This window comes from Metarhizium robertsii (assembly GCF_000187425.2).
Source record: "Metarhizium robertsii ARSEF 23 chromosome Unknown MAA_Scf_3, whole genome shotgun sequence".
NCBI classification, from domain to species: Eukaryota; Fungi; Ascomycota; class Sordariomycetes; order Hypocreales; family Clavicipitaceae; genus Metarhizium; species Metarhizium robertsii.
Genome location: NW_011942171.1, coordinates 1 through 270,328, shown reverse-complemented (window position 1 = coordinate 270,328; position 270,328 = coordinate 1). Strand labels below are relative to the sequence as shown.

At 50.1% G+C, this 270,328-nt stretch overlaps 88 protein-coding genes across 88 annotated transcripts in view; 44 read left to right on the top strand and 44 right to left on the bottom strand.

Annotated features, from left to right (window-relative positions):
• The window catches only part of MAA_10888 (DUF636 domain-containing protein), a gene marked incomplete at both ends in the record, with an annotated part of 1,886 nt that extends 1,715 nt beyond the window's left edge, over positions 1-171 (top strand). The window contains one exon of the mRNA XM_011412834.1: positions 1-171. This exon is cut by the window's left edge and continues 321 nt beyond it. Coding sequence (XP_011411136.1) covers positions 1-171 — 171 coding nt within the window.
• A 129-nt stretch (positions 172-300) lies between these two features.
• MAA_00317 (RING finger domain protein) lies at positions 301-738 on the top strand (the record flags this gene model as incomplete). The annotated part of the gene is made up of 1 exon (XM_007818315.1): positions 301-738. The coding sequence occupies one exon, from the start codon at positions 301-303 to the stop codon at positions 736-738; it is 438 nt and encodes a 145-aa protein (XP_007816506.1).
• A 767-nt stretch (positions 739-1,505) lies between these two features.
• On the bottom strand, positions 1,506-2,445 carry MAA_00316 (RAS-like GTPase, Rho2 subfamily; the record flags this gene model as incomplete). The annotated part of the gene is made up of 3 exons (XM_007818314.1): positions 1,506-2,051; positions 2,183-2,261; positions 2,411-2,445. 3 exons carry the CDS (start codon positions 2,443-2,445, stop codon positions 1,506-1,508), a joined length of 660 nt encoding a protein of 219 aa, XP_007816505.1.
• A 3,378-nt stretch (positions 2,446-5,823) lies between these two features.
• Positions 5,824-9,453, top strand: MAA_00315 (stress response protein NST1; the record flags this gene model as incomplete). The annotated part of the gene is made up of 1 exon (XM_007818313.1): positions 5,824-9,453. The coding sequence occupies one exon, from the start codon at positions 5,824-5,826 to the stop codon at positions 9,451-9,453; it is 3,630 nt and encodes a 1,209-aa protein (XP_007816504.1).
• Positions 9,454-10,680: 1,227 nt separating this feature from the next.
• On the bottom strand, positions 10,681-11,496 carry MAA_00314 (uncharacterized protein; the record flags this gene model as incomplete). The annotated part of the gene is made up of 1 exon (XM_007818312.2): positions 10,681-11,496. One exon carries the CDS (start codon positions 11,494-11,496, stop codon positions 10,681-10,683), a length of 816 nt encoding a protein of 271 aa, XP_007816503.2.
• Positions 11,497-13,082: 1,586 nt separating this feature from the next.
• Positions 13,083-13,393, top strand: MAA_10887 (HET-domain-containing protein; the record flags this gene model as incomplete). Its single annotated transcript, XM_011412833.1, has 2 exons — positions 13,083-13,190; positions 13,256-13,393. The coding sequence occupies 2 exons, from the start codon at positions 13,083-13,085 to the stop codon at positions 13,391-13,393; spliced, it is 246 nt and encodes an 81-aa protein (XP_011411135.1).
• A 368-nt stretch (positions 13,394-13,761) lies between these two features.
• On the top strand, positions 13,762-14,435 carry MAA_00313 (uncharacterized protein; the record flags this gene model as incomplete). The annotated part of the gene is made up of 2 exons (XM_007818311.2): positions 13,762-13,775; positions 13,835-14,435. 2 exons carry the CDS (start codon positions 13,762-13,764, stop codon positions 14,433-14,435), a joined length of 615 nt encoding a protein of 204 aa, XP_007816502.2.
• Positions 14,436-15,165: 730 nt separating this feature from the next.
• MAA_00312 (serine peptidase) lies at positions 15,166-16,972 on the bottom strand (the record flags this gene model as incomplete). The annotated part of the gene is made up of 4 exons (XM_007818310.1): positions 15,166-15,598; positions 15,664-15,805; positions 15,862-15,991; positions 16,061-16,972. The coding sequence occupies 4 exons, from the start codon at positions 16,970-16,972 to the stop codon at positions 15,166-15,168; spliced, it is 1,617 nt and encodes a 538-aa protein (XP_007816501.1).
• Positions 16,973-19,040: 2,068 nt separating this feature from the next.
• On the bottom strand, positions 19,041-20,162 carry MAA_00311 (ACC deaminase; the record flags this gene model as incomplete). The annotated part of the gene is made up of 2 exons (XM_007818309.2): positions 19,041-19,896; positions 19,975-20,162. The coding sequence occupies 2 exons, from the start codon at positions 20,160-20,162 to the stop codon at positions 19,041-19,043; spliced, it is 1,044 nt and encodes a 347-aa protein (XP_007816500.2).
• Positions 20,163-20,520: 358 nt separating this feature from the next.
• On the bottom strand, positions 20,521-22,133 carry MAA_00310 (C-14 sterol reductase; the record flags this gene model as incomplete). The annotated part of the gene is made up of 3 exons (XM_007818308.2): positions 20,521-21,560; positions 21,704-22,011; positions 22,087-22,133. The coding sequence occupies 3 exons, from the start codon at positions 22,131-22,133 to the stop codon at positions 20,521-20,523; spliced, it is 1,395 nt and encodes a 464-aa protein (XP_007816499.2).
• Positions 22,134-22,928: 795 nt separating this feature from the next.
• Positions 22,929-24,414, top strand: MAA_00309 (protein kinase domain-containing protein; the record flags this gene model as incomplete). The annotated part of the gene is made up of 6 exons (XM_007818307.2): positions 22,929-23,179; positions 23,241-23,569; positions 23,627-23,756; positions 23,863-23,929; positions 23,988-24,159; positions 24,221-24,414. The coding sequence occupies 6 exons, from the start codon at positions 22,929-22,931 to the stop codon at positions 24,412-24,414; spliced, it is 1,143 nt and encodes a 380-aa protein (XP_007816498.2).
• Positions 24,415-25,214: 800 nt separating this feature from the next.
• Positions 25,215-27,064, top strand: MAA_00308 (F-box domain-containing protein; the record flags this gene model as incomplete). The annotated part of the gene is made up of 3 exons (XM_007818306.2): positions 25,215-25,603; positions 25,674-26,215; positions 26,280-27,064. The coding sequence occupies 3 exons, from the start codon at positions 25,215-25,217 to the stop codon at positions 27,062-27,064; spliced, it is 1,716 nt and encodes a 571-aa protein (XP_007816497.2).
• Positions 27,065-29,073: 2,009 nt separating this feature from the next.
• On the top strand, positions 29,074-31,082 carry MAA_00307 (siderophore iron transporter; the record flags this gene model as incomplete). The annotated part of the gene is made up of 3 exons (XM_007818305.2): positions 29,074-29,378; positions 29,446-29,733; positions 29,795-31,082. 3 exons carry the CDS (start codon positions 29,074-29,076, stop codon positions 31,080-31,082), a joined length of 1,881 nt encoding a protein of 626 aa, XP_007816496.2.
• Positions 31,083-31,469: 387 nt separating this feature from the next.
• MAA_00306 (Ethyl tert-butyl ether degradation EthD) lies at positions 31,470-31,896 on the bottom strand (the record flags this gene model as incomplete). The annotated part of the gene is made up of 2 exons (XM_007818304.1): positions 31,470-31,692; positions 31,811-31,896. 2 exons carry the CDS (start codon positions 31,894-31,896, stop codon positions 31,470-31,472), a joined length of 309 nt encoding a protein of 102 aa, XP_007816495.1.
• Positions 31,897-33,424: 1,528 nt separating this feature from the next.
• On the bottom strand, positions 33,425-34,501 carry MAA_00305 (carbohydrate esterase family 5 protein; the record flags this gene model as incomplete). Its single annotated transcript, XM_007818303.1, has 3 exons — positions 33,425-33,841; positions 33,930-34,009; positions 34,066-34,501. The coding sequence occupies 3 exons, from the start codon at positions 34,499-34,501 to the stop codon at positions 33,425-33,427; spliced, it is 933 nt and encodes a 310-aa protein (XP_007816494.1).
• A 5,585-nt stretch (positions 34,502-40,086) lies between these two features.
• Positions 40,087-41,875, top strand: MAA_00304 (drug resistance protein; the record flags this gene model as incomplete). Its single annotated transcript, XM_007818302.1, has 2 exons — positions 40,087-41,144; positions 41,212-41,875. The coding sequence occupies 2 exons, from the start codon at positions 40,087-40,089 to the stop codon at positions 41,873-41,875; spliced, it is 1,722 nt and encodes a 573-aa protein (XP_007816493.1).
• Positions 41,876-42,525: 650 nt separating this feature from the next.
• On the top strand, positions 42,526-44,013 carry MAA_00303 (CoA-transferase family III; the record flags this gene model as incomplete). Its single annotated transcript, XM_007818301.2, has 1 exon — positions 42,526-44,013. The coding sequence occupies one exon, from the start codon at positions 42,526-42,528 to the stop codon at positions 44,011-44,013; it is 1,488 nt and encodes a 495-aa protein (XP_007816492.2).
• Positions 44,014-44,506: 493 nt separating this feature from the next.
• On the bottom strand, positions 44,507-46,735 carry MAA_00302 (acetolactate synthase; the record flags this gene model as incomplete). Its single annotated transcript, XM_007818300.1, has 4 exons — positions 44,507-44,565; positions 44,636-46,327; positions 46,412-46,479; positions 46,566-46,735. The coding sequence occupies 4 exons, from the start codon at positions 46,733-46,735 to the stop codon at positions 44,507-44,509; spliced, it is 1,989 nt and encodes a 662-aa protein (XP_007816491.1).
• A 2,763-nt stretch (positions 46,736-49,498) lies between these two features.
• MAA_00301 (zinc finger domain-containing protein) lies at positions 49,499-51,370 on the bottom strand (the record flags this gene model as incomplete). The annotated part of the gene is made up of 2 exons (XM_007818299.1): positions 49,499-51,138; positions 51,220-51,370. 2 exons carry the CDS (start codon positions 51,368-51,370, stop codon positions 49,499-49,501), a joined length of 1,791 nt encoding a protein of 596 aa, XP_007816490.1.
• Positions 51,371-57,431: 6,061 nt separating this feature from the next.
• Positions 57,432-57,911, top strand: MAA_10886 (uncharacterized protein; the record flags this gene model as incomplete). Its single annotated transcript, XM_011412832.1, has 1 exon — positions 57,432-57,911. The coding sequence occupies one exon, from the start codon at positions 57,432-57,434 to the stop codon at positions 57,909-57,911; it is 480 nt and encodes a 159-aa protein (XP_011411134.1).
• Positions 57,912-62,401: 4,490 nt separating this feature from the next.
• MAA_00300 (zinc finger domain-containing protein) lies at positions 62,402-64,163 on the bottom strand (the record flags this gene model as incomplete). The annotated part of the gene is made up of 2 exons (XM_007818298.2): positions 62,402-63,876; positions 63,980-64,163. 2 exons carry the CDS (start codon positions 64,161-64,163, stop codon positions 62,402-62,404), a joined length of 1,659 nt encoding a protein of 552 aa, XP_007816489.2.
• An 8,077-nt stretch (positions 64,164-72,240) lies between these two features.
• Positions 72,241-74,008, bottom strand: MAA_00299 (galactokinase; the record flags this gene model as incomplete). The annotated part of the gene is made up of 3 exons (XM_007818297.1): positions 72,241-72,309; positions 72,416-73,301; positions 73,374-74,008. The coding sequence occupies 3 exons, from the start codon at positions 74,006-74,008 to the stop codon at positions 72,241-72,243; spliced, it is 1,590 nt and encodes a 529-aa protein (XP_007816488.1).
• A 1,494-nt stretch (positions 74,009-75,502) lies between these two features.
• On the top strand, positions 75,503-76,252 carry MAA_00298 (uncharacterized protein; the record flags this gene model as incomplete). Its single annotated transcript, XM_007818296.1, has 1 exon — positions 75,503-76,252. The coding sequence occupies one exon, from the start codon at positions 75,503-75,505 to the stop codon at positions 76,250-76,252; it is 750 nt and encodes a 249-aa protein (XP_007816487.1).
• A 2,293-nt stretch (positions 76,253-78,545) lies between these two features.
• On the bottom strand, positions 78,546-79,268 carry MAA_10885 (transcription factor atf21; the record flags this gene model as incomplete). Its single annotated transcript, XM_011412831.1, has 2 exons — positions 78,546-79,002; positions 79,057-79,268. The coding sequence occupies 2 exons, from the start codon at positions 79,266-79,268 to the stop codon at positions 78,546-78,548; spliced, it is 669 nt and encodes a 222-aa protein (XP_011411133.1).
• Positions 79,269-80,449: 1,181 nt separating this feature from the next.
• On the top strand, positions 80,450-82,108 carry MAA_00297 (Zinc finger, RING-CH-type; the record flags this gene model as incomplete). The annotated part of the gene is made up of 2 exons (XM_007818295.1): positions 80,450-81,049; positions 81,119-82,108. 2 exons carry the CDS (start codon positions 80,450-80,452, stop codon positions 82,106-82,108), a joined length of 1,590 nt encoding a protein of 529 aa, XP_007816486.1.
• An 821-nt stretch (positions 82,109-82,929) lies between these two features.
• On the top strand, positions 82,930-84,145 carry MAA_00296 (Tetratricopeptide repeat protein; the record flags this gene model as incomplete). Its single annotated transcript, XM_007818294.1, has 2 exons — positions 82,930-83,972; positions 84,064-84,145. 2 exons carry the CDS (start codon positions 82,930-82,932, stop codon positions 84,143-84,145), a joined length of 1,125 nt encoding a protein of 374 aa, XP_007816485.1.
• A 1,019-nt stretch (positions 84,146-85,164) lies between these two features.
• Positions 85,165-88,633, bottom strand: MAA_00295 (ABC transporter; the record flags this gene model as incomplete). The annotated part of the gene is made up of 8 exons (XM_007818293.2): positions 85,165-85,178; positions 85,233-85,566; positions 85,626-85,956; positions 86,006-86,176; positions 86,230-86,260; positions 86,314-86,474; positions 86,535-87,763; positions 87,878-88,633. The coding sequence occupies 8 exons, from the start codon at positions 88,631-88,633 to the stop codon at positions 85,165-85,167; spliced, it is 3,027 nt and encodes a 1,008-aa protein (XP_007816484.2).
• A 5,247-nt stretch (positions 88,634-93,880) lies between these two features.
• Positions 93,881-94,807, top strand: MAA_00294 (Inositol oxygenase; the record flags this gene model as incomplete). The annotated part of the gene is made up of 1 exon (XM_007818292.1): positions 93,881-94,807. One exon carries the CDS (start codon positions 93,881-93,883, stop codon positions 94,805-94,807), a length of 927 nt encoding a protein of 308 aa, XP_007816483.1.
• A 1,371-nt stretch (positions 94,808-96,178) lies between these two features.
• Positions 96,179-99,034, top strand: MAA_00293 (vacuolar sorting protein; the record flags this gene model as incomplete). The annotated part of the gene is made up of 4 exons (XM_007818291.2): positions 96,179-96,312; positions 96,376-98,596; positions 98,666-98,812; positions 98,870-99,034. The coding sequence occupies 4 exons, from the start codon at positions 96,179-96,181 to the stop codon at positions 99,032-99,034; spliced, it is 2,667 nt and encodes an 888-aa protein (XP_007816482.2).
• A 1,593-nt stretch (positions 99,035-100,627) lies between these two features.
• Positions 100,628-103,385, top strand: MAA_00292 (peptidase-like protein; the record flags this gene model as incomplete). The annotated part of the gene is made up of 2 exons (XM_007818290.1): positions 100,628-103,153; positions 103,203-103,385. 2 exons carry the CDS (start codon positions 100,628-100,630, stop codon positions 103,383-103,385), a joined length of 2,709 nt encoding a protein of 902 aa, XP_007816481.1.
• Positions 103,386-103,980: 595 nt separating this feature from the next.
• MAA_00291 (membrane-associated progesterone receptor component 1) lies at positions 103,981-104,666 on the bottom strand (the record flags this gene model as incomplete). The annotated part of the gene is made up of 2 exons (XM_007818289.1): positions 103,981-104,467; positions 104,614-104,666. The coding sequence occupies 2 exons, from the start codon at positions 104,664-104,666 to the stop codon at positions 103,981-103,983; spliced, it is 540 nt and encodes a 179-aa protein (XP_007816480.1).
• A 495-nt stretch (positions 104,667-105,161) lies between these two features.
• On the bottom strand, positions 105,162-106,742 carry MAA_00290 (GTP-binding protein YchF; the record flags this gene model as incomplete). Its single annotated transcript, XM_007818288.1, has 4 exons — positions 105,162-105,713; positions 105,980-106,465; positions 106,522-106,593; positions 106,668-106,742. 4 exons carry the CDS (start codon positions 106,740-106,742, stop codon positions 105,162-105,164), a joined length of 1,185 nt encoding a protein of 394 aa, XP_007816479.1.
• Positions 106,743-107,600: 858 nt separating this feature from the next.
• MAA_00289 (hag1) lies at positions 107,601-108,433 on the top strand (the record flags this gene model as incomplete). The annotated part of the gene is made up of 2 exons (XM_007818287.1): positions 107,601-107,705; positions 107,798-108,433. 2 exons carry the CDS (start codon positions 107,601-107,603, stop codon positions 108,431-108,433), a joined length of 741 nt encoding a protein of 246 aa, XP_007816478.1.
• A 400-nt stretch (positions 108,434-108,833) lies between these two features.
• MAA_00288 (37S ribosomal protein S11) lies at positions 108,834-109,319 on the bottom strand (the record flags this gene model as incomplete). Its single annotated transcript, XM_007818286.1, has 1 exon — positions 108,834-109,319. One exon carries the CDS (start codon positions 109,317-109,319, stop codon positions 108,834-108,836), a length of 486 nt encoding a protein of 161 aa, XP_007816477.1.
• Positions 109,320-109,886: 567 nt separating this feature from the next.
• On the top strand, positions 109,887-111,570 carry MAA_00287 (Mitochondrial inner membrane translocase complex, subunit Tim44; the record flags this gene model as incomplete). The annotated part of the gene is made up of 2 exons (XM_007818285.1): positions 109,887-110,827; positions 110,895-111,570. The coding sequence occupies 2 exons, from the start codon at positions 109,887-109,889 to the stop codon at positions 111,568-111,570; spliced, it is 1,617 nt and encodes a 538-aa protein (XP_007816476.1).
• A 547-nt stretch (positions 111,571-112,117) lies between these two features.
• On the bottom strand, positions 112,118-112,757 carry MAA_00286 (protein T24A6.7; the record flags this gene model as incomplete). The annotated part of the gene is made up of 2 exons (XM_007818284.2): positions 112,118-112,553; positions 112,615-112,757. The coding sequence occupies 2 exons, from the start codon at positions 112,755-112,757 to the stop codon at positions 112,118-112,120; spliced, it is 579 nt and encodes a 192-aa protein (XP_007816475.2).
• Positions 112,758-113,755: 998 nt separating this feature from the next.
• On the top strand, positions 113,756-114,259 carry MAA_00285 (NUDIX hydrolase domain protein; the record flags this gene model as incomplete). The annotated part of the gene is made up of 1 exon (XM_007818283.1): positions 113,756-114,259. One exon carries the CDS (start codon positions 113,756-113,758, stop codon positions 114,257-114,259), a length of 504 nt encoding a protein of 167 aa, XP_007816474.1.
• Positions 114,260-117,334: 3,075 nt separating this feature from the next.
• On the top strand, positions 117,335-119,273 carry MAA_00284 (proteinrelated to sialidase; the record flags this gene model as incomplete). The annotated part of the gene is made up of 2 exons (XM_007818282.1): positions 117,335-117,342; positions 117,416-119,273. 2 exons carry the CDS (start codon positions 117,335-117,337, stop codon positions 119,271-119,273), a joined length of 1,866 nt encoding a protein of 621 aa, XP_007816473.1.
• A 423-nt stretch (positions 119,274-119,696) lies between these two features.
• MAA_00283 (VPS9 domain protein) lies at positions 119,697-123,710 on the bottom strand (the record flags this gene model as incomplete). Its single annotated transcript, XM_007818281.2, has 3 exons — positions 119,697-120,259; positions 120,336-123,296; positions 123,380-123,710. 3 exons carry the CDS (start codon positions 123,708-123,710, stop codon positions 119,697-119,699), a joined length of 3,855 nt encoding a protein of 1,284 aa, XP_007816472.2.
• Positions 123,711-126,196: 2,486 nt separating this feature from the next.
• Positions 126,197-128,085, bottom strand: MAA_00282 (general amino acid permease AGP3; the record flags this gene model as incomplete). Its single annotated transcript, XM_007818280.2, has 3 exons — positions 126,197-126,870; positions 126,939-127,649; positions 127,785-128,085. 3 exons carry the CDS (start codon positions 128,083-128,085, stop codon positions 126,197-126,199), a joined length of 1,686 nt encoding a protein of 561 aa, XP_007816471.2.
• A 1,460-nt stretch (positions 128,086-129,545) lies between these two features.
• Positions 129,546-130,550, bottom strand: MAA_00281 (mitochondrial chaperone BCS1; the record flags this gene model as incomplete). Its single annotated transcript, XM_007818279.1, has 1 exon — positions 129,546-130,550. One exon carries the CDS (start codon positions 130,548-130,550, stop codon positions 129,546-129,548), a length of 1,005 nt encoding a protein of 334 aa, XP_007816470.1.
• A 589-nt stretch (positions 130,551-131,139) lies between these two features.
• Positions 131,140-132,534, bottom strand: MAA_00280 (bcs1; the record flags this gene model as incomplete). The annotated part of the gene is made up of 1 exon (XM_007818278.1): positions 131,140-132,534. One exon carries the CDS (start codon positions 132,532-132,534, stop codon positions 131,140-131,142), a length of 1,395 nt encoding a protein of 464 aa, XP_007816469.1.
• A 2,112-nt stretch (positions 132,535-134,646) lies between these two features.
• MAA_00279 (fructose bisphosphate aldolase) lies at positions 134,647-135,947 on the top strand (the record flags this gene model as incomplete). The annotated part of the gene is made up of 4 exons (XM_007818277.1): positions 134,647-134,754; positions 134,834-134,944; positions 134,997-135,770; positions 135,858-135,947. The coding sequence occupies 4 exons, from the start codon at positions 134,647-134,649 to the stop codon at positions 135,945-135,947; spliced, it is 1,083 nt and encodes a 360-aa protein (XP_007816468.1).
• Positions 135,948-136,445: 498 nt separating this feature from the next.
• MAA_00278 (uncharacterized protein) lies at positions 136,446-137,770 on the bottom strand (the record flags this gene model as incomplete). Its single annotated transcript, XM_007818276.1, has 2 exons — positions 136,446-137,651; positions 137,705-137,770. The coding sequence occupies 2 exons, from the start codon at positions 137,768-137,770 to the stop codon at positions 136,446-136,448; spliced, it is 1,272 nt and encodes a 423-aa protein (XP_007816467.1).
• A 1,375-nt stretch (positions 137,771-139,145) lies between these two features.
• On the top strand, positions 139,146-139,795 carry MAA_00277 (uncharacterized protein; the record flags this gene model as incomplete). Its single annotated transcript, XM_007818275.1, has 2 exons — positions 139,146-139,212; positions 139,275-139,795. 2 exons carry the CDS (start codon positions 139,146-139,148, stop codon positions 139,793-139,795), a joined length of 588 nt encoding a protein of 195 aa, XP_007816466.1.
• A 913-nt stretch (positions 139,796-140,708) lies between these two features.
• Positions 140,709-143,017, top strand: MAA_00276 (Protein prenyltransferase; the record flags this gene model as incomplete). Its single annotated transcript, XM_007818274.2, has 3 exons — positions 140,709-141,612; positions 141,672-142,781; positions 142,851-143,017. 3 exons carry the CDS (start codon positions 140,709-140,711, stop codon positions 143,015-143,017), a joined length of 2,181 nt encoding a protein of 726 aa, XP_007816465.2.
• Positions 143,018-144,795: 1,778 nt separating this feature from the next.
• On the top strand, positions 144,796-146,506 carry MAA_00275 (sphingosine kinase; the record flags this gene model as incomplete). Its single annotated transcript, XM_007818273.2, has 3 exons — positions 144,796-144,901; positions 145,068-146,077; positions 146,138-146,506. 3 exons carry the CDS (start codon positions 144,796-144,798, stop codon positions 146,504-146,506), a joined length of 1,485 nt encoding a protein of 494 aa, XP_007816464.2.
• Positions 146,507-147,196: 690 nt separating this feature from the next.
• On the top strand, positions 147,197-148,181 carry MAA_00274 (uncharacterized protein; the record flags this gene model as incomplete). Its single annotated transcript, XM_007818272.2, has 2 exons — positions 147,197-147,306; positions 147,371-148,181. 2 exons carry the CDS (start codon positions 147,197-147,199, stop codon positions 148,179-148,181), a joined length of 921 nt encoding a protein of 306 aa, XP_007816463.2.
• Positions 148,182-149,926: 1,745 nt separating this feature from the next.
• MAA_00273 (uncharacterized protein) lies at positions 149,927-151,016 on the bottom strand (the record flags this gene model as incomplete). The annotated part of the gene is made up of 3 exons (XM_007818271.1): positions 149,927-150,137; positions 150,362-150,531; positions 150,894-151,016. The coding sequence occupies 3 exons, from the start codon at positions 151,014-151,016 to the stop codon at positions 149,927-149,929; spliced, it is 504 nt and encodes a 167-aa protein (XP_007816462.1).
• A 762-nt stretch (positions 151,017-151,778) lies between these two features.
• Positions 151,779-152,965, bottom strand: MAA_00272 (SET domain protein; the record flags this gene model as incomplete). The annotated part of the gene is made up of 4 exons (XM_007818270.2): positions 151,779-151,784; positions 151,817-152,223; positions 152,277-152,796; positions 152,921-152,965. The coding sequence occupies 4 exons, from the start codon at positions 152,963-152,965 to the stop codon at positions 151,779-151,781; spliced, it is 978 nt and encodes a 325-aa protein (XP_007816461.2).
• An 817-nt stretch (positions 152,966-153,782) lies between these two features.
• Positions 153,783-154,841, top strand: MAA_00271 (Ubiquitin supergroup; the record flags this gene model as incomplete). The annotated part of the gene is made up of 3 exons (XM_007818269.1): positions 153,783-153,785; positions 153,845-154,597; positions 154,716-154,841. 3 exons carry the CDS (start codon positions 153,783-153,785, stop codon positions 154,839-154,841), a joined length of 882 nt encoding a protein of 293 aa, XP_007816460.1.
• Positions 154,842-155,416: 575 nt separating this feature from the next.
• MAA_00270 (adaptor protein) lies at positions 155,417-158,492 on the bottom strand (the record flags this gene model as incomplete). The annotated part of the gene is made up of 4 exons (XM_007818268.2): positions 155,417-155,565; positions 155,643-157,641; positions 157,694-158,114; positions 158,188-158,492. 4 exons carry the CDS (start codon positions 158,490-158,492, stop codon positions 155,417-155,419), a joined length of 2,874 nt encoding a protein of 957 aa, XP_007816459.2.
• Positions 158,493-159,056: 564 nt separating this feature from the next.
• MAA_00269 (Mago nashi protein) lies at positions 159,057-159,823 on the top strand (the record flags this gene model as incomplete). Its single annotated transcript, XM_007818267.1, has 6 exons — positions 159,057-159,094; positions 159,155-159,192; positions 159,246-159,341; positions 159,419-159,482; positions 159,537-159,624; positions 159,683-159,823. 6 exons carry the CDS (start codon positions 159,057-159,059, stop codon positions 159,821-159,823), a joined length of 465 nt encoding a protein of 154 aa, XP_007816458.1.
• Positions 159,824-162,071: 2,248 nt separating this feature from the next.
• MAA_00268 (vesicle-mediated transport protein Vid24) lies at positions 162,072-163,343 on the top strand (the record flags this gene model as incomplete). Its single annotated transcript, XM_007818266.2, has 4 exons — positions 162,072-162,569; positions 162,621-162,771; positions 162,862-163,219; positions 163,277-163,343. The coding sequence occupies 4 exons, from the start codon at positions 162,072-162,074 to the stop codon at positions 163,341-163,343; spliced, it is 1,074 nt and encodes a 357-aa protein (XP_007816457.2).
• A 340-nt stretch (positions 163,344-163,683) lies between these two features.
• Positions 163,684-165,268, bottom strand: MAA_00267 (RNA methylase family protein; the record flags this gene model as incomplete). Its single annotated transcript, XM_007818265.2, has 5 exons — positions 163,684-163,844; positions 163,962-164,167; positions 164,255-164,729; positions 164,826-165,102; positions 165,155-165,268. The coding sequence occupies 5 exons, from the start codon at positions 165,266-165,268 to the stop codon at positions 163,684-163,686; spliced, it is 1,233 nt and encodes a 410-aa protein (XP_007816456.2).
• Positions 165,269-165,947: 679 nt separating this feature from the next.
• On the top strand, positions 165,948-166,797 carry MAA_00266 (ribonuclease P 40kDa subunit; the record flags this gene model as incomplete). The annotated part of the gene is made up of 4 exons (XM_007818264.2): positions 165,948-166,088; positions 166,158-166,302; positions 166,354-166,416; positions 166,472-166,797. 4 exons carry the CDS (start codon positions 165,948-165,950, stop codon positions 166,795-166,797), a joined length of 675 nt encoding a protein of 224 aa, XP_007816455.2.
• A 588-nt stretch (positions 166,798-167,385) lies between these two features.
• MAA_00265 (Ankyrin repeat-containing domain protein) lies at positions 167,386-168,042 on the bottom strand (the record flags this gene model as incomplete). The annotated part of the gene is made up of 1 exon (XM_007818263.1): positions 167,386-168,042. One exon carries the CDS (start codon positions 168,040-168,042, stop codon positions 167,386-167,388), a length of 657 nt encoding a protein of 218 aa, XP_007816454.1.
• Positions 168,043-169,054: 1,012 nt separating this feature from the next.
• MAA_00264 (tRNA ligase TRL1) lies at positions 169,055-171,488 on the top strand (the record flags this gene model as incomplete). The annotated part of the gene is made up of 2 exons (XM_007818262.1): positions 169,055-171,169; positions 171,240-171,488. 2 exons carry the CDS (start codon positions 169,055-169,057, stop codon positions 171,486-171,488), a joined length of 2,364 nt encoding a protein of 787 aa, XP_007816453.1.
• A 761-nt stretch (positions 171,489-172,249) lies between these two features.
• Positions 172,250-172,636, bottom strand: MAA_00263 (UPF0132 domain protein; the record flags this gene model as incomplete). The annotated part of the gene is made up of 1 exon (XM_007818261.2): positions 172,250-172,636. One exon carries the CDS (start codon positions 172,634-172,636, stop codon positions 172,250-172,252), a length of 387 nt encoding a protein of 128 aa, XP_007816452.2.
• An 834-nt stretch (positions 172,637-173,470) lies between these two features.
• Positions 173,471-174,607, bottom strand: MAA_00262 (proteinrelated to ribosomal protein YmL11 precursor, mitochondrial; the record flags this gene model as incomplete). Its single annotated transcript, XM_007818260.2, has 2 exons — positions 173,471-174,482; positions 174,543-174,607. The coding sequence occupies 2 exons, from the start codon at positions 174,605-174,607 to the stop codon at positions 173,471-173,473; spliced, it is 1,077 nt and encodes a 358-aa protein (XP_007816451.2).
• Positions 174,608-174,981: 374 nt separating this feature from the next.
• MAA_00261 (26S protease regulatory subunit 6A) lies at positions 174,982-176,597 on the top strand (the record flags this gene model as incomplete). Its single annotated transcript, XM_007818259.1, has 4 exons — positions 174,982-175,286; positions 175,342-175,757; positions 175,880-176,514; positions 176,577-176,597. The coding sequence occupies 4 exons, from the start codon at positions 174,982-174,984 to the stop codon at positions 176,595-176,597; spliced, it is 1,377 nt and encodes a 458-aa protein (XP_007816450.1).
• Positions 176,598-177,732: 1,135 nt separating this feature from the next.
• Positions 177,733-179,592, top strand: MAA_00260 (MSC1 protein; the record flags this gene model as incomplete). The annotated part of the gene is made up of 3 exons (XM_007818258.1): positions 177,733-177,817; positions 177,932-178,294; positions 178,415-179,592. The coding sequence occupies 3 exons, from the start codon at positions 177,733-177,735 to the stop codon at positions 179,590-179,592; spliced, it is 1,626 nt and encodes a 541-aa protein (XP_007816449.1).
• Positions 179,593-179,967: 375 nt separating this feature from the next.
• MAA_00259 (eukaryotic ribosome biogenesis protein 1) lies at positions 179,968-182,281 on the bottom strand (the record flags this gene model as incomplete). Its single annotated transcript, XM_007818257.1, has 2 exons — positions 179,968-181,608; positions 181,655-182,281. 2 exons carry the CDS (start codon positions 182,279-182,281, stop codon positions 179,968-179,970), a joined length of 2,268 nt encoding a protein of 755 aa, XP_007816448.1.
• A 3,878-nt stretch (positions 182,282-186,159) lies between these two features.
• MAA_00258 (proteinrelated to prefoldin subunit 1) lies at positions 186,160-186,760 on the top strand (the record flags this gene model as incomplete). The annotated part of the gene is made up of 3 exons (XM_007818256.1): positions 186,160-186,189; positions 186,264-186,430; positions 186,586-186,760. The coding sequence occupies 3 exons, from the start codon at positions 186,160-186,162 to the stop codon at positions 186,758-186,760; spliced, it is 372 nt and encodes a 123-aa protein (XP_007816447.1).
• A 743-nt stretch (positions 186,761-187,503) lies between these two features.
• On the top strand, positions 187,504-188,708 carry MAA_00257 (uncharacterized protein; the record flags this gene model as incomplete). Its single annotated transcript, XM_007818255.1, has 2 exons — positions 187,504-188,412; positions 188,478-188,708. 2 exons carry the CDS (start codon positions 187,504-187,506, stop codon positions 188,706-188,708), a joined length of 1,140 nt encoding a protein of 379 aa, XP_007816446.1.
• A 450-nt stretch (positions 188,709-189,158) lies between these two features.
• Positions 189,159-189,683, bottom strand: MAA_10884 (Oligopeptide transporter OPT superfamily; the record flags this gene model as incomplete). The annotated part of the gene is made up of 1 exon (XM_011412830.1): positions 189,159-189,683. The coding sequence occupies one exon, from the start codon at positions 189,681-189,683 to the stop codon at positions 189,159-189,161; it is 525 nt and encodes a 174-aa protein (XP_011411132.1).
• An 895-nt stretch (positions 189,684-190,578) lies between these two features.
• Positions 190,579-191,850, bottom strand: MAA_00256 (oligomeric Golgi complex component; the record flags this gene model as incomplete). Its single annotated transcript, XM_007818254.1, has 1 exon — positions 190,579-191,850. One exon carries the CDS (start codon positions 191,848-191,850, stop codon positions 190,579-190,581), a length of 1,272 nt encoding a protein of 423 aa, XP_007816445.1.
• A 1,986-nt stretch (positions 191,851-193,836) lies between these two features.
• MAA_00255 (TRAM/LAG1/CLN8 like protein) lies at positions 193,837-194,697 on the top strand (the record flags this gene model as incomplete). Its single annotated transcript, XM_007818253.1, has 2 exons — positions 193,837-194,124; positions 194,209-194,697. The coding sequence occupies 2 exons, from the start codon at positions 193,837-193,839 to the stop codon at positions 194,695-194,697; spliced, it is 777 nt and encodes a 258-aa protein (XP_007816444.1).
• An 810-nt stretch (positions 194,698-195,507) lies between these two features.
• MAA_00254 (SH3 domain-containing protein) lies at positions 195,508-199,032 on the bottom strand (the record flags this gene model as incomplete). The annotated part of the gene is made up of 4 exons (XM_007818252.2): positions 195,508-195,533; positions 195,592-197,349; positions 197,413-198,766; positions 198,835-199,032. 4 exons carry the CDS (start codon positions 199,030-199,032, stop codon positions 195,508-195,510), a joined length of 3,336 nt encoding a protein of 1,111 aa, XP_007816443.2.
• A 769-nt stretch (positions 199,033-199,801) lies between these two features.
• Positions 199,802-202,999, bottom strand: MAA_00253 (AMP deaminase; the record flags this gene model as incomplete). Its single annotated transcript, XM_007818251.1, has 5 exons — positions 199,802-200,183; positions 200,256-201,376; positions 201,444-202,405; positions 202,464-202,856; positions 202,993-202,999. 5 exons carry the CDS (start codon positions 202,997-202,999, stop codon positions 199,802-199,804), a joined length of 2,865 nt encoding a protein of 954 aa, XP_007816442.1.
• A 3,809-nt stretch (positions 203,000-206,808) lies between these two features.
• On the bottom strand, positions 206,809-208,507 carry MAA_00251 (protein phosphatase PP2A regulatory subunit B; the record flags this gene model as incomplete). Its single annotated transcript, XM_007818249.1, has 5 exons — positions 206,809-207,395; positions 207,458-208,109; positions 208,193-208,290; positions 208,369-208,409; positions 208,464-208,507. 5 exons carry the CDS (start codon positions 208,505-208,507, stop codon positions 206,809-206,811), a joined length of 1,422 nt encoding a protein of 473 aa, XP_007816440.1.
• A 2,277-nt stretch (positions 208,508-210,784) lies between these two features.
• On the top strand, positions 210,785-211,717 carry MAA_00250 (uncharacterized protein; the record flags this gene model as incomplete). Its single annotated transcript, XM_007818248.1, has 1 exon — positions 210,785-211,717. One exon carries the CDS (start codon positions 210,785-210,787, stop codon positions 211,715-211,717), a length of 933 nt encoding a protein of 310 aa, XP_007816439.1.
• Positions 211,718-213,749: 2,032 nt separating this feature from the next.
• MAA_10883 (mannitol 1-phosphate dehydrogenase) lies at positions 213,750-216,571 on the bottom strand (the record flags this gene model as incomplete). Its single annotated transcript, XM_011412829.1, has 6 exons — positions 213,750-214,816; positions 214,863-215,292; positions 215,334-215,340; positions 215,502-215,968; positions 216,017-216,273; positions 216,376-216,571. 6 exons carry the CDS (start codon positions 216,569-216,571, stop codon positions 213,750-213,752), a joined length of 2,424 nt encoding a protein of 807 aa, XP_011411131.1.
• A 791-nt stretch (positions 216,572-217,362) lies between these two features.
• MAA_00249 (MutS domain V) lies at positions 217,363-217,943 on the bottom strand (the record flags this gene model as incomplete). The annotated part of the gene is made up of 2 exons (XM_007818247.2): positions 217,363-217,763; positions 217,814-217,943. The coding sequence occupies 2 exons, from the start codon at positions 217,941-217,943 to the stop codon at positions 217,363-217,365; spliced, it is 531 nt and encodes a 176-aa protein (XP_007816438.2).
• Positions 217,944-218,385: 442 nt separating this feature from the next.
• Positions 218,386-219,495, bottom strand: MAA_00248 (High mobility group, HMG1/HMG2; the record flags this gene model as incomplete). Its single annotated transcript, XM_007818246.1, has 1 exon — positions 218,386-219,495. One exon carries the CDS (start codon positions 219,493-219,495, stop codon positions 218,386-218,388), a length of 1,110 nt encoding a protein of 369 aa, XP_007816437.1.
• A 1,615-nt stretch (positions 219,496-221,110) lies between these two features.
• MAA_00247 (PHD-finger domain-containing protein) lies at positions 221,111-223,549 on the bottom strand (the record flags this gene model as incomplete). The annotated part of the gene is made up of 5 exons (XM_007818245.2): positions 221,111-222,823; positions 222,878-222,976; positions 223,045-223,162; positions 223,226-223,320; positions 223,394-223,549. The coding sequence occupies 5 exons, from the start codon at positions 223,547-223,549 to the stop codon at positions 221,111-221,113; spliced, it is 2,181 nt and encodes a 726-aa protein (XP_007816436.2).
• A 1,354-nt stretch (positions 223,550-224,903) lies between these two features.
• MAA_00246 (calcium permeable channel) lies at positions 224,904-231,518 on the top strand (the record flags this gene model as incomplete). The annotated part of the gene is made up of 5 exons (XM_007818244.1): positions 224,904-226,499; positions 226,561-228,936; positions 229,012-230,774; positions 230,831-230,920; positions 231,014-231,518. The coding sequence occupies 5 exons, from the start codon at positions 224,904-224,906 to the stop codon at positions 231,516-231,518; spliced, it is 6,330 nt and encodes a 2,109-aa protein (XP_007816435.1).
• A 3,752-nt stretch (positions 231,519-235,270) lies between these two features.
• On the bottom strand, positions 235,271-236,495 carry MAA_00245 (ATP phosphoribosyltransferase; the record flags this gene model as incomplete). The annotated part of the gene is made up of 3 exons (XM_007818243.2): positions 235,271-235,686; positions 235,764-236,303; positions 236,387-236,495. 3 exons carry the CDS (start codon positions 236,493-236,495, stop codon positions 235,271-235,273), a joined length of 1,065 nt encoding a protein of 354 aa, XP_007816434.2.
• Positions 236,496-239,116: 2,621 nt separating this feature from the next.
• On the top strand, positions 239,117-240,945 carry MAA_00244 (Velvet 2; the record flags this gene model as incomplete). The annotated part of the gene is made up of 6 exons (XM_007818242.2): positions 239,117-239,619; positions 239,688-239,742; positions 239,849-239,895; positions 239,944-240,209; positions 240,288-240,624; positions 240,687-240,945. The coding sequence occupies 6 exons, from the start codon at positions 239,117-239,119 to the stop codon at positions 240,943-240,945; spliced, it is 1,467 nt and encodes a 488-aa protein (XP_007816433.2).
• Positions 240,946-242,389: 1,444 nt separating this feature from the next.
• MAA_00243 (uncharacterized protein) lies at positions 242,390-242,917 on the top strand (the record flags this gene model as incomplete). Its single annotated transcript, XM_007818241.1, has 2 exons — positions 242,390-242,622; positions 242,701-242,917. The coding sequence occupies 2 exons, from the start codon at positions 242,390-242,392 to the stop codon at positions 242,915-242,917; spliced, it is 450 nt and encodes a 149-aa protein (XP_007816432.1).
• Positions 242,918-243,552: 635 nt separating this feature from the next.
• On the bottom strand, positions 243,553-244,963 carry MAA_00242 (uroporphyrinogen decarboxylase; the record flags this gene model as incomplete). Its single annotated transcript, XM_007818240.2, has 5 exons — positions 243,553-243,626; positions 243,702-244,092; positions 244,194-244,729; positions 244,810-244,851; positions 244,909-244,963. 5 exons carry the CDS (start codon positions 244,961-244,963, stop codon positions 243,553-243,555), a joined length of 1,098 nt encoding a protein of 365 aa, XP_007816431.2.
• Positions 244,964-245,920: 957 nt separating this feature from the next.
• MAA_00241 (GTP-binding protein) lies at positions 245,921-248,533 on the bottom strand (the record flags this gene model as incomplete). Its single annotated transcript, XM_007818239.1, has 1 exon — positions 245,921-248,533. The coding sequence occupies one exon, from the start codon at positions 248,531-248,533 to the stop codon at positions 245,921-245,923; it is 2,613 nt and encodes an 870-aa protein (XP_007816430.1).
• Positions 248,534-250,153: 1,620 nt separating this feature from the next.
• MAA_10882 (Serine/threonine dehydratase, pyridoxal-phosphate-binding site) lies at positions 250,154-251,489 on the top strand (the record flags this gene model as incomplete). The annotated part of the gene is made up of 2 exons (XM_011412828.1): positions 250,154-251,368; positions 251,430-251,489. The coding sequence occupies 2 exons, from the start codon at positions 250,154-250,156 to the stop codon at positions 251,487-251,489; spliced, it is 1,275 nt and encodes a 424-aa protein (XP_011411130.1).
• A 531-nt stretch (positions 251,490-252,020) lies between these two features.
• MAA_00240 (Helicase-associated domain protein) lies at positions 252,021-254,312 on the top strand (the record flags this gene model as incomplete). The annotated part of the gene is made up of 1 exon (XM_007818238.2): positions 252,021-254,312. One exon carries the CDS (start codon positions 252,021-252,023, stop codon positions 254,310-254,312), a length of 2,292 nt encoding a protein of 763 aa, XP_007816429.2.
• Positions 254,313-255,582: 1,270 nt separating this feature from the next.
• Positions 255,583-256,843, top strand: MAA_00238 (Mni1p; the record flags this gene model as incomplete). Its single annotated transcript, XM_007818236.2, has 2 exons — positions 255,583-256,044; positions 256,187-256,843. 2 exons carry the CDS (start codon positions 255,583-255,585, stop codon positions 256,841-256,843), a joined length of 1,119 nt encoding a protein of 372 aa, XP_007816427.2.
• Positions 256,844-257,158: 315 nt separating this feature from the next.
• On the bottom strand, positions 257,159-258,484 carry MAA_00237 (uncharacterized protein; the record flags this gene model as incomplete). Its single annotated transcript, XM_007818235.1, has 1 exon — positions 257,159-258,484. One exon carries the CDS (start codon positions 258,482-258,484, stop codon positions 257,159-257,161), a length of 1,326 nt encoding a protein of 441 aa, XP_007816426.1.
• Positions 258,485-260,406: 1,922 nt separating this feature from the next.
• Positions 260,407-261,906, top strand: MAA_00236 (histone deacetylase phd1; the record flags this gene model as incomplete). Its single annotated transcript, XM_007818234.1, has 1 exon — positions 260,407-261,906. The coding sequence occupies one exon, from the start codon at positions 260,407-260,409 to the stop codon at positions 261,904-261,906; it is 1,500 nt and encodes a 499-aa protein (XP_007816425.1).
• A 1,256-nt stretch (positions 261,907-263,162) lies between these two features.
• MAA_00235 (sun) lies at positions 263,163-264,543 on the bottom strand (the record flags this gene model as incomplete). Its single annotated transcript, XM_007818233.1, has 2 exons — positions 263,163-263,210; positions 263,275-264,543. 2 exons carry the CDS (start codon positions 264,541-264,543, stop codon positions 263,163-263,165), a joined length of 1,317 nt encoding a protein of 438 aa, XP_007816424.1.
• Between the last annotated feature and the right edge of the window lie 5,785 nt (positions 264,544-270,328).

Below are 270,328 nucleotides of genomic sequence, written 5' to 3'. Positions count from 1 at the left end.
ACAGAACCAGAAACGGCATACACTCCTCCAGAGACAAGGGGAAGGAAGCGAAACGCAACGGAGTCGCAACAACAGTCTCCAGCGTCGGCATCTCAGGAGAAGCACGAATCCGACGACAATCGTCGACCCAAACGACGTCGCGGCCGCCCACGCAACACACCGAGAACCTAAAAGATAGCATCCACCCACCGCACAACACCACTCATGGCATCATTATTCTCCCTCGGCAGCCTCCTTGGCAAGCCGCCCAAATCAGCAATCCCCTCGGCCGCGCGCCTCCTCTCAACCACCACACCCACCATGGCTCGCCAAGCGCCGTCCAAACCCGGCCCGGGGACAAAGCCCGTCCGCAAGAGCCGCCAGGCCCCCAAGTCGGAAAACTTCCAGCGCATCAAGACCCTCAGGCAGAACATGTTCTCGCCGGCCCCGCCGCCGCTGAGGATGGCCCGGCAGCGATACCTGCGCCACTGGACGATCCACCGCGCGTGGCAGCTGTTTCGGCGCCAGCAGCATGAGAGCATGGGCAAGGAGAGACAGCGCATGCACGCCGGCATGTACAATGCCTGCGAGGAGCTGAGGAAGACGGTCGGGCCCGATGGCAGGGGCGAAGGGTATCTGTACAGAGTGGCCATGGAGAAGAAGGGCGTCTGGGGCACGGATGCTGTCCCCATTGAGTATGCGCGGTTCCAGACGGATAGTCCCGCAAAGGAGCCTTGGAATCACGACTGGAAAAGGTAGCCCTTTATTTCGGGGCATGGGCTTGTATAAAAGTACTGTTCACACACCGTTATGTGGATACGTAACAGTTGTAGACTAGCTTCTGAAGCAATAATAGAATAGCATAAGCCAACATTCAATGGCCAAACATTACTTTTCAAAATGGAGCACTTTCATCGTCATGGCACAATGGGAAAAGTTGGCCACTGCCACGTCGAGTATAGAATCATTGTTGTTATTAAATGCCAATTGTCTGACACCTAATCTGCTGGTCCAACCCGCACCTACTTTTAGGAAATATTCACCCGAATCATCCCTGGTGGAATATTTCTTTATCCCAAAACAAAACGCAAAAAAACAAGTCAACACGCTGCGAGACGGACCGACTATGCGCTACGCACAGGCCAGCTGATGTGATCTATACCCTTTCCGCGCCATATTAATACAGAGACGCTGCTTTTTGTACTGCGAAAAGCAGATCCGTGTGTGCCTCGCTGTAAAAGTTCAGATAGACTCAACTGAGAGAGAGAACAAGTTCGCTTGCCAAATATCACGGCCCAATTAAAATAAAGAACAAGCAGGAGACGAGAATTAGCAGTCGAAAGGAAGGGAGACGCACGCGTCGCCATTTAAGGAGAGGATGCTATGCTTTACCGAGATGCTGGTCAAAACGAAACGAGATGTGGCAGACGGTCCCAATTTGACGGTGATGAGGAGGGAAGCCTCAGGGACACTTCGTTGGCCCTCATATAATTACCAACGTATTTAGATGGCTGGTGAGCCCGTGCTCACAGAATGACGCAGCAACCGCCTCCTTCGCCTTTTTCAAATGTCAGGAGGGCGGCTCGCGTTGCGGCTTCAAAGACGTCGTCGACTCCCTCGCCGCTCAAACTCGAACACTCCAGGTAACGCTTCGCCCCAACTTCCCGAGCAGCCATCTCTCCATCGTGGGTTGTGAGGAATCGCTGAGATTTTTTGCGCATTTCCTCAACTGCGACTGGATCTTCTCGAAGATCCTTTTTTAACCCTACTAGAATGATGGGGACGCCAGCGCATAGTCGTGTCGCTTCCTCAATCCACTGTCCGATGCAAAGTCGAGTCAGCGTCAAGATACGTCTGATAGCAAGCTGGGCAGCACGTACCTTGTTCTTTACGTTCTCCAAAGAATCAGGTGTGTCAACTGAGAACCCGATTAAGATGACATGGGCTTTTGAGTAAGCCAACGGCCGTAGCCTCTCGTAGTCTTCCTGACCTGCAGTGTCCCATAACGCCAATTGCACGGATTTTCCATCGACTCTGCAATCGGTTACGTAGTTTTCAAACACTGTCGGGATCTAGATGTGTTGGTATTAGGATCATTTCTAGCTTCTATTGGGTCTGACATATATCTTACATATCGCTAAAAAAAAAGAGAAAGGTTAGCTAAATAGCTTATATAAGACTTATAAACTGGGATAGCACAAACCGTAGGAAAATATCCCAGAGTGAATACACTGAGCAAACTGGTTTTACCACAGGCACCGTCACCAATAATGACTAGTTTTCTGCAATAGTAGAAAATTCAAATTAGCAACAATTCATGGCTGTATTCTGCGGGCCGAAAAAAAAGGTAAAGGAAGACGCATTGGTAGTCAAGCGTTGTGAAACGGTAATCTGCCAATGGAATTAAGCTCAATTGGCTGCATGCTCGTACCTGCGGATAACGTTTTGAGAATTTGAACTAGCCATCTTGAAAGCTAGGGATCGAGAAACTTGAATAGGGGATGAATTCGGCGCCGAGGTGTTGGACTCTGTTGTCGTTGTTCAGAAGTCCACGGCCGTTCAGTCCACGAATTCCAACTAGACCCGGGTGGCACAGCCGTTGGATTGGAAGGAAATTCGTGAGGAGTTGGGTGCAAGCAACGACAACAAGGGACGCTTTATGCTCCTGCGCAGTGTTTATTAAGAGCAAACAACCAAAGCAGGACGGCGGGCCGCGAGACGAGTTTGGAGGCCGCAGTGGGACGAGGGCTAAGCTGGGTGTGAGACGTTCGACCGAATACGAGGGATAAGAAGGCTGCCACCAACAATTGGCAGATTTCGGGTTCGAACGTCGGGCGGTAACAGGGTCAGATCGGACAAGAGATCGTAGAGCGTAGACGCGGTGGAAGTTTCGTGCAAGAACGAAGCGGGGGACTCGAACGGACACACGGTGATGATGAAGTCGCAAGGCAAGGATGGGGTTTGGTGAAGAAGGGAAGCAGCAGAAACAGCAACAAGAGAACCTTGGCCGAGCAGACCAGACTCGAGTTGGCTTCCAAAGTCGAACTAGTTTCTGGAGTCGGGGGGTGTGGACGAAGGAGACACCAGCGCCGGTTGAACCAGCATTCGAGAGTTGGGGGCAGATGGGGCGTTCAAATGTTGACTGCTCAGGTCGGCGCCGGCTTACATAACGGCAACTCCGGGCGGGAAACTCGTCATCAGCCATTTGATGACGGGCGCGAGACCCCTTACTGCTTCCATGTACTCCGTAATATGTATTCCTTGGACTTGGCCGTGTCTACGTGCCGTCACAGGTCCCGGGACTTGTGCATGGTAGGACTTGAGCGCCTGCAAGATGGCAAGGGTCTGGTTGTTTGCGGGCGGAAGTGCCTACGGACACATCAATTGATCAACCCATGTTGTAGACACCAAGCCGACAGACTTACCCATCAGTCTGGATAGACTAACGTTATGCAGCCCCAGCTCAGGCCAGCCAAGAAGATCCCAAGCCTTCGCCCAACTGGTCTGTTGGAGTTTTCGTCATGGCCCCTGGACCTGGTTTGGTGCTGCTGCCGAACTGATTGGTTGCTGAGGCATTGGGGGGGCAATTGACATGTGGGCAGCTAGCAGTTTCGCCTCTCCACGGAGTAGACCAAACAGCTTCCCCAACAAGGAGCACTGGGCCAAGCAGGCAACATTGCAATACCTGCGATTACTATTGTCGCGAGGCGCACACTTTTCAATGCATCTAGCGTCCCGCCTTGCCTTGCCTTGCCTTCTCATGCTCTTTCTGCGTCTCTTGGCAAACAACAACCCGCAGAGACTGCGAAGAGGCCTACGGCACGCCACGTTTCCCAGTTAAACGATGCCGCCGGGCAGGTCCAATGAGGAAAAATGCCCCGGCCCTGTCCTGTCCTGCACCGCGTCCACACATATGCAGCGCAGTCCGGACTTGATGGTCCCATCGTTGGCCGTTCAAGCCGTCAGGGCCACAATAGGTGTCCTGTTTTACATGTGTACAAGTGTTGCAACTTAGTTCTCGGCAGCGCCTGAGTCCGCAAGCATGGGGGGATGGGGTTATTCATCCCGAGACCAAGTTGAATGGACTCAATGGAGTCTCGTCCAGAGATCAAATGGAGAATTGGCCTGCCAGGATGGAAGCTTCGGAACTCGGCTACCAGTGAATTGTACTCAAAATAACGATGAGGTGGCTTCGCATCCGAGACCAGAGAGGAGGCTGTGCTCCGTGGAGCCAGCCCTTGCATTGAATGGAGGTCAACCTGCTGCAAAGCCTGCAATCTGGTATCTTAGTTAACCCAGCCGCTTGAGATCGAGTTTGGCTAGGTAGAGGCAGCAGACGCTGGATGGGCGACCGCCCTGACTGGTCGGAAGGGCGAAACGTCTCATGTTGAGGCTTGATTGTTTAATCAGTGGTATGAACTGCATTTATGCCGACTAGCAGTTATTTCCTGCATGTCCGGACTAGGTGACTGGGGAACAGGGCTGACAGGGTCCTGCTGCAGTCTCCTCGTATTCATTGACCTCTCACGATCCAACCTCCAGACTACCCAAGTGACTGCGGTGGTCCCTGTTGATGGAGGCTGGCAATGAAGATCCTTTTCTTTGAATAATCATGTGGACTTTATCTTACCTTTGACGTTTTACTTTTTTCATACGTACTAGGATGAAGCTCCCGCTTGACCCGAATCGACTCTGACTGGGCACCACAATGTTGCAAATCAAGACGACAGCCTTGGTGTGCACAACCCGACGACAGTGCAACAAGTCTTGGAGAGTCACGGGGATAGAATCACTAGGAGAGTGGTATGGGTCTGTTAGATGTGTTAAAATTCCATTGTATAGCTTCGAGGAGGCTATACAAAGAATCAGAGTGTCGTCAAGAAGTTTCCCTGTTCGGGCTCGGAATCACTCAAGTGGCTCAATTGGAGCAGGGCTGCCTCAAAGCAGTCAGGCATGCTGGCCATGAGCAAAGTGGCTTATTAGAATACCGCATGTACTACATGTGAGAATTGTGGAAAAAAAATACTCCGTAAGGAAAAAAGGAAAAAAAATGTAGATTATGCAACCTCTGGATTCTGCTCGACACCTGGTCCCTCTCCTCATCAAGGTGCGCAAGATGAGAAGAATCCGTCATCGATGTGGTCACGTGCATGTGCACGGGCTATGTTCACTGCCAATGCCGACTAGCATGACCAACCGCCACACCACAGAATGACAGAAGGGGCTCTGATTGAAGGATGAGACCCAGTTTTTATGGGCTTCAAGAATGGTCCTCTTCTGGAGATGCAGGACTAAATGTACCGCCGCCATGTAACTACACCACATCGTGACTTCCACCTTGCAGCCAGCCCGATCATCAACCTCTAAATTGAAGACGACCTCCCACCAGTCCGCCTGTTACTGCTTCTGAGACTACTCTTCCAGCAGGAGCAGCTCGTCATTTTTTCCCAGGGAGAACTTCATTCCAACGGGGGAAACGCGGCTCCCCCACTGGCGTCATTGCTGACCTAACCCTCAGTTGGCCGACTCGAATCTGAGTGGTTGAAGTGGGTGAGTACTCCATGGCGTCCCTCAATTTGAGCCGCTTTCCAAGAGCATCCACCAAATCCCATCTCAACCTCAGCCGTCGCCGTCTACCTGCCGCCGCTGGCGATCCCCTCCCGGCTCCTGTCGCGTGCTGCAGACTTATTCCTAGCGTGGCTCATTATCCGTTCGAGGCTGACTTGTTGCTTTGTGCGCATCATCAGAATCGGCCATTGACGTCGCGGCGAGCACGCCCCAAACAGCCATCAGCAATCACCACCTCTTCATGGTGTCGCCCCCCGACGTTCTGTCGAACGTACGATGCCGGCCACCAACCAGAAACCGGCTCCTCCTACGCCGGCATCACCTCGAAACACAGCCAAGTACACAAACAAGGATGGATCAAAGTTCATCACTGTTCCCAAAAGCACACCTTCCGACTCCTCCCAACCCTCAACGCCGACAATTGCCGCTAAATCGGCGAATCCGCTGCCAAACCCTCCCACGCCTGACGCGCCTTTACAAAATGTAAATCGCAAGAAGCAAAAGCGTCGACAAAAGGCATTAGCAAAGGCCGCCGCCGTCGAGCAAGCAGCCAACGCTCTTCCAGACCCCTCATCAACATCAAATGGGCTCAGCGAGACCTTACCCGACGACCAAGACGTCGTCGTAAGTGATGAGGAAGATATGGAGGATGCGCAAAATGGCGAATTTGCTGCTGCGGGGACGAATGGTCATTCTCGTTCGGCTCCCAAGTCCAAAAAGACCAAGAAAAAGAAGAGAAAGAATGCCGAAGAGTTTGGCGATGTTGACAACTCTCCAGTTATTTCTACTTCTGTACCCCGAATGACCAGCCCAGATGTCTCTCGACCATCGGGCATGTCACGAGATAAGATTTGGAGCACAAGCAATCACGAAGAAAGAGAACGCATTAAAGAGTTCTGGCTTGGACTTGGCGAAGACGAGCGAAAGTCACTGGTCAAGGTGGAGAAAGACGCCGTCTTGAAGAAGATGAAGGAGCAGCAGAAGCACACATGCAGTTGTACTGTGTGTGGACGGAAACGAACAGCTATTGAGGAGGAGTTGGAGGGCTTGTATGATGCGTACTATCTGGAGCTAGAGCAGTTTGCCAACCACGGTGATGGACCACCAATGCTGCAACCACCATCACGAGACTTTCCCCCGCGACCTCGCCATCGACTACCCTCGAATTATACCCCGCAACAGCCGTCTCATGGTAGGATTGTAGAGCACGTGGGCGACGAAGATGAAGAAGACGAGCTGGAGGAAGTTTATAGTGAGGATGAAGCGGAGGACGACGAATATAGCGACGACGAACCCCCAGAGCAGTTTCACAACCCCTACGATCGAGACATGACGGATTTCTTGGCATTTGGCAGTAGTTTGCAAGTCAAGGGTACGCAGCTTCTTGAATCTCTTCTCAGCGTATATGGTAACATGGACTTAGGCGGCATTCTCACCGTGGCGGATGACCTACTCAAAAACGACGGCAAGCGATTCATTGAAATGATGGAACAGCTAGCAGAACGTCGCATGGCTCGCGAGGAGGACGCAAGAGAACACTTCTCCCGCGGCTACGGTCATCCCAACGGCTCATACTCCGCTCCTCATAATCATCCTCCTGACGATGATGACTACGAAGATGAAGAGGAGGAGGAGGAAGATTATGAGGACAGCCAAGACGAGGAGTATGAGGATGAAGAGGTATATTCTAATCCTTCTATAATGCCGTCCCGGTTCCATACTGAGTGCTGCTGCCAGGATCAAATGACGGAAGAACAGCGAATGGAGGAAGGCCGCAGAATGTTCCAAATATTTGCTGCCCGAATGTTCGAGCAAAGAGTCCTATCCGCATACAAGGAGAAAGTGGCCAAAGAGCGGCAAGATAAGCTGCTAGAAGAGTTAGAAGAAGAAAGCAGGCAAGTTGATCAGCAAAAAGCCAAGAAAGCGAAAAACGCGCAAAAGAAAAAGGACAAGGCTGCTCAAAAGAAGCAGGCCTTGGCCGAGGAAAAGGCGCGCAAGGAGGCTGAAAAGGCTGCGGAAGAAGCTGCTCGGCTTCTAGCCGAGCAGCAGAGGCTTGCTGAACAGAAACACAAAGCCGAGGAGAAGCGAAAACAGAAAGAATCCCAGAAGAAGGCTGAGGAAGAAGCCCGATTAAAGAGGGAGGCCGACCGTCAACGACGCATTCACGAGCAGCGCGAAAGACAGGCGGAGCAAGAACGCAAAGCCCGCGAGGCAAAGGAGCGCGAAAAGAAACTCAAAGAAGAGCAACGTCAAAGGGACAAAGAGGCTCGGGATATGAGAGAGCGGGAAGCACAGGAGCGTAAAGAGAAACAGGAACGCGACAAGCGAGAAAAGGAGGCGAGGGCAGCTAAAGCTCACAGAGAGCTTTCTGAAGCTGCTCAACGAGCCAAAGAAGACAAAGCAAACATCAAGTCCTCCACCCAAACTGTTCAGGCACAGCCTATTCAAATCGCAAAGCGCGGACAGGGGTATACTTCTACCCCCCTTCCGGCTGTTCTATCGCAACATCCGCCTAACCCGGCAAGCTACGCTTCGCCAAAGATTCCAATAGCCACGCCAGCGATCCCGAAAGCGCCCACACCTATTCGATCTCGTGCGTTGTCTCAGCAGCAGGACTCTGGTCCAGGGAGCTCGGCAGCTTCCCAATCCGCATCGGGGCCTAGCCAGAATCCGTCTCCTCATCCCGGGACCCCTATTCAGGTCAGCCCCGGACCCATTGGGCAAGAAAGAAAAGCCAGCACAAGCAGCTCGATACTTGCGGCTCAGCTCAATCAACCCGTGTCACCTCACAGTATGCAAACCAGACTACCAAGCCACACGCCGCCTTTCCAATTGCCGCCGACAATGGGTTTGCAACCGCCCCCAGGATTGACACAACACCGGCCGCCACGCTTTCCCAGCCCTATTTCACACGAGGCTATATTCCCCCCCCTGCAATTTCGTCCTGGTCCTAACGTGATGATGCCGCCTCCTGGACTGAACGGTCCAGTTGCACGAGGATTTCACCAAGGCCCAATGGCGCCTCCAGGATTCAATCACGCTTCCACCGATCCGTTCCCCATGCACCAAGGGTTCCCAATGGCGAAAGAGCCTCTGATTCCTACACATACACGCCAAGGCTCTCTTGGATACGATGGGGCAGCAGGAGTGCCGACCCAACCTATTGGAAGACCTGCACCGATTGGCCGCCCTGGCAGCCTGTCTCAACGCCAATCTCGCGAAGAAGATGACGAAACTAAGCATCTGGGTAGCAGCGCTCTGGTGGCTGACGATGCACCTCCGCTGGAGGGCATGAACCCCAGTAGTCTGCGTAATCAACCCCCCGGGCCCCGTGGAGGATTTCCGACAAGCCCTTTCATGGACGCAGGATTTCCCATGGGACAGAATCCCTGGGGTCCTCCGGCGGGAGCCGCACACGGGCAGCCTTTCGCACCGCCTGGTTTTTCGAGTTCGACGTGGGGCTCTCCGGGAATTCCGCCAGGCTTTGGCATGGCTAACATGGCCTCGCCAACTCCAACCATGAGTTCCATTCGATCTTCATCCCAGCCACGCCATGTTATGGTCAGATCTTTTCTGTGTGCTGCATACAGAGAACTGTCTGCGTCTGGAGCCGCCGATGCAGAGGGATACATGGACCTAGGCGCGATCAAGTCACAGGTGGAGATTTATGCCAACGACTTCTCCCTAACTGAACAAGACCTACTGAACCTCTGTGACACCGAGGGCAACAATTCCAACGGGGGTGGAACGTTTGATGCCAAGCGTGATATGAGCGGCGCTGGTCAGCACAGGATTCGCTGGACTCTGGATCAAAGTGATGCTTCAGGGCATTCATATCGAGCGGTAGGAGCACCAGGAGAGGTTTGCAGTCCTCGTACCAACCACGCGTCTTTGCGGGGCCACTAGAAGAGCTCCTCTGAAGCAGGGGGTGTCGTCATGGCGATCCCTCTGGTTCGAAGGAGCGGTTTCCGAAGAAGTGGCAGTGGCGACAGGAATAGGGCATCGACTTCTGCATCAAACATGGCGGTGGATCGAGATTTGAAGATTGACTGGTCTATCTGGAACAACCCAATCCCACGCTTCTCTGACGGTCTGTCGTGTAGTGTGTCACATTCCAGAACCGGTGCGGCGCCTTTTGACAGAAGAATTTCTTGGGACGTACTCCGAGGTCGTAATTCGACAAGGAGACATCACAGTGACGTCTAAATTATCTTGAAAGGATGGCAACTTTCTGTAGCCGAGCAAGACATGACGTATAGCACCATGGTAGCGTCTATATTGGAATTCTCAGCGACACGGCATTGGAAGGGAATTTTGGTGGGAGAAATGGGAGCGGCAGGCAAGGAGGTAGGGCAGCGAAACATGCACGGCATTGATCAATCAGGTGTCGACTTTATACTAGCCACTGGTCGATTCGGTCGGCCGTCATTATTATTGATATGTGGCTACCAGCGGAAGGGAGGGAGCAGGACAAGATTCGGTTTTCATTACTCTATGTTCGATTAACAAATATCAAACATGCCCATTGCCGACGGTACGGAAGGGTTATTTAACAGCGCTTGTAGAGGATATTTTCATCTGCGCGTGTCTCCCAGTTGTGAATGTGTTGTGAATGTGGATGCCGCCTATCAGTGCAATGTTGAGGATGAAATCGCATGCCTTGCAATGTGGTGCTCCGCTCGTGACATAACGTCGACATTGCGATGGACGGTTTGAACTTGTCAGCCAACTACTAGCCCTAGTATAGGGGACTTATAGCCATTGGAGCGGGTGTGAACTGGAAACGCATACTTATACAATTACAATCCTTGGGCTTGGAAATAACCCCACAACATGTTGGAGCCAAATATCTATGCAATATATGTATTGTGTTTCTTATGCCATAATTACAAGATGCCGAGCCAAGAAAAAAAATCCCTTTCGTTTCAATCCAAAACTTGTTCTTTATAAATTGAGGGGAAGAAAGCCCACATCATCTCCTTGGTTCCTTTTCCTCCGCAAAGATATCTGCCATTCCACAATATAACCTGGGTGGTCGTTCGTACTTGGCCCCAAAAAAAAAATCGACCATCCATCCATCCATCCATGCCCCCAATCCTCATTCCGCTAGAAAAAAACAAGAAGAAAAAAAGTCTAAGCATGGCCAGGCTGGTCCTGGAAAGGGTTGGGACTACCAGCCTCCTGCGTCTGCTGCATGAGGGGCGCGCGGGCCTCCTGCGAGCGCTGCTTCTTGGTGGCGGCGCGGGCGAGGGCGACGGCCTCGGCCTTGGCGGCGACACGCTTGTGGTGCTTGCGCTCGCGGCAGCAGGCAAAGGTCAGGTAGGCGAGGCCGATGGCGAAGAAGGCGGCGAAGACGATGGCGATGATGATGCCGCCCGTGTCGATGGGCTGCTTCTTCATGCATATGTCCTGGTGGGAGCTGTCGACGGTGCAGATCCAGCCCGAGAGGCAGTCGCTCGAGGTGCCCTTGGACGGCGTGCACGTGCGCGTCACGGCCTTGCCGTTCTCCGTGGCCACGTCGCAGCTCGACGTGTCGAACTCGCTGGCGCTGAAGCAGTCGGCGCCCTTGCGGACGGGGGCCGGCGTCGTCGTCGCCCGCGCGGCGAGGTGCGCGGCCGCGACGACGGCCTGCGTGGCCCGGACGGGCTCCAGGGCGGCGCGGAAGCGTTTTCGCAGCTCGTTGCCGCTGCTGTATTCCTGGCACCGCGTCGTGATGTACTGGGCTTCGAGGGCCGCCTGGCTGGCTGAGCAGCCGGCGTTGGTGTAGCACGGCTCGAGGTCGCTTGGCTCGAAGCTGGACAGCGAGGCGAGGCACCGGCTCACGGCGGCCTGGTTGCCGCAGTCGGTGTACTCGGCGAGGGCTTTGCTGTGGACGCGGAAGCACTCGTTTCGGGGGAGGGCTGCGGAGGTGCTGGCGAGCAGCAGCGCGGCCAGGGAGAAGGACCGCATCGTATATGGAGTGGTGAGACGCTGGATATTTTTTTTAGCTGTTCTTCCGCGAGCGGGCAAGTCGCCTTTCGTCCGACCAGCGCCGATTCTTGCAACACTTTTTTTTTTGGTGGTTTGGATCAGGGGTCTGGGATCTTCACTCGGACGGCAAAAACTGGACCCCGTAGGAGAAATAGTTGGAGTCTGGGTGCAGCGCCGGCAGGGACAGGTGCGAGGCAATCGAAAGGAAAAGGAAGGACGGGGAGGGAGACGCTTCTGTCAAGGAGACAAGGGGGAGATGGATCGTCGACTCTCTGTGCTTGGAGGTGTTCGGAAAATGGGGGGAAAGGCAGCCAACAGAGGAATGAGGCTCTCGTTGGGAAGCGAAAAGGGAGCGCGGCTCGGACCCAATAGCTGGCATGCCATATGCCGCAGGATGGGTCCCTCAATTGGACGTAAAGTGGTGCCCTCATTTATGAGAACGGTCCGGTATGGAGATCTCCATGGAGGCGCTGTCAGCCCTAGCTCAGTCGGACATTGTGGCTGACGGGTTTGCCGGGCCAGAGCACTTGAGCGCCATGGGACCAGGCATCAATTGCTGTCAGCAGGCACTGGCCTTTGCGTCGATAATTGGGCTGTGCGGCAGCGGATGGCCGATGGGCAACCAGCCTTGTAGCACGACGGGGAGTCAATGACTGGCAGCAACTGGCAGCAAGAAGCATCGATGTCTACTAGTACTATTGACAGTTAGCCTCCATTACCCTGGCCCCGTTTTGCTGTCGACCGGTCAGTTTCCCAGCTATTTTTAGCACCTCGACCTGCTCCATAGGGGACTTGCTTGCGAATTGATTCTGTACAGAGTACGGAGTAATTTGTCTGGTAATTCCCTGGGTTCTGGGGCTCCAAATATCCCGACGTGTCCAGTCGCACTCATCAGCCAAACGTCTCATCTTTCAAGGACAGGACGAGTCTTCGCCACTAGGGGAGGGCTGCAGAATCTGGGGTCCGGAGCCATCCGCCCCCCTTTGTCACACCAAGAGTAAGGGGGCGGCAGCGCATGGCCACTCGTCGACGCCGTTGAGGCATCACTCGGGCGGCATCCACGGCCAAGGTAAAATCATTGATGCGTTACAACTTTGCCGGCTCTGCAAACTCTTGCCAGTTGTGTGTTGAATCCTGTCCTTTTTCCCACCAGTTTGCCGTTGCATTCCATTGGGAAACCCGGCTCTGTGCCATGGACTCGGTACCCAAAGGCTGTGCACGAAAAAGCGCAGTTGCGTGAACAAAGAAGAAGGAGAAAAGTGGTCTGGTCTGCGGCACCATGCGGGTCTTTCGAAGGCTCGATGGGCGCACCGTCGTTGGCCAACGACGTCATCGCCCACGACACCACTTCGTCATCGCGTCCGCTCGACTTACCCTACAAAGCAGGTCGAGGTGCCAATTTCATGTCCAGCATTAACCTTGAACGACTATATAAGTAATTCTCCCTGGTGCTCCGTTCTTCAAGTTGGCAAACCTTTATCGTCTTGACTACCCGTTCTGGCTATTTTCCCAGCCCATTCCCCCCAATCAACCCCCGAGTATCCATCCCGAGACCCATCATCGCCATGCCGCTTATTGTGCCTGGAATCACCAGCCAGCCCGGCAATAAGACTGAAGAATGGCAAAACAAGCTCGTCGGCAAGAAACTATCCGACACGGAGCACGCAGAGACGGTAAGCCAGCCGAAAGGAACAACACCCGCTCCCTACTTCGTATGTCCACGTGCTTACCGTCGCAGCTCTTCTGCAGGAAAGACCTCCCGCAGGAGCACCGCGTCATTGGGCCCGGCCAGGCCGTCACCATGGACTTTAAAGAGAACCGGCTCAACGTCCACCTGGACGATAAGGGTACCGTTTCCCACGTCACCCACGGGTAGTCCCTCGAAGATGCCTGTCCCTGGCCAAGTTCGATGACCCCGGGTCCCGGGACGTCCAACAAGCGCTTGGATACGTGTGTATTTTACGCCTGCACTCCAACAAAGTAGAGTCTTTTAATAAACACATCTTTCTTCAACACCAGATCCATCCATTCAGCTGCCCTCGTTCAATCCATATGACTCCAAGTAGATGCTCGTCAGAAGCAACCTCCAGTTGGCCCCCCGTATTGCATGTCGCGTCTTTACCCCGCCATCACAAGCCCAGCGGGGGCACCAACTTTTTGCCTCGCATCGACCTCAAGAGTATCCCACCCCGCCATCCATACACCAAGCTCAACACCAAATTCTAGAAACAACCCGCCCCCAAGATGTTCAAAAAGGAGTACGTCGAGCCCGCCACCGGCCAGACGCAAGGCCCTTCCACCAAACTGACAAGCGCAGCATCGCCCCCTCGCCCAAGCAGAAGCTCAAGTCGTCGGTGCAGCGCTCCCTCCGCCAGTCGCTGCTCACGACGTACCCCCTGCTGACGCCGCACATTGACGAGATCCTGCCCAAGAAGGCGTCCCTGGCGAGCATGAAGCTGCCCGACCGCAACACGCTGTACGTGCTGGACGCGGAGCCGCTCTTCTACCAGCAGGACAACGCGGCCGCCATCATGCCGCACCTCAGGCTCGTGCACCGCTTCCCGCAGGGCTTCCCGACGATCCGCATCGACCGCGGCGCCATCCGCTTCGTGCTCATGGGCGCGACGCTCATGGCCCCCGGCCTGACGTCCAAGGGGGGCAGGCTGCCGGTCGAGGGGGCCGCCGCGCGCCTCGAGGACGGCAGGGAGATGGACCAGGGCGTCGACGCCGACGGCCGCTGGAGCAGGGAGCTGCACAAGGGCGAGCCCGTCGTCATCATGGCCGAGGGCAAGGAGGAGGCGTGTGCCGTGGGCACGCTGGTCTGCGGAACCGACGAGGTCAAGGCCAAGGGTAAGGGGCCGGTGGTTGAGGACGCGCATTTCTTGGGCGATGGGTTGTGGAAGCTGGCTTTCGAATGAAATACGCTGAGAGTTTGCTGCCACGGGCGGTGCATAGCCTACCAGGAGGACGAGAAAAATGACTTTTTTTGAGGGGGTGACTGAGATACATGTATATTTATGACCATTGACGACAATGACTGGGAGTCGAGGAATGGATATGAAATAGCATAAAGCTGACGATGGAATACGCTCTACTGACGCCGCGAACGAGGCATATCTATTTGAACCCTCGACGATCCTGGACGGAGAGCGGTCTCGGTCGATGTTTTCTTGGTCAAGCAAAGGAATGTTGTTGCGAATGATGATCAAAATACCGTCTAAATGCACTTCCGCTCATGTAGATCATCTCACGACGGTCGCCTGTTTCCCTTTGCCGTTTTTCCCTTTAGCTCATTCTCCTGGGTATTGTCCATGTTGGTTTACCAAATTAGCTTATGGAGAGGCTGCCAAGGTATCTAATGTCTGTGCAGTTACAGTACATTTAGTAAGGACATATGTAGCAAGATATTGACACGCAGCACTTGCGCCTTTGATTAGCATTGTAGTGAGAACGCCCATGGCCACTCTCAGATCCCGATACTCCATCCATGATCAATCGGCCAAAGTTGAAATACAACCAGACACCAATGCACACGGGAAGAAGACGCACGCCGACATGAATATCAGAATCATGCGTCAAACCATTGACGCTCTTTAGCCTAGGCCCACCAACATTCTCTAATTTCACATCGACCCCCCCGCCCCTTCTTCACTTGTAATACTCATCCACCCACCTCTTCATGGTCCCCAAGACGTCTTCCACGACCCTGCGCAGCGCCGGGTTCGCCTCCGCATTCCTGGTCAGCATGTCGCTGCAGTGCACGCCCCCGGGGAGCACCCAGACGGGCGCCTCGGGCGTGAACGTGAGCGGCCCGCCGGGCCTCTGGTCCGCCGACACCGTGGCCGCCCGCCACGGGTCCAGCTCGCCGTTCACCCACATCAGGCGCGTCGTCTTGACGCGGCCCCAGCCCCCGGTCCTGCGGTTGGTCTCGCGCGCGGTCCGGCCGAGCTTCAGCCCGTACGTGCGGTTGCCCTCCCGCGGGAACATGTTGCGGCACTGCATGTGGGCGTAGTCGAGGCCCGCGTGCTTGGATGCGAGGCCGGTGATGTCGTCTGGCCCGGAGACCTGCCACCACTCGAACCTGGGAGTATCGTGAGCTGGATGTTAACCTTCTTTTTTTGGATATCTGCGCGGGTCCGGACTTACGGCTCGTTGCATAGTAGCCAGTACCACTGTCTGTTGGCCGTGTTGTTGACGGAGAGATCCGTGTACATGGGGTTGTCCTTGTTGTTCATGTCCATGCACGCTGCGGTGTTGTTGTCTGCCCAGTAGCCGAATTCCGCGCATTCTGGGTGCTCTTGTCAGTGTCTGGGAGCTCCGTTGTTGTCATGGCGGGTGACTCACCTCCCGGCAGATAGACTTCTTTGGACCACTTGGCAAAGCCGTCGAGGGCTTTGGAAGTGCCGACACCCTCTGGCCCTGGAACAGCAGGCCGGTCGCTAATTATGCGACTGCTTTTCGGTGGGAAGACGTTCTGTTTTGTACCATGTTAGATGGTGTTCAGGTATGCTCGAATATGGACCAGGGTAGTGTGGGATAGTACCTCGAGGTAGTCGCACATCTGGTACAGGGCGTTTGGTTTCTTCGTCTTGAAGAACACGGTTCTTTGCCACTTTTGCAGACCGCCGGCGAGGGCCGCGCCGAAATCGTCGTCATGAGTGAGTGATTCGAGGCCGAATTTCTTCTTCAGGGCATGTTTTTCGTCCTTTGTGCCGTCAGATAGGATGCCGTCAATGTGCTTCATGACCCCTTGCATATCCGTGCTGCAATTTTTGGGCATGGCCTCCTTGATGGGCTCGTTGTATTTCCAAAAGTTGGGAATCGCTTCGACGACGGCGCTTGAGCAGTGATATGCCCAGAAGGTGCCCGGGGCCAGGTGGTGCGTCCATGCCGCGAGGGCGCCAGCGTACGAGCAGCCGGTTAGAACCCACGGTGCCTTGGTTGGCTTTGAGGTCCCGGCGAGGTCGAATGGCAGCTCGACGTTGTGGGCAAAGTAGATTAGGTCATGGATGGCGTTGTCGAGGTTGAGGTACTCAAGGTTGGTGGTGGTTAGGTTGTCGAAGGGAGAACTCTTGCCCCAGTATCGGTGCTCGAGCACAATGACGGCACCGCCATTGGTTTGAGCAAATCTCCCGGCGAGGGAATTTTTGGTCGCATGGAAGGCATTGGCCTCGTGCTCAGCAGGCGCGTTGAGTATAATCGGGGAGCCGGGCCCGGCCCAGTCATCCGCGTTGTACCAATAGCGTTGGGAGAATCTGCCGAGCTCGGGCTTGTTGTGGTCTATGAGCTGCTGGAAAACGCCTTCGTGGGTTGGGCCATGGGATCTCTTGGTCAAGCTGCCATCGTTGGGCGGAGGAGGTGGTAGGCCGTTCAGGTGAATCCGGTTGATGCGAGCCCCTGATGGCACAGCGAGCAAGAGGTTTACTGCTATGCCAACGAAACTACTTACACGCATTGCTTAATATGTCTGGTAGACGAGTATTTTGCAGTAAATTCCGGGGGGCCACTCGGCTGGAAGATGGCCAAGGCAAGATGAGTTGGGAAAATAGCTTTTGGCTCGAGGCGGCAAAAACTGAAATCTATATACTTTGCAGTCACCTCGACCACATCTTCTTGATGGCGCCATGTCGTCCTAGCCTCCTAGTCGTAGTACTAGTATCAGTTAGTGGCCTGCTATATTTGCCATGCCATATAGCAAAGATGGCCCGTCGACTTTCTAATTACACGCTTGTTTTTGGGGCAACTCGACGAATAGCAACGTAATCCAGGCACGACACTGGCCAAATCACACGATTACAGGGGGGCAAATGAACAAAATACGCCTGAAGCTGCTCAGGTTCTGCAGCTGCGTGCCTGATCTGCCGCCATCCAGGTTCCATGGCTTCGGGTCTCGTGCCGAAGTGGGTGTTGCGACGCCACGGGAAGATTGTCAGCTGCCCGCATAGGAAACTAGGCTCATGTTAGCATCTGTACTTGGGAGGCGGTACGGCTTCCAGTGAGGTCATGGCTGTGGAGAATAGAGTTGGCGTTAAAAGAAGGTTGATTGCAATTTGAAGCCAAAAAAGGGGGCGGCTTCTTTGCTGTGGCTCTAGGTGCTTTTTAAACTAACCATGTATTGCCATGCGTCAAGTTGTTATGCAGGGAGACAACTCATCAACACAAGTATATTTATCATGTAGCCACTGAAAATCTATGCAGTTGAAACTAACATGTCTCGTCCGAAGGAGGTATTGCCACCTTCATATTATCAGGACTTGATGCACGGCAGCTTACTCCGTACATGCGCAGACACTCAGCCTCCGCAGTCATGATGACCTAACACGGCACCTGACATCATTGGAAATGGGGCAGCCGGGACCTTTTGCCCTAGAATTTAAACAAATCGCACTAGTTGCATATCTTGCCATGCTGAAATCGGGCGCCTTGCCCCTTGTCGCGGGTCGTCGGTGCAAGAAGAAGCAGTAGTCATGGCGAAAAACGGGGCAGAAAAGAGATTCATCATCATACGGCGTTAGACGATTACGGAAATGATGTGGAAATACCCGAATTTCCATGGGAACTATATTGCATTGACTTTGCTATCACCGGTCCTGGAGGACTGACGCACCAGACTCGAGAGGCTCACCATCCATGCACCCAACATTTGAAGCCTTTTCGCCACAGAAATAGCACTTGGGCCTATTCGACGTCTGGGCAGCATCTAAAGCACGGAGGCTGTAGATTATAGAGTTAGCGACAAACGACTCGAACAGTAGGATGAAAGGCAGTGGCCACCTACTTGGCCAACAACATGCTACACCATCAAGATCATCAGCACCTCTTTAAACAACAAGATTATCAAGGAAAAATAACGTAGCGTACCCAGCCACTGGCGCAAGGCGGTGGAACAGGAATACAATCATTATTACAATCGGCCGGTTGGGGCACAGCAGAAACAGACACTGCGGCCACAAGAACAAGTCTCACAAGGCGGTTCATATTGACCTGCGTCCGTTTGTTGCTGCTAGATGGTCAAATAAAACGCAAGTTTATGATGTTTTTTGTGTCGTTCGGCAAGGACTAGCGCATGATACGATTTGGCGGCTGGACCGTGGTCGCCCGCGGTATTTATTCTGTCTGGTAGCATTCATGGACCTATTGATTGCCTGGCATTCTTCATGCGGCACCGCATCATTGGACACGAGACTACGTGCAACCATGCCACGCATGATCCGAGAACGGTGTACGGCAAACACAACACCACCGCATGAGCTGAATGCCAGTAGAAGCCCTGATTGGGTGGCCGTCACTCAGCTTTCTCGTACACACGGAACGTCGGTTGCCGATGGGCGCTGCGGTTCTATCAAACGAAGCGAGCCATTCCCTACACAGCCAAACGCGATGCATGCACATGTTTGTTTCCAGAGTACGAATTGCCAAGAAGAAAACCAGGTTACGTCTATCGTCCTTGTCCTAGTGAAAAAGAAACATGTCCCCATCGTTTCCCCGCCAAACCCAGAAGCCATGAACCATGGCAGTGTTTCTCACAGCCCAATTTCCGAGTACGCATTCAGGGCCAACTGCCCGCCCAGATGGGCATACAGCACATTCCCGGCAGAAATCTCGCCCGACCGAATCAGCCCCATCATGCCGGCGAGGCTCTTGCCCTCGTAGACGGGGTCGGTGATGAAGGCCTCGGTCCGGGCGCCAAACTTGATAGCGTCGACGGTAGCCTCGTCCGGGACGCCGTAGACGCCGGCGTTGTAGTCGGCGTTGAGGACGACATCGCGCTCCGTGACGTCCTGATCGTCCAGGCCGATCCGGGAGGCGGTGAGCCTCGCGATGCGGAGGACCTGGGAAAAGGTCTCGCGGGGCCGGCCCGAGGCGTCGATGCCGATGACGCGGCGCGCGCGCGAGCCCTGCTTCTGGGCGAGCTTGAAGCCCGCAATCATGCCGGCGAGCGTCGAGCCCGTGACGGCGCACACGATGACCGTGTCGAAGAAGACGCCCATCTCGCGCTCCTGCGCCTCGACCTCGAACGCCCACCGCGCGAAGCCGAGCCCGCCGAGCGGGTGGTCCGACGCGCCGGCCGGGATGGCGTACGGCCGGCCGCCCCGGGCCTCGACGTCGACCGCGAGCCGGGCCAGCGTGAACTTGTGCTCGATGCCAAAGGTCGACGGGTCCAGGCGCACGTCGGCGCCCATGAGCCGCGAGAGCTGGATGTTGCCTACCTTTTCGTAGCCGGCGTCGTCCCAGTCGACCCAGTGCTCTTGGACGGTGGCGGCCTTGAGGCCCAGCCTGGCTGCTACGGCTGATACCGCGCGGGTGTGGTTTGACTGCACGCCGCCGATGGACACGAGGGTGTCGCAGCCTAGGGCCAGCGCCTCGGAGGCGAGGTATCTGGGGTTTTGGTGTGAGCTTCACGGCTTGCGGGGGATGAGGGGGATGGGCAGCCGGGGACAAGGGGGGGGGGCCTACTCGAGTTTTCGCGTCTTGTTTCCGCCGTATGCGAGACCAGAGTTGCAGTCCTCTCTTTTGGCGTAGATGTTGACTTTTCCTCCGAGCGCCTTGGACATGCGTGGCAGGTGCTGGATGGGCGAGGGGCCGAAGAGAAATGACTCTCGGGGTATGCTGGCAAAGGGCTCGGGCAGGGTGATATTGGCCATGATTTATTTCGGCTTTTGGACACGGAATACGGAAGGAATTGGAAGAGGCGCCATGTTGTTCCTGTTCCTCGGGGTAGCACCTCGATTTATATGTCTGGTTCAAATGTTGCTGGTGGACAAGCCGGGGCCTCGCGGCCCAAGTCCGCCGCGGCGGGGCGCTGGTGTCCGCCGAAGGCGCAACATGGCGTCGCTTGGGCTGGCATGGTTACAACATTAAACGTACTTAAGTCTGGCACATATGTACAATTGATGGCTGCCAATGTGTCCCCCTTTCCTCTACATATATTCACATACAATATACTCCGTACCAATGTCTGTTTCCCCCCTCGCCTCTACTCCGTAACCGCCGTGTGTCGGTTCAGTACACGCCCGGCACGATCCGCCACTTGACCTGCTTCTTGTACTTGTCCCAGTCAGCGCCGTACTTCTCGCCGCATGCCGCATCGTCTCGGCGCTCGCGGTGGACAAGCAAGACGGCAAAGTACAGCGCGTACAAGTACGTGTACACCATCCCCCATCCCCGCGCCGCCCCCTGCGTCACCTCTCGGCCGTCCGCCATGGCAGAGCCTCCCGCGCCGGCGTTGGCCACGGCACTGCCGGCAGGCAACACCAAATAGCCAGCGATGCCCGTGGGCAGCGTGAATGGAGAGGCTTGCAACCAGTCGCCAAAGTAGTTGATGTGGCGCGCCACACCCCACCAGCCAGACGTGAGAAGGCGAGTGCCGCGCTTGGTCTGTATGTACGACATGCGCGCCACTCGCGGGTCGTCTGGGGACCGTCGAAAGAGGGCCTTTTGGTTGTTGGCCGAGCGGAAGATGAACAGGCCAATGGCAAAGGCGGCGCCGACTGCTGCGATTTCCGCCGCGCCCAGGTCGACGGGGTGCATGGACAGGTACCGGCATTGCGTCGAGTACAAGAAGGGCACCCAGGCGATGTCTCCAAAGGTTAGCATGAACCCCAGCCCATCCGTGGTAATGTCCATCATCCCGAGCAGGCCCGTCTCGGCATATTGCCCCTCAAGGACATAGTACATCTGCACCGCCGTGATGAACAGAATGCTGTTGGAAAGGGATCCGTAGTTGCGGTACTGCTTCGCGACAAAGGCTAGGTCGAGAAGAGCCCATCCCGTCAGGCCGGGTCGCATTTCAAGCCACGCCTTTAAGTCAATCTCGCCAAAGAAGGGGAGGGTGACGCGGGGGTTCAGTTCGCGGCCAATATAGAAGTCGTAGATGACGCTTCCAGTGCGCCCCCCTTGAGCTAGTTCTCGTAGATGCTTGTTGCCTGGCTTGACGGTAAAGCTTTTAATGTACACAAAAGCCGAGATAGCGTACGCAAGCATGATGCTGGCTGTCAGTAGCTGCAGGTAGTTGCTGTCGATAAAAGTCCAGACGGCAAAGTCTGCGCCGTAAATGTAGGTCCCCGCGGCACATGCGGTCAACTGCACCACCGTAGATGAGAATGCTAACGAGGCCCGTCGAGTCAGCACGGCTCTTGTGGCCATTTCCCGAGTTTTGCCGTCTCCTCAAAATCTGCAAACGTACCGTTGAACCGATATTTCAGGGGTCGGCCCGACTCTCTCAACTTGGTGCCGTATACCTCGGTGGCCGGGAGCACGCGGTAGAGGAGCAGACTGAGAAGATAGTAGGCCAGCATCCAGCCGGTTGCTTTCCAGCTTGCGAAGCCGGCGAGGCCATTTTCCGGCCACGGAACCTGGGATTTGAGCACCTCCCATGAGAGCGTTTGCGGGCTTAATAGTGCGGGTGCAGGACAGCCAGTCATGTCATTGCAAGTGAAGAAGAAGGCATACAGCAGAGCCGGCAGACCCAAAACGATGGCAGTGGCACCTAATCTGGATTCAAAAGTTGGCCGTGGTCAGCTTCGTCTCAAACAGGGGGCAGAGAATAGGAGAAGGAGTGAGTCTTACGGCCCGCCAAACTCGTACTTTGGCTTTACTAGCGCGGATTTAGCCATGCTCTGGGGGTATTTAAGATTTCAATGGACCAAGAAAAGTGCAAAAAAAAAAAAGGCAGAGACCGGATAATTGAAGAGCATGTCAGCTTTATTCAGCCTGGCAGGATTTGATAACTCCGGATTCGGACCCACACCGACGTTCCTCACCCCATCCGGAGTCCGGGGACCCGACGGCGCCCGAGTGGATACATGCAAGTCCAAGGTCCAAGTGTAAAAACGAGTACCCATGGGCACCCTTGGTGAAAATTACGGATATCCACGGGTACTCGTAAAAGCAAATATGTAAAAAAGGAATAAACCGTAGGCATCTATAAATTCAAATAGGTACATGTAAGAATATGAGCTTATTTAAGACGGGGGATTTATCAAGAAGTCAACCTTTAAACTTCAATGCTGACTTATTATTATCTTAAATGGCCCCATTTTTTCCCCATGCAGCCGCCTTGCCATCTTGAGCTCTCAATTCCAGCCTGGCTTAACCCAAGACCCAATTCCCCCAAATGTCAACCAGACTAACTGCGGCGCACAAAGCACCGAGAGTCTGGCTGGAGACCTGCACTGCCAGAGGTTCCTCCACTTGTGCAGTGCAGCTGCAGATGTCGCCGCAAGTGCAAAACAAAGAAGCAGGAAATTAAAACAAGTAGTCACGGTGACAGTTCGCTCCAAGTTGACGCTCTGATTGGTGTACATATTCATTAGTCATCCAAACCGAGAAGACGTCTGCATGAGCATCCATTTTCGTCAACACTGCCACATCACTGCGCGGGAATCTAGTTTGGCATCCGCAACCTTTCCATGGCACCCTTGTTGAAATGGGCAAGATGTCTTCTCCGCCGCTCCCCGTTGCGCCCTTTACAGTTTCCCGCAACGGGCTTTGAGGTAGTTCCCGAAACTGAGCTGCTCGAGGAAGAAAACTACAAGGAGTTCAAGGCCGGCAACTACTGTCCAGTGAATATCGGCGATGTATATGCCTCCAATACGTACCAGGTCCTTGGCAAGCTTGGGTTTGGATCAACGTCAACGGTTTGGCTCGCCCGTAACCTGCAGTATGTCGACGGCACGCGTACGCGTTGACGGTTGGTAAATACTGACCAACGCCAAAATTAGTAATCGCGGATATTTTGCCTTGAAAGTGTTCAAGCGAAACCATTACGATACGTGTAAAAATGAGTTTCAAATGTACGACTCTATAGAGAAGGCGAATCCTTCTCATCCCGGACATGGACATGTCAGAACTGCCGTGGGTATGTTTACCATGGAGCGGCAAGGCCAATGCTATCCGTGTCTCGTCCAGCCGCCGATGTGGGATAGCTGGAAAGACCTTCTTTATCGAAATCCAAGTGACCGGTTCTCTGTAGCACTTCTAAAGGGAGGACTTCGACATCTTCTCCTGGCCCTCGACTACCTACACACAGAGTGTAAACTCGTCCATACAGGTATACTCTACGGATCTTGTGCATACGGGATACAAGTTTCTAACTTGAGAGTGGTAGATATAAAAGCGGATAATATACTTCACGCGATCGCTGATAAGAGAATCCTCGAGTCCTTCGTCAAGGACGAGATGGAATCACCCTCTCCGCGCAAATTCGTCAACAACACCCCTATTTACATGTCTAGACGGTTCGGCCTGCCTAGGGAGTTTGGTAGGATCGTGCTCAGTGACTTTTGGAGAGGTGGTGAAGGGAGATGTGAAACGAAACCACAACGCGCAACCGGACGTTTATAGGTCACCCGAAGTGATGCTCAAGGCTGCATGGAGCTACCCGATCGATGTATGGAACGTAGGGGCCATGGTCTGTCTCTCCATACACGAATGTTTGGAGTTCATGCGTTTACTGACTGGCTCCATAGATCTGGGATGTATTTGAGGGTGGCCACTTATTCCACGGTCTGGATCCCAGCCCAGAAAAGGGCTACTACACAACCAGGGCGCATCTTGCCGAAATTATCGGGCTTCTTGGTCCACCGCCCCTGGATCTTCTCCAGCGGGGGACCCGAAGCGGAGAGTTCTTCTCGGAAGACGGTGGGTTTTTGGCTATTTGCGGGTTATGGAGCGTCAGACTAATGCTGTCTTTTGAACACAGGCCAATGGATTGCGGATTGCCCTATTCCTCAGGGTAATAGCCTGGAAAAGGCGGAGCTTGTTCTCGCCGGGAGGAACAAGGAAATGTTCCTAAATTTTATAAAGGGGATGCTAACGTGGCGGCCGGAGGACCGAAAAACTCCAAAACAGCTGCTCGACGACCCTTGGCTACAATCTTGGGAGATATCCGATTAGACACTCGCAAAGGGCCCAGAGAAAAAAGCCTGCACAAGTAAGAAATCAGAAGCTTGAAAGATGCCAGGAAAGCTGATTTGGATGCCATGACTGCCAAAGGCTTGAATGACGTCGTGTGTGGGCTCCCAGAGACTCTTGACGTGATTAATCCGTCACCTGCGAGCTATGGAAGCTCCTCTTTTACTGGATGAGGATGAAACGGCCCCTAGGATCCTAAACCTTCTCTACAATAGCATTGCTACTGCTTACGACGAAGTTATCGCCTTGGTATAGTGGATTAGCCGTTCCTCTCCTCTGCGGATACACTCTCCATTGGCCGACGGTTGCCTAAATGTTATAAATGGCCCTTGTATGCCGGTGCACCCATCCATCTTGATAGAATCTGCAGCCTGTGTCTTTTTCACAATGACTAACACCAGGCCGGTTGTGTGAGCTCGGATTTTGGACAACCTTTGGACCATGGCCATGGGCGTTGTCCAAGTTGTTAGTCGTTTTGATAGCACCAACTCTACCATAGCCACGTAATGCACTACAAGTATATTGCTGTAATACGTTAAATGCTAGTGAATTTAGTGATTTACCGCCAGAAACTAGGGAAAGCTATCTCACGATAGCGTCAGCTAATAATTACGTGAAAGTAAGATATAGTTTGCCCCGGTCACTCACACGGTAAACTTAAACATGGACGCACAATATATAGTAACGAGGTCTGAAATCTCTTTTATTTTGCTATTTTGAAATACATCTTGTCCAGTCCGTGGCGTCACAAATATTCGCTCTGTACCATGTTTCGCGTTGCCATGGATGGGGCGACCGAGCCCGTGCAGGTCGACTCCAGACAGCCATCATCAATCACCAAGACCTCTTCGTGGACCTCACTGCCAGCGGAAATACGCCGAAAGATACTAAGCCAGGTGAGCTTGCCCGCCTCTAGGACGGGACACGAGGGCCTAGGCTCCCCCAAGGTGGCTCGTTTCACTGCAGTCTGCCGGGAATGGCAGGTCTTCTTCGAGGCGTGTACATTTCGGCGCCTTGTGCTTAACCCCGACTCTCTCGGCGAGTTTGATGCCATTGTCAGACGACGCGACGCTCGTTTAGGGTATATACGAAAACTCTGGCTTCGGGTTCAGCTCCCGAGGTACGAGTGTCCCGATTGTGATGAGACGGAGGACGAGGCAACACAGCGCTGGTATGTTGGGCAGCCACATCTCCTGCTCTGATACTGGTGTCAATACTTGGATGCTAATCAACGCTTGCAGCAACAACGAGATATTCACAACGTGTATTCGGTCCCTGCTGGGGACTCTCAAGCTCTGGGATCCCGTGAGACATGGGGGAGGGGGACTGGCGCTGATGTTGTCTGCTTCCTCGCCCAGCGATTCAGAGCATCGGTTTAAGCGATGCGAAATCAGGGACGATTATCCATTTCACTACACCGAAGACCTATATTCTGCACCTGGCATGGTTCATTTTCACTGGGTCAGCATCGCGGGTTTGTTCAGCCGTTATTTTCATCGCGACCGCCTTCCGCCATGGGGCGATGAACATCTCAAAAGGGTGCAGGGAACTCCGCTCCGCTTGGAACTACAAAGGGGTGAGCGAGGCCGCTTCATCAGTCCATGCAAGAGTTTTCCTGCCGTGCCCATAGTCAGGGGACTGGTCATGCGCAGACAGTTTCGCAGGGATATTCACGTAAGGGCCTTGTCTTGGCTACTTGCTCGAAGCTTTGTGGCATTGGAGTGGTTGCACTTGGAGAGGACTGTTTCCCTGGAGCCTCAGGAGGAAATTTCCTTCAATCAAGGTATGACGACGCGGGCCAGTCGTTACGGCGAGTATCTGGCGAGGCTAACACGCTTTTTTCTCAGGCTTCCAACTGCACTTGCTGCCCTCCCTGCCGAAAACACTGCGCCGACTCTCTTTCACGCGGTGGAAAATCCCCAAGACTGAGCGCTACTATGATGTCGAGCAAGTGGGATCTAGAATTCCTCCCCATGACCAAGACTACCTGCCTCGGGAGATGGCAAGGCTCTCTCAACGACTAGAGCAGCTCTGCCCGCCATGGCAGATGGACACAGCTGCCTTTCTTCGGTCCCTCGTTCAACTGAGGGAATCACCAGGGATGCTTGAAAGCTCCCTAAAACACGTAATCCTGCGTTGTTTGCTCCCAAGCTCCCAAGAAAGCAGAGAACATTTCGAATCGCTGGCACTCCTCGCAGCCAATGCGGCTCTGTCGCTTCCCCAACTGCAAGTCATGGAGCTATGGGGTACCTGTCTTGAAGGAGCTGAAAGCAGAGCCTACATCTTCCGGTACGCTCGCCAAGACCGTCGAGCCAGTATCGTCTGGAGGAGCTGTCAAGAGGCCATGGTGGCTCAGGCGCGGATTCTTCGCCGCTGGACCGACGTGGCGCAGAAACACTCGTATTCGACTCTCGCGTACGAGTTTGTCCCCTTTGCCGAGACCAATGCAGAGATTTTCTGGTCTGATGGAGCCTGTGTATATCGGCATCTACTGCTCAAAGATTTATTGTTTGATCCAATTACGCGGGTCATCATGGAGAACGAGCCTTATCAATGGCGTGGTTTATCGAGGCAAGGTGATGATGCTCTGGAGAATCTCGGAACTCCAAATTTGTTGGGTGGCCATTTATGAATGAATATCCCTGGACCGGATACCAACCTCGCGTCACTGCAAGCGGATCTCATTGCTTGGGATGCTGAAATCAATGCCTATCTCGAGCAGGATCATGGGTAGCACAGCGTGACGATATATCCCGGAGAAACCCATGGAGGAGCAGTGACTCTAGAGGACCTCCCAACAGGTCAGGATAGAGGTTATCCTTGGACATAAATTAACAAGGTACACCGGTCTTTGTTCCTGGTGGCGCATGTCTGTTGCCTTGCTTCAAGCGTTGATACTTTGTTGGAGGATACGGATCCAGACAGTTCTTTGGTCTGGGAGACGGAGTCAGGCACCGGCTCACCTGAGCCATCCAGATCAGGGATTCAAACTTGTTGCAGCAGATGGTGCAGTCGGCTTCAATACTAGTAGTATTGTCAAGGATAGAACTATTTTCCGTACTGATGAGGCCTTTCCGTTGTTGACGTCTGGGAAGAGTCAAGGCAGAGCCGCCTACCATTCTTAATTTGGTTTCCAAGACTCTTTCGTGGGTCTCTTGCAAGGGCGAGCAGCTAAAAGGCACCCAAGTCTGGGAATTGCCAATGGCTGCTATACATGCTTTTACTTGTAGCGCAGTGCCGCAAACATTTCGCGCCACAATCTGCGAGCATATTAGCACAGGAATATTACAAACGGCGGGGATAAGGTTGTTCTTGCCGTCATACTCTCCCCACAGAACCTTTCAACTTCTCTCGCGAGCTTGCTTGTCGTCTGTAGCGTGAAATCCCGTCCCATCAGCGTTCACCAGACACAATGTCCAGTCGTGGACTTCCTAGAGTGTCTCCCTCGTGTGCGCGCTCTTGGGCAGGATAGTCGAACTGGTTCTCACCTCTAGTATACCACGTGTATGTTCGCAATACGTTCACCCACCCCGTGAACGAATCTAGACGTCTTGTACCCAGTCCATCGTTGGCAGCCTGTCGGCTGGATTTTCTTAAATCAGAAAGCCATCGCCTTCACCGATCCTTTATCCCCAGCACCGCAGAACGATCCACATGCTGTGCATGGCCAAGAAACCGGCCGATCACCGCTCTTGGCTGGGCCACGCAGTGCTAGTCAATTGCCCGTACGAGAGAGGAACAAAAAAGTTGGACTTTTCAATGCGCAGTCTAGTGGTCTAGAATCTGCTTTCACCAAAGTCATTTCTTTGGTGTGTGTGTGTGTGTGTCTGCGGGTTCTGCGGCTCGACATCGACATGATTGAAAACATGCCACGAGAAACGCCAATGGTATGACTATGACTCCTCGAATCGGGCCATGTAGTAAGCACCACCCATCACTCGCAACTTGGGGCAATCACGAGTGAGAAGGCAAGCTGCATAATCGCAACACCTACCCTACCCGCAAAGTGTAGAAATGGGTAGTACAGAGAGATCTTGTCCATTCACCACCATCAACTCGTGACGTCGGGGTGGGAACGGGCAAGGGTGGCAATGCTGGTCCTGCAACTACAAGGGTCGTAGTGGTGGCGCGGAAAATATTAAAGCTTCTCGGTCTGTTTCCGGGATATTCCATGTTTTCAGCCGGTCCAGATCAGATAAGGCGAAGGCAAGAAGTGACGCCCCTATTCCGTTGTCTGGCGAACTACATGTACAGATGATGGCTTATATTTTGACGTTTAGCGTATCGCGCTATTAATATTAGCTTACTATTCGTAATTTTTTAATATAAAAATACTTGGATATATATAAAATAATATGCAGAGCGACGCTAGGAAGGTCTAATACCGGGCGTTCAAGGTCTAGAACGAGCAATATCGCCGCCTGCGCTGACTGGTGCCAAGAGTCAAGACGGTCTTGGCCATGGTTCCAACTGTGGGCAATCCCGACCAGTTGTCTTGGCTTCAGAAGCAAAGTGTCAACTGGTCGAGAAAAACAGAGGAATCCTTGAAAGTGGGAGAGAGATTTTCTGCTGTGGGCTTTTGCCACGCGACAGAGGGGCAGGCAAGGGTGGTCATGAAGAAGCCTTAATATATGCATGTCCATGCCGCCTCGCGCGTCGATGATGGACGACGACAAGCGCAGCGCCTCTTCTTGCATCGTCGAAACCGGCGCCATGTTCTTTCTGCCCAAGATCTTTGCTCGTGCCGACGACGAGCCCCCCGCGTCCGGGGCGGCGTTTACGTCCCCCAACGACAAGAATGTTGCCGACGGAAACAATGCGACGACCGTAACGAGGACGGATTCAAGCCGCGATGATGCCTCCGTCGAAGCCCAGGCTGGTGTTTTGGAGATGGAGGCCATCTCCAAAGTATGGAGCAGAAACCACATCATCATAGCATACGTCTTGTTAGTACTCCGTATACCCATTGACGACATGAAAAGTGTAAAACAGGGGCTGACGCCGCCGTCACAGCATCTGGATCATCTACTTCATGGACTCGATGCACTCGAGCATGTCCTTCACGCTCACGGCCTACGTCACCAGCTCCTTTCGGCAGCACGGGCTCACGGCAACCACCAACGTCTTTGCAAACTTGATCGGAGGTCTCTTCCGGCTGCCGCTGGCCAAGATCCTCGACATCTGGGGCCGGCCGCAGGGCTTCGCACTGGTCGTCTCGTTCTTGGTCATCGGCCTAGTCATGATGGCCGCCTGCCAAAACGTCGAGACGTATGCCGCCGCACAGGTCTTTTACTGGATCGGGTGCGTTCTGTTCTGCCGTTTACTTGCCAGTCTCGCTGTACCATTTGCAACAAGAGTCAAGGCTAATCCAGGCGTTATATGTCAGATTCAACGGCATCGCGTACACGCTGCAGGTCTTCATTGCCGATACCTCGGAACTAAAGAACCGAGCCTTCTTCTTCGCCTTGACGACGTCGCCGTTTCTCATCACAACGTGGGCAAGTGGCCCGGCGGCCACCAGCTTCCTCACCGGCGCCGGCTGGAGATGGGCCTATGGAACCTTTTGCATCGTCGTCCCGGTGGTGTGCTCCCCGATTCTCGTGCTCTTTCTGTACAACCATTTCAAGGCCAAGAAGATGGGTGCGCTGCCGCCGAGACAGCCTTCCGGACGCACGCCCCTCCAGAGTATAAAACACTACTTGATTCAGTTTGATGTTGTTGGGCTGCTGCTGGCCGCGGCCGGCATGGCGCTGTTCCTGCTGCCCTTCAACATCTACCAGTTCCAGGCTGAGCAGTGGGGGTCCCCCATGATCATTGCCATGATTGTTGTCGGCGTTGTCCTTCTCGTCGTCTTTGCCCTCTACGAGAAGTACGTGGCGCCCGTGCAGTTCATCCCGTACCAGCTGCTGGTGGACAGGACCGTCATGGGCGCGTGCGTTTTGGGCGCGATTGGCTTCATCAGCTTTTACATCTGGAACGGCTTCTTCTCGTCCTTTCTCCAGGTGGTTGTCGGCCTGACGCTGACGGAAGCGACATATGTCGGGCGAACCTACAACATGGGAAGCTGCTTCTGGGCCCTGGTTGTCGGTGTCATTATTCGGTGGAGCGGCCGGTTTAAATGGCTGGCATTTTACTTTGGCGTGCCGCTGATGATACTGGGAATTGCCCTCATGATTCAGTTCCGCCAGCCTGGCGTCGACGTTGGCTACGTCGTCATGTGCCAGGTATTCATCGCCGTGGCTGGCGGCACTCTTGTCATTTGCGAGCAGATGGCCGTCATGGCTGCTGTCTCTCACCAGAACGTTGCGGTTGCGCTGGCAATGCTATCCATGTTTACTAGTATTGGGGGAGCGATCGGGTCCAGCGTTTCTGGAGCCATTTGGAATGGCATTTTCCCCCGGAAGGTGGCCGAGTATCTGCCCCCGGATACTAAAGACCAGGCGGCCCTCATTGTTGGAAATTTGTCCAAGCAGCTTGAGTATCCGTGGGGGAGCCCGGCACGCGAGGCCATCATGGCTGCGTATGGAGATGCTCAGAGGGTTATGCTGAGTTCGGCAACTGCCTTTGTGTGCTTGAGTATAGTTGCTGTGGCGGTATGGCGCGATATTAAGGTCAAGGACTTCAACAAGGTGAAGCAAACCGATGCATAATTGGAGATGGCGACTTCTAACATGTTAAGCCAAGTCTAATTATGCCGTTCATGTTTCACACTTGGGTATGGCGGCTCCAAGTGGGAGCAAAAAGTGTATAACCAAATTGGGTACTAGGCTATTACGCTTTATATTATAAAATATTAATATATACTTTCTAATAAGTTCATATATTTGTATATATTAGTATATATTTTTAGAGGAATAACGCAACGTTTATGAAATTAGCGATTTATTAATAGCAGCTCGTATCGCAATAAAAGTCCATATCGCGCCCTCCCTCGAATTTACAAGAATTCCCAATAAGCGGTTTCCCTGCATGGCGCCAGTACCAGAGGCTCAAGTGACCTACCAAAGGCAAATTGTCAAACTTCAACATCCCAGCCCCTACACTACATTCTCGGAGCCATGATGAGTACCCTTGACTACCACCGGCTTGGCCGTGGTGAACTTGGCAATGTCGCCAAAGACAGCCTCAGAGTTCTTTCCCGTCGATGCAGCCTCCCACGCAGCCAGCGATTCAAACTTCAAGATGGCTTGTATCTGATAAATCTGGTCTGGAGCGAACTGGGTAATCTCCCAGCTCTTCAGGCCCTCTCCTTTCCAAGAACTATGCATGTAAAACCAAATGGTGAGTTCTGGACGCTGCGATCGGTGGTGCAAACAGATGCGGGTAACCGAGGTTGCCAAGCGCTTGCTCGGTGTCATAAAGAAGACCTGTCACTTACGCAGATACGAGGGGCATGTGGGTTTGCATGTAATACTTGATGTCGAAGTCGTGCCCCGACGGGTACAAGATGGTGATGGAAGCCATTGGTTGTGTGTTGCGTGGATAACGACGGGAGGGTCAAGATGTTGAGAAGCTATCGTGTTGTGTGAGTCGTTGGGACCTGGGCAGTTTGCTTGAGAGCCCAATCTATTGATATTCCCTTGACCCCGTTTCTGACATAATCATGCTGCAGAAACAGTCCAGTGGCATCGATGCATGTCGTCGGACATGGAGCTTTTTCGCCCGGCATGCGGCATAATAGAGCGGCATCTTACCCCGCTCCTCGGCATTGATAAGAATCAATATTGATACCCTCATCTCATCAGTTGATCAAGCCGTTCGTATTGTTAGATGAAGCGCCTTTCTGTGAGCTGACCATCTTTATGTAGTATCATGCTCTTCATCGAGCAATTAGAGTGCCCAATTTCGCTCCTGGGTATACAAACCGTGACCGTATGGCACTGTGTGACCCCTCTCGTCCTCGTCAGTCTACGACTCGAGTATGGCCTTGTCTCACACGAGCTCTATGCAGGGCTTTCTTTTGAATACCTAGGTGGCTAATGTCTAACATCGGTGTCGCCTCTAGTACATTGTACATTCATTCATCTTCCCCGCTCCAAAGTTGGACATGATGCGGCAACATCAGCAAACGGACACAGATAATCGGTGCGTCCCTAGACACCCTTGCCAGTCACTGTTTACAATCACTCCGCGCCGTTCTCGCATAACTCCTATGTCCCGGGCGGAGCATTTCATTTTCACACCTGTCACGGCCAGGCCCCAGGAATGAGATCCCTGGCACATCCACCAGGGACTCACGGAGTGCACTGCATTCTAACTAGTAACGATGCCCGTCGGCCAAACACAAGTCAGATCTACCCCCGTACGTGCACAAATATTCGCAAAAGGGTGTACAATGATTAGTGATTCACTGTGAAAAGCTGTTAATATCTCAGGACCTACGAGAAGCGAGCTGGGGATCAACCGTCTCCGCGCCTGCTCAGCCCCTCTGCAAGTTGAAAGCTGAGAGACGTCGTGTATCGCCCGCTGAGAGCTGAACTGGCAAAATTTGGCTATGCAGAGTAACCAATACTATTGAAAGACACGTACCGAGTACAAATTCGGACGCGGGGCCCATCGTCATCCGACGTGAGTTGGACGACTACTAATAATAAAGGGGAGTGAGACACTGGGTTTGTCCGCGCCACACAAACAAGCGAGAGGTATTGGAGCCCAGGGCTGATCATGGACGGCAAGATGAATTGCGCGCCTTCTAGCCCTGACCTGGGTGGCCGATTTATTGCGGGCAGAAAGAATTGCAATTTGGACGCCAGGCTGTGACATAGTAGGGACAGAGTTTTGATTCATTAGTTTTGCTCACTACCGGGCACATCATAATTACGAACATTACCCAACCATATGGCTTGTTGTGCATGCCAGGTACAAAAAGTAGGTGGTATCGAAACCGTTGCAGCATATCCTGCCTATCCCCCCTCGTCTTCTTTGAATCTATTGTCTTTTTTATATATAAGGCCTTTGTCACAGAAAATTAAATATTTCTTCACACGGCGCCCTATAGCATTTGAAACATGGCCAAGAGGGCCAATGGCAAGGCAACATAGAGACCCTTGCTAGCCACCTCCAAGCCAGCAGCGGCTCCAGGAGAGGGAGTCGTTGAGGGAGCAGCACCACCGGATGAGGTGGAAGAGCCCGTGGGCCTAGCAGTCGTCGCAGTCGAATTGCCGCCAGTAGGGGCAGAAATGCCAGTGGGAGTAGCAGTACCGGTAGGGACGCTGGTCGAGTTGCCGCCGCTCTTGCCATTGTACTTGTCGACGATGAACTGGACGATTTCGGGGCCGTAATTGCTAAAGTACTGGCCATGGACAGCCGTGTCTTCTCCTAAGTCGCAGTACACATCGCCCGTGTCGCACCAAGATGCGATTTTGCTGGCATATTTCTCGCAACTGGCGCTGTTATTGCGGGGAAAGAGCTAAACATGGCTGGTTAGAGCACTGTCTGGCGCATAGTTCTCCTCCTAAATCATAATTGAAGTGGCGGATTGCAGATATGTAACTTACCCCGTTCTTTTTGCTAGTGCCTCTATCATAAGAGACATTGGCAATATGGGTAGGGTCACCAAACAGAGCAACAGCGACAACTGTCCAAGTCCAACAATAAGCAATTGGCCACATGAGGAGTGCTGGATGGACATACCATTATCAACGGCACTGGAAGAAATAGCATCGGTGGTCGTGAATCCCGTCTCGTCGGTTCCGCAGAGAGTATCCAAGGAGACCTGGGCACCCTGGGAGTAACCAAGAATGGCAACCTTGCCATCGGGGCAGCTCTTGTGGTAGTCCTCGAGGAGCTCAGTCAGGTTCTTGGTGCCATTGCCGACGGAGTAAGGGTATGACGGACTTGCGAGAGTCGCTGGGTATTGGAGGCCGACTATCTTGCTGCCCTTGACCTGCTCGGCAACCTTCTTCCCAAGCAAGGTGCCGGCAACACCAATACCTTGCTCCTCACCAGTACCACGGACACTGATCATGTAGAGACCTGAGGCGCAACCCTTGGCATCATCGCCAGCATCAGTGGCTGGGATTGTTGCGCGGGCAGCGAGCAGGGCGACGGGGGCTAGAATGTGCTTCATCGTGAACGAATTCAAAAGGAATTGTTGATGATTTGTTGTGAGACCTTGGATAGGATTGGGGAGCCTTGGTGTTGTATGTATGTATCCCAGCAGCTTTGCCCTCAATTCACTTCAGAGTTTAGTGAATCGACGGAATAAAGGAGCAAGTCGAAGGAGGAGGGGAAGTGAAGGAGGAGAGAGGGCAGGCCATAAATGGAGTGGACCTAGATCCTAAAAAAGGAATTGACATGAGAGCTTCATGGCCGGCCAGGATGAGCGACGTAAGCTGGGCATACCGGGAAGCGTAACGACTCGTTTCAAGCCCGAGTTCGACTAGCTCTAAATCCTAGAGCCCACGCCGGCCAGTTCGGGATGGGCTGAAGCGTCAACTGTACGAGTCGAGTTGTCTAGCCCGTTCTGTGCAGGCTCCCCGGGGATGCCCTGAGTAGCGTGTGCAGTGGCGGGCTGCGGGCTGCGGGTTTAGCGCCATCTGCTCCACCTGCTCCATCTGCATGCCAAAAACCGCCGCCCCGGTGTTGCATTTTGTGTTGTCGTGATCTAGAAGGCAATTGGAGGTGCGGCCGCAGGGACTGCATGCCGTGCGACACATTAGCAATCTCTCAAGATTCGAAATGATGAGCTGGATAACTCCCACTTCACTTCATATCGATGGACCATGTGTCGGAACGGAGTGAGACGCGGGACATGCGGCCGGTAGGTTGGCCGTCGGTTGGTTTGACAGTTCCATGTTCCCCAGTGTCACGCAAGATCCCCCATCCCAGATCCCAGCCAGGAACGGAGAGAGCAGGGATCAACATGGAACGGATGCCACTCTGGCGGTGGCTTCCCAAAATGGCGCCACAAATCGAAGGTCTTTGGGGCCTGACACCAAGGTCTAATTGTACAATAACGACGACATCTGAATTCCCTGCTGATGACGGCCAGGTTCTGTCTGCAAGATGAAAGACGAACTATTGCAAGGCAGCCAGGTGAGAGGAAATGAGTTCACAGATGACGGCCATGGGCCCCATCTGCTCTCTGCTGGCACAGGGCGTCGAGCTCGGGGGGAAGGCGCATTGCCGTTCTTGCCGAGTTGACTGCCCTACGGATGCTTACTTCTAGGTACAAGGTACCTAGGTAGGCAGGTAGTTGTCCAAGTTGGGGAGACCGAACCTCCAATCTATGCCCAAATACTCAAATACGTAATACGCACCAGGCGCCACTACTCCAAGCTCTTGAAAGAATCGAACAATTACGGAGTACGGAGTACTGGAAACGAAAATGCAGGCGTTGCTCGTCCCGACATGCGAAGCACCCCGCCGCTAGTGATGCGAGGCATCTCATGGTGGCGGCCATGTCTTGGAGCTCGAGCCATTGCCGTCGCCTTCGTCCAAAGTGCCACCCATGGCGCGACCAATCTTTCAAATCCCTTGTCGAGACTGGTCGTAAAATCAAATCGCGGAACCCGTGTCCAAGGTCGTGTTTAATTGCCTTGTTCCGCTCCCAAGGTGAGAGTATCCAGACCACCAAATCCTCACACACCAGACACATCGGCGCAGGGTTAGGGCTTGACGGCAAACCAAACCCACAGAAGTCCCCGAACTTTGGGAAATGTGGCACGCTGCCCCTGGCCATCTTGCACATTGCACATGGAAAAGCCACCCAGGCGGCAGCTCGGCAACTTGATCCCGACCGACGCCAACAGCCCATTGTTCTACATTGAGATCCAGCTCCAAACCAGCCATGTGGCGCCAGATTCCCCATGGGGTTGGTGTGGGAAGTGTCTGGGAGAGTTGCTACACGGCGAGCTACGCAGTCATGTTGCTGCGAAGCTCACGACTGGAAAAGACTTCCACCTTTTCCCTATCTATCAAGTCCCAGGCTTACCGAGTACAGAGGCACCCTTTGGATCAATGTTGCTTGCATTAAATACGAGCACGCACTACCGACCCCCAGCGCTCTGCTGGCAAAGAAATGCTACGAACATTAGCCTCCTCCATTATTTCGCATTCGTATATGCTGGCGAGATGAGAACACTGTTCAGGACCAGGTTGATGGACTGGGAATTATCCATTCGATTAGGATTCTGACGCAGCATCTGTATCACGAACTTGTCCACTCCAGCTCTGAGAACTTCTGATGCTAACCGCGCTGATGGATCGCTGGTGGAAGCGACATGAGGGTCTTCGTTTTCTCACGTCATTCACCGATTGGCGCAGCTGCCGAGTCCGCTCAGATGGTCGAATGCAGAATCCAGGTCTTCGTCCAAGACATCGTCCGCGTTTTGAGTGGCCTGCTGTATTATTTCTGACGTGAAACTTCGAGCACACAGCCCGAGGCCTGATCTTTGGCAACGCCGCATATGCCCTCCATGTTGAAAGGCTGGTCATGAAATCAAGACTAGTTTTCTTCTTCAAATGCTCGCTCGTTTTTCTACGACACAGGAAATCACGGACTGTTTAATGAAGAAATTCGACCAAATCACTTGACTTGATCGCCAAGACACCCCCACATGCGGAATCTGTTGCATTCCTCGCTCAGACGTCGGTATCGCCCTTTTGAATATTGACCATATAATTGATTGAGATCATAATCCGGGTCATTGTCCACAAACTCGAGCATGGTGTACGTCAAGAAATGAAGTGGCTTCTTCGCCCCAGCTGCTATTCGAAGGGCTTGGCCCATTTTTTCCGAGTAGACATTTTCTCCCGCATCTAATATGCAATGGGGAAAACTTTTTATATCAGATGGGTAAATCCAGTAAGGTATCACCGCTTGTCAATCATCGCTCAACAACGTCGTTACCGGGAAACCCGCAGAGAGACAAGTTGGGCTACTTTTGCTATTTCATCAATGAACGCGCGCGTCTCGTTGGATTTGAAACGATTGTAGCTCGTAGGCGGTTGCTCCATCAGACAGCTTATCATAAATCTTTTGCTCTCTGTGGGCAACCTTGTGTCAACAAAGTTTTGAAACGGGACGTGTCTTGGTCAATTAACGTCTTGGAGACATGCTAGGGACGGCTGGCCAAGCAAGGCTTGATATATGTAACATGACCGAGACAAGTCTGAGAGAATTCCATGGACAAAGAAACAATACCTCACGTCCCATGTCGATCCTCTGGCAATGCGCCGTAAAGCAGTATGCATGTCATGCATTGTCCAATACATGCTAACCCTGGAGTCTAGTTCCTCAGTCTGTGCCCAGCGCCGAGGGCAAACTTCTGCCATTCATGCAGGGCAGACGGGGAATATTCCGTACAATAGAACACGAAGTAGCCATTCTGAGGGCAAACGCGCCGGTATTCCTGGGCTCCAGATGTAATCGATCGCTAGGACCAGTCTCTTCGGCCGAGTCCGCTCTTCCAGAAATGTTCTTGTATAGTCATGAACCGCCACACATTTCATCCAGGTTGCCTTGCTAGATTCAGAAGAACTCGTCGCCATGCCGTAGCCAGGTGGAATACTAGGGCTCGGCTTCGTCATCCGATGCACTGTCATTGTGAAATCCCGATGGCACGTTTAGTGCCCTCCGGAGGGCCCTTCCATATGTCTGTGGATTACTGTTGTGACGAACTGGTCGGCTTGCGAATCCAATTTTCCTGAGTACGAAATCCTCCTTGGCGACATAGTCAGAACAATGGCTGACGCACCTTTCAGTTCGGGATTGACTTGTTCTTGCGCAAACACGGCTGATGATTTTGATGTCATGATTCCGGAATCATGGCCAGATTTCTGAAGTTCTGAGATGTTCATATGCTTACGATTGCTCGGATTCTCGGCAATCTAGTTCAAGCTCGAAGAATGACCAACGCTCAAGTTGTACCTGCCCCGTCTGACCTTTGCAACTATTGGCTGATCATGTTGCTGGGTACTGTGTCAATATCCTTATTTTTATGGGTAGTTGTCGTGACTGACGTTCATACTTTAGGATTGGAAAGAAAGAAATGGGACAGGGTTGCGGTCGGGAATCGGTCAATACATGACTTGATATCTGTAATCTTCCTGCTATCCACTATTGTCTTTAACGCGGCTATGAAGCTCTGGAAGCCTCGCCATCGGCCTTCATTAACCTTGATATTTGTAAGAGTCTCAAGAAATTCGTTACGAATAACCTTGCAATTGGCCGCTCAGATTGTCAGGGCAGCCATGTGTAGTGCCAGAGTTCCCTCCTATTCGGGTGGCCACAACATGTTGCAACTTTAACCTAAAGCAACTGGAATCCTTATACATCCTTTCTAGTCACAGTCCTCCTGGTTGCTGCCTCTCGAAAAACAAATAGATAAATTAGCTCAATCAACCACGACCTGGAAATTGTGGTGCTCGTATGCCTTCAGCAACTCTTGCTTTGTTTCCTTGCCTGCCCGGTAGGTGAAGCAGTGGCATCTCCCGCACAGCTCTGATACAATGTAGCAATGCACGGATTGTCTCTATCCCTTGTTTCTATTGCAATTTTCCTACTGCCAATTGCATTACTATTTTCTTGCGTCAGGGTTGTCAGATACCATGCCACCTTGGAATACACTTCCTTTGTCCAAGATGCAGTGACCCAACAACTAAAAGGCGTCAACTGGTTTGCTCACGGTCCATGTCGCCCAATAGAAATGGCCTATAGATATCCATTTACTCCGTAAGCGAAATGGCAAATTTCTTCTCTAGATATCTGGCGCAATACATTCTAACGCATCATCTAGTTAGCACCCACATGCACAGCTGGACAAGTACGAGTCTTGACGGCAACGACATGGCCGTACGAACAATGCGGAACTTGAAATGCGCAAATTCGTTCCAACTATCAGTCCACGTTCCGAGGCGGCAAAAGTTCTTTCTTCCAGAAGCACACAATCCATAGAGTCGGGGCCCGACGACGCCGGGTCCGAAAAGCAAAAAAAAAAAAAAGCAAAAGAACCGAGCCCCGAAATTTCTACTTTGCCATCATGTGGAACTCGGACTCTAAAGATCCATTACACTACACATTTGAGGTGCGCTAAACTCCAACAGGAAGCCAAGACTCAAGCTGTACTCCATCGTTGTTAGTTGCCAGTGATGCAATTAAAGCCAATTAGTTCGCCCGAGAGTTGGGGTAAACCAACTCCCATGCCGGTTTAGTTGGTGGGTTCCTTTTAACGGCAAAAACATGATAATCAGTGACGCTCGTTGACCGCAAGTTTTTTTCTGGTTTCACCTGCTCCATAACTAGGTTGTGCTGTATTGCCCAAATTCGGTGCGAGTTGACTGATTTATAACATCCAAGTGCTTGATAAGCTTGGGTTCCAGATCGGGCAGCCAAGACGTAGTTCTTGCCATTCTCCTTCGTTGGACACCTTGATTGCTAATGCTCCTGTGTTGGGGGGGTTTCCGTTTTTGTCGTTTGTCCGGGTTTCCGCATCGGCAACTCTGACTCAATATTCAGTGGTCCGTTTGTGGATTCACGAGCCACGGATGTGTATACATATAAGAAACTTAACCAAGGAGGCGCCGTTTGAGGAAATCGTCTCTTTGTTTTTTTGGTTCACTCACCGGCATGATTAGGGTTCTAGTATTGGCCATCGCACCATCTTTACGGACAAACGAGACACTGGTCTATCAAGGCGCCGAGGACACAGCATGACGACGCCAACAGCAACGTTGGCACCCGCGTCGCAGGCTCGGCAGGATTCAATGCCTCCGGTGTCTATCACCAACGACACGGCGGAGAAGGGACCTTCGTCGGGCCATGATGGCAAAGGCTCCGAGTACTTGGACCAGGCGACCATCGAGCGTCTGGGCCGCCAGCGTCCAGAGGCGCTGTCCAACTGGCTCGCCGAGTCCTTCTTCGTCTTCACCATTGTCATGTCCATGATGATGAGTGAATACTTCATCGGCGGCTTCAACATTGTGCTGCCGCCCATCGCTGACGCCCTCGAGATTCCCGCCTCGTCGCGGACTTGGCCCGCCGGAGTGACGAATCTCACAACCGCCGCCCTCCTCCTGCCGTTTGCCCGCCTCTGCGACCTGTACGGCGGCAGGGTCGTCTTCCTCTGCGGACACATGTGGCTCCTCACATGGTCTCTTGTCAGCGGCTTCAGCCAAAACACCACGATGCTCATTGTATGCCGGGCCATGCAGGGCATCGGCTCCGCGGCCTTCCTCCCCGCCGGCCTGGCCATCCTCAGCCAGACATACCGGCCCGGCCCGCGCAAGAACTTCGTCTTTGCCATCTACGGCGCCTTTGCTTGTATTGGTTTCTACTTTGGCATTTTTGTCGGTGCCCTGACGGCCGAGTACCTCGACTGGCGCTGGTACTTTTGGATCGGCGCCATTGTCGGCCTGGCCGTTGGGATTTCTGGGTCGATTAGCATCCCCAGGCACTTGGATGATGTGAATCCTAATGCTAGGATGGACTGGCTTGGCGTCGTTACTATTGTTCCCGCCCTGGTTCTTATTGTCTTTGCCTTTACTGATGGCGGACACGCCCCGGATGGGTGGAAGACGCCGTATATTTACGTCACGCTGATTCTCGGCATCCTCTTCCTTGCTGTCGCCGTGTATGTCCAGGGCTGGGTCTCGGCTCAGCCTTTGTTGCCTGCCGATTTGTTCAAGGCCAGGTACATGAAGCGGTTGATGACGGCGCTGTTCTTGTCGTATGGCGTATTTGGCCTGTATCTGTTCTACGCCAGTTTCTAGTAAGCACTAATTTTGTTCCAGATTATCCTTCTTTTACAGCCATAATCTAACCTGATTGATTACTAGCATTGAGACTGTCATGCACACAAAGCCAATCCTTACTGCCGCTTGGTTCACGCCCCTCGCGGTCGGTGGCATGGTGTTGGCCATTGCAGGCGGCCTCGTTCTGCACATCATCTCCAACCAGATCCTCATGATCATCTCTTCTCTGGGTTTCATTCTGTCTGTTCTCCTGTTCGCGCTTATTCCGGACCCAGCTACGTCCGGCAAGTCCACCAGCTTCACTTACTGGGCGTACATCTTCCCGGCCATGATTGCCGGCACCATTGGCGTGGACATTACCTTCAACGTCACCAACGTCTTCATCACCACTGCTATGCCGCGCCGACATCAAGCCGCTGCAGGGGGCTTGATCAACAGTCTGCTGTATCTAGGTATTGCATTCTGGCTTGGCATCGGGGAGCTGGCCGTGTCGGCAACGGTGCAGAGCAGGGGCGGCCACGACAAGGTCGACGCGCGTGAACAGTACCGGATTGGGTTCTGGACGGCGCTCGGCTTGGCCATTGTGTCCTTGGGCCTTGTACTCACCATCAAGATGGGATCCGCCGAAGCCAGTATGACGGCAGACGAGAAGGCTGAGATGGAGTCGAGACTGCAGTCGCGTCAGCAGTCACAGTTGCAGCTGGAGGAGCAGCCGCCACAGGTACAAGCACAGCAGCAGCAGTCATGAGTCTTTCCAAGTCTGGACACAATTTTCTGTATTTATGTAGCCTATTCTGTTTGGGCAAAGTGTCACTTGCAGCGGTTCAGCCTTTTTCGTTTTCGCATACACTGTTGCATTTTACAACGCGAGAATTTTAGGGATAGATATGGGACAATTGGCATATTTCATATAGACGATTTAATGACATAGAATTCTTCTACACTTGTAGACCTTGGTTCACATGATTGGTTCACATGTGGTTGTGCGACGCAGCTCAGTAAGACAAGCCGAGGACCGAAGCCGACGCCGACGCCGTATGACCGGACATCCCCTGCCGTCTTGGCCCCGCCTTGGCCCGTCTTGGCCGGGTCCACTCGTACAGTTTCCAACTTCTTCCTGCCTCAGACCTGTCTGGTGCCTCACAAGACAAGAGGTGGAAACCACACGACTCCCAGACCTGCAGATTAGGATGCAGAAGCAGCACTGTTCATTCATGGCCTTTCTACAGAGCTAGCTACTTTATTAGGGAACACTTCCAGATGATTGTCCTGGGTAGGGTACGAGGCACTTATAACCTCATCCCCCTCCGACCATCATCGTAGGAGTATACCGGACCATAGTGACGATAAGCCGTGAAGCCCATCTCCCAGGCAAAGTCCACAGTCCCGGCTTCCACCATGTCCACGGAGCCACATCATGCCATGCCGAACCGCGAATCCTTCACCACCAAAGACATCATCCACGACATATGGACGACCACTGGTCTGCCACCAGAGGCACTCACAGCCCTCGACCTCCCAGGCGCGGACGCCAGCCCAGCCCTCCCATCATCTTTTAAAATCGTCCCTCTGGCACAAGCATCAATTGCCCTGTCCGCCCTCGCCGCGCGCCTCCTCCGCTCCACCAGGGTCGACGACAGCGCCCTGCCCACAGTCCGCGTGCCCGCCGCCCACGCGGCCATCGAGTTCAAATCCAACAGCCTATACACGCTCCGGAGAAACGAGACCCCCCTCCCGCCGTATACGCACAACCCCATCGGCGGGCTGCACAAGACGTCGGACGGGCACGTACGCATCCACGACGTCTTCCCACATCACGTCCAAGGAACGCTGAAACTGCTCGGGCTGCCAGCGGACGCGGCCAGACAGCACGTCGCGGGTAAAGTCGCGCGGTGGAGCAAGACGGACCTGGAAGAAGAGGCCACGGAAAGAGGTAAAGTGGCCATCTATGCGCTGCGGTCGTACGAGGAGTGGGATGCGCTCCCGCAGTCCGGGGCCGTGGATGCTCGTCCGGTTCTGCTCGAGCCCATTGGGGGCGGCAACTCGACACCAAAGCCCATGGCTCCCCTTGCCGAGGGAGGCAAGAGGTGTCTTTCCGGGCTGAGGGTCGTCGAGCTCACGCGCGTCATTGCCGGTCCCGTGTCTGGCAAAACTCTTGCCGCTCATGGAGCGGACGTGCTGTGGGTGACGTCGCCGGGTCTGCCGGCCTTGCCGATGCTGGATATCGATCTGAGCAGGGGGAAGCGCAACATTCAGCTCGACATTCACAGAGCGCAGGATAAGGAGCGGTTGATGGACCTGCTCAGGAATTGCGACGTCTTTATTCAGGGGTACAGACCCCGGAGTCTGGCCTCGTACGGGCTGTCGCCAGAGGAACTTGTCAAGATCAACCCGAATATTGTTTGTGCCAACATGTCGGCATTTGGCCCTACTGGTCCGTGGTCTCACCGTAGAGGTTTTGACAGTCTTGTCCAGGCTGCCTCGGGGATGAATATCTCTGAAGCCGACAAGGCTGGCCAGGGAGAAGCATCCAGGGTTCTTCCGTGCCAGGCTCTGGATCACGCAAGTGGGTATCTGCTCGCTACGGGCATCATGGCTGCCGTTTACCGTCGGGCTGCACACGGTGGTGCGTGGCAGGTTGATGTATCACTGGCCGGGACGATGAAGTATCTACGCAGCCTGGGTCAATATCCCGGTGCAACTGGATTTGCCGTTGGCGACTATTTAAAAGGCGAGAGTATTCCCGCGGAGACTCTGGTGACGACGGAGACAACATGGGGTACCTTGACAGCCGTGCGGCATAGTGCCGAAATTGAGGGCTGCGAAGTGAGCTGGGACTTGATGCCCTGTCCACCCGGAAACAATAAGGCAGTCTGGACCTCATAAAAGACGGGTATATCGTGTGTAAACCTCGGTGCGTGCCATCCTTTGAGAAATTTCGTTGGCACGCGGAGGGGAATGTCAGTATAGTCTTCGAATCTTGAAGCATATCACTTGTTACCTGTCGACAACTTTAAAGTGCACGTAGGTCAGGCGCGAGCAAGTGGCCGTAATAAGTGGACCTCAAATAACTCCTGTCATTACTCCATCTTGCTCCGTTCGTTTTTGAGAACGTGCACATGCTACATACATCTGGCGGCTGCCTAACTTCGCCAGTAGCACACCAACTTTGTTGCTTTTCAAGGGATAACATGTCCCCAACACACGCGCCAAAGACCGTGTCAAATTCACAAGAAGAAAACTCCGCCAGTGGTCGATATGATGATAATCCAACAACAAAAGACATGAGAACAAGAAATATGTGGATATGTACTTGGGATGCCTGCGCAACGTTCAGGCCATTCAGGTTGGAATCGTCTTATGGCCCTAGTAGCGCGGCTTAACCGTGCAAACCACCAGTTCTCTGTCGCATCAGATCTCGTCGCTCCTTATCTTTCTCTATAGCACAAAGTTCATTAGTATAAGCGAACATGCTTAAAACCAAAAGTAGGGTTGAAGAGCTACTCACCCCCATCGAATACAAGGAACTCATGTAGAGCAGAGCCAGCAGGCACCATTGGCAGAACGGGCACCTTCTTGTCAGTGACAACTTCCAAAAGAGCAGGGCCTTCGGAGTCGATCAGCCACTTGAGGGCATCCACAGTCTCGGCAGGGTCAACCAGACGGCGAGACTGAACGTGCATTGACTCGGCCAGCTTCACGAAATCAGGGTTAACCTGGTGAGTGTGGGCGTAGCGATCCTCATAAAAGAGGTTCTGCCACTGGGTGACCATGCCCTGTTCTTCGTTATTCAGGACGATAACCTTAACACCAATATTAAACTGCGCGGCGGTGGCCAGCTCAGTCAGAGTCATGCCGAAGGAGGCGTCACCATCAATATCAATAACAAGAGCCTCAGGCTGGGCGACCTTGGCGCCAATGGCAGCAGGCAAACCAAAGCCCATTGTTCCCAGACCTCCTGAGGTAATCATAGTCCGAGGATGCCTCCACCGGAAGTGCTGTGCAGTCCACATCTGATGTTGACCGACACCGGTAGCAATGTAAGTCTTGTGCTTGCGATCAGCTGTCAGATTGCTCAACTCTTCAATAAGGGTCTGAGGCTTGATAAGCCCATTACGCTCTGATCTGTCGTAGTGAGACAGCGGCCACTTCTTCTTCCACTCGTTGATCTTGTCAAACCAGGCCTTGCGATCCTCCATAGATCGAGGCTCGACCTCGGGCAAAAGAAGCTTTATGCTAGCGGCTACATCGCCTTCGATAGCCTCTGTGGCTTGGACAACCTTATTGATATTCTTGGGCATAATCTCAAAGTGAACAATACCGCCACGCTTCTGGGCGGCAGCAGCCTTGGCTCCAGGAGCAAACTTAGCAATATTTCCCGTAACCCGATCATCAAAGCGACCGCCCAAGGCAATGATCAAATCGGCCTCTTGCATAGCCATATTAGCGTAAGCAGAACCGTGCATGCCCAGCATATGCAGAGCCTTTTCGTTAAGCTCATCATAGCCACCCAGACCGTGAAGGGTAGTAGTAACAGGAATAGAGCACTTCTCGGACAGTTCCCTTAAAAACTCGGGACCATTCTCGGACTGGACGATACCCTGGCCTGCATAAATGACCGGCTGCTTAGAAATGTTAACGAGCTCGGCGACACGCTTGATAGAAGCTTGTAACTGTTTATGACTGTGCTCCATGGCGGCTCGTGACGCGGCGCTGGGCAGAGAGGGGAGGGCCGTCTCAGTAGGAATGGCCTTTCTCAGGATACCGGCAGTGACGTCTTTGGGCAAATCGACAAGGACGGGACCGGGTCGGCCAGATGTGGCTATTTCGAAAGCTTCGTTGATTCGGCGAGGCAACTCGGCAACGTTCTTAACCATAACATTCCACTTCGTACAGGCCCGAGAAATTCCCACAACATCGGCCTCCTGGAATGCATCGCTTCCAATGGCGGTGGTGGGAACCTGCCCGCAAAAGACAACCAAAGGCGTTCCATCAGAAAGGGCATCCTGCAAAGGGGTGATGACATTAGTGGCACCGGGTCCCGAGGTTACAAGGACGACACCAGGCTTGCCAGAAGCACGAGCATAGCCCTCAGCCATATGACCAGCACCTTGTTCGTGTCTAGGCAAGATGAAATCAAAGTGTTTTGAATTATAGATGGCATCGAAAACGGGCAGAATGGCACCGCCAGGGTATCCAACTATACAAGCGGAGTGACTCATGTTAGTACAGCATAGGCATATTAAGTGCAAATGCAAGTTGACCAGGAGGGATATCAACGTACAAATGTGCTTGACACCTTGTCTTAACATCATCTCGTGGAAAATTTCGCCTCCAGTTTTGCCAATAAATCTGCAGATGTAAGAATTTCACTATGAGCCCATGTGCACTGGTCTTGGAATTGTGCGCCAGTAGCAGCAATTGCGGGTTGTACGTACGACTCATCCATGTCATTTTTGGGCTGGTTCGCCAATGGCTGAACATGACTCTGATCGGCTGCGTTGAAGGCAGGACTTGGCACGGCGCGTACACGGCTGTTGAGAGTTGTCGTGGTCAGCTCAAAATGGTCCAATGCAAAGATGTGGCCGATGCCGGCGGGGAGGCACATGATGACCAGGGAATACACTCACGGAGCAGAAGACGTGGCCGTCGCAGTGGTGGCTTGATTTCTTTGCCCAGAAGGAATCTTTTTTGAGGCTTTGAGGGCGGCAGGAGAAGTGGTAGAGGTGAAGGATCGTGTTTGGCTGACGGCTCTCAAGGCCTTTGAGGCCTGGCGACTTCGGAGCATAGCGAATTGGTGGAGACCAGCTTGAAGCTCTGGTCACGCGAAAATATGCAAGATTGGTCCAATGCTAACGACTGCTTACCCGGCTCAATAAGTTGAGAGGGAAGAGTGACCTCGCTGGCGAAGATATTTCACCACAGGCAAGAAGTTGGACCGCAGCGTGGAACGGAATGGCAGTTCGTAGACGGCGATGTGGAAGGATGGTGGGAAAGGAAAAAAATGTGGGAAGGAGGCAAAAGAGAAGACTTGGCTACGACCAGTCAGTCGATTTGGTGGCACCGGGCGGAAGGGCGGGGGGGCGAATGAGCTTGGGCCGGGCTTGAGTCACCGACAGCGCGTCAAAGTTGAGGACAATAGCGGATGGTCGGTAGTCTGTTGCATGTGGGCATTGGCGTGAACCGGTTCCCGGCGTCCTTCTCGAGGCCCTTAACGACGGCATTGAACCCAACAGATCAATTAATCTGCTTCAATGTTCAATGCCCGAGTCCAACTCCCGGTCGCATTGCCTTTACTTCAAGTACCACGCACGCTGTCAATACCTCCCGGATGATTCACAGTCGCGCGCGACCGGAGCAGCGACACCTTGTCCCATGTGCCGAGTCTGCAAGTCCCTGTAAGTCCACGCTACCCCGGCCGCCACTTTTGGCTTGCCCCCGGTGCCGTCACCATCACAAGCCAGTACAACGACCATCATGTCCTGCCGAACAGTCGAGCTTCGACAGGCCAGCAGATGCGAGCCCTGAGACAGCCAGCCATGCGGGGTTCGTTGCCTGACGGGTATTTTGGGCTGGCGATGTCTGGAAGGTTAACGTTGGCTTTTTCGGAAGTGTCTATGACCAAAGTCCAGGTGGCTTTGCTTAGTTGCACTATGTACCCAATACTTGTCCACAGAGAGATCTAGCAACAGCCGAGGCAAACATTGAAGTATTAGGCGCCCAGATGCAACATTGGAACCGGCGTTAACTTGTAGTAGTCCAAATTCCACATCAATGCAGCCTGTTGTACAAAAACGACCCAGGGCATCATGTATGTACGTCTACCTAGTAGACAGTCACCAAGGGACGTGTCTTACACTTCTCGTCTCCTCCGCTTTCGCTTGTCTGGCTCCGATACACAAGGGCTATCCACTGCCGTGCACCTACTACTGCCGTGCTCCATACCTTGTACTCCGTAGAATGCACGTCGATTTGCAATAGTTCTGCGGCAGAAGATGATTGATCATACATTCGCGCTCCATCCAATCATACTGGGTCCGCTCGTCATCTGCTTGTCAGCCAGGTAACTTGCAGAGCGTCTCAATTTTGTGTGCTTCAATCAGTACTTGGTAGAATGGCCAGGCCAACTTCTTATTACAGTGTCGCATCACAATGAAATAGACCGAGCCATACTAAATTAACCAAGTAACCCATCATCAGTGGCATATATTCTTTTATGCTTTACTTTGCGACGTGATAGCTGAGGAAATCTCCTACTTTTTGTTCCTCATCAAACAACCAACGTCGCTGCTGTTGTTGCGGTCTCGGCCGCTTGGTGACCCACTTTCGCTGCGATCTCGGGCTCCTCTGCGCTGTAAGTGGATCTTAGCAACTCACCCGAAAGTTGCTGGTGAAGGTTGGGTATTGCTGACCCAAGAGATTCAAAGTACGTCCAGCAAAATCGTAATGAATTCTACACAATATTCTGTACTCCGTATGCAACGTGAAGTTTAGCATGTCCACTTGCCCGTCTCGTGCACAAGTACACAGGGCTTGACATCAAAAGTGAAATGCACGCGTTCATGTCAATACCAAGTAAACAACAAAAAATATGGCGTGATATTCACATGCGTTGCGACCAAAGTGGTTCTTTTAATGCTATGCCTCATTGACATTTAGGTCAGTCAGTGTATACCCTGCGAGCCATTATCGATCGCTGTCCATTCGCCGTAATACAAGGGCACCTTATGGCCTCAGCCACCATTGAAATGTGAGTGTTTCCTGCTGCCCCGTCCTACAGCCCCTATCGCTGTTTCAATTGGTATCTTCGCTATATCCCTAACGTTGACGTCTCGCGTCCAGGCCCATGACCGAAGGATCATCATGGTATCTAAATAAATAAATAAAAAAACGAATAAAATGAGTACAAACAAGACAGGCCGAAAGAATGCATAGTGACAATGCTTGGGGTAGTGATACAAACGAAATATGTCAAATCATGCAGGTGCCCACGCTTCAACAATGGATTGCGTATTAGATGTACATGCTTCCTCCTAGCTTTTGAAAATAGATATGTATATAAAACGCTTGGGCTGTGTGGGTATGAGGTACAGAGAGTGTGGTTGTATGGTGAGAAAACGGTCGATAAGCAAGCGATTGCCAAGAAAAACATCAATATTTACCGACGTTACGGCAGGTTGATTGTAAAGAATTGTTGATTAGCGTGTAGAGAGAGTCTCAAATATTATTATATGTTTGTAAATCAAGATGGTTTCGGCAACCGTGCCAGCGTTGCGAAATAGCTAGAGTTTAGATTCCTTATCATTAACAATGTTTCATGAGAATCAGTAATGGATGAGACAGGAGCTGAGAACCATATCCCCCAGGTTTCCTACATGCCCAGCATTGTAGGTACCATTTCTGGAGGAATGCTCTCATGAGGGATTGCCTTTTTGGCTGGTCGAAGGCTTTCCATGCTCACCACTCTATTCCACGAAGCCGGTCGCTTGTGGGGAACTGGAGTTGCTGGCCGAACCGTTGAAGTTTGACTCGCATTCATTGTGTAATCATATAGGCCATGTGGAATACCAACGTGTGGTGGGTAGGGGTCAAAGGATTCCATAGTGCACCAAGACTGGTGAGGATTCTGCTCCATCTGCATTGCGTACATCATCGGACCATCAACAGGCGTGTTGATTTGCTTTGGTAGGTCTTGCTGTACTTCGGGAGCAAACTGTGGAGCATCGACCGGCCAGGCAGATTCGTTTGGGATCGGATAGGGCGTTCCAGGGTGAGGGCCGTTTGGCAAGTCATCGCCCATGACGGTATCAACGTTCCCGTTAGGGCCACTCACAGGTACACTAGTAAAGCTGGCGGCAGAGCCGGCGGGTGTGCTACTTGGGCCAACAACACTAGCGGGAGTTGGTGGACGCGATGATCGTTTGCCCTTTCGACTGGGTAATCTGAAGACAGATTGGGATATGCTTGATCGGCTTGATCGGCGTTTCGTCGTCGTTAGGATCGAAGAAGTGTCGTCGTCGGGTTTGGGGCTCGCTGCATTACTAACGTTGTGTCCGGGAGAGTTAATGAGACACTGATTTCGGTAAGGAAGTTGAAAGTATATGTCGATTTCTGCTGGTGGTGGCGTAACTGGAGACGTAAAGGGAGCTGTGCCCAGAATAAAGGCCAGCCGAACCAGATTGGAAATATCATTCCCAAGGTGACGGCATTCAAGCATCCGTTTAAGATCCCCCGATGACCGTGGCCGCCAATGTAGCCCCTGTCGCTTCTCTTTAGGCCAAATACAGGTCTTCCAGGTGGATTTAACTTGTGGCTGTCTCATCAAATTTTGAATCAGTACTTTGTATTCCCAATCCTTGACGTCAAAACCGTCCTCGAAGTGTTTGGCGATGTGTTCAAAGTGCTTGTCCCGCGTTGCAGAGGCGTCTTCAGCGGATTGCGATTCAAACAAACGATCTTTACATGCGGCAAACCCACACGAAAAGACAAGCTGGGTACATAACTCTGTTCGTGCTGTGCTATTCGGCAAAGCTTTCACTCTGTGTGCCTCTTTGGCGTGAGTGCTATAAGCTCTCTCAGTAGAGAAGGAAAGATGGCAACCTTTGGTGCGACAGATCCAGATAACATCAGCACCGTGGAAGTTGTGCAGGTGTTTCTTGAAGTCGCTTTTGCGTCCAAAGCCCACAGGGCTGTTGTCAAGAAAGCACATCGGGCATTGATACTTCTTCGAAGTAGGGGCAACCAGAGGCGGAGACGGATGGGAAGTCACATCATTCGGCGGGAGAGGTACGGGGTCAGCGGCCGGTGAATCCAACCAAGATCGCTCGCTAAGTTTGGTGGGTTCGGGATCATGCATCGGCTGCATATCGTGGGACACGTCAGGCCAAGTGTATTGGGTGTTGATAGAAGCATCGTCCGACCTGCAGTGGGATACATCTGAACCAGTCCAGGCCAAAGATGGCGCACTGATGCTACTGAGAAGTGTGCTTGCTGAGAATGTAGAAGCCCCAGCTACAGCAGCCAAGTCAGCTTGTCTGATTTGCGTCAAATTGAACAGGGAATTTTCTTCTTTTATGCGTCAAGGAAACTTACATGACGATGGTGACCCTGTCAAAGCGCAGAGAAGGCTGGGTATTCCATATCGCTGGACCAGTCTCAAGAGCTGCTGTTGGTCGTCGTCTGTCAATGGTCGCACGTTGGCGTCATCATGTGTTTGATGTGGTTGGCCCTGGTACGGAAACATGGCGGAGTGTCGTGACAATGGGAGAATGTCGAGCCCGAAATCACTCAAATGAAACGCCGTGTTAAGCGCCAATGCCAAAAGTTATTGCGATTTGTCGACAGCGGAAAGATCATTCGGTGTGTGTCGTCGTTGGTGATGTTACCCGGAGCGTTCAAGTCCAAATTTCCCTCCAAAACGAAGCCTTGGCTTGACCGCCGCCTCTGACCCCCGCGCGCAGAGGCGCTGCGACTGGAAGAGAGGGTGAGAGAGAGACGTTGAGGGCGGATGATTTTGAAGTCTAGTCTGGAGCACGCGATGACGCAGAGACGGACGTAAACCACACGCAGGCAGCCAAAAAGAGACAAGTAATAGAGGCAGTTCCGCACGGGCGCACGATTGAGTTTGTGATCTTGTTCGACTCTCGGGCGTTGTGCTGGATGTGCCACAAACACTTCCAAGTTATATCCAACAGTTGATATTTTAGACTGTCGCGATGTTAGTTTAGGTGTAAGAACCAGGTCTCAATATGGATTCAAATAGCAAAGGGGGAAAGGCCGGCAAGAGTGGCATGAGAAAGCAGAGAAGCTGGGGCAGCGAGCTTCTAGAAGATCTCGGAGAACAACCAAGTTTCCGTAGGCAAGATGAAATATAGTACTCCAGGCCTGTCATCGATTGATACCAGACAGGTTCCAACAAGCCAACCGGAACCCGATTCCTGTTCCTGACCCTCCACCCAGCAAAAGGATACCCCCCTCTTGGCAGCAGGCATAGGCCCTGGATCCTCGACCCTGGGTCTTTTTTTGTTTCTTACGTCGAGTTACGTGTGTTGACGAAGAGGTTAACCCAGGGCCATCATCAACCATTGGTGCCATGGGACCCTTGTCGCAGACCACTTGCAGACCAGTGGCAGACCAACAGGGGCGGCCGTTTCAGGAACGACCTCATTTCTCACCGCAGTCTCAACGCATTCTGAAACGCCTTGGTTGCAGACAACCCCATGTCGCGACACCCGCTACGCTCAATCAGTACGTAACGGTTGATTGCAAATGCCGCCCCCATTTGGGAATTTCGAGCGAGCCCGACGACAAGCATGGACCAGCGACCGGTATTGCACACCAAATTGGTCCTGGCTCTTCTCCGTCTGGAGTCGCCGACAGCCAACCACGAGGTGTCTCGGGTCGTCGTATGGTCACGTTGGACTGGCAAAGTAAGATTAGCTGTGAGCCACCCTTGTCGATCCCTCCCTGCAGCGAACCCAGCGTGGTGCATGGCGTTCTTTAGCAAAGTCCTTTGGGCAAAAAATTGGAGAAAAGAATGCCCACCCCTGTCAGGGCTGGCCGCTTCGTGCTTCTGCCGTTTTTCTAGAAGAGGAGGAATGGAGGGATGGCGGGATGGCGGGAGCCACGGGCTGTCAGACCCCGTCGCGTTAATGACGAGAGCAGAAGTGACGGTTGGTCATCAAACATGACACGGCTGGAATGGTTGATTGCGTGGTGTCTTGAAGTGATAATTACGATTATGCGGGCCTTTGTCTTGCGGGAACCTGAATCTTTTTGGTGGTGGTAGTATTATGGTGGTCGTTTCGTTGTCTCCAGCCCCCAACTCGCAGAAGAGGGGAGGTTAAGACAAAAACATGAGAGGGAGCGGGCGATCATTGGGCAGACGAATTTGGGCAGGTGCAAGCATTGGAGGCAGGAGACAACGTCGGGACCTACGGAGTACCTACCAAAGGTACCCAGGTCTTGCCTTGCCCAGGCAGATGCGCACGCAGATACCAGGCAGTCAGGCGTGAACTTCGCCGAGACAGTCTGCAGGAATCGATTCGGGTTCAAACGATGCCAGTACAATAATAATGGTTAATTACCAGACTATCTATCTATCTCATTTATGGGCAGGCACTTCGTATTACTACCGGTATCCAATCCTCCGTAGTAGGATCCGAGTCGTCCAAATCGTCCAAATCGTCAACCAGGGTCTGGCATCCCATGTTCTGTGCCGAATGAAAACTTCAGACACTTCACTCCTAGAGATGCACACAGATCAATATCCCGGGTCGCACGCTTTACCAGAGCGACTAACAACGGGAATGGGGACGCACACCGTTGCATCGTCTCTTTCGTCAACGTCGCAGTCGATGGTAGTGTCGGGGCAGGGTTAAATTACCTGAGGCAGGTAGTTCAGACAACTTGATTCCTTGCAAACTTTACTGCACAAACACTCTCATGCTAAAATTGCATTCTACCTCAACAGGCCGAAGACGTGTCGAATTCGCCCTGAAAGAGTGCACACATATTAAGGATATGTCACTTTGCATTCTGGCTGTGCTCTGCCTTCGCACCGCATCAAAGAGTCCGGGGTGTACATCAAACCAGGTCAGAAAGCAACCAACCGTCTTGAATACGGAGTAGATACACCTGCATCAAAAATGGGACGACATGCATACATAGATTCTGTCCCACAATTCGGACACCCTCATCTTGTCGTTGAAAGACGACGAGGAACAAAGTATGCGCTGCGACACTACAAGTTATTATCTCACAATTATCTAATGCTCTCCAGGTGCTCTCCAGAGAGTGAGTCATCGTATTGGGTCGGCAATGCGAGTCACTGTGTGTGATGGTGAAATGATGGCGAGACAAATGCGGGCTCGCATGGTTTAGAAACACAACTACCGTTCAATCCGGATGTACTCCGTACAATACGATGGAGTCATGAACTGCCAGGGAAACCCATTCAGCACCTGCTCCGTCCTCCGTACTCAGCAAAACAGTCGATACGGAACATGGCCAAGCGAGGGGTTCTATCGATGTCTGGTCCCCATTTACAATGGGACTTGAGTTCTTATCTGCCACACCACCGGCATGGGGGTGGTGGGTTTGATTGAGCATGCTAGAACAGGAATCAATAACTGGCAACAGAAAGAAGAACCCGGTCTCCTCCCATACGCCGTTCGTGTACGCTGCTGACGCTTGGCTGTCGATGAACCCATTTTCGCTCCCACAGCCTCACTCCATATTACCGTGGCATTATAATATGCGAAACGAAAGATGAGGGGGAAATGCAACGCGGCATGATTGTACTACTATGAACAGCATTTTCCGCCAATGGCCAAGCCAGGGTGCCCGTCAATCCGCGTGACGGCACTTTCCAGCAGAAGCAGCTCCATTGACGAATTTGGACGTCGCTACTCTGTACGGAAGTACATAATAGCTACCTAAGTACCTAGGTACGTGAGGTACTGAGTGCCCGCTGCTGTCATGATTTGAGTTGCCGGACACTATGCTCCATGGGCCCCGTTCCGTTCTTCTAGAAAACGGCAGCCCTAGTCTGGCATCGGCAACGCCGTTCTATCAGTCGCGTCACGACATGCAGGGGTGCGGCGTGATGACGAGTGGCAGGTTGCCGGGGCAGAGAGCACTTTTCCTGCAAAATCCCAGTCCGACAAGAGCCACTTGTCAGCCAAGTCTATGCAGTCTATGCAGTCTCTGCAGGTTCTCTGTATTCCTTCTCGGCCTCCAACACATAGTAATTCGATGCAGCAGGAGGCATCGCCAATTGGAAGCCAAGCCAGCTGAGGCACCGTCCACAATGCCGAACGGGATGAAAAATGGCTGCTGACAGATGACGGGAAGCATCTTGTTGTTGAAGGAAAGGACACCGTCAGTTGATATGCAACATTCACTCTCCGACTCAGTCATCACCGCGGCTGTAATCAATATTCATGAGTGATCTATGTGCTCCGTATGCCAGGCGGGAGCTCGGCAGCCCCCGCCATCTGCGTATGTGTTGTCATCTCTACTCCGTAACGACGATAAACTTGTATTCTAATTATAGATGTATTCCGTTGGTTGCGTGATATTGGTATTTTGTCCGCGTCAGTGGAACCGAGCCGAGCGCCTTGGGTGATGAGGTGATGAGGTGATGAGATGGTTCCAAGATTATGGCAACTCGGTTCGGTTCCTCGAGACTTGTCCGAATTAGACTGGACAGATCGTGCCAGAGTGTGCATTAAGGTCAAGAAGGTGAGTGTCCTCGTCGTACCTGCATTGTTTCGCCCCTTGCAGTCCCCGACATGCGGCAGCGCGTCAAACCGGAGCACGGTACCCCATTGAGAACGGAGTTTAATGCACGTTATCAGGCAGACCGATCAAATAAACCCAAGCGTCGCCACGTGGCTCCGTCATACATTTTCTGGAAGCCCAGCCATGTGTGAACGCAAGTTCGGATGCTTGGAGTGCTCCGCGCTGCTCATTTCCCAAGCCACGCAGCATGTCAATGAAACATTGCATGTGACGCGCTCGTTTTCTCCATGTCTACAAATGTCTCGCGGCAACCAACGTGGACAACCCGACTCGTAAACGCCAACCTGCTTCGCTCTAGAGCCATTCGATGGTGTGGCAGCTTATTTGTATTGACATCTCCCAACCTGCCGGTGGTAAGGGAGGAGAGGGAGGGGGAGGTCACCAATGAGATTGGCTCATTGCCTTTGTTTTTCTGCTGTTTGTATCATTCAAGACTGGGCGTGATGACGCTAATGAGCTTAATGCGCTGCTGCCATGCACATTGATTGCTTACCCCCTTTGCAATGCATCGCCGTACAAAGATTGACCCAGCGCCGGCCTTGGGTCTAGGGTGGCTACTCCAGCAGTGGTTTATAGGAGCACTTGAGGCCCGTCCAAGGGGACAACACCCCTCAAACAAATATTTGAACTTGTATTCCGTCATGATTCGGGCGAGTCGGACCCTTGAAAATTCGCACCATGATGCAAGTCGACTTTCCTTGTCGCACTCGGGTAATTGCTTGCAACGTGACCAACAAGAGGTTGGCGTAACTGTCCACACGCACATCGAACATTGAAAGCAATTTTACATGCGGCATCTCGATAAATGACTAGCATTGGTTCTGATTTTTACACAACCAAGCATGTAGTAGCGCTACATCAAGAGCAACAGTTGCTGGTCTCTCATTAATCAGCAACACGTAGGTCGTGCTGCCCTCGAAGGAAGCATGCTGATTAGAAATGCCGTTTCCTATTCTATCAAAAAAAAAAAGAGATTCAACTGTAATACAGGTGGTAGAATATGAACAACTATATATATATATATAACTTGCGAAACAGTCCCATCCCTTGACGTAAACATCGTGGGTGCTATACATCCACCACTAACCACTCACCAATCAGCCAATATAAACTTCTCAAATAAGAGAGTAGTATTGAAAACCCGCGCCAAGCGACATGTTTGCATCCCAAGACCCTGTTCTGCATCCCGGCAGTATTGACGATTCTTGTCACTGGAGCCAGTGGGTTTGTTGGCAGCCATGTAGCAGATCAGCTCCTCAGCACGGGATACAAGGTTCGAGGCTGAACGACACGGGCCGTCGACAAGACCGCGTAGATCGTGGCCTTGTTTGAGCGCAAAATACGGCCATGGGATACTCGAGCTGGTTTCCGTTCCCGATATAGCACAGCAAGGGCCCCTTTCTGCCCTCCAATGTATGCTGCTTACTCTTTCTTTCTTTCTTTTGTCCCCAGCAAGACACCCTTGGAGCAAGCTGTGCCATCTGGGAACCGTAACAAGGCGCCGGGGCTCATGACGCGAATCCAGGCATCCCGGGCATTGTCCATGCGGCCTCTGACGTGACGTTTGACTGTGACCCGAACGAGGCGATTCCGCCCATGATAATGGCCGCCATGGTCCTGGCTAGGTCTGCCGCCGAGCGTGCTGATATCAAGAGATTTGTACTCACTTCCTCCTGTGCGGCGGCGGCAAGCCCGACGCCCGGAATATGGCGGTGCGTCGGAAAGGAGTTGACGCTTGGAACGACGAGGCGGTTGCTCAGGCTTGGGGGCCTCCGCCATGCACCACGAGTGAGGATTCTCCGTCTACATATACATAATAACACACGTACGCGGCTAGCAAGACGCAGTGAGAGAGGCAGCTGTGGCGGTGGTACAGCGAGCAGCAGCCCGGGTTCGCCTTAAACACGGGCGAGTTGAGAATGCCTACTGCCCTTGTTTTACTTACAATCTTTGGACGGCAGCGTCATGGCTGACAAGAAGACGGCTTAGTTCTCCCGGGCATGAGCATAGGACCAAGTCTTGACCCGGTGAATCAAGTCCACCCGTCTACTTCGGGGCCTATCGAGGCCATCTACTTGGGAAACATGGAGGCTACTCGTGGCGCTGCGCGGTGTAGGTTGTCTAGTTTAAGGAGAAGGCTATCCGGGGTCAAGGAAGTGACAAGCGCGATTTCTCATGACAGATTTCTACGTCGACGTGCAAGACACTGCTCGTCTGCACGCGGCGGCTCTCCTTCACCCTCGGATGGAAAACGAGCGGATTTTTGCCTACGCTGCGCCGTATACTTGGAGGGACATCCAGACGACCTTGCGAAGCCGTATCCCGACAGGATATTCGCTCCGCAGATGGAGGCGTCCAGGTTGGACCGGAGTGATATCGAGCTGCCCGCGAAAGCAGAATACTGGCTCAAGGAAATGGGTCGCATGGGATGGACCAGCCTGGAGGACAGTGTACTGGCGAATACTCGTGATTTGGAGTAGCTCACATGGGATAACCAAGGTTGGCTGTTGAGGCAGAAAAGAAGGGACTGGTACACTGTTTCGAGGGCTCCTCAAAGCACTCTTCTTGTCTTCCACCTCACCCCCTTTCCAGTCATCTCGTACCGGCAGTGCAGGGCGTGCGGCATATGTATGTATCGCGTCACAGAGCCTAGATGACAACTTGGCCAAAGCACTCAGCACATGCAGTCATATAGATCAAAAAAGAAACCCACCAGGACCACCAGGTGCAAATGGAGGGCAAAACACACCTCGTTGTAGTTCTGCTCGGCCATCTGATAGGAACTCAAGGCGCGGAAGCAAGGCATCGGACCTGACGCAAGTCCTCGTACGTGTTGATGTTTTCAGTCGTCGGTTGAGCCGGGGCAGTTCTTTTTTTTTTTTCATCTATTATTCAAGGTCTAGACTTTTCATCTTCCGTTGTATGACGTGAGATTTGCCACCTGGTAATGGTGACAGCTAGAGCCAGAACGAGTTGTTCTGGGAAGGCTGGCCGTTGCAAACTCGCTGTATTCCGTCGTATTAAACGAATACATGAAGACGGAACATGCCCCTTCCTCACCCGCGTTTGGTGGGAGAAGAAAGGAGAAACACACACACACACACACATGCAGAGAGAGGCGGTAATCCGAAACCTGGCTGCAGAAGGATTCCTGCTGAGCGCCTGGATTCGACCCCGGCCTGCTCCGTGTGAAGGTGTAACTTTGGAGTCTGTTATGATGGCCGTTCCAGAATACAACCATAGTTCATCTCATTTATCCTACATTGTCCCTCGGTATGAAGGGAACACAGCAGGCTTAGTACAATTTGTCTTTGATGTAATGGTGGCTTGCCATGCAGAGGGTTTCTCAGCAGCTTGCAAGATGGCGCCGGCCCATCAAGAGCGATTGACCGTATCTAAAAGCGACCTCGAAGCGTGTTTGTTGATGAGGCTTCCCACCGAGATCCCAGCTGCGGCAGAAGCAGAGGGAGCGTATTGCTGCGCAAGGATCAACGGCTTCATAAGCAGCGGCCAGCAGCTGAAAACACGTCTGGTGGGATGCGTTCATAGCCGCAGCGGGCGAATCATGATTCATGACACAGACAAGTGCACAGCCGTGTCAAGTGCGACTCCCCCCGTGAGGAACCCGTATCAGTCAGAGAGTATTCAGCTTGTACTCGGCATGAGTTTTTCCTGGTGTCTTTGTGGTTGGCTGAGCAGGATGGTGTTGAGAGCGGCTGTTGATGCGAGGTACCCGGGGAGGTTGCCAGGGATTAGCACGAGAAATTTCCCCATTGAAGAAAAGAACCTTCTTCTGTGGGCAGACACGTCTCAAGTGACGCTTGGAAGAAACTTGATATGATGGATGTCAACACAGCAGCCGCAGGCAGTGTCGAGAGCGATCAGAAACGGCAATTCTCACGAGTCACGGCATCCGCCTCACACCGAGGCGGTTGACCAAGTGTGGAAATGTCAATATCCTCTGACAACAAGGCGACAACTGCCGAGAATGCCGTCCGAACAAGTGACTCGACGGCATGGCTTGCAGAGAGTGTCTACCATTGAATACAAAAGCAGCAAAAATGGCCGGCTGGGTCGGTGGGAACAAGCAGGTCTGGTGGCTTGACAAGAGGCTCCATGTCCGAGTTCCGGCAACATTCTGCTCGGGAAGGATTGTCCAAGTGCGTTCAATGTCGACTGTGATTGCTGGAAGAATCTAGAACAGGTCAATTGGGTGCAATAGGCTGGGCTGGTTGACCAATTGATTCCTCATGCACGTGCGAATGGCGCTGGGTGGAGATGAAGGCTGTTCTGGTGGCAAGTTCCAGCAGGCGCAAACATTGAGCGCCCTTTGCGCCCCTGTGGATTCCGGTGCCACCACATGCAGTTGACGCCTGGCGTCTTTATCATCAGCCAGCCCTGAGGGCAAGCTTGTAGGGCAAACGAGGCAAATATCGGGCACGACATGCAAACTCTCTGGTCGGTTGGCCGGTGACGGTGGCGATGGTGGGTGTTTGAGCCTGTGCTGCCTTTTAATTTATGAGTATTATTCTCTATTATTTTTTGCATCTCACTCAATAGAGACATGAAACATGCGCCATGACCGTTTGTCCCTCGTCGTTTCGCGTCCCTGCCATGATGCATTACACGAGGCGGCTGAGCTGCGCAGGCACATGTCGGTCCTGGAGGAGGAGCCAGCCACATGGCACAAGGCAAGGTCCCAAACCATCTATTGCTGCATCGACTCGTCCGAGTCCGGGACCCAGACTTCAATGTTCATCTACGCTAGTGTCCCATCCCCAGAATACAACAGTCTATCAGTTCGCACAGACGTGCTCCTGTCCAGATCAGGTATAATCTGCCGACAGAGGTCCCAAGTACGTACGGAGTAGCGGTACGCGGGCCGACATTCCCACGACTAAAGGCAGGCGGCTGTCACGCCAGGCCAAAAATAAGTCGCAGCTACGGGGAGCACTGATGGATGGATCAATTGATTGATGGCTGCACGGGGGTCTGGTGGCTGGGACACGACTTCTGGATGCATGTAAATGTTCCGACGGGTTCGCAGCGCCACGACGAGCTTCAATGTTCAATGTGCGTTTCAAAACAGCCAGGCCGCTCTGGTGGCACGACACATGCGAGGGTGTACTCGGTAAGAAGGTTGTCAAAAAAAACAATGCCGCCTCGAAAACCTCCCGGGAAGCAAGGAGCACAGAAGACGATTGAAACCACCATCCCTCCGTGGGCCGCCAGTCATTGGCGCAGGTTGCCACGGCCGAAACGCCCTGCACTTCACCATCTGCGGCTGGCACCAGCCGGCGAGGAGGGCTGAGCCAGCGCGAGGTCAGATGCTGACCATGTCCTTCCCGCAAAGACGCACACGACATCTGGATAATACTCGAGCCGCGTTTCGACAGAGCGTGCGTGGCAAAGGGGCACTGGGGTCAATTGGTTGGGGCTGGCCGCTGGCCGGCGGGCAGCCGTCGGATTGATGGGCCTATCTATACTCTGTAATGGAATTGAATGCTGGTCGGAAATGTCACAGACAGACATGGACAGCCTTCTTCTCAGCGCGCCCTTTCCGCCATGAGGGCGCCAGGCAGAGTGATGTGCATAAACATTTACCCTTTTTTTTCTGCCCCGAGGTCCCCGGACTCCACCGCGGAAGCCGGCAGCCGCACCAACCTCACACATGCATCAATTGATCCTTTTTTCGTAGGGCCCAGCTGTGCCCGGACCGACAGAAGGGGACTTTTTCTTTTTGCCTTTAAATTCTTTTCAACGCTGGGCGTGCTGCTCTAGTCTGCTGTTGTCTGTGCCAGACAGCCGCAGCTGCAGTCGCAGTGGTCACTCGAAAAGGGATCAATTGATATGTGTACTCCGTACTCCGTACGTGTGGCCTTGCAACATTGAGCTCTCTCCCCTGGTCGGTCCGCCAACCACCCCCGGGCTGTGATGTGGCTCAAAGGGGCCAGTTACTAGTTTCCTCCCCCCTTTTCGGGAGAAGAAGCGTCAAAGTGTTCTTGGTCTGCATGTGCAGTCTTGGCCGTCGTTAATCTCGGCAAGGTTGCCTGCCAAGGAAATCTACGCGGTTTCCATTAAATCTGTCAGCGCGGCGAGAGGGCGGGGGGAGAGCCGCAGAAGGGAGTAGGGCCAACATTGAACGCCACCAGAGTGAATGATTCCTGCTTGTTCCACTTTCTCGACATTGATGACTCGTATTGCTGATCTTGACGACGCAATCGTGCTGTAATGATTGGCAACGGGGGCCAGGAGATGGGCGGCTGCGGCGGAAATAGCCGCCATCGCTGCATCCATCTAGACAGTCTGTCTGTCTGTCGCCTCCCGGCTAAAGGAGTGGCAGTTCTGGCAGAATGGCCCATGTGGAGGAAGCTTCATCGCATTGATGGCTGGCGGTGGGAACACAAGGTCAAGCCAAAAAGGCGCTGGTAGACTGCATTTTACTAATCTGGTATTCCCTTGGTCGCCTTCCTTCTCCATGCAAGTTCGCCTCCCATCCATCCACTTGTTCTCGTCATCATATCCTCCTCCCTTGATAGGGTATCAAATCCGACGCCACTCTAAGTTTAAAATTCTCCGCAAGTAGTAGTAGTATAGGCACTGAACGCCATGACGCCTCCGATAGTCAGGCGCTGCATCACATCCGCTGCTCATCTTTCCCATAAGCCGTTACGTGGGTGTCATGAATCAAACGTCCCCCCGCCCCCTCCCCCTGGAATTGCTCGACTGCATCCAATACCATTGACCGCAGACAGCGTGCATGCGCTCCCGAGATGCCATATCTGGGATTGCAACCCCGTCCTGTCCAAGGCACTCATCAAGTGCTCCCGGATGCATGGTGGAGACGCGTCGGTCCCAGATGCCCCGACTTATACGGCCATTGGGCCGAAGTAAAGGCCGGCCAGCAAACCGACAGCAGCCGAGTTTTCCCCCTTTGCCTCCCAGGCTGTTGGCCTTTGCGGCTTCCTCTTCACAGTGATCTTGCCGGTGAACCATACCGGCCGGCCATATGGCTGTGCTCCGGGGTTACCGGGTTGCTCATGCCATAGCCATCTGCCGGTAGTGAATTGTGAATGCCCATGTTCTCATAGCCACCCATCCAGTTGCCACGCCTGGCGTTGCTGCTGTCGCTGTTCATATCGATGTCCATGGCGCCGGGAATGCTCGACACCTGCTGCATGCCGTGGAAGCCCGCTGCTGCCGGGTTCACAACCGACTCGGCTTCTTGTGCCACGGCAATGTACTGCCCCGTAGAAGGTTGATGTGGCGTCATGGCTGTGGATATCATCTGTGAAGAGGGAGGGTACAATGCCGAGTCCGCGCCGCCGTGATAGAACAACTGAGGTGGAGTCAACGGGTGTAAGGAGGCTGCGGCGTCAGTGAACTGGACCTGGCCTTGGCTGCGGCTCTGGGCCAAGGCGTGATCTGTGTTGAATACCAGCTCAATCGAGCGAGGCACATGGTGGCCCGGCTGGATGTTGGCGTACAGGCCAGGTTCGACCCCGACGCCACTGGTTGACACTTTGAACTGGCCCATATCCCGTTCCACCGCAAGCTGGGGGCTTTGTGCGTGGGCGTCAAACGACAGCCGGTGCTGGTACTGAGCTTTCGGGCATCTCCTCCGGACCGGGGGCTCGAGCTTGCCTTCCAGTCCGCTCAGATCCCCCGGGTTGGATCCCAGCATGATGATGAAGCGGACCAGGAAGGGCAGGTTTTCGAGGTGGCCGGCCTCGAGGGTTTTTCGAGCAGCCATGCTTGACTGGGGCTCCCACTGAAGCCCAGGCGTCTCCATGTCCGGCCATGCCTTGTCCCAAAAGGCAGAAACTTGACGCTGTCGCAAGAGATTGCGGACCCTGGTAGAGTAGGTCCAGCGGCCGCCGTTGGACCCTTCCTCAAAGTGCTTGACAATGTGGCCCGAATACTCCTTCAGGGTCGCCGCCGTGTCGTCTTCGTGGGGGGCTTCGAATACTTGGGTGCAGTTCTCGAACCCGCAGGCAAATACTGTTTGGGGGCACAGCTTTACCTTGGCCTCGTCCACGTTCATGTGTGATCGTCCATGTGCAGTTCGGAGGTGGTTCTGGTAAGCTGTTTGCCAGTCGTAGGCCACTCGACACCCAGGGTGCTGGCAAAACCACACAGCATTGCTGTTGTGGAAGTTCTCGATGTGCCGCCTGAGGTCATTTCGACGGGTGCACGTCTTTCGTATGTTCTCCTCCGCGCAGAACCCGCAAGCGTAGTCTAGCCTGTGCGTCATGGAGACGGCTGCGGTCCCACGGTCGGTGGTAGATTGTCGTCGTGACCTCTGTGACGATGCATTGCCCGAGAGCGAGCGGCTGGGCTTTGGGCCTTGGCCATGGCTTTGATGTGTGGTCCGACTCTGCATGCTGTCTCTGTCCGGGCCAAGAAGAGGCATGGAAAACACTCCCTCCGGCAGCTGGCCTTGTGCTATATAGTAAACAATAGTGTCAGGCTCCCGCGTTCCAGGTTCCAGGTTCCCCGTGTTTGTGGAAAGGGAAGTTGAACAAAGTGAGAAGGCGTGCAGACGTACCAGATGGGCTTATACATGACTCCTCCTCCACTAGTCGGTTTATGTCTTCCTTGGTGTACTTTTCCAGCAACTGACGGATTATGGCTCGGGGGTCGTAACCTTGGATAGACGGTGACATGGATAAAGGACTTCCTGTATCCGACTCCGGGGTCATCATGGAAGGCGGGCTCGAGCCAGGGGACATAATCATGGCCGTCCAGATTCAGATCCAGGTGCGAGCTTCGTTGGAGTGTATAGAGAGATAATAAGAATGGTCTTAGCTAATGGGACCGGGGGGCAGCCCGGTTTCTACAGGACCTGTAGGGGGGAACCTGGTCAAGACTGGAGCGGCCGTGTAAGATGATGGAGCTGTTTCAGACGTACAACACCATAAACAGAAACGATGTAGTGTGGTATAGTGTCGTGATATGAACGACAGATGGACAAGGAAGAAAAGAGGTGAGATTTATGTACTGTTGGGATGGAGATTTGTTTTTCTGCTTTTGTAGAGACAGTGCATGTGGTTTATAGTCGTCAAGAGATTGGGTCTGGAGCGGGTCTCGTGTATAGACTTATGTATGAGTCTTGGGTCATGCTCGGAGTTGACAAGCAGACGGCGGGGGGGGAGAATTGACCAAATCCGCAGAATAGATGGAAGGAGGCGGGAAGACCAGAGTCTTTATGGTTTGTCGTGTGGCTTAGGATCGGGACGAGCTACCTCTCCTGATGTGGAAGAGAGGCGTCAGCTCTTGGAGGGACGGCCATGTGGCCGAGAAGGTGAGCAAGGCGAGGGTCTCAGCAAGTATCGAAATAGAATGATAACTAGTCAAGTACTGCTGCCAAAAAGACGCCGGAGCGTCGCGGAACCATGTACTCGGGAACCCATCTATGGCACTCGGTGGGAAGAGGGCAAGAGAGGTCAACTGGAAGAAACATTGAACAAACTAACTGCCACCACGGATGCTCATGGACCTGTCCCGTGCGGCGGCGCGGGCTGCTGAAGCATCGAGGTTTTACTGCAAGTGGAGCAGGGGGGAGTGCGTCTTGCATCTTGCATCTTGCGTCTCCTTTTCCTGAGCATCTGGAGCTAATAAGCAGTGGTGGTCATATTCTCCAAGACGACGGAGCACGGGGGCACAGCGTCCATGTTGAGTTCGGTGCGAGGTGATGAAACCAAGTGAGCAACTGTCAAAATCAGGTGGCCTGGCACGGGAACGAACCGGACCTGAATAGTACATACTACGGAGTACTTGGACCAGACTCGAACCACGTTGGGTTCCAGCCCAGTTCCTCATGGGGGTGTGGCAACATGGGAGCAAGGAGCCAACCCGCTGGCCTGGGATCTCGAGGATGGACCGTGGACATCTGTCCGAATTGGCGAGTTAATACAATACAGGCAATGTATGGGGCAACCAGACAACCAGTACTATGGAGTATGGACGGCTAGCTCTCGGCTAGTTCGTAGTTTGTTTTGTACGGGTACAGGGAATTGATGGTGTGCTTGTCAACTTATAAGCACCGCGGACGGCGTACATATGTAGCCAAGCATTGTACAATTACTCGGTGCTCCGTTACAATACATAAAGTACCTGACACTTGCCGTACCGAGTACTCCGTACCACAGCCAACAAGCGGCTTTTGTGGCGTCAGGCGTCGCTGTCTCTTTCTCCATTGCCTCTTATCAACTGCTAGTAGAGGGGAAGGGTTTGAGACAAAAAACACGGCGGGTTTCTCCCAACGGTGGACAATAAGATTGGGGCGGGTTCCACCTTGACAGGCTCCTTGATGTTTTTACACCACTTGGTAAGTGAGGTTTGGTGATGATGCCTGCGACCAACTCCCAAGCTGCTGGGATTCGGTGGTATTGGGCAGATGGCCAACCAAGCGGGAGAAGCAACCAGTCCACGCCCCAAGTTGCCGGAAAAACAAATATGTGATGATAGCTGCGGGCTGAAGAGCCAGGGACTCGGAGAAAGATGTGGGACTGATCAAGGCTGAAGGTCAAGGACCCTGCAGAGTCGCCATGTCTGTAGAGGGGGGGCGTGTGAGTTGACTATCAATGGCACGACGAAGCATCACGCAACTCACAGTTCAGCAATACCAGCGCTTATCTGACCAGAGAATAGCTTGGCGGCCAAGAAATCGCCCTGTGAGGAAGAGCTGAAGTCTGTTGATTGAATATGCTTTTTTTTTATATATATAAAAAAAAATTTTTTTTTTAATTTTCATCTTGTTCTCCTCTGCCTCTCTCTCGTCGCCACTGGACCAGGCAGGGAGGGCAAGAGCAAGGCCATTCTGCAACATGGCAGCATGGACAGACGCGCGCGCGCTTGTGAGCTCACCCAGGCTTTGATAGTAATTTCTGCTCCGTACATACTCTTTACCCCGTAGTTGTGTAGCCGCCCAAAAGCGTCCTGTTGCTGCGTGGGGAGACTCATGCTTCCTGCAGACTTGGGCAATGCAAGTACCGAGAAATGTTGCAGTTGACCTCACGGCTTTGTCCCTCACACACGGGACTAAATACAACAGGCTCCAAAGAGACTGCCACGAGACGTGATGGGCGCTTGGGGGCCGCACGAGGCGAAAGAGGGCCGCGTGGTTGTCCGCCCCGGCGCAGACAAGAGCCAGAGCCGTTGAAGGTATTCAGTGTCTGGTTGCACAACCACGGCTAGGAGCAGAGAGACTACTCCGTACATGTATCAACATTGAAGGGACTGACAAACGGCTGGCCCCTGTTCAAGCCCCAAGGGCCACGGGCAGCCGTCTGCTCGGGACGGGAGGGAGCAACAAGGGTGGTTGATTTGAAGGGTTTAAAAAAAAAGGAAGGAAGAGGCCATGAGGCATGCTTGTCGGACAAGGCCATTTGCTCACTTTTTTTGTTCAATCTGGAGTCTGGTCCGGTCTGGTACTCGGTTCCCCGTGCTCGTAATTACTCCATTGTTACTCCGTACTTGGGCACTCGCCCTTTTTTTTGGGACCAAATTTATTTTTAATCCTGTTGAGTTTGAGACAAAGCTCTCCGGCACCTCCTGGCCGAAAGCCGGTTGCCAGCCGACAGACATTTGGGCTCGCAGCATCGCCTCATGTCTCATTCTTGCGTCTCTGCGCCCCCCTGGGTTCTTGATACTGCTGTCAACGGTGCCGGACACCGGCATTTCCGGAATAACAAAGCATGAGAGGCAAGCAAGGGAAAAAGGCATCCAAGGCGTATTCCATCCATTCACGTCAAGTCTGGTTGCATGTACCGGACGCATCCCGTACAGAGTGTACGTACAGCGTGCACAAATGTTATACCGCTCCGACAGCTCCTGCCTGTTCCTGCGGCATTGGCTATGTACAGCCAAACTCTGTGGGCACATGCAATTTGAAGACAGGGACTGGCACCAGAGACTTTCCCCTCTTTTTTTCCCTCTTCTTCTTTTTTTTATTTTAAAAGTGCTGCGGATGCGGTTCCGGTCTGGTACTTGATCCAAGCCGAGATCCCCCCCGAGACCCGGTCATGAGGCCAGTTGAGACCACATTGAACAAAACAACAAAACGTCAGTGTGGGCCAGGGTAGGCCCGGATCCAACATTCAGCCCCAGACTGAAGATACAAGTGTGATGAGCAGACATGGAGGCAGTCAATCAACGTCCCAAGAGCAAGACATGACGAAACGGAGGCCACGAGGCCAACATACATACGGTAGGAGAATATTTAGCCTAGCCTGCTGCGCCCAGCTAAACCGCCTTTTGACAGATTGACGGTTTGAAGTCTGAATCGTCGCCCCAAGCGTTAGATCGCGCTGCTGCCGCGTCACCACTTACTTCCGAGGGAAGATCTGCCGCTTCAGCCGTCCCGCTGCTGCCACCCCAGCTCGAGCTTTCTAACTGCCAAGGCCAAGGGCTGGGCACGCGGGGGACGCTATCTTCAATCATGACGGACCACAGCCTTGCCAAAAACGAAATAAATCGGGCTGTGGCCGTTGTCAGCCAGCCAATCTTGTGCCCGTGGAGGACAGCTGGGTCGCCCCGGCATGCTTGTTGAGCCGTTTGATCGGGTGCCATTCAGCATGCCAAGCCTGCCACGACGCCGGGAGCAGAGTCTCGTGAATACATACTCGCTTGGTCTCTGGTCGCTGTGCGCCGGCTGCTTGGGGGCTCGCTTGTGTGTGGGGTGTGTGTGTGTGAGAAGGATGCAAAGAGAGCCATGTAGAGCACAAGCGAGCGCAGCTGCTAGACTTACTCCGTTGGAAAGAGTCGGGCTTTGTTTCTATTCTCGGTTGGTATGCCGTTGACGATGAATTATGCCGGTAAACGTACATGCGACACATAGATGAGGCTGTTGATGACCGAGCTGGCCCCGAGGAATTCCAATCTCTCTGCAGATCATACACCATGAGACGTACACTAGCAAAGAGCGAGTGGACGGGAAGGTCTTGGCGGAGTTGAAAGTGACATCTGGCGAGGAAATCCTCCACGGCAGTGACCACTGCTACACAATCTCGATATTCATCTCGCGTATTGGACCTCCTCCTCTTCTTCTTTTCCCCCTCTTTTCATCAGTCCGCACAACACACACTAGGGAGTCGGATGCGAATGTTGGTTTCAAAAAGAGCTACGGAGTAATCCCACCAGACATAGACGTCGTAGGGCTACATAGTCTCATGCCACCAAAACCAACGATGGAGCCAGAAGGCCCAGACTAACAGCGCTTGACTGGACCAGAAGCGACAAGCGCCACTCATCAGACGAATGGAGGTGATCAAGCCACACGAATAATCTACCCAAGGTACTCAGGCGCCACGCAAGGCCGGGCTGGGGAAGGCGGCGACGTCTTATTTGGGGGCGGGCCAAGTTTGGCTGCCCGGGAATGACTGGAGGCAAACGGATCAACACATTACGGAGCACGAGTACGGAGTAGCCATCCTTTGTGGTGTGCCCTTCCGCTGGAACAGGTTGTCTCGGAATGTGCCGCTGCTATGAGATGAGGGTCGTGTGCCAACGGAGCCAAGACTTGCTTTTGTGCAGGTCGAAGAATCATGGCTGTCTATCAAACACATGGTCACCCTGGGATATATGGCAGGGAACAACTCGGCAAACCGCTGGTTGATGAGGTCATAGTCATCTCAGCGCTCAGGCAGTGCTAAGGTATGTACCAAACACTCGAATTATCCGCTCTGTTAGAATACAGATTCGCTATTATATGTATTTCTCGAGAGATCGATCTTGGCTCGAGCACCATCATGAGCCCGGAGCCAGCTTCTTCCTTGTTCTGCATGCCGGATTCTGCAATGGGCCCCCGTGTTTGTCGTGGCTCAGCCCTGATCCGTCAGCTTGGCAATAAGACAAGCTTTTTTTGGGCGAGACATGGACAATCCAAGACGTCAACTGGTGCACATGCCACGCAAGACAGAGCGGCATGGTCTGCGTTAGCACCAGAGGCAAACAAACTGCGCAGTTCCCTCCCGGTGGCAAGGCCCCGGCGCCCCCTGCGCAGAAGGAGACATAGAGCTTGCTTCTCCATTGTGCATTGTACATACACGCAGGCACCGAAACCACAGTTGGCCCTTTGCGGCTGACGGTCCGTTGTCGGGAAGTGGGCATACATCAGGGGATCGCCATCCGTCTGATTGGGAAGTTGAAGCCGCCACCTCAGCCGCGCCGATGACCTGCGGGACCCTGCCAATCCGCACCAGGCATACGGGGGGATTAAACAAGATTGGGTCACCGAAAGGCAAGATAGGGGGGCTACAGGTCGCGGGACATTCCATAGTCTAATTCGTTTTGGCAGAGAATGCAAATCCGGGGCAATTGAGCATCCTCTAGGCAGGCAACGGACAATCACCAGACTGCACCACTAATACATACAAGTACGTACATACAATTACTCTCCAAAGTCTCTCCATCTTCCTGAACACGCCTCCGGTAGCAGCGGTAGATGGCGCGTGTCTCCAGCATGGATGGCCGTCACAGTCATGGGTGAGAAATCACGATACAATCTAGAATCATACAGGACCAAAATAAAAAGGCCAAAATTTACCCCCATAACTTGAGACAACGGGAGGGGACAGCGAGCCAAGCCATCGGCTGGCCCCCAATACATTCCCCAGGCTCAGTACTATTCTTTTCATCTTCTCCCGAGTCTGCCTCTGTCACTGACTGGCTGCTTTTGTATTTGTCTTGCCGCCCCCACGAACCTCCGAGCAATCATTGGCGTCATTTAACCCGCAATTATCCTCATGGTCTGACCTGTTACAATATCCAAAGAGGCTAGATCGAGAAGGGGGACAAAATAGAGGACTTGCGCTCCGTACGGAGCAGATACATACGGCGCAGATCAGCGTCCGTAAACTGCCGAGGGCGTCATCGACGCTCACGTATGTATACATACGTGGACGACGCGGGAAGGGCTCGACTGAAGAAGGAGGCTTGTAATATTCCTCGGGCGTCCTCCGTTTGGTAACGCGGGAGTGGGCAAAGAAGAAACCCCCTCCCTCCTTTTCACCGTTCAAACTGCTGGTCTGGGGGAGCTGGACTGGGCCTGTGGTCATGCTTTTCCATGTCGTTACTTTTTCAGCCCAGTGTCTGTGTATATCTGCTCCATTAGCCAAAAGTCTAATCCAGCCTTATCGACGTAGTATGCAGCTTGTGTAGCATCCCCCCTCTCCCTTCCCCCCCAATGCTGCGTGCGTAGCTTCGCCTGCTTGCCATTGCCGACATGTTGACCCAACTGCATAACTATATTCTCCGACTGGCAATCTTCAAAACAGGACAAAAAAAAAGAGGAAGAGCCGTCATTATTCTGTGTTGGTTGTTGGTGCTGTACCGTGAGAGAGCAAACTCGCTTCTAGAACGTCACTCGATGGCGTCCTTAGCAAAGCAAGCATGTACTTTCTTTTCGTACAATGCCTGATTTACGTATAGTATTACAGTAAAAGGGGGGGAAGAGGGGCAGAACGTTGATTGACCAGATTGAGGTACCTCGCCATCACGCGCCGTACTATAACGTACAGCGATGTATTAGCGTATACTTGTGTTGCAAGGAAAAACAGAACATCTACCAAAATAAGAGCTTCTCTTGTAATAGGCCTCCACTTTTGGCAGAGTCGTCAAAACTACCATGTATGTACTTGCCACCAGCCGCATTTATCTCGCCATATATACATACAAAGTGCACTGACTGTAAGTGCGACGGCGTGGTACGACACGCCCCCTAGCGGCACGACATGGCGCACAAGACATGTTGCTGTAGGACGCAGAAACATTGGAACGCACAGTCGGGTTCTTCCACTGGTCTGTGCCTCGTGTCTGGATAACAACGCGAGGCCGAAGGCAAAAAGGGGTGGCCGGCGCGGAGAGCGCCTTCCGGGACCCACTTGCTTCGGCCGGTGTCTCCGGTCAATCTGTGGGAAGCACGGACAATGCCGTGCCGGAATGGTGAGACATTGGCCAACAAGTCTGCTACATTTTCATGGGAAATATCAGAGAATCAAGGCAATGTGTGTAGTATCCTGTACACGCGTTTCCGCGACCTTGCACCTTGCGCCTTGCACGTCGGCCGGTTGTGATAGACCGCAGGCGTCACCTCATCTCTCCGCTCACACTCTCCGTCGAGAGAGATATCTTGTAAGAATGGGAGCGCTTCATCGGCAAACGCCGCCGTCATAACTGGGACGCTCACAAACCTAGATTTGACTTTGATACTACCTGCTCGAGCCATGTTACCTGCTCTCTTGCTACTTGCATAGCCTTCTCTTCCCCCTCTTTCAAGCTTCATCCAAAGGACTCGTTGCATCGTTTCAGGGGCCAGCCGAATTTACTATGGGAAGAAAGGTAAACGCCTCTACTGTAGTCTACGTCCGACCACATGGATTGCCGTAGGATAACTGTATGGGGAGTCATGGGGCATCTCCGCAGTCCATTCCGGCCTGGTGCCTCCCGTAACCGCACCATCCTCGCCTCCAAGAAGGAGGCGTAACATGGAACGTGGCGCCCAACTGTTAGACAGTCTAATGCTGTGCAAAGACAGTAGGGCTCATCGTAAAACTAGAATACGGTTTTGCAGTTGGCGTCGGTGCCCTGGCTTCGAGGTTGAATTGCGAGGCTGTGCCTGAAACAAAGACAAATTATTGTGCAAAGAGGCTACAATCATTAAAATTGTATGCCGTTGCTTCTGTCACAGATTACACCTCATCCGATATCGCAAATATCAGGGAGTTTTCCTTATTTATACTCACTCCCAGGTTTGTGATGGAACCAGTTAGCGTCATGCTGAGAGTCACGTTGGCCTTGACGACTCATTCAAGGGGCTTGAAGCAGGTTTTCAGCTTTCGAATTGGGATTAATGGTGAAATTGGCTGTCTCCAGAGGCTGCCAAAGTATAGTGCCTGATAGGCTTTCTCACGGACTTGAGAGTTCAGCTTATCGCATCATCACTGACTATGTACAACGCACTGCCTCCTGCTGGCTTACTTACGACCATTGCCTGGGCCTTTTGGTCCTCTGTGAGCTTCATTTTGGAATAGTATTCACGCTCCAGCGCTTCTTTCACCTGTTCCACCTTGTCCACTGAAATCAAATGCACGCTGCACCCACCCCAACCAGCCCCAGTTTGACGACTTCCATAGGACCCAGCTTCCAAGGCAATCTGGCAGATTTTGTCGTTTTCCGGGCAACTGTTTTCATAGAGGATACGGCAAGAGTCCTGGGTTTCATTCATAATGCTTCCCAACTCCTTGTTGAAGCGCGTTGTATCCGATGCGCCGTTGTGCACGGGGCGCTCTAGAAGGGTGAGGAATTTCAGAACACGCAGTGCCTCGGTAAAGACGTGAAGAGCCCGCTGTCGCAGCATGAATCTCTCTGCTCTGATGGGAATTTTGGCCGTGAACCGGTTTTCGAGTTCTTGCACCGTCACACTGAGAACTTTGGCGATCTCCTCTCGGGTGTATCCCTCCTCTTGAGTAAGGGTCTCCTTCGTGACGGCAATGAGCTTCTCTAATTCTTCTTCTTTTGTCAGGCTCTTCGCGGCTGAGTAGTCCGATGCGTTGGCGTGGTAAAAGTACGTGTCATGAAACCCCTGAAGACTGATGCCTAACGGCCCAGCATCAACGGGTAGGCGCGTCCCCGACGGGTTGAGAACGGCGTTCAAGTATGCCGCCGCAAAACTCACTTCAACGACACGGAGATTGTAGTGAATAGGGCCAGTGACATGTTTGTTTGCAGTGACAAAGCTCTGTGCAATAAGGAAGCATAGCTCTGGCCGAGTTGGGGGGATTTTGACCGGACGAGCCTCGAGCCGGGGGCTGAATGATACGAACAGGGCAGAACCTGGCTCTGAAAACACGGATGCCGCTTGGTCCATGCTACGGAATATGAAGGTCAGCCTCTCCCTTTTCCCACTGCGTGAAGTCGTTTCAGAAAATGCAACTGCTTACCCGCCAGAGTTGACGCCGACAGCTCGCTCGCTTACAATAGCCAGCTCCGTCAGTTCTGTCTTGTCCACCGCATCCACGCCGTTGGCTTTCATGACGGCGAGAGCACTGGTAGTAACAATCGCGGCACTAGAACTCAGCCCTCCACCGACAGGGACTGTGCCATCGACCATGATTTCCATGTTGACGCCCTTGAAATCTTGACCGCGCTTTTTCCGAAGCAGCTTCATGGCACCACGAAGTCCACTCTTGAAGTAATTGGTCCACTCAAACTTTGAGGCATCAATGTCGACGTCGGCATCGACGGGCACGTCAAACTCGCTTGCGGCAAACTTGGAGTCTTCCACGTTCCCAATCCTCACTTTGAGTGTAGAGGCCCCCTCTGCAAGGGGAGCTGACGATACGGCCATGATGGCATCCGCTGTGATGGCCATGGGCAAGACTGAGTATAGCGAATAATCGATGTGCTCGCCGAGGATGTTTACTCTTCCGGGAGAACGCGCAACAAAACTGGGTTTGTGGCCGTAGGCTTTCTCAAACGAGGAGAGCAAGTCGTTCCATCTCGGTGCTTCTGTAGCCAAAGCAGCAGTCGGATAGATGTCAGCAAGGGAGCCGGCAACGGGCACGGATCCGGCCATGATGAGAGCTATCAGGATTCAGGACTATGGAGCGACGACGAGGGTTTCCACATCTAAGCGCGTTTGTCTGTGCAATGTTGAGCTTTGGATGGGCCAAATGGTGAATTTTGAACGTTGTCACCTGCAATGTTCGTGCTGTTTCAACCCCGCAGGTGGCACGAGAGCTGCCCCTCCTCAAAACCTGGATCTAGCTCTGTTGGTTGTCTGGTTGGCGATGTCAACTGGTTCCAGGTCAGGTGAAGAGAAATGCAATGCAGGCAACGCAAGGGCCAGGGAAGCGCATGCGATATGCGAGATGGTCCTGAACGAGATCAACCGTTTCCAATTAGGCCTCGGAGGGTGTTGCTAGCAATGGGAATGGCACAGCGTTTGAGGGTCGCAAGCCGCCACCTCTTATTTATGCGACCAGTGTCCAATGACCTCATTTTTGTCCACATGGGTCCGGTCGCCGCGAAAGGGAACATTGAACATTGACTGGGGTCGACTACTCCGTACAGAGCAGTCGATAGCTGTTCAGCTTGCAGAATTTGACAGATGGCACCGGGGGATTGTGGAGCTCCCCTGTTCATCTTTAAAGCTCTCCAGTCCTCCGGGCCTCCTGATAGGCGCGCAAACAGCCAACGCTGGCACCTGGGGTGAGGACATGGGACCTTGACATCTGGAGCTCAAGGTGCCAGGCCCTGGTCGTTATCCTGGAGCCCCAGGGGCCAGGTGCGCCAACATTTGATGCCTCCACATGTGCACATCTGCATCAACGATCACGGACACTACTCTGCACTCGCGCGGTCAGACATCTAGACGCAAGGGATTATTATCTACTCTGAACAGCCAACCCACCTTCATTCTTGGCGCTATTTTTGAAACGAGCCCATCGTCGAGGAAGAAGGCGTCGGTCGGCCCGGGTGTCAAGATGCGCACCTAGAAGAAGAGCCGTGAAGGCTTACATGTAGATACCAGGTTTCATCTTGTGGCCTCGGGCTCTGTCTCCCCTCGGCGCATATGTCCTCATTTCAATTGATGTTATTGTTGCGGAGTTGTGCTACAATCGGTCACGTACCTATGTACCAGGCAAGCAAAAATACCCTGCCAGCTGTGCAGGTTCAGTGCCACTCGTATGCCAGCAGTTGCCGGCTGTCCGTGTTTTCGTTGATAGATTCTGGTTACATATGTAATATTTAGGTACTTTAGTACTCTGCTCAATCCCATTGTTTTGAAGAAATGGCCCAGGCAGCCCAAGTGACTGTGAATCAAGACGTCCCTGTGAATGAATGTGTACAGGTTAACTAGTGCGTCTGTTGTACATGTGTTTGTTGTAACGGCCATCTTGGTTCAATACAACAAAACCTGCGCATATTCAAAGGAAGCAATCAGCTTGTGTTACCCGACATCATTGACTGGTCCTCGCCGATCCATCTTACATTCTTTCTCAATTCTAGTCATTCAGCAAAACTCATACTCCGCGGCCATCCTCCCAGCAGAATACGCGCCGCCAGCATGGCTTCTCCGATCAGGGACCTGGAGCCGGGTTCTCTCTACGTAACCATTTCTCTCCCGTACCACATCGAAGACGCCGATGCAGCATCGAGGCACAACTTCCACCCCAAATCGTCTCGCGGACTTGACATAGCCACGTACGAAATCCACTGCGCTCAGGACCTAGCCCAGGAAGAGTTCAACTGGGGCCTCTACTTCCACCGTGGAAATCAGGACGGCATCTGGTATGCTTTGGCAAGACAAGACGTGATAAGCTACCCTGCCCCCACGCTCTTCCAGCTATCACGGCAGCAAATCAAGAGCTCGCCGCGCCTTCATTGTCAGGTTGTCGGTCTGGTGAGAGTTTTACGCATTCCAGAAATCCTGTGCAGAGAGCTCACAACCTACCTTGACTGGCTGGCACTGGGGTCATATGGCACCGTGACGCGCACATTTATATGGGTAACGTCCATGTATATTCGAACCTGGCACCACGTCATCCCCAAACCGGAGAATCCAGCCTTGAGGTATGGAATTCAGTTTGATGTCAACTTGTTCCTTCGAGAGGCTCTGAGCTTCGCCTATGCCGAGGTGCCGTACACAATAGGCGGCCAGCTTCCCCGACCAATCATCAGATCAGCTTTCGGCGTTGAGCTGGGTATTACCGAAGAAAACAGATGCAGCAAGAACGAGACACGAACAATCGTCGAGGCTCGGAACAGGAGACAAGGGTTTCCGGGGTCATCTGCTTGCCAGGGTGACGGGTTTTAACCTCCGTCTTATTGGATGACTGATGTTGGGCAGATCCGACAGTGGCTGGCAGCCACCGCATGTGGTGGGCGTCGGTCTAGATCAGGAGAAGTTAAGCAGGCGATGATCCGTGATAAGTTACGCTGAAATGATGGGAACAAGCCTGATAGTTGGTGGCATGAGAGGAATCATCGTCAAAGACTGCCAGGGCTTTAGATTGGCGATGTCTTTGAACGCAGAAATTCGGCAGTATCGAAATGGTGGTACCCAGAATTGAAATACCATACGGACTACTCCGTAGTATTATGTAGTTTCGTGTTTCCCTACTGGCTGTGCAAAAGAAAAATTAAGATGATGTAGAGATCCTTCAAGCTATCTGTCGTACGCGGTTCATGCGGATTTTAATCTCAAAGTATTGACTGAGTCGTGCCGTTCCTCGACTAGGCTGCGTGCCCAGCAGAATCGGCCCATCGGGTATGTGTTGTCCTGCGTCACTAGACGACCTGAGAAGACATATGACCACAACACCTGATCGAATGGTGCTGAGGGATATTCGTGCCGACGGCGACAACGTTAGTACAATGCCGCTTGTAGGGAGGGATCAATTGATAGGTGCCAAGCGTCGCTCTTACTCTGGAGAGTCAGGTCTGATCCGATGAGTACCGGACATAACTTCTGAAAGTCCCAGATCCCAGATGTGGGGTGGGGTCTGGTTGATAGCGGCAACACAAACCGACTTGCTGTAGGCTCGTCATGTTGTGCCTGGCATTGACCTTTGATGCGCATTGGCCTCGTCAGACTTTGCCAAGATTCTGCATACAGCCGCAACCACAGCATTCCATGCAATTGTAAAACTGTGTCTCGGAAAACCTTGTTGACGAGTGGCTTCTCCTGTGCGAACAATGGAAACAATGAATGACCGCTTTCTTTTGAACGAAGCGGCGACAAGGACCATACAGATCGGTGAAACACCCCACTGATCAAGTGATCCGGTATCAACGCCGACCCTGGCTATCGCGGCAAGGAGTTCAACTGACAAGCCATGTCATTGCTCCCTCGCAGTCTTGTGGGTGACATGCAGCAAGCGTCGATGATGTGTCCAGTCCGGAAGTAGCAGTTCCATTACATGGTCATTGGTCCTCCTTCCAGGGCTGACATGCTAGACCCATGACTAGTCCATGCATCGAAAGTTGCGACGCAGCAAAGTTTCCCGATCTCTGGATGCTGCCACCTACCAAAAACGTCGGGTGAGGTTCCATTTCACCCTTCCACCAGACTCTTCGACAGTCCTGCAGTGCTGCACCGTGGCAGCATCGTGGCAGCCCACCAAATCCCCGGCTTGAAATGCAATAGAGGGGCACGGTGGTCGCTGTTCGGTGTGATAGAGCGGTGCGCGGAGCACGAATCAGTGCTGTTTTCAACTACCGAGATCCTTGTCATGGGGGGTGATCGATGATAGCACAGCAGATCAGACTCTCCCACAACGTCATTCGCCACCTGCTCTACTCAATTAGCACCGGCGCACGTCTGGTGAACTTTATCGCCGTACAAACTAGATGGTGGTAAAGAGGGGTTGTTCTTGTTGTGGCGGTTGAAAGTGGGGGAAGGAGCTGACGCCGGGGATCTTGGCCACCCTTTAGCGGTTGTCCAAACAGATTTAAAAGGGACCTTGATCCTCCCATCGAAACTGTTCGCCTGGCTGTCCCCCTCAACTTCTGTCAACACACAGCCTTCAGAGAAAACAAGCACTTTTACACCCCCTGCCCAAAAAGACTTCAAACCATTCACGTCATCATGGCTGGCGATTGCGGATGCTCTACCTCTGGCTCATGCAACTGCGGTTCCAACTGCACTTGCGCCAACTGCCCTGTAAGTCGAGCCCAAGCCTGTCCAAGTCCAGCAACTCCGCATGACTAACATAAGTCTGTGTTTTGTAGCACAAATAATGGATTCATCCTCCTCAATCACGCCTGCTTTACCAGGTTATGAGTCGACGATGAAGGAAGTGTGAAGTAGAATAGCAGGGTCTAGCTGGAGCGCCTCGAGTTGTTTTGTGCGTCTGAGAGGGGGGTGGGACGCAAGCCGCTCTTTATTTTGGGGTTTCCTATGATGAGGCGGTTGATGGCACGGGGTTGGTTCGATAGGCTTTGGCATCAAATTGATCACTTGGTTTGATATTTTGAGCTTCTGTGCCGCAAATGTATTCGTGAAGTTTTACCAGAAGACAAATAACTCCCTCGCTAGGGTAAATAGTGCCCCCATGTACCATTACGAAGTCCCTCTGCTATGTACGTCTTCATGCGCTGGACGTCAGTCAAGTTTCGCGATGTGTGTCCGGGAAAAAAGCCAGGACGGGACTGAAAGATCCTGCCTGTGCCTTCTGTAGCTCATTTTCATAACCATCGCCACTTTCGACCTGCGCCCACCTCTTTTCATGCAACAAAATGCTATGGTCGCTTTCCATTATGGACTTGACGTCTACCAACACTCGCCCGCTGTACAGCACTATGGCGACCGTGGCCATTCTTACGCAGGTAACGTTTATTCTGCATATGCCCAGCTCAGCTATTTGTCCGACGTGCTCATATCGGCAGCCTGCCAGCTCTGTCGAGGTGAACTGCCGGACCAAGTTGAAACACCACAGCCCCGACAACAGCAAGTCGTAGACCAAGTTGGCATATCGAGGGCTGTAATTCAGCCGCCAAGACACGAATCGAACAAGTACAACTACCAAGGAGAGGATTGCTAATCCAAAGTTGGACTCCTGAGCCCTGTTCGGAGTTGTTAGTCCTGCTCAATTCTTTTGCTTTCTTCTCCTGACATACCTTGAGTTCATCTTGGTGACCGTGTCGATGGCTTCTGGGTTCGATGCAAAACATAGACCTGTACGCAAGTCCACATTGCAACCGAAATGTCCAAGCATCTTCTCATCATTTGCATGCTCAGGGAGTTTCCGGACAAAACAGACCACTGCAGTGACCGAGAGACAGAACTCAAGTCCCAAGAGTAGCTTCTGCACCACGCCGTGTACCGACATTTTGGATAGAGTGTGCGAGTCTCGCCAACAAAAACACCATGCCAACTCAGGACATTCCAGAGAGCAATGGCAAGATATATATATTGTGTCTACATACATGTATGCCATTAGTGGGCACTTCCTTGTGCTTGGCTCTATGCACCAGAGCCCAAAAGGTTGCAGCCATAAACTTGCTCATTTTGACGCACGAACCAAGGGACAGTGTGGTGCGGTGGTTCTGGAAATTCGAAATGCGTTACTACTTTTATACCAGGGTGTCATAGTTGACGTTAGCTGCAGCACACTGGCATCCAGCCGATTGGTTGCGGCATATGACGAGCTTACGATTCATCTTGCTCATGAAGGTGGCGAGGTTGGGAATGACGGCTACCACGCGTTCTACTTGGACGATGACAGCTACCAAGCCACCCCAGGTAGATTTTCTCAAGATCTATTGTTTTACCTCGTTTCCCAAAACAGACGGTGTGTGTGTGTGTGTGTGTGTCACATTGTATTCCAATACCGGGATATATATAGCTGCATTGTATTGAGACTTGGAGACATTCAACGGGGGATCCTTTACCTACCCTGTTCCTAGTAGGCCAACGGGTTTCTCAGTCCTTTGAGCGTCTTTGATTGAGATCATGTGTTGTGACGAGTCCTCATATACGTTCATTTGCTTACACTTGATAGGTGTTGAATCTGGCAACAAAGAGGACGATTCAAAATCATCCAAAAGGACAAAACGGCTTGGACTCGTCTTTGTCCGAAGACGGCTTGCGGGTTAATAGTCGGCGGTGGGGCTCGGTATCACAAGTTGAGTGGGTTTGAGGCTGCAGGTCCATGATTGGCTCACTGCTGTCCCTACCGTTTGTTGAGAGGCGTGACATCAGCACAAGCAAACAGCCTCGGAGTCCAAACCATCACTCGGTCCAACTTGCAAACCCGACATACATCCGCACTGGTGTTACAGGCAGAAGGGCAGTAACGGGCTCGTACGCGATATTTTTCGGCATTTCATTTGTCCGCGATTACTTTCACATTCCGGCGATAACTCTCACTGATGCCAGTTGGCTACGGTTCGACCAAGAAACGGCTACACACTTCTCGCCAACTATGAACACTTGACGAACGGCTCCAACCTGGCTCTGAAAGCAAATCTTGCGGCTTCGCTTCCCAGAGCGTAGCACCGCTGGTCCAAAATGGCATCAACCGACAAGGCGACGATATCACCGCCCGAGACGCTAGAAGTTGTTAAAGCCGAAAGACATCCCGATGCACCACGACGATGCTTCATTTGTTTGACAGACGAGGATCCATCTGACCCCCCAGGCTCATGGGTCGATCCTTGTCCCTGTACTCTCGAGGCACATCAAGACTGCATGCTGTCATGGGTCACAGACTGTGAGCGTAACAACAAGCCGCTGCAGTGTCCTGTATGCAAATCCACGATAGAGATGGAAGGGCCGTGGGACTTGGTTGTCGCACTGAACGATGCGATTAGCAGTCGATTTACAAGGGCCAGCCCGTTTATACTCTTCACGGGAGTTTCTATGGGCGTACAGTTCAGCTTACAGATGTATGGCGCCTTGGCCCTCTGGTCGTTTGCTGGGAAAGACACCATGATGCGGTTTCTGCTCGGTCCTAAGATGGTCATCGACGCAAAGAACGCGGGGGGCATGCGATTTGTGCGAGAACGTATATGGAGCGCGCTGGTCATGATGAATATTGCGCCGACACTGCTGTTCAGCCAGCTGCTACCCAACCTGAGCAACAAGATATTCCTACCTTCAGCTTCCTTGGTACGAGGACCCTTTGCCCTGCTCCGTCTGTACCAGAGGATGCGAGATTGCTAACATGATGGATTTTAGTACGGCATGTATCAAATCATACACGACGATGCGTTCCTCACTTGGCCCCCGTCCCCGCGACTTGCAATGACTCTATTCCCCTACGTACGCTCCATTTACTACAATTTATGGCGAGAGTTTGTGCTGCCCTACGAGATCAAGTTGAATAGACAGATTATGGGGCTGCCACCTATTGAACAAAACGAGGGGCAACAAGGCGCCAATCAACGCCGACAAGCACAGCGCAATGGAGATGGCGGCGTTGTCGGCCTGTTACAAGGCATTCTTGATGCTCTCGATCCAGACGATGAAGAGGATGACCCACAGGTAAACGGCATCGACCGCATTGAGATCATGCATGGGGAGGTAGATGCCGATGACAATCCAGGTGCGAATGCTGAGATTATGATTGAACTTCGTATAGAGGAGGTCGAGGAGTTCAGAGAGGGCCAGGAGGCGGCGATTCCTAACAGAAACGGGGACCACGGAGAGCCAAACGAGAACAATGCCGCCGAGCAGCAAGGAGGTCAAGCCCATGAACCTGCAAACCGGGCAGACGGCGCGGAACCCGCTCAAGCACCAGAAGGGGGTGAAGACGCCCAAGGAAACGAGGCTGCAAATGCTGCCGAGGGCCAGGTCCAGGCTCAACACGAAGCTCCGCAGGCTCCCCCAGCCCGCAGGATGGGTTTGGGGGCCCTGTTGTCGAGCATATCAAATGCTGTGGTTGGAGCTCTCATTCTTCCCGGTGTTTCCTTTGCCATGGGGGAAGCACTGCGGCTTGCATTGCCCAAGACATGGACGTCCTCAGGGTCGCGAAATCCTTGGGCACTATATGCCGGCGTCAGCGGTCGGTCGGGCTTGCTCCAGCAACAATGGGGACGAAGCTTAGTTGGCGGATGTCTGTTCGTGGTGCTGAAGGACGTGGTCCGGGTTTATGCCAAATCGAGGCGAGTGGCGGCAATGAGTAACCGACGAGTCAAGAATGTTGACAGAAAGCGTGGGGAGAAGTAGACCGGGTCGGTCGTTCGATATTCTTCAAGATTGCGTTCTACAGATATCTAGGGTTTCTTCCCATAGACTGGGGATGGTACATATAGTTCATCAGGCAGGAGTTTGTTGGTATTGATTAGACGGCAATGAATAGTAGCACACATGGTTGGCAGTGCATCTCCCTCCTTCTTCACGGCTGTTATTTCTTGGGGCGGTCAGAGGCATAGTCGCTTGTCGGTGGCGGCATGATGAGTGATAACTGAAGAAAGTTTATTCCACATGCACATTGCAGGGTGCTTAACTTTAATGTTGGAACAAGACGGACAGACACTTTACACAATACTATCAACACTCAATGTCCAACACTAAAACGTTCATAGCCCCGCACTCGGTCCATAAGCCGGCTGCCACGCAAGGCCGCAGTGCCTGACGCAGACCTTTGGAAGGTTCCACAAGCGCATGATGTCAATAGAATTGATGGACCCGGCGAACAGGCCAGGTGCAAGTACTCCGCCTGGACTCTGGAAGCCACAGAATGTGACAATGTCAGTGCCGCGGGGCAAAATCGCCCACGCAGCCCAACCATCAACCTCCAAGAGAGCTTTTGCCCGCCCATTCTTTTTTCCCATCCTCCGATATAGAAGTAATTAGCATCTTTGAATCGTCGATTTCCTGTCCCCGGCTTGCTTGTCACGCAAGCCCCTTCTCAGTGCCAATGGTACGTACGATTGCATCGCGGGGGATCCCATCGACCGCAGACGCAGACACATTCCCCCAAGCAGCATCAACTGCGAGGCCACTCTGAGCACAGCATTCTTTTTTTTTTTTTTTTTTCTTTTGACATGGCTAACAGGGCGGGGTGTGTGGTGCAGGCTTCTCAGCATACCTCCAAGCAGCGCCTTGCGCTCGCCATCTGCGACTTCCTGAGCACTTCGACCACCGACGGCACCCTCACCGCCGACGACAAGGACTCGGTCGAGGTCGCCGTAAACTGCATCGCCGAGTCGTTCAAGGTTGACCCCGCCGACAAGGACGCCGTCCGCGCCGCCGTCGGCTCCCAGAGCTTGCTGTCCATCTACTCCGTCTACGAGAAGCTGAAGGCTTCCACTGGTGCACCCGGGTCTGCCCCTGCGGCCGGCGGCCCTGCGGGCGCTTCTGCCGCCGCCGCCGAGCCCACCGAGGAGCAGAAGAAGGAGGCCGAGGGCCTCAAGAGCAAGGGTAATGCCGCCATGGCCCAGAAGGACTACCCCACGGCCATCGATTTATATACCCAGGCCTTGAAGCTGTACCCTGCCAATGCCGTTTTCTTGTCCAACCGTGCCGCTGCGCACTCTGCCGCCAAGGACCATGCCTCTGCTCGCATCGACGCCGAGGCCGCGGTTGCTGTTGACCCTACCTACACCAAGGCTTGGTCTCGTCTCGGTCTCGCTCGCTTTGCCCTTGGCGATGCCAAGGGCGCCATGGAGGCCTACAACAAGGGTATTGAGTATGAGGGCAATGGCGGCTCCGAGGCCATGAAGAAGGGCTACGAGACTGCCAAGCGTCGCGTGGAAGAGATGCAAGCTGAGGAAGTCAGCCTTCCACGGTCGTCACCCGGGGCTGGGGCCGGGGCCGGGGCTGGAGGCATGCCCGACTTGAGCAATCTCGCATCAATGTTCGGTGGCGGCGCCGGTGGTGCCGGTGGTGCCGGCGGCATGCCTGATCTGGGTTCCATTATGAGCAATCCCATGTTTGCTAGCATGGCTCAAAACCTCATGAGCAATCCAGACCTCATGAACAACCTCATGAGCAACCCTCGCCTGCGTGAGATGGCTAATCAGTTCAGCAGCGGCGGTGGCATGCCCGACCTGAACAGCCTCATGTCTGACCCAAACATTGCTGACATGTAAGCAAAAAAAAATTTCTCAATAGCAAGCTCAATCTACACCACTCCCGTGCGAAGATCGAATAGTTGACTAATGCATACTTGTCTGTAGGGCTCGAAACATGATGGGCGGTGGCGGTGCGCCAGGAGGTGCGTCAGGCGGTAACCCAGGTCAGGGTGGTGCTGGACAGTAAATTAACGAGCATTGGGGAGATGGGATGAGCTATGGGGAGGGATTTCCAAGAGCACAAGGTACATCCTTGTATAAAGACACATAGATACCTAGGGAGACAAATCGATATGTGGTAGTAAAATATGAATTAGTTATTACCACGATTCTCTATCTTCTTGAAACTCTTCTTCCTCCGATTGGACCACGAATGCGTCTAAAACTGTAGGGCTTCTTTCTTTTTACCCACATTCATATGCCTCGGCCGATAGGCAATCACTCTACGCCGGTGAAAATAATAATAATTCATCAGTGTTTGTATGCTTCAGCTCTAGCCTATAGCATAACAAATTACTGCTACATGCCAAACAGCGGTATATTGCTGATTTAATGAAAACAGGGGAAAACTATGCTCTCCAAGTAGCTGTCCATGACGGAATAACATTCATTCGTATATTTGGATACATGCGGGTTGACTCAGTGGTTCTGATCACTGGTGATTGTCGATTCGATATCAGCAACAGGCTGTTGCTGGACTTGCGTGATAATAGCTGTCCATTTTCTGCGATGAGATGCCAAGATGGATCTCTATATATAAGGAGAAGGAGTTGAGAGATCGGAGGAGCTGCCGGGCCTAATGCTGGGATGGACTGCCGTAGGTAGCTTTGGCCCTGCCTGCCCTCGTTTCTGTTGTTGTTCTTGATAGATGCGAGCTGGAAGAGCTTGCTGTATTGACGATTGACTACCATGGAGGGGCTTTGGGATATAAGAAAACGCCGGATTAAGCTTGATTTTTGAAATTGAGACGCGCCGTGCAACCTGGAACGAGAGAATTAGATGAGAAAGACAAGATCTACGCGAAGCACTTACATCACCCATTGGAAATACTTTAGGAATAAACTCCGAGCGGGAGCGAGGTTCAGGCTCTTCAACGTTTTCCGATGATCCACTAGCTACCTGAAATCTTTGATAATGGGAAGGTTGTAGAAACTGGTGCAAGGGTGGCTCTAAAAAGGTCACAGTTTCCGAGGGCCATGAGACTTTCTATTGTTCAAAGCCTGACGTAGTCCGATTAGCATGAAGGCTCTTTGCGGTCGAAAAGTAAGTCTCACCGTCGGGGTAGCCGTCTGACTCTGAGAGATTTTGGTCACCACTGCGCTTCTTCTTGCCCACCGCCAACTGAGATGTGTCCTGTAGAGTGTTCTGGGTAGCGCCTACTGAATCCTCTGTACTTCTGAATCGATCTTCAACAACCGTACTTAGAACTTGCGATGAATCTTTCCGCAGTTCTGATTGCCGCTCCCTCAACTCGGCAAATTTGCGGATGTCTCCACCAAATTTCGAACATCCCAACATATTTTGCTCATCATTCATTTCATGGTCATCGGTAGAACGTGGCGTACGTCTCGGAGTAAATTCAGGAGCAACGGGATTCAACATGGATCCCTATTATAGAACTGAAGATTTACTATCAGTTATGAAGTGAGGAACTCGAATGACTATACCTCTTTCCGATGCTGTCCAAGAGCAGAGCTATTCTGCTCAGATTGGTTCTCATCGGCGGTCAGTATCTCACTATCTGAGTCTGTTCCTTCAGATTGTCCCAATTCGGTTGCGGTTTGTTCTGATGCCAGGTCGTCAACCACTGCCGTTCTATCATCAATCAAGTCTACAGGGTCGGGGTTGTCTCGTGGTCGTATAAAGACTTGCTTTGACCACAAATCCGCGTATCGTCCATTGGCCACTATCAGCTTGCTATGATTTCCTTGCTCAACAACCTCACCGTTTTCTACAACAACAATACGATCGGCATTCATGATGGTTGACAGACGGTGCCTAGTATAGTTAGTAGGGGCATCTGAAACATCTGGTATCCAGTACCTACGCCACAACAAACGTGGTACGACCTTGGCAGAGCCGTCTGAATGATAGTTGAATTTGCTGCTCAGTGTCGGTGTCAACAGCGCTAGTTGCCTCGTCTAATAAGACAATATCTGGCCGTCTCAAGATTGCTCTCGCTATAGCTACTCGCTGAAGCTCTCCGCCTGATAGTTTTCTGGGGTTGTTAGCTTCACGGTGCTGAGGACTGGTGGTAGATGTAATACTCACACACCACGTTCACCAACCCGTGTTTCATAGCCTATACTACTGTTAAATCCCATTAGCACTAGGGTAAAATAGGACTCTTCTTACCCTGTGTAAAGCCTACGATCTTATCGTGTATACAGGCTGCACGGCAGGCGTCAAATACTTCTTCATCGCTAGCCGTAATTCTTCCGTATCGAACGTTGTTCATTATGGTATCGTCAAATAATATAGGGTTTTGCGGAACGATGCCAATTCGATCACGAAGGCTAGCAGACGGTGGAATTAGTATCCCGTTGTCTGACATGAGCAGATTGTTGATTTCTTACCTGAAAAGGTCCACGTCACGGATGTCCTGACCATCAATTTTTATGCTTCCGTCGGTAACATCGTAAAATCGGTCAAGGAGCTTCAGCAGGGTAGATTTACCAGCGCCGGTTGCCCCAACAAACGCTACAGTCTCACCTGCAGAAACTTCGAAGGAAATTCCTTTAATAACACCTTTCTGTCCATCATAGCTGAATGTAACATTATCGAATGTAACGTTGCCTGCTACAAACTTCAATGGCCTTGCTCCTTTCTTATTTTCAACTGTAGATTTTGTCTTCATGATTTCAAGGAGTCTCTCTGCATCAATGAAGTCGTCACTCATCCTCTTGCCAAGTTTGGCAAAAAATTGTAGCGGTGATGTCAGTTGTGACCAGTACATCAAGAGCATTGCAAATTGACCTGCGGATGCCTTTCCATTCTGAATTCGATAGACTGCCAGAAAAGCACTAGCCAGAAGACCACATGTAAGAACCACCGTCTGGAAAGCTATGGAAATATACCAACTCAGAATATACTGTTGCTCTCTAAGCCACCTGTTGGTAACAGCGTTGGCGTGTCGATTATCTTCAAAGCCGATTTGATTAAAGGCGCTAACTGTCTGCCAACCTTGCAAACCTGATTGCCGAACGTAATGCTCCTGATATAGGGCATTCACACGGTGCCGACTTGCAGCCTTGGACTCGGCCACTAATCTGCCGGCCATGATGAAAAAGATGGTTCCGGTGGCTAGGGTTATGAAACCTTCGTATGGACCGAACGTAACGGACAGGTAGATCAAAGCGACACACATATCGATGAACATTGGAAGCGCCTGGAGCAATACGCTCTCTATTGCGTTAGAGACGGCATGGCCTCCATGTATGGCTAACATCATATCGGAAGAACTTTTCGAATCGTGAAAATCTGCCGATAAATGGATCATATGAGAGTACGCAGCTCGGGTCATGGCATCACGAGAATAGTACTGAACGGGGATCCAAAGCCATTGGCGCAAAAGCTCGATACCCGAGTCAGAGGCTGCGAGTCTCAGTCCAGCGAATACTGCCACTGCAACCCAGGGGTTATTGGAACTGTCCTCTTTGTTGGCAGCTAAGCTGTCCATGATGATACCCGTCTGTCTCGGAATCAACAAATGCAGGACATTGGACCCCAGAAGGCATAACCCCACTGTTGCGGCTCGAAGTTGTAGGACACGATTTCCAACAGGCCACACATAAGGGAAGAGAACCTGCGAGTAGTTAGCAACTCTAAGCGTTCATTTAAAAAGGTATGGAGACTTCGTGTTCCAGGCCCAGGCGTAAGAATGGGTAGGTAGGTGGCAAAGGCAGAGACTTTCACTTACCATGAATCCCTTGGCATATGTAAACCAGTTGCCGCCTTCTTTCAATCTTTTCTCCATGATTTCTTTCGCCTCTCGCTCACGCCGCTCCCAGTTGTACTCTGCCTCCTCATCAGACGCTGCTTCAGTATCAGATGTTGATCCGTAGCCGGACGGGGTCCCATTGGCAGCGTCGGCCAGTAATGGCTGATGTTCTTCATCTGACCTGTGATGAATAGCCTGAACACAGCGCCAAAAAAAGGCCCAAAAGACAAGAACAAGAAGAAGTACGCATCGCAAGATTGTCAATACCAGCTCGACGGTATGATGGCGGCTCAAAGTTTTCGTATGCGACTGAACAGCACCAAAAGCGCCAAGCGTCGTTTCAAAAGCCAATGCAATGATCCAAGCCCCTTGGTAAGGATACCACACGAGGTCTGTGGCAGTGGATAGCCAGGAAAGCTGGATACCAAATACCAGTAAGCAAGACAGGTTCCCGACAACACTGTGCTCGGCTGGTGGCCATTGCTCGTCTGCGCCGTTGAAGACGACCAGGCAGATAAGCTGCACAAGATAGGTCAAATTGAATATTGAAAGGGCTCCAACAACATATTGCTGGCCTGAAGATTCCGCCTTCAGTTGCCATTCATGCCTGAGATTGTGCAGCGTGCACACCGAAAAAAGGGATGCCGCCAGAAAGAACGAAAATACAGCTCCGGGATAGGCGTAGTAAAGCAGTGGCGGCACGGCCGAGTCCAGTTCTGATGCTGCTAACTCCATCTTCGAGTCGAGAGGTCTTCCTAGTGAAGAAGGAGAAGAAGAGATGGAAGTTAGCAGCCCTGGCTCACCTCCTAGAAATAAACAATATCCGCCAATCTCGATAACGACGACAATGGGCGCGCCGCCTTCAGCAGGAGCTAGGGGTCAAAAGTCGGAGAAGGTAACAGCGGGCCAACGGTCCGTGGCGACCAGACGATACTTGGGGCGATGGCGGTGGATCGTCAGTAGCGCCGGCTTGTACCAGCACCACGCAACGTCTGTCGACTGAGCCCGGGAGCGATCAATGAGCGAGCTAGGCCTAGGCTGCTAGGCTGCTAGGGTCAATGGCGTCTTCAATTTGAGTTAGCATGGAGTCTGGTCTGGTACTTAGACTGAGTCGTAGGGATGGATGCAAGGACCAGCTGGTGAGCAAGCCTAGGCTGCCAGGTAAGTACCTACAGGGACCTTACCAAACTTCCAAGGTTCCCGTTTCCAAGCACGGAGTCCCCAGGTACTCAAGTTCCAAATAGCAGTCGAGATACTGGCTGAGGCCAGGCACGAGACCTATGAAGTACCCAGTCGTCAAGTGCCCAGGTATCTTTTCTTTTAAGCAGGCCAAGGCGGCTATAACTAATCGGTGCTGGACCGCAAAAAAGAAACACCAGATGGGCGCAATTGCGGCAGGGGTGGTGCCGAAGAGGCCGAGAAATAAAAAAAAATCCGGTGATTTGAGATCAGGTGCGCAGTTCATGAATGGGAACAGAAACAAATTGGATTGAACTCGGCGGAAGGGGCGAGGCTCACGGTGTCTATTGATGCTTGAGCTTGGAACCTGGACGGGTAAGTACCTACTTCACATATATGCACAGATCAGGCACGTCCGCTAGGTCGGGAGGAGCCACCTGGCAGTTGATGTCTTGACAAACGGGGAGCCCAGGGGACAGGGCAGCACTTTTGAGGTAGGCACTTAAGTACATGTAGGTACCGCGCGCACATGCATGCACCAGACCTCTTCGTACTTCCCCTATTTACCATCTGCAGCGCTTGACCACAACACAGGCACTTGGCCAAGCAGCCTCAACTTACGACTTATGCTCGCCTAAAGTACATAAGTACTTTACTTAGTAGAATGCTGACCGACTCGTGCAATGCGGCCAGGTTCCCCATATCACCCACCATACCATCATATACTGCAATATGTTAGCGTATACTCTTTCTTGGCGAACCCCCAATATATCCTCCCTCCTTCTGCTTGCCTCTTTGTCACCAGACCCTCATCAGTCTTCACTCTACCATGTCCGTGAGCCTCAATAGTCACTTTCACCGCCAGAATGCCCTTGTCCCAACGCTGTTCGATACCATTTTGTTTTATTCAAAGCTCTTTACCTTAAGCCAAATGTGGCGATATTTTAACACACTGGACATGCTGTATCCGCACCGCTTTTCACGTCGTGCATTAAGTCGCAGCTAACATTGTTGTGCGCAAAGCACGAACCAGGTGTACTCCGTAATGTACAACATGCAGTTGGCTCGCTGATGGTTCGGAGGGAGACGCAAACTGGCAGACTGTTCTCTTGGCGAATGGCAGAGGAGGGAGGCCACGAGATATCTAGAACTAGTACTCCGTACGGAGTACCTCGTGGCAATATGGCCATGCCTGTCGCAAATTTTTGCCAAGCTCGACTACGTTAGTCCGTGTTCCGTATCTCAACCCCAATTGCGCGCTGGTTTTGCCCGCCTAGGCATACCAACTTGGAAATTATTCATGACGGACTGGGGTTTGCCTCACCGTCTCTCACCGGTCTGCATCGGCCCCAATCCCAATCCCCCGGTAGCTGGGACCAGGAATCTCCCACACAACGCTGAAATTTCAACATCCATCGGCGCTTCTCTGCCTCGGTTCTTGCACACCAAGGTTGGGTCAGTTGTACTGGACCCCTTGCGAGGTACCTTCAGCCAGTTGTAAGGAAGAACGGGGTACTGCGTACAAATGTACCTTTCTGAGCCGTCAGACGTCCGGTACATACATATTACTCCCTTTCCTGCTGTTCCCTCGCTGGCGATACGCCTCTTGCTGGATCACGCCAGGCTTGCAGCCTGCTCCAGTGGTTGTCGACCAACATGTAGTTCAACTCAGAAATGTCACTGGCAATGGACATGCCGTGCGTCATCGGTGTGCAACATTGGGATGCAGTGTGGGCGTCGATGTCAGCACTGAGAATAGGGTATGCAGTTCGCCCCTGCTCAGGGTAGCACATGACCTATTTGGGCTTCTACCCAAAACCGGCGGATAGCCGGATCACCGTACTTTGTTTGGGCATCGACGAATCAGCGCCATCCTGTCAAAGATAGCAAATGTCAGCAATTTCAACAGACTGGAACATTATGCGCAGCTACCAACATCATGGCCCGGCCCCGAGCTGCGCATCCAACACCGATTAGTGCCTTGTTGTGGCGTGTATGCGAGGACGTTGGTGGTCGTTATCAAAGCGTTTCATATCCAACAGCCCTCATGACCTTCGGTTTGCTTGTAGCGTGATGAGAAATATGCACATGTGGATATGGTCTCATTGTGAAAGTCAAATCGTACACGACTCTTTGACTTTGCGACTTCTCTGGGTCTGTCCTCTCCAGTTGCTGACTGCATGTTGGTTGTAGCTTCGACATGCGTGTCTCTTGTTCAAGGCTGAGCGGTATTGCGTGAATGCAGATGTTATGTTCCTGCCGTGGTTTGGATGGTGGAAATCTGAGCTCGAGAACCAATCCAATACACTGCCAAGTGTAATAGATGAAATTTGAGGAGGAAAGACCAGACCGTGTCGTGAATCAGCTGATCTTATTGAAGTCAGAGTGTCGGATATTGGGTATCAAGAACTCGTTGGGCCGCTTCACCACGAGCAAACTCATCCCTGACGACGGGCTAGACTCAGACACAATCGTAATTTACTCTATCCGGGTCAGCTATATTCCACGAATTATGTTGCAAACAGTAGGTAACGGGCGAACTTTGAAGGCCTTCACCTACAGACCAAATCGGCACTGTTTCCAGTTAACCCCCCCTACCCAACTGTCGTTATAGTTTTGTGGGAGTCTGAACCTCTGTACCGCCTATGAAGTTGGAGGCATTAGTACTCGACAGTTTGTTCTACTCGTCGGGCTGTTCTAGAATTCCAGCTCCAGAGAAATAACTATAACGCCGCCAGTCAAGCCGGACATCGGACAGTGATTCCACTGCGTCTTGCATACTTGAAAGGGTACAGAGAAGATGCAGGAGAGCTAGCCAGAGACATATTTCGGTGCTCCCATGCAAATGAATCGGTAGTTACAATCTTTCTAGTGCCCAGTTGCTCTCAATATTGTGCCATACATTCTCATATTCCCCGTGACAAGGAACTATCATGCTTCGGGCATCTTGACTAAGCCGCAAGGGACTTCTGAGAACTAAAGATCAGTCCACGTACTAATTTGGCTAATAAATTATATTTGCAAAGTATTTGCCAAGGTTTTAGCGCATTTGAGCACAGGAGAGGAAATAACAAGGACGCTATTCCTAAGACAGAGAGGTGATACCAATAAGGGAACCGCCTCCGAGTGGGAAAGCGTGCCTTCACGGGTCGTGATTGCTTGCGGCTTACCAAAGTTCCTTCCCACATGTATACGAGATTTGTAATGAAATGTGTATGTCCCTCATCTTCCTAGTCCAGAGGAGAATCTCCTGCTATTGTCTGATGAGATGACGTTTGCATTGAGAGTATAATTTGGCAAGAAGTTCCGAAGGGCCGGTCACATGACGACATATCCGTTTTCAATCATACGATGTTTTTGAAGAAAGAAGGAGACTTTCGCCACTATATTCCCAAACTAGAACCGTGCCTACCTACCTACCTAGGTAAGTAAGCGGAAAGTAATACGCAAGAGCGCAGCAACGGTAGTTGAGGGGAAGAGTGATACCAGACATCAAACACAACTCGCCTTGCGCCTGTGGTAGAAGAGATGGTGGCTGGTGAAAGTACGGTATAGTTTTGACACCTGATCGTCAACTATTTCGATAATATTGGACGTGTTCCTCCGTGGTCGGGAGCGCCCGTCTAGTCCGACGTTTCTCCAGTGCGGCACAAAAGAAGCCGAGATATCGAGATACCTGCATAGTGGCTGTACTATGGTACTGAGTTATATCACTTAATACGCCCCTACGATCAGTTATTCGGTATATATTGTGTATACAAATAGGGACAGTGATGGCTGATTCACTCTGAATAGCTCGGAAGAGACATTCATAACTCAACACTGGCATGTAGTTGACCCCACGTACCGGAGTAGCTGAATCGGAAATTGGATGGGGTGGATTACCTATTCTGATAACCGGCATATGTCCGTGAATTCCGGGACCGCGGGGTTCGTCAATAAAGGCTGCGCATTAGAATTTGGAGGAATCTCAACGGCCCACGACGGCAGTGGACTGGTTTTCCGCTCGGAACTCCCAACAACGCGGAGAACCATGCCCCTTCAATCACCTGCAGAAGGCCAAGGCTTCGTGTAGGGGTCGCTGCCATGTGCCGGAACCATGGGCATAATTGGCGCCTGTAAGCACATATGTATGTGAGATCCGATCACATCATGAGGAACTGTAATACCTTTTAGGGTAACACCCGGCGATGATTAGAGTGTGGTTGACGTGGAGCTCTCATGCCAGTGATGGTTCCATTCTCGTTTTCGACGCTAACGGTATCCGAGATGGCCAAAAACGGAAAGCGCTGGCGAGGGGTAGATAGAGCCAGACTTGACTCGGCAGTGCTCGCCGGACAACTCTCCACCCTTATCCATCTTTCGTGGGTTCCTGGAGCACTAAACACCAGGTCGTTTAGCTACGCAAGACACGGGGAAGAAATTTGCGGAGGGCGCATGGGAGGGTTTCGTGACGTAAAATGAAAATCTACAAATTGGGGTGCGGGGACCTATACTCTATGAGTCTATGCATACATACTTAAGGCCTGGCAGCACTCGAGCCTCTTTCGGTTCGGTTCAGATCTTGCTTGGAATCTCTTCACATAGTCCTCACTTTTCTGGTGATACTCTTTCACCTCGGAAAGTAAGACTTGTATTCCGCCGATTTTGACCTCCCAAATCCGGACATCAACAACTGAGAGGAGAACAGTATCTTTCGATCTGATATTCCTACAACACTGTTGACCAGCTTGCTGTCGTGTTCAAGGGCACCTGATAACACATCTTACGATACCAAATCCAAGTTTCGTAAACACAGCTACAATGGCCCCCTCAGCCGTCGTCGAATTTCCACCGGCCACCCATGACGGCCAAGTCCTTGAGAGCCTGTCCGATGCCATCGATGATGTGAACTGCATCAAATACGACTCCGAGGCCAAGTTTGACAGCGAGAAGGACAAGTCTCAGTTCCGTCAGTACGAAGACGCCTGCGATCGCGTCAAGAACTTCTATAGAGAGCAGCACAAGAAGCAGACTGTAGCTTATAACCTGGCTGCTCGCAACCGTTTCAACAGCGCTTCCCGAGTTCGACCTGAAATGACCGTCTGGCAGGCTATCGAGAAGCTCAACACTCTGATCGATGAGTCCGACCCCGATACCACCCTCTCTCAAATTGAGCATCTCCTCCAGTCTGCGGAGGCTATTCGCCGCGACGGCAAGCCTCGTTGGATGCAGCTGACCGGTCTCATCCATGACTTGGGTAAGCTGATGCTTTTCTTTCCCGAGCTTGAGACCCAAGGTCAGTGGGATGTAGTTGGAGACACTTTCCCGGTTGGCTGTGCTTTCGATAAGCGCATCATTTTGCCCGAGACTTTTGAGGCCAACCCCGATACCAAGGATCCCATCTACAACACCAAGTTCGGCATATACTCTCCCGGGTGCGGCCTTGACAACATCATGCTCAGCTGGGGCCACGACGAATATCTCTATCACGTGGTTAAGGATCAGTCTACTCTGCCTGATGAGGCTCTCGCCATGATCCGCTATCACTCGTTTTATCCTTGGCACAGAGAGGGCGCCTATCGTGAGCTTATGTGCAAGAAAGACCACGCTATGCTCAAGGCCGTACAAGCTTTCAACCCTTATGACCTTTACAGCAAGAGCGACAATGTCCCTTCTGTCGAAGAGCTTAAGCCCTACTACATGGACTTGATTAATGAGTTCTTCCCTCAGAAGGTCATCAAATGGTAGAGGGACTGTTACAGAACATAGAGCAAAAAGAAATGCACTTACCATACAAGAGTTATTTTGCTATTTCATAGAGTCACGTTGGACGCCTGGACCGACAATGACGATTCTTTATGCAGCGTGCGACGATATTTGGGCCGGTACGGCCATGTATTTTGATTAGTGGTACCTTTGGATGTGGGAGCATAGAGTAAAGTGATAGACGCAGTCATCTCGCATACTGTCTTTATTTTGCTTAGTATCCCAATATTGAACAATACGCTTTGGTTCGCTTGACTGTTCGGGGCTAAATGTAATTGTTCAAACATAGTACCGGCCCAGCACCGAGTGTATCATGATAAATATTAGGATCTGCTGAGTCAACAACAGGGGAATGAAATATATTTGGTCGGAGGAGGTACCTGGCTATCGGGCGTGATGCTTAGATATACTGTATTTCATTACTGTTCACCTCGTTACCGGCAAATCTTTCCAGAAACTGTATATCCTGGGTTATCCAAATCTCCTGCCGCGGACTGAAAATGCGGTATGGAGCTGGGTGGGACAGTGGTGACGGCTACATCAAAGAACAGCCACAAACTATCTTATCGTTCAAATGAACTACTAGAAATATGCTTTCCGGGCGGAACAAGTAAAGCGGCTCCAAGGACGGTATCAATGGCTATGGCCTGCGCAACGACAATTGGCGCTGCGAAGCTGTCAATTCTCTTATCAGCAGGCACTATCCTTTCAAATACGTACCACAGCTAAAGATGCAAAAAAATCTTCAATTTTGCTTTGGCGTATTCGAAGATCCCTTGGGATCGATTACTATCGATAGATACTTTCCCGAAACGCGGTCAGGTTGTACAAAGGTCAGCACCCTCTCATCCTCACTGGAGAGCCGTTTGCTTCAAGTACCATACCCCGTACCTCACGTGATACACCGTTGCGCGCCTGGCGGCTGGTCCCTTATTTTCAGGCCCCTGCCCCGCTGTCCGACGTGTTTTAGGGAGCTCTCTGGCCTGTGTGCCGTCGGTGGAGCACCAGACCAGACTTCAATGTTAATATTGAAGTGCAGTCTCGAAAGTACCTAAGTAGGTACTTAGCCGCAGGCCGTCTGTCGTCACCAGGGACCACCCACCCGAGCCCTCCAGTGCTGTTTCGCGAACCAAGTGCTCTGTGGACCTGGTTACATGTCATGACATCCACAGTTCCTACCACACTGCTTGCTCCTAGCTTCAACCTCACCACCACGACGCTTTGCTGCCGCGCCAGGCTTATCCACGACGAAACTCGCCTTGGTTTGCACTTAGCAGTTAATGTCGACTAGGCCAACCCTTTGCCTATCCACGATATCCAAAGCCAGCCCACCGCACCGGACAGAGCTTGACCATGACGACGTCGGCGCTTCCAGAGGACCAGGCTCGCCTGCTTGAGGATGCCTTGGTAGCTGTGCGGCAACAGACATCCCTTATGCGCAAATGCCTCGACACTCCTGGAAAGCTCATGGATGCCCTCAAATGCTGGTGCGTTATTCCGACTTGTTACTAACTGGCTCAACCGGAACTAATCTTCTGTCTATCCACCAGCTCTACCTTGGTCTCGGAGCTTCGCACGAGCAGTCTCGGCCCTAAGCAATATTATGAATTATACATGGCTGTCTTTGACGCTTTGCGCTATCTATCAGTCCACCTCCGGGAAAGCCACCCTGTCAATCACCTTGCCGATCTATACGAATTAGTCCAATATGCCGGCAACATCATTCCCAGATTATATCTTATGATTACGGTCGGCACGGCGTACATGTCAATTGAAGATGCGCCGGTCAAGGAGCTTATGAAGGATATGATGGACATGAGCCGCGGTGTTCAGCACCCAATTCGTGGACTGTTTTTGCGATATTATCTCTCTGGCCAAGTACGCGACTTTTTACCGACTTCTGACAGTGAAGGTCCGGAGGGTAACCTGGGCGACTCTATCAACTTTATTCTGACCAACTTTGTGGAAATGAACAAATTATGGGTACGCCTTCAGCATCAGGGCCACTCAAGAGAGCGGGAACAGCGCATTCGGGAACGAAAGGAACTACAACTCCTTGTGGGAAGCAATATTGTGCGATTGAGTCAGCTAGTCGATCTTGAGACGTATAAAACCAGTATCCTCGGGCCATTATTGGAGCAGGTGGTTCAGTGCCGCGATGTCCTAGCTCAAGAGTACCTTCTCGAGGTCATTACGCAAGTCTTTCCAGACGAGTTCCACCTCCATACCCTCGACCAATTTCTTGGTGCTGTATCGCGCTTGAACCCTCACGTTAACGTTAAAGCCATTGTTATCGGACTGATGGACCGCCTCTCTGAATATGCCGACCGAGAAGGATCAAAGGATAAAGGGCCCGAGCAAGAAAAGATCGAAGCAGACGCTCTGGCCTCACTCTTGGAGAAGGTTCAGCTCCTGAAGGATGCACCCCCTTCCTCTGAAGCCGTCCCGAAGCCGAGTACCATCTCACAAGAAGATGAGCATAAGCAAAAACACGGTGAGGATGATACGCCCAAGCCTGAAGGTGAGGGTGGAACCACAACTGGAGATGAAGCGAGCACTGTCGCTGAGTCAACAGCGCCGTCCAACGCTGAAACTGAAACCACAGCCGTTAATGGCCAAGACTCGGCCGGCGCCAACGTTCAGCTCTACGAAGTATTCTTCACGCAGGTAAAAAATCTGGTGGAGGCCCAGCACTTGCCCATCCAAGATATCATTGCTCTCTTGGTTTCTCTCTGTAATCTCGCCCTAAACAACTACCCCGATCGATTGGATTATGTGGACCAGATTCTTGCGTATGCCACACAAAAGACGAGGGAGAATATTAACAATGCCGACTTACATTCTCCTGGGGCTCAGCAGAGTCTCTTGGCTCTGCTACAAGCGCCGTTAACGCGATACGTATCCATATTCACGGCCCTTTCCCTCCCCACTTACGTCCCTCTCTTCCAGTGCCAGTCGTATCCCACACGTCGTGTTGTGGCTGGTGAAATCATCAGAACGCTCTTGAAAGATCAGACAAAGATCACCAAGACTGAACAACTAGAAAACGTTTTGGAGATCATGTCGGTCCTCGTCAAAGAGGGGTCCCAGGCACCGCAAGGCTATCCTGTTGCGTCACAACGTCGCCCGGTGGAAACGGACGAAACCATGGAAGAGCAAGGCTGGCTGGCTCGGATGGTTCATTTGCTACAGGCGGAACACAACGACACCCAGTTCAAACTACTGCAAATGACGCGCAAGGCATACGGCGAGGGCAACGATCGCATTCGAACTACTACTCCGCCTCTAATAACCGCTTGTATTAAACTTGCTAGAAGACTCAAGGCCAGAGAACACTACGACGATAATTGGGAGACGCAGAGCAATGCTCTATACAAATTTATTCATTCAGCACTAAGTAATTTGTATACTCGTGTGAATGGGCCTGGCATTGCTGAGCTGTCTCTTCGTTTGTTCTGTAGCGCTGGACAGACAGCTGACATGACGGGCTTCGAAGAGGTGGCATATGAGTTCTACGCCCAGGCGTTCACGGTCTATGAGGAAGCGGTGACGGATTCTAAGGCTCAATTTCAGGCGGTCTGTGTTATCGCCTCATCTCTTCACCAGACGCGGAATTTTGGCAAGGAGAATTACGACACTCTCATAACCAAGTGCGCGCAGCATGGTAGCAAATTGTTGCGAAAGCCTGACCAATGCCGGGCTGTTTACCTGGCGAGTCATCTTTGGTGGGCTACTCCGATCACATCCAATGGCGAGTCAGAAGAAACAGAGGTAAAAATGACCTTTGCACTTGATGTTCCATGTACACTGTAATTTATCGAATGCTAACTACTAGAACAGCTGTACCGCGATGGTAAGCGAGTACTGGAATGTTTGCAACGGGCTCTTCGTGTAGCGGATTCGTGCATGGAAACTGCAACCTCGATTGAGCTTTTTGTCGAGATTCTGGACAGATATGTCTACTATTTTGATCAACAGAATGAATCGGTAAGGGGGCCCAGCGAACGACTCGTGGTGAATAAGGCTGACATATGGTTACATTAGGTGACGACTAAATATCTCAATGGCTTAATCGAGCTCATCCACTCGAATTTGGCAGGCAACCAGCAAGATTCTGGTTCCATCGAGACAAGTAAGAAACATTTCCATCAAACTCTGGAGAATATAAGAAGCAGGCAGTACGAAGGAGTAGTACTTTACCCAAGCTAAAGGGATCAAAATGGCACCAAAGCCTGTGAAGGTGACTGGGAGAGAGTCAATCAAGGTGGAGAGTGTAGATACTTTTTGAACAGGCGTCCGACTGAAGAGAAAAGTGCACGAGACACAATGTACTTCTTATGTGTATATATGTACATTTTTTTTTTCTTTCCCTCGTCCTCTTGATGCGCTTTGTCCACGTGTCTAATCCCCTTCTCCCTTCCCCCTAAACCCGGCATTTTATTGAATTTTTCTATGGCTCCTCGAGGTTATTGGGCATTATCGACTGGTAGGTGCTGTGAGACGAACTAAGCCGGTCCGCTGTCTACTGTCGCTAGCTAAAGATGCGCGTAGTAGATGAGATGATGGATAAGAATGCGAGACAAAGGTATCAGTTCCTGCAGATGCTACTGCGTGACTTTAGGCCCTTGCGTCGTCGAAACAGCAAGTTTAGTCTCAGACTGAACGCCCCCACACCCTGAGCAGGCTCGGAGCACTTGAGCCTTGCAACTTCCGCGAGTCACACCAATGGCGATTTGCAAAGTGCCAGGCCGTGCATAAAGTGGTATGAGCCATGGACAAGTAGAGAAACCCGAGTGAAGACGTTCGGCGAGACGGTTGTGACGGTTGTCAAAGCCTGCGGCAGTGTCTTTTTAGCACTTCGTTGGCATTGGATGAAGAGACACTGGGACATCGAGTGCTGAGGTATTTGTACAAGCATTGATGCAGCATGCTGTCGTGTGCTCGGGGATGGTCAAATATCTTGATTAAAGCTAATATGAGTCTTATTGGCACTGCCACAAAGGTACTTACGTGTTCGCGGACTAGTGCTCCTTGGCGTGGTGCCCAGGTCTGCGGCACTTCAGGTGGCATTCAATGTTGCGCTGAGGCGAGATCCAGATGCCAGTTAATCGTTATATTCAATGCTGATGTTGAGGGCGTCCTCGGTGCATTTGGACAGTCTTCGTATTAGTTACCTACTTAAGTACTTTACTCAGTGCCGACTTTGAGTATGTTTCTCAGCAGACACCAGACCAGACATGTTCATACTAAGTGCCTTGTCCAGACGGCTGTCAGCTGCACCCGGAACTGAGACGCGACACCTGCGCCTCAAGTGTTCACACAGACTATTGATGTACTGTCAACTGGTCTGGTCCAACTAGCAGCAGCGCTGCAACGCCCAGCACGGGCATTCAAAGCGCGCCCACCCATTCAAACCGCCCGACTACATCACCACCAAACCTCCTTAACATCGCGGCCATCATCCTTCAGCCGCCTGTCAAGCTGGCGACACTGGCTTTTGGCTCCATCGTTTACAATGAAGCATTTTTAGACGCCTTTAAATCCTAAGCAGCGCCGCATTCTTTGAATTTTCTTCTTTCTTTACGCTCATTGTAATTCCCCTGGTAATCGATACCGTTGTTACCGACGCCGCGAATCCGTGCCGACGGACACAACTCAGACAAATACCCGTCGCAACCTGGAACGCATCCCACCCGCCAGCGACCAAAGTAGAACTTGTGTAGTTCCAACTGTATTGCATGGCAGGCTGCTTTCGATTCGCTGCTTACCGTAGACTGCGCCCCCTCTTGCGTTTAGTCCATGATGCCTTCCGACGAGAAGACCCCATTCTATGATCCGGTCCCTCCAACCTACGATGAGGCTTTGGCCAGTGGAAGCCGTCGCGGCTATGACTGGGGCCCTACCAGATCATCGATAGACAATCGCGATGCCGACGAAGCTGAACAACAATCACTCCTGCGACAACCGGAGACTGCCGCCGGACCATCGAGGCAACCACCCCGCGGATACCGGCCGCCCACGGTAGAAACCGACGATGAATTCAGTCTTTTGGGGAGTGATAGCGAGCTTGATAGCGATGAGGAGGCCGCTCAAATACGCCGGGAAATGCAAGAGATGGAAGTTGAAGAACCATCCACATCAATAGGCTCGGTATGGAGCAAGAGAATAGGTTTCTCCTTGTCACTACCGAAATGGAAATGGTCCTGGAGACCGAGATTACCGAGATTCCGCATCCAACTTCCGTCACGCGCCACTGAACCGACCCGTAATGAGAACGAGGCCGAAACTGAAACTAGCACCGACACTCGACGACAGTGGCCCAGGATGAACTCGATGGCAATGATTATAGTCTTTGCCCGGCTTGTCGCACTTCTAATTGTCCTTGGCTTCATCTACTTCCTATTTGCCACTGGGTTCTTTAGCGGCTTCTCAACTCGTCTCCCAGGAGGTCTGCGCTTCGATCCGGAAGATCTCAAGGCCTTTCTACAGTCTAATGTCGACCCCATGCGTATGCGGGCTTCGGTTCTGCACTACTCGCATTATGCACATATTGCTGGCACCGAAGGAGACTATGCAATGGCCATGGATGTTGAAAGCATGTTCCATCGGGCCGGGCTCGAGTCGGTACAGCTTGACAAATATTACGTTTATGTCAATTATCCCCGAAAAGACGGCCGCGCCGTGCAAATCATGGATACGGATGGCAAGACGGCTAAATGGACTGCAAAGCTGGATGAGGAAGAACGCGGCGGAGAAACAGCTGGGCGACAGACATACGCCTTTCACGCCCATTCCAAGTCTGGCGATGTCAAGGGTCCTCTTATATATGCTAATTATGGCTCTCGAGACGACTTTCAAAAACTCCAAGACAAAGGAATTGATACCAAAGGAGCCATTGCCCTCGTACGACAAATGGGCACCCAAAAGGACGTGGCCCTTAAAGTCAAGGCAGCAGAGCTTGCTGGATTCGCTGGCTGCTTAATCTATAGCGATCCCGCCGAAAACGGGTTTGTCAAGGGTGACGTTGCGCCCAAGGGACGATGGATGCCTGAGGATGGTGTACAACGGGGTTCTGTGAGCCTCAAGAACATGGGAGTTGGTGATGTTCTAACGCCTGGCTGGGAAAGCAAAAAAGAAAAACAGAGAATGGCTGTCGAGGATGCGCCCGGTCTAGTGAAGATACCCAGCTTGCCACTTGCTTGGAGAGACGCCAAGATTCTGTTGCAACAAATAAAGGGCTACGGACAACAGGTTCCCGATGGGTGGAAAGGTAGTGTCCCAGAAGTGGATGAGTGGTGGACAGGCGACCATTCTTCACCCGTCGTTCGTCTACAAAATGAGCAGGATGAGATTGAAAAACAGCCCGTATGGAACGTCTATGGCAAAATTTTAGGCATGGAACAAACGTCAAACTCCATCATTCTCGGCAATCATCGCGACTCCATGGCATTTGGCGCTTCCCAACCTCACTCTGGAACTGCGGTTATGATTGAGCTGGCTCGCATCTTTGGTAACCTGTTAAGCCGGGGCTGGCGTCCCCTACGCACTATTGAATTCATGTCTTGGGATGCGGCAGAATACAATATGGCCGGGTCCACCGAATACGTTGAAATGAACCTGGATACATTGCGACAGAATGCCTACGCCTATATCAATCTAGACGCTGCGATCACAGGCACCCAATTCACAGCGGCAGGATCTCCGCCACTGGATAGAGCCCTCATTAGAGCTCTGGAACGTGTCGTAGACCCCTTCAAGAATGAGACTCTCAAATACCAGTGGGATAGCCGCAAAGCAACTCTGCAGGGCCTCGGTGGGGGAGGCGACTATGTTCCATTCCAGGATATAGCCGGTACAAGCTCGATTGACCTTAAGTTCGAGGGAGAGCCAGTGCCCTTCGGCTCAAGCTATGAAAGCTTCAATTTGGTTGAGCAGGTAATAGATCCGAATTTTATCTACCATGGACTCATGGGCCAGGTTGTTGGCCTACTGCTCCTTGACCTGGCTGACAGGGCCATCATGCCGTTCAACATGGTTGGCTATGCCCGAAGCCTCAATCACTGGGTTCATGACCTGGAATATTGGATGAACAAGCAAAAGACTGCCAAGGACGGTGCTTCAAAAATACCTTTCCAGGAACTCAAGGATGCCGTCGAGTTGGTCAAGAGTAACGCTGAGGAGTTTGAGAAGTGGGAATTAGAATGGGATCGCTCGATTCTCAGCAGCGGCGGGTACGAAGCAAATGGTCTTGGGACCCAGCGGATCAATTATAATGACCGGATGGCTGCTTTTGAAGCTTCGCTCCTGGATTTAGAGCTCGGTGGTGGTGTAAGTACCTCATTCTTCTGTATTGTTGGACTGTGCTGACTTTGAATAGATTCCAAACCGTACTCAATTCAAGCACGTCGTGTTCGGCCCTCAGTTATGGTCAACTTATGACGCATCATTTTTCCCCGCTATTCGCGATACAGTAGAAGCAGGCGACTGGGAACTGGCGAGACTACTGACAACAAAAACAGCGGCTTTATTACGAAAGGCTGCAACCATTTTACAGATGTGAAGTTTGTTGTCTCGGGCCAGCGGTTCGAACTGTGTATGATTCTAACAAAATGTTTGGGTTCGTTGAATTTTTTGTTTCCCCCATTAGTATTCGTCGTCCCATGTTTGAACGCAGCTTCTTGGTTCATGGGTCAAGCGAGAAGTTTCAGCTTACATGCATGTATGCAGAAAGACTTTGTTTTTGGACGACAGAGAGGGCTTATTTTCCTGTTTTGCTTGTAAATATGGGGAAAAGGCATTGCATGGAGTTGGGATCTGCTGATACGAAATCGGAGTCGTTTTCTCTTTTCTGCTTTTAGTCATCTTTTACTGGACAAGCCAAATGGTCATCATTGCGCTTCTTCTTTTTTATACATAATTGCATTACCAAGACAAACCGCACGGAAAGGGGCATTGCATGCCCGAATGAAAACTGACTGGTATAGTGAGGGTCGAAAACATGTTCATATCCCCGCTAAAGGTGCATGTCACGCAATATAGTATTCATACTATAACGGCGGAGAGTATTTTGCGATAACTAAAGATGCCCTGCCGCAAACTGTAGGTGATTCCTTTAAAAATCACGAGTCCCCGTCTCTCCCATCCATCACATGCCGCTACTGCGCACCCTCGGCCTTTCCGGCATTGTAGTCGGCAACCGACACAAGCTTGCCAACAATGTCGTACTTCCCGGAGAAGGTCTCCTCCCAGCCCTGCAAGGCGTCCATCTCGCTGGGTCCAAGACCGTCGAGCGTGTCCAGCGGGCCGTCCAGGTCCTCCGTCAGCATGTCCGTGTCGAAGCTGTGGCAGGCCAGGCCGCGGCTGGCATCGCGACCTGCAAAGTTGGAGTACGGACCGCCGGGGCCGTAGAAGTTGCGCCCGTTGCTGACGTCGAAGACGCGGCCGCGGACGGCGAAGAAGATGGGGTTGCCGTTTTCGCCGTTGAAGGGCAGCAGCGTTCGCGGGGTGTAGGTGCGGAATACCTTGGGCGGAGGGCCGCGGGGGATCGGAGCCGTCGTGTTGGAGCGCGAGAAGGTCGAGACTGCCGTGTAGACGAGGACGCTTAGGAGGATGAGGTTGAGGGGTGTGAATGGCGTCGTCGTGCTGTGTCCCGGGTTTCAGCGGTCTGGTCGGTGCGGATCTGTACCCCGCACAAAATCAAGTGCAGTCGAGGTAGCTTGAAGGGCAGGAGAAGAATGCGTCATGGCGGGCTGTGCGTAAGAGAGAGACAGTGTAGGTGAGCGTCATACCTGGCGGCTTCTTTGGCAGCCTCTTGCACTACACGATGTCCGACATAATCCATCCTGTGGGTGGATATATTTCCGACGGCGGAGCGAGCGGATATTCAAGGTACTTGGCTAGGACAAGCTCACGTCTCTGTACGATACAGGTAGCTAGGTACCGAAATAAAGATTACCGGACTTATGTTGCCTCAGGTGATGCAGATGGAGAGAACTCGGATAGTCTTTCTGAAAAGTAGCAATACCGTCTCTCGGTTGGTTCAACGGACGGGATGATGTGACCATTTTGGTTTTCCCGATTGGCCCCCGCCGTCAGCGCTTACAACATGAGTAGGATGGCCCGTGCCGACACGGCCTAAGCCGCCGCTCTCTGCACCACACGTCCAAGCTCCCTCCAATCTACTGCGGATTAACCAGTCCACACTCTTTTCGCAGTGGTGATAGGTTACATTGGTTGATAAATAGCACATTCATTATTTTACGATTTTTTTTATTCCCTTTGTCCAAAACTTTTATCGACAAAGGGTTCAATCACAAGTGACTATATTGTAAACACTTCAACCCTTGGCAGCACCAGCCTTGATAAGTAGGATATCGCCATCTTCCACAACATACTCCTTGCCTTTGGTCATCATCTTTCCCTTCGCCTTTACCTCAGCTTCGTCACCCAGTTCCTTCAGCGTATCGAAGTTGTAAACGATGGCCTGAATAAAGGTCTTCTCAAAATCTGTGTGTATGACACCGGCGGCCTGTGGCGCTTTGGTGCCAGTGCGGATGGTCCATTGGCGGACCTCATCTGCCCCGGATGTGAAGAAACTACCCAGCTGAAGAGTCTTGCGCATCTGCGTGATAATCTTAGGGAGCGCCGACTCAGCCCCAACGTTCTTTTGTTCCTCCCTGGACTCGTCCTCGGTCTCAAAGCGTGTCAAACGCTCTTCATAAGAAACGGAGATAGGAATAATTGGGTCGCCAGTGGCATGTTCCTTGACCCACTCAACAATCTTTGGGAGATGCTTGTTCTTCTTTCGGACATAGTCCTTTTCAGATAGATTCACGAGATAAACCACGGGTTTAGCCGTCAATAGGAACAGAGGGTTGATAACCTCTACCTAATACCAAAAGAGTCAGTACAGTGGTTTTTACCATAGCAAGATGTTTCGCAATTCAAGATGCAAAGAAAAGTAGTCAGGCTCCTATCAGAGTAATTTTCATCTCACAATGCACTCTAGCGTTATTTGGTGAGGCATTCGACGAGCTGGGATTAGATCAGGCCAAGTGGCCTTTTGTCATCATAAGAAGCAGGGATTGAATGTATGAATGAATAAAAACATCAAGACAGCAGAAGAAACAAAAAAAGTTTTGCAATAATTCTTACCTCTTTAGGACCCCAGACGCCTTTGCGGACATCCTTACCATCCTGCAGCCAAGCCAAGATCTTTTCAATGATATCTTGTTCCAGCTTAGCTTTCTTGAGCTCAAGGCTTTGACCGCCCATGCGGGTCTTCTTCTTTTGATTCTCCAGAGCCTTCTCAACGAACTCAATATCTTTGAGTCTCAGCTCTTCGCTGATAATATCCAAGTCTCGGGTAGGGTTAACATCACCCTCGATGTGGATAATTTCAGCGTCGTCGAAGCATCGAACAACCTGGAAAATGGCATCTACGGCGCGAATATGCGACAAGAAGGCATTTCCGAGGCCAGCTCCGGTGGATGAACCGCGCGTAAGTCCAGCGATATCATAAACCGTCAAGTTCGCAGGAACCTGCGATTTGGGCTTATATTTCTCGCACAGCCAGTCAAATCTAGCGTCGGGCACAATGACACGAGCTTCTTCAGGATCAATGGTGGCATAGGGGAAGTTCTTGCAAGCTGTCAGCACCCCGGATCAAGGGCGAAGCACGAGGGGGGGCCTCATACAGCTGGGTTGCCTAAATTGCATTTTGTGATGGCCTGGAATAATGTGGATTTGCCAACATTTGCAAGGCCAACCTATGAAGAGATGGTTAGTAGCGAGCGACTGACGAATAGCAGTCTTCAGCTGTGCCAAGGACAGGTAATCTCACAATTCCGCTCTTCAAGTTATTTCCGGGTCGGCCAAGGGGGATTTTCTCCTCCTGGACAACCTTCTTAGGAGGCATCTTGTTTCTGGATTTGGCGAAAGACCGACAGGGTATAATAATAGATACGCGCCGGGCGATTGGAGCTTGTCCAAGAGCTGCAGGCCTGGCTGCGCGCGGGAGAAAAGTTGGTATAAGAGGAGAGAAGGGAAAGGGAAAGGGAAAGTTGATGAGGAGCGTCGTGGTGAACGACCTGGCTGCAGGGAGCCTCTGTTGTCAATTCTAAGCTGAGGGGGAAAGAAAGGAGAAGGATAGACGCCTGCTCAAGAAAAAGGAGACAGACGACGCCCGTATTGGGGAGTGGAAAGGCGAGGATTGGAAGAGGAAGAAGACGGGTTGGAAAATTGCGACGAAGGAAATTTGAAGAGCTCCCCCACCACACACACCCTCTTCAAGTGGGTGGGAGCAGTTAGCTGGGCTGGGGGCAGGAATCGGAGCGAGTGTTTTTCCCTTGGTAGGTGGGTACTCCACACATTTCTCCAAAATGCTGTTGGACCCGCCGCGCAAGCTTGCTCTACATATGTAGATGCAAAGAAAGCTGACACCAAGAATGTCTCCGGACCCGGCTGCGAATCGCACATGGCGCCGCACTGTGCTCTTTGTTCCATGTTGGCCACCACCAAGTCGCTCAAGTGGTGAGCACTCCCGCCATTTCCACTCACAAGAACGACTTGCCTCCTGCCATTCTGACTCATGCTTTTTTTCTATCAAGAGCTGGTTTCTTCTATCACCTATGCTTCAGTGGATTTAATGCTGCCGAAGAGTGCGACTTAACACGGAGCATCGACTGTGACCCGGAGTAGAATAACTTCTCGCGGGGCTATTGTCTTTGGCAAGGCACATTGACCTTTCAAAGCCCGACGACTGCATTTCTATAACATGTCGACACCTCGACAAAGCACAGGCCAATCTGGGAGCAGACACAGATCGACGTTGTCATTACAAAAGACCGAGGTCACAATCCACGTTTACGACCTGCTGCCAGTTCGTAATTACCCCGACGATGAATCACCTCACCTACTTCGTTATGTTGTTTATGTATTGCAGCTACTAATATTGTTATCTTTGGTCAATAGCCAGGAAGACTTTCATCGGTCCTTTGGACTATTGGTGCGTCGCTGCTTCACTCCGGCGTGGTCATCTGTGGTAAAGAATATGCGTATGGTGGCCATGATAAGCGCGGTGTAACTGGTGTTTACTGGACCAAACCCAAGACCGAACCCCCTGGCGGCACGTTTCGATGCGAAATACTGCAGGGATTTACCCTTGCCACTCAGGATGAGATTGATACTGCATTGCGCGCTGCGTCCGAGGAGTTTCTGGGCACATCGTACAACCTTCTGACCAAGAACTGCAACCACTTCACGTCATACCTATGTCAAAAATTGACTGGCAACGCTGGCCCTGCCTGGCTCAACAGGGCCGCGAGTATCGGCGTTGCTCTACCTTGCGTAGTACCTCGAGAATGGATCGAACCACCCGAATACGAAACTGCGGATGGCGAGCTATTAGATGACGATGAGGACGTTGCAGATGAGTCTTCGCGTATGCTTTCTCGGGCCGAGCCACATTTCTTATCCGAAAGGGATGATGCCAGCGTAGAGTGGGATAGCGAGGAAGAGAGGCGGAGAGGTGGAAGCGGGAAAGGGAAACGAGTTGTACGGGATTCCTCTGGGCGAAGCCTTCCAGCAGCAGAGCGAGCCCCGCGGTAGCTACAGCCTGTCGCATGATTTCTGGTGTAAGTTCATTTGGCACGGCGTTTTCGGGTAAAGATACCACATGTGCTGGTTTTGTTTTCTACAGTGAGGCAAAAATGTTTGGCCTCACAACGTGCCTGTGTGTCACGCCCCTCACTTAACATACTGTGATATATCGCATCTACGTTTAAGGCGCCGGGGTACGTTAGTTTATAATTTATAAGATATCTTTCCACTGAAAGAGATTGTTAAGTTCTTTTGCGGGGAAGCTAGGTAGGATGCATCTCAAGGTCTAACACAGTTTTTATATAAACAGCGCTTGTACAATTATATAGTACAGTGGTGACATTCCTAACATTCTCCCTCCTCCCTCCCCGTTTCTCCTCTCGAGTCAGCTAATCCACCCGCGATATTCTTACAGTCGTCTTGGTTTCTCGCTCCTAGTACCGCCAAATTTGATGCGAGTAGAATCCGCGACTCGGACAATCTTTTCCCGCAAAACTTTGCCTTCCGGACTCATCAAGACCTTCACAGCTGCCTCTCGGCCCTGGCCAAACCCTCGCAGCACCAACTCCAATCTTTGAATTTTTATTGGCCACCCAGTATGAATAAGGCGTTCCAAGACGTATTTTGTGAGAGAGTATGCCGAATCGAAGGTTCCACGTCGAGATTTTCGATAGCCAATATTTCCACATGACATAGAGATGATAGGCTCGCGATTCGGTTTTGTACAGGTGATGTGCGTATTGTGCTTGTGGGAGTAGACGTGGAAATGATAGGGTTCTTGAGCATCCTCTCTGCGTTGGGCGGGCTCGAACTTCTGGCCAGAAAGAGCACTCGTGTCAATATTGGACTTGTTGTTTAGCATATCAAACACCATGCTTTGTGAAAGGTCACTCATGGTGTTTGGTGTCGCCCGGTTCCGTGACGTTGATGAGTTATTCAAAACACTGTCTAGAAGATTTTCGGTTTTGGGCCGTGCCTGCACCCGTTTAGGTCTATCCGCATTCGAATCGTTCCATCGTGCCGCCGATTGGCACAAAGTTCGTGACGGTTGGGAAGGACATTTCGTGGTCGTAGCGTATATCCGTCGAAATAATGGCAGCACAGACAGGCGATTTGTCAATGACCGGCTCATTTTTCCAGCATTGCATTCGGATGCAGTACAATGACTTCAGAGATGCGGCCTGCTTCAAAATTCGCAAGATTTTTTCTTTCCCATGGAGTCTGAAGGAACCATCAAGAGCTGCTGGATTGGGCCTCCCCAATGGAAAAAAGTGGCTAGCCGTGGTTTTGCCGATGCTCCGACCAACTGCTGCTGCACCCTCCGCCTGCAGCCGAGATCGCGGAAACCAAAATTTCATTCTCGCCTTGCTTGGAAGCTGTCGGCCCCCCAATTGCTCTCCTGCAACCCTTCTTGTCCACCAAGACGCACTCTGTGGGCTTCTTCCCATTCACCTTCCACAGCATGAATTCCGTCGCTCGAAGCGCTATTAATTCTGAAAATGCCCTATCCCGGGCATCTATTCATGTTGCCAATTCATATAGCAGGTCTCCTGCTTATACGAGGCTAGCCTCTCATCTTTCTCAGACTTCCCGACTCGCCACATCGAGTGCGAATCAGAAGATAAATACTACGAATGTTGTCCTTTCTCCTCTTCGATCTCAGTTTCATCCATCCAATATTCGGGTTGTCCCAATCGCCATTTCGCAGCGCCGACAGTTCCATGTGACCAGAAGGAGTTTGCAAGATGAGAAGCCTGGTAAAGACTCGGCCAAATCTGCTTCAGCCGGCGCCAAGGAATCCGAATCGGAAACCAAGCCTGATGAAGAACAATCAAAGAAGCCTGACGAAGGCGACAATGGCGAACAGTCACAGGACAAGGAAGATGGAAAAGAAAAGAAGGAAGATATGCCTCCGCCGCCGCCTCACGGCGACAAAACTCCCTGGCAGGTATTCATGGAAACTATGAACACCGAGTTTCAAGCATCGAAAGAATGGAATGAATCAACAAAGCAGATCGGCGCCGCTGCCCATCAATTTACTGAGAGCGAATCGGTTCGCCGGGCTCGTGAGGCTTATGAAAAGTCGACTGGTGCCATTACATCCACCACCGCTAAGGCTGTTAAGTCCACCGCTGGAGCGATTGGAAAGGGTGCTTCTTGGACCTGGGATACCTCGGTAATGAAGGGTGTCCGAAAGGCAGCCAATGTCACGGGCGATGCTGTGGACAAAGCCACCAAGCCCATCCGCGACACCGAAGCCTACCAAAATGTAAAGAATGTTATCGACGACGGAAGCTCCTCCAGATATGGCGGATGGGTGGAGAAGGAGGAGCGCAGGAAGAGGAGAGCAATGATGGAACAGCAAAATGGTGCCTCTTCTCAAGTAATGGAGGAAGATCCAAAGTAAGAAGCTTACACATTCACTCTTGACACTTGGCTGTCTAATTACTGACGTATCAATGTAAACTAGTGCGGGAACTAATATCACGCTTCACAAAGATGCCGCTTGGAAGGAGGCTTGGAGAGATTTCCGCGACACCAACAAGTTTGTCCAGGGAATTTTTACCATGAAAGGCCGATATGAGGAATCTGAGAATCCTCTGATATCAACTGCTCGAAGCATAACTGACCGAATTGGAGGTTTCTTTGCCGAGAACGAAACTGCCTTGGTGATCAAGAAGTTCCGATCCATGGATCCCGCCTTCCAGGTCGAGCCCTTCCTGCAAGAACTCCGGGAATATATCCTCCCAGAAGTTCTTGATGCATATGTCAAGGGTGATACGGAAACATTGAAGCTATGGCTGTCAGCGGCACAATTTTCAGTCTATGAGGCGTTGACTAAGCAGTATCTTCAGGCGGGCATGAAGTCTGACGGCCGCATCCTTGATATTCGAAATGTGGATATTCTCCGAGCCAGAATGCTCGATCCTGGTGAGGTGCCTGTGTTTATCATCACTTGCCGCACCCAAGAGGTCCATGTGTATCGCAATGCAAAGTCCAATGAGCTTGCTGCGGGGATGGAAGACAAGGTGCAGCTGGTTACATACGCTATCGGCATTACTCGAGTTCCGGAAGACGTAAACAATCCCGAAACCCGAGGTTGGCGTTTGATTGAAATGCAAAAGAGCGGAAGGGAGTGGCATTAAAATGAAGTCGGTACGAGTTGCAGCGGATCCGGCCACAGTTTTGTTTCCGATTCTCGGCATTTGGGATGGAGTTTGCAAATTCATGTCACATCTTGTATATTATTTTTGTTGCCTACGCGCAACGTACCAGGTTTTTCTAATACCCTGGGGAAAGCATGGGGGGACCGATGGCCTGAAAAGAGAGTATTCGGTGAAAATGGCTTCAGACAGAGCAGTGACTATGGCGAGAGCCAATGTCATGGAAAGATGATACAACACCGCTCTGTTAGTCTTGCCTGGGAGCAAGACGTGTATACATGTATGACTAGGTATAGAAGGTATTCGGCATAGAAAGGGATGTTTCCGCATATCCAAGAACAAAAGTATAACACAAAGTACGTCATCTAATTAGCAGGTCGTGTGTAAGACAAGTAGTCGACACAGCAATAAAAGGAAATCCGTACATAGTTTCTTTCACATAGCGCACATCAAAAAACAAGCTCTTTCTGGTTCCATCTCTGAACAGCAATGCATGCTCGCCAACACAGACAAATTGTTGCAGAAGGGCTCAAGTCTGCAGCGTCTGCTCTCTCAGTAACGACCTCACCTCCATCAAGGCTTTGCCCAGTAAGTTGAGACCCCAATAGGCCCTACGGCGTTCTGCATCTGCTGCCTTGCAGCCGATCCCCCAGATCTTATCGGACGGGCTGGCCTCTACAATCTCGCGGGTGCCGGTTGCGAGGAGCATCTCGCGCAAGCTGCCATCGATCAGGGGTGCGTTGTTGCCCGTGCCCTTTCGAAAACCTTTTTCTGTAACTGCTGCTGTGAACTTCAGGAGGTTTCCCTGCCGAACGATCGCCGTCCTGTGCTTTTTCCATGTCTCGTCTGAGAAGTTCTGAACTTGGCGGCCTAGGGCTTTTGCGTTTCGTGGATGGCCGGCGGCCAGAACTTGGGCTGCCACGGCCTGGTCGTTAAACAAAAGAGCCTTGTGATACATCATGTAACTTGGGAAGTAATTAGCACATCTTTCGCGTAGGGTGGAGAGTCCGCGCCGGGAAGACGGACTGTTCGGCAGTTTCGTATACTATTTTTGGGTTCTTGTCGTCCGTGAAAGGACAGTAGTACCATTGTGAAAGCCATCCGGTCTCTGTATCAGCATCTCGCCAGAAGTAGACTGGATTATCCGCGGTGTTGCTTGACTGGGTCATGTCCAACTTTGGGAGGGAGAGAGTGTGTCTGCTGAGCACAATGGTTTTATGACACAGGTGCGTTGTTGGTGTTGGCTGAGATATATCGGTTGCTTTGGTGGGCTATCATAGATGAAATGAGGGTCTTCTGGTTTACAGATATATTGTTTTGTCCAGGTGTGTTGAACATACGTATGCATGACCTTGACCGTGTGAGTGCTCCATGTCGGCAGTTGCCACTGAAGCGTGACTCTTATGGCTCTTTTCTCTCTTTGGCTCCTTCCCTGTCAGGGAGTAGTGCGGTTGAAATCTGGTTTCAGGCACTCTGCCAACTACGCCGGCTGAGTCAGTGATGTTGGACACTTCATCCATGTGCTCTCATGGGCGTTTTTACCCTTGGTGATATCTTTGTCCATTTGGCGTGTGGTTTTGATGTGAAGTGACGAGGGTGGTCAAATCCAAACGTGAAGGTGGGCGATATTTGTCTAATGTTAGGTGGGTAGCTAAGGTGCTTGGTAGGTAGAGAAGCGATTTGGCTTGTACATTCCGGTCGCTGTATGGAACAATGGATAAAAGCATGGGAGTCTTTGTAGTCAGTTTAAGGCTATCCTTAGTAGCAAAAGGGCACCTAAACTTATTTCACTTAAATACCAAGAATACTTCCAGACTAGTTGACTGCTGGACGCCTACTTACCCTGGGTCTCGTCAATGCGTCCAGGTAGCAAATGGCATGTACATGTACGGAGTAACGGCCTCCTGGTTGGCCAGCTTTCTGCCGTCATTACGTACTTACCTAGTACCTGCGGTAGTATGTATGGGCCTTCGACTAAATGGCGGGGTTCGTTGACATTCGCCAGCTCGCCTTATTCACCATGGATGGACCAAACACTCGCTTTTATATAAAGTCAGGCATCCATCCTAGATATATTCACTCACCCAAATCGCCATCACCACACCGGGATCTACCAACCTCCCCCCCTTCTAGCTAGTGACATTTGTCCCCCCAACTGTTTGCTCTGATGGCCACATCCGCCCCCAAAGTACGCGTCGGGGTGGCAGTTTTTGTGCTGGCCTCAAAGAATGAAGACCAGGAGAACCCGCGCTTTCTCGTCGGCCGACGCAAGGGCTCCCACGGTGCTGGCACAATGGCCCTTCCAGGCGGCCATCTAGAGTTTGGCGAGGAGACCGAGGAATGTGCCACCCGCGAGCTGCTCGAGGAGACTGGACTCAGAGTTGCTGACATCCGGTTTTTGACAGCCACCAATGACTACATGCTCGATGACAATAAGCACTATATCACTCTATTTCACGTCTGCGTCCGGGAGAATGACAGCGATGAGCCTCAGTTGCTGGAGCCGGATAAATGCGAGTCGTGGGAGTGGATTGCCTGGAAAGATTTGTTGGGGTGGATTCAGACTTCGCAAAACACGAGCGCCGAAGACGACGGTTTGAAGCACAAGGTCTTTCTTCCACTTATAAACCTTGTGAAGCAGAGACCGGGTGTTCGTCCAGCTGATGTCTAACCAATAAAGAGCGTTGGGGGACCATCGCGAGCCTCTGCGCAACTATTGATGTAATGGCAGCGAAAACGGTGCTTGAACTGTCAAGATGTATTCGCCGTGCTATAAATACTGGCATAGAAAGCCATGCTCGGTGATGCTGGGACAAATGAGATATGCATGTCTGACTGGGGGGAAATACACCATAGCGTACTACATGAGGGATAGATATGTCACTTGGCCAAGTACATTTTGTTTTACGTAGCACTCTGTGTTGGCAGCTTATTACAAACCAGCCAAAATAAAAGAAGGGCGTGTAGCATTGCGTTCGGGAACCGATGAAGAGTTTGATGGTAGCTCTCATACGCCCATGACCTTTACCACGCAGCATCGCGTCATGTCATTCAACACAGCAGCATCGTGCCTCATCTCCGCGATGACGGCCTCCCTCCGCCCCCACAACGCAAAGGTCCTGGTGCTTGCACATAAGGCTCATGGCCGACTTCAAGCACGTCGGCATATGGACACGCAGAGTGGCAGTTTCAGGCAGTTTGCGGGCTGTGGTGAGCAACGTCATATGGGCCCAGAGGCCTTCAAATCCTTGCATACGGCCTACAGCGGGTTTGTTTCGAAACAAATGTCGGCGGCAAGGGCAAGCTGACTTGGGACGACGATAGGCGAGAAGAAGGCTCGAGGCCCGCGACGATTGTGAAGATGGGAGGAAATCAGCCAGTGGATGGGAGATGGCGCAGGGGACCTGGAGCATGGTTCCCGTGGAAAGCCCCTGGCCAAACGGGCGGGGGGCTGGTGCTGTAGTTCAGCAGAACTACTCCGTACGGGGATCAATATTGCAAGCTTGCAAGGGGTTCAATTTTGGCGTCGTGGCGCGGACGGGAGGGCGACAGAGACGTGCGTGTGCCTTTCGGTGGCATTTCTTCCCCAGCGCGTTGCCAAACGACGGGCGCGTGGCAAGGGACCAATAACAGAGCAAGGCTGGTGTCGCGCTTCCTGGCGTCTCACGAAGCAAGTGCTTCCATGTGTCACGCCACGGCGTCCCCCATAGCATCCAATGTTGCAGCCGTTGACAGGCGGCATGGTCCATAATCCGCCACAACGCAAGACCGACATGAGCAGACCGGAGGCACAATCAACATTGAAAGGTCTCGACTCTCTGGCCTCTCTGGGCCGGGAGGCAAACGGGCCGGTGCAGGCAGGGCGAGCTGGAGAGGCTTTTGGTGGCTCTGCAATTTCCCCAGCCGCCCGTCGTGGGAGACTTTTGGTCTCAAGCGACGGAGTACCAGACCCTTTTCTCCGTTCAGGTCCTACTTTGGGCCAGTCCGGTCAAGTTGCTCGTGTAGTTAAGCGCCGGCGGGCAGCCGCCATGATGCACCAAGATACTCCGTACAGGCCAGCATCTTGCCGTCTTGTGGCTGGGAAGAAGGCAGCCGACAGCGCACAAGATGCTGCCGGGGATTGCCGTCTTACCTTCTTTCCCCCCCCCCCCCCGTCTTCCTTTTTTCAATCTACCTCTTCCTTTTTTTTTTTTTTTTTTAGTAGCGTTCGGCCCTGATAGCTCACCTTTGCATTATAATTAGCCGCCAGTATGGATCTCGCTCAGCCTCCTGCAATCTAGTGCAACGCCGCTGTCACTGTCAATGCCACTCTCCGTATCACCTTGGGTGCAGCTGCCTTTGCGGTTGCCGTGGCGTCGACAAGAGACAGTAGACAAGAGGCCAAGACGCGATGGACGCGTCAGGAAATCGTCGAGACGTCGTTGCGTGTCGAGTCGTGGGCAACGCGATGGCGTTGTCCACGGCCCAACGTCCAATGCCCAAGGTGCATCGAGCCAACACGCGCACAAAGGCGAGTTTAGACTCTGCATCTAAAAATGAGTCATTGACGGCAGAAAGCTGGCCAACCAGGAGGCCGGCGCCTGCAGCAATCCGCACAATCCCAGAACCGTGCATGTGGAGCCCTGATCACCTTGACTATGCTTCGGTTCCTCGGAATCCTGGCCCTTGTCCTCCCACCTCGATGTGCGAGGCGTATGGATGGAGCATGGAGCATGGAGCATGCACTCCGTATGTGCATCTACTCCGTACGCCATGGTCGATATCCATGGACACGACCAACCTGCAGTTGATCTGTATAAACACGTCGACACTTTGTTCACGTACCAGTCGCGGAAACACCAATGCGTGCATGACAATGACCCGTATCACATCTCTTGCCCGTGCTGGAGGCTCACGAGTTGATGCCCACTTACACGTTTCTTCTGGGCAAAAGCCAAGAGTTTCTTTCTTTTCGTGTCGGTCTTCTGACAACCGAGACTATCCCATCGGGTCTCTTTCGCGTTTCACACCTGTCAACCTCTGTCGCCAAGGCGGCTGTTTTCGTGGCGAGTCCACCGACGGTCCCTTGTGAGCCATGTCTAAATCCTTGCTGCGGCTTCCTATTCGCGTCCCATCTCAACTACACCAGCGACCATGCCAATGAGGTAGTACTCTGCACTTGTCTTTCCTATCCCGCCTTTTACTATTCCGAGTGCGGCGCGCCTAATCGTTACCCTCTCACACGGCATGTATACCTGGATACGCACGCCCCCCGGTCGACTATGCTGTAGCCGCACATGTCTACTCCTCCATCAGGCTCATGGCGAGAATAAGAAGTCGGCATCATCCCTCCAACTTCCCACCTCGTTTTCTGTTTCCCAATCGTTTCGTGACTGCCGTTCTCTTCTTTTCTTCCCTTGCCACGAGGCCTCCTAACCCACAGGTGGCCGCATATACTGGCCTTGCATCACTCAACTGGTTTCTGCCTTGTTCTCATTGCCCAGTCATTTCGTTATATTACACTGCATTTTGCTTCTCATGCTTAGACAAGCGCTGGCCGCAACAAAGAATTCGATAATCTCTTGCTTCTCTGGGCGAATTTTGACCCCTCAGTTCACGACGCGCACTCATTCAACTCGGCCTCGCTGTATCTCTCTACCTCACGTACCGCCTGCCACTTGCATTGATATACCTCCTGGAGCTGGACTCGAGTTCATCTAATCAGCATTTCTTTCATAATATTCATTCCTCCGACTCCCAAGTTACCATGTCTGCGTAAGCTTCCTGCTTGCTTCACTGTGAACACATCTCTTTCGTTGGGCATTCGACTAATTCTTCATTCTCATAGTCTGGAAGCGGGCGTCGCCTTCAACTTTACCTTTCCTTCTCCCTCTACGCCGCCTTCACAAGACGCATTTACAATAGATCCAGCATATTCATTTGATCCTTCACTCTTGGAGCTACCATGTGTCCGTCCTCATGCTCGATCTTCGTCCAAGGCGTCTTCCATATACTCTACTGTGTCCACAGTAGAGTCTACTCCAGACTCAGCTTGCACCAGGCTGACGACACCTCCCCGAGCCAGTCCTCCCGTTCATCAACATGGCCCGGTCTTGCTGCCCAAGATTCGCCATCAGGACCAGCATATCGATGCGTGTCACCCTGCTCATCATACTCCCCAGCATACTCCTGTATCAATGAGCAAGCTTCATCGTGCTCGCAACACTACTCCTGTTTCCACCAGAGCTTCATCTGTCAGATCCGTGCGATCTAGCCACGCGCGAAGCTACACGAACCCGGAGGCGCTCACCAACATGGCTTACGCTCACCTGTCGTCTTTTCCCTCCGGGGGCTCTCTTCATGAACAGCAGTGTTTGTCAAACCCGGCTCCCCTCCTATCTTCTCCGGCCAACTTTCATAACCTCAACGGCTGCCATAATAGCAACAGGGGCAGCAACGCAAGCGTGGCAACTGCCGAGCCAGATGGCATGTCTGCCGTTCCTCGCCAAGCGTCAACAACGTGTTACAGCCTTGATGCTAGCACACTTGGCAAGTACGGTTATACAACCTATCGTCAAATGCCATTCATGGCCACGACTACACCTGCATTGCACACCCCGCCTCCAGAGTTTTCATTTTCATCGTATGATCCACGTTCTCAGTCACCCTTGAGTCTTGATGGGACGCCGGAGCCGGTTGCTGCTCCTCTTACATCCTCCACGACACTTATAAATTACCTAATGGAGTACAATCCTGCTGCTTCTCTTGTTCGCACCATCTCGTTCCCGATGCGCGACCCAAGCATCAGGCACTTTTGGTGGGACGTTCGCAACATTCGCCCCTGGAGCTCCTTCAATGCGCAGGCTATATTTGCTCTACCGGGCGCTTCGGGCCTCCTGACAACTCCTGTGCCCGCCTCTCTCCTTCCGCAGGCCAGCATGTCTTCCAGGAACCCTGAGACTGAGGTCTCCCTCCACAATATTTACACGTCATACTACCTGCCCAAGCTCAACTCTGCCCTCACCATCTCTTCCAGCCGTCCTCTGCAATTCTCGGTACCAACCAAGTCGTCCAGCAGCGTCAAGGAACTGCTCTTCCTCGCAAATGCGGCTGGAGAATCATCTAGTGCTGCCGCTATTTTCGGTGGAAAGCCTCTGGCCAGAGTGGTTGGTCTCGTTCGGAGCTTCGATCGCTTCAACACCGGCATGCGGGTTGAGGGAAATGTAAAGCGGGTAGAGTACCTCCGTGGCCTGTCGGCTTTACATCACGCAATGCGCGAGCACAGCTGCAGATACGGCTTCATTCTTACCGAGATTGAGCTTGTTCTTGTTCGCTGCGGAACAGAGTCTACTCCCTTCTTCGGCGATCTGGAGGTCACCTCTGTGCAGCTCTCCGTGACGGCACCTGATGCCAACGATGCGGACGACGCGGAGGTTTCGACCCCGTTGACTGCTTGCCTTGCTCTCTGGGGCATGTGCCAACTTGCTAGCGATGATACGCCGGCAGGACATGCTCATTGGAGGGCAGACATTGGCGCTCCTGCCGAGGGAACACGACGCAAGGCCAAGCCTCGCGACAGCTGGATGCCACAGCCTCAGCTGGCAGAGAAGCGAGAGGCAAAGCGCAGTCGGGGATGGATATGGCCCGAGGACGCCATTGGAAGGAAGGAGTTGGGAAAGCGAGGAGTTAAATATGCGGGAATATAAAGCCACTGGCAATCGGACTCAACGGTAACAATACGGCTGGGCCGTTGCCGCCAGCAAGGTTTAATCAAGAGGCATAGTAATATGAGGTTAGGGCAGCCATGATTCGACGAATTTTCTAACGTCCAGATTCGGATTATAATGCACTGACGAGCCGTGTGTGTTTAACGTGTACATAGAATCCAATAAAGCAATATATATACCGCAACGCTGCCCGCTATGCAATGAAAGATGACTCTAACCCCCTTCAATTTACCTGTGGTGTTATAGTACCACTAGGTTAGTTTGAAAAAAAGAAACATTAGGTCTCCGGCCGTCTATGTGTTGGTTGCTATTGTACTACATTGGCCACGTTCCCTGTAACCAAAAGGTAAAGGCCATTCATCTATGTAGTCAGATACAGTCGATGCAAGTCCAGAGGGATGCTCATGACTTGACATTTGACCGTTGCGTCCTGACCTTTCGAAGAGCGCGAACCATTCCATCTAGCCGCGTTCTCTCTTGAACGACCATGGCTCGTGCGAACTCCCGGATTGCTCGGCGTCCCATTTTCTCGTGCATGTCCTGCCATCCGGCTAATTCTCCTGCTACCGTCTGTTGTGTATATCGCAGCTCTCTGGAGAGATATTCGGCCTCTTCGCGGTATTTCTTAGCCCGCTTCTCTCTTCCGTCTTGAATTCTTTGCCTGGTCTCATCCAGCAGCCCCAATACCCATCGTGAGGAACGGCCCGCAGAGCTGTCGTTTCTATCAGCGTCTCGTTTGGCAGCTGTTATCTGACTAATTAATGTCGTAGGTCGCGCAAGTGATGACAAAAGTGCTTGGACTGTCGATTGGATAGCCATCAAGGTGTTATGTAGCATGGCTTGTGGACTTGCTTGGGTCGGAGCCATGGCTCTTACGTATGCCTCCAGAGCGCTGATGTGGGATTGTGGCAAGAATTTTATTGAAGATACTGCCCTGTGTAGGAGCACCATGGAATCGTAGAGGTCTTGCCAATTATCATCAAGTTAGTATAGGTGCTTTTTTGCAGTTGGCTTCTGCTGTCCTATGTCCGCTAAACTCACCGCTTATAGCCAGTCCGACACCATTGGCGCGTCTTGTAACGCTTTTTGTCGAATAGCTGACACTTCGGACCATCTCCCTGGCATGATTCACAAATTGCTCCACTTCTCTCATATCGCGAATAGGTTCGTACTCTTCCTTGATTCTCTCGATCCTGGCCTCTACCTTGAGCTTCGTGCGCTGTTCCATTGCTTCAAGCTGGAGTTCAGGGACAAGGAAGAACTCCCACAGCATCTCGTGGGTTGCTAAAGTGGGATGGCTCAGCATAATCCTCAGGAACCAATCTGTCTTCGCTTGAACGTCTCGCAGAATCGCTCGGGATGGTTTCACGGGTATTTGAAATGGTGACCTCGTATCAGACATGGATGGAATCCATGAAGCAGGCTGCTCTTCTGCCAAAAGATGGGCCAACTGCTCGAACTCCGCTAAAGAGCGCCTAGTCGTCGTTACAGTGTAACTATCATGATCCGTTGGCGCCGCCGACTTCAGGACTAGCCTCACACTCCCATCTTCCACGAAGAAAGCACGGACGACACCAGTAATCCTCCCATCACGTCCCGCAGGCATGCTAAACAGAGCAAGGTCATCAATTTTGTTCCGCACATCGTCGTCCTTTGCAAGCTCTACAGCAGTGAGACCACGCATCTCTCTTGCTGCAATATCTACTCTGGGATCAGCGAATAGACACCTGACCATATCGTATCTTCCATATTTACTGGCGACCATGAGTGCTGTGAATCTTTTCTCGTTGGTCGCGTTCACGTCGATGTCGCAGTAATGCAATATCCTCATTGCAAGCCTTGTATCATTTATAATGTGGAGTAAAGTATTGCCCTTGGCATCCACATGGTCGTCAAGGTGTAATGCCTGTCCATCATTTTGGGTTTCTCTTGCCACCCTCAGTCCAGCCTCCACCATATCGTAGTAGTTCTCATTATCATAGGAACGGCACAGGGCGAACAACGGTGTCTGGCCATTCTTGTCACGTTGTCTCCAAGGGATTAGCTTCCCAATCCTTGCAATCAAAGAAGGAGCATGGAAAAGGTAATGCCCAACGCTGCGTCCCCAGATGTCTTGCTCGGATAAGTACTGCACACGTTGGTCCTCAGTACATATACCAATCCGCTCCAGGAGCATATTAATGAGATCCTTATGACCAAGTTGTATGGCGGCACTTAGTAAAGTCGTTCCCTCATTATTCATGTCTTGAAGTATCACTTCAAGAGAATAGTACCCAGAAAGAGAGAGTAAGTACCTTAGAGACGCTGGATTTCCACTCTGGACGGCAATCATTAGAACAGACTCGCCAAAGGAATTGCTCGTCTGGGCCAGGCGCTCGACAGATACATCTCCTTCGATGGCACTGCCCAGAGTCCCAATACTACCTGTGCGTGAGTGGAAGGAGATTTCAGACCCGCTTGATAAGCTGCGAGTGTCCATGGCAACTCGCTTAACTCGTTTGACCAGCGAAAAGTCACCCTCTTCACAGTTGCCATTAGACTGGAATGGAAATACATGACCTAGGCCGGAGCCACGAGAGAATCTGTCCGACGAGGTCAACGCCAGAGATGAGCGTCTTGAGGAGCTATCTTGCAGACTCCAGGTAAATGACGGACGCCGACTTGGTCTTGCCTGTTCATCAGGGTCTCCATCGAGCTCGAAATCGTCATCCCCGTCTACGACGGCTGACATATTTGGTTCCATGATTGCTTTCAACTCGGTCAAGTCTGTCCTCTTCGCGGCATCCCACAAGGCTTTATTCCGCCTGCTTGCTCTTCGGAGACCCGCCGAATCCAACGCGAGATATGCGAGTACGGCCTCAAACGTACTTAGCGCATATCCCATTTCTCCACTGTCGACATCGTCAATAAATATGAAATTTCGAATATACACTAGCCGCGCCTGCAAATTTCGGACCTGGGAGCGAATTACGACGTAGAGAAGGAGCGAGACTAATGTGTCGGCATTGACCGTCATGATTGCCTTTTCATATACGGGGTCTTCCTTGCCGTTGGCCATCTGGGTCCTAGATGTATCAGTCAACTGCGAAGCAGCCTTCGTAGTAGACAATAGAGCATCCATCATTTCTCCAGGGCTCATAGCGTTCGCTATCTTCTTGAATTCTTCGATGGCGGGTCCAAGTTGGATAAGCAAATCATGTTTGGCCCTGGATCCTCCATCAATAGCGATTCCCAGCTGTGATATATCAATATACTCCATTTGCCTGATTTTTGCTTCGAGCTCGAGATCCTCGGGTCGTTTGATTGCACTAAGTTTGGGGAATATCAGGTGATTGATATTTTCAGTGACATAACGTTCGATGAGCTTTTCTACTAGGGGTCCAGTTAAGTCCGTTGTGGCTCCAAGAAGAGACAGCTGTTGTTTGTCAACGCTCTGAAACAAGTCAATAGCCGCAGTGACAGCGGTCTCTAATGAAGCCCTCATCACATCCTCGTCGTCTTCGGCGTAAAAGTCCTCCGTTACTGGAAGTGAATCACGGTTGATGGCCTTGCCATTCCGGATAGAAAAACTGTTCGAGCGTGCTCTTCGCATTGCTGCAGTAATTGGGCCATCAGGCAGAGGGTCTGGTATTCTAGAAGCAGATGGAGGTGGCGGCAGAGGTTTCTCGAAGACAGTTGTAAATTCCAAAAATAACTTCTCAAGGCCGGGTTGCATTTGTCGCGCAATCATCGGAAAGTTGTTTAGCAACTCATGAAAACTCCTAATATCTTTTTTCTTCGGAACAGTACCCTCTGCGGTGTCCGAGGTGTTTACTTTCTTGGTATCCAAAGTCATTTTCTTGTTCACACCGTTGCCTAGAACGGCTGGTAGAATCTTGACTTCCTCCCATGCACCGACCAGGGGTTTCGAAATGAAGTATAGCAGCCATTGCCGAGGCTCGAAAACGTCGGGGTACCAAATCGCGTCGTTTAGTATCTGTGCCTGAGCAAAAGTTTTGAAGCCTGTGAAAGCAGAGTCAGGTTAGCGTTTTCTGAAGTCAATTGAACAAGTGCAGCAAGGGCTTGGGATGACGATGGCGTCACACCTTTGTTACTATATACCACAGAGTCTTTAATAACGACGCTTCTTCCATTCAGGGTTGAAAACTGCTTTGCTTTGCCCCTCACATCGCGCAAGTTGTGGACGCCATCTTTACCCCCCGAGGAGACGCTAGGTGATGGAATCCGTAGAACATGGCTGCCTAGAAACTCCTCCGATGCGATGACCTCGCTAGCGGCGGCGCCGCTGTCAATTTCGCGCGAAGTCAGAAGCTCATCTGTCAGTGGGACGAGAAGGATATGATGATGGACAGGCGTGCACTGAGCAGCAACGGGACTTTTGAAGAAGGCGGCAAGGAAAGGGTTTAGCGGTTGCATTCATTCGATTTCCCGTGCGAGTGCGGTAGACGTCGTCTGCCCCGGGTCGTGGGCGTGAAGGTAAGCGAGTTGGCACGGATTCTGCAATACGAAGATGGCGAAGTGAAAAGAGGATGCGGCTGTCCAGGTAAGAAATGCTTGCACGTGCGAAACCAGCAGCTCAAGTGCTGAGGTACTCCAAGCCTACTCAAGTGCCTATGGAAGGTACATCCAATGAACTTAAAACAGGCAGCAGATAGGCGAAGAATTAGGCTCAGAGTTAACCAGATTGATGAAGGGGGAGGAAGGAAGTTAAGGTCACGACATGGATGTATGTAGTTGATGGATACTAGCCCCTTGTAGAACTACTCCGTTGTTGACTGCTCGGTCGTCGAACAAGCTCCAGGAGCTATGTGGACTCAGTGCTCTCTTACCATCGTCATCACGGGGTCCACTGCCATCTAATCTACTACTGATGCAGACCAGACTGGATCCATATTTGCCTGTCGCTGAGTACTCCGTATACTCTGATACTACCTACTTAAGTAAGTACTTAAGTACCTACTTAGAGGTAGATACCTAGGTAGCTATTGTACTTACTTTTTGAAATGGAGCGCGATAGGCAGGTACCTCTAGGTACCTAGGCAGGTATTTTTTGTAGTCCTCGTCTGGGTGCAGTGGGGCTTTAAATGTTGAGCTCGGGCTCGCTCGGTCAACGGGATGCAGTCTGACACATTTGGCTAAGACGACTGCCGTCAACGGACTGAAATGCGAAATTATAGAGACTTGATAATGTTTCAACTGCATCGGCTTGGGGCTGCTAACACATTCAATGATCTTCCGCAGTATTCATGTGCCATGTTTGTTGAGCGCCATACGTCGTATCCTGGGATGCATTCTGAACCAAGACAGTTTGCTTATTATTGTTGCAGAATCCGAGGAGCTTCTGGCTCAAAATAATTACGAAAAGGGGTCCGTTGTGAGCTAGATGGTATGTTTTGGCTCTCTGAAATCACATAAAACTGTTTGTGATTGCGCTTCTCTCATTTCTCTTGGATATAACCGCAGCCATACTGAAAGCTGCTTTCCTGAGATTGCCGGTGTCGAAAACAACCCTCGAAGGCAAAAGTTGCTATAAAGCCCCAGCCTGTACAAATAGACCTGATCTAGCCTGCTATCTGTGAGGAACAACGGAAATAACCTAATTAGGTAATACCTAGTCATAGCAATCGGTTAGAATTGCTAGGAAACCATACTCTTAGGATAGGAAATTATGAAGTTTTCGGTAACCGAACTCATAGAAGTAGTAGTTGTAGGCTTCTCGGTGTACAAAGTTCCTTCCAAAACAGGCTTCGAGCCCTGTATTTGTGGTCTTCGTACTTCTTTAGTGTTGTGCTGTTGGCTCATTGGGCCACCCACCAGACTTGTATATGTCAACTATTTCTCGCGGCTCAGGTGTGTTCTACGGGTCATACTCCAGCCCTCGATAGTCATGTACCAAGTTTGGGGGATACAAGAAAATAATGCTGACACGGGCAATAAGAATGGGTCATTGAAGAAGACTACGGTAAGGATCCAAAAACTTTCGGCCGAGAGGGTATCTGGTTGGACCATATGCGGGCTGTGGTTAGAAGAGATATCTGCCACGTCAGTCTAGAGCTTCGCCATGATGCCCCAACAAGGGTGGCAAACAGGTCGAGATCATATCTCTACAGGAAGACGGTAAAATACACATGAAATCCTTGACGCCGCTATACCGTTTATCATCGAATACTTAGCAGTTGAACTATAAGGATTTCATGAGAGGTTGGAGCGGTATCAAACAAGAGCTTACCTACCTAGATACTACCTATTGCGTACACGGGGACAAAGGTCAGTAAGAAGGCACCAGACATTGCCCCTAATAGCCTAGGGATTAAATTTGCTTTCATTGGGGTCTCAATGACAAAGCTCTAGCGACTATCAACGGTCCTTTGATCTGTCATTTATGCGAGATATCTTTGAGAGATAAAAGCTGAGCTCGTCAAGATCCTTGCGCAGAAATTATCAGAGTCATACGCGTCACCGAAAACCATTCCTTCGTAAAGGTAGTAAAAATGAAATATTACCTTAACTATATATAAACGGGGAAATAGGTCAAATGGTTCCCACATAAGCATTGCATGCAGAGGTTCATCGGATCGGCCTGGAATATAATGGGAGCTGCCAGGAGTCCGCAGCCACTGGCAGTGGGCTGGACGAAATCGTCTGCCTCGGCGTCCAAAATTAATGGCCCGCTGGAACTATCGTCAAATGAGGTCCAAGAAGACACCGCCCAAGCCATTGGATACTGGAAAGTCTTGCGCGCGGCTGTCCATCTTATAGGTCAAAACCTGTTAGGCTACTGCGTCTTTTGTCTCTCTTTCTTGTCTCCGATTATTGAACTTGAGCTTCGTTGCCGTAGGTGTGGAAGCTACGACATGTACTCTACGTCCATGCGCCCCTAAAGTAAATATAAAATTGTATGATCAAAGCGAACTCCAGATTCTTCTCCAAATAGAAGCTCTTCCAGTTTCAATATAAGCTTCATCTTCAGGCATAATCCCTTTACCATCCAAATCTATTCTTCTGCCACTGTCGAGATCAATTTCCCAACTACGCTTAAATTTGTCGTCATTTCCCCAGTACAGCTTCCCCACAAGATATATCAACCCAAAGAGCGGTAAAAGAATGTATGCGTCGACAAAATTGCCAGCATTGAAGGGTGACAGTGTCGTCCATCCCTGAACAAGGGCGAGGAATACGTTGGCAACTAAGCCAAAGTATGCGACGAATGGGTAAAACATGCTTTTGAATGGAATTTCGTCCAAACTTCGATTCTGAGCAGTCCAAGCTCGCCGAAAGCGAATATGAATAAAGCTGATACTACCCCACACCAGAAAGGTGCTGACACCTGAAAGGTTAACAATGTATCCATATGCCTTGGACGCACCAGTAGAAACGTTCATCATGGATATAGAGCCAACAGCATTAGTGAGCACAATTGCCCAGACAGGCACCCCCTTTTTATTGGTCCGACCAATAAACCTCGGTGCTTTACCAGACTGAGCCATGTATAAAATGGTGCGCGATCCGATATAAATTGACGAGTTGATGGCTGACAAACAGGTGATTAGGATGAAAGCGTTGACAAGGTGGACGCCTGATGCGACACGGTAAGCATGGTATCATCATTGGGTCATCGTGAGGGTAGTTTATGGGCTGGTTTACCTCCATTCCATCCCGCAGTTTGAATTGCGATTGTCATGGGACTCTGCAGTGCCTTGGCGCCGCCGTTGACAAGGCCATCCGCATTGGCGGGACAAGTAATGCCAAAAAATAGCGCTGATCCCATGTAAACGAAAATGATTCTCCAAAACACCTGGCGGATCGCTTGTGGGACAGCAACACCGGGGTTTCTTGTTTCTGTTGCGGCAACAGCGACGGATTCTATACCAGCATAGAACGTAGAGCAGAAGACAAAGACGACCGCTACGCCTCGGAATCCGTTTCCATTGAAGGCTCCAGGGTCGTGCCAATACCTAAATCCCAGCGAATCCGTTTGACCAACCAGACCGCCCGCGGCATACACGATGGAGAAGATGAAGTAGGCAGTCAGGCCCAAGATCTTAAACAGAGCCAACCAGAATTCAGCTTCGCCAAAAGCTTCCACGCCCAACAGCTGAAAGGCAGTGAAAAGGAACCAAAGGATGAGGAAGAAACCCCACAGTGGTACTTGCGGAGCCCAGTATGTGAGGATGCTGCAAATGACGTTGTATTCGTTGGCCAGCACGGCAGCCCAGATAATGAAGTAATTCCATCCCACAGCAACGGAAAAAGACTTGTCAACCATGCGCTCCGCCAGCGAAACAAATGAGCCTCCTCCTGGAAACAGCGTCGTCACCTCCCCGAGGGATTGCATGATTGCAAAGGCAATGACACCTGTGAGGCGCGGAGCCGGTTAGCCGGGTTTGCGCGACTCCCAACTCGCTCGTAATTGTCATAGCCAGCACGAAGTAATCCCAACACATTACACGGATAGGCTCGGCTCGGACGCAGGTGCAAGAAACAACGTACCGATAACCCCAAAGCCAATGATTAAAGACGCTGGGCCGCCGTTATTCAGAGCGCCACCCGCGCCCACCAACAAGCCAGGGCCAATGATGCCAGCCAAGGCCATCATTGACAGGTGCCTGTTTTTAAGACCTCTTTTGACTCCCGAGTCGGGGTCAATGAGGCTGGCGTCACTAATATCATGAGGCGAACCATATGTGTTGAAGCGCGTGTTTTCTACCTCGTCGTCAAAATTATCGGCCGAGCTCTCTCTCGGATGAGGCTCGGCATGGCTCTTTTCGGCAGACTTGTCCTTCCAAAACATGGCTGGTTTGTCCTTGGCTGGCGCCCGTCGCCCAGGCGGGTCGACAGGGCTTGACTCTAGTATAGGAGCAACACACCAGACTTGAGAGGAGGCGGCAGGAACAGAAGCAGAGATAATATTCCTGGCAGGTGAAGATGATGGGACGGGAGAGAAACGAATGAGGGGAGGGACAAAAGAGTAAAGGGGAAGAAAAGGAAAAAAAAGGTCCACCAGCCCAGCTTAAGAAGATAAAAGGATGGGAAATCGCAAGATGGGAAAACGGCCTGGGTAGGGAGTCCCTTTTTCCCTTTTTTGCCTAGGTGCTGAAGCCAACTGGTCCTGTCTGACGTGCTTGTTCTGGTCCCTCGTCTCTCGAATGGACGGATTCGGTTAACATACATGCTTGATACTTTTATGATTTCTGACTGCACCAATTGACTCTGCGGCCCGGACCTGCGCCACCGTGATTGCGATTGAGGAAATGGATCAGCCAACAGGGAGTCGAGGAAATGGCGACATAGAGCGCAGAGATTGAAGGGACGCCATGCTCGGATCCGCCTAGACGAAGGCCCCAATGGGTTTGGAGTGGGCAGCCGCTCCAGGGATGAGGGTTAATAACTTGATACTGACATTTTAAAATTACTACAGTACGTTCTTCCGAAGAACAACGGAAGGACCGTAAGTTTCTAACTCGATGCGGTGTATCAAACAACAGCCGTGAAATGCGTGACTTTTTGGGCCTGGCTCATCTCATCACGTCATCGTGGAGAGGCGCCACGAGTCGGCGTGCGCAGACTAATAAAGAACGGACTAGGCGGTGGCCCCGAGGCGGTGGCCCGCCCATTGGCTCTGCAATTGCATAAGTCAACGGTTGTCTTGTGTTCGGCTTTGGAATAACGCAGTGTTTCAACTAACACGGCGGGACGCAAAATGGGATCAAAATGGTGTGGGGCAACGGAGCTGGTTTGCTCGATGTTGTAGAAGCAATACTGGATTATTAAGGGCTCGAATGTTGTCAATCTGGTTATAAATGGTCAAAGGCCGACACCAATCGAGTCTGGTGGGTGTGCCTGCCAGCGATTGCTCCGAACAGCGGTTAACCACTTTCGTCGCTGCCAGGGCTCAGATCTCGTCAACTGATCTCAGATTAATGCAACCATCAGACCCACCTGCAACCTAGAAACGAAAAGCGAAATATCGATTCGACGTCGGGGTCCTCCGTACGTAAAAACGGGAACCGAACCTTGGAATTTTACCATAGCTGAAGGGTCAATAGAAATATGAACGGAGTGAGTAGTTGACACTCGATACAGCTTGGCACAATGGCTTCATCCTCCCAACACATATTACATCGGGCGCCTCACCGATGTGCCTGCCTACCTGGGTAGGTAATTCGTTGGCCAGACTTACATGAATAACTGCCATATCCTCGGGGTCGTAAAGCTAATGATTGTTTGCATTCTGGCTTGCACAAAGTGCACCTACACTTCCACTCCTCCCAAAACATCTTCAAACACCTCGAAATTCCCTTCCTGCCGACTATCAAAAATGGCAAACCATAACTCCTCCCACCAGCCTCCCTGAAACTCAGTCTCGCGTAAAACCTCAAGCCAGCATTGCGCAACCTCCTCCTTTGGGTTCTTGAACGCGCCGCAGCCGAGGGCGCCTAGAACAAGCAAGCCGTGACCTCTGCGTGCCGCCATTCTGAGACAAAGCCTCATCTTAGCCTTGGTCAGTTCCCGGTCTGCGGGGTTTGCGTATGCTAGTCTTTCAAAGACGTTGCCTGATGGTGTGTTGCCCCGGAAGCGTTTTGTTTCGGGGCATCGCAGAGCCGCAATACTCAGCACGCTCACTACTGGAAGGTCTTGCACCGGAATGTCGGGGGTCAAGAGTTTATGGCCAGAGGGCATGTCGGAACGAATAACAACAACATCGGGTGTATATATGCCCATGAGCTGCTTAAACGGATAGTAGCGGCGATGAAGCGATAACGATAGGGAGCTGCGGTAGCAAAGCGCTTCTTCTTGGGCTCTGGCTCCTTTCAGCCATCCCCCGCCGGGATTCGCATGGCTTGCCATGTTGAGCACGACAACCCGTCCAGCTGATGCAACACCTTTCGAGGCGGTAAGTTTGATGGCTGCATTGAATGAGTCGTCGTTTACTATTTTAATGGCGACTTTCCGACTCGGAGTGCGACGCGGGCACTCTGCAGCCTTGAGTGGTGACAGGGTGCTAAGATACAGGGCCTCGGACTTTGCTGCTTGTATGTTGGGAAGCCTCTGTAAAATTTTGGGTAATACAATCCTCGTTTCCTGGGCCACCGTTGCTAGATCCTGGTTCTGCCTGGAACTCTGGTCGTACCTCGGTGCTTGTCCAGACATGGAAACAGAAGGTCGTGAGGTTGAGTTGAGCGAAGCCCTTCGCACGGTGGTCGATTTGGTGGATGATACCCAGTGGTCCACGATACCTTGGTCCGCAGGCGACATGGCAGCCGTGTCCTTCGTTTATAGCGCGGCAGTTCTGATTTGCGCCAGGTGAAACCCGAAATGCTTGGGGATAGAAAAAAGTGATACTAATTTTATGCCAAAGTTGAGATTTTGGATACGTTTCTATGGTCGGTGTGACTTCGACGTTAGCACTGCAGGCATCAGCTTGTCGCTCATCATTCAGCCACAGTGGGATTACTACCTTACCAAGCGCCATCACGCGCCTCATCATTCAGGCAGCGCTCTAGTCTACAGTGTGGTCGCAGCAGACAATTGTCCCGTCAACTATAAATGGCTGAGTGCAGCAACGCCAACAAGAGATTATTGTCATTCGTTTTTGGCGAATTTGATCTCTAGTTTACATGCTACAGTCGACACTTCCATCTCTTAATCCTATGGAGACAAGTTCAATTTTGTCTCTACATCAATGCCTTCCCAGGCTACACCACATCATTCTCAATGCTAAATAATAGTACATCTAGGCTTGGTTTTCTAGGGGGTATCACTATGCTATACAAATATCCCCAGCTGCGCTCTTCACGCGTTCCCGTCCCTATAATAATGAAATCACAATGAATTATTGGTCAAATCATTTGTGTGCTGCATCAGAAGCTGCATCTTCTTCTTCAAAGTTTCGGGGAATCAACCCTTGAGCCATGTCGATGGCTCCTTGCATATTGCTCTTGTTGAACAAGAACAGACCCTGAATTGCCGCTGTACTCGTCCGCCGGTTGGAAGGAGTGCCATCGGGGTTCGTGCCAAACAATCCTAACTCATCCAGGCGACGTAGAAAGTGCTCTTTCCTAGAACCACTGTTGTCCTCATCGCCATAAAAACGATCCCACATCTGCCCGGCTTGGTATTTAGTCGCTTCACCAATCCTCAGCATCATGTCCACACGGCCAGGTCGGATCAGTGCTGGGTCTAGTCGCTCGATGTGATTCGTGGTGAGAAAGGCTATCCGCTCTTCGCCGGCCGCAACACCATCTAGTGCATTTAGTAGGCCAGAAAAGGTGACGCTTGCACCACTATACCCATCAGCATCACGCTGCCGACGGTTCACAAATGCAGCATCCGCATCTTCCAGGAGCAACAAGCACCTCTTAGGCAGCTTTGTCAGCAAGTACGCCAGTTTGTCGTCGGTCATACCCATTTCACTGAGGTTGATTGTGGCCACACCAAAGTCAAGTTCGCCTGCCAAAGCTTGTATGAATGAACTCTTCCCACTTCCTGGCGGCCCATATAAGAGATAACCTCGCCTGTACGGGATCCCACGGTCTACATACCATCCCTGGCGGGAGAGAAAGTCTTTGACATCCGCAACAATGCTTTCCTTGACCCCATCGTCCAAGATCACGGAACCAAGCGGCCTTTTCTTTCTCGGATCACCCAAAGGAGCCCATTCCATCCCTCGAGCCGAGTATACTATGGTTTTCCCTTCGTTTGCCTTAGCAGCCAAGCGATGAGCCTCGGCAAATATTCCCTCGAAAGTATGGCGATAGGCCCAAAGCGTTGTCAGCTGAACGATTTCGTGGGGCTCACCCGTATTCATATTGGCTGTGCTATGCTTTTCCCGGCTAACGGCAATGTATGCATTGCCAAATTTAACCACATGTCGCCCATATCCGGGCTGGAGGAAAAAGCTGGCATTGACAGGTCCTCCAGCATAAGGGCCTTTTGTGTGTGTTGTCGTCGTGGTCACAGACAAATTGTGAATTCGGGTGATGCGGGAGGCGATGAAACCAGCGGCCTCACGCGGCTGAGATAACCAAGCAAGGATCCAGGGATAGGCGGGATCTTGTTTGCTGATCTCAACGTTGACGAGGAGTCGTCGCCGAGCAGCTCCAAAGGCCACAATAGCGCCCCTACGAGCAAAGGCAGCGGCAGCGCCGATAGAGGCAAGACCGATGCCGCCTGCGAAAACCGGGTTATCGAAGAGAACGTCGGGGCTGAACAGCGAGGCGGAAGTCTGTGGTGTCGCCATACTGTATCCTGGACTGGACACAAGGCCCAGATGGCGAGATTGGAGGCAAGGTAGATCAATTCTTATGAGATGTCAACGGGTACAATCTCGGAATGACTAAGCGGCCTCGTGATTCAGACTATTGGACAGCCGAAAAATAAGGCCTGGTGCCAGACCCGCATATCATGCACATACAATGCATCATGTTAGTGTGTGTAGTTAATTATAGGAAATGCTCGCAAAATCTCCGGGTGGCTTTAAAAACATATCCTAGGTATATCTGGTACAGATTGCATTACCATACCCTACGAGCACCATCTCCCCATTCGGGTTCAACTGGTTCAACCATTCCAATGTTGTCGTGGCAAAAGGAAAGTAGATCCGCTGGACTTGGCGGAAAATCAAGCGTTCTGACCGTCTGTAACCATACTCTGGGTGAATATACCTTTATCTGGGTACCTACATGGGTGCCTAGATTTGTAATTCACTTGTTGGAACATGGGTTGTACGTAGTTGATGCCCTACTAGTGGTTTCGCCTTCGCATAGGAATGATGGAAGACTCTAGTACTGTCAATGTTGGAGCCTTCCTTTGGTGGGGGAGCCGAGCATCGAATGTTGAAGCAATTGCCCGTCGACGCCCGGCAGAATGTCTACCCGACTTAATATATGGGTAGTATGGCACACGTAGACAAATCACGGCGCTGGCTATTGCACATGGAAATTGTTCCGTTCGGGGGCGGGGGCAAGGGCCAGAAGAATGTTCTTGTAAATGTAGACCAGGCCATTCATGATGGGACTCGGATACCACCAACCAAAGGGTCTTTGCCCTCCATGCTATCCGTCAACGGTACAAAATTCAAGCCTGGCTCGAGCGGAAGAAAGACGAAGCAGGCTTAAATTTCAACTTCAATATCAATACCTTTCCCTCAGCGCCTCAGCGCAGTAGTTAGAAAGACTCTTCGTTGAACTATAAATACCTAGGTAGGTATGTACTTACTGACGTAGGTAAGAACATTGAAGCTCGTGCGCCCTAATTCCAGAATCCGCACCCTCGCCGGCGCTTGCAAGAGAGCGGGAGGCAAACAAATCATATCCTAGCAGGAATACACGGCCATCGCACTCTGTACCGTGGTAAACCGTGGTACACCCGGCAACGCTACACAAATACTACATCTTCCTAGAAACTGTGCTGAGATTGGGTTGTTCAGATGTCCCGCATGTTTCCGTCCAACAAGCCGAAGCGTCGGTTACAACAGGAGGCTTTCCCGGGAATGACGAGCCCCGTGCCGACTTCCTAAACCCAAAATTTGCTGCCCCGCAACCTCCTCTCTTTTCCATGTGGCTTCCTGACTTTGTTCCTTTCCCCTCTATCATCCATCCAGACTGACATCGAAACATCGAACGCTCTACCAACATCTCACTCTTCACCAATTCCATTGTTGGGTACTTGTGTAAGTGTTGAGCCAACCCCTCTTCCCCTCAGACCCACCATACAGTACGGAGTTAGAACCAGCACTTGTGTTTTCGGGCAACGGCTTCATCACTCGCAACGGACCGATCAAATAATAGCTCAAGCATGTTACCATGCGGTCATTAGCCTGAAAATCGTGGGTCAGTCCAATGCCAAACCTCAGATGGTCAACAGTCCTTGACTCGGCGCACCAATTGGCAACGAGGGATATTTGGACCGCCCGGTCGCCGGCCTCCAGACCTATTGTTCTGACCTCATTCTTGATGTCATGAGCTCTCTGAAGGTCCAGTGGTGCTGCTTGGTGTGCTTGACCAGACATCAATGATGGAAGGGCAATCTCAAGGCACCATCGGCCCTCTTATTACGCCCAGTGTGCCCCCCCTGGCTGCCCCTCCAAGTTGCGATAGCGATAGCGATGCCCCAGTGCTACCTGAAAACACCGGAAAACCCCACGCGCCCCTTCATCCTACTTTATCTACCCCTCCAATCCCACAGCATCCAAAAACTGAGCAATTTGCTGACCAAACTGGTACTTTCTCCCGATCTCTAGAAGTGCTCACACCCTCTCCGTTTCGATCCTTACCCATCTCTGTCGACTTTCTCATTTTCTCACAACGCCAATTGACAGTCAACTCATATATCTTATTCTACAACCGCGACCATGGGCGTTACCGACGTGCTGAGCCGAAAGTCTGGCGTCATTGTGGGAGACGATGTCCTGAGACTGTTTCAGTACGCCCGGGAGAAGCAATTTGCAGTCCCCGCCATTGTACGTCTGCGTTGAACCCCGGCATTTATTAGTGCTTCCTCGCTATATTCTCACAACGCTGATCCCAATGTGATAATAGAACGTCACTTCATCCTCAACTGTGGTTGCGTCCCTTGAGGCTGCCCGCGATGCCAAAGCTCCCATCATCCTCCAGATGTCGCAGGGAGGTGCTGCTTACTTCGGCGGCAAGGTGGGTGTACCATCTCCTGGCTTTTGTTGCGAGGCTGCTGACATTATTTTAGGGTCTGAGCAATACCGACCAAGCCGCTTCCATCGCTGGTGCTGTTGCGGGTGCCCAATACATTCGTAGCATTGCTCCCTCTTACGGCATCCCAGTAATTCTCCACACTGACCACTGCGCCAAGAAGCTTCTGCCATGGCTCGACGGCATGCTCGACGCTGATGAAGCTCACTTCAAGGCCCATGGCGAGCCTCTGTTTAGCTCACACATGATCGATCTCTCAGAGGAACCTGTCGATTGGAATATCGAGACTACCGCCAAGTATCTTAAGCGAGCGGCTCCGATGAAGCAGTGGCTCGAGATGGAGATTGGCATCACTGGTGGCGAAGAAGATGGCGTCAACAATGAAGACGTTGACAACGCGTCTCTTTACACCCAACCTGAGGATATTCTCAACATCTACAACGCCTTGTCTCCCATCTCTCCATATTTCTCTATTGCTGCTGGCTTCGGTAATGTCCACGGCGTCTACAAACCCGGGAATGTCAAGCTCCACCCCGAGCTGCTCGGCAAGCACCAGGCTCACGTCAAGGAAGCCATCAAGTCCAAGGAGGACAAACCTGTTTACTTTGTCTTCCACGGTGGCTCTGGGTCCAGCAAGAAAGAGTACCTCGATGCCATCAGCCACGGCGTCGTCAAGGTCAACATGGACACTGATATGCAGTTTGCCTACATGAGTGGCATCCGCGACTATATGCTGAACAAGAAGGACTACCTCCTCACTGCTGTTGGCAACCCCGATGGCGAAGATAAACCCAACAAGAAATTTTTTGATGTAAGTGCTAACCTTCAAACGATCTGTTTTCGATGTACTTGATGCTTCCATTCCGTGGTCGAGAAGCTGCTAATGTATAGGATTTAGCCCCGTGTTTGGGTCCGCGAGGGAGAGAAAACTATGTCTGCCCGTGTTACTGAGGCTCTTAAGGACTTCAGCTGTGCTGGGCAGGTGTAGGTACTTGCCTAAAATACGAAAACTTCTCTATGTTGTGGTAGGGGCGGTTCGGGGGCGTGATGACTACAAACAGTTAAGAATACTATCAGCTGAATTCAAAATGGAGTAAAAATAAATTGAAAAACTCAGCGACATCGGCTAATGTTAGAAAGTGACTTGGTTTGATTTATGTGCTCGAGAAACACATTCATTACAACAACATCCAGATGATCCACCATGCCCACCCAATGATTTGAACAACTTATTAATAAACGCATAGAGAAACCCATGATCATCTCAGCCGTGTGCAAATATCAGGGCCAGTTACAGAATTTTGCGAGATGTATTCGCCTGTCGCCAATTATGCCGCATTCTACCGGGATGTTCCAGAATAAGCCACAGAAAATCACAACATGTGGTGCAAGATAGCCAGGTACCTTGTCTCCGATCACAGATCTGGCAGGCGACATAGCTGCAAAACGAAACGCTTGATGATTCGTATTATCCACACCCAAGCGTCTACTGTCCAAGCACTTCTTTTTCAATCTCCTGTACTTGCTCGTTGCTGAGCTTCTCGGCAGACGCCTTAGCGGCTTTCTCTGCATCGAATCTCCATAGGCCACCTGTCTTATCCTCTTCACCATTCAAAGGAATCCCAGCAGCATCGCCTAGCTCTTTCAGAACCTGGTCTTCAGCTACGGACGAAAAATAACGCCGCTCCCAAGTCCGCTCCTCAGATCGTTCCTTATTTCGCAGATCTCGCTGGGCTTGCTCAATTTTTCCTTTTTCAACGGACACCGCATCCATATCGCCGACTTGAATAGCTTTCGCAACTCTAGCCCAAGCCCGACGAGATTCGAGAGGGTACTGATCATCTATATGGGCAACGTTAAGCTCAGTCTGAGCGGTGCCAACGGCGTCATATGTAGCAAACAATGTGGCTGGTGAGTTCTTCTTGGCAGGACCTTCATATATCTCAAATTCTTTGGTCCATTGGCCTGTAACGTTATATAATACTTCTTTCTCCTTGCCTGTGGGATAAAGAGTAGCGATAACACTATTCTTCTTACCAGACAGCCAGCCCTTGCCACTGTAATCGATCTTGGCAGTATAACCGTTGGAGCTACTAATGTAGCTTGACCCGTCTAACTCGACAAAAGGTGCGCCAAAAATAAGACCCTCGATATGAAGAGATGGAAGTGTGATTAGATAATGTTCATGCTCTTGTTTATCACGAGGTCCAACCGGGATTGTCAGCACGGCGTGACCAATTTGCTTTACAATGATGGTGCTTTTAAACGTGGCCTTTTGGGCATTGTATCCTTCCAGCTGAACCCCAGTCTTGTCGTTGCGGATGCAATACGCAGTCGCGGGAGGATGGTGGCTGACTTGTTCCGAAATGAGCGTGGTCTCGCCAGCTTCGTCAGTCCAAGTGCCTAGGAACAGCTCGCCAAGAAACGGGTTCAAAGGCTTCTTTTCGTTCCCAAACTGTTCGCTTCTACTGGCATATTGATGTTTAAGTGTTGAAAGAAACCATTTCAACACGAGAACAGCGCGCCTGGCGGGGTCGGCTTCAGCAGCAGGAGCGGTGAAGATGGGCGGATGGGTTGCCCAATATGATGAGAATTCGGTCAGAGATTGGGACGACAAGATGAACGGCGGCGCAGTGAGAGACGAAAGATCCCCGTTAAAGGAGGCGATTGACTTAATGGAAAACCGTGTCAGCTAGGGGTCCTGGGTGCCGCGTTCATAGGACAAATGATGTAGTGTTCCCGTACCTTCAGGAAGGCTGACCAGCTTCCACTACTGGCTTGCGCCGCAGCCGTGGATCCAGAAGACGACATGGCGGTTCACAAAGAGAGGCAAAAGTCGGTCCGCCAAACTTGAATTCAACAGAAGTGGGTTGAATGAGATGAGTGGTAGCTGGCGTAGGCGATGATGGAGTGACGGATCTGCCAGCAAGTCATGTAGAACGGCAAAATCGTGGCGTTGGTGGAATCTTGTTGTCAAGGGTTATGCGGAATCAGGCACTTTATTGTACTAGTCGGCACAAGTCAAGACGATTCGTCGGTCATGTCAGTCTATGCGTCCAGAGAGTGGGGGAGGGAAACTGTCTTTAGCCAAAACAGTGCGTTTGGGCAACGTATCACGTACGATAATATAGTGTATGATGCCAATGTATGCTTAGCGATAGGCTCATATATATCTTGCCATAGGTTTTAGGTTAGACGAACAAGAAAATGTTGCTTTGCGCCCTATCGATAAAGAAATAACACGACAAACGGCTTTTGGAAACCTCAGCATGACCAGTTTGCCTTGGATCACGCACGTATGTATGTAGTGCCCTGTAAGTTTGTGTAGTGGCTGGCCACACGCGACACTGCTCTGTCCATTGGCCGCAGAGCAGTTTTGCCCCGCTCCCGCTCCCCCCACTGTCGTCATCCAGTTCTAATGTTCTTAGCTTCACAAAAGCCACCCCGTTCCTGCCGCAGATCTCAGCTACTCCTAGTTTGTACCAATTGCCAGTGCACCTACGATAATGCCGAAAGTCTAACCAATGTTTTCAATATTTGACCAGGAACTTCTAATTTGTCTTTGGTTTCAATAGAGATTTACTGCTGCCTACCTGCCTAGTAGGTAAGTAGGTTTATGTATAAATTTGTAGTTAAGCTGGGCAGCGCGTCAGCCAGTTTTGAGGAGTCAGGACAACTCGCCGCTGGTACAAGAATCCACTGGTCATTAGAAGCCAGCTCTTCTTCAGCTCACGAAATTCAGAGGATGCAAGACAGTCTCTGGCCAGTCACAAAGCTGCCAACAACGTTAAGTATCATACTGCACAACTCCACTTTATTTAGGCACCAAATAACAGGCACTACTACTCAAGTACCAGACGGTACATGGAGGCAAGTCCCTGCAGGTGGTGGGAACTTAATAATCAATATGCGCCTCCTCCGGACATGGCGGCTGATTAAGGTACCTACACGCTTTACCATCACTTTCCAACCTCTACTCGCCTTTAGAGAACTTCGGCGACATAACCAACGTACCTTGGAGGTATGCTTCGTATATAACTACGCCCAAAAATTGGAGTCTTTCATTTAACGACCTCGTGACTTGCCGTACAAACTGGATATCTTTTGGAAATCTACATCGGCCGCCTCGAACGGCAACGCTCTCGTAGCTGCCGCGCAGGCAGTACAACCGCGTCAACCACACATTATGACTGAGCTCCCACATCGACCAAGCCTATCGCCACAACTGTGCTTCTCGTCGGGGGCTCTTCGTGGTATATTCCATCTCTTCGTATGCGTATACCGTCAATAGTAGTCTCTGCTGACCGGCTTGCAGACTTTCTTCGTCTCTCGAGATCGGCTGTCGACGATACCATCACAGAGAACCTGAATGCGTTGGTTACGCCTTCACATGCTGGATTCGACCCGAGCTCAACGTCTCAGAGAACTCCTGCTTCCGGCTCACGACCTATAGGCTCTGAGGCTTGCAAATCATTCAAGACGGCGGTGCTTTTTCCAGCCTGGCAGGCCAGAACTGAGGTATTGAATTACTGCGCACTTATTGCGGCTAGCCCTGATCCTGATGACCCAGAGGCAACCCTACGAGTCATTGAAGAGCAGAAGAATCGTGAAAGAGTCGTAGACGAGCGACTAGATCCATATTCGAGCCGATTCGTTCTCCGAGAACCTCGAACCCGGATTCTGGCCAGCCTCGTCCGCCAAGAGCGTGGCGTCGAAGAAATAATACGCAACCGTACTTGGAGTGTTGTTCAGGAGCGATGCAATTATTCTCCTCACGATACCTGGCAAGACGCTATGAGGACATGTGGGTTTGATGATGGTTCTAGGAGTAATTGACCCAGCGGCTTGATCTGAAAGAGATGACTTTGGCTACTGCATCAAGCCTGCATTCAAAAAAACATAATTTTTGTTAAAGATCTCATGTATAACAGGGCGCAATGTGTGTGCCATTTTGGGTTTCGGCGTGAGTCACCGGCACAAAGTCAGTAGGTTTAAGCTATAACACGCAAAGTACCGTAGATAAGTATTGACTCGATTAATAATTGACGAGGTGCAAAATGCTCGTGCTAGCGTACCAGACACCACTACACCGTAGGAACCTATCTCTAAGTACTTAAGTAGGTAGGTACCTACTTACTTAAGTAAGTACTAAAGTAAGTTAAGTATCTTGCCAGGGACTAATAATATTCAATATTGGAGTAGCCACCAGTGACCCGAGTGCTCGTCGATGTGTGTGTGCTGCATTTTGGTTAAGAACCCCCACCTGTCTCGCCCACTTCCACCTGCCCACACAACTTTAAGCATGTACTCCGTCCTGGAGCTGTTAAAACAAACACCAGACTCATCCGAAGATCCGCCGATTTCAGAGCCAAAAAGCTTGGTCTTCTTACCACCGCAGCAATAAGATCTGCCTGTCCGCTATCGCACCATTTGACGGCAGTTGCATATCGCCAGGGCACATTCCCGTTCTTCGGTCGGCACAGAAACAATTGTGATACTATTTTAATCACATGCCATCAGTTGATGTTGGCCAACTCACTCTGTCGGCCACCATACCCCCAGCGCCCGTCCACCGGTTTCGTTGCTCATACGTCAGTAGCTACTAAACCAGAAAGCATTCCTGGAACCAATTTTCAGTCGGGTCAATCTCTAATTTCAAGATCGCGTATAGTATTGAACAACCGCAAACTCTCTCCCGTCTGTGCCGAAACTCCCATCCTCCGAAAAAGTAACACAGATCACCGTCACCATGCCGCAGCAACTTGCGCCGAAGGAAGCGGCGCAGTTCCGACAAGTCATCCGCAGCTATGAAGACAAACAATACAAGCGTGGACTTAAAACTGCAGATCTCATTTTGAAAAAGAACCCGAAGCATGGAGACACAATGGCCATGAAAGCCCTGATCCTTAACAGCCAGAGCAAAACCGAGGAAGCATTTGCTCTCGCCAAGGAAGCATTGACCGCGGATATGAAGTCACATATTTGTTGGCACGTCTACGGGCTACTCTATCGTTCGAATAAGAATTTCGAAGAAGCCATCAAGGCCTATAAGTTTGCTCTCAAGTTGGAACCAGAGTCGGCACAAATCCAGAGGGATCTGGCAATTCTCCAGATTCAAATGCGGGATTTCCAAGGGTATATTCACAGCCGTAACTCCATGCTCCAAGCTCGGCCGCAGCTCCGCCAGAACTGGACTGCTCTTGCCATAGCCAATCATCTCGCCGGCAATCTGGCCGAGGCGGAAAATGTCTTGACAACCTACGAGGGCACTCTCAAGGCTACGCCGTCACGTAACGATGTCGAACACTCAGAGGCAGTCATGTATAAAAACTCGTTGATTTCTGCGCAAGGAGGCTATGGGCGTGCCCTGGAACATTTGGATACTGCCTGCAAGCACAATCTGGATCGGCTGGCCGTGATGGAAAGCAGGGCCGAATACTTGGCCAAACTGGGGCGGAGTGAAGAAGCTGCTACGGCTTACCGAGCGCTGCTCGATCGAAATCCGGATCATGCAGTGTACTACGAGAAGTTGGCATCTGCTTTGAAAATTTCCCAAAATGGTTCAAGGGCACGAAAAGCGCTGTATGATGAGTATGCAGAGAAGTTCCCCCGATGTGATGCGGCCAAACGAATTCCCCTAGACTTTCTCTCCGGTCAGTATAAATAATTGGAGAGCCTTCACTTTTTCGATATGACGGCTTACAAGAAATAGGTGACGAGTTCAACCAAGCAGCCGAGGCCTACCTCACGCTAATGTTGAACAAGGGCGTGCCCTCCACGTTCGCAAATTTGAAGCATCTGTACTCTGATTCGGTTAAAAAGAATGCTCTAGCTTCGCTTGCGGAAAAGTACCTCCAATCTGAGTCTACGCTGTCAACTAGTAAGGACAAGGGAGAAGCCGCGGCACTCTACTTCCTAGCTCAGCACTATAACTACCATCTCAGCAGAGACTTGACCAAGGCTATGAGCTACATTGAAAAGGCCATTGAAAAGGATCCCAAGAGCGTTGATTTTCACATGACGAAAGCGAGAATCCTAAAGCACAGCGGTGAGATTCAAAGGGCTACAGAAATGATGGACATAGCGCGAAAGCTCGATCTCAAAGACCGTTATATCAACAGCAAGGCTGCAAAATATCAACTTCGAAACAATGAAAACGATCGAGCGCTCAAGACAGTCGGCTTGTTCACACGGGCAGACACTGCAGGGGGTCCATTAGCAGATCTTTTGGATATGCAGTGCGTCTGGTATCTGACAGAAGACGGGGAGGCTTATGCTAGACGGGGAAATATCGGCCTCGCTCTGAAACGCTTTCATGCCGTGGCTAACATCTTTGATGTTTGGCAAGAGGATCAATTTGATTTCCACAGCTTCTCCCTAAGAAAAGGCCAGATTCGAGCCTATGTTGAAATGATTCAATGGGAAGACCATATCCGTGACCACCCCTTCTATTCACGGGCTGCACTCGATGCCATCAACTTATATGTGGAAATAGCAGACAAGGCGTCTACAAATGGGGTCAATGGAACTGGCGGTGAAAATGGAGATGATGCACTGGCGAAGAAGAAGGCGGCGAAGAAGGCGAAGAAGGAACTTCAGCGCTTGGAGAGAGAGTCGGCCGAGAAGCAGGCCAAGCAGGACCCAAACAAGGGCACTCAAAGTGGTGAAGCTAAGAAGAAGGATGATGATCCGTTAGGTTTGAAGCTTGCTGCTACTACAGACCCTCTCGGCGAGGCGATGAAATTTCTCAGTCCACTACTCCAGGCTTGCCCAAGGAGTATCGACGCTCAGCATGCAGGTTTCGAGGTTTATATCCGCCGACGTGAGTGATGACGGCCCAAGCCGACTAGCCTTTTTTTCTCTGGATCAAAGTATAACTAACAGGTGGCAGGAAAACTCCTCCCAGCGCTTCGATGTCTTCATTCTGCATTGTCAATTGACCCCTCGAATCCCAGGACAAAGGAACAGTGTTCTGTATTTGAATCTACGTTGAAATCCGTCGCCAATCTACCGCAAAAGGTGTCAGAAGCCTTGAATGCGGAAGTCAAGGCTCTTTGAGAAGGGATATCCAGTCCGGAAGACAAGAATGGGATTGCCATTTAACCCTTATTTATAGCGACATAGTGTGGAATGAGACGGTCTCATTCTTCAAACAACGGTCCAGCGCTGCACAATCAATTGTGAAGGAGGAGAGTAGAACAGAAGGAGGTTTCGCAATTTATGATGGCGACCGGCGTGAACAGGCATACTTACCTACGGGTCACTACAGCTGGATATGGTGATACGGCGTCTTGTGTTGGGAGCACTCGGGGACTCTAATATAGCCTTGTCGCTGTAATTTAGAGCTGCACATGGTTTCTGATGCGACGAAGGATCTATAAGCCACGTGAGGGGATACAATGTATGCTATTATTATATCAGTTAAACGTCGGATTCGAGAGGTAGAAGAGTCATAGGTATAAAAAAAAGGTCGTCATTCAGCGCGCACAAAGCCACTGATCGTGTTGAGCTCGCCAGACCTAAGCGAAGGGAACATTAGTAAGAACACTAATGCGTAATCACAAGAGGCTTGTCCAGCACTTGAGATCTTGGTCATCTTCTTCAAGAATAGGTAGGGGCAGGACGAAAGATCTGACTTGACAAGTTGACCCCCTCCACAACTTCCTTCGTACTGCGTACCTCTCCGAGTGAGACATGTGCAGGTGGCCACAAAGCTGCGGCGCATCAACTTCATTTGGTCGGCGGGTCCGGTGCCACAGGTTGTTGGGATCTCGTACGGACTTGCCTATAAGGGTTCAAATTTCTTTAGCGGCCGATGTGGACAAGCGACTCCAGGTCAGTACGCGTCGAAAGGGCCGTGAGAGTTATGGGCTAGGGTTCATTTCTCTCACATGTACATACTTAATACCAGGTAAGTTACCTAGCCCCTACCTAGGTATCTATGATTTAAGCCGTAGGGACCGTGGAGACTGAGGGGAGCCCGCGCAGTCCGAGCGAGCACTTGAAATGGAACGAACTCCGAGACTACAAAGGCCCCGCTGGCGCTCTGAAGCTCTCAGGTGCTCGACATCCAGATACCCCAGCCAGCAGAGTAGCGCTGGTGCTGATAGTTTAAAGTTCCAGTTAAATGTCTAATGTTGTCATATTGAACAGATCCCCCATCGCTGCTAGGTAGGTACCTAGGTACCTAGTGGAAGAGGCTGAGGCATCTGCGCACCTGGCTCGGTGTAACAGGATGGTGCGGTCACTGGCAACTACGAAGACATATTTCCTTATCACCAGGTCTACCACAAAAAGATACTAACACACGGGATAGTCGACTTTCTTGTGTGCTCAAATCATTTTTTACCAGACCCTAAAGAACGCAGGTAGGTATCAAACACCGTCACCGGTTGGCCAGATCAATGCTGGTTGGTTACTTGAAAACGTACACACAAGTAGGTACAGGTACTTCTGCTTTAGGTAGGCCGTCAGTCTTGTCGGCAGGGTACAGCCGACCGCGGACGACCAGACAACATACCAGACTCCTCCAGTCCCCTGGTCATCCTTCCTAGCTTCATTTTTTCTGAGGAGCCTGGCATCTGTCTCCTTTCCGCGCAGCCCGTACACTGTATTCTGTCAAGTTATTGCGCGTCCTTTTTCGCTCGTTTTCTTTCTTTTTTCTCTTTTTCGATCCCTCATTTCATTTACTTGCTTAGCCTATCAAGTTAGCCCTATCAAGTTGGCAGAAGTGTGTGCAGGCACTGGCGCCGCAACAGACTCACTTTGCATGCTTCCTTGCCTGTGTTTTTACGTCTCTTATGCAAATACCACCCCTTCCCCCCGGGCCAGCAGCAATGGAAAACGGAAATGCTCCCTTCGTAAGGGACGCTTTGTATATAAGTATGGACGAGAAGAAGACTTTGTCTCTACCTGCAAGCGGGAACTTCCTTACAGTTTTTGGTAATACCTTCAAATCAATCAACTCTTCAAGGCCAAATGTATTGACAATTGATAGAGCCAATTTCCAAGAGCAGACTTCGATCGGTCTGCAGATCTATCCTGACAGGTTACAACCTCCAAGGCATAGACGCCCGGTGAGAGTGAGGTGGCTAGCTGACATGAATAGTAGATTCCTCTGGCAAGCGACAGGTGCCACTTTATAACGTCGTATGGATAGAAACTGCCAATGGTAATATCTTCATTGACTATGCGGCACAGTCGTCAAAGACGCATGTCAAACTTGAGAGGTGGGCATTTGCGCTCGCGAAAGACAAGGAATCTCCAGGTAACTCGCAGCCAGAAGAATTTGCGGCCCGTGTTCTTGAACGGGCATATGGGGATTCTCAGCTTCGAAAAAGAGCATATGTACTCATTAATCCCCATGCCGGCCCAGGAGGCGCTCTGCGCAAATGGAGCAACGAGGTCAAGCCACTTTTCGTTGCTGCCCGCATGGAGCTGGACGTCGTCACATTGACACGGGGCGGAGAGGCCACAGATCTCGCTGAACAAGTCGATATTGACAAATACGATACCATTATGGCATGTTCTGGCGACGGCACTCCTCATGAAATCTTCAACGGTCTGGCAAAGCGTCCTGACGCTGCCCATGCCTTGGCCAAGATTGCCGTCAGCCATATTCCTTGTGGGTCAGGCAACGCCATGTCCTGCAACCTCTATGGTTCATACCGACCATCGTTTGCGGCGTTGGCAATCATTAAGGGCATCACTACCCCCCTCGATCTAGTCTCCATTACGCAAGGCAATCGTCGCTTCCTGTCATTTCTCTCCCAGTCTCTGGGGATCGTTGCAGAGAGTGACCTTGGGACTGAACATCTTCGCTGGATGGGCGGTTCAAGATTTGAGGTCGGTGTTTTGATGAGAATATTTCGACGCCGATGCTACCCATGTGATTTAGCTGTCAAAATTGAAGTTGGTGAGAAAAGCGATATCAAGGCTCACTATAAGTGGCATACCAACGGTGCAGGGGCCAAACAGCTCCCTCCAGATGTTGTTGCTACAGGACAAGTCGGCAGTAAAGGTCTCCCGCAACTCAAACACGGCACCGTTCAAGACCAACTACCAGATGATTGGGAACTTGTGCAGTACGATAAAATTGGCAACTTTTACTGTGGAAATGTAAGCTGGCCCGGCTATTAAATTTGTCTTTCGTAGCATTTGTGACTAACTCCAGTGCAGATGGCCTACATGGCACCGGACGCAAACTTCTTCTCTGCCGCAATGGCCAGCGACGGCTGCATGGACCTTGTTACAGTTAATGGGGATCTCTCTCCTATCACGGCCACTAAGCTCCTGTATTCAGTCGAGTCTGGAAAATTCTTCGACAACCCACACGTACAGTACAAAAAGATATCTGCGTACCGCATTGTACCCAGAAACCAAAAAGATGGTTATATTAGTATTGATGGCGAGAGAATCCCGTTTGAACCTTTCCAGGCCGAGATACATCAAGGCTTAGGAAGGGTCATTTCTAAGAGGGGAGCATTCGAGGCAGCCGGCCCGGCGAACTGGGATAAAGTGACGCTGGCGGATCGTATGCACGCGTAGGCACAATTGCGACTGGAAACATGTGTTGGCGACAAAATTATGTTTAGCGGGAATTTTATCGAATGTCGTGGTGGAAGAGCTTTGATACCCAATTGTACCATACCACGAGAAGCAAACTTTGATGGACACAACAGGTCCATTCTTTATGTGCCTATTTGCGGATGGGTAATTCGAGATGTGAAAATTGGCTGAGGAACTGGCCGTGGCCGCACTGTTACAATATGTACTGATCATCTATGGCTTGACATTAGCTAAAAAGCATATTGCACATAGTCTATTTGCCAAAGTACCTCATACATGGCCAAAATTGTGATACTATACTACCTAGATAATTATATTGCGTTTAGTTTCCAAAAACTCGAAGTTATCAAAAGAGTGTGTTTGAATGGTTCTCAAGCGAAATTTGAATTTCAGTTCATGACTGCAACACATCGGTGCTGTACCCATCCTCTTTATATATTATTCCAAGCTAGCGCTCCAATTTCTTGCAGGTTAATGATAAGATAAACCAGACCTGTGGAGGGGCAGCTTCCCCGAGCTCTAATAAATTCCACTTCCACCCACACTTCAATCTTCCCCTCGGTGCTACGAGAAGCAAGTTCGTATACTGATGCGCATGCGACGATTTAGCGGAACAAACATCAGGCTAGGCAATTCGTCAATAATCGTGTCAATTTAACTTGTTTCACCATGCCTGGTCGAGGAAGCAAAAGCTCGTTGTCAAGTTCTTGGGGCCGGTTGAAGCCAGTGGAGCAAGATCCTCTGCAGAGCATGGGGTTGCCATCAAAAGGAGATACTCGGTGAGTCCTCGCAAACGAAACCAGTGTGAAAGAGACTACGGCCACTGCTAACCCCCGAATATAGATTGCTTGACTATAAAACACAAGAGAATTTCTACACCAATATTGTGGACAAATACATGGCATTCTGTTCCGAGGCGGGGCAACGGGACGAGCTTCTACGCCGCTTATCTTCCCTTCATATTGATGCGATGCCCGCTGCCGATAGCCGTATACCAATCCCTCAATATACTAATAGCAATGCTGGAGCCTCGCGTTTCATTCCTCCCGACAATATGTCAAGCGCCAACGATCTCTCCGGTATTCTGGTAGCTCTACGAAAACTCAGAGAAGGCATTGTCGCTTCAAACCGTGTCGATGAGTTTTCGGCACAAGCATACTTATTTTGTATACGCTTGTCAGTTTTGGCGAAACAGCCAGAATCATATCATGCTGCTATATTACACCTTTTGCATGTAATTCATGTTAGACACCCGCTTACATCATTGGAAGTTCAAGAGGTAGCTGGATATCTTGTGCTGGACACAGCGTGTCGCCGACGACAGCTTGCGGAGGCAATTGCGATTCGCCAGCAGTTCAAACTGCAGGATGAGAAAGTAAATGCAGTCCTGCAGGCTATCATACACGACAATTACGTCCTTTTTAGGCGAATCCAAAAAAACGTGGACGGCCATAAAGCTCGGTTGATGGAGTGGGCAGAAAGGGATGTAAGAATACATACTCTCAAGTGTCTCGGGCGAACATACCTTTCTGTGGACTTCAAGTTTCTAGAGGATATCACGGCATCTAAATGGGAAGATTTGACAAGAAACGATGGCGTGGGGTGGGAGCTGGACAAAGAAAGAGTCATCATTCGAAAAGTCAAGACTCGGTGAAGCTGTTTCGCTTGGAGAACTTAGGTCATCTTAACATTACAGGGCTCTTCCGGCTCTATTACCTCAAGCGCAAATGCCTGGGAAATATTTAGTGTCGAAATGCTAGGCACAGGCCAAACCCTCTGGGTAAAGCCTGGCCAGCACGTATCGCATCTCCGGTTGATAAAACCAGCTCGTCCTCTTTTGCCCACACGCACGCGGGCTTATATTCCCAGAGCTCCTTAAGTAGTCGCTTATTGACTTTGACCGGCGCAGTCCTCCGTTGTCGTAAATTTCAACACAAACGTGGAAGGCCTTGTCGATTCCTTCAACGGTTCACAGCAGCCAGATTCTCCACGGCCAATCGTCTACTTACTTAGTTAGGTGACCGCCAAGAGCAAACAAATAATTGTTGCTGGTAACGGAGCCGCTGATATTTCCCCCAAACCCCAGAAATTCAGGGTACGAACTTACGATCCAATGATACCCCGCCGACAGGCTACAAATGACAAACTGGGTATCACGATTTTTGGCAGCTTCAAGACACATCAGATCGGGTAGGAGGGAGCGTCTTTGAACTATTGATGCGTTCAATAGTAGTAGATATTGGCTACAGTGAGTTTATGGTTTACTCGTAAATATATACTTCCATTCAGCCTAGGTCAACATGCATTAAACTCTAAAAAAGGGGAGCATGGCATAATCCATGGATTCGATAGACGCAACGACATCTCGTCCGCTGCTGCCGTCGAGACAACAAGTAGCGGCAATGTAAGGAAGGAATACCAGCTCAACCTGAGGGAGAAGTAGGTGGAAACCATCGCTGCAGCTGCAGCGCTAATGCGTCAACTTGTGAAGCAATAAACTTCATTCACGAAATTGGAGACGGATAGGGGAAGACTGAACCTGTCGGCGGAGCTCTTATCATCTAAAGGTTACCACATGCAACATTGATTTACAACCATAATCTTGCCGATTTGAGGAAAAGTGGATAGTGGACTTATAGGTCTCGAGAACCATCGCAAAGCTGCAACACCGATCGGACATTCTATGAAATTCATAGCATAGACGTAGCGTAAGTTGCGAGCGATTACCGAGCAGAGTACATATATAGCGCTCAACAATATCAGCCAGATTGAGTGCCAGGAATCTGCAACACTCTTTAGGGAAACAGCACCACCCAGACTACAAGAAGTACTCCGTGTCAAAACTCCAAATACCTGCTCGCGCTTAATGGCGCCTGTGGTAATTTTAAGCCTCGGGCTTCAATCTAGTTACAGTATTTCCCACTCTCATATTTTTATTTCGTCCTGGAATCCCAAACGCAGGTGCTAATGCGTGATTCGGTACCAACTACGGTAAGGACCAGATGTCTGGACTCTAATGTAGAGAATGTGTCAAGTGAGTGCTCCTGAACGATCGCCCACCCATCCGTCTATGCAGCCCCAACTTTAACTTGCATTGTTGTTGAGCTTTATCGAATACTTCACCACATTCTACACCCGAACTGGCTGGTTTCGGTAGTTTGGTAGCAAGGTAGACATGCCCTCCAGTCTCCGTTAACCTGGTCTTCGGTCTACCGGCATAGAAAATCTATGCTAGCATATACCTCGTCCCACCCATCAATCGTAGATAAATAGTGTTCCGATATGTCTGTCTTGGCCTTTATTAAGCTAGGTATGTTGATGTGTTAAGATTTCGTGGTCATACGGCGTTGTAGAATGCTGCATCTGAGATCTGAAAGATGTTGGCGAGCTGCTTCAGGATTACTTCTTTTCGTAAAATTGGACAGCCTTCTCCAATTCTTCGAGACTAGATCTATCCCCGTATACATCGAGAAGGGCATTATTTCGACGTTGCAGTTCTGCAGCTTTTGTTTCAGCTGCAACAATATCCGCAATCCGACGTTCCCGTACGCGGCCTATGTAAACGTTGGCAATGTACCCTGCACCGCACAAAACGAGAGCAGCTTTGAGCCTGTTTGCGCGGACATGAGAGGTATATTAGCTGTAGAACTATGCATAGATGACGAGGGGGTCCGGAGTAGCTATCTTTTCCACTACTAATGAAACATGTATTTGCTATCGCCGAGGCATGCACTAGCACACCACATCATATTACCACACAGAGCGCGATGGCCAGATACCTTATCCGGTCGACTACTTTTTGCTTCCCCCACTGAATGAATAACAGATACTTACCATCGAAAGGGGGGGCGGCGAGACTGCCGCAGGTGAGGGAGGATGCTCGGATGCACCCTTGCAGACGTAGAAAACACCCTGTTGTATAGGGCCGTCGTGTATATCATGCTGGGCAGTCGAAAGGTTGACATGTCCGAGAGAACACAGCACGCGGCGATGCAATCTCTAGTCTTTAAGTATACCAGTCTCCATGTGTTGGGTTCGAGTGGTCTGATAATGGCCGCGGCGAGAAGTGCAAAGGAAGTGAAGAAACGCTGCTGGTTTAAAAGCCCGCCCCCTGTCCCCCAGGCAGGCAATCGGGTCAGCTGTTATTTCACTCCACGTCTCCAAAACTATCCACTCACGCACCGAACTGCTAGTACAGTACGTCGTCTCTGCAGGAGAAATTAATGGCACGCGATCTTCCCCTCACTACTTCAGTTGCCAGCGAGTCTTTCAAGCCTGCCCCCAACACACATCTTAACCCAGAGACTGAATGACAATTGCGGGCAGGAATTAATATGAGACTAGGTGTGTTATTTTCTGTACATACATAACTATCTAGGTAATGAAGACCACAGGCATAAAAAGTCGACGTGACAGTATTAACTCGGATCGACGGGCACCTCAAATCCCTGTTCTCAGGAGTGGTCCCATCAACCCAAGCGGGCAACATGATGGCGGAGCCATTGCTGGGGCCCCGCCTTCTGCACCTGTCGCTAGGTGGGAAAGGCAATGCCCCTCGGCTGGGCCCGGCTTTGGTTTCGGCCTAGCCCATCTTAGGATCTTAGCCTCGGACAGACACGGAGCCAGCCCTCCTCTGGATCTCACCATGTTCGGAGAGAAACTGCGTCCATGGTTACCATGTCATGCCACTTCTTGCCTCCCCTGTAGATTATCAGGATGATCAGGGCAATAAAGTATCCAGTTACGAAGAGTGTTATTGGACACTCAGATACGTGTTCCAGCTTTACGGTATACAGGACTATGGACTACATAAACCAGGACTTTTTTTTGGGGGGAAACTAAGCATCATGTCCACTGTTCTGCTGTTAGTCTAGGAGTATTTTCAGCTGCCATGAAACATAGGGGTGATAGGGATGTCCTCCAGATCTATATAGTCTATGCCTTTATAGTTGCGCCTATAAGTCGGAGAGCAAGACCAAAAAAACACTTCAATTTTAAAGGGAACAGCTACTATGTATCTCCCGCCCCGAATCGAGATGTGGATTCCCCCTAAGGCCCTCGTAAACACGTCTGGTGTGATCGTACCATTTTAGTTTGCTTTAACGTGGGAGCCTGGCTTTAAAGCAAAGCCTACCATTTGACATTAGCCAGCCACCATGATGCCGTAGGCAATTGATGATGTTTGGCCTTGACTTTTAGACGTCAGGGATACCGCTGCATTCAAGGCCCCTACCACAAAAATCTCCTACATTTAGAGCTACCACACAGACACTTGGTCATATCTTCTACCTTGCCTTCTAGCTCTTCAAAATCTCCACTCGCTCCATCCACGTAATCAAATGTCAGCTCCTCGCCCTTTTGAATATCCTTTATAGCAAAGAGGGCCAAGTCATGTATATGTTTGTCTGCGTGGTCCCCAACACGAGCAAAAATTCGCATATTTGGATCGCAGGAGTGGTTAATGAATCGGGTAGGTCCCGACATAAATTCCCCATCTACCTCGAGTGGAGGGCCCTTTAGTCGGGCATCCAACGACTGAGGGTCCGTGAATTTATCCAAGGCAAAGAGATATACATCTTTTCTGTGATAAACTACAGAGGCATCTCGGCGTCGATCAGCTTCGGCGGACGTGATGACTTCGCCAAGGTAACGGTCCACAAATTGGCCCTTCTTAATTGACTCTTGAGTCCGTACACCTGCATGTGTCTGTCAGCAAGTCAATCTATACCACAGAATGGGTTCAGCTTACCCCATCCACGATCCGGTGTACGAAAGATTTGAAGCGGCACAGTGCGACCACGTTCAACTACTCGGTTTGGGCAATCTGGGGAGCAGGCACAGCCTTGGTGACATTCATAGAGTGGCAGCTTGGACGTATGGAGTTTTGATCGTAATAAGCCGGCCTTGTTTCCGTGCATGTGATAGGCATATGCCTTCTTCCGTGCTGGTGATAGTGACGCTCTGGTGGCCGAATCCAGTCCACTGTGGTCATCATCTGCATCGTCACTGGCTTCGTCTTGGTCAAGATCTGCGAGACATAGACAGCCTGAGTATTGGCAATCTTCGTCCTGACCACAGGTGCAGCCGCTTCGGAAGCTAAGGTCGGCTGCTGTGACGCCAGTGCCAAGTACGACGCCATTGATGAAGCGAAAATTTTGGGGTAAAGTTTGGCTGTCTATTTCGTTTACTATGGTGATGGGGGCCGTTTTATGTGTCGGGAAAGACCGCAGCTGGCACCAGTGACAGTTTTCCTTCTCATCTTTGTTGCCCTGTTTTGATGATTTGGCACGTATCAGTCCCCGAAAAACCTTTGTCTGTATAGGGCACGCCCCTCGGATGTGGGTTGCCTTTCTGGTACACTGGGAAGTTGATAAACAGGGACATCGAACCTACATCTTGGCCATGGTGGAAGAAGTGTCTGCTCATGGCATCTTCCATCGCGCAGTGTGGTGTTTGCTACGGGCTTCGGATGTGCTTTGTTTTCGGCGGTGGAATCCACAAGCAAATCGGTCACCACGGCACACTCTCCTCTCCATTTCCAAGCACCCCAAGTTGTGTGGGGGCTCAGTATGCTTTGCCAGTGGGACAGGGTAAGTACCTACTACTAGTAGGTATCTTAGGTAATTACTTTGCAGTCGCTTGCGAGCCTGGCTTTAAGTAGCTACTGTCCGATCGGTAGAGTCAATTGGTCCCATTGTCTTTCAATATTCACAAGTGCTTTCAGTTTCGTAGAGTCGGGTCAGCATTTGAAGCTTACGACTGGAAGTACTACATACACAGCCAGGCTGGACTCAGCGCTCCTCCCGGCCCCCCGACAACCCCACATGCACACCCTCCACCCGCCTCAAGCTAGCAGGCGCTGTGTGGCCAGTACTTTTGCGCTTCGCGAAACCCGACACTCTACGCATTCTCAACCTCTTATTTCTGGCACTCGTCGTTTGACGTACGCAAACAAAGGATTTCCTTCTATATTCCGCGCTATCGTGTCCCCTCTCCCAAACAGAGCAGTCGGCTTGTCCATCTGAGCCAGGTTTCCCCCAGCATCAAGCCGGTCGGTTCTCGAGATTCTTCGCTGGTTTCATTGTTGGCATGGCTGTGGCAAGATCTTAGTGGTGCTGCTCGTTCGGACCTCCTTCTCGTCGACTAGATCTCATTCTCTAGATTGATGACATTGGCTCTCTCCGTCGCTAAAAGCCCTTTTCTGCCCACTACCAAGATTCCTGAGCAGTTTTGCAAACACAGATTACGCTTGACAATGGTAAGCTGTCAGCGTTCTCAACTAGATCCTTCAGTAGGAAGAGACTAAACTATACCAAGGGATGCTGTTTTTCTAGATCTTCTGGCCCTAATTCGCCTTATCCTGGCGGCGCTACTAATGCGTCTGCTCGCCACATTAATCCACCTCCCCTTACGCTACCAGAAAGCGTGCAAGCAGGCTCCCAAGTCTTGCCTCGCCGGCGACATCGAGATCAAGGTCCACTAGATGAACATATCAACAAGCCCTTGCGTCGACATGTGTGGACATCAGCAGATCGCCAGTGGACGAAACAGCAACTAGATAACGAGAGAGCCGAATTCTTTGATACTCGAGTAACTGGACGTTCGGAAATATGGCAAACAATTCGCGCTGCTGTGGCTGTCTTGCAGGAACCTGGAGGTGAAGGTAGTGACGCCTTGGCAACTGCACAGTCAATTCTATCTGCTGCAGAGATCTCGCTGCCGACGGGCGATCTTGCAAATGGTGTCTACGATTCGCTTGGCAACTACTACCAGCTCCCGCAATGGGTAGTTTCCGACCCGAGCAATCTTGCGACCCTCTGTGAAGGAGTCGACGTGCCTGACATGTCTACAACTGGGGATGACGACACCGCGGAAGAAGAAGTTGACCCTGTTTCTCTCGTAGATGATTCTGAGAGACGGAGGCATGAAAAGGGCAAAGAGGTTATCGATGGTTATGACCAGATAACTTTACGAGCACGCCTTAGTGAGACCGGGAGGGATTTTGAAATCCATGTCAGCAAATCGGATACTGTGCGAAATATAATCAGAAAACTTACCTGTGAAGCGTCAGTAAGTGTCCTATTTTCATTGCTCGCTTCCTTTTGTTGTATGGTGACGTTCCTTGTTCCGTTGAGACGCCTATAGTTCCGGTTATGGCCAACCACAAGCTAATACCGCCTATCTGAAGCTACCCACCGAAAAGAAGATCAGAATTGCCTATATGGGCAAAATGCTCAAAGATAACCAGCCTCTTGAAATACAGGGCTGGCAAACTGGCCATGTGGTTAATGCACTCGTCTTTAACAGAGAGTAATATACGCGCCACGCAAGCTCGTCAGCCACCTCTTCTTCATTAGCGGCTACGGTACAGCGATCAGAACTTGATTCATTCACATCAACTACCCATTATACTTGTAATGACGTCTAATTCCTAAGTATGAGCTCTTTTTTTTTTAATTCTTTCAGTTGACAAGCGGACTTTGTACTAGCGAGTGCGGGTTCCTTCATCCATATACCCCTGATAATTGTACACAACTGCTTGGAAAGTTTGGGATAAAACTAATGTCGGCATTACCATTGCCATCATTCACCACCGAAGAGAAGATCTATGACAGAAGTTAAAATTCAGTAGTTACTGTCGTATCCACGCGACTCTCCCAGGCCACTGTTAATTATGAGCGTCCTTGGCAAGATGTACACAATGTCTGCACCGAATCTATGGATAGTTTTACTTGGCTAATATCAGCCTCCCATGCTCCCATTATCAAAACCACCCTCCTTGACTCCGCTGTCATCCCTTAACTCACTTACGTTCCCGCTTAGAGCAGGTGATTTTCCTCCTACTACTCTCGCGTGATGCGAATCCGCATTCAACCGACTCCAGAGAACTTATGCTGAAGATCCGATCTTGTTTAAACCTTTCAAGGATCCTAAACTTAAAGCAAGGCCTTGAGATCTGCTTCTTATACGAACAAACCCGGTAATAGGGCCGTCTTCTCCCTCCTTTTCGATGCTAAGATTGGCCAATGCATCCTCACCTAGATTCATTAGTATTCAACTTCTTTGAGATATTGCCCACTGCACAGCAAATTTTCTGGATGTTTGCACTACTTACCGAATACGGACCGAGCGTAGAGGTTTGCGCTCAAAAATTGGCAATCCCCTTTGAGGCTCGCCTCAGGTGTCAAGCAGTTCATGTTGGTACACGCCATCAGTTGATCCAGGAAGTCTCGTAACGACTTCGCTTTTGAGTTAATATTGACTTTGTTCTCCCATTCAAATTCAGTCCACATTGTTCGGAATTGGGTCTCAGTGCATGTAGCCGGCTGAATGTAGTCCATAATATCTACGTGTAAATCGTTTAGAATAACCACGTTTGTATCAGTAGAGTGGGCTCCATCGTATACGACATTGCCAAATATGACGCCTGTGTCCGTAGATGAGACCTTGATGGTGCACTGAACATTGTGGAAGTCATGGGGGCCGAGATTCTGAGTGGTAGGTCTCTCCACGACCTTCAAGTCGCCGAGGGTAGCGAATTCCACGGACAAGTTTTGAAGCGTTTCCGTTGTTTGGTTGACAAGGAGCACATCGAGGACGATATCAAACTGATGCACTTTCACATAGGCCTCCGCATAAACAGGATCCGAGAAACCGGTCAGCTGCACGACACGACTAAGTTTAGAAGACAGATCTTCTGCGGTTGCTTCGCCACCAGTTGCCCTCTCCAGGTCTAATTCGATGCCGTCTATTCCGTCTGTAGCGTTCCGCTTGGAAAGTTGGCGGATCTGGACGACATCGTCAACCTGTACAGCCGATTTTGCTCGCTCATGTGCTTCTTTGGCTTCCCGCTTCTTCTCTTCCACCTGTACCATTGCGCGGAATGCCTTTCTGGTATCGTTGAGCCAGACGTTCTCTAGTTCCTTCTTGGTGCTGAAATCGGCGAGAGACCGCACACAGGACATGATGCGATCCACGGAGTCTTCATCAATGGGAGCCTTGACAAACTGCGATTGTCCGACGCGGAGAATAGAGATCATAATGAGCATTGCTTCAGCTCTTAGGGCATTCGTTCGAGCAACATCAGCCGAAATTTCGGAGTGACGCATGACCAGCTTCACAAGCGTGGAAGAAAGAACTGTAGCAAGGTAGTAGTCTCCATCTAGTATGAGTTGACGTAGGGGAGGCTTCTGCGCTGCCTTAACAGCTTCGAGCTTAGCGGCTGCCGAGGATTGGCTAGTCAGAGCTGTTTCTGTGGCATAAGTCCCGTCGGCCAAGACTTTACGTGAGCCGCTTGGGGGTGCCGGCTTTGAATTGCCGTTGACTTGATCTTGGATCGGCTCGCCGCCATCTTGATCTTCCAAAAGTCTCTGCTCTGAGGCGAGAATAGGAATCTCGCCCAAGCTAGCCCGTATCCGCTTCCACGCATCTCGGATATCTTTCTCCTCCAACGAATATTCACCAACGATCCACATAATACCTCTGTAAACTTTGCCAGCACGGACCTCGCTCAGTGTAGAAACGAGCCGTTCAACGATTGTCTTTCGAAGAGCTGGAAACTTTTCCACAACCTCCTTCACAAAGTTTATGACGTCTACTGCTGAGGCATTATTGAAATCCGCTATGAAATCCATAAGCAAATCTACCACGCTGGCAGCGACTTCCGAAAACTTGATCGCGCATTGATGAATCGAGTGAATGAGAAGCGATCGATACTCGGTATTTTTCTCATACTCTTGGTCCACGGTTTTGGATAATTCTTTCTTTAGCAAAAGAACAACTTCTTCGACGTTCTTGCTTGATACCATGTCCAAGGCGATGCTGAGGGCCTTCCTACGCACATCAATATCTGTGCTGGAAAGCACTCTCAATACCTCCATGACTAAGTCATCGAGAATGCCTTCATTATTCTTGCGCAGCTGATCCACGCGATCCAAGACGATGAGCTTAACGTTGTTGTCGGCTTCTTTTATGCTAAGTTCAATAAACTTGGTCGCAGCAGCTTTAACAGCCACTGGGTTATTCGTCAACGCTGTTAAGGAGGACGCTGCTTCATATACCACAGTTGAGGCACCGGCTTCCAGTAAGTCGAAAATGAGTCGAAGATATCGAGCCTGTAATTGTCAGATACGCAGACACATGATATGACAACAGCCAACCGCATACCTTGTTCTGGGAATTCTGGAAAGCATCTTTCCGAATAAACTCAAGTTCCACCAACTGTAGCAGCTCCTCGGCGTTTGGTATGCCATCAAAAACAGAACTTAGATACAGGAGGGCTGCATCGTGATTTATGTTTGCAAGAGCCGCGAAGGCATTTCTCTTACATGTCGCATCGGTCTCGCCTTCGATGAAGGTGGCAAGGAGCTCCGATGCGTCTGGAATTAATGACGGGGAATGTGCAAATATCGAGGACACAGCAAAGACAGCGTTCTTGCGGACATATGCATGCCGATGCTCCAGACAGGATCGCGCTGACGAGAGCAGAGGTTCGATGAGCTCCGGCTCGCGCAATTTGCAGAGAAAACGCAGCGTGTTTCCTCGGATATACTCGTTCGGGTGCTGAAGGTCGTTACGAATGCCGTTGCTGCACAAGCAAAGGGGATCAGCTAAAAAAAATTCACCCATAGTTGATGAAGGTTTATGGGAGGGAGCAATACCAAACCAGAATCATTTCCTGCTTCAATTTGCCGCTAGAATCGAGTTTCGGGCAGATCTCATAATAGAAGTATAGGAGCTTCTTGAGAGGTTTGTGCTTTGAAGGCATGACAAATCGAATGATATGCATAAGCAACGACGGCATTGGGTCTCCATTCAACATGACTGTCAGAATTCGCTTCATGGTCTCGACTTTTGTCTCATCGGTGCCTTTTTCCAGCTGCATACGCAAATCTGATACCGTTGGCACGTCGGCCGCATTGTCCTGATGAACCAGGCTGTAAGCATTTTCGAGAAACCCAGACATATTGAGGTGCACAATGAGCCGCAATCCCAGGTGGAAGTAATCAAAGGTGATTTCGCGACGAATGCCGATGCAGTTCGTAATCGTGGACGCCGGGATAGATACAGATAAAGGGGGTTGGCTTCAGAAACGCCCGTTTCTTCGTAGGCAGCTTAAGGAAAAGTGAGAATCAAGGAAACTGAGCAATTCCATAAGCTGGAGAATTTCCTTCAAAACAAGGGACAAAAGACAGAGAGTGTGTGCGTGCCAGTTCCAAGGCTGAAGTCGCCAGGGTCGCTGAGATTTGTCGAAGCAGCTCTCCTTTGACCACCAGATATGATACTTGGCCCTGACCATCCTGGGAAACAGGTGGCAGTTACGAGTCTGGGGCCCATATCACGTGCTAAGGAGGGGGCTTTGTCTGGATCTTGCCCCACGTTAGGTCGAGCTTGGTGTGTGCTTAAATGCTTAGCTAACACTTGAAGTGGGCATAAACAAATCAACATCAATTCAAAGCCCTGGTAATCTTCCTCTTAAGGACCCTACATTGATGCTCTACAGCGCAAACTTTACATAACAAGTGACAGCATGTCTGCGACGAGCGAACCTTTCTATCTCCGATATTAGTCAGTCAAGGCATTTTGCCGTATGCATGTGAAGGTTTGACCTGCTAATGTTCAAAATAGCGCTGGGCATATGGGTAGGTTCGGGCATGAATTCCTTGGTAAGTCTGCAGCGCACATCCTTATCTATTTCGGGACATTAATCCATGGGCAGAGTTTGATTTTAGAGTTGTGGGAGATGGAAGAAGTGCAGTTGCGAGATACGCGAACAACTCCAACTACAGGAACGATAGTCTCATTCGCAAAGAAAGTATGTTGCCAGGCTCGTTGACAAGCCGTCCCTTTGTCATTGTCTAGGGATAATTCAGTTTTTAACAATTCTGCCAGTGTGTGTAAGCTCATCTATTGTGGAGGAGATAAAACGCATTATCAAAACGAGCGAAATTATCAAGTGAGGTTACGATCAAGGAGACAGTTACATGTATCCATGCTGACAATCTCTCAGAGAGGATGATTCCAAGTGGCCACAGAAGAACAAAGATGGCCGCCAGGAATTGGAAATCAGACTTGGGAACGACCATATTTCATTCGAGGTGGGTACAACACGGCCAGTACCAACTTATGCTTTTCCATACTGATCCATGTGACCAGACCGCCAAGATAGGATCATTAGTCGACGTGACCGAGTCCGCCGATCCCGAAGGCTTACGGGTTTTCTATTATCTGGTTCAAGATCTGAAAGCACTTGTCTTCAGTCTAATAGCACTTCATTTCAAAATCAAGCCTATATAAGTCCGAATAAATATACGAAGGGCATACGGCAGGGTATTTCTCGATGGAAGAGATATATATATATTATTACGCGGCGAGGGGAGCTTAGGTGGTCCGACATGGCTATCCCAACAGCTGCGAGGTAGGCCTATAGACCTACCTAGGCCATATCGAAACGGCTTATGGCGATGGTATTGGCGCAGTTGGCACTTGGACGCACAATTGGGAACTTTGGCGCTGGGCAACATCGACTTCGGGTAATCAAATTCAGCTCTGGGCTAGGCTCGATTCAGTACGTTATGAAGCAATTGCCCCAACGCCAGAGAATTATCCAGTGTCACAAAACTCATGGCGCGCTATCAATTGCATGTCAAATACCTGATTAAATTGCCTTGCCCTCAGCTATTGTTGCGGATATAATCTCTTTCAAATATCCATTTTTGCTTCATTTTGTCCCGCATTAATATCGTTCAAGGCTATCACCAAAGACCCAAACACATTCTAGTTCTACAATCATTTTCTGACATTCGGTGATTTATGATGGCGGCGAAGCAACTTTATAATAGCACACACACCAAAATGTTGACAATTTCTGTTCCTTGACTTGAAAGCTTGACATTGTCCGCCGTAGAGTACGAAAAGTTGGAGTACAAGCCTGTCTCCAAGTATCAACATGATATCGACCGCAAGATTACGGGATTTTCTAGGTCCTTATTTGAAGCATGCGATTGTGTGGTTGGGGGCCTCTCGTACGTGTATGCAGCTCAGCGAGCACACAGGCAAGACTCCAACGCACTTGGCGACAAGGTGAGATCATATTTTGATGGCTCCAGCGCCAGCAACTGCATGCCCACCTTAAAGCTTACAAGCATTTAATGTTGAAGGCCGAAGGTTTTAAGACACCAGATGTGTACTGGTGGGACCATCAGGCTGGCTGTAGCAACATTCTTAAAATACTCACCCGAACAGACATTGGCATCGAAGTCAACTCACCCACGTCTATCTACCGGGAACCTACATGTAATTGATAATTGCTGCGCCGCAGTAGGAGGCTAGGGTCTTTTTACTTGGATACCTACTGGTCATTAGGTACCGGGTAGCTATCCAGCGGTTTGTTCATAATACTAGGACATGCAGCGAACCGTGCGAGAAAAGCGGGAAACCTGGTTCTCTTTAAAAGCTCAAGCTCGAGACATTAATTATACTCTGTACACTTGACGCTCCCTGTGCCTGCCTGCCTGGGCACCGGAGTACCGTGTCCGCCTCTATCATCCAGTTCAAGTACTGCAGGTGGCGAGATGACCTGCCAATATCGAACCAGTAAGTTGCCTTGAGTAAGTACGTACATGGGCACATGGAAGTACAACCAGACGGTTGTGAACACAGGGATACCTGAAGTCAACCTGATTCTCCACACCCAATGATGTAGGCACGCAATGACAATGGTTTTCCACCCCCATGCCTGTACCGCAACCGGCACATGAGGAAAATTAAGGTACCAGTAAGGCTCTTAGCGTTGAACTGGGCACTAGAGCCCACCGGCAGCAGTAGCTAAGTACCTAGGTACCTACTCAGTAGGCACCTACCCGTTGACAACTAAGTGGACTAGCCACTGTAGGTAAGTTAAGTACTTAGAAGCAACACAAGCACCCAAGCGGGAAGAAAGGTCCACCTTGCTTGCGCACATGCCTGGTACTATTATCAGGCGGTACTGGAGACGGGCGTTGGCAAACACCTCCACATCCATATCTCCGATTCAGCCCATTCAACCAGACTCTTCCTTACCATCACGATCGCCGCAACTCTTCCCGTGTAGCTCAGCGCTGCACCCTTTTCACCCTCCGATGAATTCTGGCATTTCCTTCGCCAGAGCCTAACTCAAGATCTGCCATGTGCGTCGCAGCTTCATGAGAAACGACCTCTCCCTAACTAATGCCTTCGACTGTCGCCCACCACAACCACTCCCGACTAACTTTGATCACTCCTCCCTCTTTTTGCAATATTTATCAAGTTGGGTCTCGTTAACAACGATATTCAAAGTGAATATCCTTGCCTAAAACGGCGCGCAATACGGCCATTTTGCCTCGCAGTCAAATTGCTCTCACAGCATCCTGTGCCCGAATTGATCCATCCCCTCCTGTGCGCTCCCGTAGTAGTCGACTCTCTATCTACATCAGGAGGCACAAATTCGCGGTCGACCTGGTTGTCGTGCCCTATACAATAGGCAAATACACCTTGCCAGCCACCAGTCTATCCTCTGCTAGCAACAATGCCGACACCGTCACCGAATCAACCTCCGGATCAACCACCATCGGCCTCTCCGTACTCTTTCTCAACCTGTCCCGACGACATTCTCCATACAACACGTCATGACTTAGATAATCATTCAGGCCCAGCTCTAGATGGACTATCACCGGCCAACCTGGGGTTGGAATCACAAGGATTAATGCACAGAACAGTGGAAACCGCCACTGACAATCGCGCATCAGAGTCTCCATCCTCAAGAGATACTACAGTCTCCCCAGCGCCACAAACCAGTACCACTGCAGTTACATCACCAGAATCTCGTGGAATAGATGCTGGGCACACAATGAAGAACCCAGAGTTGGGTCCGGACGGCCCAACTCCGCACACGGCCAGTGCAAGGCCGAGTCAGTCGCTAGAGCAGCCTCCAAAGGACCTGGGAGGACCAGACTTGGCAATGTTTGAGGAAGAGGATGCCGCATGCACTCCACCGTCCATGGGATCCGACTACTCCAGCGCTCGGGTACGCGCGAATCGACTAACCACACGTCTTATTTTCTGCTAACTTCTTTAGGCTATACCGTTTGCACCGTTGTCCTTCTTGCAGCCAGGCAGCAGATTTCATGGAACACAACAGTCAGAACGCCAAGTATATGATGTCCAGGTGGAAATCAAACATGTCGATATGCGCGAGTCCTTTCTGTGCGGATACTTGCGCATTCAAGGTTCGAGATATATCCTCCCCTCCATACGCCTTCGCTGGTACTATTCTAGACTGATGTCTGGGAAGGTGCTAACTGATTGTTGTTACATAGGTCTCACTGAAGACCACCCGACTTTAACAACCTATTTCGAAGGAGAAATTATCGGATCGAAATACAGCTTCTTCACCCAGCATGAGGACTGGGGGGCGAACATGAAGGTTGATCTTAGCCATTGGGCAAAGTTCAATGCGTTTCGGCCGTTTCAAAAGCATGCGCGCAAAGGTCCAGTGACTATTCCTGATGTAACACAAAGAGAGAACATCTTTATGCGATGGAAGGAACATTTCCTGGTGCCTGATCACCGGGTTCGGACCATTACCGGAGCCAGTTTTGAGGGCTTCTATTATATCTGTTTCAACCAGCTCAAGGGGGAGGTCAGCGGGATTTATTTTCATTCAAAGAGCGAAAAGTAAGTGTAACCGACATGTTGTGGTATTGCCACAGATTGGTTCTAATTACGTTCCAGATTCCAGCAGCTCGAGCTGAAACACGTCCCAAATCGAGGATGCTTCAGCGCTACAGAGTTCCGGTAATGAAAGGGTACAGTCAGTTTGGAAAAGATTGGCACCTTAGCGTCCCTAATAAGGAGCAGAAGGGTTGGGAGTACAGTATGGCAGTTCGAAGTATACAGCGGCATTTTATTTCAGTACGGTCCCTAGCATCACACGGATTTGCCCGAGCTCGCTGGGTTTAGATGGCACGAAATGCGCACTTCTTTTCATAGTCTACAGGCTTGGTTAAGCATAACATACGCAGGGGTCTTGGATAGCGTACATTGACGAGCGGGTTATTGAGGACGGGGCGTAAGGACAAATATTTAACATTTAGGAATACCAAAATGGTATGGGAACATGGTTTTTATTGTTGCTATCTTTAAGTCTCGAACTTCTTGAAATATCCGCGCCGGAATGGGTTCAGGTCGTCAACAGTTGAGCCCACCGTGCTGACCGTCTTCCGGCTGTGGTATACTGCCACAGCTGCTGCAGAAATCTTTTCGTTCGAAAGTCGACTATATGTGATCAATCGTCTTGACCCTACAGCCGTGATTAGATCTTGGTCTATGGACATAAACGCCATCAATGGTTAGGCCAGGCCGATGATTGACTGACGGCGGTAGGCTAAACTTGCATGTTAACGAGGTAAAGACTTACACTTGTTGAACTTTTGAACACAAACCACCACCACTTCGAGCGACGGGTGTGTGGGCACGGGTATTTCTTGGTCCTCGTCATTCGCGGTGGGCATCCAGAACGATAACCTACCATTGTCAACCAACGTGGCTGCTGCGAAGGCGAGGATATCGTCCAGCATCGCCAAGAAACTGTATGGCTTTTTGGGTGGCACAAAATCAGGCGAGCTGGAACGGTCAGCCGAGGTCTTTGTTAGCGTCTTGAGTACCAAAATGCACTCCCAGGATAAATAACGCGTATTGTTGTAAACGTACGAAGCATTTTTCTTGCCCTGTTCAATAAGCCATGGTGTCTTTTCAGGATCCTTGAGTCCGAGAACTCTCAGCCCTTCCCGAACGCCGTATGGCGGGTCACAGACTATCCCATCCCATATCCGTCTATCCTTGCTAATTGGCGAATTCATGAGATCAGCAGCGAAGACGTCACCTAATCGCTGCTCGATGTCGTACTGCTGGAAGTTGCCCCTCAAGCACTTGGTGCCCCCTTCGCCGCGCATGCTTCTGCCGTCTATATCACTGCCCCATGCCATCGCACCGAAGCAAGCACAAGCGATTGGAAACGACCCCGTACCAACAAACGGGTCATAGAAAAGCTTTCCAGGCCCTGCCAGGGCAATATTTGCGGTTATGAGCGACAGTTCCGAATCCATGCTAGTAGTAGATATGTAGCCTCGCTTCTTCAGGTCGAATTTAAGAACAGTTTCCCGTGATGACTTTCCAACGAGGCGCCCTAAATAAATGTTGGTGGGTTTTTCTATTCCGAGTGGGACGCTATTGAATGGCCATAATTCGAAGACTGTAAATATTTCGTCTGGTTGCGACATACGAATCGGTCCCTCAAATGGTAGGTAGTCAAAGGTGTTGATAATGGATAGTCTCTCGCTATTTGAGTGTGCTCCTTGGTATGAGTCGATGATGAATTTGAAGGATACAGACTTGTAATCTGCCCATAGTTTGCTAGTCCGTTCCGTCACGGACTGATGTAGGGCATCAAATGTGGCACCTGTTCCCCAGAGTTCATGTACGGACTGAGCGAGAATAGACCTTCGAATCAATCTATGAGCGTCTCCAACTGAAGGAAGACGTGCAATGCAGAAGGGGGACTGCTACAGTGTTAATATTGGAATGAAATCGGAGGGATGTAGCAACACAAACGTCATCCCTGTACTCGAGGACCTCCAAGTCAACGCCTTCTATTACAGCAAGAGCCTGTATCTCTGCCACGCGGAACGATTCATGGGCTTGTGCGAATTTTATGACGAAATCCATGCTAGGCTTTTGAACTATTAAATCGTCGGCTGTATGCGCTGGGCGAGTTGAGAGTAGAAGCCTGGGTCTGTTTATTTGTAGCCGTCAACTTCGATGGTGGCAGTGAGTCATTAGCATAACCACGCAGCGCACGCGTATTTGGATAACCAAATCCGATGAATGACCACGAGCGACCTTCTTATGCTATTCACCTCTTATCCGACTCCTTTCCCGTCTCATGAAGACGATCTCGAGCCTTCGTTGTTGCTAGAGTTCATTCACTCTAGGGTTGTCGATTTTTTCCCCCAGCCCCCACTCACGGGAGGCACTAGGGCGGGTTGTGTCGCTAATTGTGATCAAGATGGACCTGGGGCCTTGCTACTAAGTACTACCATCAATTGATATGCATTACTACCACCAGAATCACCACCGCCTGGAAGCAACGAAAGCCGAAGGGGCACATCTATCTAGGTAGGTTTTCAAGTCAAATACTACAGGAGCCCACAAAGCTGCCTCGGGACAAAAAAAACGAAAATAGTGCCTCTTACCCTCATGGCTGTTTGAACTGCGTATTTCTCACCCAAGCTTGCCTTGCACCCCATCATTGTTTTTGCTGATTTTCAGCAACCAAGGATTACACAAAACCAAGCCTTGGATACCATACCGCCGATCAGTGACAACACCCAGAGCTACACTCAACATGGCATATTCTCGCTCCCTCATGTACCAACCTGCCGCTTGTCTTATGACTCATGGCACAGTAGGTCCCATCAACGACGATCAACCTTCAGAGCAAGGTGCTCCATGGGCCTTGATCGAAGACCAAGACTTTATTTCGAAGGTAGGTTTATCATAAAATAGAAGTTGAGAGAAACTTCCTCATTTCGCATAACTCTGATCAATTCAACAGGTTGACTTGATTGCACCTGTTGAAGTGTATCAGACCATACAGGAAAGGATCTTGCAGCGCAAACCGCAGCCCTGTTTCTACCGTACCACCATATCTCTTGGCCAGCTGTTAAACTCGGAACAGTTCATCCAGCTCATCGAAAACCGTACGCAGAAGACTGACACTGAAAAGATGCAACCTGACTGACCGAGCACAGAAGAGATAACAATGTTTTGTGAGGCAAACTCGGCGTCTGCGAGCAGCTATGCTATTAGGAATGGTAGGCGACGAGACATCATAATAATAACGAGTGTATGCTAAGTGGGATACCATAGGAATTCTTACCATTCATATGGACAAAGAGACGTTTCAAAGAGCCGGAATTCCAGGCAAGCCACTGGTTGCCCAAGGTGGAAGCGACGGCCAACCCAAATGGGGTAGGGAACTCTGCAGACATCCAATACTACATCACAGGTGTACTATGATGCTAACTGAAATAGGCATCACGGTTGACTTAAACAGCCAGGCTTCATATCCTGATGGAAGAATACCTGTCTGCTTGGTACATGCCTGTTCCACAGTCTTCACTGAACGGTTAGTGTGGCTATTATGCCTCAAAACAGGATCGGGTAAGACTACGCCCAGTCCCGTTACATTTTAACCCTAGGCTCTCCTATCTTTCGAAATCTTTTGTGTAGCAATCCTGTACTCCATTTGTCTGTTTGAAACCAAATACAAATGCTGACACGATATATCCCAGCCCTCAACAAGAATCCCTGGGAGAACTCCCAGCCACACCAGTACACCGTCGCCTCGAAAGCTTTGCATAAGATCCTTTCCCTGCCTGAAATGCTCCCTACCACTTCATCGACAGCCGCTGACCATGCGGGTCTCGAGGAGCGAGGGGCTGACCTATACGAGTGGCTGTCACTGGTGAGGCTCGAGAGTGCGCGAGTTGAGCCGGACGACAATATAGATCCCTACCTGTCAAGGTACTGTGTCACGGGTAAAACCTCTGAACGTCTGAATGTTTGTAAAATCACGTGGCAAGGCTTTATTGGAACCACTTGGTTACGCGACTTAGCCCGTGATGCAGTGGCAGTATGCCCCAGGCGGAGTTGGTTATCCATCATCGCGACCAGCTCTTATTGCGTCGAAATGGGCGTCAATGCCGAATCAGTTTTGTTACGACCACCTGGACAGGAGGACCAGTATCTGATGTGGCAGATTAAAAGATGTAAATGAGCAGTTAGTGAGTCTGCTTCGACCTCACATTTCGCTCATCCCCTAGAAATCGATCTGAAATGGCATCCTCCACTAGTTTTCGTAAATGAGCCTGTCCAGACGGTGCATTAAAATCATCTCGTTGTGCCAACTCTTCTATGCGGCGACGGAACCCTGTGTCGACGTCAGAGGCGACCTGCTCCCCTGCATCCATCGTGCCGACGATGAGTTTCATTCCTTGCGGTGGAGGACGGATGGCTTCTGCAGTGACACCGTGGGCAATAGCTTCTACTTCCTTTCCCGGCTGGTTGATGTCGAGGCTGGTCAGATATGCTGCAACTGTAGAGAACTCGCCCTCCGATTCAATCCTCTCCCTAGCCGTCATACCATCAGCTCCTTGATGATGGGCATCAATCCCCAACTCTTCGACCAAAACCTTTGCGGCCTCCAGTGTTTCGACGACGAACAGCGCTGTTTCGTCATCCTCATCCTTCATATTAACATCGACATGAAACTCAAGAACTAAGGCCCGTAGCAAATCCAGATGGTTGTAGCTGGCTGCTGCATGAAGGAGAGAATAACCATGCTCATCTTGTGCGGCTGCTAGGTTTGGATTTTCACGAAGAAGCGGAAGCAATGAAGGGCTGTTGTCCGCAGCAAGAAGGAACGTATTTGGTGACATAGTGACAGTCTTTGGGTTGTGCGACCAGGGCGAACGTAAGATGCACCTCTAAAGGTGTGAGGGTTGTGGCACAAGTCATTCAAAGTGAGGTTGGACTTGGCGCATCTGCAAAAGTTCGGGTTGGATAGCCGGATTATGTCAGACAGGGTTTCTACTCACCCGAACACACACACCTTAAATCGGCTCTTTGGAACACCCCACATGACAACGACCCAAAATTTTCCACGTCACTGTATCCTCTATTCTCGGAGTTATGTAAAGGAATTGGTCTCGACTCCTAACAGTGTTATTTATTGGTATTTTTGTCATTTAGCCCATTTATACTGATTTCGACAACCATATGGCAGCACAAGTCTTCCAGTCACCAGCTGTGTTTTGTGGATTAGACTGTAGAAATTTGATTACTGATTCATGGATTGGGAGTACCTGACTTCTCCCTAAGGCGGCGGCATTCCCGCCTGAATCGCTCTTTGACAAGAGAGACAGACGGTGGCTGAAATGAGCTGCCCAGGGGGCACGGATCTGCTTGCCTTCATTTGTTGAATCCGCCTGCCAAATCACATACTTACCCGGGTACTTAGCAAGTACCTACCTAGGTAAGTAGCTAGGTACCTACGGCAGGTACCTACGGGGTATACAAACAAGAACTGGGCAGCTTTGGACCCACCCGGTCGAGGGCTTCTCGGCGATGACCCATTCTCACGACAAGCTTTAGTTATTGGCACGAGTCTGCTCCTGGTGTCAAATGTTTACATGCACACATTCATTCCTGCCTCAAGCTTTGCGAGGCTGGAAAACGCCAAGGTGGAGTAACAACGCAGGAGAAATTGAGGCTGTGAGTCATAGCGGTTTCCCGAGTTTCGGCTGTTCCAAGTCGGTCTGCTTTCCACGTTCTAAGATATCTCGAGCGAACTAGTTCTTCTTGTCTTCTCACTCCAATACAAGACCACATTATCTGACACAGAAAGGGTTTCAATCTCGATTGAACAAGATCAGGTACTCGCACAATAAAATGTCGTCAGCTGCGCCGTATATCCCTCAAGATATCGACGATGTCTCTCGTATGCTCAATGCCCTAGAATTGGCTAGGAAAGAGAAACGACACGGCGGGTTTGCTATCAAGAAGACAAGTTTCCAGGTCAGAGGCTCAACAAACGGACTCAAAATTGATTCATGGAAATTACAAGACTGGGATTATAAGCGACCAGATCTTCCCACATACGCCCGGGGCCTCTTCACCACCCCCAAGGCACCGCGGCAGCACCCTGAAATAGCCGTCAGAGGTTATGATAAGTTTTTCAACGTCAGTGAAGTGCCGGAGACGAAATGGGAGAACATAATTGCCAACACACTTCCCCCCTATGAGCTCACGCTCAAGGAAAATGGGTGCATTATATTTGTATCCGGGCTTGACGATGGTACATTATTGGTCTGCAGCAAACATTCCACAGGTGACCGTGATGATATTCAAGTCAGCCATGCCAGTGCGGGTGAGAGACGCCTAGAAAGACAACTCTCAGCTATTGGCAGAACCAAAGAAGATCTAGCTAGAGAGCTTCGAAGCCGCAACGTCACCGCAGTCGCCGAACTTTGTGATGATTCATTTGAGGAGCATGTTCTGGCATATAGGTCTGACACAGCTGGCCTGTATCTCCACGGGATCAATCTCAACCTCCCGGAATTCGTTACGTATCCCAGCCCGGCCGTACAGGAATTTGCAGATAACTGGGGATTTATCAAAACGGGCTTTACGGTAATGGGAAACGTCCAGGAGGTGAAGACATTTCTGGAGGATGTTGCACAGACAGGATCGCACGACGGGAGAGAGGTCGAGGGATTTGTTATTCGGTGCAAAATGAGTGCAGACCCAGCCACGCGACCCTACCAGGATTGGTTTTTCAAATACAAATTTGAAGAACCATACTTGATGTATCGACAATGGAGGGAATGTACAAAGGCACTTATTGCGGGGAAACCACCCAAGTTCAAGAAACATCACAATATCACTGAGGAGTACCTGCTGTATGCTCGCAAGCGGTTGGCTGCTGATCCGAACCTTGGGAAGCTATATAACCAGAACCATGGCATCATTGCCCTGCGAGACGATTTCCTCAAATTCAAAAACATAAATGGGCGTGACGCAGCATTCTTGGACGACTCAGATCCTATTATTATGACAGAAGTTACGGGCGACGTCATTCTATGCCCAATTGCCACCATCGGCTGCGGGAAAACCACTATAGCCTTGGCTATGTCACATCTCTTTGGATGGGGTCACATCCAAAATGATAATATATCTGGCAAGGGCCGCCCCCCTCGATTTACGAAAGCTGTATTGGATCAGTTGGAAGATCATTCCGTTGTCTTTGCTGACCGAAACAATGCAACGAAAATTGAGAGGAAGCAGCTAATCACTGATGTGAAGTTGCAACATGCTGGCGCCAAGCTGGTGTGCCTCAACTTTCGGCATGATACTGAGTCTATGGAAAAAATTCGGAGTGTCACACAGGCCCGAGTCTTAGCACGTGGCGACAACCACCAGACAATACGTGCCGCGAGCGAGAAAGGAAAGTTCATCGGGGTAATGGATGGGTTCATCAAAAGATTCGAGCCTTGCACACCATATGCTCATCCAGATGACGGATTCGACGTTGTTATTGACTTGGACCCTGTAGTAGGCAGTCGACAAAATCTAGAGACTGCGGTGAGCCGGTTGAAGCAACATTTTCCGAATCTTATCGAAGCAATTCCGTCTACAGAGGAATATGATGTGGCAATCCAAAATGCACTTGATTACCAACCCGATATCTATCACCGCATTCCAGCTCGAGCAACGGATAATAATACTAAAAAGAAGCGGAAGCTAGAGTACATGTCTGTGGATGTTGCAAGCGACAAAGTCAACTGCGTTATACAAAAGGCTTTCAGCGCTTCCACTTCACAGACCGCCCGGTTCTACATGCAACTGAAACAGACTAGGAGGATACAAAGCAGGTTTCACCTTACGCTAATGCACAGAGCAAGCATGGATGAATATCCCGATCTGTGGCAACGATACATTGCGGCGTGGGAAGCCGCAGGCGGCTCGGAATCACAGTTTGGAGAATGTGACCTGTTATTGGAAAGGGTACGTCGACTGCATCTGCCTAGTTTCGATTCACGAGAACTGTGTTTGAGCTGATCTTTGCTGTTATTAGATTGTGTTCGATGACCGTATAATGGCCCTCGTAGTGCGCTTGTTGGACGACACAGGTAAATGGGAGTGTGTGAACCGAGTTGCACACATCACAGTGGGTACGAGGGATAACGGAGTCAAGCCGAAGGAAAGCAATGACCTCTTGGCTAAATGGATTGAGGCCGGCGCTGATGGCGAACATATTTCGGAGGTGGTTTTAGAGGAAAAGCCGGTCCTCAAAGGCACCGTGAGGGGAGTGCTCTCGAGATAGAGTGGCGTTATTTCAGTGGGCAAAGTGTTATTAAAGAGATCGCCAAAGCTGAAACTTTATGTCGTCAATACCACACCCCCCGCCCAGAGCTTTCCTGACTGTGTTGTCTCGACATTATTTCATGTGATTGGTCCCGGCAAACTTTACCAGCCACAGCTTATTGTACACAACATATTGAGGTGTATCGAACAGGGAACAATAATTTGTATAATTTATCCAGTTCACGTCAGTTCGCTCCTGTCTCGTACAGCAACAGTTGCCATTGAAAAATCGCACCTCAAATTCTTGGGTAAATAGGATACATGGCTATCGCAAGGACTCGTCAAATATACTAAAAATCTTGAAGACTCAAGGCTATATTCGCTGGCACACTGCTATCAATCACTCATCATCCAGTATACGACTCGCTATGCGTCCAAAAAATGGCACTTCATATCTGCAATAGTGTAAGTTGGGAGAACAATACGAGGTTCAGATAGGATAGCATTCAGTTCAATACCTGTCCAGAATCTCAGCATCTTTATAAGCTCTTAGCGATAGTAGAGCAATGAGAGCAACATCGCCTATCGAGAGAACCCAAGTGAGGAACAACGACCACGACAACAGCAGATGAAATACGAGTATTGTAGTGAATAATAAGGCTGATTGCCATGCATGGAACCTGGGTTGTCGCCGTTAACAATACCTCTTTTCACGTGTACTGAGATGTCTGATTGTTGTGATAGCTGCGGCCCTACAGAAATAAAGAGAATTTCCGAAGCTTACCGAACATAGTCACTATTGCGTTCCAGGATCAGTAAGGCGATAGCACCAAGAGGGGGAAGTGCCAGATACGCCAAGCAAGCCTCATAGTCAAGCCGCAGTCCTAGGCTGGTATCGAACTCGCTGATTTCGGCAGCTGGATAAGAGCCAGGCATAGTTGTTCCAGCGCCAGCACTACCTGACCACCCACCTGCCTGGCTTTCAAGATTTGCCCAAGTCCGTTGTGGTTGTGGGTGTTGTAGCGGCGGAGGGCTTCGAGTATCGCCTGGTGAGAAGGGCCGTCTTGATGTACCGTCCTGGGACTGCCGAGGGGATGATGAATTGAATTCAGGGGAGGCAACACGAGAGTGTTCAGGCGGGGAGGATTGGTACGGAGCGAAATCCATTGTGGAAGTGGTCGAGCGTGGTTACTCAGCGGGCCGCCTTGTCGTGATTATCGCTCGATGATCGTTTCCCCAGAAACCTAGGACTGCCTTGGTTGGATGAACTACTTATACTTCTTCTATGCAAAAAGATTAGATGCTCCATACCCGCAACGAAGCCCAACTGCGGATTGTTCTCTATGCAAGACTCACTAGTGGCGGCGAAGTCGCCAGTCTCTCGAGTTTCACCCAGATGCTTAGATGCAATGGGAGCAGAACAAGCCAGGCCCTCCTCCTATACTGCGATATGAATGCAATGATGCTCGACTGTATTGCAGCCGCTGGGAGGGAGGTCGCGTGCTGGCAGGTATTTCGTAGCTATCTCCTAAAGAGGCTTTACAAATAGATGGCAGACAGTATTATGTACTTAAGTAGTCTGGTGGTTTATTATGCCAGATAGAGAGTTAATTGCAGCTATGCAGTGGGGCATAATGCGTACTTAGTATGTACGTACCTACCAAGGTACCTACCTCCCGTCACCTGTGGACTGCTGCGGGTCCATCATATTGCGTCCAGATGTCGACAACTCATGCGCTTCATTAATGCTTTGAACGTAGTAGCTACGCTATTGGTACTGAATCTTTGGGGCAAGCAAATCCTTGGTATTTGGTACGATAGTAGTGCTGCAGGTGTCATCAGTCATGTTTGATAAAATATCAAGGTAGCTTATTCGTGCATAGATCAAATGTGAATGATAATAGTACAACCGACATCTATAGCACCTGTCATTATAATACATGTTAGGCTTGCTCTCTACCAAGAAGGTATTTAGCGAGGGCTGGCGTCAGAGGAGGGCTTTCACGATTGCGATTTCTCGTCACCACAATCCAGCTGCAGCCTCCTACCCTCCAGAGCAAGCCATATACTTCGGCTGCCGCCCTTGAGGGCTTCCGTAATACCCAGGCCAGCTCCTTGCAAAGTGTTGATAAGCTGTGCTCGTAAGCCGTCCACTCCACCCTGAATGCCGCCCACCCAGTTCACCCCAGCCTGATCAAAAATCTGGCCTTCAATGCGACCACCCACTAACAAAAGTTTTGCAAGGCCATTCTGGCAGATGGGATCGTGGTAACCGGGGCTCTTTTTTCTAGTCGGTGCTGGGAATACCCCAGGCACAGGTGAAAGAATAGTTAAAGCAGCTGCAAGATGTGCCGGCGAAACTGCTGGCAAAACAAGTACCGCAATAGGACCAACCATTAGTGGCTGGAGTTGTGCAAAGGCAGAGTCCGCTGGAACGGTGGCTTCACGAATAGCCTCGTAGGCCATTTTTGAGAGGTCATGTGCTGGCTGTCCCTGGCTTGCCACTTGCGCAGAGAGTGATGTTTTCGAAACATGTGGGCTGTAAAACTCGACAATCCTCAATGCAACACTAAACATGTTTGTTCGCACAACCTGTAGCTGCATTCGTGAAGACAGATCCGCAAAGCCCAAGCCGGAAGGCTGGCTGGGCTTTGGTACCGCATCAATGGCTTTCTTCAGCTCTCTCCTGACAGCTGCCCATTCAATGGCTGTCAAATTGCTGTGCTGGAAGAACAGCATCAATGGCGTCGTCCGCAGTAAAGAGGTATAGGTTCGAATCAACTGGCTCTTTCTTGTATCGATCGGCCTCGCACTAGCAGGCTTTGTTACTGGAGCATTATCATAGTCACCGGGACAGAATTTCGCTGTATCAATCGTCGCTTGACTTGCTGTTGCAAATGAGGTTGTGGAAGAAAACGATTTGAACCGTTCAACCTGTTGACTAGGAGCTCTCTGTTTCGACAATAGCAGCCGCAGGCATGACCTTGTTGCTTTGTCCATTCCACGAACCATCCTGCAAATGTAAGCATTAGTCTCACATAGAAAACTTGCCATTTCCGGTGCGCATACTTACTTTTCGGACAGTAGCGAATGTCCTGGTACACCCGCGTTCAACAGCCTGGAGCTTTGGAAACACATCTGAAAGGCAAATATTCAGTGGGGCCGGATAAACTTTTGGCCCCTGCCCCCTTGGAAGTGCTCTCAGAAACGTTGCCTGCTGACTAACATCAGTGCTCCTAGAGCATTAATACTGTGAAGCTGCCAATGATTGCGCGCCACCGTCTGCCTAGGATTGTCAAGCATCCATCCCCTCTGACCTTGTGTACGAGGCTCACCGACCCTGCAGCTTGGCCCAGCTCTTGCAACATCTCGTCGCCCTGATCCAGTACCAAGTCCGAGCTGCGACGGCCTTTCTTTTTAGCTCCGTAGGCCTGCCGAAACAAGTCTTTTAACCAATTACAATATCGGAGCTACTTTTCGTGAGACTACTGCACTGATTCACGGCGTCCACGATGTCCACCCTCGAGGAGCTCGACGACCTCGATCGTAGAGACAAAGATGAAAGAAAAAGAAATGGAGGTCCTGACCAAGACAGGGAGGGAAGACCAGATGGAGACGAGGAGATGAAAGATAAGGTAGATGACGATATCTTGGACGACGAGGTACTTGGCCTCAGTACACAAGATATTTTGACGCGGAAGCGACTACTGGAAAACGATTCTAGAATCATGAAGAGCGAGCTTTCCCGGCTGTCCCATGAGAAAGCAGCAATGGGGGAGAAAATCAAGGACAATGTGGATAAGATTGCGAACAACAGGTATGCATGGCACAGAAATATCAACATTATGAACCTCTTGCTAACTAAATTGCAGACAGCTTCCGTATCTTGTTGGCAATGTTGTGGAGTTGCTAGACCTCGATCCTACGGCTGAATCGTCAGAAGAGGGTGCGAATATTGACCTGGATGCAACCAGAGTAGGCAAGTCGGCTGTTATTAAGACGTCTACTCGCCAAACCATTTTTCTGCCGCTCATTGGGCTGGTGGATTCTGACCAGCTGAAACCTGGGGACCTCATAGGAGTCAACAAGGACTCCTACCTTATTCTCGACACCCTACCAGCCGAGTATGATAGTAGGGTGAAAGCGATGGAAGTAGATGAAAAGCCTACAGAGCAGTATACAGATGTCGGCGGCCTCGACAAGCAGATTGAGGAGTTGGTTGAGGCGATTGTATGGCCGATGAAGGAAGCCGACAGATTCAAAAAAATTGGCATTAAAGCCCCTAAAGGTGAGAAACTCACCAGCTACTGCCTTAAATCTTGCCGGCAGCTTCCCCCGCTTCGAGTTCTAGATCCTGTGACGGCTGTATCTACACGTCTAGCAATAGTTCCGCTAATTTTTTCCCTCCAGGTGCATTGATGTACGGCCCTCCCGGCACTGGAAAGACGCTGTTAGCAAGAGCCTGTGCGGCGCAAACAGACGCTACATTTTTAAAACTGGCGGGACCACAGCTCGTCCAGATGTTCATCGGCGATGGAGCCAAGCTGGTTCGAGATTGCTTTGCTTTGGCAAAGGAGAAGGCGCCAGCTATCATATTCATCGATGAACTTGATGCTGTCGGCACGAAGAGATTCGACAGCGAGAAGAGCGGCGATCGTGAAGTCCAAAGAACTATGCTGGAGCTTTTGAACCAGTTGGATGGCTTCGCATCGGACGACCGCATCAAAGTTCTAGCCGCGACAAACCGTGTCGATGTGCTTGATCCAGCTTTGCTTAGGTCGGGACGACTCGACCGAAAAATCGAGTTCCCACTACCCAATGAAGAGGCCAGAGCTCAAATTCTCAAAATCCACTCCCGAAAAATGAAAGTAGACCCCGGTGTCAACTGGGGTGAGCTTGCAAGGAGTACCGATGAGTTCGGCGGAGCAATGCTTAAAGCTGTTTGTGTTGAGGCGGGCATGATAGCCCTGCGGTCGGGAAAGAACAAAATTGGCCATGAGCATTACGTTGATGCAATTGCTGAAGTACAAGCCAAGAAGAAAGACGTGAGTCCTCATCCAACATCACCATCACCATCATTAAGAGACGTGGCTAATTATCATGGTAGACCGTCAACTTTTACGCCTAAGCGTCGCACCACTCGCTCACACCAGGGAATGGCACGTCGGTCTCTCGGAAACCACGTCAAGGTCGTAAGATGGATGCCATAATATAAGTAGACGGTGAGGGCGGATGTGTTGTTGGGTATCTTGTATCACTAGTACGTACTGCGACTGCATGATGGCAGCGCATCCAGAAGACTATATAGAAAATATTTCCATGTACGGACACTATAACATTAACTGTGTATTCGTTCTGCTGGGCTTGTGTCCATCGAATACCGACTGTATACGTCTTGGACATACACATCCATCCCATTGGGAGGATTTTGGATTACGTAGTTATTAGACAATTTTCCTGTACGACTCCCGAAGCATAGATTGGGCCAGAAGGCTCGCTCTAAGCGCCAAGTTTCCGACTCACACGTCTCCGATGATCTCAATATGCATACATCAATATGCATACTCCGTACTGAGTACTAGTACTTGGGATGCCACCGCAGACATTGGCCGCCACGCCTTTGGCTGGAAGGATCGGGTGGAGCTCAAAGTCTACTACGTCACTGTGGCGGGAGCTTGACCCAGTTGATTGACAGGCCAATTTATCAGTTTCGGGCGACAAGGTCGGCATTAATTCTGCGTGTTGTTCAACTCACGCAGAGAGGAAAGGGAAAATAAATTGCCTCTATCTTAAAGGCCGTTGTGGTAGTTTTAGTTTCAGCATGTGCTCCTGTATCGCCCGTGGAACCGTTGACGTAGCAGCGATTTTAATCGGCAAGTATTGCCTGCCACCTGCTACTGTTCAAGGCAACAGATAGAGATTGTGCATTCGGCATGTAGATCAGAAGCGAAGAGTAGTGACGTGATGGATACGCCAACCCTGCTCATCAATGGCTTTTGGCTCTAGCTTATTACACCCACTGGAACACCCCACGTCGTCATTCAGTGCGCAAGGGCAATGGAACTATGCTTTCTTGCTGCAGGTGTTTTTTCCCCCTCATATAAGCCGGCAGCTGGCAGTGGCTTCATAACCCTACTACGGCTTGGTTCAACTCTGCCATTTGCACTTATACACGAAACCATCTGCTTCTTCTGGATTACTACGGGACAAACGGCTAGCGCCTCTATTTCAATCCCATTCCTACACAACTCAAAGTCGATACAATGAGGTTTCTCAGGGTTCTCCTCACGACTGGCTTGGCCGTGTCTGGAGCCGCTGCAAGCAGCTGGTTTCCAGGTACCAAAGCAGGTATGTTTGCTTGCACCTACGTACTCCGAATGAACTGGGCCCTCCTATTGTAATATACCATCCCATGATTTTACGCAGAATCTAAAGGACTGATATCTTGCCTTGGTGTTACAGTATATAATAAATGGCATCAGACAGAGCTCGAGCGTTGGCTGTCTGACAATGATATTCCCTATCCAAAAGCATCAGACCGAAAAGATTTGGAGACGCTGGTTCAACAACACTGGAATAACATCATTGTGCAACCATATCATAGCTGGGATACTGCCCAATTAATGTCCTATTTACGCGAAAGGGGACAAGACTTTCAGACGGCCACTGAGGAATCCAAGGACAGCTTAATTTCGCAAGTCAAATCAAACTGGTACGAATCTGAAGAGGCCGCGCGACAGTCGTGGACCAATACCAAGGAATGGATTCTAGATACTTGGTCAGAGAGTCAACTGAAGGCGTTCTGCGATGAGCACGGAATTCCAGGTAAGGACGCCATGCATATCCAGATTTGAATGGCCAGGAGGTTTTCCGCCTGCCACTTACCTATCTTCGTAACACCTTGGGTATATTTCTTTCACTAACGCATGTGTGATGACTTTAAAGTGCCGCAGCCGCGACACAGGGATACTCTTCTGCAAAAGGCTAGGCTTGGGTACGAGGTAGTGGCTAAGAAGATGGGCGAAACCGCCGCGTACCCTGGTGACTGGCTCTACCAAACCTGGGGTGAGTCCGACCTCAAGGCATGGCTTGACAAGTACGGTATTCCAGTTCCGCAGCCTTCGACCCGCGACAAACTTGTCGCTGCCGCCCGCCGAAATTCTAGGTTGGCATACTTGAAAGCCCAGCAGGAGGCTGCGAGTGCGAGGGCGAGTGCACGAGCAGCTTACGCCAACCTGACAGACATGATAATCGATGCTTGGGGTGAATCTCAATTAAAGGAATTTTGTGACAGGAACAACATCCGCGTTCCGCAAGGCACAAAGGAGAACGAACTTCGTGCCCTAGTTCGCAAACACCGAGCTGATATTCTAGGGGACAACGTTCAAGCAAAGGCGAGTTCCGGGTTCGGGGCTGCCACTTCCAATGCGCGAAACGAGTACGCCCGAGCCACTGATGGTGCCTCCCTTGCAGCTGAAGACGCGTTTAACCAAGCCACGTCGAAGTGGTCGGAGAGCCGTCTGAAGGCGTACTTGGATGCCCGTGGGGTTCCTGTACCTCAGAGTTCTGATGTAGACCATTTACGAGCTCTTGTTCGAAAGTATTCCCGCAAAGCGGTCTCGGGTTGGCAGGCGTGGTCATTCGACGACTTCAGTTACTCCAACCTGAAGGAATATCTGGTGAGGAATGGTGATTCTATCGCCAAACAGGCTGCTAAGAAGAAAGATGCTTCCCGAGAGGAACTTGTCAGCGCTGCAGTCTCTGCCTATTCATCAGCCTCCTCGGCCGGCGGAAGCCAGTTTGCGTCGGTTACCAGCTATCTCTCGTCGGCTACGGCGTCTGTTGAGAAGACGGCATTTGACTCATGGACTCGCTCAGAGCTGAAGGCATATCTAGACAATTATGGTGTCCCGGTGCCACAAGGTTCTAAGCTGGAAGAGCTTAGAGCGTTGGCTCGTCAACAGTCCACGTATTTCAAGTTTGGTACATCGTCGCCGTCCGGTACTGTGTTGGCAAAGATAGGAGATGCTGCAGCCCAAGGGTGGAGATGGACACTGGACCAGCTTAGACTTGGGAGCGAAGCAGCGCAGGAAAAGGTAAGGGACACGAAAGAAGAATTGTGAGAAGGCATCGGCTCGGTGGTTGCAATGACAGTGTGGACTTGCGGACTTGGGGTGTTTATCAGTACATCATGAATGTTGCGCGGGACGGACTCTGCAAGAAGATTGATCGATGACTGGTTCAGGTTTTTTTGAAGCACAGTGCCACAGCTCTGATGTATATCTGCTTATTATTACTCTGACGCAAATTCTACGTTCCAAATTCGAGAAGGAAAAAAGACTCTTTATCATAGTGTGGATAATATCGCATTTCGACAGCGACAGATAGTGACGAGATGAAAGCATCATGCTGATTAGATGGTCAATTCCCTAGTATGCTATTCTCCTTTTCCTATCACTCCGATGGACGGTACTTTGCTGACGGAATTCTTAATCCAATCACGTCCATAATCTACAAGTGCCATCTGCTCCGGCGCTGAGGCACCACGGATGCCGTGGGTGCCAGTCAACATCCATTACGCCCAGCTTGCTAACGACTGCGTGACCCTTCAGCATTTTGACCGGAACAATGGTCGCATTTTCCATCAGATCGCTGACCACCTTACCGTGGAAGATCTGAAGAGTCCCGTCATCACTAGCGTCTGCAAACAGCGGCAGATTCCGGTGATACTTTACCGCACGAATTGCTTCGCTGTGAAACCTCATCGTTTTGTATGGCCGACTTGAGAGATCCAAATCATGCCACAGCAGCCTGCGGTCATACGAACCCACAATGAGGTTATCGCCTCCAAAATGTATGTCAAATGAAGATATCCACCGGGCTCCAGGTTGTACAATTTTCACAAGTTCCTGCTTCTGAAGGTCATAGCACCGGATCATCCTCTGAGTCGCGACAAAAAATAAGGGCCGCGAGGGATGAAACTGAGCAGTTTGCGCAAGCCCAGGCAGTCGACGAAAAGGAATCTGGCTCAAATGTCGTGAGAGGGTGTGGATAGCCACGGAGCTTCTTTGTCCGGTTGGAGAGACGGAACAGAGAAAGTCGCCACGCCTATGCCAGTTCAGCGTTTTAATTGCTGCTCTGACAGTAGCCTTGAGCAAGACACCCGCGTCTTCGAGTTTAGAGCCGGGCCTTGACCATTTTGCAGAAAATTCCTTGGCCCCGCCGTCAACTCCAGAACCAGGTTTGGAGGGTGCCGCGTACCCAAAACCTGCATCAAGAACCGCCCGACTTGCCTGCTCCATGGCATTGCTGCAGACAGGTGGCACGACGAAAAACAAGCTCTCTCCTGCTGCAGCGGCGAGAATGAAGGTCTCCCTGTTTGGACGCCACCGAATACAGTCGACCGCATCCTCAGAACTCAGTCTCGCCATCCACTCTTGGTGGCCATTAATAGCCCAGAGACGCACAGTGCCGTCATCACCACCCGATGCAAGCCATTCTCCATCCGGGCTAAAGGCCACCGAACGCACACGGCCTTCGTGGCCATTGAAGATAGTTTGGCACATTGTTGGAAAAGGTTTAAGCTCTTCTGGTCGGGGCAGTTTGGGAAGCAATGAATTGGGGTCGATATTCAACCTGTTCTTGCGAACTCTTGGCGCCAAATAAAGGTCTAGACACCGTTCAAACCGCTCCTTAACTAACTCGGTATAACCAGGAACTTTTCGCAAGGATTCAAATCTTGCGGGAAGATACTCCTTTTCTCTTTCCTCGGGATCTGCGTCTTCCCAGGCTTTTCTCTCCTCTGCCGTGGGCAAATATTCCTGTGGTGGATTGTAGCTTAAATCATACCCAGGTGGGGAGAGCTTCGGTGCAGGTATGTTCATAATGTGGTGGTCTCTGGGCTCCTCGTTGGCCCAGATATCGTAATACGACCCTTCTTCCTCCCTTTCCCCCTCTTCCGCTTTAGCTTCTGACGGCTTATACGGGAGAATTCGACCATCTTTGATAGCTCGGACAAGCTGGCCAACTCGCTTTGCTTCATGTTTGGAAGGGATGAATCTTCTTTTGGGTTCGGGAGCCGCACTGATGGGCATTTGCTCTTCGATGCTAGTGAAATACGGGATCATGTCCTCCATCCCCTTGTCAGTCTTTGGAGCACGATATGCTTGGACCATAGAAACTTACTGGGTAACGGTCATAGCCTTCCTCTGGAACCTCGCCCAACTGCAGCCGACGCAAGAGCTCTAATTCATCCTGGCTTAGATTCAACGGTTTGCCCGTCTCAGGATCCGTCAAGCCTGTCCAACCCTTCGGAAGTTCTATACTGTCTAACAAAGCATCGAGAGCCTCTCCAGTGGCAGGACGCATAATCTTCTTCCCATTGATGTCATATCCAATGTGTGGATACGAGTCGTAGAAGGACAATGGAATGTTGCCGATGGTGTTCGCTAGGCCTTGGGCGTCCGTGTCATCGCTATCGTAGATGGGGTCGACTTCATCATATTCGTAGCGCTCCCCGCCGTTAGCATCGGTCACGATACGGTAAGAAGGTCCCTCCCCGCCACCTTCCGCCTCTGAGTCGAGCGTAGCGTCAACTGTTTTGGGCTCGTTGTCGACAGAGTTGCTGTCGAGATCACTCTGGCTTTCATCCGGATCCGAGTCGAAATCTTCAAATTCGGTGCTTTCGTCCTCTGACTCATTCTCGCTCTGCGACAAGACTCCGTCCAGCGTACATCCATCAAACTCTAGATCGGACGTGTCATCGGGTATGTCGAGGTCTTTCCTCTTGCGGGTTTCACGAAGAGAAGCCATTGAATGCTGCGGATATGTTCTAAGAACCAAGTGACTTTATGATCTAACCAATGCAATGAAAATTATGTGAATGAAAATTATGTGAAGCAAGGGAGAGTTCTGTTGCTGTCCCCCTCTCGGGAGTTCTTTGGTGTGTATCTTTTTTTTTTTCGATTGTCGGAGCCGTCCTCAGCGACGCCTCCCTCTCACTTTTTTTTTTTTCGTCCCCTTTAGGCTAGCGCATTCTCATCTTATCTTATCAGCAGCGCTATTGGGAAAGCGCCGCATCAGATGGGAGTGGGGGGCCTGAACAGTACTGAAATTTTGTTAAGGCATCGCATGGTGGCCCTAGCTAGACGCATACTCGGATAAGTGAATACGCAAAACGAAAACCACATATTAAGGCTCCTGTTTTAAAACATATAAATTAACGTTACATTGAATCTATCTGACCTGATCTGTGCTCATAAAACTTAAATGTCTTAGGATCCTCTCTCTTTTACAAAGAAAGACCCTCATTGTTACTTATTAACCGCGGCAACTGTTATTTAGTCAGATTAGCACTTATACTTGATCAGGTGGGAGTCGGGAGTCGCTTACAAACTCGCGCTTCCCACGACACATAGTACGGGTCCTTTTTACTCCATGAACCAGTTGACCTAAATCCTGTCTTGAAGTCGCTAGGTATGGAGTTGGCTTTGCTAGTATCTAGAGTATAGGATATTGTTAGTGGCTGACTCTTTTATATTTTAGAAATTTAGTCAGGATATTGTTATTTCCGTCTTTCTTTCTTTTTACCTTGAGACTGGGAGACGTCGACAAGCGTAGCCTCAGATGGTGTGGCGCGAAGAGCCACTTGGGAAGCTTGGGTCTTGTTTGCAGGCATAATGTTTATTGCAGGTTAATTGGTTGGTTGAAGGCTTCACGATGCTATCGAGTGTGTTTTTGGTTTCCTTTACGGCTACATCGACGAGAAATTCTACGAGCATTTATATGTGTATGTATGAAGCCGAGCTCAGGCGTAGTTGATGACAACTTCGGCTTAATTGTCAATCAGTTCCCCCAGTTGACTCATCTTCACCATGCTATTAAAGAACATTTGTGGGATGTCATAGTGTTCACGGCCCACTTGATTACGCCCTTCGGGGCAGCCACGACGGCTTGAAGTTGGTGTATTTATCCGTCAGCGCCCGATGCCGCCATGTGTCCAAGGCCGAAACCGAAAAGTTCAAGCCGAAATCTGAATCGAAGCCGAAGCCGACAGCTCGCTATGGATGCTTTCGCTCCAGAGCGGGGGTTATTTTTATTGTGTTTCTGAAATCATGCGTATACGAATTAAATAATGTTAACTTAGGATTAAAAAATTGTTTATTTTATTTTTTGGCACTGGCGTGGTGTCCGTATGGCTTGGGCCGGCGTTGACCCGCATTGTTCTTGACCCTGGACTAGTGCGGATGCCGTGAGTGTAAGATATAAAAAAAAATCATTTTTCTTAAAAATAAATAAATAATATCCTTAGGTGCCTATCCCGGCCGGTACGTAACACGCATCGCGAATATTATTGTTGTAGGGTTTTCATTTTTTTTATAAAAAAATCGCTTTTTTAGTGCTGAAGAGTGCACTGTCTTTGCACTTTGCACTGCGAGCACAGTCTCTAGAGGGCCCTATAATAGCTTTTTTTTTTTTTTTTTTAAATCATCACTGATTGCCAATGTATAGCCTATGCTTAAAGACTTTTAGGGAAAAAAAAAAAACAAGTCTTTTGTCGTAAAAATGAAAAATAAAAAATAAAAAAGGCTTGCTAGTTAGGAGAAGCTGCGCGATGCCTTCTAATGAAAAAAGGTAAGGGAAAAATATTTTTAACAATATAAACAGCTGAATAAAAAAAGAGAGAGAGAGAGAGGCAGAGACGCCACAAAATAAAATTTGGTAGTAGTATATAATTACATCTGCAGCCATCTGGTTCAGTTAGTTGGCTTGCAGCCTGTTATTCACAACGATGGCGTCTTCTGTGATGAGTTTCTTTAAAGATTGGAGTGTGCCATATCCGGAGGCAGGACATGGCTTCTGGGGCGAGCAAACGTCAACACTGAACTTCTGTGAAGAAGTATGTGTTCCTAAGAGGCAGTCTCTCGATATGCAATACTAATATTCCAAGGACTACGTATTATCCTTCTATTGTGCTGAGCTTTGCAATGTGAGTACCAAAACATGACTTTATCTGCATGCTTGAACTAACTTCTTCGCTTTGGACCATAACCAATGGACTGTTTCTTTGGCTTGGGGCCGTAGGTGTCCGCAATTGTTACCGAGAATCCCACCCGACCATCTTCCTCATAGCATATCTGGGATATATTATTGTTGGCCTTGGCTCAGTCTCATTCCATGCGACTCTAAAATGTACTAATGGTCGCTCTTCTCCTACTACACTGCAGGGGCAACGATGGGAAACGCTAATGAGATGATACATAGATCCGGTGCAACTCGTGGATGAGCTTGGTATGATATATACGACTTGTTTGATGATTTATGCGAGTTTCGCAGTCTCAAGATCCCGGGTCTTTGCTGTCAAGTTGGGGGTTGGCCTGACAACATTGGCCGTGTTCATCACGGTGAGCTTTGCTTGTTTTCCGGAACGACGGAAGATATCCTCCTACTAATGAATGACGTTCCTAGCTGTATTATCATGCCACAAAAGATCCGGCGTTTCACCAAGCTGCCTATGCGGTTCTGACCGCTACTGTTTTGATTCGCAGTATATGGGTTATGGAAGTACAAGTGCGGCCCTCGTTGCAAGCAGAAGATGCTGCCAGAGCTCGGTATATACTCAAGACCATGTGGGCATTGGTCGCTACGGGTGAGATACGCGGCTTTCGTAAGAGAGATGTGTAATTTTGCTAAGCGCAGATCCTACACCAGGCCTTACTGTGTTCCTCACTGGCTATGCCATTTGGAACCTTGATAACATATTCTGCTCGCAACTACGCGGGTGGCGACGGCAAATCGGTTTGCCGTGGGCCATTCTTCTAGAAGGTCATGGCTGGTGGCACTTGATGACGGGCCTAGGTATGGTCACCAGGCTCTTTGGTTTCTTATACAAATATGATGTGGGAAAAGCAGGCTAATAATCAGTGTGTAGGAGGTAATACGAGTCACATGCAAATCTACCCTTTCAGATATCATAGCACTTTGAAGATACCTCACTAACACGGGAGTTTCATTTCCTCTCTAGCCTATTACTATATTGTTTGGGGCATTTGGCTGCGTCACTGCCTCCTGGGACAAAGCCAGGGGTACACTCTATACTGGCCAAGGCTCCTCGCATCCATCCCGGAGATACGAAAGGTTCAAGGTAAGGCAAAGCACCATTGATGGATGATATATGGCTTCCAGTTTCCAGCGCTACGGGTTCTTGTAGCTGGGATGCTTTTTCCAAGCATACAGGGTGCTTAACACCTGGGCGACACGCGCAACCAAACCTTGGCTCGGGTGAAAATGGCCTGGGTTCTATATGTCAAGATTTATTTTTAAAATAGACGAGAATTCCTCTTCTAGCTAAATACTATATGTAGAACCCCTTAGCCAAAGATATAGTCGACCACCTAAAATGGCGACTGGTTGGACGAGCGGTTGGCAGCATCGAGGCGCCCACCGAAAATCGCGGCTGAAAGTACGGAGTAACGCCACTTACATCCATCCCCCTAGCTGTGGCGAGTTCGTTCGCAGACTCGGATCGGTGCCAGGTACACCCGTCAATCCTCCAACCTCGTCATTCGATTCCGTCAACAAAGGCGTAGCCTGGCAAAATTCAAGCTTCTCTATTCTGTTCAAGCTTACGCGTTTCCGGATTTGCCTTCTCAGGTCCATCGACGGACTACTAATTTCTACGTACCAACATCATGTCCATTTCGAATGAGGCTCTTCACAAGGTACATGCGTGCACCAAGCTGCATAATCTTGCTTTCGGCTTGAGCAAGCGACAGTGTTGATTAACATTTTCCAGCTTGCTCGCGAAATCGAGACCCAGGCAGTGGCTGCACAACAACAAATTGGCCTGGCACGAACTCAAATGGCTGCAAAGCAGCGCGAGCAACGCTTGGTTAGCCTAACCCTTAGCGAATTGGCGAGCCTTCCGGAGGAGGCGGTAGTTTACGAAGGCGTCGGCAAGATGTGAGCTCAAGCATTTTGATTTACATACACTGCGGTAATATTTCGATCACTAACAAGAATCCCAATCCTTCTTCAGGTTTGCGTCACTTCCCCTTCCAGTTTTACGACGGAAGCTGGAGGGTCAAACGCAGGATTTAGATTCTGACGTGGACAAGCTTAACCAACGTCTTCTATATCTTGAAACCACGCACAAAAACAGCCGCGAGCACATTGAACAGATGCTCCGCGGTCGCTGAAGCTATGGTTCAGCTGCCTTGCGTGGCCAAGCTTGCGCAGAGCAACCTGCAAGTATGGACAAACGGCACATCAAACTTTGAACCAGAGCGGTAACCTTACGTCAGCTGGAACTTGCTTATCCGCGACCTAACACGCGCCACGTCGTTTGTTATTGTCTTTGCCGCTTAACAAGAAGCGCAGCCTGTTGCTACTTGAGCACTTGAGATTTATCTACCTAGATACCTAGGTAGGTATTGGGATACCTGTTAGAGAGAGCCTTTGAGGGGTGGGCAGACAAGGTTCTTATGTACCTACCTAGGTAGTGAGTGAGCGGTTGCCCTGGGCCTTCCGCTCGTGTGAATTGGACAAGTTTGAGCCAGCCATTTTACGATGACGGCTCGTACAATGCCTCCAGTACGAAGGAGAGCCATTCAAGAATCCGTTTGCGTGTCGCCGAAGCTCGCTGACCCTAACTGTGCAAATTTAGCAACCTCGGGCTAGCCAATCATCCCGCGCCTACAGCCGCCTGAACTGAGCTGAGAAAAGACAACATTGAACCACCCCTACCTACATGTAGCCATGGTTGCGCCCGCCGCCGCCCCCGCTCCAGCCCTACGAGAGAAATGTCCTGGGCCTTCAGTTCCCCCTCAACCCTCTCATGCGTCTTACATATGTACATACCTAGGTAGATAACTAGGTGAATTTGGTCCCAGATTTTCCACCTTGTCTGCATTTCGCTCGCACTTTTTCTTCGAGAATCCCCGCATGAATTTGGCTGGCGACGATTCCAATATTCATCATTATTTAAAGACGATCCTCTCCATCGTGTGGATTATATAACGTCGTGGTAATTGACTATGAGTTACTATTCTGACGACGAGGATGTGGATGTTCGCATCCGTCACCATGGCCACTCTCCTCGGCCTGTTAGATATGTCGAGCGACCACGAAATTATTATGGTGTACCTGCTGGGCCTAGCTATCTAGTCCCGGAACAGCACACGACCGTCGTTGCGCGTTCTCGTTCCCACGACAGATCCCGTGATCGAAGAGCCAGCCCGCCCAGCCCTGTGCCAGCCCCAGCCCAGCCAGTGATTATCAATAACCGGTTCTACGGTGAGCACTCCTCGGATGATGATGACGACTATCGACGACGTCGGCAAGTCGTTTATCGTCGTCGCAGCTCCGATTCGAGGTCGAGGTCGAGGTCGAGGTCACGCCTTACTAGAGAGGAATGGGAGGCTGAACTTGCTCGTCGTGAACTTGAACGACTCCGCCTTGAGAATTCGCGGGATAGGGAGGAACGCCGCTTAACAAAAGAGGCTAGAGATGAGGCCGAGCTGAAACGTGCCAAGATGGAACTGGACGAGATTAAACAGCGTGAGGCCAGGGCCGAGGAGGAGAAGCGTATCAAGAGAGAGCTGGAGCTGAAACGGCTGAAAGAGGAGGAGGAGGAGGCGGAAGAAAAGAAGCGCCGCAACAAGGAGGCTGCCGAGGCAGTGGAACGCTACAAGAAACTCGAGGCGGATCGAATGGCTGCGGAAAAATTACGCAAGGAACAGGAAGAAAAGGAATACAAACGTCGCATGCAGGAAGACTTGTTGAAATCTGGCCTAGACGAGAAGGCCATTTCGGCCATTCTTGAAAAGAAAAAGGTACCTAATGCACCTGAGCCAGGCCATAGGCCCACCTATACTCGAATGGCCCGTAGGCATTTGTCCATCGAGACTCTAAGGACCTTCCATATCGATTTCGACATTGACAATGTAAGTAATTATTCTCCGATCGTCTCTGCAGGATTTTGATTTGTTTCTAATTTGGGATAAACAAGGACCCCGAGTATATTCTGATTAAGCGGTGGGTTCCAGAGTGGGAACAAGATCAATTCTGGCGGCACACGAAATACATCCGTGAGAAACGGAGTAGCACTCTGTTGATTGAGGAGAAAAAGACACACCGGCACGAACCTCAGTTTGAGTGGGTTCGCAAGAAGAGTGATCGTAAAAGGAGCAAGTCTCCTGGTGGTCTTCTGATGTATCTGGCTGGAGCCAAGCCTGCCTAAGAGGGGAATAGCAAGAATGAGTAGCAAGAAAGGGCTTCCGTTTGACTCTCGCTTTGGCGTTTCTGTCTTTTTGTTTTTGTCTTTCCCCGTTATCCCTCCCCCCAATAACAACCCTTTTTTTTCGTTTCTCTTTCGTTCGAAATGTGTGTCAGGTTCTCTAGTGGGCAGCCGTTCACAAGTATTCCATAGAAGTTATGCTTATCTTTGTTTTGTCATTTCTCTTAATTTAAATGAATTGTATTGATCGCCCCGAGCCTGCTTCGTTCCTTGTCTTCTTTATCTCTCTCTGCTCCTCCCTTTGGAGATATTTCATTAGCTAGCCTACCATTCAGAGTTGCTCTATTTACACAAACACACACGCGTGCACACACGCAAACACACACATACACATATATATAGACGCTGAGTTGGGTTGTTTTACCTCCATAGGATGCATTTGCTATTAGACATTCATGACGCACCAAACCTACGAATGAGCTCTTCATACACCGTCCAGGCCAATGCGGAACTGAGCGCTTTGCGGCTCATTCTCAATGCCAGCCCATCTAAAAGAGATCGCAGGCCATCTTCGGTGATCATTTTATACCCTGCCTGCCACACATTCCTGTATTGCCGTGGTTGCAGCTGGATCCTGGTCTTAACTGCGTCAAAAGGATTTGATATAACAGAACAAGCGGCGCCAGCTAGGATTCCGGATGCGAAATTAACAGTACTTGCCATAGATGCCGTCATCTTGTGTTGTTTACCTTCAACACGAATTGTAGACGCGGCTATCGAGCCGAGTTGGGTCTTGAGCACTTCATAAAACAACACGTACATTCCCGCGTACGGCGCATCTCGGATGGCCGTAGCTCCAAACCCCGAGAAAAAGCCCCGAAACCCGTCTCGACGCCGGATATCAGCAGCGGCAGAGACAACCGATGTGTAAGAGTAAAGGTTGGACTCGAATCGAACCTTGATAACGGTCAGGGGCATGAGAACAAGGCCTGCAAATGTCCTGGCTACGGCGCCAGAGGCTAGATTCGCCCAAATAGTAAGAGTAGGGAGTGCCGAGGAGGCATTATGATTATTGTGGTGCCGTCCCAGGGTATTTGTTTGCTGTACGTGTTGGCGTATGGCATTGAGGGAAGTAAAATACAAAGCCGATCCAAACCCAGTTCGGAGGGCGGAGGGTACGGTTCCTCGCCAGAGACTGCGTGCAACGTGGGGAGAGTGGCGTATATCTTGCCAACAGGTGGAAAGAGATGAGGTACCAGACTGTTGTACTCGAGTTTTAAGCAGGTCTAGAGGCTGCAGAATAACCGCAGATGCTATGCCAGAACCAAGCCCAGAAACGAAGTGTTGCGCTACAGTCGATTTGTAAGTTTTGGCGGCCCACGTTATCCCTATGATGCCATTGTTTTCGTACCTGATTTAGCTCGCACAGGCGTGTTGTTGTTTTTCATTTCACTGAAAAGGAATTTCCCATTGTGTTGTAGGCTCTACACACAAGATCACTGGATGGATACGTCTGGCAAAGAACTTGCTGCTCTGTGATGAGAGCACGTGGAGTACGCAGGCGGATGGAGCTGCGGCCAAATCAACCACAGGCTTACGTGAGAAGTCCAGTACCCTGCATTGGAAAGGTACTTGACATCTACCTATCCAATAGGTACTTAGTACTAGGTAAATTAGGTACTAGGTAGGTAGCCTGGCAACAGCACCACGTCTATTGGGCTCAACTTTTAGAAGCTCTAGGGAGAAATTCAAAAACAAAATAACTTAAATTGCTCCGTAGATGTATGAAAAGTCCGCTTGTGCTTTATCGCTCTAACCAAAAACAGGGGCCACGCGTGAACATTAATACTTGACCGGTCAACCTAAATACCATTTAATGCATATCTCTAATAACCAAACTGGTGGGAGTAGTCTGGCTGGTCCGATGTTCGCCAATGACGGACTCAAGTCGGCCTGCTAACAGTCTGTGTCGTTTAACCAGCTCTACCCATTCCGCCATTCCGATAGCTGACAGAAACATGCCAAAGTCCGCGCCTAGCCGACCCAAACTTCCAGCACAATACAAAACTTGTGTCATAATGCTTTCTCTTGAGGCTTGGTCTTTGATGACGGGTAGGTACGTTTGTAAGGTGTCCATCAGAAGACCTATCAGGTGCAACGGAAAGCTAGTAAGGACACTAGGCAGAGGATTCATCGGGTCGGTTGCTGCGCTATCCGAATGGGAAAAACTGGAATCCACGCTTTTGGAAACCGATATCATGCCGAAACTGTGTTCGCGAAATACTTCGATGAAACGCTTGAGATACCGCTCGGTGTGCTGGCCCCCGGACCATGCTTGAGATATCTTGACGTCTCGTATGCGCTCCTCGTCTGCCAGTTGTTTTAGAGGGTCCAGTGCGTCTAGGGTGGCAATCAGTGTGCTAAGTCGACACACAAGGAATATCGCAGGCAGGGATTCCTCTGTTTGGATATTGGTAACAAGCTCGGGGACAATTCGTTTGAGCCAGCCCATCGTACGGAGGCTTGGAGCGAGTTTGAGATTGGGTGTTTGTAACGTAGCTATTAGGTCGACTGCCATTCGCCTAATGGCTGAGTTTGCCTCGTCCAGCACCGATGCGACAAGAGGCGAGGATGGGTATAGGGATGCAAGGCGACGAACATGTGCATACAGGTCGAGACTAGACGAGTAACTGACCGGGCTGGATGTGACAGCAGAGTTGAGAAGCTGTGGGAGCTCCATCATATCGACTAGTCTCTCCCCATTCTGTAGGAGACGGAGTGCCTTCTTCCGCTCTGTGATGCTGCTGTTCTCGCTGGCTTTGCCAAACTCGGAAGAGAATAGTTCTGCCTCCTGATCAAGCCTTGGGACTGTATGCGTCAGTTCGCCTGTTCTTTTGGCCAGCAGGGCAAATAGCTGGCGTAGCGCTGAGTGACTAGCGGCTGATTCGACAATGGGCCTGTGTGATTTTTTGGACAATGATTGCACGGATAGTAGCAACGAATTTGATGCTTGTGAGAGTTGTTGTGGTTCTGTGGTTCGTATGGACTCGACTGATTGTCCCGCCAGGTAGGTCAGATAAGACAATACGGTCGCATCAAGTGCTTTTCCCTGTCCCAGGAGACGATCGCTCAAGGCCTCTGCCATGTTGAATGAATTGGCTGTGGCATGCAGGCAACAGGTGCTGCCTTTTTTGCGCCGTGGCTCAGGTCGAATTGTCTTTGTATGTGTGTGTGTGTGTGTGTGTCTCTATCTCAGAATTGAGTGCCGAGCGCTGGAACCATATATCACTTGCCTGGTTTATTGTCTCGCAGCTGCCTGTACACGCAGCCAGCTAGTGGTGTTCGAGTGCAGCCACGGCTTATTTAATATAAAGGCGGCCTTTTCCCGAGTCTGTGGTATCAGGCTATGTATTTTCAGTCAACATATACCGGTATTTGGTCCCGAAGTGTGTGGTTGGTTACACTGGTGAATGAACAACAGATCAAGTTTGGTGGACGCAAGTGGACCGCAACTTCCTCCCAATCAGCGGATATATGTCCGTCACGGCCTCCACCTACCCTATGTCACAGTCATGTTTTTCGGTTGTGTTCCTGTGTTTTCGCATTGCTATTGCTGCCCTGGCCATTACTTCCCTTCGCCAGCCTTCTTTGTTGGTCATCGATTTGCCCTCGTCCATAGCTCTCCTCGCATGTCTTTCGTTATGCTAGACTCCCTGCCTCGATAACAGTGCTTCTATTATGACAAGCGGAAGGATTCCGTGCCCACCGTCGTAAGAAAAGGGGAACGTTCACACGGCGCAGGAACAGCTACCTACCCAGGTAGGTACCAAGATAAAGCAGGCATACAAGGAGCTCGGAGGCAAGACACAAAAAGGGCTGGTTAAAGTACCTATTGAACAAGGTTCGAGCAAGCACGGAGCCACAAGCACCTGGGCCAATATACTATGCTCGGTCCTCGATGGCTCCAGGAGCGTTCCGTATCCCGCCTCGGCATCACACGGGCATAGTGGCATCAACCGCACGAGACCTGCTTATTCGCTCCGACGTGCTCTCTCTACCAGGCGCGAGTCGACACCGAAAGGACCAGTACTGGTGGTCACGACACCAGAGGAAATACGTATATTGTTACACTTAGCGCGCCACAGCGAGGCATATGCCATGACAAAGACAGCACCCGGCCTCACAGAAAAGTCAGATCGTGTACCAGCAGCACTAGACATCCCGCCCAAATACCAGTTCGTGATCCCGGGGCGCACTAGTTGACCATGTAGAGACAACTGAAGATAACGAACAACCACAAAGGACCACCATCCGAGCATATAAGGAAAAAGTAAGGTGGAATGTGTGTGAAAGCGGCAGACTCATTGCTGGACGAGACGTAATCGAAGCCAACATTGAAGCAGCAACGTCCACACTGAGGCTTTCTGATGTTTTGTTTGTCACCAGAGTTCCGTGCACTGTGGAGTCTCGGGATCTTGGACAACTGGAAGTATCAATTCATAACCCATGACACAGCCAGGCGGAGACCTCACGTGCAGGACTTCCCCAACAAATCTGGCCCGGACAGCACCCTGAACCCACTGCCACCGGACCCGCAGCACCTTGCGTGGGACTAGACGTATACTGATTTGATGGCTAGTAAGCCTAACAGGCCCAAGACGCGGACCAATATATATTGCCAGGCAAGGCGATACTACGAAGAGCAAACTCGCACACATCCATCCCCTATCGTCCTGCCTGGTGACATACCACTACCGAAGCATAGCTACCCAGGCACCTAACTATTATCGCCAAAACTCCCATATTGTCGTCTATTTGGGTACCTGCTCAACGCATCGGAAGCTCGTTCCAACCGCGCTCAAGAGCAGCACCCGTACATAGCCAAGACACAAGGAATCAGTGAGCGTGGAGGAGGCCCGGAGACAATCATTATAACATGAAGGACCCATTCTTCATCGAACCACTGCCATGGTTGGTTAAAATGGTACAGCCCTGGTGCGACTGGCTGAGTCTGCCAACATTGTCCTTGCACATACACGAAATTATCCTCGGTGCATTGTTCTACTCCGTTATTTTCTACCCGATTTCGCCAATTGTGTCTCAGATTCTAGCACCAAAGTACTACAGAACAATGCCTCGGAAGAGACGCCTGAACTGGGATGCACATGTCGTATCGATGATCCAAGCCACACTGATCAATGGTCTGGCAATATGGGTCATGATCGCAGATGATGAGAGGAGGGAAATGTCATGGGAAGAGCGTATATGGGGGTATACAGGGGCGACAAGCATGATTCAGGCTCTAGCCGCAGGGTATTTTGTATGGGACCTCATCGTCACCAGCATGAACCTGGATGTATTTGGACTTGGAACTCTGGCACATGCGATTGCGGCTTTGCTCGTCTTCTCCCTTGGTTTTGTAAGGCAATACCCCCGACTCATCTCCAATGACAGAAACGCAAAGTAAGTTTTTGAGGATGATGGACTTGCTAACTTTCCACAGCGGCCATTTGTTAACTATTATGGATGCATTTTCATTCTTTGGGAGCTGTCGACACCCTTTCTAAACATTCACTGGTTCATGGACAAGCTTGGCATGACGGGATCGAAGGCTCAACTATACAACGGATTTCTCCTCTTATCTAGCTTCTTCTCATGTCGGTTGATATACGGTACATACCAGTCAGTCATGGTATTCCGGGATATCTGGAGCGCAATAAACGGGCACCCTTCTCCCTCATCACTACATTTGATGACCATGCGATTTGCAACCGATGTCTCCACCATACCGCCGTGGCTTGGGGCTGTTTACCTGGCAAGCAACCTTACTCTTAATGGCCTGAACTTTTATTGGTTCATCATGATGGTCAAGGCCGTTCGCAAGCGTTTCGAACCCGGCCAGCAACCGCAGACTGAGGTGGAAGTTGACATGTCTTCTGTTGCATCTGCCGTCTCTGGTGGATCCGCGAATCTACATCGACGAAAGGCTTGAGTGAAGGGCATTGAACATATCAAGTTCTCTTTCATCATGCCTCCCGATTCGACAGCCCCTCGGCCTGTATATAATGCTCGTCCATGCAGGTTTCGATGCTTCTGATGTTTCCCGGATTTTGAATACATGGTTCTAGATACACAAAGCAACGGTCAGTCTTAGCTGTTCTTGTATTAGAATGGAAGCTTAGCCAATACGACTTTGACTGCTCTATTTATATCTGATGATACGATGATTAGAGTATCAATGTGTAGCTGATCCTACTGCTGAACGTTGGGCATTTGACTTTTAAACGACAGGGACGCACAAGGAAACACCTGTGTCCTCATCTGCGTCTTCTTAATATATATTGGTGAATGTAGTAGTCATTAAATCTTGTCCACTGCGATCGCATAATATGTACAAATTGTATCGAATCACCGTTCCGTGTCCAACCAAAAGAATAGAACATCGGTACGTGCCGCCATTAAACGCTCTTGCGATAAGAGAATCAAAACTGTATAGCGTGGCGGTCAAATGGAGAGAGATCGGATATATCTGAAGGCTACCCCATCCAGATTTTAGTCAACAAATAAGAACGGAAAGAAAGTCGTACGCTATCTATAATGCTTAATAGCCACAATTTTTGGGTGCGAGTACGCAAGGCGATTTAAACCCATTGCACGAGAAATGGTGTGTTTCATTCAATTGGCGCCCGACATGGCGAATAAGGAAACACTTAACTGCAATTCAACGGCAAGATGACATGTCAGAGCTGCTGACATAATACAAATGAGCTGCTCCAGGAACCAGCACTGTGTAAATTAGGCATTAAAAACCGAAAGGATTGTCAGGAGCTTTAAGAAATTAGATAAGACACAGAATATTTTTTGGATGACTGCGTTCTGCACTTACTTGCTTGAGATAAGTTGGCTCGTCTACCAGTTTGCTGGGGAATGAGCTTTTTCGGATCTGAAGAGATTCCGAAGCGAACCGGAGGCGGAGGCCCTGTTTTTTGAGGCTGCAATGGTTGTACAAAGCTACTGCCACCTGCTATACTGGTCTGTTGAGGCTGTATGCCTTGAACTCCTGTACGTTGTGGTTCTAATGCTTGGGGTAAGAAGCTATTTATGTTGCCAGTCGCCGCCATACCTTGTGGAAATCCTGAAATTGAAGATGGGAATGATGCTTGGTACCCTGTCGGTTGAGTTTGAATTGGCACAAATTGAGCCTGACGATTGAGATTCCCGGAAATGCCTGTCGTCATAGGATGCATGAATTGTTGCTGCCCTGGAATGCCAGCAGAGAAGGATGTTATGCCCGGCGGCTGGACGCTGATATAGCCAGTCATGGCAGGCTGCAACTGTTGAAACTGGGAGGTATACTGTTGTTGCAACCTGGCTTGGGCAATATCGCCGAGGCTTTGGCCTGGAGGTGCTACTTGTCCTTGAACAGAGCCAGTCATCTGAGGTGCCAAGGCTGGAGGCGAGAAAGTAGCTGACTGGGCCGAGTGAGGTGCTGATAACGGCCTTTGCGGGGGCGGCGATACCAAAGAGGTCTGGTTTGGTGATATTGATGGGGGTGCAGGCCGCTGTCTCGCAACAGGCCTTGGAGGGATCCCAGTAATAGCTTGCGAGGCAAGAGGGCCGGTTCCGTTAGAGCTGGGCACAGTTGAGAAAAATGTCGGACTCACGCTAGGAAGATTCTGTACTGAGGGTTCCTCCTTCTGCTCAACTGGTTGGCGTAGCTCTGCAGCAGATACCGCTTCCACCTTGCTTGGCTGAAGGGGCTCTGTCAATAGCGACAATTCCTTAATTGAGCCAGTCAGCGTAACACCTGAGTTCGAGGCTGTTGTTGGCTGCATTGCAGGTGCTGCAGCAACAGGCTTTGCTGGTTTGTCTGCGGTGCCTGCAGGGAAACTGCTGGGCTTCACGTCCCAGGCATCATCATCAAAACCACTTTTTTTGTTGTCAGTCCTGGTGGGACTAGTCCCAGAAGGAGATGCAGCATTCCGAGAACTAGGACCAGGCGATCCAACGTCATCCTTGGAGAAGGCAGCAGCATCTACCACGTCGCTTGTTTGCACCGCCGGCGCAGGTCGTCCTTTTCTAGTATTGTTTCGAAGAGCGCCCCCCGGGCCAGAGAAGAGCCCCCCGGCATTTGCTTCGGGGTCTTGAACGTTACGTTCTCGGCCAAACTTCATGTCTAATGTGCGCATGACTTTGATTATGTCTCCTTCCCTCAGACCGAGCGTTCGAAGGATTGTGGCGTTAACGTCGGGAAGTACACTTTCATCCATGGAATCCTTTGTAAAGGCTTGGGCGTATCGTTCGCATAATCCAACTGGAACGTCGCAAGAAAGAAAAAATTGAAACCAGTCATACTCTGGCTTGGGATTCTTGCTAACCGATGCGCCGACCTCGGCAGGCCGTCTGTCCATCAATTTCGTCCTTTTGACATCCGCTAATGGTTTGTCGTCATCCAAAGAAATGCCAGTTACATTCTCAACGTATTCCAGGTCCTCGCGTGACATTTTCGCAATCGGAACCGCAATTTTGACTCCGTTCATTTTGTGTAAGTGGATCTTCCCGTCTTTGAGCCCGAGGAACTGTGCCTCAACGCTGAAGGAGCCTGATCTATCGGTCCATGTTCGTAACTTAGAAATGTCAGGCTCTAGGGTTAATGTTAATTCGATTATATCTTATTCATTAGAGAAGTCCTGGGGGATTGACAAACTTGATTTTGATTTGTGATGATTTCCGACTTCGTTGCGTCCGTTTTCCCGCCGGCTTCGCTGTTGCCTCGAATTATTACCATTTTCTCCGGCTACAAGGCTGCTACCTCTTTCAGGGAGAGGCGTCCCATGTCCTACCTGCTGAGGCTCCTTGCTTGCTCTTATGGCCTCTTTGGTTAACCTTATCTCCTCGAGCCGGTTTTGCTCCACAGTTGCCCTAGCAGAGTCGATCCCGGAATTGATTGAAGCCGGTGGAGACATGATTCCGGATATTTCGATATAGCTGCTGGGTACGACGCCCTCTTTGCCATTCTTCACTCGTCGGACCTGCCACCAATCTTCACTCTTGGAATCATCAATGATGACAACGTCATCACCAGCTGCAACAGTAACTTCATCATCCCCCTGTGCCATAAAATCATACAGAACATGCCCTTTGTGTTGTCTGCGTTGCGAGCTCGCCATAATCACCTCTCGTAAACCTTCAGCACGCACTGCACCAGAGAGTTCACCTAGGGCTGCCACAATTTCTTCCGCTGTATCTTTGGCGCCAGCGTGGAAGTCGATGCTTTTACTGGGACGGACGAGTTCCATGAAAACATGCTTGCCCTCCCTGGAGTAATGCGTCATCCTTTCCGCAGTCCATTCTTGTGGAGGGTCGTCTTCAGCACGTTCAGGAGCAATGAGAATTGTGCCTGTGCCTAAATTAATGCCCAAGGTTGTAGGCATTTTCTTCCGTTTGCCCATCACAGACACCATTTCGTTGATATTGTACATGTGGAACCCTCCAGGTGTTCGATATGGTTCCTCTGTCAGCTGAGCCTCGCGTGCCTCTAGTCGAGAAGATGAGCGCTCCGGGGTATGATCAATTGTGCTTGTGGGTCGGGGACGGGAAGGCAGTGCCGGAGAACGAGGCTCGGGGTTATCCTCACGATCCTCTGACGGACGAGAATCGTCATGTTGTGTCTGGTATCCTGTCGGCTGTTGGGTAGGCGGTGAGGATGGGTTTTGCGTCGACGCCCTGGCTTTTCCTTGGATGACACTTGCTAAAGCAGCCGCCGGTGTCGACAGGGACGAAGTTGTGTTGGACGGTGATTCTTTCGGTGCGGCTACCGAGTGCGGCCTTACTGGCAATGCGGGTGGCGCAGGCAAGCTTGGAGAGTCTTGGGTTGTGCCTTCTTGCATCTCAATGTAGTTTGATGGAACGAACCCATACTCGCCGTCAAGACCAACAAGTATCCAGTCAGGGTCGGACGTGTCGAACACTTGCAGTACGGCTTCTTCAGGAAAAGAAAGTTCTTCATCTGTCTGGCGGGTATATTCGTAAATAGCGCGGGCATGGCTGACAATCGGAGCCTAAAATACCAAGAATTATTAGCATGAGATCGTCTCACTCGAGTTGAAATGCTCTTCGCGGAACCTACCTCCTCCACATAATTATTTGGTACTAAACCAACCGGCTCATCTTCATCCTCCACACCGGCCTTTTTCTTGGCTTTCCACCATCCATCATCTTCGCCCTTCTCCAGGACATAGAGCACATCACCTTCGGCAATGGCCAGCTCGCCTTCGGCTCGTGGTTCATAATCGTAAATAGTTGTGTACACACCTAGAAATCCCATATCGGCGTCGGCTAGGGAGATGGCGCGTGTGTGCTACGCACCACCAAGATTTCCTGGATTTTTCGTATATTGCGTTGCAATGACGCGAGCTCGGCAGGTAAGGAGAGGCAAGCGGAGGGAATGGGTACAGGCAGGTAAGTTGATTGTGGTGGAGGAGGTGGGTGGTGACGACGTTGGAGCAGCAGGTTAGGTAAGCTCACTCTCAACTTACAAGGGGTGGTCGCGACTTGGTGGGCCGACATGGCTTCCTCGGTGACGCATGGAACGCCCTGCATTAGAAAAATTAGAAAATCAGATCTTCTTCGAATTACGACCACAATAACTAGCAAGAGTGTCCAAGAGTCTATGCTTGCTATTAAAAGTATGATGTCAACCAGATAGTTGTGGGCGATTCAATGCATTTCAGTTGGGCGTTCATGCCTGGGGTTTAGATTACTGATATTGAACACTTCATGATCCTGTTAAGCTCTATTGCTTAACATTGTCCCTGTATAACCGAACCAGCCCCCCAAAGAAAAAAAACTTCTTTTTCAGGAGCGGGTTAAACCAAGCATCTAGCTCAAGAACAGAATCGTCCATCGTCTAGTTCACAACAGTTCGCCTTATATTCAGCTTCTCAGACTCTTCTTCGACCTGGTTGCTCGCCTTCTCTCTCTTCTAAGTTTGACACTCTGTTTACCGAAAGTGCTGTCATTGACAAAACGTAGCTTCAAAGCCTCCTATTAGTAGGGGTTGACTAGCATCAGGTTTGTACCGATTCAAGAGACTTTTATAACTCGTCTTCGTCGTCATCCCCAGGCGCCCCACTTGAGTCAACGACCCATTCATCGGCCTGTTGCAAGCTTCGCAGACTCTCAGATCGGTGATCCCGAGTAAAAATTCCGGGGAACAATCTAGGGTCGCTTCCAGATAAGTGTAAATCTGCCATAGCATGTGGACCCCTTCCGGAGTCGCGGCTGGCTTCGCCGTTGAGGGGAGATTTGACGCCCACGCTTGTAGCCCTAGCCTGAGCCCAAAGTGTATTCTCGCCAATTCCTGCCGGTTTTAACGGCTCGTCCGCCCGAGAGGCTGCTCTACAGGCTGCTATATCTGCTGATGTGACGGTCGAGCTCGGTTCTTTAGTTCCATCATATGCCACATATCGCCGTAATCTGCGACGAGGTCAGACACGAATCTCGAAAATTTCACACTCAGTATCTTGGCTCTGGCTTGGGAATACTTACACGTCTCTCTCTTGAAGTAAGGTGTGATATCGGAATTCTTCTCGGCGATCGGGGACGTTGGTCTTGACCATCATATTTCCATCCTTGCCTGGTTTTTCAAAATTATGTCCAAGCCACATCCTTTTAATGGATGCTTCGTATCCGCTTTGCTTGACTGAATTTTTTGCCAGTTCGCACATATCCACAGAGCTAAGCTTATAGATCTGCGCGGCGACTGCATACTCCTCTATGAGCGGCTCTTTGGTAAACGCAAATTGCAATGGGTCGTCTGTGGAGAGCGAAACATTCAGCCCACGTCTGAAGTACTGGTGAAATGGGTTCCGTTCATATGCCAGGAAAAGGGCATTGTTGCTGAGAGGCGACATGGCAATTCCTATTTGCTCTAAATAAAACGCGTATTGTAGCAGAGGAACCTTGCGGAGTAATAGTCCGTGGCTAATACTGTGACATGAGAGAAGGGCTACTGCGAGGTGCTCACTGTCGCCTGCTTCGCCACAGTGCGGGCGCATGACGAGGGTATTAAACCCGCGCTTCTTGCGCCAATGGTTTAGAGAAGCCACATTGGCGAATAAATAGTAGATCCAGTAGCTATAAGGGGGGTTTTGTTTGGAATCCCATACCTGTGGAACAGGAAATTTTCTGAACAACCGTCGTTCTACCTTGCTTTCATCATCGACGCTGTCAAACCCGATGACTCGCTGCAGAAAGATATGTAGTTTGGGGTGACTGGATGGATCTTTCGTTACTTCGAAAAGTGGCTGAAAGACATTCTTGACTATCTGCTCAAACGTTTCCATGAGACCGCTTGCTTTGTAGACATCATAAAGCCGGGGAATCTGAATGAGCCATCGCACGTTGTGCGAGAAGAGCTTGTTATCCACCACCCAAGCTGCCAGTTTGTCCCATTCATCTATGGACTTGCCATATATGGAAATACGCCATTCGACCATTTGATATTTGCTTGATTCCAAATCCGATATAACTTCTTTAGTAATTTCTGCCAAGTATCGTCCGTGGATAAAATTGTCCGTCTTAAGGAATATCGTTCGTAACCGAGATTCTCCGATGGGGTTGTACTTGAGATTGAACTTGTCAAATCTGTGAAACGAGTCGGTATGTGCCTAGTGTAGTGGATTGTTAGTGTCTGCAAGCATTTGTGCGTCAGGAGTGGCACCATGTTGGTCTTACATGCATATCGAGTGTATCAATACTCAGATCGTAGGCAGTAAGATTGATACTAGCAAACACTTCTGCAAGGGTTAAATGTTTGCCATCTCGGAATAGCACTACTTCGTTTGGATACTTCTTCATCTTACTCTTGATGAATCTTAGTAGGTGTTTCTGATTCATACAAGCAGAGTGATGAACGTGAGTGTCGACTTTGCGAACGTTGTAAAAGTCTCGATGTGGCACTTTCTTGCTATCGGCTGTTTCTTGGTACTCATTGAGCAGAGCGTATAAATTGAATTTTGCTTCAAGATATTGTAGTCTCCGGAATGCGAAGCTCTTGCTGGGCCCATCCGATGAAATCGTGAGAATACTCTCGAGGTCCATATAAAATTCCCTGATGGTTGGAACTTTGATTGCCGGCAGCGTGGCGTCATCACTGTCAAACACTTGATAGACGCCACTATCATCGAGTCTGAAGGCCATACCGTCATCCCCGGGCAATGGTAGTAGGTCGTTCATGTTGAAATCCTCTCCAACATCGAGATCTGGTTTCCTTCTCCAGCTGGAAGAAGGACGGTGGTCATTATGCCCTGTTTGGGCAGAAGACAGCGCATCGGGAAAGTTGGTACGACCACCCTTGGTTTGAGCCCAGGCTGGTTCAGGTGGAGGTGGATATATATCCCAGCTGGATTGGTCTCTAGGATTGTCATCTGGCCCTTGAGACGACAGTGCAATGTACTTTCGTCTCAAGTCCAAAACCTTCTGAATGTTTTGAGAAATGGCACTGAGCTCGGCTGTAACATGAGGTTCGGTATCGAAAAGAGTGTTGCTGGGAAATTCGGCCATGCTTCCCTCGGCAGCAAGTCTGGTATTATTCACCTCGCTCTGACTATTTCTAGAGTTGGGAATAGCACCGGAGCTAGTGGCAGGATGATTGTAAGCAAAGCTCTGAGGCATAGAGGAAACTTCGGTGTCATCAACTGTTGAATGCGTCAGTCACTTGGTGGGCATTTCATGATTATTTGGTTGCCAACCCACCTCCATCTTGGTCAAGAATTAAAGAGTCAGTCCCATATTCTGTAACAGGTCGGGACCCCGACGCCAGTGTCGGGCTGTTGGGATTTGAAGGAGTCCAACTACTGGCACCTGCGGTTCCACTACGAAGATCAATTTTGCTTCGCTGATAGAAGAGTTTTGCATCCATTTGCGACATTTGCCGTTCCGCGACAGGATCATAGAAGGTTGTGCGCTTCGGAACATCTCGTAACAACATGCCATCTTGCAAGCCAGCTTGTTCGTCTGCAGGCATAGGAGAAAAGCTCCCCTCGCCGTTTTCTATTGCTTCGACTGTTTCGTCATTTCTCAAGTATGCATCGTCCTGCTCAGTATCTTCACATCGAGCTGGCCGGGTTCGAGAATCGTGAGCGTTATCTGCAGGATGTTGAGCGTTAGCCAAGCTGTGATGAATAGATGCAAGACAATATCTGGTAACATAATCAAGAATAGGACTGAGAAGATCATGAAAAAAGTTTGCAGCAGAACTGTGCAACACATCGTGGAAACTCACCGGCCATGTTGTGTCCAGGTGACAAGCGGACACTGGTTGTCCGTAGTTTATTCAGCTCTTCGCAGATGGCAATGCGATCGATTACTCGGGAGACGCTGCGAGGATGCCACTAATATTTGTCGAGAACTGTGGTAATGTTGGTGTGGACGCGACTTGAGGTCTCTTGATTGAAATGGAGAACCAGATAATACGTGGAGGGCTGGAGTTCTAAAGATGGGGATAATTAGCTGAAGCCAAGGTGAGCCCTCCGACTCGTCGCTGTGATGTGCTGAATGGATTGCGTTGGGTACCTAGGTAGGTTTATCCTTTATGCCGACTGGCATTGAGACGTTTGGATTTCTGAGCTAGCGTGATTGATGGTAGTGTTGGGTCAAGTGTACGGTATACCCATGCCGACACCATTGGCATTACAGGTCATGGCAGGCCATTGGCGGGGTCCGAGGGGTCGGGGTTTCGGAAGGTGCCTATACTCAGAGTATGCATCAATTAAATGAGGTTGTTGAGTGCCGAGTCCGACGTCAGCAAGGAGCTGCAGTGTTTCGGGGAGCGATGCAAAGGCGGAGACCCACGAGTAGCTGCGTTGTTTACAGGAGCAATTGATTTTAATTGGGTGTATAGATGTAAAATAAGGTGATTACAGGGAAGATAATGGGCTTATGAAAGTCGGGCGCAGACCTCGTCGATATATGTTATGTCGGATTGCTCTGAGTTTTTTGGGCGTAAGTCACTGTTATTGTGTTTTGTTCCAGGCTTTGAGTAGCAGAGGCCGTCTCTCGTCTCTGGATGGCTTTTGCCGGCGCGTAAGGTTATGAATCACCTCTTAAGCTAGTAGGTTTGACGCATCGTAATACGTTTAGTATTTTTTTATATTACGTGTTACTATTAATTAAATCAGGTACGGCTACCAGATTATGCTACTAGTGGGTCCCGGTGATTAACTAGCCTTTTTTTCTTTTTTTTTATTAATACTTTAATACATCAATTAAAACAGGGGTTGTATCCGGCATGAGTCAACATTTGAACATTGAAGGTCCGAACTAGGCTGCAGACTAGTTTCTGTACGAGCAATATATTTTATTTCATGTTTTTTTTCTGTTTGGGGTGGGGGAGGAGAGCACGACTATAGCCAGAAAATGGTCTTCCGTGTCTAAGATCTTCGGGTTGGGATTCATGTACAATTGTTCAATTTTTTTTTTTGGACTTCCAAACGAAGGTTCTAATATCTAGTGATCTCGATTACTCGCTCTAGATGGTTGGACTATTCTTGCTTCGCCACAGTGTTAGCCTTTTTTCCACCGCTGTATTGTTTTGGTGCTGATCCAAGCGAGTACAATGCCCCTGCCATGAAAACTATTATCGCCCCAAAGAGGGTGCCATGGGCAAGGGAATTGCCAAAAAGCCAAATGCTAAGCAACAAGCTTACAAGCTTTCTTATATTTAGCACAATCGTGACTGTAAGAGCTGAAGACTTCGCTGCAAGCACGTTGACGCCACGGATGCAAGCATATTGGGTGAGTACGTTGATGGCTAGATATGCAAGTTGGCTTGGAAATGGTGTTGCGATTGAAGAGTTTACCCAAGGTATTGATAGTGTCAGTATGTTGCTATGCATCATGCTCCTGAAGTTTCGCATCATTGATGGCATGAACGGAAGGAAGAGAGGCAACGAGAGCATATGAGAGTAAAATAGGTTTTCTCTCCAATGGGGCCCGTATTGTCGGTAAGTTGCCTCCGTGTATAGTCCCATGATGGCGGAGAGGACTTGGGCTACCAGTAAGATGATGAGCCCAGAGTTGAAAGCTGGGCGACCAGAGTCTCGTTGTAAAACAACCTAAAGCACATTCCATGTTAGCATGTCGCAGGCGAAATTATTGAAAACAAGGTGACTTACCTTTTCTTGGGCATCCGACCAAGCTGCCAGAACAACCCCGACACTCAAGAATATGACGGCGATAGCTTGCAATCGAGCATATCTCTTCCCATACAAGTATCCTGCAATCATTGTAGTAATACTACCCCCTGACCTCAGGATAATATGTACTGGAACCGAAATATCGTAGCTGAATGCGTGGTTATTTAGCACATTGATACAAAAAAAGAGCACGATGTTGATTAGCCACCGCCGTAAAGGAACCTTGGCAGGCGCTATAAAGAGTGGCGGTCTACTCTTGTCCAGTTGCACTACGTATCCTGTCACCGCGACGAAACAGAATTGTACAAATGTCAGGAGCGTTCCTGCTAGGAGGATTAGCCAACGACTAGAGATATCATTGCGCATGTATGGATAAGACCCTACCACTTCCTGGCTCAAAGCTTCGCAGCGGCGTGTTAGCTATATTTCCTCAAGTCGAAGGACCACACACGAGAGATATTCCATACTTAATAATTGCTTCCAGAGCGTAAACCTTGAGCACAATAAGTATTAAAATTGATGCATATCTTGTTGGAGTGGAGATGGGATATCATACATTAGAACAGCAACCCCCGAATATGAGGCTGAGCATTGCGGCCACGGTGAGAATCGGTGCGACCTCGATAAATGCCCTCATGGATGCCTGAAGCGCTTTGCCATGGTTGGAGTGGTTTCCGCCTCCATTTCGATGCTGTGCGATATCCTCCGCCATTTCGTCTATCTATTGTGTTACTTGGACATCAATCAGAACTGGGCCTAGGTGAGGTTTCGTGAGCAATGAAAACTCTCGGTGCTATCAGAGGTAAGCCGAGTTACTCACAATGGGATTGCTCCTTTAATACGTTTCATTCACGGTATTTGGCCTCAATAACTTGCAGCGGAAACAACAAGCAGATACCGCAGCAGTTTCTTTGCCACAGATTCTGATATATGATCGTGCACATGGATCAAATTTATGAATCAAGCAACGTACAGGTATGCCTGTCCCATGTTCGGACATCTGGCTCCTGAAATTGCTCACCCTGAAGTGGGTCTGATTGACTTGCCTTAGTGAGCGCTAAACGCTCTTCCTAGCAGGACAATTAGTCATCCGTCATGCGCAACACCTCCTCTGAACATGAAATGATCCGAAGATGTGGTCAGTACACCTGTCAATGGCGTTCATTGTTCCTTGCCTTCTAATTGTGATTGAAGCAATTTGTTCTCCGTCTAGTAGACACTTTAGATGTCTTGGGCCAGAAAGGGTTTACCTTGCATTGAAAACACAATAAGTATGGAACATGAACCTAGGGGCCTATCGAGAAATAGTTTATGAACAAAACGCCCTTTCTCTTGTCTTCTTCAGTTGCATCAGCCCATAAAACGATCCGACGAGGACAAGTGAAGATTCTGTTGTATGTCACATGTACAGAGAATGTCATATCTTATGGAATCCGAGGCGCTCAGTCTCTTAGCTTTATGTTATCTGGTTGTGTAACAATCAATAAGGCAGCCCTTCCCGGAAGATTTGTTTTATCGTTGCCGACGCGGAAATTGACCGCCTACGGCCTCTTGGCCCAATGTCATCCTCGAACCATCGAGGGATTTGCAAAGCTTGCATTTGGGCGGTGATTCAGCACTGCACTGAATGATGACTTCTGACAAACCAGACCTATGGTATAACGCCCCTACACGTTCCTCCCCTAGTTGCTGATCTGAGCCCTGGAGGCCACCTGCCAACCCGGTTCCTAGATTCAAATGCTGACGACCCTCTAATTGTCTTTCTTTTGGCTCGTTGTGGATTACCTCAGCACTCCTGACAACCATAATAAACTACAATTTGCACTTATAAGGCTGAGAATACGAACAGCTAAGGGAAAAAAGTATTAGCATTCGGAATCAACAAAAGGGCGAAAGGAATGTTGTCATACATTGTTCGTTGCTGCAATAGCGATGCTGTCTTCGAAAGGATGCCAACTCATGTGCAGGATCTTCTTGTTGAAATCAATCTGGTCTGCGTCCGTTTCTTTTCTCATGCGCTGAGCACCGCCTGCAGGACTGCCGGCTCTAGATCCATTCTTTTTACCCCCATTTGTCGTTGGGCTAGTAGAGGAGTTGATAGGTGTAGGGACGCCAACCTTTTTGGCCTTGAAGGCTGACTTGTCTGCCTGCAGAACAACTTCAACTTCCTTTTCAGGGTCTGACGGGTATATCATGAAATTGTTGTTGTAACTTCCTGTCATGACATTCTTCGCGTCACCTGAGAATACTACCTCGAACTTGTCAAAGATGCTGTCATTTTCGTACGTATCGCAAAGTCTCGGCCTTAAGTGTTCGTGAATAGGTATTGTCTTGACGGGCTGACGTTCCATGTTGATATCCCAAATTTTCACGGTGAGATAGTCGCGTGACAAGATATACCGGCCGTCATAAGAAAAGCGGACGTCTGAAATAGATGAGATAATCTCTGAAAAGAATGACCTGGATGAAGGGTCTTCCTCCTGTTCAAAGACTATGGGTGGTTAGCTCAATGATTCCGAATGGCTGGTGGACGTGGAGTGGTCAAATTCTTACGTTTGGCATGTTGATCGCACAGTGCACTCTCCCGCATATCGGCTAATTTGATGGTGCCTTTGGAACTGGCATACATAAACCAGTTACAGCTCTGCGGGTGAAACTCTGCGGCCGTGATAACTTCGGTGAGCTCTTCCATATTAGCAGGTTTAATATCAACAATGTTGAAGCTTTGGTCTTGTATGTTGAGATTCCAAAGGTTGATCCGCAGATCATCGCTGCTAATAAACGTTTCTCCATCGCTGTTGACTGATATGCTGTTGATATGGTAGGCATGAGCGTTCGCATACGTGCGTCGGGGGACCGCAGCAACAACAGTATCGTGGTGTGTTAGGCGCGGCAACTTTAGGTCTGCTGCGTTTCGGAAGTGCTGAGTAGTGGCCATCGGACGCGAGACACCTCCGCCAGCCACGCTACCGGGTGTAAGGTCATGCGAGAGATTATTCTCCGCTACAACCTTGAGTGACTTCTCAAATACTTTCCAAAGCTTGATAGTCTTGTCATTTGTGGACAGAAGATAGTGAGACGCGTTTTGACGGCGACACCATTTTATTTTATTTATCTTCTCCTCGATCTCGAGAGACTTCAGATAGTCAAACTCTGGCTCGTGTGATTGAAACTCGGTGTGGAACTTGTACTCGCAGGATTTCTTCTGAGAACTTGTGTCAATGGATACAGTAGGATCTATGTTTTGAGCCAAAGAAGGAGAAATTAAGCCTCTTGGGCATTCCATACCGTTTCGTTCCGCTCGAATAAGACCACTCGACCGCCTTTGTCGCCCGTGGCAAGGTAATTTCCAGTATGATCAAACTCGACAGTAGATATTATATCAGCTGATAGGCGGTGAGACGAGTGTTAGCGGATAGAAAAGCTAGGAACAGCATAGATCGCTCACGGCAGGGCTTGCTCACCTTCAGTTATATCCTCAACGTCACCTTTATCGCCGAAGCATCTGAAGTGATTCGGTCAGTATGCGCTTTATCTACCACCATTGAAAGTAACATACTGTGTGAACTTCCACGTAGGAGAATTCACTTCGCTGTCCACCATCTTTGCTGGGAGTGGCAACGGCAGCGAAGATGATTGGGGTCAAAATTGTGGCAGGCTGGTGAGACCAAGCGGTATGGTGACGGCGACAGCAAAATGCGTCGTGGAGACTGTCTAGGCGTCCCAGGATCGTGCGACGGTCGTGGATGGTGAGGAAGATGGCGGTCGCCTGAGATGATGAGTCTGTATTCGTGGCACGCGGGCCAGTCCTGTTGATAATCAATGCGGCGAAAGAAGGCGGGCGGTGGATGATGTCGTTTGACGACCGTGGGTGGCGGCGGTAGTGGGCCTGAGGGCAGCTCCCACAACAGCTCGCTCCTGGCTGCGGGCCAAGGTGGTGCTCCCACAGAGGTCAATGGTCAAAGGCAACTGGCTTAGCTACCTGAGTACCTAGGTACTTACTTCAGTAAGTACCTACCTACCCTAGTAGGTAGGTAAGTAGTAGAGGTAGGCAGATCACAAAAGAGAGCAAGTTGGGGTTGCTACCGCGGCGATCAGAATCCTGAGAAAGTGTTGCGAAGCATAAATAGTGACAATTATCTAAAACATGCTTCTAGGGATGATTACACGAGATAATTTAGATGGGATGATTGACATTTGATTGCGAGATTCGCCATCAAACTCAACTATTGTTATGGCGTCGCTGGTAATTACGGCCTTGTCTGGCACTGTTGCGCTACCTGAGTACCTAGGTACTTAATCCATCCCGCTCGTAATTAGGTTACTAGTAGGTACCTCTACCTAAGGTAGTTTATACTCCGTTATCTATATTCCCCCTACTACAAAAATATCTACCTACTTAGTACTTAAGTACAGGTAGGTAGGCACTTAACGATACCTAGGTCTAAGTACCTAGTATGTGCCTCAGCATATGGCTGCTGTTCTCGATTTGGTGTTAGGCTAAGTACTGGATAATTAATAAGTACCAATTCCGCTCTTCCTCAACTCTCCGGAGGCGACTTCAGCTCTTTTCTGTTCTAATGGATCTAGTGCGGAGAGCTCAAGAGGCGGGGCATTATTGTATTGTCTCGGTTTCAATGTTGTGTCACAGAGTAAGTAGAGTGCGCAACTGCTGCTAGGCATGTTTGGGGCCTAACCCCACCTCGTGAACTACCTTAGGTACCAAGGTAGGTACTTGTATGTCCTCGCAAGGCACCCTGAGGATGAACCTGTAACCTCGGAGCATCAACGACAAGAACTTATACCTGCCTCTAAGTAGGTAAGTAGCCATCTAGTCTATGTAATTAGGTGCCTCTTGTGGATATGTGCCTGCGACATACATAGGCGTCATTACAGTACTGCGTGTATGCAAACGTTCTATTAGTTAAAGTTACTAGGTTGAGAACTTCCAGGTCTAAATGAATTCATCAATACAGATAAAATCACACTAGGAGATATGAAGAAGCCTTCCTAGTGTTTTGTTTACTCTGACCGGCAATAAAGGCTCTTGCGATTAGAATTATGATGAGGTCAATGGTATGATAAAATGGACATCTACGCGCGTCAACCAGACAACTCCCTGGTTGAATCAACGCAAATGTTAAGCGCCTTGTATTCGAAACTTCTGAGCTTCACCTCACCATCTCAACCGCACGCAAGCAATCCTGCTACGTCAGAGACGACTTTGAACTTATCGGAGGTTTCGGTATCTATAGGGGATGCGTAGGAAGGTAAGGGATCACATCTAGCAAAGAATAGGTATACATGGCCCCAAATAGATATGATCATGGCTCTCCAAGTAGTAGTTCAAAGATTTTGACATAAAGAGAAGCTCGATGTGGAAAAGAGAAAACAGGGAACACTGATTCGAGAGCTCTTGTGTGGCTGAAATGCAGCCGTAGGTTGATCTAATTCTCTATCTGCAAATACATCACGGTGTATTAGTTGATCACTCACGCTACTAGAATAACATGACGATACATTGTGAGCGACGACTTCCCGCACACACATATCTCTGGCGTGCGTGGTTGTCAAAGCTGTGGCTGCTTGCCCACAAAACACTTGGCGCTTGTGGCGAGCATGTGAGACCGATTTCCCATAAGTGGGGCCCGGCTTCTTTTACACCTGCCCGCGCCTACCAATAAGCCTCGTCCACGGGTTTTGAGGTTCGGCGGAATCTGTCACGAAGAGGCACTTAATCTACCTACACTTCCCATCTGTGTCGGAGAAGGCCGACTGTTCCACACACAGCGAATACTACACAACATATGTACCGCAAAAGAAAGGACCTTGATCAAACAATCACACGAAATCAGATTCTACACCCAAACCACACTAGAAATGGCTGATGATGGGGAAAATATGCCAATGGAGGGAGAGGTGCATTCCCAACACCAACCTTCGGACGACTGGCTGGAAGAACATGGTACCAGTGCAAATGGCAATACTTCCAATTTGTCCAATGACAAAGGAAAAGGGAAAAATACAGTTTCGATCATCGACAGGCTTCAATCATCTGGTAGAGCTATCATTCATAGTACAATAAGCGACAAGTGCATACCGAACTTCCCGTCAAGCGAAAAAGGAGGGGGGGAATCGAGCGCATCAGCATGCCTTACGACACACCAATCGATTTCCGGAACGGAGCAACAGAGAAATAGACAGGCTTCTGCTAATATGGCTCAACACTCGTTTAGATCGGACCGTGACTTACAAGGGACATCAAATGCATTTGAGGCATTCGCAGCTGGGGAAACACCGAAACCCAACCTATACACAACTGATGTCTTGGACGCACCTAGGAAAGATAAATCTGTAATGGAGCAAGAAGCCTTGGACGGCTCTGATGTGGTGGAGTTCCTCTCACAGCCAGAAACCGGGGATTTACCAATTTCTGAGGTACCAGAGGAGATGTCACCATTCGAGGTAGCCAGGCTACAAGCTGCTTTATTCGGATCTGGGAGCTCCTGGCCGTTTTGGGACCGACTCCTCAACTTTAGCCCAGCCTTTGTGGTAGGAGTTGAAGGTTGCGGGAGGGATGTGGACAGCTACATGGGCACATCAGACGCAGGGCTTGCCCGAAGCACCTGGTTAAGACACTGGAATGATGTACTTTCCTCCTATACTGACGAGGTATGGGGGAATCTAGGACCTCTCGCAACAGAGGCGAAGGAGGAGCTGCAGCAATATACCCAGACCCAGGAATCTCTGGAGGCAAGCACGACGGCATTAAATCGGCTTAGGCTCATCCTGAACCATGTCCGCGGTCATTGATGTAAAGTCAAAAAAAGGGATATGGAAGGATTAGTCATGTACATAACGTGCAATCAAATACGGCAGCGGCCAGTATAAACAATGCTACAATACGTTTTGCCTGCAGGATGAGTTGTCCGGTCCGAAATTGAGGCAGAAGTGACTTTGACATGATTGGTTGCCGAGCCAACCAGTTAGGTGACATCATTCTCCACTAATCTAGGTCGCTGCCACGAAACCGAATATCCAAAAGGCTTCAGAACTCTTTACAACGTTCATACTTGGCTCTCGCCCAGGACGGTAGAATTTTACACTCACGGCGCCATTTTCTGAGGTTTCCCTGATGTGTATCATTGTCTTCAAATATCTAGGGAAGCGCGATACTTCTGGTTCTCTCAATGGGGCGTTTTTGTTTAACTCTTGCTTTCATCTTGCTAGGCACCACCTCAGTACAGGTATCAGCCCATCAGGCGTCGCCAACGTATAACGCCGCGAGTACACCATTATTGTTCGGCAGAGCACAATGTCCAGGAAATACTTTCCCTTGCCCGACATCTCTTGGTGCCGTCTTCGACGGTGTTTGCTGCCAGAACGGTCAACTTTGCGCTCTAGATGGCAACCATAACGCTGCATGTTGTCCATCTGGGTAAGTGTAGCCCTTGAACAAATAATGAAGATCACCAACGCGCTAACGGAATTGCTCTACACAGGGCCGTGTGTACTGGTACAGCTCCAGCCACTGCGCCAGGCAACATCCCAACTGCGACACCATCCTATGTGCAGAATCCGTATTTTTCCTTCCCATATGCTCCTACCTCATTTCCGAATAGCGCCTCATGCGCATCTGCCACGAAAGCTTGTTCTCAAAACTATAATGCTTGCTTGATAAACCTGGGTGGGAGTGGCTATGCAGTGACTGTTGATGTTCCAGGAGGAGGAGGCACAACTGTTAACGGGGAAGGGAGAAATTTGGGCGCTTCCGCTACATCAATCTGCGCAAGCCTTAGCAGTCAAGCATGCTCGAATGCCCAGGCAACCAAATGCGAGTCCTTTAGTCAAAGTTCAGAGACAGGCAAGAAAAACTCAGCTGCGCCACTTTTTGTGGCTGCTATAGTAGGATCTCTTGCTGCTCTCTTTCTATTCGTCTAGCAGCTGAAAAGCTGATGATAATGGCCAAATTTGCCTGCGGCTCTCAACTACCCGCTGCGCTTTTATTCCAAGGTGAATTATATTCTCTAGACACCTTCAAGCATGGAACAAACTTTTGCTTAGACCGGCATACATTAGAGATGCGAGACGCTTACGATTGTCAGGGAAAGCAAAAAGAGTACTCGGTCAAGATTGCGTCATATCTTGGACAGGTGACTAACAGAGGTGGCTCGTCATGACACAAAAGCATGTGATGCCTTAGCCTTCCACATCATCTGTGGTCTTTCTAAGCCTAGACAGAAATTGCTACGCTGAGAGGGTGTCAGAAACGGAGCCATGCATACAAGACGATGTCCTGGTAGCGAATGAGTGAGCTTAAAGCTATAAGCCGCTTATCAGCAGAGCTTCTCTTTCTCATTGTTGATTAGAGACTTGCTACATATTGAGAAATTTGACATGACCTTCAACAGTGGCATAAGCGGGTGGAAGACGAGGACACCAGATGCATTCGAAGAACCAGCAGGCCTAGATATTCACATGCGTGTTCATCGCCAATCCAACAGCAACAAAACATACAATGGCGGGGACACCTGGCCCTTTTCTTCTGTGGTAGAATGCACGCTGTGCATGGGATACGCCCCAAAGCTTCCGTACCGTGTATTGGCTAGCTGTCACTCAAATTTCAGTTACAAAACATCATCCTCGGTCATTAAAGAAGAAAACTCCAGTAGATATCTGCTACACGTGGCATTCAAAGTATGCCTCTTTGAAAGATCTAGTGCGTGCGACCGCTGGTTTCCCTGTGTTGTAAATCTTGAGGACCCTACCTACGTAACATTTCTCCTTGTCGAGCGTCTGAGACCCTGCAAAGGATAGCAGATGTATCAATTCAACTCGAATTCATCTATGTGGATAGTATATTTTGCAACATATGTCGAGCATCCTGCAATAGACAGTTCTCTTCGCTGACCAAGGTGTGAAAGCCCTCTAGAAATTTCCGCGCAACAATCTCAGCAGAATGCAGCTTTAACTCTTCTTCCGGTGAAAGTCTGGCGCAGGGAATTGTGATGTCCTCGTTGCGACTGAGCAGCATTGATAGGACATTAGCACGTTCAACGACTAAATTGGGAACTCCATTCAAAGTTGCACAGTAACCTCCGAAGAGATCTGAGCTATATCCATCACGAAGCTTGAATAAGTATGTTATGTAGTCACAATTGAATTCCCCACACTGTGCTTTGAGTACATCCATGTGGGCTATTTGTAAACCACTGGTCGGAAGCAGCTGGTGGCAGCCAAAGAGATCGTGGATATGTGTTGCGACCAGACTTCTGGGAGCTCTGACTGCAAGTGATGATAAGTGCTCCAAGAAAGATGCAAGGAGTCCAGCACCGTCATCTGAATTAGTCCCCTTCCCAAATTCGTCGATTATCAAGAGACTTTTCGAGGTCGACTGCTCTATCGCATTGAGCAACTGTTTTAAGTCGATAGCAAAAGCACTTTCTTCTTTGCAAACACTCTCCAGTGTTGATATACGGGTCAGTATCCGGTCAGTGACACTGATTACCGCCATTTCTGCAGGGACAAAACTCCCTATATGGGCGAGATATACGATGAGCCCTACTTGCTTCAAGAAAACGCTCTTGCCTGAGTGATTGGGGCCGGTAAGAACCATGCACCTGGACTGATTTTGACACGAATCGTCGTCGTTGTGACCTCCACCTCCTAGCTGACAGTCGTTGGGAACAAAGCTTGGTACAACTAGTTCTTGCAAAGGATGTCGCCCCTTTTTAATTTCGAGAATGCCGCTTCTAGTTGTTAATTTCGGGACACTCCATTTATACTTCTCTGCAGTTAGGGCCAAGGCGAGAATGACGTTAACATTACCGCAAGCGTCGGAAGCCACCGACAGACACTCGCTGGATTTTAAAACCTCTTGGGAAAGGACATGGAGAATCTCAACTTCTCTATCTGTGGCATTTCAGTAAAGCAAACATCTCGGACTCTCTTGGCCTACCTGCTATTTTGCAATAAACATCGCCGAACTGATCGTCAAGGTGACGCATATTGTCATTTTTGTAATAAGCTGAATCATCCGCAACAAAAAGCAATTCCCAATGATCCTCATCAGGCCAGTTCCCTCGGTATTTCCCTTTCCCAGTCCTTGGATCAACATCAGTAACAATGAGGAACCCAAGCTGCGGTAGAAAAATACATGATCTGATGTAAGAAACCGCCCATTGAGGCACTGTCTGAATAGTAGACACAACAATTTCTGCCAGGAAGCTATTCATGCCGTCGTAATGTCGTCTTAATTCATCGAGATTCCGGTCAAGGCCCAGCCTCACAGTTGTTCGACCCCGGTATTCGGATTGTTCGAAGTCCACAGTGTGACTAATTAGCTCGCCAATAGCCACTAGGGAGTCCTGATCAAATTTGGGAATCGTCTACTGAAGAATTAGTTATGCGGCTAGTTCCCGAAACATACGATATTCCTGAGGGTTTACTTTGTGTGGCACGCACAGCTCGAATGAAATGATGATCGTTATCGTCAGCCAGATCAATTAATAAACCTCGCAGTTTCAAAGCCTGAGAAACAAATGTACGAAGCATCGCCTAAACGCTCCCTTTGAAGGCCTGTTTTGTCAGAGAGTACCCAGTGCCTTTTTGGAGATGCTCCAGATAGATTTTCGCATTACGAATCTTTCCTAGGGCCCCAATAATATGTCGAGTTTTGTCTGCATTCCGCGGTAGAAGGAATAAAGAGATAGCCTGCTGGCGGTCCTCAATTATTGAAACGTTTGAGACTGGACGTGATATAAGCCTGCGAAGCTTAGCTCTGCCTTGAGGTGTGTGGCTGTGACCTTGGAAAAGGCCATATATGGAGAGGCCCTCTTTTTGATCTTGACTCTGCATTCTCCCACCCCAATACTGGCTGTTCGGGTGAATCTTAGACTGGATGATTTGCAGGGTTTGCAATGTTTCTGAGCCTAGGGCGACATAATTTTCCAAAGCAAAAGTCTTTACAGGGATGGGTTGATGTGATATTGGCTCAGAAGAGGGGCTGCTTCTCGAGATGCATTTGTAACGAAGCTCGGTGAGGACAGCACCAGCGCAACCGAGCTACGGTCGTTAGCTGTGAGTTGGTTCAACCTTAGAGTCACTTCTTACAGACACAGGATTTTTGTGTTCTCTAGTACTTGCGTTGGCAACACCCTCCTCAGGGCTGATGCTACAACGATCTACCCTCTTCCCATCTCCGCCATTAGGAAGATCACGGCGGACACTGGCATCAACTGGAGCTCTTGAGCTTGGCCGGGCAGTTGACAACTGATCATTTCTCCAGCTTGACAGCCTGTCGACCGCTGCCTCGACAGAAAACTCTGACGACGATAATATTTGGACACAGCTCTTATAAGGAAAAGCGCCTAGCAACTGTTAGAACAACTGCTACATGGAGAAGACACGAAATGGAGTTAATGCAGGGAAGGGGAGAAGGGGACTAGGTGATCAGTCTTAATTTTCCTTACTCCTTTGAACGTGATCTAGAAACTCCTGCGGAGCTCTGCTGGAAACTAATAACAATGTCGGGCAGGCAAGGGTTGCGAAATGCTCCGACACGTCCACAGTCGACCGATGGACATCTTCTGCCAACTGCAAGGAGCCGTCCATGCTGTCGAAGAAAGCACATCCCATGGTCCCATCATCACAAACATCGAGTGCCATGATGACCTCCGGGGACTGTTGTAACGCATAAAGAGATTCGTCATTCTCCACTTGCGACCTGGTAGTACAGATTACAGCTTCCATTAGGGTATGTGGATTGGCGATACAGAGTATTAGGAAATTGCAGATGATGCGAGTCCTCTGGTGATGGAACAAACAACATAATCTGAATGAAGCACAATGGTATAAAGTGATGGGAAGCCATTTTGCACGAGACCAGCTTCACAGGCAAGGCGGATGACTAAAGATTGTCATTGTGGCCCTCCGAAAAAATGGCAAGAGGCAGCAGACACTTGGACACTCCTTCCCTCGCATTGCTATAACTGGCCAATAACGTTATTGGTAAAAAATACCTCAATAAGATCGGGAAAGATATCACGAGGGATTATGTATAGATTTATGTCCTGAAAATGCGCACCTTGGTGCAAATATGAACAACCAAGACGCATAGCTCCTCAGGACACAACAGCTTTGAAAGAAGTCTGGTTGAAGTCCGGGACTTGTAATAGCAAAATCATTACGTAGATAGCTAACTCAGCTCGTCCGATACTAGGAAAATAGATGATGAAGTTCAGATTAGCAGAGCTGAAAGGTATGAGTCGTCTTGCTTGTAGCTACAGACAATGTTACACTGTATAAATGACTTCAAACAAGACACCACAATCAAAGGATATATTTGACACCTCCTAACTGGCCTGCATCTTTCAAGAGCAGCAGGAAATTTCTTGTTTTGAGGGTACGATATGTAGCTGGCTCCTCAGTCAAACCTTAACATCGAACACGGCCATTTGTTAGAGTGTATCTCTAGCCTTCACCCACTTTGCAAAGGCGAGACGTTGTCTGCGGATATCGAGAAAGCTGGGACGATATTCTAACATTCTGAACGGGCTCCCTCGAAAATCTCTGTCCACTTGCCCGTTGCCGTCAAGAAAGCCTGCCTTGCCAACCCGTTCGATCTTGCCGGCCCATACTTGCCACCGTATAGGGTGTAGCTTTTCCGACCCAATCACAATACCAAGGCACACAACCAAAGTGGCCACCATTGTTTCTACCCGGATGTCAACCGGAAGTGTGCTTCCTGCGTGCTGCTGGGCTAGGGATTGCGCTTTCGATGTCGACGAGATGGCCGAGTGCTCTTGTGCTGAATAGCAACTATGGTTGGCGGAGTTAGCCGAGATATCTGGCCTATATTCTAGTGGGCACATACGCATGTATAAGTAGGAATACTCCTACGAAAGTTACTGTGCTTGAAGTCCAAGACATTTTCACCGGTATCAGAGAGGGTTCTCAGTGTGTCCGGAGGCAATCCGTTGGCCTGTTCTCGTGCGTTCCTCCTTGCTTGCTTGCTTGACATGACGGCAATTCCCCACATGGCAAGTTCGACTAGATAAAATGGCTTACTAATAAACGCGCTAACCAAAAGCGTCCGAACATGGATTGCATCTTTCCTGGCTCTCTAGGCCCAGTAACGCGTTGAAATGCTAGATGATCTGAAAGGACCGGACACCAGTTGACCTCGCCGACGTACTAATTATAGTCTACATATGTACTTTACCTAGGCGGGTACTAGGCACCTGTAATTGAGTAGGGAGATGGTTGGTGCAAGTGACTTCAAATGGCCGGTTAGCACATTCACATTTAATACTACAGCATGCTGTTCTTTGCCTGCTGAGCACAGAACCATCAAATTATGGAAAGACGGGAACTACTAATAATCAACTACTCACAAATTACTTGTGGACAACTAGAATTCTATAAGGCAGATTTTAATTGAATACATGCGCATTTATAATACTCATTATTATGCCAGGCTGTCATCTGCTTCTCTGTTCGCTGCTTGGATGCCAGCCAAAAGCATTCTGTCGTTCATCAATATGCTGAACTGCCCACTCCTCCTGCCCTTCATATGCGTGGTCGGCCGCTTGACCAACATTCATGTCAGGCGAAATAGGAGAAAAATCATGGACTGCCTGCGTCTCTTGGGATTGCCAATCTAAATATCCACCAGGGTTCTGGGAAGTGCTCATGTTTTCAAACGACTGGAGGAACAGCGGTGCAATACATTCGTCCCCAGTTAGGCGCTCATGCGTGTTCGCAGCCAGTGGTACCTGCTGAGTTGGTAATTGGGTGAAAGAGGCATCATCGAGGACGTCGGGGTATTGAGACTCAAAATACCTAGAGTCCGCAGCGAAGGGCTGCTCATAGCGCTCATGATGCCCACCCTGGTACATCAAAGGGTTTGCGAAGCTTAGTGGCCCCTGTGTCCACCACTTAATGTTCATGTTCCCTTCACCAGATTGATGCTGTCCTAGCGCTTCTACATGACTTGGTCGAATAAGTTTCTTTCCCGGAGTTCCGTGAGAATATGCTTCCTTGTTACTGAATCGTCGGCATACCCGGCGCTCGATTGAGGTTGACAGTTTCTTAGAGTCGAGTGCGCCGCTCTTTGGCTTCTTTGCTTGATTAGGGGTATATTTATATGCGGGAAATGCTTTACGATGCATTTGGTTATCGATTTTCGCCAGAGACTTGAATCTGTCCTTGATCTCCTTCGGCTCATATTTGTTCCATGATATAGCAACAATCTTGGAGGCAAGTTGCTGCTGATCATTGCTGAGTACTCGCCGAGCGACTTGCTGGTACGCTTTTCGATACAGCATATACGAGTTCAATGGCCTCAATACCTTCCCTCCCTCCTTCGCTTTCCTTTGGCGTTCCTCGACCGAACGTTTTGCGAAAGATTCGAGGTCATTGTAGTCACTAGGGTATTCCCTGGAGAGTGAAGACAACGGTGTCTTGATTAATGACTCGCAATCGGTAGTAAATGGCTTTGATGATGCGGATTCATTTCGGGTCGTTATTGAGGCACGCGAAAGATTGGCACGCTCAGAAACTCCTACTGGTGTAGTCCTCCCGGTCCGCATGTTGTTTCTATCTGTTGTGTTATCAGGTCGAGGACTTGACATTGGTAGCACCTCGAGACGATGACCTCTAACGTGAATCTGACAATTAGTTAGCATAAGTGTAACCATCCTGTTGGGACCTTTACGCTACTGACCTGTTGCAGCTGACAGTGCTCGAATAAGAATCGAACGATTCTCTGCCGCCTTTTTCTGGACTAGAAATAGTATCTAGAATCTGTTAATAGAAAGCACTCCCAAGATAGAATATAAGAGACCTACATGTTGGGAATGTGTACTTGCTGTTATACGAGGTTCGTGGCAAATCTAGAATCTGCTTTTGGTATTTTGAACCCTCTGAACCGTGTCTAGCAGATTCGCAGTTCGGACCTTTCCGTTGGCAAGAGGTGATGGAATTGGCGTAATGTTTAAATCTTCTGTCCAAGCAGGTATGTTATAGGTGCGTGGGATCTGGAACAATTTCCGGCTTTGTAGCCACAACGCTTTAGATCAAACTTGGTGGGAAAGAATAGGTTTTTGCCAACGGTTGTTAGCTGGAGGATAAACTGGGTAAATGAGTTACACGATAGGCACAAGAAAATAAATATGAGGATGAGGAGGTGTCGTTTATCTTATATAATACCCCCCTTGAAAGCAGGAAAGAGACTTAGCAAAGTATAGCCCTGACGGGTCAGCCTTCTGCGACATTGTGTTGTTGGCCGTCACAAGCTTTTTCGGTTACCGGAATACCAACGACACCACCCTCGCCTTTGCTCGATAGTTCTATGCAGAAGAAACATTTCAGGTTCAAAAATACAATTCTGCCGCATGCGGCCACAAAGAACACACCGTTGTGGGCTGTGCGTTATGAAACGGACCACCATGCGGACAATTCAGCCCAACTAAGTGCCAGCGAGTGGCCTTGACAAGGCGCCCCCTTGTTTGGGGTCAACCATCGGGGTCTGGAGAGTATCAAAGCGTGATATATTTTGCGCGAATAGCATGTGGTCAGAATATGAGGTCACAGTTGCTTCACTCAGACCCTCTGACCGCAAGTTGCGCAGAGCATGTGAAACATCCCAATTTATCCGGCTTTGCCCTCCGACATAGTCTTTGAGATAACAAAGTTCATTTCGAAGGCATGAAGAGTCGAGACAGATTATTGTTAAATACTAAGCATCAGAATAGCTCGTGAGACAGCGGACACACCTCATGGCGCCAATACTACTAAAATTGTAAACCGAGTCACATGGCTCCACGTATGATGAGAACCTGTCGCTGTAAAAAGCGAAATATAGGAATTTTTCACTAGTCGAGACAAGTACTCTGTAAACAGATGCAAGATAGCCCACCCATTAGATGAATCTTGACATTTGCTAGAGTTTGCATTCTTGCATCAACGACGACTTCTTTCATGGCCGATGACTATCTTGATGCGAATTTAGGGCTGTGATAATGCAAAGCCGACTCAAAGGTGAAATCCGGCCTTGGTAGATCTTCCTTAGTGCCGTCCCTGGCTAAGCAGTTTCGCCTGCAACCCTGCAGAGGCACATCGGTTTTGACAACATGTGCTTAAGAGATGCAGAGGATAATCACAACAGGGGCAACTTGCTTTCATACCCATTGTATTTTGTAACATTTAGCCGGCCTCGTGTTCTTCGTTCGGCCTTATTGGTGTTGATACAAAGCCTGGTGTGGCTGCAAATGATGTAATAGAGACTGGTAGTGAATCAGGTGCAGACGATGAATTTCTTTCCTCAGCGGCCCCTTTGCATGATTCGAGATTGTCCTTTGTGTGTGTGGCCGGCATGACGATTGTTGGTGATTGTTGTGTTAAAGGAGAACAACCAGTCTGATTGAGACGTAGGGCCGAATATTTGCTATCCCCTGGTGCCAAATAGGGCGCTGAAGAAAGGGATTCACCTGTATCAATTGGAGCCTTTGTGTCCACAATGGACAAACTGAGCTGAGCTAATTCTCCGGCCTGTGCATTCCTGGCGACGTCCTGCTTTGCAGTAGACGAACCATGCGTAGCGAGGGATTGACTTTCAGATAGCGCTGTAGAGCCGGAAATATTGGGAGACGCCTTGTTTGAGGAATTGCAATACTTGTAGGACTCAACATCTCTATTAGAACCAAGTCTGGATATTGTCGCTTGAGATGGCGGCTGATTGGAGGCCATTGCCAACCCGTTAGGTCGGACTTCTCTCTGCAACACCAAAGATGATGGTTTTTCCGCTGAACGATCTTGACCCGACTGGATGATCGAATCATGCTTCACTTCCGATACCGTGTGTGCATCCGCCCTTGTTGGAGCGTTCGGCATGATCTTCGACGGTCGAACCTTGATTTTGATGATAGTCTTTGGTGATGCATTCTTATCATCGTCTCGGCGCCTGCACGACGAACAGACAAAACGGAACTCGCTTTGGTCTGCTTCGTCTTCAGGGATCCCCAGGCACTTGCTGTGCTGCCAAACGTTGCAAGATTCACAAGCGACGCTGTGAGTCCCATCATCAACTTGGCCATGTAATCCACAAATGCAATCAAAGACCCAGTCGTCTTCTTCTTGTTCAATGTCCTTGAGTGCTTGTTGATTTCGCTGGATCTCAGCATGGAGGCGTCGCTCAGAGATGCGTGCGGCCTCAGGAGCATGCTTGCTATCCTCAGACAACTGGGCTAGCTCTTCTTCATGGCGCATGCGACGGGCTTCTCTCTCCTTCAAACGTCGCTGGCGAGCATGCATACGGGAATCGCGCTCTTGCTCAAGTTTGAGCTGGACAAGCTTCTCCCGGTGCTCAACTCTCTCGGCTTCTAACCTCTGACGCTGTTCCTCCTTTTCCTCTACATCCCTCTTCTTTTTTTGCACCTTATCGGCAATTCGGCTCGACCTTTTGGCGTTTGCCATTTTGGCTAAGTTTAGCAACTCGCGCTCTCGCTGGAGCTCTCGTCGTTTCGTCGCTTCCTCCTGCTTTTCAAGGATCGGTAGTAAATGCGTTTCAAGCTGTTTTCGCAATGTTTTCTCATTTCCATCACGAGTTTTCGCCAATGTTTCTATGAAAGACTTGGTTTCTTGCAACGTGATAGCAATGCATTCCCAAGCCCCCCCACCAAGATCATCCTCGGGAGGCTGTGAATCATATTGCCTGTCGCTCAGATCCTCGACATCGTCTTCACAAGATGATGATATGCGTCGTCTCTTGCTTACTCGGCGACCAGTTCGGTACTGCTTCGTCTTTCTGGGTTTTAGTTGTGGGCCATTGCTCTGTGGTTCTGTAAATCGGTATATTCTGTTGTCGTCCAGCACATAATACACTCGGTCGTGTTTGTCCCATCCATACGGCTCAATGCGCTAGAGTCAATTAATAAACATCATGAAAATTTAAAAAGTGGCGCGGCTTAATACCCAATTGGACTGTTCAGCATCTTTGTGCTCTACCATTTTCTCTCGAAGGCGCTCCGGATGCACCATTGTCCATTGTGTCAGCTTTTGAAGAACCTTGATCTGCTCATGTTGCCCGTTAACGTTGAAAAATACAATAGCTCGAATTCGACTGATACAGTTCTGACTACCTTTGTAAATACATCTAGGCCGCTGAAAGACACAGGGTTGATCTCGCTACCAAACGGGTTCTGTTTCGGTGCTTTCGCTAGATATTGCTTTCGAAGTTGGGGATCCAGTACATCTGGTCTTTATGGAAAATTTAGCATACTGAGACTTTATCATGACTTGGATATTTCGGATAGGGCTCACGTCAGTCCACGGTGTGTGGACACCAGTTTAAGCAAAGCCAGTGCTATATCTGAGAGCAGCGTCGGCTGTGGTCTTAAGCAATCCGTTTCGATTTCCTAATAACCCGAGAGTTCAGGGTTGGTTAGACACTACCCAGTGTCAACAGTTGTCACGATTATATGCACCTACCTCAATGTCGATGGCATCATCAATCTTCGCAGCCTTGCCAAACATGTATATCCACTGACAAAGGTTGGCGAATTGCCACATGTTGCGAATACGATGCAAAATAGATGGCGGTTCATCACCGCCATCACCGGATATTACGCGTTTGTGCGACGGCATGGCGAATGTTCTGCCACGTAAAGACCGGGCCAAATAACCCGAATGAAGCGGATGTCGATAAGTTGCAGGTTAGATCCAGCTGTTGTGGATGCAAATCATGAAAAACTGGACAGGGGTCACCACCCATACGCGCCTTTGACAAATCTGGTGTCACATTGTGGACCAGCGGTGCGTCGACGGGTACTGGTGAAGCTCCACAGGCTTTCAAAAAATACTCCATGTCCGTATTTATCTAAATACCTACCTAAGTACCTACCTACCCTAAGTACCTAACTTAAGTAGGTACTTATGTAGTAGGTAAGCTTGCTGAGCTCACACGTACTTTCAGATGCTGGGATGTGTAAGAGTTTGCTTGGACATGCAGCGTATCTACCTAGGCATGTGGACATTATTACGTAGAGTTTAGTTGTTAGTTCAAAGAAGTAAACAAACAAGATATTCTACTTGGCAGTTCTCTCTTCCATTTCTGATGCGGTTGAAGGCTGAAAGTACTAGATCCTATCTAATGGAGGCACGGGTCTTTTATTACTCAATCAATGTTGGTACTGCGCTACACTGGCCCCAAGCTAAAACCCCACACCTGCAGGAAGAACATGGTGCCACGATCAAATCCCCTCTGGTGTGTTAAGGCTCCAATGCGGTATCTGTAAGGATGTGTATCCAATAAGAAGCTAGATTCAAGAGGGTACATATATCCACTAGTAAATTAGGTCATAGTAAAAGTCACTATCAGAAGGCTGAATACAAATCGCTACATCACACTATGCTAAATCTATGGTGCTAGTAAAGTCCCTTAAGATTACTAGCTCCCGGCAGGGATAATATGGGGCAAAATACCCACTGGAGCCTTAACACACCAGAGGGGATGCAGCCGAGTTGAAGCCGCACGTGTGCCAGATGGAATGATACATGTGCCAGGGGTAGACACCAAGAGACTGTGTCATCATTCGCATCGTCAGTGTTTCGCATTCAGCCTACAAACATTGTTGCATATCAGAGAGCCTTCCGATAAATACGGAGTAGCCGAAGTGCCTTTCATAAAGGGTGACGACGAGTTCAAGGTAAAAAGTGTCTATCCGAAGCTGGCTTCATCAACTCTCACTTCCACTGGACTTCGTCGCGCCACGCGATCTTGCAGATTCAACATCATCGACAAGCAAAGAAGAGCGCTCGTCAACATTGCTGTACCGCAACTCTAGGCAGTCTCATTACCGTTTTATTAACGCGATCACAGCTGTTGATCATGCTTCTGGCTTCTCCTGGTGCTTCGACACACGCAATCCGTTGATCGTGATGTTCGACTTTTGACTACTCCATCAACGTCGATTTTGAGCTACTACCAGTTACGCGGTCCATGTCCTCCAACCCCTCAGACGGCGGCCAGGCGCGGCGTCGTCGCTCTATTCCTCTACAGGACTTCCTCCTAACTCCAGGAGGCAATGCAGCTGACTGGCTGCCACCCAGTCATCAGCACGAATCTACATTTGACCGAAGCGGTGATAGACATTCACCAGCAGTTCCTGATAATATTCCTGCAAACACGACATATTGGTATGCCTCGCAGAACGGATCCGACAATGGGACAGGTCCTAGTTCGCCTATAGACCCAACGGTTCTGCAAGCCGCCCTTCCGCCCGACTTTCAGACATCTCTCTCAGAAGAACATGGCGTCCATGTCTCCCAGTCTGTCGGTACCTTCGTAGGGCCGCCATATATCGAAGAGCCCCCGAGCACCGAGTACGATGATTCCGACCGGATGCCCCTCACTGCCGGAGCACAACCAATATCGGGATCCATGCCAGTTGATGGTCATGATCCTAACATTCGAAGCAGTTTCCAAACTGTGTCAGACTTCGATTGCAACCCAGCCAAAGACCGTCAGTCAAACAACCTAGGGCATCATGTCCAATCTTCTTGCGAAACTTCACCAGGGAGACAACCCAGTTATGGTGGCACCTTAGGCCCCGGTGAATACAGAGTTTCTCGATCTACGTCGCCATCAGGTGCGTTACTCCGCGCCGGTTCGATTGTTCGAGCAATGTCTCAGCGAGTGGTAAATATTAGTGGAGAGAGTGAGCTGCCGGATCACAGGGCATCGAGACCCCAATCACGGTCGCCAAGAGCGTCTAGACATGACCGGGGGAGAAGCCCAGCAGTCTCTATGCTTGTCGATACTTCGTATCAATCACAGACAACGCAGCTTGCGCCAGAGAAGATGAATGCGGTTAGCCAGTATCGACCCTCACTTCCTTATAGCCGACCACCCAATCCCCTCAAAGGTCACTCGTTAGGCATCTTCTCTCCACAAAGCCGGGTTAGGCTCTGGCTGTGTAGCCTACTAGTCAACCCATACACCGAGCCATTCATACTTGTGCTCATCGTTCTGCAGGTCATTCTTCTGGCTGTAGAATCTGGCCCCAGTGTATTTGTCACAGGGAATGAGCGCCCAGACCGATGGGGGAGGCATATCATTGACTGGATTATGCTTGGACTCTTCATCGTCTTCACCGTGGAGCTTACTGCCCGTATTATTGTTTCAGGTTTCTTTTTTAATGCTGCTGAGTACAGCACAATAGATCGCCAAAAGGGTATTAGGGCTGCCATTGTTGAACAATACAGGACTGCCTTTCGACCCCAACGACAAAAATCCGTGAAAAGCAGCTCACAAACGGCACCACAGCATTCTACCTTCTCCCGCTCCTTTACCACCATGATGCAAAGCCAACAATCGCTACCTTCAACCATTGAAGAGCAGCAGCGCTATCAGCTAGCTCGACGTGCCTTTTTGCGACACTCCTTCAACCGCCTGGACTTTGTGGCGGTTGTCTCGTTTTGGGTTGCATTTGTACTGGGTATTACCGGAATCGAAAGCCGGCACCACATATATGTATTCAAAATGCTCAGTTGCCTCCGAATATTGAGGCTTTTGGCTTTGACCCACGGTACTGCGGTAAGCCCCTTCCACACTCCTCCTGACCAGTCTCAGCTTTCTAAATATGCCTGTAATGTAGATCATTTTGAGAAGCCTAAAAAAGGCTGCCCCTCTCCTCGTTCGAATTGCGTTCTTGGTCATGTTTTTCTGGCTACTCTTTGCAATCATTGGAATCCAGAGCTTCAAGTCTAGCTTGAAGCGGCAATGTGTTTGGTTGGATCCATCCGACCCTCAGAATATTACAGCAGCGTATACCAATGATATGCAATTCTGTGGAGGTCATTTGGATAATCAGACTGGTAAAATCTTGCCTTGGGTGAAGTTCGGGAGCACCAATTCGCTGGCAAGCCTGGTTAATGGGGCTCGAGATGGCAAGGGATTTATTTGCCCCCGGGGGTCCCTTTGCCTTCAGCAAGAAAACCCGTACGAGGGTACCGTTAATTTTGATAACATTGCCAATTCTCTGGAGCTTGTCTTTGTCATAATGAGCGCGAACACCTTCTCCGACCTGATGTACCACACGATGGCGTCCGACTACCTACAAGCCGCTTTGTTTTTTGGAGCCGGAATAATGATCATGTTACTATGGCTGACAAATTTACTCATTGCAGTCATCACCTCATCGTTCCAAGTCATCCGTGAAGAGAGCAAATCCAGTGCCTTCACAGCGGACAATGAGCCGTCTTTGCCAACTCGACCAGAGGAACGGGTCTGGAAATCACGATTACATCGGATTTATGATCGGACCACGGCTTTCTGGATACTACTTATTACTTTTGCATTGCTTTGCCAGTCTTTGCGCAGCTCTAAAATGTCGCACTCTCGGGAGCAATTCATCCACATAGCGGAGGTGATTGCAACCGTCTTTCTCGATATTGAAATCTTGCTTAGGTTTGCTGCGGACTGGCGTGGATTCTACCGAAGTTGGCGTAACAATTTCGATCTGTTCTTAGCGGTTGTAACGACGATTATACTTATCCCGCCGATTCCAAACACTCGGGCTTATTTATGGCTTACAGTGTTCCAAATTGTTCGAGTGTACAGGATTGTATTGGCGATTCCTGTCACTCGGAAACTCATCCTACTTGTACTTGGAAACGCTGCTGGTATTGCCAATTTGATGCTTTTTGTATTCTTGATGACGTTCCTAGTTGCAATCTTTGCATCGCAACTTTTTCGTGGTCAGATTCCTCAGAGTACGGATAACGGCGAACTGAACAGAATATCATTCTTCACGATTTACAATTCATTTCTGGGGATGTACCAGATTCTATCAAGCGAGAATTGGACCGAAATTTTGTATTCCGTCACGTCCCACACAAAGCAGTTTCATACTGCCTGGATTGGCGCGATGTTTCTCATAGGCTGGTTCATTCTTTCCTTTTTCATCCTGGTCAATATGTTCATTGCTGTCATTCAAGAGAATTTTGATGTCTCAGAAGATGAGAAACGGCTCGAACAGGTCAAGGCTTTCCTGCAGAGGAAGGAACTCGGACACAACCCTAGCAATCTCTCACTCTCGACAATATTTAGCCTAGGAAAATCTCGCCGACGTCGGGACCCATTAGACTATGGGCCAGCGATGATGGAAATGCTTCTCAAAGATGCAGTTGTACGGGACTTCCTAAACGATGAATCCTCAGACTCCGTGCATGAAAATGCAGTCTCCATGCCACAGAGAAGCGCAACTGCATTGTTTGGTAATGATGCCAACCCAGGCATGATTTCCAAGTTATGGAAGCGCCTTCTCAGCAAGTTGATGAACAAAGACCCGAATCCATTTTACTCCAATATCCGATTTGATGGTCCAAATGATACTCTCGATCCACGTCAAATGGCTCGGCAAGCGGTTTCAGCAACATCGGCAAGAAGAAAAGCCCAACGAGAATACCTCTCTCGGCACCCAAGATACAACGATTCGCTGTATATTTTCAAACCGAAACATCCTTTGCGACGGCTTTGCCAGAAGCTGGTTGGCCCTGCGAGAGGTCCTGAGAGATTCGATGGTGTGCAGCCCAACAAAGTAGCCTGGTATATTTTCTCCGCTTTTGTATACGCTGTTGTTGTCGCAATGGTAATTTTGGCTTGTGTTACAACACCGCTTTACCAGAAAGAGTATAGGGAAAACCACAGTACAAACACGTGGAACTGGTATGTCTGGACTGATCTCGCCTTTACCTCAGTTTTCACAGTTGAGGCGGCTATAAAAGCAGTTGCGGATGGTTTATTTTGGACACCAAACGCATATATGCGCAGCTCCTGGGGCATGATTGATGGTATTGTGCTTGTGACACTATGGATAAATGTCGTCACACTTTTAATCAATGATGGAGCCATATCACGGGCTGTTGGTGCATTCAAGGCTTTGCGAGCACTTCGACTACTTAATGTCAGCGACAGCGCCAGGGATACGTTCCATTCGCTCATCATTGTTGGTTGGTGGAAATTGATAGGAGTAGGTCTCCCCTTCTCTGTATTTTGCGCTCGTATTAGGTCTCAAACGTATAGCGGTACTGATGTCTCGACATAGGCTGCACTCATATCGCTTTCGTTGCTGATACCATTTGCCATATACGGCTTGAACCTTTTCAACGGTCTAATGGTTACGTGCAATGACTCCAACGCCAGCAATACCCTCGATGGATGTTTTGGTGAGTTTAGCAGCACTCCTTTCAAAAGCGATTGGAATATGCTAGCCCCGCGTGTTGCCTCCAATCCTTATTTCAATTTTGACGACTTTGGGTCTTCTCTCTTCACCTTATTTCAAATCGTTAGCCAGGAGGGTTGGACCGATGTTTCGTTTGCTGCCCAAGCTATTGTCAGCAAAGGAATGCAGCCTCAACAATTGGTGGCACAGGGTAACGCACTCTTTTTCGTCGTATTCAACTTGATGGCTACTGTGTTTGTCCTAACCCTGTTTATTTCTGTTTTTATGAGAAATTATACCGAACAAACAGGTGTTGCCTTTCTTACTGCAGAACAACGATCTTGGCTTGAGCTTCGAAAACTGCTACGGCAGATATCGCCATCCAAAAGTTCGTACAGAGAAACTGAGAAGAGCTGGAAGAAATGGTGCCATAAACGGGCCATTGAAAAACGCGGCAAATGGTATCTCGTCATTACCGTCGTTCTGGTGCTTCATCTTGTCTTGCTGATGACTGAGTTCAGCTCAGAGCCATTCTGGTGGACTAAAACTAGAGAAATTTTGTTTCTGCTCTTCATCCTGACATATGCCAGTAACATTGCTGTTCGAGTCACTGGTCTTGGATGGACTCGATTTCGAAAAAGTTCTTGGGACCTTTATTCGCTTATCACTGTTTCGGGGGCATTTGTGGCTACGCTGGCATTGATGATTGCCGACTCTACAGCTGACGCGTCGGTCCAACTGCACAAATTCTTCCTTGTGGCAATTGTGTTGCTATTGATACCGAGGAATGACGCCCTGGACCAATTGTTCAAGACTGCAGCGGCCAGCTTGCCAATTATAAGCAATTTGTTGGCCACCTGGCTAGTCTGTTTTCTTGTCTTTGCCATCGCAATGACACAAGCATTTAGCCTTACGCGGTTTGGGGACGAAGAAACGAGCGACATCAACTTTCGCAGTGTCCCAAAAGCCTTAATTCTCCTGTTCAGGATGAGCTTGGGAGAGGGTTGGAACCAAATCATGGAGGATTACGCTGAAATTCGGCCACCCCTCTGTGTTGAAGAGAGTAAATTCTTCGACAGCGATTGCGGTAGTAAGGCGTGGGCCCGCTTTCTATTCGTTGCGTGGAATATCATTAGCATGTATATTTTTGTGAACCTGTTCGTGTCTCTTATTTATGAAAGCTTCAGCTACGTCTATCAACGCTCTAGCGGTATGGCCGTGGTTGATCGAGATGAGATACGGCGATTCAAAGAAGCGTGGCGGAGCGTGGACCCAACCGGAACTGGTTTCATCTCCAAGGAACAGTTTCCGCGCCTGCTTGGAGAGCTCTCGGGCGTATTTCAGATGCGAATCTACCAGCCGGAGGATTCTATTGGACAAATATTGGAGGACGTGCGTGGCGACTCTAAATCAACCCGGCACATGTCCATTGCTACGGCAAACTTTTACAATGACATCGACGTCGACAGGCTTAACCAGAGACTGGCTAAGCTCGACGTCGAGAAGATTCGCGAGCGTCGCCGCCGATTCAAGATATTCTTTGGGGAAGTGCTGGTATCCGCGGATCCAGACAGAGGTATTGCTTTTACGGATGTCCTATTAATTCTTGCTCATTACAACATTATCAACGACAGCAAGAGCTTGAAGTAAGACATTGTTCACAGGCCTAAGGTGTTTGCGGCTGTGCTAACATATTGCATAGACTCGAAGAATTCTTGCGACGCCGAGCTCGGCTGCAACGTGTCGATGAAGAAATACGGCGGAAGGTGGTCCAAGGCTTTTTTGATACACTGTGAGAGACACCCTTACCCAGTAGCTACAAAACATGAGGTCTCGTCGAAAGACAAACACAATAAAGTGCGTGAGCTAACTCAGCCTTCCTCAGTTACTGGTCAAGAAGATTCAAAAAGCACATGGAGAAGAAGCGTGCATCTCGTATGTCAGTGATCCCGCAGCTTGCGATACCACACATCCTTGTCGACGACAAGCTTGGCGGCAACTTGACGAAGAACCAGGGAAGGGATGCAGCCTTTCCAGAGCAGCCTCGGTGGACACAGCTGAGCGCAGGGGAGGGAGCTGGTCAGCAAGCTCCATCAGAGTCAACCCATCTCAGCCTTCATGACGCAGTATACGAGCACCCTCTTAGTCATCCTCGGTCATCTCAAACTACTACTTCGCGTCAAGACACCTCTTTTGGGTTTAGTTTCGAACTCTACGAGCCCGAATTCCATACTCCAGATGTGTCCCAAGGAAGCCGTCGTGGAAGTGCAACCAGCCCAATGGAGGCTCGCGATATGCTTGATGATTCTGTGTGGATGGAAAGTATCAGAAGGAGTGCGACGTTACGGAAACCCGATAGGGGATCATACCGCTTTGGGGATCTTGGGTAAAGAGGAATCCGGCGCGATATGGGATGGTATATATTGATGGAAACAATCACACATAAGGGAACTCGCTATGTGTGAGATGATAGCGGCAACAGTGTTGACCTTAGTTCATGCATGAAGAAAATCAATTACTTGGTTTTTTTATTTCATCTTACTCATTACTAGTATCATTAGTAGGGGGTCTCAGGGCACAGGCATGACGTATCGACGCATCGTGGTAGAGGTATGAAATAATTAATATGTCATTTACCTGAACACGTCAGGTATTATTATTATGCAAGGTGGGACGCTTGAATACAAGGTATCCTTATGAAAGGGAAAGCAGTGGCTCCCAATTGAGGCGTGGTTTATGGGCATTGTACGAAATTCGGCTATGCAAGGTCTTAAACTATGCGCATCTTCAACGTGTCTTCATTCTGTGATGCATTCACAGGAGGTATGACTCTGGGTTACATGGGCTCACCACTCCGCAGCACCGAATGCTTGGTTTTGACATCTCGATTCGTGCTTGCATCCACTCCTGCTGCGCGGCTGCTTCATACCATTGATGCGACACCGAAGCAAGGCTGGTTTCAGTTTCGGTGATCGCAGGGGCGCGGCCAGGGTTTTGGCGTGGAATTGTCTCCTGAATGCAGGGCGACCCTGAAACCGAACAGGGGATGATAACGTACATAATGCCCTCATCCCAAAAAGGCTCATACATGGAGGGCTTAAAATTGATGTGCTTCGACACCCGTTCACAGGGATACGACCCTGACGCGACTTGTGATCCATTGTACTGTCGGGAATCTCGGGGCATTCCGCACCAAAATGGGATATGGTGTAGCATTCATTTATGCCCCCCTTTGCCAGCGGGGCATTCCTCTGGCATTAGACGTCGGACTATTTGGGCACCTGTCAATAACCCAAACGGTTTGATTGTCAAGGGAAGAAATACTCGCTAGGTCCTATATTGTACGTGCTGGGTTTGGACAAGTCGTCCCGCACTTGGCCTGTGTTAATAAGAGGTTCCCCCTCCCTTACGCACGTTGAGACCACTTTCAACTCAATAAGTTCCATCCAGATGGTCAGAAGAAGAGAAATCAACCACGAGCTAGGCAGGCTCTGCTACATTCATTCTTTTCCTATTTATGACTGCGGCCCCTTGATTACCCTAGCTCTTACGGGACCATCTTGAACGACCACGTACGAGACACGAGTATATTTAAAGATCCAACAACTTCTTTGGTTTTGTGGTCTTGTCCCCGACTACACTCAGTCTTCGCCGCCTTCAAAATATCTCCCTCATATCAGAAACAGAGTGTTCAGCAGTGTTCTGTACAGCGGGACATACTCAACTGGACATATATCAAAGAACAGGCTTTCGGTCTGATATTCTCTTCTCGCTGGCGAGTCTTTTTTTTCTTCGTATTTGCAGTACGGCCTTGTTCTTCTCATTACAATGCCTTACCTTCGATTCCAGCCTTCCACCTTGGATGGGCAACTACGAAGTCAGAGGCTTTCAATCCAGTCACGGCTGTCAACAGCCTCCTCCTCCCACGAAAGCACCAACAAGTCGAGTATTATACAAACCACAGAAAGCCCCGTAAACGCCATTATATCTCGTCAGTCATCTATGTCTATACTTGAAGAAGAGCGGAGACACTTTCCTACCGGCCTCAGTGTTTTGGAGCCCCGTCCCTTGATATATTGGAGTAGTTTAGAAGAAAGGATCCAATCATGCTCTATTTAAGAGTTCGTTCCTTATCCCTGGGGGACAAATGCGCGGTGTTTTGGGATCTACATGTCGTTGAAGGTTCCCATCTCATTGATGGGTTTGCGAGCTCCTGTCATTTTCGAAGGCGTCGGTGTTTTCCCCCACAAGATACAACTGGCGGTTCATCAGTCTCAAGTACACATGCACTGCATATATATATGTAAATATAATTAACGTCACGGGAAACTAATGGCTTATGCCATTTCCTCTTCTCCCAATATCTGTGCAACTACATCCTGCTTGAACCATCGTGACGTAGCTTGATTAGCTTACACTCTTAATCCAGGTGCAATCCAAAGTTTTTTCAAAAAAAGAAGGTAACAAAAGCCAGGAATGCCATTACGATGACATTGATTCAAGAATCTGAAAGTCACAGCCTGCATATACCCCTATTATGTGCATAATTTTCGTCACCCTCCGTAATTAATGTCTGTGATGTGAAGAAAAGTTTGAAGAGTCGCCATTGCTGCCCGCTATATATGCCGAAAGGGCATTTCACGATGTTAGGAGTACCATCGTCGACAAAGAACTTTAGCCAAGTGCCATAAAACCCAAGTGATAATGGCTAAGAAGACGGCCAAGAATATGATGATTCTGTTGCGACCTCTGAATGCCTCTTCGGCTTCCAATTTCATAATTCGTCCTTGCTTAGTATGGTAATGCCACACCTCTTCTTCGTAATGATGAGGACCTTGTGATCTGACGCGTATATCAGTCGCATATGGCTGTGACCGGAATATTATATGGTGAAGTAATGTAGGCAAGCGTCCTGATGCCTCGGTATGATTGCGTACCCTCATATAGGAGTACTCAAGGTCGACTACAACAAGAGATAACAGGAAGGAGACAAAGTTTATTGGAGTCATAATAATCTGTACATTAGTTAGACGCCAAAGGTATTATTTCCAGGCTACGGCCACATTGGATCATCCTAGAATCGAGCCATACCGTGTATACAGAAGACGTCCCCCACGAGAGGCGAGACTCCGCAACCTTGCGCCCATGGACCAAGTCACCATCTGACATCGCAGAGGTTGTAATACTGTAAGCCGAGAGAAGTAAACAAGGTTGATGAAGACTTGCCCTCGAGGCAAGCACTGCAACTGCAATGTGCAGCTCCAGAAGATGCAGATGCCGATCAAGACCGCATCTGTGAGCTGTGTATTTGAGTGGCGAACAAAGTCATCAGGGCTGACTATGCCGAAAGAAAGATACAAGTAATGGTACTCTGGTCCTCAGAGCTGGTCAGGCGTAACTTTGCTGCCGTGTCGTCCTCACATGCCTACTTAAGTACGCAACGCTTTGCTGGGAACAACCGCCCTTCCGTATCATCCGCCGTTGTGGCGAAAGACGAACAACCTCGACAAACCATGACGAGCCTGTGGGCCGTGTTAAGAGCTTGCTGACCCTATGGTGCGCGAAACCCAAAATGGGACGAATTGTGGCTGAATTCGGTCCTCTGGTTTGGCAACTCGTAGGTTCTACCGCAGGTGCTACGACCAGGGTGACTATTTGCATCCTCGCAATTAGAACTACCATTTTCCTGTGACAAAGGGACTCGACCCAGGATGAACAGAGCCGGGGTGTCAGTTGTGCGTCCGGAAGCCCTGCTTGTTACGTCCTCTCATTATGACAAAAGGCGGCGGATCAGATAACTGCCGACCTGGAGAAGCGAGCAGCCTCCTATAGAGTTTGTGTTGTTTATGTGCGTGTCCATCATCACTCTTGGCATAGAGGCAGTGTTTACGGGTCATATACGTCAATTAGCTGGTCGCCCGGTCCCAGCTTGCGGAATTATGGGAGAGGAATCTATCTAGTTTAGCGTCCCAGGGTCTTTCCAGCACTAGGTCCCCAACTCTTGCCAAACCAGGTTTAATACGACTGCAGCTAGGCCACCTATCTCTGTTCTTAATCTATTGAGTCAATTGCGAAAAATGATTGTAAAGGAAGTAGGGAGTACGATTCAATGACAACCGTTGCCGTCCAGATAGCGACAGTCTCATCGCGTGTTGTGGATATCGAGGACGAGAATATCGTGCGCGCCAACCCGAGTCAAGTCGTCCATTACGAGAGCAATCCGTTTCTTTTCCACCATAGAGCTGACTGCAACCCATCCTTCAGCGTCAAGAGTGGTGATTGTAGGCGCTCTTTTACCAGGGGTTATTTTACTAGCATCCGGAAGCCGCGATCTCTCGATATTGTACTGGCACAACACGTATCGTTGAGCAGCAATGACTCCTCGGATTCTCGAAGCAATCAGGTCAACCATGTCCGCGTTTGATGGGGACCGAGACTTGACAAGCACAGCAGTCGATTCCACAACAGTGTCTATAGCCTTGAGGCCAGCAGCACGCATGGTTTCGCCGGATTCTACAGGCCACATGTCAACACTGTCATTGGACGATACCCCGTGTCCTAAGGATAAGCACAAAAGCAACCAAGACATTTTGATGGTGATGGTATTGGTTAGGCGTTTTGCAGCTCAAACTTACCAACAAGATCAACAATTCCGTCAGCGACTCCCAAGGCACAAGCGGCTTCAACGCTGCCGCTCAGCTCAACAATCTTCGTCTGCGGTTTTCGCCTAGGACCGGGTGAAGAGCCATCGCCAGCACCTTTGGCTTCTAGTCGAGCAAAATATTCGGCAGCCAGGTGCACGAAGCTTGTACCAATAGTTTTACCAATCAGGTCTTGGCCGGTGACGTATTCACCCTTCTCTGGAACTTGTACTTGGAGCTTGCATGCGCCGAATCCCAGCTCCATAACCATCTCACAGTCTGGCGTCTCGTCTGTGTCCACACCGCTGCTCGTCACCGCACGCACAGACGCATCATGTTCTTTGACCTGGTCCCATCCTGTGATGCCCAAGTCAACGCGGCCCTGGCCGACAAAGGTTGGAATGTCCGCTGCGGGCAAGAATATGAGTGCGATTGGCAGATTTTTGACGAGAGCGATATCAAGTCGGTTTTCGCGGCGGAATTGGATATCGGCACCTTCTAGCAAATTCAGCGCAGCTTGGTTCAACCGGCCCTCTACATCCATGGAAGTCAGCCACTGAAGATTCTCACCCACTATGCTAGTGAGCGACACAAATTTCAAGTGTAATACCACTCACTCTTTGGTACCGCGAACAAAAGGCGACCCTCGAGGCTGGGTTGAGAAAAGGTCGGGTCAGCAAGACTGATTGATACAGCGACAGTATCGCGGAAAAGGCAGCTCCGCATGGTGGGTGTTTGGGAAAGAGAAGAAAAGAGTCATGGCGGCACCAGCTAGAAAGTAGATCTGTCCGTACTTACTGGTTGACTAGATCCATATTCTGTTGCAGAAGGAATCTCTCCAGTCTAGGTCGCGCAAGATTGTTGATGAGCGGAAATTGGAGGAATCACTAGCTCATGGAGGGGCAGCGGTTTTTTCTTTTGCCGCAGCCAGGAGAGTTCCGAACGCGGGGCAGGTATTATGACTGGACCTCATCCGTCGACCAACACACACAATGTCAGCACGACACACATTTCGGCAGTGAATACTCCGTATTGGGCAAAGGACTGATGTGTTGGCGCATTAGCATCCCCCGCCCCCTTCCGTGACACAGTCCACCACACCAGCAGGAGGCTAAATGGAGCAGTCAGACTGCCCAAATGCCACATGCAACATCAGGCACGCCGTTGATGACAAAGTCTGCATGGAACATGACTATCGAGTGAAACAGCGATATCATGAAGGCAAAGCCTTTTAGCAGTGTACGTACCTATCACCATTACGTACCTATGTATGTAGTATATACATAAAACATTCAATAGTTCCATTGCCCACCTAGATAGAACCTACCAAGTCTGGCAGCTTTGATCCCTCTTGGACAAGTCTCGAGACTCCGTCTCCCTTGTTCCCCCGCGGGTAGTACTAGCAGACGTATTAAGCAATACGCAGTAGGCATCCAATAAGGAACACCTGCCCATCAGAAGAGTGTTTCATCCTACCAGCTCGAGGGTAGATAGGTTCAAGTTTTACCTTAATTGCAGCTGCGTCGACACACCAGACGACACGATCGAAGTTTTCTGTAGAGGACCAAGAATGGCCGCAACTCCCTCCAACTTGGAGACTTCGAACGTACTTGGCTAGCGTCCTAGCATGTGTCCTTGGTTAAATCATGCCCCCAGCAACCTGAATCCACAGTTGTTGACCCTTTGTGATTGACTCTTTGCGATTGACCTTTTGCGTCGTCTCTCACAGACCTCCAGGGCTACCTAAGTGGTATGTAGTGTGAGTGACTTTAGTTGGTTGCGGGCATTGATTTTGCTTCCGATATCCGCAAGTAGCTATGTTATGGTTTATTCATGCGCCTGGGAGCCAATCCATGAGTTATTATTGACGAACCATCCATTCAATGCATGTGATCATCATCCTTGCTCTCTCGACTACCTTGTCATGTAACTCATGTTCTCACCACCACCACAACCAATCCAAAACCCTAGTTCAATCCTCCAGCCACCATCTTTCATGTTCCAAATATCAATGCCCGCATGACTGTTGCCGTAAATTGGCTCCGGATCCACATGCACACTCGCACTTCCGGAGCTCTTGTTCTATTAGTGCTACTCCGTACTGCGCACCAACATGGCACTGGGGTAATAATGATTGATGCTAGTACTTGCCAACCTAGTCATTGCCTAGGCCCGGAGGGAGTGCAAGCATTTTTTATCGTCCGAGGGAACCATCGAGGGCAAGCCAATGGCGTGTTCATTGGTTTGATGGCCAACCTGTGCACATGTCCTACACAGTCGATTTTGACAACCTAGGCGTTCACGGGACATCCGCTCACGGCTCAATCGGTTTGGCGCGCTACTGCTACCTGGAGACGGACCAGCAGTTATTTGACGCCACATGAGCAACGTTCTGACCAGACCTCTCTCTGGCCGCCAAACGGAAGCCCAACACGGCCTCAACGTGACACGGTTAGAAGCGCCAGCTACCTCTGGATTGGGAAGCTGGAAAGCACCGTCGACTGGTCAGGGTCCCTCAGTAAGCGAGTAAGAAGCTCCAGTCTAGAGCACACTGTAGACCAGGTCTCAAATCCGGCCATCACAAGGCCTTCAGCAGTCAAATGCTTGACATCTTCCCAGTCTGGTGTGCCAAAAGTGCTGGGTCAACATCGAAAGCGCACACGCTCGGCGGCTCCGTCTTTTGGGCGAGTGCCACCTCCAAGCATCTGGACGCCAACTGATTGAACTGGACTGGTTATGCCGCCGGCGTAGTGCTCCAGAAACCACCATTTGAACCATTAGTACAGATCTCGCTTCTCCACAACATTCAAAGTTGCAAAAGCATCATTGATCCATCTCGCCCGCGGCTGGTCGCTGGTGTCACTCCAGTCCCCCCTGTTTGGTTGGCTGGCTTGGTCTGCCTCGAAATAATCTGTCGTACTGTGGGCACTTGAGGGGTCTTGTTCCCAACGTGTCGACCAGTCCAAGATTTGCCCAACATCAAGCCATTTATGATATCTAGACCCTCCATTTCGTTCCCTTCCACGCAGGTCGCCCTCCCGTCGCAGTCCTTCGCGACACGGGACCCAAAAAAAAAAAGTCTCGGTTTTCTTTCATTTAACCTACCCAGGTCGAGCCCGATCGGCCTCTAGTATGAAAGCGGCAAATTCCCTGCAACTTCGACTGATAATAGCTCACTCGCGCGCCCAACACCACCACCAATATCTCGACTGCCGCGCTGCGCCGTGACATCGCAAACCTCTAGCTCGCGATTGCGAGCACGGCTACAAAGGCTGTATAGTTTCCGCCATCCTTTTTCCCGATATTGCAGCGCTCTGTGTATACAGTCTCTCTCGGGCTCCGACGAAATGGGGTCGACGTACCCTCCTCCCTCAGACATGTCGCAGCAGTTACCTCTTCCAGGCGGCTCGTACCCGCCGCCAGGTTCAACTGCTGCCTCAAGCCACCAGACCACCGGCCATTCAATGTATGGCTATCACAGTCACCATAACCACCAGCAGCATCAACAGCTACCGCCATCGCAGCCTCGTCCTTCACAGCTCAGTGCTCACGACGTTCATCATCAACGACCTGGCAGCCAGTCACAAAGTCAACCCCCTCATCATTCGCATCCAAACCCACAACCTCATCAACTCTCTCAACATGTCCAGTCGCACCCTTCTCATCCGCTTTCCCAGCACCAACTTCCCCCGTCACAAATGCAACCTCCTTCGCGTTCCAGGCAAGATGACACACAGCCAGCATCTGCTGGTGGTGTAACCTCAACACCCGCAGGGAAACCTCTTGGGAATCCCCAGCAGATATTGAGCCCGTTCTCGAAAATTGACGATGTGACTGGTCGCAAGTACCAGTACGTATTACTAGATTTATCTTGTTTAATTCTTACATCCGATGGGAGATACTGATACAAGCTCACAGACTCGACGTTGTTCAACAACCCCGACGAGCGCGAATGTGCGGTTTCGGCGATAAGGTAAAGACACCATTTTGCCATCATTATGTCTTTTGTTGGCTCCCTAACTAGACTCAGGATCGACGTCCTATCACTCCACCTCCGTGTGTCCGTCTAATCATTACAGATATTGCCACTGGCAAAGAAATTGATTGCAAGTGCGCCTCCCCTCCCGTGAGCTAGCTCCTCTAGTGATCTCGCCAAACTTACACTTTTTGTTAGTGACATCGACCACTCCATGTTTGTCCTCAACGTTGATCTCTGGAATGAAGACGGCACAAAAGAGGTCAACCTTGTTCGCTCCTCCACAGGCAGCCCTTCGATCTCATCGACTACACCTTACTCATATACCACCTTAAATGGAGGTGATGTCGGGATGGCCCCGTACACTCAACATGTCCTTCCATCTAATCGCGACCAATCGTACAATACACCTCCCACTGTCGGTTACGGTCAGGACTATCAGATACAAGGTGGATACGGCCAAGGTGCGTATACGTTTGTGTCCTATGACTGCAAAATGGTAGCCACGAAGAAGTAGATACATCTGAACTTTTTGTCTACAGCGCCGTCCTATCCTTCAAATGGCTCATATGGCCCACCACAGCAATATTTCCCTCATCACCAATCATACCGCCCTGAGGGGAATGTCACACCTCTACCTTCACAGTCGAATGTTTCTCCGTATACTAGAAATGGTTCTACCGGCCCAACGGGCTATGTTCAAGACCATAATCCTATGGCGAGGATGGCAATGGTTGGCGGACAGCCACAAGGCATGTTTACTCGAAATCTGATCGGCAGCTTGGCAGCTAGTGCATTCCGTCTTAGCGACACTCATGACCGTATTGGAATATGGTTTGTTCTTCAAGATCTCAGTGTCCGGACAGAAGGCCCCTTCCGGTACGAATACCCATGGATGATTTAGTCTTTGTCAACGCATTAACTTAATTTTGCCTTCACAGCTTGCGGTTCTCTTTTGTAAATGTTGGGCCGCCAGACGGCACCCCTCGCGATTCTGGTGCCCCAAAGATCAACAAAAACAGGGCCCCAATTTTGGCATGCTGTTTTAGCGACGTGTTCAATGTATATTCGGCCAAGAAGTTTCCCGGTGTGTGTGAAAGCACGCCATTGAGCAAGACATTTGCCACTCAAGGAATTAAAATACCAATTCGAAAGGACTCGAATGTCAAAGGTGGTGACGACGACGACTACGGCGACTAGTGTCTTCTCTCATTATTCGCGGAGACAATTGGATAAACAAATATATGCGGAGAGACAAACTCAAGCTCCTCATTTGGTGTGTAGGTAGTTCTTGCAGGTGTTCCTGTCCATTTGGAGAGATGTGGGAGGCGAATATGCCAGGGGAATAGACAGAGAACGAGTGAGGAACGAAATATGCTACGTTGCGGAAAATACCGGCTTATTCTTAGCTATTCATTCGGTGGAATTGTAAGTTGTAAGTTGCACGAAGGCTTCCAGATAATATTATGCTATTCGGAAAAGGAATGTGTTGGTTTAATTCGTTTCACTGTGAGTTTCTTTTTTACGACCAGATTTCAGGTACAATATCAAAAAGATTTTGCCTACGCTTCCTGCGATGCCATGGATCGGTGTGTTAGTATACGTCATACGGAATTTCCTAACGGCAGTCTATGGACCGTCTAGCATCTCTGCTCCCAAGCAATATATATATATATGCCCACCTCCCGGGAACTCAAGTCCACAGGTAATCCTCGTTTCCTACATAGGTAGGTATGTATCGTATCTTCCCGATGGTATAATTCACAATGAAAACAAGCGAAGGTGATCAATGGCTCTAGGACGCGTCGGTAGACAGACAGACTTTTGAGGATGTGAAGTATCGAATCTCCTTCGGCTTATAGCATTAGTAATTCGTCAGTGCGCAGGGCAAGGAGCCATCATATGAATGCCCAATAGGTGAGGTCCAATGTGATGCCAATTAAGGTCTTGCCCACAGCACGTATACCAAATCCCTAGGTCTACAGCAGCATCACCACGTGCTCCATGGCTTCGGATTTTACAGTTCACATAGGTGAGTAGTCTCCAACTGTATTTTATTGGCCACCTAGGGATACTCGTAGTTGCATGTTCAAGGCAATGGGAGCAACTTGATGGGGGAGGGGGGTTGTCAAGATCAACCAGACTCGGTCAGTTGACGTTAGGAGCTCACTTACAAGCAACATAGCGCTAGTCCTAAAGGACGCTGTGACAAATGGCTGACTCCTTGTCGGCGCAAGGAACCACCAGACCAAGCCGATGAAGGCAGTACGCGCAGGCCATCCTCCATCCAAACGGCCTGGAACCGTTAACTGGTGTGCAGCCACTTGCACCACCAGGAAGCGGGCACCTGGTCGAATATTAATTCTTCCCCTAACCCTGCCCCCATCCGGTTCCTGACCCGACCTGCAGTCGCCAGACCTGCCTTGTTAGACCTCTTGACCGGTCTATTGGTCATCTCGACGCTTTTTGAAACCTATTATTATCATTGTACCCGCGCGATTAAGCTCGAGGTGTCGAAGTGGCGAGGAGAGTTGCCCGCTGCCCTGACAGCTTAAGGGATCATCGTTTTCAAAACGCCAACCGTCTCGCGCTCTCGAGTTTGCCCTCCTGCGGTTGCGAGAATTTTCCAACAAGAAGCGAAAACATGGCACAGAAAAATGAAGCCAGCAGATCGCCAGTGACACCCCAGCTGTCCTCCCACGGCCGTGGTGGCGCCGGCAACATGGTTGACTCTTCCCAATCATCAAAACTTCATCCATCAGACCTCGAGACACCGGTACTAAAGAATCCAGTCGTCACCACGGGTCGCGGTGGCACGGGAAATATGGCTAAAAATGCTGACCCTCGTGAGACTCGGCGAAGACAGGATGTTGGAGCGTAAGTAGACGGCAGACGATGAGCCCCTATCCAGACCAGCGTCGACCGTTTCGGCTTACACATGTCCTCTTTCGCCAGGGTTCCAAGACGATACAGCTCCGGTGCCCAGCATTCCGGCCGTGGTGGTGCAGGCAACGTGTTTCGTGAAAACGAGGACTCGGGCGAACTAGGCCGTAAAATCAGCAGGGACCAAGCTGTGACGGATGATGCTCCTAGTCGTGACGCCGTTCCGAGTCCGGATCCTGATGCGACTTCTAATAAACGTAAGAATTGGCTCTTTGGGAAAAGGCCATAGGATTGAGTTCTCTGCTTTATTGCTACAGGCTTCGTGTGTCATGTTGCATTACCATTTGAAATGGCACCACTGCTTTGTTCTGTCACGCGCAAATTTTTTCTGTCTGATGCTATCCCTCAGGATGGAATAGTTCTCAGATTCTGTTTTTGTCTTAAGACTTACGAGACTATGAGTGCGGAGCGTGGATTTGCGGTTTGGTATGGTTTTGCTATTTTATTTGCCTGGCTTTGGGTGTTGGTGTTGCGCATATGATATTTTAAAGACATTCTGTGTGTTTCAAAGTTGGCCTTGGTACTTATCACGGCAGCATGACCAGAGCGGATGCAAAACGGATCGGCATATATCACAGGGGCTGGGTGATGCCAGATTTGGCAAAAGAGGACGAAAGCAATATGTGACTGTTTCCTCATCATTCAGAAGATTTAAAAAGGTTCTATGTCAAGTTTAAATTGCTTTTCAGTATGTCAGACCCCTATAGTGGAATGGTCCAAATCGACTCGATATACTTATTGCACTGGTGTGAATGTACCTTGTGCCTTGTACCCTCCCAGCTTCCTGGACTCATCTGTGTGTGTCAAATGGACTAACAGCGTTCTAGCTGAAAGTCACGACAGGAAGTGACCAGGAGCAGATACTCAACTTTTTGTCAGCCTGTGAATCTCCTCGAAAAAGTGCTTCAAGTTGTCAGGGTCGACGCCAGGTGTAATACCTGTGCATGGAATATGGTTAGCTATGCGCAGATCAGACGGCCAACATAGGTTATTAGTTTCTGCTTGTGCCATACCGTGTCCTAAGTTAGCAATCCAGCCCTTCTTGTCGACCCAAAATCCTTTGACCATTTGTTCCACAGCCAGTGTTATCGCTTCCTTAGTTCCATACAAGACACCAGGGTCAGCGTTGCCCTGGAAGACTACATTGCGTGATCCGCGAATCCTGAGAGCCGCTACAGGGTCTTGGAGCCAGTCCATGCCCACAACGTTGTATCCTAGATTGCATACAGAGTCCAAGGCATACCATGCACCCTTAGGAAAGACGGTCATAGGAACACGATCCAGTCCCAAGCTCTTCAGCTTGCTCGGGAGCTTCTGTGCAATGTGTGACAGGTAAGGCTCGGAGAACTCGCGGAACGACGATGGAGACAGCTCTCCAGCCCAAGAGTCGAATACCATGACCATCTGAGCAAAGAAGAAGGCAAGATGTTAGTCCATGAGAGGAATTCAGCTATTAATGGCGGAGTTCAACAAGAGCGGCCGTGCCCCGTCGGCTTTTATCATACCTGTGCACCAGCCTCTACTTGACGGGCCAGATGATCCACGCATATATCTGCAATCTTTGAAAGAAGCCTCTTGCTTTCCTCGGGGTATTTGTATATCCAAGTTTTGCTGTGAGCAAACAGTTTAGTGCCACCACCTTCAACCATGTAGCAAAAGAGAGTCCAAGGAGCACCGCAGAAACCAATCAGAGGTACTCTCCCAGCGATTTTCTTTCTCGTAAGTGTAATGGCTTTGTAGACGTAGTCTAACTCTTTTGCCACCTGCACGTCTCTGTTGAGAACTTGGTCATATTGGCCATCCTTGGGAGTCTTCAATGGATTAGGAAAGTGTGGGCCTTTCTTGTCTACCATCTCGACCTCCATTCCCATTGCCTGTGGAATGACTAGAATGTCCGAGAAAATAATTGCGGCATCCAGTAATCCAGCAAAACGTTCAACCGGTTGAAGGGTTAGCGTCGACGCAATCTCCGGATCCCGGCAGCACTCGAAGAAATCGCGATTTCCTTTCGCTTCATGGTATTCGGGAAGATAACGGCCAGCTATAATTCTTTATCAGTGAATCAATTTTCGTAGCATGATTTGCCGCGGGTGGTAGTGCTCAAAGACTGCCGGTACTGACCTTGCCGCATCACCCACATTGGTGGGCGTTCAACCTCTTGGCCTACACATTACGTCGTCAATATTGCCTTCACATATTCGCATAATGACACTTGCCTACCCCATGCTGCCCGGAGTAAAAGATCGTTCTTCAATGGCTCAAAGGAATGTTCCATTGTGACAGGAGCTTCCAACAAATCGCAATTGCGGAGGCAATGAAAGATGCAAGTCACCCCACCAGCCCTTAACCTGTTAACGAGGGGCAGCTAGCTTATCGGCGTTGATGACACCCGACTGCCGCGCCTCACAACGGAGCTTTTCGGCCCGGCCATTTTCTAGGAATGTCAACACTAGATGGATGCTCATTACGGAGTACTCGATGCGAATCTGCTAAGCGAAGGGTTCACGATACAGCCAATATATGTTGATTCGCATAGCTACCTACCACTTATTGCCGATTCTGATTCGACCTCGCATAACATCTAAATTTGGGGCCTTTCACCTTGATGCAGGTGTCGGACAACACGCGACCACAAGATCTGCAGCCGAAGGGCCACGAGTACGATGCCCTCAGAACAGGAGTATCAAATCCACCCTATTGTCCCGGACTCAGTAGTCCACAACACCAAGGTATGGACTTAGCCGCCCACATAGTCCTTTGTTGTGGGTTGTGTTCCCTAATACCTCACAAATCAGGTTCTGTCCAATCTACAAAGCCTCACCGCGTCATTATTCGGCGTTGCCACCGGTATCCTTGGCCTCGAGTCCTATAACGGCTTCCTCGTCTACATAGTTTTGTCAGTCGTGACCTCATTGATGTTCTATGGTCTTCAGGTTGCACCAGAGTCATTGGAAGAAGGTCGGCCACTTCTAAGTACAGGACGATATTTTACCAGCGCTTTCGATTTTTGGACAAGTGGGATATTCAACGGACTCCCGGGCTTTATCCTAACATGGACTCTATTCTACGGTCTGGTGCGAGTCTGATAGAGTAGCTGGGTGTATAAAATGGCATTAGTGTAACAGAGAGGTCTTAATAATATGTCAAGCAGTTTCAAGCTTCAACACGCATGATGAATAGCGGAAGCTTAGATGCACTGGGCATCACAATCTAGTTTCTATGTAGGTTCAAATCAATCAACTATCTCGACAATTTTCCCCACAAATCCTTCGAGTCCCGATCGATCTTGGCTGCCGCCTTCTAGCATTAGGACTTTAGAGCCTAGCTCAATCCATTCTCTGCTATGAAGTAATTCTAGCGACACCTCACCAGACCAAGTCACTCCATTGACTGCTGCAGCATCTCCTGTCTCAGTGTCCGTGTTCAGGCTAAAAATGTCCTCAATGTCATCACTGCCAGTAGTCGTGGATCCTTGATGGAATGAATGGTGCGAAACTCGTAAAATTCTAGCAGCGGCTCTAACACTCGCTACATAGACGTTGACAAGAGAGCCCGATGTTAAAGAGCATATCGCAGGGTCATAAAATGAAGCAGTAAACCCACTAGCTGCTTGGAGGGACAGATTTGAATTTAGCATGTGCGTGGATGGGACAGCCAGAGCCATGCCCCGGCGTACACGAGGCGTCTCCGCCGGTGGGAGACTCAAAGATGTCCCCGGCAGCTCAAACACGAGGCCTATAGATCCAGCTTGTCCAGGTTCTAGGGTTCGCACAGGCAATCGTAAGTTGCGGATGCTAACAATTTGCGCTTTGTGCCATTCTCCTGGCGTGGCAGATGCAGAGACGGCGTTCCTCATCGCTATTCGAGCCAACTCCGCAGATGACGGGTGCGAGATAGATAGTCCAGGCGCTCCCACTGCTGGTCGATCGTCGACAGCCAAACCCAATCCTTGCGACTCCTCATCCTCTGGTTGAAAAGGACCAAGTACAATTTTGTCCCCAACTGAAAAAGATCCAAATCGAGCATAGCCAGAAACTACCACGCCTCTATTCTTTAATTGATAGTTATCGGTTGCCAACGCACAATAGGAGCTTGGTAAGCTAAATGTGTCATCAACATGGAAGAGGGATTGTGGTTGTTCGGGATTCAACGCCATGCCGACATAGTCTCGCGACGTTGGTGTCGGAGGCAGGGGTAGATTTGCAAGCAAGGCATGTAACAATCCAATGCCAATTCCTTTCACCGCACTAGTGAGAAGAATTGGGACGTATGAAGTTAGGTTTTCACCCCCTGCCATGTTCTTCACAACCGCATTCACCTTGGCGAGGTCATCGCCAGGAATGTCTCGCAAATCATCGTGTTGTATCTGGTGTGGTTGAAGAATCTTTGGTATTCGTTTAGCGTCCTTAATAGTCGCCAGAATTTTGACCAATGTTTTCTGTAAAATTTGTTTGGAGGCCACGTCGAGCTTAGTGATGACCACCGCCATGGGAACCTCGAGTTTAAGAGCCAGATTTAAATGTGCAAATACTAGGTCGACACCAGCTGGAGAAACAGCTCCTACGCCTGAAGAAGCATATTCTGAGGCATCTGCTGCAATGCAAAGAATACTCCAATGGGGAGCCCAATTCATAAGGCCGCGTAGCACGGTGCGCCGATACCGAGGGTGTCCGCCGGAGTCGGACAGGAACACCAACCTGCCATTCTCGGCGCAATCATGAATGTCAACCCATGACTCTATATTTCCCCTGGAGAAATTCAAAATTGAGTTCTTGTTGTATCCAATCAACTCTTGAGCTATTGAACTTGTCACACCAGACACCATCTCATGACGATGCTTGAGCAAGCTTAACCGGCTCTTCCCTCGACCATTATCCAGAGTTCCAGTTGACAAAGTACCTAGTAAACTCGATTTACCTGACGTAGTGGGTCCGGTAAGGGTCACTCTAAGTTGCGGAGTTGTTGAGCTTCCTCTGCTGGGCATGGCGATTTGCTCAGGGGTAACGGAAGCCGTGCCGCTTGCTTTCGACGCGCTTTGGCCAGACTGCCCGTATTCTGTATCTGAGGTATCGTGAAGACCTAGATTGGGGGTAACAAGAGCTTCTGCCACCCAGAGTTTCCCTTTCTTCGCAATGGAATTCACTTCACGGCTGCCATCAAGCATGGATGACGCGGTCTCCTCCCACTCACAATCTCCAACAATAACCATGCGGACAACATCTACGGTGCACCCCAGACTTGCCGCCATGGCACGCAGTGTGCTGATACTTTCAGCCATTTCATCCTTTGTCAAACCAACCAGTGTCCCGTCATCGGAGACCCCTATTTCGTACAGCGCACCTCTTGACTCCTCGAGCCCAGGAACCAGTGGTTCCAACCTAATTGACGAGCTGAGGTCAATATTGTCATCGGGCAACCTGGGTATTGACAATTCTTTGGAACTAGTAGCATGGTATGGAGAAGACTGTTGGAGACGCCACAGCAGCTGTGTGGTGAGATGCTTCAGTCTCTCCTGACGGGGTAGGGTTCCTGATGCTGGAACGGTCAATGTCGGTGGTTTTGTGCGGCGTATGTCCTTGGGGCAAACAGCTTGAGAGGGGTTTTCAGGTTGGTTGATGGTGCTCATAGACTTGAATGCTCTTCTTGGTCTCAGAAGCAAGTGAAGCTTATATTCCGTTGGTCCTTCCTGGGGCTCTGCCTGCAGCTTTTTAACGCCATATTCAGACAACAACCCAGGACCTGTGGAGTCTCGCGGCGATCTGCTGAGTACATCTGAATCTTCAGGAGCCAGCCAAGGAGAAGAGACCCGCGGGGGGTCTGGGTCGTATGTAAAGATTGAGGCCATTCGTTCTTAAGTCGATTGGAGCGATATACTCGGGCCGAGCGACAGGCTTCACTTGTTTGTTGGGCTTGTGGTTTTTGTGGTTGTCGGTGACTCAGATTCAGTTGAAGCAATTAAGCCACACAAGCGATGAAGGTATCATTCTTGGGGAAATATCATGTGAGGGTGCAGCGTCTGAAGTTTGGTATGATTACTTATCGGCCCTGGGGCCTTTTCGCGCTTGCAACTGGATGTCGTGATGAGAGTATCAGCCGGTCATCAAGAGGGATGATCGAACTAGGATCCAAGTATGGAGTATTAGAACATTGGGTGGTCTGGGGGACTCGGGGCCATTGGTGGCGTACCAGACGGAATACAGAGCACCGGACGAGACTGGATGGGCCATTTGACTGTTAGCACAAGTTAGTCATTCCAGTCGCCACATCCATCGATAGGCGGTGCGTCCATGTGCAAGCACACCACACCACACATACAGCATGCTCAGAGTACTTCAGATGTCCGCATGTACATCGCCATAAACTAGTCGATACGTTCCAGACAGCAGGTAATTGGGCTTGTGGGTCTCTGAAACTCGAACATTTGACGAGACTCCACGGTTTGGTGGCCTCAAGCACCCCTCGAGTCGGAACTGCTAGCCTTTTGCTGTCTGTGTTCTTTGATCATGTTCATGCCCGTGGTGCCTAACGCAGACCTCACTCAAGTGCTATTTTCGACTTATCCGTGCCACTTTCGTGGAGAGTGTGTGGCTGAATGATTGGGACAGAAGTACTACTACTCCGTAGATGGGAACGAGGCAACGGGGCCTACCGTCGTAAGCCTTCATGGCCCCATGCCTAATTTTAAACATCCCTGGCTGCCCATGTTTGAAGCTGCCGCGATGGCCAGATTGTGCCCCCGTACCTGCCGAGTACTATTACTCCTGTCTAATAGCCTATCTACTACGGAGTAGCAAGGTACAAGTCATGGGTTGGGTACTATGTAAGTAGACGAGTCACGCCTGGTCAATATTAATGTGGTCGGACGCTGTCTTCTCATCCTCTGGTGCAGCACCGACAACGCGGATGTATTTAAACAAGTACTAGGGAAGGCCTGGCTGCCTCCCATGCATAGATGTACGTCCTCATCACGAATAGACGTTTAAGTCTATGGTCACTTTGTTGAGTCAAGTCACGTACAAGTTGACCGTCTTTCAGCGTATGGTGATGCCTACAGCCGCGCGACGGAAGACAATACGGAGCCGGGGAGTGCACCAGACTTGGCACATGCATTCTTGGATGCTCGCTGTTACACTACTGTCGGGTCGGGTTCCGCCTACCCCTACCCCTCCCCCTCCATGTCCCCCTCTGTGGGCCTTCCCAGCAGCAACTTGTAGCGTCAGTTGACCTCCATGTTCGTACGAATAGGTGGCGTCCTTGTCGTGTTCACCCTACAAGACCATACTCAGTGGCTCTTTCCCAGTTCAGGCCTCCGCTAACCTCCTCTCTTTTCACTTTCACTTCATGCTTGATAGACCAAGAGTGTCTCCTCTACTAGCGTTCATAGGCAAACGTTCGCTGTTATCGGAATAGTCGAAGTCCTTACTCTGTTTTCCCCGTTTGGTTCACCGGCACAGTACTTCGTACCATGAAAAGATTCGGGTTTGGGAAGAAAGGGGACGACGGCAGCCGCAAGAACTCATCACAATCCGCCCAGTCGGAAAACCCTTATGCCCAACAAGGAGCCAACGATCCCTATGCCGACAGCGCCAAATATGCAAACATGAGTCCATATCAGCAAGCTCGAGCTGGTCTCACTGTCGGCCAACAGCATTCTCCCTCTTCCAACGGGCAGGGAGGGCGACTCGGCGGAGGATATGATGCCGGTAATTCAAATCAAGTCCCACACAACAGTTACAGCGCTCCCCCATCTACAGGCTACGGCGCCGATCGATACGGATCCGCCGGTGGGTATGGATCAGATCGATACAATAACTCAGGTGGCGATGCTCGCGGCCCTGGTGGTTATGGTGGGTTTGGCCAGGCCAACAACGAGCGTGACAGGAATCCTGAGGTTCCTTTCGCTACAGCGCCGGGCCATCGACCTCAGGATCAGAAACCAGCACTGACACCGGCGGTAACTTCCTATGGGCAATCCGTCGCAGACGGCGATGCGTATGGTAGTGGTTATGGCGAGCAGAGAGAGCTAACGGCTGAAGAGCAGGAGGAAGCAGAGTACCAGTCTATCCTGGCTGAGAAGCGGCAGATTCAGCAAGAGAGTGTCGCCTCAACAAATCGCTCAGTTCAGACGGCAAGGCGAGTAAATGAGCTCGGACAGGCTACTCTAGCACGCCTTGGCGTTCAAGGTGAGCGGTTACAGAATACAGAGAAGAATCTCGATCTTGCCGCGAACCAAAATAGAATTGCCCAGGATAGGGCTGCGGAATTGAAGACCCTCAATCGAAGCATGTTTGCAGTTCATGTTGGAAATCCCTTTACCTCCAAGCAACGACAACAGAGAGCGGACGAGGAGGTCATCAACAGACACAGAGCAGAAAGAGACCAGAGAGAGACAACCCGTCGTGAAGGCTACGCAGCAAATCAGCGCATGGAGTCTGCGTTCAAAGAACTCAACGCATCTGAGGCCCGTCCCCGTCCCCAGACTCGCAAGAAGGACTATGGCAAGTTCGTATTGGACGAAGAGGACGAAGAGAGCAGAATGGAAGGCATGAGAGCTGAAGACGAAATCGACGATAGACTGGATGAACTTGGTCGAGAAGTATCAAACATGAATTTGATTGGACGAGCCATTGGCAGAGAAGTTGAGGCTCAAAACAAACAAATTGACAGAATTATGGTAAAGGTAAGAATGCTCCGACAGCCTTTGCAACTAATCTCTGGACTTAGCTAACACGCGTCTGCAGAGCGACGCAGTCGATGATGCTACCAGAATGAACCGAGAACGTCTGGCTCGCATCAAGTAAGGTCATTGTGCAAGTTTCATTAGTTAATGTTGGAACTTGGCCACACATAGTTACTGTCCATCATATTCGGTATAGTTCCACATGTGCTGATGCTAGGGCATACCTGTGGTCTAGAGATTGGAGATAGGGCGTCGGGTGAGACAACGTGCCGTGTTTATCCGTACCTAGTACCTAGGCGCAAGGGGTGTTCCAGTGACTCATCAGCTTTTACAAGACATCTCGTTGAATTTCTTTATTTAATATATTAGACTTCTGTTAGCTGGTGATAATTAGTACCTGTCTTGTGATAGTTGTGCCGACGTTGCCTCTACAGCATGCTTAGGGTGCCACTAAAAATTGTGGAGACTGGCGAACTGCTGGTTGGTTTAAATGTTCCAAGTACGGAGTAAGTAGTGGGGTACTCAGCACGAAGGTTGAAGCTGCCAGGCCATAGTTTATTTATGTGCTTCTAGAAAAAAAGGTCAGGCCACACCAACTCCTGTCATATCAAGAAGACTACGCCACCCAAAAACTCGACCAAAGACAGCTACGATGTCAGCCGAAAACACCACACAGCGCCCTACCAAGCGCCGAAAGACTCAGTTATCTTCGCAGACACTCCGCATTGGAGGTAAAATCATACCTCTAGATGGCTATCTTACGTCGTCATCCGAAAAGGCCGGTGTAAAGCCTGAAATGCCATCCGAGGCTATCGCAGATCACGAAGTCAAGGCCATTCCTTCCACAGAAATACCAAAAAAAGATCACGAGACGAAATCGATTGCAACGCGGGGAATTGAAGATGCGGCTTTACTAAAGACTCGTCAAGAGTTACCTATATGGCAATATCGTCATCAGATTCAGGAGGCCCTGCTTGGTCCCAAGAATGAAGTGCTCATTTTGGTCGGCGAAACTGGTTCAGGTAAAAGCACACAGGTTCCACAGTTCCTCTACCGAGAGTCTTGGTGCAAACGTCGGAAGGTCAGGGTTCCAGGTCCTGAAGATGAGGTTTATGTTGGAGGCTGTATTGCTATCACACAGCCTAGAAGGGTAGCTGCAACTACTCTGGCTCACAGAGTGTCTCAAGAAGCAGGAACTCCTCTTGTGAAAGGAAGAAGAGAGGGCGTTGTTGGTTACTCTGTTCGATTCGACCATCAAGTTCCGAAGGGTACGAAGATCAAGTTTCTCACAGAAGGAACTCTCCTTCAAGAGCTTCTCAGGGATCCTTATCTAAGACGGTATAACGCCATTATTGTTGACGAAATTCATGAGAGAAGTCTAGATGTGGACCTCTTGGTGGGCTTTTTGAAACAGATTCTTTCTTCTGACCAGAAAATGAGAGGCGGTGTTCCTCTAAAAGTTGTCATCATGAGCGCCACTGCAGATGTGGATGCCATCCAGTCATTCTTCAACGATTCATCAATATATTCCGACGCTAGATTAGTCAAGGTTCTTCGCATCAAAGGTCGCCAGTTCCCTGTAGAGGTCACCCACGAACCTCAGCCAGTGGCGGACATTCAAGATTCGCTTGTGAAGAGAATATTTAAAATTCACATGGAGGAGCCTTTGCCAGGGGATGTTCTAGCGTTTCTGACTGGCCAGGAAGAAATTGAATCCGCCCAGAAGTTGATTGAGGAATATGCGACTACCTTAGCTTCAAATGTTCCCAAAGTGAAGGTCTTCCCTCTCTATGGCCAGTTATCTATCGATGGTCAACGAGAGGCATTTCTTCCGGCTCAAACCAAATTTACGAGAAAGATTGTCCTCGCCACTAACATTGCGGAAACTTCAGTCACCGTCCCTGGAGTTCGATACGTTGTTGACGGTGGAAAGGCTAAGATCAAGCAATACCGGCCAAGATTAGGCATGGAATCACTGCTGGCTAAACCTATCTCCAAATCCTCTGCTCTTCAGCGTACTGGTCGAGCAGGGCGTGAGGCTTCAGGGAAATGCTTCAGATTATACACAGAAAGGGCGTTTGATACACTCCAAGAGTCTGATCTTCCGGAGATATTGCGAAACGATGTGCTTGGTGCTGTTTTAACGATGAAGGCGCGTGGCGTTCAAGACGTACTTGCTTTTCCGTTGATGGATGCTCCCGAATCCGAGGCACTTGAAAAAGCACTCCTAAATTTACACTATCTTGGTGCCTTAAGTGACGATGGATGCATTACTTCAGCCGGAGAGAAAATGGCGCGCTTGCCGATTCCACCCTCCCTGGGTGCGGTACTTCTTGCAGCTGGGGAACCGGAGTTCGACTGTGTACTCGAAGTTATTGATATTATATCTTGTATTACCTCAGGAGAAGACATCTTCCTACAGGTGCAGTCGGAGGAAGCCCAGGAAGAGATTGAGGGTTTTCGAAAGGAGGTGCAGCGACGCGAGGGCGACTTAATTACTTACTTAACAACTATGCAACGATACTGTTCTGAAAGTGTCAACAGGTTTGAATGGTGTAAGCAGAAGAAGATCAACATGCGGAACATAAAGCAGGCTTTGAACATTCGGAGACAACTACGGGGTATTTGTCTAAAGGAGAGACTATTGAGCGAGCCTCCTTTGCCTGATCCTCAGCCATTCACGCCGCCAAACCCCGAGAGGGCTGAGGCAGTGTTACGATGCTTTCTTCGAGGATACGCTTTGAAGACAGCAATGCTAGCCCCTGATGCAAGCTACATTACTGTTCACGGTAAACACGTGGTAGCTATCCACCCGGCAAGCGTGCTCCATGGACAGAAGAAGGAGGCAATTATGTTCTTGGATCATGTATACACGAATAAAAACTATGCTAAGAAGGTAAGTGCAATATGCGCAACATGGATCGAGGAGGCACTACAGAGATAGACTCAAGGTTCTACAGCAACATAGACGAGAGTTATTGGATGCATTTATTATGATTTCCTCTTGCCAAGTATTCTCCCATTATTCGTTTACGGTGATATATAGTACAATATAGGACACTGCTATGCATGGCTTCCTCCTGTCTCTTCCTCTACAAATCATGCCTCCGATGAGCTGCCGTTGCCACGATTCTGTATCGCCTGCATTAATTCGTATAGTTGATGGATTTGCTCATCTATAATTTAAAGCATAGTCAGCGTTAAAATAAGTCCCTGGAACATATCTTTGCCATCCAACGCTAGACTCAAATAAAAAGGTAACGTGATTCCACCGCACTTTCAAGTTGGACTCACCGCTCATCTTTTGAAGCTTCCCTTCATCAATTTTTTCACCAACCCAAGAATCGCCCTCGATTTTCTGGGCATACGCTTGCCATTCGGTGAGAAATCCAATCTACTGCCATGTTAACCACCAACAAACCAAAGCTGGAGACCACCGGCTCCGCTTTGAGAAGAGTGGTGCTAGCACTGTATTCGGATTGCCAGGGTACTTACCAGATGAGCTGGGTTGTCGACCTTTCGATGTAGTCTGAACTCGGCTTTGATATACTCATCACCTAATACACGCATCTCAGCCGGTAGGTGCTTCCTGTGTGCTCGCAAAAGTCGCCTGTACAAAGGAATTGGTGGGAGAAGAGCGGTCTTTGTTTGGCGCAGAGTGTTTTGTATTGACGCGGTAGCCCGCCTAGCAATAGATGAGTGCATGACGGCTACAGAATACGCGATCTGAAATATTGATGCCTGGAATTATGACCCTTTACGATTGGATTCGTAATTATAGTTTTGGCGAATATTCTTAGACCAAGACCGTTCCGAACGGGGTCAAATTCGTCGAGAAGTTGTGATCAAAATGCTATGAATCACGAGCAATGGGCCTGGCCTATCCGTAACTTGATTCAACTGATTGTAGAGGAGAAAGGTATCTTCGCAAATGAAATTCACGGTAGTATATAGAACGGAAGGTTGCGGCTACAAAGAAGCAAATAGCGAGGCAAGTTGGCAGTTCAGCGAGTTTCTCGCCCCTGTGAGAAACCTGACCTAGTCGATGAGCTCGGCCCCACATCAGGTGAGAACATGTGCAAATCTTGACAACCATCTCCCAATCAAACATAAATAATTCATGTCCTTGCCGAAGCAGGCATTGCGAAAACGGAGCAAGAGGAGAGACAAAGAAACCACCATCGGCGGGCTTGCTACCAAATTCGACATTGACAATGTCTTTTTCATTCGAGTTCTCAGGAGACGACATAGATGCAGACACGACAAATGACAGCGTAAGGGAACATCTTCAGCATCAGCATCCGCAGCCTGCAGGAAAGGCCAGCGCATTCCCCATTCAAGGTAAACCACAGCTTCCACCAATAGAACATGACCTAAAAACGATGCTATTCCGTATGCCATCCAAGATTGCGTACAGCATGCTGGACATAACGCTTGACAGTGGTGAAACCATACAGCTTCCTCGACGAGAGCTATGGGACGTCAGAGTACAACTCATGGCTGAAGAGGAAGATGGCATAGCACACTTGGGTGAAGGCTTAGGCGACCGAGATGTCAAGACTGGTGTTTATGAAGGTGGTTTCAAAAGCTGGGAGAGCAGTGTTGACCTGGTCAAGGCCCTAGCGGCCCAGAGTCATCTGGCATCCTATTTAAATTCATCCGTTCGCATCATTGAGGTATGTACTCGTTCACTTCTTGTTTGATATAGCCGCAACTTCGCCAAATGATTTTCCTACTCTACTTCAAATAAAGGAAGGCTATATCTTACAAGGAAGCAAGTCTACGCTCAACAGTTGCTGACCCAGTCATATTCCATAGCTCGGCTGTGGGACTAGTCTCCCTTCCTTGGCCATGTTCCAATGGGCCATGTCCTTACAGTCATCATCATCATCAAATCAACAGTGCAGCTTTTTCCTCGCCGACTACAATCCATCTGTACTCCATCTCGTCACGTTGCCAAACTTCATCCTCACATGGGCGCTATACCACCGGCAGAGTCTCACCGAGCTTCAGGACGCCTTCTCGCTAGAGGGTGAGCTTGAATTAACTCCATCGATCCTCGAAGGGTTTGAAACATATCTCTGCACGCATGGTATGAATCTTTTGTTTCTATCGGGCGGGTGGTCAGCCGAGTTTATCCAGTTGCTCTATTCCACTTCGAGTCACTTAGCTGGCGCTTTGCCGGAGCTATCTCCCGTTTCTATACTACTGGGCGCTGAAACAATATATTCGCCGTTTGCTCTTCAGGCGTTCACGGAAGCAGTGCTGGCTATACTAGAACGGGAAAAAGTTGTTTTTGGATCGCAAGCGTCAGCATGGGTGGCCGCTAAAAGATTGTACTTTGGAGTAGGTGGCTCCCTAGACGATTTCGTAGAAAAGATTCAAAAAGGTGGCACAATAGTCACCAGAATAAGGGAAGAGGCAGATGGGGTCAGACGCGGGGTTGTTCGCTGTATGCTGGCACCAGTGGAATAACAAATACCCTCGTGTGCAACCGGCGCAATATCACCCAAGTCCCAATAGTTTCTCTTCTGCCTAAAATTGTCATGAAACCAGGTCGGTATTTTGTTTTGATTCTGAAGATCTCAGAGACTGGGGGCGAAAAATGAAAAAAAAAAAAAATTAAAAAAAGATTGGGGGGTATATGCACACTTTTCCTGACTTCCTAAACGCCAAATCGAGTTCCCTCATGTGTCATAAAAGAAACATTAAACCATTTATGATAAAATTCGTCATGCTGCTAGTAATACACTCCATACCAGTCTATCCAGTCTGGATGACCGGCGGAGCTTATTTTGCTTTGCGCTGAAACTTTTCAGCACAAACCGGACAGTACCAAGTACCATTAGGTTCGCTCTTTAACCCAACACAAGACCAATGGAACCACTCATAAGGGCAATTGTCGTTGTCACAAGCGACCATGTCGCCATAGCTTACGTTATGGCATAGGCAATACTTCTTGTCATCGCCGCCCTCCTCCTCATCATCGTCTGCATCTCCAACCGGATCATCCCCCTCGGCATCCTTGCCATCAACCGTGGGCGTGCCCCTTGGTCGACCATCACCTGCTTCTTCTTCTTCGCCACTCAGGCTTTCTGCTTCGGACAAATCGCTGTCTGCAGTGGAAGCTGGCGAGTTTCGCGCCGAAGCTTTCTTTACACGTGATAAGTAGGATTTGTTGGGTGGTTTCTTTCGTGATACCGCAGTCGGCGTGCCCCGGCGGCTGCCAGCGGTGGAGCCCGCCTTGACAGAGGTAGATCGAGGGCCAGCACTGCCAGCCCGCACGACGCCTCCAGCGCCTGAAGCAGATGCATTCTTTGGCGTCCCGGGACCAAGCGAGGAATGCCTAGCCAGGCCGCTGGATGTGGTAGGTGCGTTGCCTGGACCTGCATTTGCTCGCGGACCACGCTTCACCGACGGGCCTGCCGAGCTTTCGCGTTGTCTGTTGAGGATCATGCTAGCTGCAGGCGTAGCTGGGGCAGAAGCAGAGTGTTGCGGTCCATTTTGTTGAGGCTGGGCAAGTCGAATATGAGGATGTGCAGGAAGTCTGGTAGTTGCAGGATTACTATGAGTTGCGGTTATTGTCGCAGCCGGGGGGGCGGTATCGGTAAGACTCGCGGAAGGGTTGATGGCTCGGATTGACGGCGCAGTATGGTTTGCAGCGCTGGCACGTAGTAGGGATGGCACTTCATCGGGATCGGTAAAGCCTGGTTCGGCGCGGTCGTACAAGAGTTTGATTTGGATATCAATACTCCGTAGATGCTTGTCCATGGTCAATTGAAGCTTCTGTGTCAACGCGATCTTGTCTTGAGCAAGCCTGTCCGCCTTTGCGAAATTGTCACGAATCTGAGCACGTAGCAACTCTTCCTTTGGATTAGGCTCATGGCTGCCGTTGGACTTGATCCATTTTTGTATCTTTCCATCACGGTCTTCTATCATGCGGATGCATTCGTTGTATTGGCGATCTTTGTCGGTTATCTCTTCGTGCATGAAGCGAATTTCTTCGGGAAGGTTCTGGACGCGGTTGATCCAGTCGTCCAAGATCAACCCTGGGTCAAGAGGTTCTGCTTGAGGCATCCTCTTGACAAAATCAATAGAGAGATCGTCTCTGGGCATGATGTTAAGATCCAGACACCTAACGCTAAAAGCAAGCAAAAACAACGACAGACGAAAGAAAATCGGTGAGATTGGTTCAGGAAGAAGGAGGGAAACACAAAGAACCTTTGCGCACCGCACACCAGCCACATCCACAACCGGCAAATAATCCTGCAGATTGTGACGTCGTGGGCGCAAGTTGAAATAAGTAAATATAAGAGTTGAGAGAAGTAAGATGGGGGGAGGGGGATGTCCAAAAAAAAAAAAAATCAATTCAATCGTGCCTAACCAGAGAGAGGCAGATGGCTTAGCAAACAAAGGGTGTACATGAAAACAGCGGCATTATGACGACTGGTGGCGTCTCTTTTGGCACATTTGTCCTTGCAAAAAACGCGGGCCTGGATGTACGCAAGAAAGCAGAGAGCTCCGAGTGATGCTAGTGCCCAACGTCAAAGTGACTCGCTCAGTTTTTTGCCCACTCGAGCCAGATTGCAGAAGCCAAGAACGAAGGGTTTGCTGACAGTGCTCACTCGTTGCATGGGCGCAAGGAACTTTGAACCCAAGTGGGCACTCTAGATGTCGTGTTCTAGACGATCTCGGCCAAGCAACATTTGACAATCCAGCTGGTACAGCTGTGGAAGCCTGCATGTGGACCAATGGAGATCAGACAGGGGCCGCTCAGAAGCGAGTTCGAGGCCCGGGTGCTGCGCATCAGGCTGGTGCTGACCGGTGCCAGTATATTTACCAACCAGACTGAAGCAGGACCCGGCTCCAATTGCCGGGGCCAGCCAGACAGCCAGGCCACAAGCGACAAGCGGCAGGCGGCAGGCGGCAGGCGACGACGATTGACAGACAACGGATACAGACGCACGTCGTCAGTCGGAGCAGGGTGCAGTGCGTCTAGGAACACAGAAAACTTTCCCCTGTGATGCAACAGAAGTACGGACAGAGGTACAACTGCATCCTTGTGAAGGAGTGTTGAGTGGCAAATATGCAAAGTGCGCGACGGTGTAGACCAAAATGCATGGCCGCCAACATGAATGGCTAGGACTCACCTCAACAATCTGAACCGTGGTGGTAAGTCTCTTCGGAGGGGATTGTAGCACAGGCTGCCCTTCCGTTTTGCAGCGGTCGCAGGTGCAGACGCCTCTAGAGAGGAGTCGATAGGGATCCTGTATGTCTGGCGAGAGTGCGTGTTGAGGTAGAGATAAAGGTTGTATGTAGTGTGGGAGTTGACGTCGGGAACTTCACAAGCCAGGCTGACAATAAACGTACATACATACATATAGGCGCATGCACATTGGCCCAGCTCCCACAGCCTTGGATCTTTGGATGGTGCTGCTTTCCACCACAAGGACATACCACGTCAGGTAGGTGACGGAAATCATAGATATCATACTTCTTGGACCCTCCTTACTTGTATTTAATACTTGATTATGTTTCTTTCCCTTTGATCAAATTTTCTTGTCCTTTTCTTTCTTTATTCTCCTGTCCTGCTTTAGTGATCTTTGAGTTTGTCCTGTAGAACAGGGCAAGACGTATTAATAAGCCATCTGGACTACAAACTACGCCTGAACAGGCCTAGCGTGATGCTCCCCAGCGCCTGATCTTCCCATCCATCCTGCACACATGTTCAACATCAGAACCCAGCAATTCCATCTGCCAACCACCCACCTACCTACTTAAGTAGGTGCTTAACGGTCGTCAGCTGCTGCTCCAATCCCATCACCCAGCAGAATCCTCACTTCTCTCGCCTACGCACAAAAATTGCGCGCTTATTCTTTTGCCACTAGTTAAAATCTGGCGCTCTTGGATGCCCATTCTCACAGGCTTCCGGCACGGGAATGCCTTCGATTTACAGACGGCTTTTTCCAACCTGTCTCAGTGGAATGAATTGCTCCTAGCAGTCGTTTTAAAGGAAGTCAGCATACTAAGTACTCACCATGGATATCAATCCTTACCGCTTTCGTGTGCCCAAACCGAACTACTTGCCCCATAGGCAAGATATTGATAACGACGATGTCATCGTTGAGGAGTACAGCAACGCCCCGTTGGGTCTTGCTAGCGAGATGGATAATGCCAAATTCTACAATAAATGCAAGCGCCTTGCTGAAGAATCCGGAATAACTCGCCCAAAAGGATACAACGTATCATTTCATTGCAATCCGGATATGGAAAAGCATCACTTTGGCATGACGCACCCGATGAAACCGTGGCGCCTTACCTTATCGAAAAGTCTGATATATTCATACGGCATGTCTTTTGCCATGGACAACTATATTTCTCGCGCTGCCACATACGAAGAGTTGGCTTCCTTTCATTCCACCGACTACCTTGACTTTCTTGGCACTGTCTTGCCGGAACCAGTTCCCCGGGACTTGGAAAACCAGAACCCTGATCTCAAGTTCAATCTCGGTGGCTCCGACTGTCCACTGTTTGATGGCTTGTACGACTACTGCTCTCTGTCAGCTGGCGGCGCTCTTGACGCAGCCAGGAAGATTTCATCTAAACAGTCAGATATTGCCATAGCCTGGGGCGGCGGCCTCCATCACGCAAAAAAAGCAGAGGCGTCTGGATTCTGCTATATCAACGACATTGTTATTGCAATCCTAGAGCTCCTGCGCTTCTACCCACGGGTTCTCTACATAGATATCGATGTTCATCATGGTGACGGCGTCGAGGAGGCCTTCTTCTCTACTGATCGTGTCATGACTGTATCATTTCACAAGTATGATCCACACAACTTCTTCCCAGGTACCGGTGCTCTAGATGACAACGGTCCCAAAAACGAGCATAATCCAGGGGCTCATCACGCTGTAAATGTACCACTCAACGACGGCATCACTGATGAACAGTACGACATGCTTTTTAATTCTATCATTGGCAAAATTGTTGAAAAGTTCCGTCCCAGCGCCATTGCGCTGCAATGTGGCGCGGATTCTCTTGCCGGTGACAGACTTGGCCGTTTTAATCTTCAGGTCCAAGGCCACGGCGCTTGCGTCGAGTTTTGCAAGAAAGTTGGACTTCCTCTTATTCTTTTCGGCGGAGGAGGCTACACACCTCGGAATGTCGCTCGTGCCTGGACCTACGAAACTAGTATCGCAGTCGGGTGTCAAGACAATATCAGCCCAGTCCTTCCCCAGCATACCCCTTGGCGCGAACAGTTCAGGCAGGACACACTCTTCCCTACTCTCGAGCAGATATTGGGCGAGCCACGACAGAATCGCAACCCCCAAAAGCGCCTGCAAGAGATTGTGCAGCACATTTCGGAGCAACTTCGTTTTGTACAAGCTGCACCCAGCGTGCAAATGCAAACTATTCCTCCTGATCTTGGTGCTATCAGGCAAGAGGTTGAGGAGAGGCTAAAGGAAGAGAATGAAGAACGAAATGACGAACTACGCCGAGCCAGAGAAGCAGCTGTAGGAACGCCGATGGAAATGTGAGTGTCTAACACCCATGGCCCGCGCGACACACAACGACTTAGGCAATTACTTCAATACAAGCATTCGCAGACTTAGCTTTGTGTATATCAGTCGACAAATAAGTATCATTACTTAGGTACAGAGGGGGTTTGCTGGCTAGGAAACCATGTTGAAGAACCCCCTTTCAACCTTCATACGACATATCCCTAGCCCTACGACAAAGACTGAGGTCGAGAAGCAATCTGGGAGGGACCACAAAGACGGTTGCTCAAATCATCTTCATTATTGCATGATGGACACCTGAATCAGATGCATCGCAAGCCCGTCAGCCGCTACGTTCAAGTTACCAGGTCTAAATGATATGCTCAATGAAGGTTATAGAACGCTGATCATTATCATGGTGAAACTCATTCGATAGGGAGAGCATTCATGGGGGCTGTTACGAAATAGTATATGCCAGCTGCTTACCTAGGTATTTGGGTACTACCGAACAAGCTGTAGGCATCTTCGATGGTGTCATTTCCATTGGAAATTGGGGGGAGGCTGCGGATGTTCCGGATCAATGTACCGAATAGATATATACCTACCTACCTAGGTACACCCTATTGATAGAAGCCTAACTAAGGTATTCAAATTAAAGACTGCTTGTCTACCATGCCAGCTGTGCGCATCATAAATGTGCACAAGTACTTCGGCCGTCCAGCTGTTTTTATTTGCTTGTCTAAGTGAACATCTTGGAACACTATACTTTCCTACACTTCAATTGGTTATTTTAAGGTGTACTATAAGCTCGGCCTAGTTCCGTCCGGTTCATACATGCCTGCCGGACAGGTGCTTTCTTGAATGGACTACTTGACATTACTGCCAAGTAACACAATGTATCCATAAATACGGCATTGCACGAAATGGCTGTTACACGCCTACGTACGCAAGACGAACTCAACTGCATTGAAAACTACTAAATAAATGCGTCATTTAAAAAAAAGTAATACCTGAGGATTCCATCAAATAAACAAGGGTGACCAGGCATAAGTTGAGAAGAGACCAAGGCTTCCGACGAGTATTCGCATGCTGAGCCTACTGCTTTTATCCCTGATGGACTAACTAAGCCATCACAATATTACCACGGATCCTCGATGAATGTAGGTCTCAGCCAGAGCCAGATCCTTTAGACAGGGCTGTCTGAACATCCCCCGCTTTCATTGGCGCTTTGATGAAAAGTATGTGCAGACGAAGATCCAAAAAATGTATGAAACCCAGACATTTGGCATCGAAAATTACGAGTAGTATCGGATGACTGCCTTGGCACCCTCGCTCTTTGTAACCTGCAAAATGAGTTGTTAGCTTTACGGGGCCTGTAAGCATATAATGCTTGCGAGTAATACGTACAGTGCAACCATTCCCATTGCCTTCCCCAATAAACTTTCCATTCTCATAAGCGCACTTGGTGTTGCCATCAATAGTAATTTTGATATTGAAATTCAGTTTCGCGCTGCTCGTCGGTGCGTTCTGGAAAATAGAAATGTATGTGTTGGTGTCATTAGCCTGGCCAACGCCAATGTTAATAGGCGCCCAGTTACCGCAGGTTTTTTTTTCCTGGGACTTGTTCTCGTCGCAGGGACAGTTCCAGAGACAGGCGTCCTTTGCAGCAAGACCCTTGTTGTTGACGTAGTACTGAGCTGTGGTGGGCAGGTTCTTCCAGAAGAAGTATGTCGATGAGTCAGGATTACACAATACAACCGACTTACCAGGCATGGCCTCGGCGGGAAAAGTCATGCTTTCAGTGCCAGGGTAGTCAGTTCGGCAGGTAGAGACAACTTCGTCCAATTCGTTAATGATAGAAACGCCGCCAGCACCAGGTTCGCAAAGAACGGGGTTGCTTTTACGAGTCAACTCAAGTTTTCCACCTTCGTTGCAGTAAAGGCCACCAATGGATTGCCCAGTCTCGCCTTGCGCCTCAGGCCACTGGCTCTTCTGGTAGCCAGGCGGACACGCATAAGAGCACATTGCCCCCTTAGTGCACTCGTCGTTATGGATGCCAGTGACGATGTTGTTGATACTTTTGGATTTGCCCATTGAGTAGTCAGGGACAAACTGTATGCCAGACCATCCACCCATTTTCAGATAGTCCAATGGAACGGCGCCGTAGTCAGAGGGGAACTTGTCGCAGTCTATTTGGCCGCTGGGGAACTTGGAATCCAGGCCGATACCTCCGCTTGGGGGGGTGCTGGGTGAAGGACTTGGTTTGGGAGCCTGAGTGCTCTTAGGAGGTGGTGGTTGCGAAGTAGTCGTAGGGTTCGGCAGGGATGCAGCACTGCTTGATTTCTCCAAAAATTGTGCACCGAGGTCCTGAAGGCTGGTGGTAGTCGTAGGCTTAGGGGGTTGGGCGAGGGGAGGGGTGAAGATGGGCGTGGATTCGCCAGCAATGACAAAATCGCCGTTGTTCAAACCAGCCAATGCTTCTTCAACTGAAATTTTCTCCCCGCCAAGCATGTACACAGTCTCGGTTGCGGGGACCCAAACGATTCCATCGGCTGCGCGTCTTTCAACCTTGGAGGCAACATCTTTCTTGGCGTGGTGATGGAGGTGCTGGTGAGAATTCGCAGCGACTTCAATTGCCAAGGTGGCCGCAATGGCGACGTGTACTAGGTTCCTCATTGCAGGTATCGTTGAAAATGATCAGTTAATATCCTCTTCAAGTAGTCTCTAGTCAGTATTTACTGATAGGTTCGAATATGTGATTTGGGGAAATCAACAGCCCAACAGCATTGGCAGTTGGACTGACTGAATGCCGCGGCCAAGCCGGCGCAGATGTAAACAACCCACCTGGGGGTCTCTCACTTTTGTGAAGTATTGAGACTCGTGATAGTTTGAAGTTGGATGAAACGAGCGTGATGGAGCGATGGACCAGGAATAAAGGAGTGTGATAGAGAGCCGAGACTCTCTGTTGGAAAGGGATCCAACGCAATTCAATCGAAGGCGACGGCCGGTGAAGCGGAAAGCAAAAGGAAAAGGGAGGGAGGAGACAGGGAGCGAAACGGTTCGGACGATGAAAATCACCTCAGCCAGGACTAGGTGCATCGGGGCCATGGGGCTTACCCCACGAACCAGACTAATTGGACGCCCACTAATACAAAATGAGAGTCCCTCGACTGGGAAATTACATTTGCTGTTCCCTGGCATTGTAACCCTAGATGGGAAGGGCATGGGAAGTGGCACCACGCGCGTTATGACCTGAACTCCTGGCACGCCACCACGTTTAGTTACGTGCCAGTCCAGGTCAAAGTACAAGTCTGGCATGCACACGGTACTGCCAGCAACGCAGTACTACGCACGAGCGTGAAATGTATCAAGGTACTCCATCCATCGAACGGAGTGCCTGGTTCCTGCTGCTTTTCATGAACTAAAATGAGGCACGTATGTACAAACTACAACTGAACCCTAGGTACCTAGGTACTTAAGTAGGTAGTTACCACCCGTGACCTCACAAGGGAGGTATGTCCTCCGTACTAGGCATCCCAGCCCTGAATTATCAACCACCTGCGAACGGGCAGTGATATTATTCTGGACAGTGTGTGCACGGTATTGGGCCGGTAATCCACTAGTAATATCAATATGTCGTGTTTAGGTGAGGAACTTATTGTTAATAAAAAAAAATATAGTGAAGTCGCTAATCTCCTATAGAGAGACATCAGATGATTGGACACTCTGTTAGAAAAACGAGCACTCCGTAGAGGTACATGTACCAGACTCTAGTAGACAACATCCTACTTTCCTATCATAGACTCCTCTTACTACTCCGTAGCCCTATAGCTCCTGCCTACTTGCGAGTAGCTGCTACTATACATACATTAGAGTTCACGGCAAAGCTGGGGGATATGGATGAAGACGCTTTTTGGCAGGGGCCTGTTTCGTACTGCTTGAGGCGCTCGCGAGCTTGTGGTGGCGTTCTTGAAGTGGATGATGAATTGCTACCGACCTAATACTAGTAGTAAATACTTATGTAATAAAGCCCGATTGGCCCCTTGCCCCTGGACCGCAAGCTCATGAGTATCTGAAGAGATTGGAGGAATGACCGCGGCACAGGCACTGTTGTGCTTTGTTCCTCATGAAAAATGAAGGGAAAGCACGCAATCTGCATCTCGTTACGGTGTGCCAACAGATACCCCATCGAGGACTAGGGCAATCTTCCAAAATCTCCGTCTCCTGCTATGGAGGTGACTCTTTGCATACTTACGCAGTCAAGCGGTATTAACAATCTACAATGGACGCACGTTACATGGCTGCCTTGGCATCTGAAGTTCCTTACTCCGTATCGTACGGAGTCAATAGTACATACATATTGGCCGAGTGGCTCAGGAGAAAACGCGTTTATTGGTGGCAAGACACTGAAGTGCCTAGTCACATTGACGCAACAGGCCAGAGGCTGTGCCTGACTCTGGCGCACGGGTACCTGGAGCTAGCCTTCTTGAGAATCTCTGCCGTACACACTCTTTGTTCGCCAAGTAAAACTGGGTAGTACCGGAAAGGGGGGGATGTCGGACATGGTATCCTGGTCCAGGTAATAAAATCTCGCTCTGAATGGATTTTAAAAAAAAATGTTTACGACCTAGTCGGGATAGGCTAGTACTACTCCCCATCCCATAATAGGTCCTACAATAGACAGGAGGGGGTTAAATGAATACAAGACAACATAATACATAATTCTAGTACGGAGTAACAAATTACAAGATCCTCATTCAATGCTTTGACGAATCCTACGCCTGACACGCTAGTATTAGTTATACAGTAGCTGAATCTATCAACCCTACTTATCCGGGAGACAACATTAAAGAAGCTATTAAATAAATATTATATTCGTGCGATAACTAATACCTCCAAATTAGCTAAAAGCATAGTAATAGTACTAGTTGATATTGCAAATCCCCCCTTCCCGCAATAGCACATGATCCGACAAATAGTATCCGCCCAGTGCCCATGTACTCCCATTCAGATCGTCTTGACGTCAACACAGATCCTCGCTCCCAGCCGTCTTGGATCCCTTCATCAAGTCCCAGCGCCTGCCACCCAGGAGTTCTTGTCCTTGCGTACGACTACATGAATAGCTTACTTAGAATGCTCTTGTACCCTGCATTGAGCCTCATGCCTTGTTTACGGAGATGACAAGACGAGACTTGACCACATCTTGACCTTGACATCGTTGCCAAATTCGGTTCTTTTCGTATCAAGCATTCTCCGTGGTTACGGAGCAATCCACTTTACATTAGGCATTGCTTGGTTCTCCTTGCTCCGCCACTGCAGTGGCCGTGCCCCAATTTACCAACGCCGGGACGATCTTCGTAAAAAGGGGCACGCCTCCGAGTAAAGACATTGACCCAGTTCCGCATGTTGGGACAACAACTGCCAGCTACAACAAAGTGTACTTGGCTATCCTCTGACATATCAGAGTAGTTATGTATTCAGTGGCATGATGCATCATATTTAAGTTAATGCGATGCGTAATGGTTGACTTATAGCCGCCTGAATGTTGTAGGCTTGTTCCTGATCGTGAATCCTAGCAGGGCTCTTCATAGTGCAAATCAGAGCACCGGCAAGGCTAATACGCAATCGCAAAATTACATCGCATAGACGCAATACCACAGGAAATCCGTTACCTTGCACGACACAATTCGCCGGCTGCGCATTATTGAAGAGTGCAGTTCATACATTAACAGTTTTTGACGTTCCTTCGACATAGCTGGCACTCATCGGAGGCATGGCAGACACGAGATGGAGCACTTGCCCACCGCTGGATTCCGTGCGACATGTCGCCAATCAAGTTTTAGCGGGTGCAACAATAGTTTTCGCTGTTGAGCGGGCTTTTACTATGGATACATTGATGTATGTCTGGTATCAATTGATATCTGTGTGGCCTTGGGCTCGGGGCGCTGTAGTCGTCGACACTATGCGCACCATATTGGCCCCAACATGCTTCCCGATGTCGATGGTTCGTCGACTCCAGCGGAATAACAACATGGACGCTATGACCACACGATACGCCAAGCTATCACAAACCTTACATCTAGTTGACAACTGTGCACATCTGACGGTCTTAGGATCCTGAATAAGCTGAAACAGCCAAAAACGCGAACGGTGCGCACGCTTGCGACGAGCCCATGCTAAGCTATCTCCTGCAGATCAAGCTGTAGAGCAACCTACCCTGCACCCTTATCTAACCTGTGGCTGAGGTATTTCATCACGCCGGTTATCTGCTCGAAGTCAGACTTGGATGATAACAACACCTGTTGCTAAGATGTCGCATTCGGCCATGGGCACTAGATGGGACAGCACTAATTCGTCGAGCTGCACAATTCCACGGAACCAGCAACACGATTGTCGTGGCGTAGGCTCTCGATGTTTGGAGCCATCTTTGCCGGTGTAGCCCGTGATGAACATGCGAGGGATCCCGTAGCTATACTGATTCGTGGAATGCAAAATTAGTAAACTGAGTGTATACTAGTTGCTGGTGACCTTAACCCCACAAGCTAAGCAGCGAAAATTGGTTTCAATTGATGTTACCAGTCCCGCGGACTAATGCCAAGTAAGAGAAAGCAAGCCATCGAATTTGAATGCCCTATACTTATTGACGATGGGCCAGATCGTGGAGTCAGGATGTTTCTTACATGTGACATGATTAACAAAGCGAAGTCGGATGGTGAACAGCCAACGTACTATAATCACGCTGACAAAGGCATGATGCATGTTGTGATGATATGCTCAAGACTCCCAAAACAGTGCGTGCCTAAGCTGATTTCACATAAGCATTGACGTGGTGGACACTGCACACGTCCAGCGACGGTCACGGGAATGGCGATCTGACTGGAAATCAGAGGCACATGGCCTCCTGGGAGTACTTGACGCAATGTGTGTCGTCGATAGCACCGGCGACCTAGATACTACTAACTACCTAGTGACCTAAGGATTGCCTGTCCAGCGGGACCGGATAATGACACAGACACTTTAGCAGCTTCATCCTCAGCGCTCCATGCAGAACATTACCATCACTATCCTAGGTGTCATGTACACAGAAGAAACGGGGCACAGGGTTGTGATGACGTCTCGACGTGGCTCAGATGTGGCTCCCCGTCTCACCCGAGAAAGGCAGTCTGATTGCCTGATCTAAACGAACGTCCCGATGTTGTCGCCCACAAGCCATAGACAAAGAGTCCTTAGAAGCAGGGCCTGGAGTACGGATGTAGACAGAGCAGAAGTCGTTTAAGCCGCACACGCAGCAACTCTGCCGCCGCTGCAACACAAATATTGCAGAATAGTATCAAATTTCTGTATACCAAAAAAATACACCATACCTGGTGCTTAGCAGCAGCGCGTGATTTGTTGCCCCCCACGTGGCGTTGTGACTTCAACTCGAGTGGTTTAGTGGTTTGTAAACCAGTCAACGGAAACGCCTTAAAATATCTGGACTTCGAATGGCACCGGCTGTCTTCGACAACCGTCTTTTGGCTGATGGCACTGCAGGGCATGGTTGAACATGAGACCAGCAAAGCAGGTGTCCGAGTCGAAAAGCCTCGATGCATAACATGCGCCCGAGACTCTTTCGCTCTGTCCATTGGACGTTGACGATATTCACTGCCACGAGAACATTAGGCATACTCCATCAGTAGGTACTTAGTAGTTATTGCGTCGATCATTTATACAACGGAGGACCGAACGGGGCCTATGTTCTGGGGGTAGCAGTCGACTGACGGGTAAACCGACCAGAACGCGGCATTCAGATGAGCTGGTCCCTAAGCTCCAAGTACTCAGAAGTAGTACTACTAGTAGTATCGACTAGTACGGAGTACCAGAATTAGCCAGGATCGGCCCACAATGAGCAAGCCCAGGAAACAGCACGAGAGGCGTGGCTGGACAAGAGGATTGACGCCCTGCACGGAAACCATTATACTGGCTGGTGAGAAACCCCTGCCAGCGTCGCGGACAGGAACCAGACATGATCACGAAGACAACAGGCAGGGCAACATCGATGATAGAAGCTGGGATTTAGTTCAGCAGACCAAATGCCGCATTCAGATGGTCGAATTAGTACCACAGGATGAAGGGTCGACATACGCCAGCTTGGGACAAGAAGAAAAGAAAACTTTTATCCTTAAACTGAGCCACTGAAGCACGAGCTTCGGGGAAAATTAGAGGTTATTGCCGCAGGGTATGATTGAAAGATAGGTGGACGAGTGAGATAGTAGACACCGCAGTAGTAGATGAACTGAGAGACATCAATTGATGGAATGTCCGGTGGACCAAGTACATACAAGTGCATAAGTACTTAAGTACCTTAGGTATCTAAAGTACGGAGTAGAGGAAGGTAAGGTACTTAGTTACACGTACTGACGTAATCCCGATGTGCGTACGGAGTATTCTGGCACCGAGAATGTACATAAAGTCGCGCTAG